This window comes from Dunckerocampus dactyliophorus, chromosome 15 (genome assembly GCF_027744805.1).
Source record: "Dunckerocampus dactyliophorus isolate RoL2022-P2 chromosome 15, RoL_Ddac_1.1, whole genome shotgun sequence".
Taxonomy (NCBI): Eukaryota; Metazoa; Chordata; class Actinopteri; order Syngnathiformes; family Syngnathidae; genus Dunckerocampus; species Dunckerocampus dactyliophorus.
This window is the reverse complement of record NC_072833.1, coordinates 26,144,105-26,427,025: the sequence shown is the minus strand read 5'-3', so window position 1 is coordinate 26,427,025 and position 282,921 is coordinate 26,144,105. Positions and strand designations below refer to the sequence as shown.

Genomic DNA, 282,921 nt, shown 5'->3' with positions numbered 1-282,921 from the left:
ACCACCTCGGGATTCCTGCGTGCGTGCGTGTGAGTGTGTGGTGGTCCTTTGAGGCTGGTCTGGCCCGCAGTTGGGACGTTAGCAGTTTATTTTTGGATATCAGGCGTGACTTGTAGAAAGTGTAATTTAATGTATAGGTGGTTACTCCAGCTTTCACCAGGAAACGTAAATATTGGCTCCGTTTTCTTTTCTACGCTTGTACAATTTGCTCCCATGCCCCCCCCCCGACCCTCCATTTTTTGCAAATAATGGTTGTACATACGAACGCTCTTCTTGGCAAAAGCTGAATGTTTCTGTGACTGTAGCATATTTTTTTTAATTTCAACCTTCTCTGGACTCTCGTCCTGTATTTTTTATTATTATTATTATTATTTTTGTGTGTGAGTGTGTTTGTGGCGAGGGGAGGAGCTCACAGACACTGCACTGGTTGGCTATTTTCATGGTTCATTATAATAAATCACTGTAATGACAGTTTTATACGACTTGTGGTGACACTTGCTCAGCTTTTGCTTTGTTTTGATGACTTTTTTCCCCACTTTGGGGTGTTGAAAACGTGATCATCGCTCAACCAAGGTAAGTCAAGGTGAACATTTTGGACCAATAACAAAAAGGAAATGTTTTTTTGTTTTTTTTTATTCAACAATATCAAATTATTCAAATGTGATTCTTGTTTTTATAGCGAAAATGTAGCAATCCTTGGTTGTCACTGGCCGAATACTTGTGCTTTTGGGTGACAGCAGTCAGTGTTTTCAGAGTGTTATTATTATTATTATTATTATTATTATTACCACTGAAGTTCACCCATTTATGCAAGCACTAAGTTGAGGGGGACAAAAAAAACCAAATGTGTTAAAATAGTAAAGTTGTATTTTAAATAAGTTTCTTTACTTGTAGCTTTTTGCTGTAGTTGTAGTCATGTGATGTACAGAATTGGCGATAAAAACTTGATCATAGCTTAACCGAGATAAGTCAAGGGCAACATTTTGGACCGAAGGAAACTGGAGCACTCGTTCATAAAACCCACGCATGCAAGGGAGAACATGCAAAGTGACGCCAACGGAGATTCGAATCCCGAACTTCCTGATCTCCTGACTGGCCAAAATGTTAACCACCAGGTGACTGTGGGGTTCAACAATACTGCGTTATTGAAATGTGCTGGGATTTATGAATACAGTCAGTGTTAAGTTCACCCAATCATTGAATTGGGTGGCGGGGTGGGGACAAAACATAGTCCAAAGTTTTAAAGAGGTTTATTTAGCTTTGCGCTCAGGCTTAGGTCCTGCATTTATTCATGTGGCCACAAGAGGGCAACATTACTGCCTCCATATTAATGTCAGTTGTAGTCTTGTGATGTACAGAATTGACAAGTATTTTGATTTAGGGGCAATAAAAACGTGATCACAGCTCAACTCCAGGTGAACATTTTCAACCAATCAAGAAAAGGTGATCTGTATTCAACTATATCACATTAGTGTTATCGCGGGGGATAGGTTCCCAAAATAGCCTACAATGTAGGCTGAAGTAGCCAGCATTTTTTTTTTTTTTTTTTTTTTTTACAATAATGTTTTAAGGCTGTAAAAGCCCTCAGCATACAATTTATACGCTTTTCTCAGACAGGCGTTAACACGTTCTCACATTTCTCTCTTGTTTAAACACTCAAAAGAAATGAAGTCACTCACGCATATTTCACTCCTGTGACTGTGCCTTTTGGTTCTGGCGCCATTCCGCTTTGAGAGAGAGAGACACGTTCACCTTCCCACAATGCAATTCTTAAAGGGCCAGGCTCGAGCTGTAACGGCGTTCATACACTGTAATAACAAAAAAGAAGCACGAAAAAAAATCTGCAAAAGGTGAACCACAATAGAGCGAGTATACAAATGTGGTAGGATTTGTTGTCATTTTGTTTTTAAAGTGAAATGCGTTGTTGCTGGACAAATAGTTGTGCTTTTGGGTGAATAGTGTCAGTCTTTTCACATTATTATTGTTATTGTTATTACCACTGAATATCACTCATTTACGCACGCACTCAGATGACGGACAAAAATATTTAAAGACAGGTTTATTGAGCGTTGCCGTTTAGGCTTTTAACCTACACCTCTCCCAGTGGCCACAAGAGGGCAGCGTTTCTGCCTCCGCATGTTGTAATGCCAGTTGTAGTCTTTTTGTGATCTATTTGTTTTTCTTTTTGAGGCGATACGAACGTGACTATAGCTCAATTAAAGTAAGTCAAGGTGAACACTTCAAGACCAATCGAGAAAAAATAAAAATAAAATAAAAATTGAATTCAACTATAGCAAATTATTCAAATGTGATGGGATTTGTTGTCATTTTGGTTTTATAGTGAACATGAAGCAGTCCTGGGGGGTATTCTGCGAAAGTGGCTCAACCAACCCAGGCTTTGTACTCAAGGTGCAATTCAACAAAACCTGCATTCCCCAAACAGAATTGAACGGTACTTTGACTGTGGTGATCAACTTACTTTGGCAAGGCTGGTTTTCGACTTGGTGCTCAGCGAGCGTTCACATGAAAGGGGGTGTTTGACGTCATTCTACTTCCGCTCAAAAATGTAGCCATCCCGGCTGGTGTATTTGATAAAAAATGACCTAGTAAGTAATTATTATGGAGTGTTTAAGAGGAGTTCCTAGAAGATTCTTACTGATTATTAGTGCAACATTGTTGCCGCTAATAGAGCGTGGAAGGACCGCTGGCAGGCCAGCATGCAGCGTGTGAAGTTCACACTGATTATTATACTAACTATACCCTACTAGTCTTTTCATTTATCAACATTGCACAACTTTGACATATTAACACTTACCCATTTAAATAAATACATTGGAGCAACAACATTCGTTTTTCACGTTATATTTTCATCAAATATTTTTAAAATGCTACGAGCTGGCAGTGTTTTGCGTGTGACGCCTTTTGTGTCGACCTTCATCATTTTTTCCTTTTTAAAATAAAGCAAGTGTTTTATTGCAGCCGATTGATGCCTCGGCATGTTTATTCCTCCAGCAAAAATTGTCATATATGAAGACAAACGGTCTCAGTACTCGCACAAGGATTCCTTTGACATTTACATCTGCTAACATTGGCCAAATTAATATTGCATATTGCAGTTTATTCCTGGTACTCGCCTCAAAAAGTGGACATATCCAGCACATTCCCTCGGCTCAAAATGTATCTCGCTTATAGATGGATAATATCATCAGGGAATGTTCTTTTTTGGTTTTTTCGTGTTATTGCTGGATGAATAGTTCAGCTTTTGAGTGAGTACAGTGCAGTCAGTGTTTTCACAGTTATTTATTATTACCACTGAAATTACTACTGTGTTGAAGGGACAAAAGTGTGTTAAAATAGTCAAAAGTTGTGTTAGAGAGCGGTTTATTTAGCTTTGCTGTTCAGGCTTTTAACCTGCATTTCTTCATGTGGCCACAAGAGGGCGACATGGCTGCCTCCATACAGGTATATTGCAATGCCAGTTGTAATCTATTGTAGCGTACTGAGCGGTACTGTTTTGCGGAAATGGCTGTTAAATTACATGTTTTGAGCTACATAGTTGTTATTGTTCTGCACAAATAGTGGTGGTGTATTGTCTGTTTTTGTCTATCTGCTGCGTTGCTGTGATGTTTAGTTTTTCTTTGTGGCACGGTGACTGAGCCTGTTGTGTTGAGTGATGACCTTCCTCAGTTTCCAATGTTATTGAAAAGCTGTGGGTATTTCGAGACCAATCGAGAAAATGAACTGTTTATTATCATTTGGTTATTCAACATTAGAATTATTCGAATGTGATGCTGTCATTTTGTTCTTATGGTAAAAATGAAGCAGTCCTCACATCTATGCTGGATGAATAGTTCTGCTTTTGGGTGAATATCAGCAGTGTTTACACAGTAATTTTTTTATCATTACCGCTGAGGTTCACCCATTCATGCAAGCACTGAGCTGAGGGGCACAGAAAATGTGTTAAAATAGTGAAAAGTTGTGTTTTAATGAGAGAGAAGTTCATTTTTTGGGCATTTAACGTGCATTTTTGCCTGTGGCCCCAAGGGGGCGACATTACTGCCGCCATAAAATGCCAGCTGTCTTCAATGATGTATTTATTGGACAAAAGCAAAACATGATGAATGAACTGTAGAGGTAGCATGCAGCACGTTATCTGCTGTCTTTCCCATAATGCTTTGCTCTGCAGAAAGCTGTGAGGAGGCGGCGCTTTAGTACTCCACAATACGGTCAGAACGGAACTGTATGGCACACACTATTTTTAGAGATGATAGTTATAGACTATTATTATTTCCTCAAAATATGTTGCAACAACATTTTCACCTCTACAGTTATACACCAAACATTAAAGTGTAACAAAACATTACTTTTTTTTTTGTTAGCAGCTCTCCTCAGTTTGGACCTGCAGGAATGAAAGTGAGGCTGTTTTTCTTTGTCCAAATTGTCCCAGAGCAAAAAGTCTTCTTTTTTTTGTATTTTTTAAAACCAGTTTATAGGTGAAGCTGTGTCCCATCCACACGGACAGATGTCCCATTCAGGACACAACACAAGCAAACTGCCGAAAAAAGAAGCAGTCCCAGGTGAACGAGACGGCTGTTTTACACATGGAATATTCCCACGTGGACTGGGATTTTTCACCAACATCCGAGCATCAGCTGTGACCAGAAGAAGACGGCAGCATACTCAGGTGACATCATGATGCAGGAAGTAGACCTGCAACATGACACACTATTGTGGAATAATATTCAAATATATATATATAAATATATATTTTCCATTTAAATACACTCCTTACCTTTTGCACGTGTGACACTGCTGCTTTCCTGCACGTTATATGGCATTGCTACCACTCTCTGGGGGAGAAATGCAGAGGAAACGGTTAAAACAGTAGGGGGTAAACTCCTGTCAGTACCACTATTGACCACCAGAGAGCGGTGTTGTTATAGAGCTGTGCAGGTATAAGGCTCTAGCATACGTGCAACAATAAACTATTGTCATATATGCGTTGAGAAAACAGCTGTCATTTACAACAACTTTTAAATGCTATAAATGTTATATTCGAGCCTAAATCAAATTTATTTAGCTATTGTTTCATATATCTAAATTAATGCATGTTTAAATGTGATTTTAATTGATTTTGTTTTTTATTTAGAGTATCGAAATTAAATTTTAAAACTGCTGAAGCTGTTTACTAATTAAACAAAAGCTTTTTTTAATTAATGCAAGTTTTAAGTATGATTTAATGTAATGTAATTTTTATTTATCTTTATTTAATATTTATTTAAACAATATCTAAATTTAATATATTTTATTTCATTTAAATCTTTATTAGATTTTTATTAATAATAATGTATAATAGAAATAATTCTATTTCATTTTAAAACGGCTGAAACTGTTTACTAATTAAGTAAAAAAAAACCAAACAAAAACAGTGGCTGCTGAGGCTCAGAGCTAATCAGCATAAAAGCACCCTCCTCCAGTTATTTTTTTTTTATTTAATTTTTCCAGCCTGGGGAACCTCGCTTCATATCTAAATATAACTACATTCAAATAATGCAAATTTAAAGGTGATTGAATGCAATTTCATTCATTGTTTTTTTTATTTCAACATTATTGAAATGTAATTTGTTTATTTCATTTAAGTATGCCATAACACAATTTTTATTAATGATAATGTATGATATAATTAACTATATGTTTAATTTTAAAACTGCTGAAACTGTTTACTAATTAAGCCAAAAAAAGAAGCAGTGGCTGCTGAGGCTCAGAGCTAATTATCATACGTGTTTTCTTTTTTCTTGAATTTTACCGTCCTGGGAAACCTCACTTCATTCGCTTTCCGTCTGTTTCTTGTTGTTTTTACGTTTTAACAGAAAAAAACCCAGATTTCTTTCGGTTTTGATTTCTGACGTTTTCATGCCTGTCATTGCGCCCTCTGCTGGTATCAATCTCTAATTGCAGCCTCTATGGCCGTGATTGATGAGGGCAGCGGGCTGGCAAGGAGCTGCGTGAATCATCACGACAGTATGCACGGCATGTGGCCTTCAATTCACTCTCAAGATGGCCGCCTCGTTGCTCTCCTTCGTCCTTATTCCCCCCCCCTCCTCATCTTGGACGTCTAAACGTCCTCTCTAAAGGTGCTTGACGTATGCAAATGAGGCGTGGGATTGGCATAAGCACCAACAGGGTGCCCTTCTGTGCGTCTTACTGTCTCCCAGCAGCTCCTCGGACACGAGGTTGTCCTGGCGGTTGCCCAGCACGAAGGCCAGGAAGGAGAGGATGAGGGCGTCCATGATGCCCATGATGGCCAGGATGTAGGCCCAGCGCACCGAGCAGGCGCCCAGCGTGTATTTGTCCGTCTGCTCGCCGCACATCCGCTTCACCTCGTCGCTGTCCCAGCCGTCAGGGTAGATCATGCAGCCCAGGATCAGACACGTGCCTGCAAGGCGGCACGGAAACAACGCTTAGTGAGCGTTTGTTTTCATTACTATTTTATTTTTTATTCTGTTTGATTTATTTGTTGTAACAATATTTACAGGAATGAAAAGATTCAAGAAGTACAATTATAAAATAAATCTTTTAATTTAAATCCTTAATTATTGATTAGTAGAGCCTAAATGACATTTCTTTTGCTATTATTTCTTATACCTAAATAGAACTCAAGTTTAAATGTGATTTCATGTAATTTCAGTTTTTACATTTAAACAATATCTACATTAAATGTATTACTTTAATTTATTACCATTACAACTAATTCTATATAAGTAGAACTAAATTGGATGAAAGTTTTTCTGAATGTGATTTTACCTAATTTCATTTTTTTTGTGGTTATTTGAAGAATAAATGCATTATAAATAATAATAATAATAATAACCCAAAACCTTTGTCTTTGATTATTAATTGAATTTAAATATGACATTATATGCTAATTATATCTAAATATAACTCAATTAAATTAATTAAATTCATATTTTTATTTAAATATCAACATGTAATTAATTTTTTATTTCATTTAAATATTACATAATAATGTTATATATATATATAACTACATTGAATGAATGTAAGTTTATCTGAATGTGATTTAACCTAAAGTTGATTTATTTTATGTATTTATTTTTTATGTAAACAATAAGAAATACTACGAATATCCCAAAACATTTATTTAAATCCTTAATCAAAACGTAATTTCTTTTGCTATTATTTCTTATACCTAAATATCACGCGGTGAAATTAAAGCAAGTTTAAATGTGATTGAATGGAATTTCATTCATTTATTTTATTATTTTTTAAAATTTAAACAATATCTACATTTAATTTATTACTTTAATTCATTACCATGACAAGTAATTCTATATCAATACAACTAAATTGGATGAATGCGAGTTTTTCTGAATGTGATTTTACGTCTTTATTATTATTTAAAGTATAATAAATACATTATAAACAATAATACCCCAAAACATTAATTTATATCTTTAGTTACTAATTTAATTTAAATATGAGACAGTTAAATTAATTAATTTCATATTTTTATTTAAATAATGTCAAAATATAATTTATTTTCATTTCATGAACGTAATTTAAGTGGCTTTTTTCATGTTTTTATTTTTAATTGAAAGAATAAGACATGCATTATAAACAACACCCCCAAAGATGTTACATTTTCAATCACTCATCCTTTGGTGAAGGACACGCAAGGTTAAACTTGACTTTAAAAAGTCAAAAAGGTTGCAAAACCCGCAAAAATGAGGACAGCCAAGCCTCTCTGGTAATATGCTGCCCCCCAGTGGTGTGGAGGATGCGGCGAGCTCCTGTACGGTTGATCTATTTTTGCTCCGTTTGTTTGTTTGCTGCTTCAAGTCCCAAATGCACAAACAAACAAAGTCTTCCGCTCGGCGTGGAAGGCAGAACTGCTTTCTGTTTCCTGGCGTGCACACGAGACAGGAAGCCATTCTTAGCTGCATTTTCTCCCTTAGCGCCATTGATGAGCTCCAGGAGGCGTGGAGCACAGAACCAAATCACCAACTATAAGATACAGTAGTACACCGACAAGTAGAAGCTGCTTAGCACACATTTTCATGATAGAAGAGCTTAAAAATGGCCTTGGAGGAGGTCTGCTCTCCTGTGACGGCTGCTGATGCCTCCCTCGTCTCAACTTTTTTAACGAGGCCTTCCTCTCATTGTGGGAGTGGGAATGGAGTAGGAGGAGGAGGTTGCCATGGCGACGGCGACAGATACCCGCTTATGTATGCCGCTACATCCTTAAAAACATCAAAGAGGAAGACACGTAGACAATCTTTGACCAGCTGGTACTCAAGAACAGCAGACTGCTCCTGCCATATAGAGGATCTTTGACAAGCAGTACGTGCTCAAAAACAGCAGACATGTGGAGGATCTTTGACCAGTACCTAAAAGCAGTTGAGTGTTCCTGTCATATTGTATAGAGGATCTTTGACTAATAGGCGGTCCTTACAAAGAGCACACATATGGAGGATCTTTGACCAGCCGTAAATACTTAAAAACAGCAGGGTGTTCATGTCACATAGAGGATCTCTGACTAGCGGTACATGCTCAAAAAAGCAGATATATAGAGAATCTTTGACTAGTATGCAGTCCTTACAAAGAGCAGACATATAGAGGATCTTTGACCAGCCGTAAATACTTACAAACAGCAGGATGTTCCTGTCATATAGAGGATCTTTGACTAGCAGTACATGCTCAAAAACAGAAGACTTAAAGGGGATCTTTGACCAGCAGTAGGTGCTTATAAACAGGAAAGTGCTCCTGTCATATAGAGGATCTCTGACTCTAGCAGGTCCTTAAAAACAGCAGTCATATAGAGGATCTTTGATTAGCTGTATTGCTTACAAACAGCAGTGTGCTCCTGTAACAGAGAGGATCTTTGACTAACAGTACATGCTTAAAAACAGCAGACATAAAGGACTAGAAAGGATTTTTAGCAGTAGGTATTGACAACAGTGGTGTGGCGCTGTCATATGGAGGATCTTTGAATAGTAGCAGGTCTCATATATATAATATTTTTGACCAGCAGGGACTTAAAAACAGTAGAATGCTCCTGCCATACAAAGGATCTTTGACTAGCAGTACATGCTTAAAAACAGCAGTGTGCTCCTGTCACAGAGGATCTTTGACGAGCAGTAGGCCCTTCAAACAGCAGACATATAGAGGATCTTTGACGAGCATTTTTTTGGTGCCAATTTAATTGACAGCGTTCCCTCGCTACATCGCGGTTCACCTTTCGCGGAGTCGCTGTTTCGCGGATTTTTAAAAGTTCAATTTTGCATTTTAACAGCATATGAAGGCGCATTGTGTTGTGGTGTATTAGCGCCATCTATGGGTGCTCTGTTGTATTTACTACTGCTGCCAGTAGAGGGTGTTGTACGCTCTACTCTATGTGGGGTTCCACCTGGTCTCAGCTGGTGTTTACGTGCCTGTACCAGCATATTAGGAACCCCCAGTGGACAATAGCCAGCTAGATATAGAGCCACAACAGTCCTGATTGGCTGAGGGAGAACCCGCCCATTATGTTAACTGTGTGAGCTGCTTTCTAGAATAACAATAGAAGGAGAAGCTAACCGGCTAAATGAATCCCCGGCACGAGGAGGAGGACGACGGCAGGAGCAATGTGTTTTAAGAAGGATACAAAAACACTACAGCCGATGGCGTCGGCCAAAGGAGGGAAATATGTGTGAGTCACTTAATCGTTTCTTGTGTCCAACCCAGCAGGTTCATCATTACAATTCAAACCAAATGTGAACTTTGAGAGTGTTTCAAATGTGAGAAAATGTTAATGCGTGTCAGAGAAAAGTGTACCAAGTGTACGGTTAGAGCTTTCACAGCCTTAAGACATATCATCATTGAAAACAAATAAAGTTGGCGACTTTGCGGATTTCACTTATTTGGGGCTATTTTGGGAACCTATCCCCCGCCATAAATGAGGGAACACTGTATTCCGGTTTGTTTTCCACATTCCATACACTGGATATTTTTTTCCCGCCCTCCCTTCTGTGCTTCGTGCTGAGTTGTGTGCACACAGAAGAAGAAGAGGAGGGTAGAAAAGAGGACATGTTGTTTGTGTGGCTTCATCAGCACACATCACGTTAGAAGTTAGCGGTGCGCAGCAATTCCCCCTGGGCCCCCCCCACCCCACTTCAAAGGCAGACGAAGAGGAAATAAGGACGCGTGTTCAAACATTCACTGAGGAAGTCGACAAGGCCGACATTTAGCAACGTGATGTCGAGGTGTTCCTAATATTTTGGTAGGTGTCTTGGACAAGGGCAGTGTTGCATGTGGAGAATCATTGACATCAACAATCCCCCCGCCCCCAACTTGCTTTTTTTCCCTGCTTTTTAGTTTGTTACAGATCCCTTGTGTGGAGGAGAGCATGTAGCCTATTTAGTGACGCTCCCTTGGGATCCATCACCTCTTCACCCTCAAGCTGCTCTGCTTCTTCTGCCTTATTAAGCGGCACAACTTCCTGCAGTGACCCCCGGAAAGACCTTGTTAGCTCCCTATCAACACCCCCACTGTCAGGCTAGCGTCAAAACAAGCCCATTAAGTCATTACCTCCGCCAAGCGCAGCGCGGAGGTTATGTTTGCCAGTGTTTGTGGTCAAAATAACTTGAAAAGTTCTGAATGGATTTGGATGAAATTTCCAGGAATTGTTACAAATGGGATATGGGAGAACTGATTACATTTTGGGGGTGATCCGGATCAACACCTGGGTCCTGGAATTTTTTCAAGGATTCTTGAACATTGCAAGATAGGACCATTTTCGGCATATGTGCATATAACTCCACAAAAAATGGTCAGATCACTTGAGAAAAAAAATACAAGACAAGTTTCCAGCAGGTTCTACAAAATATCAAAGACTGATCCAGATCATGGAATCAATCTGGAAACTATGATCCAGAATATGAAACAAAAAATAGGCGACCTTTTGGAATTTTCATCCTAGGTATTTTTGAGTTATTTATTATCATTTTTGAATTGTTTATTTAGAAATGTAGATATATTTATTTCATATCTATATAATTACTGTGAAAAGTCAACACACTTGACATCTTCTGTCAGGCATTCCACTGTTTATGAATGCACGGGACGCCGTTGCGACTACCACCCCCCACAGGACTGGGGTGGAACGCCACGTCCGTGTAGCACAACAGGCATGTTAATTTTTGTCGATAAGTAGTGTTTGATTACAGGTTTTGAGCAACAATGTAATTGCAACTCAGTCCCTAATAGAGATGCTGTACAGTCATGGAAAAAATCCCTCGTTTCTTCAGTTTACTGATCCATTTTAATGCCTGGTAAAACTAAAAGTACATTTGTTTCATGATGATAACAAATATAGCTCATAATAAGAGCTGATATTTAGCAAGTTCCACGCTTTTCTTGATGATAACCAAATCACTAAGTTGTTAAGTGAATAGCTATAGCATTGTACTGCCAAAGAAGGTACCTTTAGTTGTATCAGGTGTTACAATGAACAAGGAACTGAAGAAACAAGGGTGCTCTAATCATCAAGGAATCCGTGTTGTATGTCTTACTTGCTGCACACATAAAGTATCTTTTTTTTGTGGTGGAACGTCGTGTTTATGGGTTGTAGTTTAGACATTGGCGGCCATGCGTGACCTCGCAGTGACAGCGCACGTTTCCTGTCAAATTGTTAGTGCACGTTAATGTCAACCGCCTCCTCTGGCTGCACATGATTTGCGGGCAGCTGACAGTCCGTTGTGACGACCCCCAGCTGCACCGCCCGCCCATAAAACACCTCCTCCGACGGACACCTTTTACATCCTTTAGTCATCTCTTTATTTATTTTTATTGACTTTAGCTCAGCATTGGCATCCCTGGGTTGTCAGTGACAGAGAGCTAAGGGGAAGTCACAGATTAGTTACTGCGCCTTTAAAATCCTCATTAGTCAAAGGAGGTGATCCACTTTAATCCTCCCCATCGGCCTGTAGGCCTGATCCAAACAACAACCCATCCAAGCCCCACACCCCATGCCCATTCCTTGCTGACCGGGCTGGATTTACAGTACAGCGTTCCCTTGTTTATCGCGGGGGATAGGTTCCCAAAATAGCCCGCAATAAGTGAAATCCGCAAAGTAGCCAACTTGATTTGTTCACAAAGATTCTATATGTTTTAAGGCTGCAAAAGCCCTCACCGTACACTTTATACACTTTTCTCACACAGGCATGAACATTTTCTCACATTTCTCTCTTGTTTAAACACTCACAAAGTTCAAATTTCGTCTGAATTGGAACGATCAACCTACTAGGTTGGACACAAGAAATGACGAAGTGACTCTCGCGTGTTTCACTCCTCAGTCCGTGCCTCTTCGTCCTGGCACCGTTCCACTGTGCTGCAGCATTTTTGTATCCTTGTTAAAACATATTGCTGCTGCTGTCGTATTTTCCTCCTCCTCGAACCAGAAATTCATTTCATTTCAACTTCCTTCGACAATCTTCTTCACTTTTCCTGTGCTGAGTCCATTTTTTTACCGCTTATCCAGACTTTACGCTTGTAAGAGTCAAACTTTTTCTGAAAAAATACAACTTTTTTCCTCAAATATTACTTACATTTTTAAGTAAAAAAAAAAAGTAGAATTTAATTCTGGTAAGATTACAACTTTTTAAAATCTGAATCCATAAAATCCAACTTTTATCGAGAAAAAAATGTTTTCCTCCGTAAGTTGTAAAAATACATATACCACTTTTTTCTCACAAGACTGCAACTTTGCAGATTTTTATCGACTTTGCAACTTTTTTTTGCAACTTTTTGGTTAAAATATACAACCTTTTTTCTTCAAAAATGTAAAACTTTTTTCCTTTTTTCATTTTGCACCAAAAATTTTAGATATTTTTAGAAAAATTACTGTCATAACACAAACTTTTTGCCTTAAAAATGACCAGGTTTTGTCAAACACTTAATCTAATAAGATAAAAGAGACAAAATTTGCTTTCATTGTTAAAAAAAAAATACTACTATAGTCTGGAAAAAATTGTAAAAACATTCACGTAACTATATATATATATATATATATATATATATATATATATATATATATATATATATATATATATATATATATATATATATATATATATATATAATTTTTTTTTTCTTAAAACAACTTTTAAAAATATTTTATTCTGCAAATCTGCAAGACTGCAAATTTTCCTCAAAAAATGCTTACCTTTTTTACATTACTTTTTTACTTGAAAATGTAGCTATTTATTTCCCCCAAAATTCGACCTTTTTTGGTTAAAAAAAACCCACATTTTTTTCAAACATACTTTTATTCTGATAAGATTTAAAAAAGACAAAATTTGCTTTTTTGGGGAAAAAAAGGAAGACTGCTATTAAAATTGAAAACATTAAATTTAAATTAAAAAAATCACATAACTACATTTTTTTTCAAAAATATACACTTTCATTCTTCTAAGATTATCCCTCAATTTTCTTTTTTGCATATATATAACTTATTGTTGTATTTCTAGTCTACCTTTTTTACTCAAAGTGTATATTTCCCCCCAAATTAGACTTTTTTGTAGAAATAAAAATTGACAAAACACAGTTTTATACTGGAGAAAACTACAACTGTAAATATACAAAAAAACCCGTCATATTTTATTCAATGTGCCCCTAATACTTGTTGGTCCAAATGAAGTACTACGTAAGGTGTCCTATCAGCTGCCCAGTGTTCATCTGTGCTGAAAAACCGCTTGTTAGTCTGCACACTCTTGCTTTCTAGCCCACGTGATCTCTGTGGTCGTCATGGCTCACACTTCTTGATGGTCAGCTGTCTTTTTGGACGACATCTCCTTCTTCTGCATATTACTGCTGCTGACATTTAATTCCCCTTTGAGAGCCACCGGCAACGACACCATGCAGGAGTTCATTTATGCATGTCAATGACGTTCTATATCTCTTCATGGCAGTCTGCTTTGAAACTTCTGAATTCAGCAGTTTAATATGAAGAAAGAACGAGCGCTTTGAGAGCACGTTTATGGTAAGAAATACAACTCAAGTGTTCTCACACTTGATATATGGAGCATATCAAAATTTTAAGACCCATTCAAAAGTGTCAAGAATGTGAATTTTGCACTGTTGGATCTTAAGGAGGTTCTAAGTAGAGATTCAAAATGAAAAAAGAAGAAATGGGAGTGAGACAAAAATGTTTCGGGTGAACATTAAAAGTGAAATATGCTGTTTGTCATCAAACATTTAAGAAAAAGAAAAAGGAGTGAGTAAATTAGTTGCTGTGCCATTCTTGGTAATGAGCTGAAAAATGGGTTTGGGCATGCTTGATGCCAGTGTTTCCAGGAGGCTAGTGGGAACATTGCTCCAGGTGCTGAAGATGGCTTCACAGAGGGCATCCACTGTCTGGAACTGATGTCCATTTTTGTAAATCCATCCCCAAATGTCCTCCATTGGATTTAGATGAGGGGAACACGCAGGATAGTCCAAAAGAGTGATCTTATTCCTCTGGAAGAAGTCCGTTGTGAAGTGTTGAATACGCCAGTCATTACCACACAGACGAGGGCCTTCAGTCATGCAACATATCCACGTAGCCGTCTGCCGTTTGACGCCCCTGCACAACCTGAAGCTGCATTGTTCCACTGAAGGATCATGATGGCGCCCCCTCCACTGCGCCGTGTGGAAAACATCTCAGGTGGGATCTCCTTGTCATGACAGTAACGTTGGAAGCCATCAGGACCGTCAAGGGAGAATAAAACTTTCTTCCACCTTTCAATGTCCCATGTTTGGCGCTCTCCAGCGAATTCCAAACGCCTGATTTTGTGCCCTTGTAGGAGACAAGGCCTTTGAAGAGCTTTGTTCTAGCCTTCTCTGGCAGGTGGCATCTGATGGCTCCATTAACAACTTGGCACAAGTAATGACCTTCATTTTGGCCGAGGATGGTAGAGAGATATGCTTCTTAACATCCACCCATCCATCCATTTTCTATACCGCTTCTCCTCATTAGGGTTGCGGGGGCATGCTGGAGCCTATCCCAGCTGACTTCGAGTGACAGGAGGGGTACACCCTGCACTGGTCTCCAGCCAATGGCAGGGCACATATAGACAACCAAGCATTCACACTCACATTCATACCTATGGACAATTTAGAGTCTCCAATGAAGCTAACATGCATGTTTTTGGAATGTGGGAGGAAACCGGAGTACCCGGAGAAAACCCACACACACACGGGGAGAACATGCAAACTCCACACAGAAATGCCCAATGGAGAATCGATCTCCAGACTGTGACTGTGTGGCCAACATGCTAACCACTAGACCACCGTGCGGCCGCTTCTTAACACGTGAAAACATATTTTTCAGCCACTTGAATAGTTACAAATGTACAATCTGAATCAGATCTGGTTTGACACTTGCACATTAGACAACATTGGAGGAATGTTGCATATTGCCATTTTGGTGTTTTTTGGAGAGTGATGAAGGCATCCTAACAATATGATAAATTGTATTTTCAGTCCATTAGTTGCAAATATGCAATATTACAGCTCCCATGTCTGTACACATTATGGGTTTCAAAGAGATCAGGTTTATACATTTTTGGGGGGAAATTCTAACGTAATGAGTGTGTGGATTGTCACCAAAGTCGCACCCACGCAGCGAGTGAACCTTCCTGGTAATGTTGGGGTGAAAACATGCCACAGGTGACGTGCCCCTTCCTTACCTGCAGCCAGCTGCATCCATCCACAGATCTTGTAGACCGTACCCGTGCTGCAGAAGAAGAAGAGGGCGAAGCAGCCGATGCAGCTGAGCACCAGCACCATGGACATGCCGATGAAGAAGGAGGCGGCCTTGAACGCACCGGAGGGGATGCTGGCGAACTCGGTGAAGCTGCCCTGGCACGTCAGGTCCCGGGACAGGCCATTGCCAATGCAGTAGTGGAAGAGGCCGAAGTAGCCAGCCTGCGGGGTGTCGGCGCCGTCTCCGATCCAGTAGGGCTGGATGAAGCACACCACATTGACGATGGCGAAGAGGATAGTGAAGATGGCCCACAGCACGCCGATGGCGCGGGAGTTACGCACGTAGTTGGTCTGGTAAATCTTGGCCGCCTCCGAGGCGGGGAGCATTGTGGTGCCGGTGCAGGTGCCGGTGCTCGGAGCCCCCGGGACCATCCTCCTCAGGACTTGACAGATGTGAGCCTTTTCGGGAAAAACACTTGAATGCACCGCTTCTATTTGACACTCTCGTCTCCTCCTTTTAGTCCAAATCCCAGCATCACTTCACTCTCGCCTCCGTGAAAGCATCACGATGCTTTCCTCTCATCTGTGTGCAGCAAAAGCAAAGCAAATCCCTGCAGCATAAACCATGCAAGCACCAGCATGTGTCTGCAAGTAAAAAAATATCTCCCCAAGCAGAGTCCAGAGATGAGTACTCGACGCTTGCACTGTACACATCCACTGCACACAGCCGTGGATAATTCAGGGCTAACCCACATCCTTTAATCCATGTCTGACGTAGCCTACACTGTGCGCGCGTGTTTGCGTGTCTGTGTGTGCGTGGCATCATTGCACACACGGCGTGTACTTGATGAAGCATGTAATTGCATCTGCAGTGCAAAAGTAAATTCATGTGTTTATAAATTGCATAAATAGCCGATTAGTTTTACACAACTTAATACATTAAATTAATTCAATGATTCATACATTTGAATTAACCCAAAATACTTTTTATATCATTTTTTCCCACACAACATCAACGGTTTAACGCCTTTGCTTTTCCAGGAATGCTAACCCGGCAAGAAAACTTCATTACCCATGATTCTTCGAGAACAATGCTTCGTTGTGATTGGCCGTTTCCACCACGTGGTGCGTGACATGAAGAACCGCGAATCTTCTTTTTTGGTAACTTTGTCTGTTTAGCTAGCTTAGTCATTTCTCACATTTTTCTGTTATTGAAAGGTCGTTATCCGTGTTAATTTAAGTTAACGACAGGTTGGCACCGCGTTTTTGATGTCGAATGGACGAATTTACGGTATCATTCCTTGTTTTGTTCACATTTGTACTGAACTTCTGGTGACGTTTTTGCGTCACTGTTAAAGTGCTTAAGCAGTTTAACGCTAGCTAAAGCAAGGTAGCATGCTCAAGGTGTCTTTCTAAGCGATAAACAACGTTTGGTTGGATAATTTGAAAGGGGGACACCTTCATGTCGTCGTCGTCGTCGTCGTTTCTCCAGCAACCAGGCTATGAGGAGGAGAGGCTACAGAGGGTGGCCGAGCAAGTGCCCTGCAGAGCGCTTCAAGCTGGGCTGCTGTTGTCGCTGATGGGGGAGGTCAGACATCACTTTGTTTGTTGCGACAAAATGTAGGCGGTGGTTATCTATGAAGTTGGACAATTGAGTGAGTGCCTTGTCAGTGCATTTATAGTAATTATAATTAAGTATTTATTCATGTACAATAGTATAGTATCATGGTATGGTAATGTGTGTTGCAACAGCCACAGCAGTACAGCTTCCCTTCAATCTTCATATACGGTCATCGAGCCTCAGGGAAGAGTCATGTTGTCAACATTCTACTGAAGGAACTGGAGGTAAAAGGGAATATTGTGTGTGTGTGTGGGGGGGGGGGGGGGGCGGCGGGGGGGGGGGACATGTACAAGATGTGACCATGCATAATTTTGATCCGTGTAGTTGCCTCACGCTAACATCAGCTGCGTCGAGTGCATTTCCATCGCCCTGCTCTTTGAACACGTGCTGCTGACCTTCTTTGGCCGGGACGCTGCCGCCACGCTCCCCCGCAGCCCGTCGTTATCCGACTTTGTCCGCATCTACAAGCAGCATCGCTCCCCGTCCACCGCCACGGAGACGCGATACATCGTGAGTGCACACATGGCATTAGTTAATTAGGCTTGCTTTGTGATGAGCATTAGCATATTTGGGTTTTTTCAGGTGTTGGAAAAAGCTGAGCTGCTGCGAGATATGGACGCTAATCTCCTCCCGGCTCTCCTGCGTCTTCAGGAATTGGTGAGCACAAGTTAGCACAGTGCAAGGAACCATATTTGGTAAAGGAAGCGCAGTTCTCTATAAAGCGTTGGTCTGTTCGTGCTAACGGTGGGGAGGGGTGGTTCAGTTTTGGTCACTCATGTGAGAATCTCCATGCATCACCCTGCAGGTGGAGGACAACGTGAGCATCATCCTGCTCAGTGAGATCGCGTGGGACACGTTCAGGCCGAGCACAGGCTGCTTTGAACCTCTTCTGCTCCACTTCCCTGACTACAGCAAAGGTGTTTTACCCTCCTCCCATCACACCTCGTGATGATAACACTTCAACGATGCGAGATGTTTTCTTTCTACCGGCTATATTGTTCTAACAAGTGCATTACACAACACAGCTGCTGATTTGGTGTGAATATACCTGTATATGAAGGTGTGAATGTCTGCTGTTCACGTCTAAATTTAGTTCTTTTCTTGTTTTAGCTGAGCTGCACCAGATCTTGTCCCAGGACAGACATCCATCCTATTCCGTTGAGTTCTACTCCTCCTACATCAACATCCTGCTGGGCGTCTTCTACGCCGTCTGTCGGGACCTCCGCGAGCTGCGGCACCTGGTGGGAGGCGCTCAAATGTCACTTCAACTTTTCGCCTAATTGCTGTTGCTAGGCCTGTCACGATAATCAATAACTCAGTTAACCGCACGTTTAATACAAACAAACTTTATCATTTTGCCGGCCTCAATATATTGACATGTGCTTGTGTGTTTGTTTTCCTCCTCTCTCTACACCAAACAGGCTGGATGACAAGAGGTTAAAAGTGTTAAAAGTGAATCAAGGAAGTGTGTATGCAAATGAGCTAATGTCTGTATTGACACAATGTCAACTTCAGAGTATTTCTGGGTTATTTCTTTTGTCAAAATTCAGGCCATAATGAAAGTAACGCTGACTCAAAATCAGAAATATTGTGATTTTTATTTAAGTGCAATTTTTGCTCAACGAGACTGAGTCCATTTTAGTTTCATTTATTTTATGTTTAATTGATTTTATATAAAAGCCCTTGACATTCCAATTACAATGTTAAATACTCTTGAGGAGTCAAAGTTGATTGCTTTTGATACAGTGTACTTGCATTATTATGCCTTATATTATCATTACATTCGTGAAAAATGGTGTAAAAGTAATGTTGACAGTGATATCGTCTATCGGCAATAATTTGTAGCACAATTAACATCCAGCAAAATTTGTTATCGTGACAGGCATAGCTGTCACTCATTTTTTTTCTTCTTTTTGAAACCAGGCTGCGCTCAACTTTTCAAAGTTCTGCGAGCCTTTGGATGAAGGGAAAGGTAATCGAGTGTCGCTCAAACGGTTGAAAGATGCTTTGTGCGCGTGTGTGTCTTATTTGTGTTGTGTTGTCAGTGAAAGAGAGCGACACACACAAGCTGTGGCGAAATATCGAGCCTCACTTGAAGAAGGCCATGCAGACGGTCTACCTGCGTGAGGTGTCCAGGTGAGTGCAACCTTTACACTACTTCCTGTGTCCTTTTATGTCTGCTGACCTTCATGTGCGTCTTCTAGCCTCCAGTGGGAGAAGATGCAGGTGGAAGCTGAAGACGGGCCTGTGAGAGGTGCGGCACACACATTTTTATGCTTTGAATGAAAGGCTGGAAGCTGTGAGCGATAACGTGACTTTTCTATCCCTGTCCTCCTCCCAGGCTTGTCGGCGCACACGCATGTGGAGCTGCCTTATTACTCCAAGTTCCTGCTGATCGCCGCCTACCTGGCGTCCTACAATCCCGCCCGCACCGACAAGCGTTTCTTTGTCAAGGTAGGGCAGCCCTGCACAGTGATGGAGGTGGTGACAGCAAGCCACAGGGGGGAGAGATTTGAAGGCAGGTTCCTAGCGGTACTGCCACCATTAAAACAGGTGCCCAAGATAGTGACTTTAACTAGAAAATGCATGCATGAGCTGTGCCAAAATGTCAAAGAAAGGAAGAAATTGAGGACTGCAGTGTTTCGCACGTCTATCTTTGCCAGGAGGAGTGGGGGTGGAGGATGATGTCATACGTGCGTGTGTATGTCATTTTTATGGAGACTGTTTTGTGTCATTACAAATGTGCGACATTATCTCATGTTTTTAACGCTTATTGAGCAACAGAACATGACGTTATTGATGTGATTGATTTATAGCACGCACGGACACTTAAAAAAACATTCATGATGCTTCCTGGGCTCTGTGTACTGTAAGTGTGCTGATTTTAAAGATAATGTCCATGTCATTGTACATCTAATATATCATTATATCGATGAACAGATGATTTATACTGCGCCACCAAGTTAGCTGTGGTTGCTTTTTTTTCGGTTTCCTTTTGGCTAGAATGCGCATGACAGCTGGTAAATATGTTTTATGAGTTGTTATGTGGACGCCTGAGTGGTGCAAATGTGTTTTTTGAAAATATCCGTGTTTGTGTGGACATGGCCTTAGTGTTAAGAAGCAGGGTTATGATGCTATCTACTGCACAGAGTTGTAACAACAAGAGACAAAGACATTCCCGTTATAATATGTTTATATGGGCCGCCACAAATAATTTCCGATGTATGTCCACTACTTTTTTCTAATGTTTTAAACCCTGCGGTATGTACAGTGATGCGGCTAATATGGCTAAAAACTATTTTTCCCATGATTCTTAGAGTGCAGCTTCAGGAGTGAAGTGGAATATGTTAACACCTTTTTGAAGTGTTATGCATTGATCTCTGAGACATCTTAAGTAAGTTTAAGCAAGTGTCGAATTACTACAGCTTCTGTTTAGATTACTTGGACGGCCAACCGTCCATTCTCACCAACCGGTTTCGAAATTCTGGACAGAATGAAGGGGATAGCTCAAACTAATGGCTAATTTGCTTTGCGACAGCGAAAGAGAGCGAGAGAGAGTCTGACAAATGAAAGACTTATGAGTCTGTTCAATTGTGATGCTCGTCATGACGACTGGGGTTGTTTCTGGTAGGCTACTGTGTAACTAGCCATATTACACTCACTCTTCAGCATTGTGTAACTATGCATATTACACTCACTGTTCAACACTTTAACTAGCCATGTTAGAACGCACTGTTTGAAAAAAACATTTATTTAATCAAAAGTTAAAATAATCTTTCTGTGTAGTATCTTTCTGTTTGCTAACTATCCCATGTTACGACATGGACACCTGCAACCTATCTTTTTTTCTCTTTTAAATGTAGTGGGTGCGGCTTACATACCGGTGCGCTCTATAGTCTGGAAATTACAGTAAATGAATTTATGAGAAACACTGGACTGTAATGCTAGCACATGCATCACAGCATATCATAGCAATCCGCAGGTACCTACAAGGTATGTCACCAGGAGCCTGGAAGCTGACCTCATGATGCTAAGACTGAAGAAACACTGAAATGGTCAAAGTTGAATTCATCAGAATTGCTTAAATTGAATTTAAAAATTAGAAAAATAAACATTCTCACATCCCAAATGAGACTGACATGTACATAAATACAAAATAATTTCATTTAAAAATGAAATGATAAAAATCACAGTTGAATTAGGAAAATGTAATAATTCACTCCTAACATTAACCAGTCACACTCCCAGGACGAGTCAATGTAATAAAACTGAAATGAGGTTGCAATGTATAACATTAAATTGTTTTCATTTCAACAATTAATGGCGCAGCAACTTATTTATTTTTATACTCATTTATCTCTCGGCAGTCACGCAGCGCTCACGGTGTCGCCTTTTCCTTCTCGACAGCACCACGGCAAAATAAGAAAAGCTAAAAACTTCCTGAAGAAGAATGAGAAGGTGAGCATGCATACTCAAAAGCATGTCTCTTTGCTCGTCACACACCTGCGTTGTCGGAGACCAAACCTCACATTGTGGTCCATCTTAAGACCAGCAACCACCTGCTGGGACCCAAGCCATTCCCTCTGGACCGCCTGCTCGCCATTTTCTACAGCGTGGTGGACAGCAGAGTCGCGCCCACCGCCAGCATCTTCTCTCAGGTCAGCGCAGTCTTGATGCTTGTTTCAGCCGGAGCTGTAACCACGGTGATCGTCTGACGTCATCACCTTGTCTTTTTTTATTGATATCTTTATTTATTTTCTTAGATCTCCTCCTTGGTGACCTTACAACTCTTGACTCAGGTCAGCCATGATGACCAGCTGGACGCCCCCAAGTACAAATGTGCCGTCTCCATGGATTTCATCTGCGCTATATCCAGGTAAGCGCGTGTGTGTGTGCGCGCGTGCGTGTGCATGTGCGTGTGTGTGTGTCCTCAGAGATACGCAAGCACCACAGCACTGACTCCAGTTGATGCAAACGCTTACAAAGAACACACTCTTCTTCTAGGACGGTGAACTTTGACATTGTCAAGTATCTCTATGACTTCATATGAGGCACTTAATCTCTTCATGGACGCTCTGATTGGACTAATAGAGAAAAAGACAGTCAGTTATGTTGCTGCCACCTTGTGGTCATTGAGTAATAAATCACTGAACAGACTGAATTTGCCTGATTCTTTGTGTCTGACTAGAGCAGGTGAATTATCAACCTTGTTTCTCTTTTCATAATTTATTTATTTTTTTTTTTTAAGTCGAAGGGAAACCTTTTCATAGCAATTTATCCTTCTCATGGCAACCTCCCATGCTTCTTGGGAATGTAACAGAAAAACATCAAGTTAAGATGCTTTAAAATGCAACTGTTGCTTTTCCCCCATAATATTACAAGTTTATTCTAAAATGCAACCTTTTTTCTCTTAGTATTTTGACTTTATTCTTGGAAAATTACAGCTGTTCTTTCCATTTCTGCTGGGAGTTTTTTCCCCAAATATTTCAACTTTCCCCTTGCAAATTTTCTTTTCGTCATTATGACATTACACTAGGTCCTCGACGTACGAACATCCGAACATTCGCGGATACGAACACAAGCCAACTGGTCTATATTTGATTTTATTTTGCCTTGTAGTCGCTCAATCAGTATTTATACTGCTACTGTACATGCTTGACCAGTAGAGGGCACTGTGACACTGCTAATGGGACCAACAGGTAGAGAAAGATGAGGAAGAGGAGAGATTGAAGGCTAAGAGTTGTATGATACAACCTGACAGAGCGTGTGATTAAAGTTTATGAAGAGTTAATAGGCCTGCTTAATTCTACACCACCCACAGAACACTACCTCTTTTAGAAGAGTCTAACCACCAACACCATTTGTCCTTTTTCCAATAACTCCTCCTCCACAACGACGTATGCTCGACCACTCCTCTTGAAAGGTAAATAACATTTATCATTACGTATTATTATATCACTTTTATTATTGTTTTTTTCATTAATTATCCTGGTTTAATATTACTACTGCATCCAAACTCATATTTACATACATACACATATACTGTATATGTATACACGTACATGTAGTACCTATATCATTGGTAATACTACCTTTTCCCCTACTTAAGAACAATTCAATATAAGAACGGTCGTCTGGAACCAGTTGTGTTCGTAAATTGGGGACTTAGTGTATTCACATACTTTGACTTTATTCCCATAATATTTTGACTTTATTATCGTAATAGTATCACTTTTTGCCCAACCTAAATTTCCAAAAATTGCATCTTTGTTTTTTGTTTCTCATATTAGGTCTTTAAAAAAAAACAACTTTAATATTTCAACTCTGCTACTAAAATGACGTTATTTTTCCTCATAGTGTTGCTAGTTTATTCTCATAAAATTGCAACTTTTTTACTCTTTAGGATACAACTTTTTTTTCTTAATATTTTGACTTTATTCTCATAAAATTTCTGGAGTTTTTTTCTCATAATGTTATGACTTTTTTCCCATAATATTTTGACTTTATTCCCATATTATAACTTTTCCCCAACCAAATTTTTAAAAAGTTGCAACTTTATTCTTTGTTTTGTGTGTTTCTCATAATATTACGTCTTTAAAAAAACATTTATTTCTTTAATATTTTGACTTTATGATACTAAAATGTCATTTTTCCACCATAATATTGTGAAATTGGGATGTTTTTTCTTGTACAACTTTTTTCTCTTTATATTTTGACTTTAAGCTTTTCTTTTTTTTTTTTTTTTTTTTTTTTTAGTTTTTTTAGTTTTCATGTTAAAGTATTTTTAGCTACTGTGGGCCAATTAAAAAAAACAGCCGCGTTCCCCAAATGGCCTCCGGGCCGTGATTTGAACACCCCTGGTTTAAAGTATCAGAAATATAATTTTTTCAGGTCTTTGTACGGGTGCATCCATTATTAGCATATTATTAGTCTTGGACTGTAATTCCCATGACTTGCGTGGTTCTGGATAGTAATTTCCATTTCACTTTGAAATATTACACCCAATCAGTAATCATGTGACACTTGTCAACTTTATTGTACAAACAAGCACTTCAAATGAAGAAAGTGAAAGTAAGTATGGTGCCGTGTTGCATCCCTGGGGGATATTTAAATATTTTACAAATATATACATAAAACATAATAGCAGTAAATGCCTGTCAGTGCTCCCCTTTGAACTCTCCTGAATTTGTTTGAAGTGTAACGGGCTGAGGCTAACTTCGTGGGTCAGATAATAAGAATATTTACTATGCCATCCATTGAGACGCTCACAGTCCCAGTCCTAAACGCTGTGCCTCCGGCTGTGGATCATGGCCACGATGTGGGACAAGTCCAGACTTTTCATCATCACCTCCATGAAGTCGGTGTCGGTGCGAGCGCCTGCCACAAACTCCTCCAGGGAGAGCTCGCCTGTTGGAGCACACGTTAGTCTGCATTAAACCCAATGGACCATTTCTGAAATAAGTTGAAAATGGCAAGTAATCACCATCGCCATTGATGTCGATCCGGTCAAACACTCTGTTTGTGAAGTCCTCGGCCGTCGTTTCCTGGTTGTCGTTGCCGTTGATGGCGCGAATGGCCTGAGAGGACAACAGGGTTATATTAATAACCTCATTACATGACCAAGTCAGGTGTAGTACGTGCGTATGAGGTGTGTTTGAAGCACAGTTATGATGCCATATACTGTATGGGGTGACACAGACAGTCCCGTTAGAATGTGTTTATGAGCGGAAGCGAACACGTAGCACCAAAAAAAGGTAGCACCAAAACTCTGTGGCAGTACTAGTTTATTCATGGCGGGCTGCCACAAATAAATGAACGTATGGGAAACGCTGCATATTACCGTCCAGGTGCGAGGTCATCTAACCTTTATGATGTTGAGCAGCTCGTATCGGTCTATGCAGCCGTTGCCGTCCACGTCGTACAGCTTGAAGTACCAGCGCAGCTTGTGCTCCATCTTGCCGCGCATCACCAGGCTGAGCGCCGCCACGTACTCCATAAAGTCAATGTAGCCATCCTATGGGGGGGATGAAGGGCGTATTTTTACAGTGGCTGGGATTGCTCTGATATGCAATGATGGCCTTTCATCATAGCAATTTTGTTCTTGACCACGACATGTCTAGCATTTGCACACTTTTTATTATGTAATGGTACTGTCTACTTTTTCTGAGGGGAAGTAATCGTCCAGGCTGAAGATGAAGTGTGTCGGGGAGAGCGAGGACAAGCAATCTGATCATCAGAGCGCCGTTGCACATCAGATAATCTGACAGTTCAGATCATGTGTAAAGATTACTGTCGTCCTGTCCAAGCTGTCGGGGGCGTCTAAATCGGGAACCAGTGGCCCCCGCCAGACAGACACATCCTGTGATGACCTTGTCTCAGACTCTGACATGTCCTTCATCTAAATGAGCTGTCATCGTTTCAGGAGATGATGTCTACACTTATGGGCCACAACAATCTGTGATCTGTTGAGGAAAAAAATGATTTCTTAAGAAAAGAGAGTGCCTGAAAAAAAGACAGGGAGTTTGCAGTTTATTTATTTTGCAAAGGAGGTCAGACATGGCTGTCTGCAGATGTCTGGCCAGGAGTGGCCACCTGACTACAAGTCTTTATACTCCATTGCATGCAAATGAATTACATTGTAAAAGAAAGGACTCACTTCCCTGTTGACGCTTTGTCCATGACATCAAAAGGTAATACCTGCGTGTCAACAGATGTTTTCAGGACCTCCTTCTGGTACTTACTGGGGAGGCAGCTGGCCTCTTTTGCAAAAGACATAAACTGCGCAAACTCCCTGTCTTTATTTCAGGCATTCTCTTTTCTAAATAAATATTTTTTTCCCACAACAGATCCAATACGAAATCTCTCAGTCAATACTGCTTACACAGTATTGCTGACATCGTTTTTTTGCCTCATACTGACGATCAGTATGTCAATATGATGTAGGACAGCCACAGAAATAAGCTGACGAAACTGAGTGAGCCACCTGTTCGTTTTCCATTCCGCTTGTCCGAATTATTGTTACGGGTAAGCTGGAGCCTATCCGGTGGGGTCCGCCCTGGACTGGTCGCCAGCCAATCACAGGGCCCATGTAGGCGAAGGACTTTATCGTCTTCAGTGAATGTTTTTGCAATGTGCGAGGACTTCCACACAGAAATGCCCAAACAGCGTTTCCAACCGTTAATCTCCTGACTGTGCGGCCCACGTGCTAACTAGGCCAGTGAGCAGCCCTGAGTGACGCCAGCGAAGCTATTAAGTCTATTAAGAGTTAATTAAATGCTTGAGGGTATCCATTTAGCTGAACTCGCTTAGCTTTTTGCCATACACGCGGACACAAATTGTCCTTGGTATCAGCATGAAAGCAACCATTCTAGCGCTATAATTCTATGACATCAATAAACCACAACTGGATGAAAACAAAAGTACAACAAGTCAACTAAAAAGTTGAATTCTACAGTCATGTGTCATTGAGCGTACCTTATTCATGTCAAAGGTGCGGAACATTTGTTCGATGTAGTCGTTGGCCTCGGGGTCCAGCCCTCGCAACCCGAAGAACTGCTTGAACTCGTGCAGGGTGAGCTGACCCGACGGGCACTCTGTCATGAACTTCTTGTACCAGAGGTGCATCTCCACCGCCTGCAGGTCGTCCACCGTGCTGCCTGTAGAGTTACCCATGATGTCGCCGCCGACTCCCAACTGGTCTACTGTGAAGCGGAGCGGGTCCGTCTTCACAGTCACACAACAGCGGGATGTCACAGGGTGAAGAAGCGCAGGAGTTGGCAGAGAGCTTATGTAGTCCACTGTGTTTGGGCCTGCCACGCCCACCAGGGTGCCCTCCTCGGGTTTAATCCCCGGCTTTAATCCAGGCAGATGAGCGGTTTAAGAATTCCATTACACATTACAATGGATGCTCACGCTTCCTCTGAAGATATGCTGGCAAATCACAATAGTGTCTTCATCACATCACGTGGAGGTGCATAACACTGATGCACTCTCTCAGTGTGCATGTGCAGCTTCAAGAACACACTAGTGTAGGTTTACAAACTTCTTCTGCAAAGATGACACAGTTATTTGCTGTGCGCTTTATTTACAAACCACAGTAAAGAGCGCCGGTACAAATGAAAGCTACACAATGAATGTTGCTCTAAATCAAAAGAGGCATTTTTTCATTCACACATTCTTTCCTTGTTTGTGTTAGTACATAATATTGAACAAAAAGAAACATACAGAGTATATGTTACAGTTTAAAAGTAGAAGATATGAATGCAAACGTATTATTTAAAAAAACAACTTGGTTGTCATGCAGCTCCTTCATTGCTAAAGTTGTCATTTGTACATTAATATATGTAAAAACAAAAAAAAACTTCAAATTGCAATTCAGAAATTGCATGCAAATGCTTTTAAAAGCTTGCTTGTTGGTACATCACAGCATATTGTAGCAGTCCTGCAGCAGTGCCCAATCTGATTGGATTCCGAGGAAGTGCTGTGATCTTCAGTAATTACGACAGTTTTTTTGTAACTTTTGCAAAATTGCTGATGTTTTTTCTGTGTCACAAAGAAGTGTAACATAAATGGATTCAAAGGTTACATTTGAGAACAAAGTAAAACCTTGTTGTCTTACTCCATCCTCCAAAGAACGTCAGGAGACGTCACGGTGGATGCTGGTCCACGCTCGTCCTCAAGAAGCGGCGCAGCTGTCTGTGGATGGAGTCAAAGGTGGACACTGTGCAGCGTGAAAGCAGGGTCATCCACTTCACCGTGTTCACCATCCACTGCACCGTGCGACCCACAAAGGCCACAAACAGGGTGGTGTAATGAGCGAGCAGCGCCAGGCTCCTCCCCAATTGCCTGCAATTGCTAACAATCAAGTCGACTCTCAGGTCCTGCCTAGACATTGTTGAATTATCTTCCTCCTGTATGGGGGAAAAGAGGCAATTTATATTTTTTGTGTGCGTGTGTGAGTCATCTTTGCGTTTTAATTGACGATCCCTTGCGTGGAGTGAACGCAAAGTGTGGGTCATTGCACACAGTCCCTTACCGTTCTCGGCCAATCAGCGCGGAGGAAGTTTTGTTTCCGGGAGAGTTTGGTGATGTGGCTCTGCTGCCTGGAAATCCATCCGAGGAAATATTAGCAAATACAGAAAGCACAAACATCCACCAAGAAGCACTCTTACAGGTGAGTCAAAGGTAAGCTCTCTTAAAGAGTCGCAGCTTCGTTGGCTCCGCGGAGAGATGAAGGGCATTCACCAGGCGAGGCAGGATTTAAAAGATCAGACCATATCGGCGAGTGTTAGCTAGCTAAGTAGCCTCCACACGGAAGCTACAGTAAACAAAAGATTTAGAGTCCGCTCCCTGCTCGCCCCTCCGTCTTGTAATAGTCCAACATGTCCACTGCTTTCTCAAGGCGTTAGTGTCAAGCTGCGCGTGGATGTTTGCTCTCAAATTTTGTAATAGACACCAAGAATCGCCTCTGTTGATGTGTGCGGTGACGCAGCCGCAATGGACTAGAGGTTGGGCTCGGGAAGGTTCGGCTGTTGTCGTTCTAGTCCGGAATTCTTTGGTTAGGGATCGCAGTCAATGTTAGCTGGCAGGAAAAGTGAAAATCGGGCAGACGTACTGTTAGAGAAATTACCCTAGAATGCTGGCCACAACACGAATAAGAGCCACTATATGTGTACCTGATGAAGGGAGTGTATTGATACATTAAAATACTTTTATGCAAATAAACTACTAGCTAGTACAGTTTGTACTTACTTAATATAGGTGCGCTGGATTTTTTTTTTTTTGTGGATTAAAGTGTGCACTATGCATATAAGTCTTTGTCATCTTTACTTGTCCCAAACCTCAAATGGCCTACCCCTCCCCTTACAGTGCCATCCTAATGCTGAGCCGCCTGGCTACAGTCCTCCAGGAGCTCTCTGGAGAGGAGGGCCAAGATGGAAACACACAGCAGGGCGAGCTCACACCTCAGCCTCCTGCCGACGGGGGCCAAGCACCTGCAGAGTCAGAGGTGCCTGAGGAGGTCACGGAGCGCCTGGCCCAGCTGGAGCAGCTGGTGGTGCAGCTGAAGGAGCTCATCCGGAACAAGGACACTCAGCTGGGCCAGAAGGACATTGAGCTGGCGAGCAAAGATGCTCTGCTTAAGGTGTGCACAATGTTCCACACTGCGACTGTTTGAGTTATGCAAAACATTGTAGTGGCGATTAATTGTTTTGCTATTGTTTGTTTGACAGAATGAAAGGGAGGCGGGTGATGCTCGCTTTAATAAACTCAAACTGCAGGCCAAAGCCAAGATGGTTGCGCTTAATAAACAGATTGCTGAATTGAAGGGACAAGAAGGAGCAATAGTGAGTGTTAATCATAAGTATCTGTCCTCCAGTGTAGACGGACATTCCACTATTTGATGAAATCAGTAGTTTTGGGAATTCCTAAGAGTTTTTTTTTTCAAATTCTGTGTACACCAGAGCCCCGACATCTCTTTCTCAAGAGATGTGGCTGGAGAGAGTGATGTGCAGGATCTCCAGAGCAAGCTGAGTGAGGAGGTGGCCAACAGCAACAAGCTGCTAGGCCGACTTGAAGCCGCTGAGAAACTGCTGGTGGAGAAGGAAGCCGCTCATGCTGAGCAGATGAAACTCCTACAGGCTGTTGTGTGTGAGAAAGATGTGCGTTTCCAGGAGCAGATTCAGAAACATGAAGAAGAGCTGCTGGCGGCCACGACACAATCGTCTGAGGACGGGGATATACAGCAGGTTCAAGACGTAACACTTGTTTTTTTCCACAATTAAACACTCTGTGACGGTATTTTGCTTTTAACTGGTAGTCAGTCATCTTCTCTGGTGCACCTCACAGGCGCTGCATGTAGCACAGCGTCGTTGTGAGGAACTCGAGGAGGCCTTGAAATCACGCTCGCAAGTGCTGGAAATGCTGCAGCAGGAAGTCAGCAGTGCAGATCAGCAAAAACAGGTGCAGATTCCGAAACTCACAATCTCATTACAGGGCTCCAGACTGCGATTAAAATATTACGAGTGAATTTTTCATCTACAGTACTCCCGCATGTGCGACCAGTTAAAAGTATGCACTTTGTCCCTTATTGCTGTGAGAATGAAGAGTAATCTCTAAAATGTGGAGTCAATTGACAACAGCCTATCGATGCCAGCGTGTGTGATCGCTCACATTTCAATCGCACTCCATTGACTTTTTTACCATCTTTGTTGACACATTTTGATTGGCCCTCACGGGCCTAGCGGTTAGCATGTTGGCCACACAGTCAGGAGATCAGGAAGATCTGGGTTTGAATCTCCGTTGAACATCTTTGTGTGGTGTCCGGTTTCCTCCTACATCCCAAAAACATGCATGTGTGTGTTAATTGTTCTAAGTTGTCATAGGTATGAACGTGAGTGTGAATGGTTGTTTGTCTATATCTGCCCTGCGATTGGCTGGCAACCAGTCCAGGGTGTACCCTGCCTCTCACCCGGAGTAGACTCCAGCATAACCGCGACCCTAGTGAGGATAAGCGGCATAGAGGATGGATGGATGGATGGATGGATTGGCTCTCACTTTCTTCAGTATCTCTGGCAGCAGCTAGCTACAGTTATCCGTCTAGCCTCTGGTCCATGGACTCCAAATGCGGCTTTTTTTTCACCACTGTGACATTTAGTCTTTAAATCAAACAAGCAATGCGGTTCGTTCTGATTTTGTTTTTGTCCCACTGGGAAGCTAGGATGGCTACCACATTCATTACTTTTTTAAGTGTCACGTAACAACCTTGTTCTCTGCTATTTCTCTCTCTGCTCTGATTTTGAGAAGCTCACCATTGAATATTTGCTTCAAATCTTAGTATTTTTATAACTCTTGAACTAAGACATGATACCTGTATTTAATGACAAATGAGCACAAAATAGCATAAAGACAATGAGCACACTGTTTGAGTGGAGATGTGCTTTGTAAATAAAGTACAATTGAAATGTTGGCAGTCACATAAAACATGAATAGCTAACCTTTTTAAAGTAGCTTTAATAGTGCTGCAAGTTGGATACACCTGCACTATCATAAACCTGGACACTGAATTTATACTCTTTTATACTGTCTCGTTGAAGCAGGACACATTTCTATAAGAAAGATATTAAAATTATTTTATTCTGTTAATTGTTTTATTTGTAACAAAACAGTGTATATTCATTAATTTCACATTTATTAGTATTACTCAAAAACAGGCATCACATTACATTCAGGATTGTGTCAAATTTGTTTCACACATTTATAGGCAAAACAAAACAAAACAAAACAGGCAGATCAGTTGGCCCTGCCAACAAGGTGTCCCTTATTTGCTTTTGCAGAAGTTGGCAACCCTACCAGTTAATTTGCCCATTTTGCTTTATTATTATTATTGAATATTTTTTTGGTTGCTGACGACCTTCTGCTCCACATTTCAGCCCAGTAGTTGACAGTGGCGCGCAAATGAGCTCGTTTGCCAACTCACATTAACCCCTAAAGAGGAAGAAAGGAGACAAACACCAACGAAGAATAAGGCGGGCCGATGTGTGTGAAAAGACAGGTAGTGGAGTTAAAGGAAAAGTGTACTTTGTTTGGAATTTTGCCCATCATACACAATCCATACATGAGACATGAACACACGTCTTTCTCTTTTCTGTGCTTTTTAAAGATATAAAAAGAGACAGCTCATTACTGCACATAATGGGACACACCTATGCCGCTTACGAAGACCACTATTAAAACACCTCCAAAAAGCTCCAACAAGGTTTTCTGGTTTTCTATCCTTGCTGTGAGCATGTAGTAACATGTACATTCATGATAACATGGAATACTTACAGTATATTGGTCCTTTTAAGCATTAGCGCAACTTCTTTCCTGGGCACATTGATTTCACATAGCAACATAGAAAGGAACGCGACACCTCGCGTTAACTTTTCTAAACTCAAAAACACAACAGCAGTAACAGCAGCTCCGATACGTAGCGTTACCTTTTGGTAGTGGCCTGAGGCACTGTGAGTTGACGTGTGGCAAGGTGTCAATATGCCAGCAACGTAGTTTGATCGGCGTAATCAGTGGCGGACTTAGCAATTTTGGGGCCTAAGGCAAACACTGCCAGGGGCCCTCTTCATATGTTCATTTAACACAAAAAAGCAGGAAAGGCAGCCTTAAAGGGCCCCATCAATATACAACCTTGCAGTAAATTAATACGCGGTGAACACAATGAGAAAATAACACTCCGATATAAAGCCAGTGTCAAAATGCCAGATATTAATTTTTGAACAAAAACAACCCAGACATCATCACAACAGGTGTGTGCGTGTGTGTGTTTCAGATAGAAAGAGAAAGAGACGGTGTGTATGTATGTATTGAGGGTCAAGATGAACAATTACAATGTAACAAAAGCAATTACAAGTACTAAACAATATGTGCCAACAGTCATAACTAAACTCAGCATCCGGTAAAGGATTGGAACTCTGCTCACAGTCCGCGGTAGTTAGCGCCAGCTCGTTGACATTTTTTCTACTGACCCTGAGACCTTCCACAACAAGGCAATATATTTTTTGGTGTCCTCTCTCCGTTTCCTCTTCTCAAACCCGCTCTGGTAAATTTGCTTCATTTCAAGTATCTTCACACTTAGCTTCTCACAAAGGCGCATTACCACCGTCATCATGGCACAGTCCATTACAGTGTGGGCGAGAGGGGGGCAGATAATATGAATTTAGCTTTCAGATGACTTTCTTTTTTGGTCTGTTGTTTGTTTAGTATGCTAACATAATTAAACATTCATATATATGGCTGCTGCTGGCAGTGGTGGCCCTGGCCTGTGCTGGTTGGGGGCCCCCTACTCGCCTAAGGCTTTGCCTTAATGGTAAGTCAGCCCCTGAACATAACAATGTCAATAATAATAATAATAATAATAATAACAACAATGTCGCTGTAGCTTAATATGCAGGTCACTTAATATGTAAATGTAGTGTTGTTGGTGCTTTTTGGAGTTTTTTTCAGAAGGCCTTATAGACTGAAGTGTTTCCCTTTACGTGCATTCTTTGCTGCCTCTTTTTAGCTATTTTTATGTCTTCAGAACGTACAGAAAAGAGACACATATTTGTTCGTCTCACAGGATTGTGGATCATCGGCACTTTTCCCTTAACAGTATTTATCAGTAATACCGTGAAAATGAGAGAAAATGTGAATGTCAACTTAGAAAGTCGATTTCGGTGTGCGTGCCTAAACTTTTAAGTTAGGGGCCACTGTGCTCCAAGTAAAAAAAGCTAGTTTGGAGCCCTGCGTTATTTGATCCTGTCCAGAAAGTGGCTTGAATACAATTTGCTCATCCACTCAGATTCTGACGGCTCAATTCCGACAAATGGAGGTGGAACTGGCCGAGGCCGTCAAACTGAGGGAAGAGCAGAGGCAGGAATGGGCCCAACGGTCCAGCGAAGCCGAAGCGGCCCTCGAGGAGGCTAAGCGAGAGAGAGCTGAGGCTGAGGCACGGCATGAGAGCGAGCTGACCTCCGTGAGAGACGCATTTAACATGAGCCTGGAGAAGGAGAAGGCTGAGGTTGTCAAGTTGGAGACAGAGATGGCTTTAACGAAAGGGGCCATCCAAGCGTGCCAGGAAACCTCAGAGAGAGACAAGTTAGAAATAGCTCGCCTCGAAAGAGAGCTTACGTCTTCAAGAGAGGCTGAGTCACAAGTCATCCAGGCCACTCAGAGCAGCCTGGAAGAGACAAAATCTCAAGTAGGCAAACTAGAGCGAGAGCTAGCTTCTCTTCTAGAAGAGCAGGAGGAGGCCCAGAAAAAGAGTGAGATCTTGGCGGAAGTTTGGAAGCACTTGCAACCTCTCGCCTTGCAGGAAGTACAACCATTCGAGAATATTACAGACCTTTCTGCGATTGTGGACACCGTGTTGTCCATTGAGACACAAGTCACCAGGCTGAAGGATGAACGCTGTGAGAGTGAGCAGCGCTGTACTGAGCTCACAAACACCATGGAGGACCTGCAGGGTGAGAGCTTTAATCTTCTCAGAAAAGTCTCCATCCCAAATGTCCTTTTGCCTTAAAAACACGATGAAACCAATTTGCTTCCAGAACAACTGGACAGGAGCACCAGTGAGAAGGGGGAAGCCAAGATTCTGCAGCTGGAGTGGCCACATGACCCGGTGAGTCCTCCTAAGAAGACAAAGCAGGTATTAACTACAAAGTCAGACAAGACGTGACAGCAAGCGGGTCATAGGAGGAAGTGAGCCCTCTAATCCCTCCTACACTGACCCACTGTCTAATCTGACCTTCACCTCTCTACACTGATGTTTATGCTGCATTTAGATCTCCAGACCAGTGGTTCCCAAACTTTTCACAGTCGCGTACCCCTTCAGACATTTCACTTGAAGTCATGTACACTCTACTCCTGCACACTTAAAAAAACATAAACCTTTTTTAATTGTCATTAACTTGAAACATTGAACATGATTCATTGGTTTATGAATTCATACTACGTAATTATGGTCCAAAAATGTGTATTTGGCATGGTCAACATTTGATTTTAACTCATTCAATCCCAGCCATTTTCCAAAATTCAACCCCTTCAGTAGTGGCCATTTTAGACCATTTTGACTGATCTTTCAAGGCACACAGAATATTGTGTTGTATGGCTATATAAACATGGAACCTACCAAAAGAAAGATTAGACTCTCATCTTTCATCAGAAACAAAAGTTTGTTTCTTACTTTTTCAGTTCTTTAGTAATGAGCAGTAGAACATAGGTGAGTTTCAGGAAAATATCAGTTCCCGACTAAAAAAGGAAGAAAAACAGCTTTTTGTGTAAAGATACATTTCAAGCATAACTTTCATTTTGACACAAATATTTTTGCTTTTGTGACAACTCAAATATCTATAAAGTACTATACCAACATAACACAAAAAAGGGTTGTTTTACATCAAAATAACAATTTATTTACAAATATACACCATGAACTATTTACAATTTTCACATTTGGAACTAAACTGTGTGTGTGTATGCATTAAAATGTCCCTACAATGCGTGACCCTCTGCTGCACTCCTCCACGCCCTCGCACTTCCTTCTTGTTGTGGAGCGTGTTAATACATGGAAAAGATCCGTGCGGAGCTCTTATCGAATGCACTTCTGCTACCTTGTGGCCGTTTTTATGGCTTAAAACTGCATCAAACTTGACCTGTTTTATTGTGCACTTGCGTCATCACGTCTTTTGCCTCTTTCGCGGAAAAAATAAATGAAAGACAAAAAAAACGTCTTTGGTATTGAATGAGTTCAAGTATTGGTCCTACATATCTTTTTTATTTTTTTTTCCAGCCAGAGGTTATCAACCTTCCGTTTGAATGGGTTGAACTTGAGCTTCAGTTTTGTCCACTTGCAGTTGCTATGATAGCAGTCTGCATATTAATTTGATACCAAATTGAAAGGGAAAGTTTGACAAACATGATAAAGTAGTATGCAAAGTACAAAAATACACACAACCAGTGTACCTGACACGCACATACATTGATAGGTTTTACAGCGTGGGGATTGGAACACCAATATAAATGAAATCTTGAAGATTAAACACACAACATAATCATCAAACGTACTTGTCAACTCACACAGATCATTGCTCTGGCTCCTTCCTTCTTTCTGATTTGTGCACTCTGCGCTGTGAGGCGTTCAGGCACACTCATAATTGTGTGTTATTGCTAATTGTAACATTTTTATTCACGTACCCCTTGTGACAATTGGCGCACCCCACTTTGGGAACCTAGACTCTAGACCTTCTAAAAATTATTTCTTTCTTTTGTCCAGCCTCCTGAAATGGTTTCACAGGACACACAAGCTTCTGAAGCTGGAAAAGGTACAGTGCGTTAGTTTTGTTTTTCAATCAGGCACGCTATATGCTTGAGGGTATACGTATTTAGTTACTATGTTGATCATTGTTGCTTTCAGCGACCATCTGGGAACTGGAGCAGCAACTTTTAGAAAAAGACAACGAACTGATCGCCTTGCAAGAATTACTCCGGCTGGCCCAAGAACGTTCCACAAGTGTCGATACAACATCTGAAAATGTCAATGAGAGCAAAGATGGCGACACCAAAAATAACGCTGCAACACCTCCTGACTCCCTGGAGGACACCCAAGAAGAGGAGACCACCTTGGTCGCAGAGGACATGTCAGTCCTCTCCATTTCTGCTGACAATGAGAGCAGCCCGGAGCTTATTGAACATCACGACTCCCCTGAGGAATCCAAAGGGACTTCCTCTGATGAGATGGTCACCAGCAACAGCAGCTGGACCCTTCTAGAAGCTGTCAACCAGGATGGACGCCAAGAGTGGCCGTCCATTATGCAGGACTTTGGCCACATGCAGTCATGGGAGACCACAAGTATGGAGCAGGAAACCTCCACAACTTCAGTCACACCCTCCTCCATTATAATCCAAGAGACGGTTGAGGTTCACGAGACTCGGGAGGGTGCCTCTACATTAGATGCTCCTTCAGGCCAGGTCTTTGCTCACACTGTGACTGAGGAGTTCCAGAAGAGGTACAGTGAACTTTTAGCTGAACTGCAAACCCTCAGGGAGGGGGCTGCAGAGTCCCAGGAGAAAATTACGAATCTGGAGGAAGAAATGCACAGGCTCACTGCTGATAAGGAGCAGGTCGAGTCTCAGGCAAGTGACTTTGCAGAGGAGCTCAAGTGTGCCAGAGAAGAGCTGCTAAGTGTTTCCCAGCAAAGCAGCTCAGTGGCAGAGAAGCACAGTGCTGACATCTTCCTTCTAGAAGAACAAATTAACATTTTGAGCAGTGACGGTAGCGCCAAGGAGCAGAAGATCCAGGCTCTCCAGGCAGACTTGGAAGTGGCTCACCAAGACCTTTCTGAGCAGGAGAGCCAGGCCCGCATGCTCAGCTCACAGCTGGAGGACAAAGAGCTCCTATCTTTGGAGCTGGAGAGGAAGCTTCAAGATATGGAGAGCAGCATGTTGGAACAGTCACAGATATCGGCGCTTGACAACGACTCTTTATCAAAGAAGGACTCTGAGATTTGTGACCTGCAGCTTCGCCTCAGCCAGAAAGAGCAGCAGATCACTGAGCTTAACTACAGCATGTCTGCAAAACTTCACCAAGCAGAAGAAGAGCGAGTCTTATTCGACTGTGAAGTCATTAAACTGAAGGAGCAGCTTGTAGGACTTCAGAAGTCGCGGGAGGAGATATCTGCTCCAGTGGATGAGGAACTAGCGATTGTACGTCAGGCCAAAGAGGAGCTGGAAACTCAGCTGGCGAACACAAGAAAGAAGTTGCAGGTCGCCCTCGTGCAACGTAAAGAGCTCATGAAGAAGGTCGCTGATCTGGAGATGGAGGTGAAGAACACAACTGAAAAAGAGGATTCATCAGAAACTGCTGCAAATATTCCAGAAGTAGAGAAGTCTTCAGTGGAGGACATGGAGGCTAAACTGTTGGAGCTGGAGCAAGCATTGAGCGCCAAAGACGAAGTAATTGAGAGCCTGGAGTGCACGATTAGCCAACGGAGACGGCTTCTTGCCGAAACACGTGGCGAGCGAGCTGAAACCACTTGTGAGTCTAACACGCCATCTGACAATAGCTCGTTACAATCCCAAGTGGCCTCTCTGGAAGTGGAGTGCGAAACACTGCAGAAGAAAGTCCTGGAGGCCCAAGAGTCTCGTAAGGAGAGCATCCGCAAAGCCAAAGAGAAAGACAGACACCATCGGGATCAGCTGAAGCAGCACAAGGAGGAATATGGTGAGCTCTTGGAGCGTTTTGAGGTGCAGAGTGGCGAGCATGAGGTTCTCCTCATGAAACTGAGGGAATTGGAAGATAAAATGAATCCGCAGGAGGAGGAGCTGACACCTCAAGAGAGCGAGGACGCGGTTACGCACTTAGAGAAGGCCACAGCTAATGACTGGGTCCAAGAGGACTGGGTGGATTTTGCAGGATCTGAGACCGATTCAGTGCAACCATCTTCTGGTGATCAGCAAAATCAACCATCTGAGCAGCCTGAGGTCTTGTCCCCTCGAACGGAGGAAACCATGAAAGCTCTTGGAGAAGAGATCCTGAGTGTGCGAATGGAGAACTCGGAGCTGGAGAATAAGCTTCAGGAAGCACAGACTACTTTGTCCCAGAAGGAGACGGAACTACGGGAGGTTAGCAAGGAGCTGACAGCGCTACGTGAAAATGAAAGACAGATTGAAGTCCTCTCAGCAGAAATGACTGATCTCAGAGAGAAGTACCAGCAAGCAGAGTACTGTGCGGAGGTCTTGAAGGCAGAAGCTGCTGCCGCTGCAGCATCTTCCCAGTCTGCGAGCTCCATTGCAGCACTTCAAGCGGAAGTGGAGGACTTTAAAAAATTCCTCAATGACAAGAACACAGAGATCACGGCGCTCAGCCAGCAACTTTGTGAGCAGAACGCCCTCATACATTCAATGCAGGACACAGTGGACCACAAAGATGGACTTATAGCCTCCTTAGGAGAGGAGCTTAAAGCTGAACAGAAGAAAAGCAAGAAGGTGGAGGTTGAGGAGGACAAGGACAGTGAGGCAAAGACTCAGCAGCTTCAGCGGAAGCTTCAGGCGGCGTTGATCTCTCGCAAGGAGGTGCTCAAAGAGAACAAAACTCAGAAGGAACAGCTAGCCTCAAGTGAAACTCTCCTTGCTGAACTGCAGCAGAAGATGCAGGTGGCGGAAGATGAGCTGGAGAAACTCAGAGCCGAACGCACAAAGCTGATTGATGAGGTGGACCGTATGTTGCTAGAAAATCAAAGCTTGGGCTCTTCTTGTGAGAGCCTCAAACTGGCCATGGATGCCATAGCGAGCGAGAAGGACGCGTGTAAAAGAGAGGGCGAGTTGGCCAAAGAGGAGGCATCCAGGATGTGCAGCGAATGGGAGGAGAAGGTCCGCAGCATGAAGGAAGAGTACGAAACCCTACTCCGCTCCTACGAGAACGTGAGCGACGAGGCGGAGCGTGTGAGGCGAGTCCTGGAGGCCGCCAGGCAAGAGAGAAAGGAGCTCGCGGCCAAGGTGAGGTCCATCGAGGCCGCCAAACAGGAAGCGGAAAGGCAGGCAGAGGAGGCTCGGAAGGAGGTGGAGTCGGTGAAAGACAAAATGAGGAAGTTTGTCAAAGCGAAGCAGCAAAAGATCCTGGAGCTGGAGGAGGAGACCGAAAGACTTCGAGAGGGGCAGGAAAACACGGGCGCAAAATCAGAGGGTGACGCTCAAAGTGAAGACGTTAAAAGACTTCAGGTTGAGATGCAGACTTTGAAAGCAGAGTTGGACGCACGGGTGATGGAAAGAGACTGCTTAGCACAAGAGATTGAACAGCTGAAGGAACAACTTGACCAAATGGAAAGAAAAGATGCTGATCCTCGTCCCTCTGCCAAAGTTGGAGAGGAGGTTCAGCACCCAGAGACCAAAATCACTGAGGCCAAAGAAACGTGTCCCCTCGGAGAGAATCCAGATGACCGAATACGTTCAAAGTCGTCACCAAATGCTGAACCTCCAGAGGAACAAAAAGTTCTATTAGAGACCAAAATTAGAGAGCTGGAGGCAGCTCTTCATTCAGAGAGGGAACTCTGGCAGAAACAAGAAGCTGAACTCAAGGCTGGACTGGCCTCTCTTGAGCGAGATCTCCAGGAGACCAATGATAAGGCGGGCCTTATAGCCTCCCTGGAAAACTGTCTGCAAGAGAGCCAAGAGAGAGAAAACTGTCTGATGGAGGAGGGCTCCAAACGAGATGCACAGTACAAGGAGCTCCTCAGAAGCCTTGAAAGTGAGAAGGACAACCTGGAGGAGCGACTGATGAACCAGTTGGCCCAACTTAACGGTAGCATTGCAGGCTACCAGCAGGAGGCGGCCGACAACCGGGAGCTACTTGCTCAACTTAAGCAGGAGGTGGATCGCTTGGAGAGGGAGCGGGGCGACCTTGAAGCCGAGGCCCGAGCCCAGACGGACCGAGCGGCCCAACTGGAGGAGGACATGAGGCAAGCCCAGAGGCAGAGAGCTGAGGCTGAAGCAGGAACAGGGAAGCAGAGAGAGCTGGAACAACAGCTTAGGTCTGCACAAAGGGTCAAAGAAGGCAGCCAGAGCAGAGCACGTCAGCTGGAGGAACTCTTGAGGGAGAAGCAGATGGAGGTCCGCCAGCTCCAGAGGGACTCCATCCAGTACCAAGAAAGGATCAGCGAGTTGGGAAAGGAGGCCAAGGCACTGCAGCTGGGCCATAGTGAGCTCAACAAAAACCTACAGCGGTCCCAAGATGAGACTTCCAAAACCAAGGATGACCTCAGACGTTTCGAGGCAGAGTTGGTGAGCTGTAAATCAGACTTAGGTGAGGCCAAGAAACAGTTAAACCAGGTCATGGCTGAGAAAACAACTTTGGAACAGAGTGTCCAACAGAAAGAAGCTCTGTTGAAAGCCGAGGCAGAGCAGACCCTGGACTCTGTGAGATTCAGGCTTGGTGCAGAGCTGAAGGAGATGGAGCTCAGACTGGAAGAGGCGTACAACGACAGAGAGAAGGAAGAAGAAGCCACGTTGGAGGCCAGGGAGACAGCAGAGGCGGCTGAGAGGCGAGCACAGGAGATGCAGGCCCATCGGGACGAGTCCCTCGCAAGGCTGGCCGCCTTCTCGCGCTGCATGTCGTCACTGCAGGACGACCGGGACAGGGTTCTGGATGAGGCCCGGCAGTGGGAGACTCGCTTTAATGATGCGCTGCATGGCAAGGAGGCTGAGGTTCGGGAGGCTGAAAGCAGGGCCAAGGAGCTGCTGGAGAACCTCCAGAAAGAATCTTCTCTAAAACAGGAACTCCAGCTCTCGGTTGACAGGTAATCTTTGCACCATGATGTCAAGTACAACTTTTCCATGGAGGCTTGACATTCTTTCATCTTGCAGATTACAGGAAGCAGACAAGGAGTTGCAGCTGAAACTGGAAGAAGCAGAAAAGAACTTAAACGAGAGCCGAGCAGAAGCGGAAAGGCAGCGAGCCGGGCTACTCCAAACGACGGCTGAGTTGCAGGCTGTGCAGAGCGAAGCCCGGCTGCTGAAGAACGAGGTGGACAGCCACAACTTGAGGGCCCGTGCTCTGGAGGAGGCCGTGGCTCAGCTGCAGGAGGAAGTCGGCCGAGCCAGGGCGGAGCTGAGGGAGCGGGAGACGGATGAGAGACGTCTGTGTTTCACCTTGGAGCAACTGGAGGCTGACCTCCATGCCTCCAAGGCCTTGACGGAGAGTCTGCAAGCTGAGTTACATGAGAAGGAGAAGAGGGAAGTGGAGATGCTGGATGAGAAGGAGCAAGCTGTTGTACAGGTAAGAACAGAAGATCTGCTCCCTCTGAGTCCACCTTCTAATGCTTTGACTTGGTAGGCTGCAGAGGAGGCACGTAAGGAGGCAGACGGCAGGGCACGGGAGGCCGAGGAGGAGCTGGAGCAGAGACGAGGAGAACTGCGAGATGCGGAGGAAGAATTGCGAAGGGCCAAGGAGGAGAGCAACACCTGTAGTGCCAAACTGGGCTCCTTCACAAAGGCCATGGGCTCCTTGCAGGATGACCGAGACCGAGTCCTCAGCATGTACAAGCAGCTGGAGGAGAAACACCTGCAGGTCATGATGGACAAGGATGATGTGATCCAGGAGGCGGCAAGGGAGAGCAACAGCCTCAAGGAGGAGCTGCGCTCTCTGCTGGTCCAGAGAGATGACCTTTACGCAGAAAAGGGCAAACTTTCTGCTCAGCTCCATGGCTATCGAGATGAACTCCAGCAAGTTCTCAGCTTAAAGGACTCTCAGCACAAGCAGCTCCTAGCAGCACAGCGAGAGCGCATTGCATCCCTAGAAAAGGAGCGTGACGGCTTGGAGAGCACGTTGAGGACCACTGCTGAGGTAGAGGCTGTCAAAACGGAGCAGGAGACCCCGTTACAAGCGGTCGATGCTCCAGGAGCTGAAGTTGAGAAGCTAAGGGAGCAGTTGGAGGCCACCAGAGTGCAAGCACAAGCTCTGGAGGAGAAGCTTCTAGAGGAGCGGCAGGAGCGAGAGATAAAGACCAAAGAACTCTCCGATCTGCGCTGGGAGGGAGGTGTGATGCGCACCGAGTCCGAGAGCGCTCAGGAGAGGGTGGCAGAGCTGGCCCGTGACCTGCTGGCCGTCGAGCAGAAGCTCCTACAGGAAAAGGAGGCCGCGGACCAGCTAAGGGCAGAGAACCAGTCGTTTGGTAAGGCCATGGCATCGCTTCAGGACAGCAGGGACCAGGCGGAAAACAAAGCCCAAGAGCTCAGGATCAAGTTGGAGGAGGTGAGAAAAGCTGGAAGCCCTGGAAGCGCCGCTGGAGAAGTGTGGAGCCTGAAGAACGCACTGCAAGCTCTGCAGAATGACCGCGAGAGACTGGTGAGTCTTTCCACAACTAGCATTATAACAGAGGTCTTTCCACTGGACAATATTAGGTACGCCTATGGCTGCATTTGTGATGTATCTTGAGAGGAATAATGATCTTCTGTTCTCCGGTAGCTGGAGCAGCTTCAAGCACAGACATCAGAGCTGAAGACGCACAAGTCCGAGCTGGCTCGTCTGGGAGCAGGAGAGCTGATCAAAGTCAGCCAGGAGCTGTTTGAGGAGAAGAACAAGAACCAAGCCATGGTGGGTGCCATCAGGCAGCTGGAGAACATGGTGGAGGTGGACAAGCAGGAAATAGAGATGCTCAGGTGAGACCTTCAACACACGGCCACACAAATCCATGTCTGCCATGTGGTGGTGATACATGTGTGCTTCGTTACTCCAGACTGGAGCGTGTGGACTGGATGGCTCAGGCAGAGCAACTTAAGCAGCAGACGCTCAGCGCGCTCTCAGAACGTGACCAGCAGCTGCGGCAGCTCGCCGCCATGTTGGAGGAGGCCCGCGCACACACGCCCAAACTCCAGCAAGAACACTACCAGAGAGAGGCACAACAAACTATGACATCCAATACATAAAAACTGTATTCTACATATTTAATCCTAACTCCAACCTTTGATTTGTTCCTTAAAAAGGCATCACAGGAAGTAGACAGCGCTCCTGGAGCTCCTCAGGAGAAGAGTGACCGCCAGGAGGTGCACGCCTCCAGGTCCGACATCTTAGAACTGCAGCAGAGGTACCATACAGGTCGATAGAAGAACCTTGCATGATTCAAACAAGCTGGTGTTGACTTGTTCATTTTAAATGTGCGCCATCAGGCTGGACGAGGAGACGCAGCAGAGGCTGGCTGCAGAGGAGCAGCTCATGGAGGCACAGGATCGACTTAGGCGGTACAAGGAGGAGAGGAGGAGGTGTCATGCATCAAAATGGAGGCTGTAGAGTCGCGTCTGCTCACGTTTTGTATTCATTTGCTCACAGCCAAGCGGAACGAGGGGATCACTCCGAGACGGCCGTTTTCATCGAGCCGCCAGAAGGAAGCGTCACCCGGGTGAGTACGCCGCCACTGCCGCCATTTCTCCACTTGTGACTCTCCTCCGCTTTTAACCCCTCTTTTCCACCCCCACAGACGCGTAGAGGTGGCACCGGCGTGCTCCGGGCACTGCGAGCGGGCGTGTGCTGGCGTCGCCGCACACCGCTGATGCTGAGCGTCTACTTGCTGAGCGTGCACGTGCTGCTGCTGCTGTGCATGGGTGGCTTCCTGTGAGGGAGATGGAGGACGGGACCTTGCGAAACATTGCACTTTACGGGACTTGCGCTTGCATAACACACTTGCCAGTTTGTTAGGAATAGGGCCAACTTGCTGCGGCTTGGGTGTACCTAATAAACTGGCAAGTGAGTGTTGATGTGTAGGGGGGGGCTGCTGTTTGTTTTCAAGGTTTTAACCTTTGACATAAAGGGACAAGGTTTGTCCGTAAAAGAATATCCACATATTTATGTATGGAATGGTGAGAGGTTTACTTCCTGTTGTGATCACATGCACAAAAACTCAGTATGGTGCAATTCATTCCTTCAACATTCCCCTCATGTAAATCACATTAGGATGATATTTATGCATATAAACTTCTTCCTTACCACCTATTCCACGTAATATCCATCCCATTATGAACTACGGTACTGTAAATTTAGTCTAATTTATTGCTAATCTTTTTCTGCTTTAAATGCACCATAAACCACACTTTTAACTGTATATAACCATTCTAAAGGGCTGCAATGAAAAAACATGAAATGAAAGTGCAAGTGGTTTCTAGTCAATAATTGCTCCTAAATGTTACTTCACTACAAAAATATCTCGGCGGGGTAAAATAGCACATTTAAATCAATGTCACCTTCAAGAGTTTTGAATTAAATATTTTTAGTGTGAACTAAAGTGTGCTTTGACTATTTTTTGTTTGTTTCACCTCAAGTGAAAGATAGAAAATAATATACAGTAGTCCCTCATTTATAGAGGTTAATTGGCTCCAGGCCCAACGCGATAAGTGGAATATTTTCGTTGTCCCAATAGTCACTTGTAGCTCCTATTCTATGTTTACCTCACATTGCCGCAGGCTACAGGATCACTGCAGGGGCATAACAGAGGGCTAGCGAGCTAACCAGTTAGCTTCTCCAATTTACTTGTTCTAAAGTTAAGTGTTTCAAAAGGAAGAAGTACAAGGAAGCCAAAAATATTGCGTGAGCATAGCAAGCTAGGGAGCTAACTAGTTAGCCTGTCCAATTTACTTGTTCTAAACTTGAGCCAAGTGTTTCCATCCATTTTCCATGCCGCTTCTCATTTGGGTCGCGGGGGTATGCTGGAGCCTATCCCAGCTGACTTCGGGCGACAGGCAGGGTACACCCTACACTGGTCGCGAAGAAGTACAAGGAAGCCAAAAACATTCCACTAGCAAAGCAAGCTAGCGAACTAACTAGTTAGCCTCTCCAATTTACTTGTTCTAAAATTAATTGTTTCAAAAGGAAGAAGGGCAAGGAAGCCAAAAACATAGTGTTTGCACACGAAATGAGAGGTAAACCTTTTTTCACTCGATCTCAGCCTTCGGCTGGGCTCTCCAGTGTGAAAGGTAATTAACGTCATGTCTCATAACATCAATGATGCCCAGTGACTTGTTTTTCAATATATTTTTCATGAAACACCGATCATTTATGTAAAAGACAACGAGATATAGAGAGGACTCGTACAGCATTCGAATTGTGATGTAGCGAGGTATTCAAGATTCAAGATTCAAGAGAGTTTTATTGTCATGTGCATGGTAAAACAGCAGTTATACCATGCAATGAAAATCTTATTCTGTTCATTCTCCCAAGAAAAGAAAGAAAACACAAGAAAGAATAAGAACAGAAGAAACATAAACACATAAACATATATACCAATAAATTAAGCAACAAAAACAGAAGAGACATTAATACACCCGCGACCCTAATGAGGATGAAGCGGTATAGAAAATGGATGGATGGATGGACATTAATACAAATAAATAATACAAATAAATAAATAAAGTGCTATGAGTGTGTGCTTGTGTTGCGTGTGGCGTGTGTGAGTGCTTCGTTGAGAAGCCTGATGGCCTGTGGGTAAAAGCTGTTTGCCAGCCTTGTGGTCCTGGACTTCAAACTCCTGTAGCGTCTGCCTGACGGTAGGAGTGTGAATAATGAGTGTTGTGGATGTGTGCTGTCCTTGATGAGGTTGTGTGTTCTGCATAGGACTCTAGTTTTATAAATGTCTTGCAGTGAGGGGAGAGCTGCCCCAACAATGTTCTGTGAGGTCTTGATCACCCGCTGGAGTGCCTTCCTATCACGTGTTGTACAGTTACCGTACCAAACAGTGATGGAGGCGGTAAGGACACTTTCCATAGTGCATCTGTAGAAGCAACTCAGGATTGTGGTGGACATGCCAAATTTCCTCAGTCTTCTCAGAAAGTCTCCTTTGGGACTTCGGGACTTCTTCATAATTTGTTGGGTGTTGTGAGACCAGGTGAAGTCCTCGCTGATGTGTGTGCCAAGGAACTTGAAGGTTTTCACCCTCTCCACCTCAGTCTCACCAATAAACAGGGGTCTATGCGGCTCCTTTTCCCTTGTTCTTGGGTCGATGATCATCTCTTTAGTCTTATCTGTATTGAGAAGGAGATTGTTAGCACGACACCAAGCTATGAGGTCCGCCACCTCTCTTCTGTATGATGTTTCAACACCACCAGTGATCAGTCCGATGACTGTAGTGTCATCCGCAAATTTAATGATGCTGGTGTTGTTCTGGGAGGCCACGCAATCGTAGGTGAAGAGCGTGTAGAGGAGTGGACTCAGCACACATCCCTGTGGGGTCCCAGTGCTCACAATTCTTGAGCTGGATGTGCGATTGTGGACTCTGACTGACTGGGTCTGCCTGTTAGAAAGTTAAACACCCAGTTACAGAGGGAGGGAGACAGGCCAAGTGTGAGGAGCTTATTTGTGAGTTTGTGGGGGCTGACTGTATTAAAAGCAGAGCTATAGTCTATAAATAGCATTCTGACGTATGTGTCCTGGCCCTGTAGGTGAGAAAGGGCTGTGTGGATGGCAGTGTTGACTGCATCATCCGTGGACCGGTTGTGGCGATATGCAAACTGTAGAGGGTCCACAGTTGCCGCCGGGATGCTCTTTTTGATGTGGGTCATGACTATTCTTTCAAAGCACTTCATAACAATAGGAGTGAGTGCTATAGGGCGATAGTCATTCAAGCAGGTCACGTTGCTCTTCTTGGGTACGGGCACTATGGTGGTGGACTTAAAGCAGGTCGGTACAGATGCTTGTGCAAGCGACAGGTTAAATATGTCAGCAAGCACATCAGCTAGCTCTGATGAGCAAACCCGAAGTGCACGGCCTGAGATGTTGTCTGGGCCTGCTGCTTTTCGTGGGTTTGTTTTGTTCAGAACCCTGCGCACATCAGCTGATGTCACCATGAGAGGTGAGTCCTGTGTGCTCCCCAAGTCCAGCCACCCTCTCTGCTCATCAGTAGTTTGGGTGTCAAAGCGGGCATAGAACTCGTTCAGCTCATCTGGAAGTGTGGTTTGGCTGGACGTGGCTACGCTACTCCGCTGTCGATAGTCTGTGATGTGCTGGAGCCCCGCCCACATGCGCCGAGGGTCTGAGGTGGAATAGTAGCCCTCCAGCTTCTGTCTGTACTGTCTTTTGGCCTCTCGTATGGACCTCCTCAGGTCATATCTGGCCTTTTTGTAGTCATCAGCGGTGCCCATGACAAATGCAGTCGAACGAGCACGTAGCTTAGCCCTTACATCACAGTTCATCCACTGTTTTTGGTTAGGGTATTTTCTGTAATACTTGGTGGTGGTAACAGTCTCTATGCATGTGCTAATGTAGCCAGTAACAGCAGAAGCATATTCATCCAAATCAACAGTACAATCTTCCCTCCCCGCTGCAGTTTTAAACACATCCCAGTTTGTGCAGCCAAAGCAGTCCTGAAGTACTTGATCAGTTTCTTCATTCCACACTTTAACTGCTGTACTTACAGGGGGAGCTTTTTTAAGAAGTTGTCTGTATGTTGGATAAAGGAATATAGAGATGTGGTCGGCCTTTCCAAAGTGGGGTCTTGGAACAGCCTTGGAACAGCCTTCAATACCGATACTGAAATATGGATACTGCTCATGGGCCTAAATTCCATACTCAAAATGTCAATACGCCTCATACATCAGTCATACGAGATCATGTTTGAAACATGTCTGTTGCAACGATGACCGATCGTGAACGGAGCCGTGTGTGAATTGTGAATGAAGCTTTCAATCTTCTAGTAGTTCTTAATAATTTCTTTTTATGCTTTTATTATTTTACTTAGTGTTTTTATCGTTTAAAATACAATTTTCACATATTTTAAATGATTCTGTCCTCTGTTTTGTCTGTTGGGGTATATTAGCTTGGCTATATTGTAAATCACCCAGCTACCTAAATATACTTCTGGGTTTTCAATAGATTCATTAAATGTCTTGTATTCTTTATGCTTTCATATGAACTATACAACTTTTATTCATTTTAGCTGACACAATTGGTGAATTTGCACAAATCATCGGGTCGGTATTCCTGATACCAGCCTGGATTTTTCCCAGTATCGTCGGAACGAAATCAGTGGTGTGGCACGCACTGATCTGTATTACATATCTGCAGAGCTCATATGTCGCACGCCGCCGTGTAAGCCGCTGAAGCCACAGAGACGCCATCTTACCACTCACAACTCGACTACATTGGCACAGCGTACATAGTGTACAAAGCAGATGAAGAGGCTAACAGAACATCTATATTTTACATTAAAAAGCGGGGAGATTCTCCCATTCCTTCAAGTAACGCAACCTTGGTCCCTTAAAAACCATTTGATACGTTATTCTCTATCTTTTGCTATATTAAATGTACTTTTCCCCTTCCAATTCTCATTGCCTTTGGGACAAAATTCTACTGTGCACCCTGGCTCAGCACTCCCCTATAGCAATGATAGTTTTACTCCTCTAGAAAGAGATTTTCATTTGAACTGCATATCCCATCCCTTTTTTCCACTAAAATCCATGGTCATCATCCTTTACTTTTTATTCTTACTTTCATACGATTCACTCTGCTCTCGTCTGTACAAAATATGAATCATAAAAGAGACAAGTTTTAAAATCATTTCACATTTTGTTGATTTTTTTTTGTTTTGTTTGTGTTATGAAATACAAATAACCTATTTTCTGATATAGAAATATATTTGAACAAAAACCACAGGAATAATATGTGATAACCATAATGTGTAATAACCATAAACACATACAACCACCCACACGCACAAAAAAAAACAACACTGAAACAAAACCATATGCTTTGGGTAAGACAATACGTTGTTTGCAATCTCAAACATACCGGTATGCATGTTCAGTAATATTATTTTCCAGAACATATCATATGAATGAATCCTTTTACGTCAGTCATTCAGCAGCAAATAAAAAAATATTGTTGTTTATCCAAATGAAGGGTCATGCCGGGTCAATTGTATGCAAACTAGCTTGCTAACTGCACTGTATACAATGCCTGGTAAGCATCATGGAAGCACTGAGATTCTCCCATTCCTTCAAGTAACGCAACCTTCGTCCCTTAAAGAAATACATATATCATGATATAACAAAAAAGTACGTACATTTCCTCTTAGCTATTATAGAGCTATATAAACTTATCAATTCTGGACATACATTTAATCAGAGGAATTTTACACGATCGAAAATATCTGAGAGATGGACAATACAAAACCCTTAAATGATCAATCATAAATCTACATTTCAATCATACTTACAGGTGAAATGTTCGTCCACAGCCTTTGAACTGGCGATTTGTGCAGTTAATAGCTGCACATGCAGGCATTTTAAGGTAAAATTTATGTCCAATTTGAATTAATAAAAGAAGTTCACCACGAATGCAAAAGCTTGTCCGAGAAGTGTTTCTTGCGAGTAGCAATATGGCGGCCGTGTGGCTTCACAAGTCATCGCCAATGAGCTATCCAGATATATAATACAGATCAGTGGTGGCACGTCACCGGCGAGGGACGACGATTTTTCTTTTATTGAGACGCTCCTGAAATAAACACTTTGATTCTGACCTCTGGCGTTGCAGTTCGGTATAGCAGCTGTAGAACATTCTTAGCAGCTTCAAAGTACACGAGCGTCCTGGCTGACGAATGGCTTTTCAGTAATTCTAGTCTCAAAAATACAATATGGTTACTACTTAGCATGCGTTTACTGCAGTTGCCCTCCTTGACTTGGACGTTTCTGATGTCCGATCGAGTATGAATGCAGCATTCCAAGCCCAATTTCCTCCCATTATTAAATTTAACGTTGAATGCATTGCTGTTTCAAAATACTTTTAAAATATCTGATATTTTTTTAGTTGACGCCGCGCGTTCGCGCTTGTGGTTTGCTCGTTCACGCGGCTTTTGTGGCGTCACGTCGACTCGACACGGAAATATAGAAATATATTGCAAAGAGCGACTGAGAGGTAACGTGAAATTCTCTTACCTGACAGTATTTTTTTAAACTTTAAACTTGAGTGCCCACAATGTAAAAGTACTGCGATATTTGATGATTGAATGGAAAGTGCTGATGTTACTGACAAAGATGTGCAGAGGGAACTTTTAAAAGGAATTCACTTTATGACAACATCTCCAGCTAATCGGGCGTGAATTCTAATATAATATCAACAGTATAGCAATAAGGGACAGAATGATTTTGTATCAAGTGTAAAGTACATTGTTTAATTTTCTTTGTATGTGTTTTTTTCAATTGTTAAACGATAGTGTTGCTCATTTTAGGGAAATGAAACTTGTAAGGTTGACCACATTTTCCAACAACGGAAACATGAATTGGTCACTGTGATAATGCTATTTTTTGTGTGCGATTCCTGCAGATGTGGAAGTCAGCGGTGGGCCACAATGTGAGCATGAAGGTGGCTGCAGAAGGCGATGACTGGGAGACCGACCCGGACTTTGAGGTATGCCTACAATGCAGTGTGTGCGTGTGTGTGTGAAGTCCTAGAGTTGATGCAACCTCTTCCTGTTTCAGAATGATGTGTCGGAGCACGAGCAGAGGTGGGGGGCCAAGACTATTGAAGGCTCTGGCCGCAAAGAGCACATCAGGTAAGAAGTACGTTAGGTGGCGTCCTGTCCGCTCTTTTGATTGTCAGACATGCATGGCGGTCAAGATGATGACAAGACGTGGTGCAACAACAGGAAGAGGAAGTGAGAACAGAGCAACCTCGCTCCTCATATGGACGCTGGTGTTTGATGTTACTCTAAAACAGTGCTTCTCAAAAACGAAAATATGTAATATCAATTTCAGGTGTATTTTCGTCGTCTTCCTCCTTGGTGTGCTGTACGTTTATTGCACAGTTATCTGACTTTCTGGTCTTTTTGATATTTCAGTTGAATGTATGCATTCTTGGTATGCATGCAGGTATCACGTGTCCTTGATAAACGCCTTCATACATTTTTCTAAAATGCACTTTGGATGTAATGATCAACGGATGAGGTGATTAAAAAAAAAACAAATATTTTTGCTTGGTTTCACTTAAATAAAAATATGAAATACATAAAGGAAGGAATAAATTAATGTAAAAATAAAATGACTTAGATAAAAGTGTAACATATAATTAAAAAATAATTTACAAAAAGGCTTAGATACAATTTGAAATAAATAAAATCAATAAAAATGACTGTGTTAAGAAAATACAAAATAGATACAAATAAAAAAAGACTTCAATAAAGATGAATAAAAAAAAATAAAAGTGCAAAAAATGACTATAAAATAAAAATGACTTAAATAAAAATATAAAAAGATGACTATAAAATAAAAAATGACTCAAATAAAAATGTTTTCAAAATGTAAAAAATAAATATAAAAATCTCTTAAAAGTGTAAAAAAAATACAAAATTAAAATGATGGAATAAAATAGTTAAAAAAAACTCAAAATAAAAATGACTTAAATGAAAGTATTTTAAAAATACTAAAAATGATTTAAATAAATGTGTACAAAAAATAAATATAAAAAATACTTAAAAGTGTAAAAAATAATCAAAAAAATAAAATGTCATAAAATTGTAAAAAAAAACAACAACAAAATATTAAAATAAAAATGGCTGAAATAAAAGTGTAAAAAAATAATTATTGAATCAACTTAAAGGTGTCAAAAATAATAAAAATGAAAAATGATGTCAATAAAAGTGTGTCACAACTTAACAAGCTTTTGAAAATGGGGGTCCCGGGTTGGGACCATTTGAGAACCCCTGCTCTAAAAGCGGCACTGTATATAGACTGCGCGCTGTATTTGTACATTAAATTGGTCTCTGTGGTCTTGTTCTTTGCTAAAATGGACGTCACTACAGCTGGCAATTGAAAAGAAATGTTACTCTTTACTGCTCAAAAAGGCAGAGAAAGGACAGGAAGACCCGGCAAGGAATGAAATTAACACCAAAAAGCAGAACCCTTAGGACTGCAAGACAAGTTGATATGTACTGTCCATTCAGTTCTCCTGCTCAAAGGACATTAGAGGAGGGACATTAGTCCACAACTGACTTGAATATAAAGACAGTGAGACAAGTTTATTTATACTTCTCTGTTCCACTGCCCAAAAAGTCACTCTCCCTCCCTGCTCATGCAAAATGGCCTCATCATGACGACGCTGGCGTGTTTCATTTACTGTGCAGTGTTGCAAAGCTGAGACACACAGTGGCCGCCGAGCACGAGCAGGTGAAGCATCAGGAGAAGACCCCCAAAGCGTCCTACGGCTACGGGGGGAGGTTTGGCGTGGAGAAGGACCGCATGGACAAGGTTTGATGGACGGATGGACTCGCTTGTTGCAATTAAATAGGGTGGCTTACAGGAGTGTGGGCGTGCAGGTGGCCATGGGACACGACTACGTGGCTCAGGTGGAGCGGCACAGCTCCCAGAAAGATGCGGCCAGAGGCTTTGGAGGGAAATTTGGGGTGGAGAAAGATCGTGTGGACAAGGTGGGAGGACATTATGTTTCGATTTGTTTTTGTTTTTATGGTTGAGGTGTTTATGTATGCAGGGTGTAGTCCAGGGGTGTCCAAAGTGCGGCCCGGGGGGCATTTGAACCCCGCAGCTGTTTTTTTAGTGGCCCGTGGCGCATTCTAAAAATATGAAACAAAAAAACACCAACACAATCAGTCAAAAATGGAAAACTCAGCAATCATCTTACAAGAATGAAGTCAAAATATTAAGAGAAAAAAGTTGCAATCAAACGAGAAATTTTAGAAGAAAAACCTTACATTACGAGGAATAATAACATCATTTTAGTAGCAGAAAGTTACTAAAGTTACTAAATATCAAAGAAACAATGTTTTTTTTTAATTTGTAATATTAGGAGACACAAACAAAACAACAAATAATTGTATAATAATTGGTTGTAATTTTTGGTAAATAGGTTGTGGAAAAAGTCAAAGTCAAAATTGAACGAGAAATACGTTGAATTCTAATGAAAAAAATGTGGCAATTTTACAGGAATAGACTCGTCGTATTATGAGGAAAAATAATGTCATTTTAGTAGCACCGAGTTGAAACATTCACGAAAAATACCTTGTTTTCTTTAAAAGTCATAATACTATGAGAAACAAACAAAACAAACAAAGTTGTAATGTTTGGAAAATTAGGTTGAGAAGAAAGGTGAAAGAGTTGGAAAGAAAACAACAACAGCAGAAATGGAAAAAACAGCTGTAATTTTACGAGAATAAAGTCAAAATATTACGAGAAAAAAGGTGTATTCTAACGAGAAAAAAAGCTGCAATTTTACGAGAATAAACTCTGAATATGGGCCGCACGGTGGTTTAGTGGTTAGCATGTTGGCCACACAGTAACAGACTGGAAGACCTGGGTTCGATTCTCCGTTGGGCATTTCTGCGTGGAGTTTGCATGTTCTCCCCGTGTGTGTGTGGGTTTTCTCCGGGTACTCCGGTTTCCTCCCACATTCCAAAAACATGCATGTTAGCTTCATTGGGGACTCTAAATTGTGAATGTGAGTGTGAATGGTTGTTTGTCTATATCGGCCCTGTGATTGGCTGGACACCAGTCCAGGGTGTACCCCACCTGTCGCCCGAAATCAGCTGGGATAGGCTCCAGCATGCCCCCGTGATCCTAATGAGGAGAAGCGGTAATATAATAATATTATGAAAAACAAACAAAAGAATGAATAAAGTTGTAATTTTTGGAAAATTACTTTGGGGAAAAAGTTGCAGTGTTATGAGAATCAAGGGAATGTGGGAATAAAGTCATAATTAAAGAAAGTTGAAACTGTTGGATAATTTAAAAAGCCCCAGCAGAAATAGAAAAAAACATCTGTCATTTTATGGGAATAAAGTAAATAATATTAGGAGAAAAAGTTGTTTTTTAATGACAAAAAAGTCTAAATTTTTACGCGAATAATCTCGGAACATTATATAGAAAAATGATGTCATTTTAGTAGCACAGAGTTGAAATGTTAAAGAAAATAGGTGTTATGGAAAACGAGGTTGGGGAAGAAGTTAGAATATTATGGGAATGAAGTCTCAATAATATGGAAACAACGTTTACTGAGATTATCATAGCATATCTACATGTGGACACCCATGGTGTCATGAGATGCTGCCAACCGAGTAGAATCTGGATCTGATCCAGATTTGGCAACATGTGATATCCCCCAAAACGCATTTAAATATGCATCAAATGTAATTTATTTAGCCTGTGCGGAATCTTATTAGATACATTTTGTTCAGCCTGTAAAATGAATTCCTAAATGTGTCTCTGCAGTCTGCTCTGGGCTTTGAGTATAAAGGACAAGTCCAGCAGCATACGTCACAGACAGGTGAGTGATAAAGAACTGGAAACTGTACTTGTACGTGTGTCTCATGTGTACTTGTTTTGTATCCAGACTACTCCAAAGGCTTTGGAGGCAAATACGGGGTGGAGAAGGACAAGGTGGACAAAGCCGCGCTGGGCTACGACTACAAAGGCCAGACAGAGAAGCATCAGTCTCAGAGAGGCGAGTCCACGCTGCTGCTCGACTCCTGCTCCTGCTCGACACACGGCTCACCTTTTCTCCCTCTCCTTTGTATCCAACCAGATTATTCCAAAGGCTTTGGCGGCAAATACGGCGTGGAGAAAGAGAAAGTGGACAAAGCCGCCGTGGGGTACGACTATTTGGGCCGCACGGAAAAGCACCAGTCCCAAAAAGGTGGGGCGAGCGTTTTGCCTCGCTAATTCAGGACATCACATTGATGGCTGTGGACTTGTTTAGATTACGCAACAGGTTTCGGAGGTCGTTACGGTGTGCAGTCAGAGCACATGGATAAGGTCGGTAAAGAAGGAGGACATCTGAAGCACTGAGCTCTGTGATGACATGAATGAAATATTGTATTTGAAGAGCGCATCCGGCTTCTCCGACATGGACTCTCCTGCCTCCGTTTATGAGAAGATGCAGCCAGTAGAAGCCTGTGAGTTCTTCACCTCCTTCTCAAGCTCTAATCAATACAGTTTCGGTCGGTGGGAGGACATGTTTCTATTTGTTTTTGTGCTGCTTCCTCTCTTCAGTTCTATGGTTAAGGTGCATACCGTATGTGTGCACGGTGTAGTCCAGGGGTGTCCAAAATGTGGCCTGGGGGGCTTTTGAAGCCCGCAGCTGTTTTTTTATTGGCCGTGGCACATTGTAAAGGTATAAAACAAAAAAACAAACAAATATCAACACGATAGCAAAAATGGAATAACACGAATAAAGTCAAAATATTCCGAGAAAAAGTCAAGAAAAACTGGTAACACTTGACAATAATGTACACTAAATTACAGTAGTTGATGAGGAACGTACCTACCTAACCCTGAACACTACCCATTAGTTCCTCATTAGTTCTTCAGTAACTAGTCTTTTTTTTAATTTTTGGAAATATAGGTTGCGGAAAAGTTGTACTTTTACAAGAATAAATTACGAGAAAAAAGTCCAATTCTAATGAGAAAAATCGTTTAATATTATGGGAAAAAATAATGTCCCACATGGATTCGCCCAGCCAGTAGAAGCCTGTGAGTTCTTTATCTCCTTCTGAAGCTCTAATCAATACAAACAACATTTAAAAATCATCCATCTTCCCCGTTATTGTTTTCCGTGCAGCCGCCGCCAGCGCGGGGAAGCTGAAGGCTCGTTTCGAGAGCATGGCCAAGGCCTCCGATGAGGAGAACAGGCAGAGAGTAGAAGAAGAGAGAAGCAGGAGGAAGGACCGAGAGAAGAGAGAGCAAGAGGAAGCCAAACGTAGACAACAGGTGACCCCACAAAGACCTCTTGTGAGATTATGACGACGTCATTCCTTCCGTCTGAATGTTTGCTGCAGGAGCAGAAGAGCAGAGAGGAACATCTTCATGCAGCAGAGTGTGAAGCCCCACCACAGGTCTACCCGAACATACCAGAAGAACCGAAACCACAGGTAAGCAGGTCCCATTTTTGGTTCCTTCTGCTACTATACAGTATGTATACACTGCTTGTAATGCACACTCCCAACACAAGGGGCCACCATTGCGCCGTCCAACTCACGTTTAAACACCTAAAGATACTTTCCTTTGAAAGTATTTCATGGTTGAAAATATTCCAGCCAAAATGCGAGGAGGAGGAGGCTCCAGTCTTGCCTCCACGCGCAGACCGTTTCCTGGATTACCCGCCGCCCCCCATGGTGGAGGAGGAGGATATTGGTGTGTATGATGAAGGTGAGGAGTACAAGGAGATCCCTCCAGCGCCCCCTGTGGAGGAGGAGGAGGATATGGGCGTATATGATGAAGTGACGGCAGAAGATGGAGGCGAGGAGTACGAGGAAGTTGCCACAGCACCCCCACCAGCTTGGCCGGGTATGGCTACACAGTCTTCTGCCTGTAGGGGTGTCACAAGAGCTCGCGAGATTAAAAGTTGACGAGATTTCTTGTTCAAAAATGTCTTGTGTGCGTTAGGCCTGGGACGATATTAAATAAATAATCACACAATAGATGAGAATGAACATTTGCCAGCCTCGATATACTGTATATCGCCATGTGCATGCGCGTCTGTTTTCCTCGTCTCCCGCCTCCAAACAGACAGGAAGAGAGATCACTCTGTGCATTGCTTTCAGCTCTTTGGCGTGTTTGTTCCATAGAACTACGGCATGAACACAGTGAGCCCTTTTGTCAGTCATACAGTCTCTTTGTCTCGATGGGTGGCGGCGGGGCCACTAGCATACACACACAGAAGAAGTGCAGAAGAGTGTACCATAGTAGAAATGAAATTAGTAGATTGCATTTTTTCTTTGTACTTAAAAGTAATGTCTAAATTTCATCTTGCAGACCCAATGTCGGGGATCGTCTCGTGAACCCAGTGTCTTGTGACACCCCGTTGTATACTGTACAAATGATGGATTTTATATAATTTCTTTATTAAAGCCATACTTACTGTATTCCCTATATTACTGGAAACTGGATTTATTCCTTAATATGACACTTGATTATAACGTTACCATTACAAAAATATGATGAAATATGGAAAAACACACTCTGGACTACAAATTGATGCCAAAATGCGGGGGAAACCAAAAGCAATCATGAGAAGAGATCCAATAGAGCACATAGACTCCAGATTTTATGCTTGATATTGCATCATTTGGGCAAAAAAATACATAAAATGTGTTTCAGTATGCATACTTTACAAAACAGCAATGATTTAATGCATATATTTTTGAAAAACTTGATAGTCAATATATCACCATGTGCGTGCGAGTCTCTTTTCCTCGTCTCCCGCCTCCAAACAGGCAGGAAGAGGATTCACTCTGTGCATTGCTTTCAGCGCTTTGGAATGTTTGTTCCATAGAACAACGCCATGAGCGGAGTGAGCCCTCTTCTCAGTCATGCAGTCTTTGTCTCACGGGGTGGAGGCGGGGCCGCTGGCATACACACAGAGTGCAGAAGAGTGTAACGTAGTAGAACTTAAATTGGTAGACTGCAACATTTTTTTTTTCATTGTACTTTTAAAAAAAGTAACTTTCTTGCTCTCCCAGATCCAATCTCGTGCATCGTCTCGTGACACCCCTAGCTGCCTGTGCTGACCCCTTGCATTATTTTTTGTTTTTAATATCCCTACAGCTACCGGCGACTACGAAGACCTGTCAGGTGGCGTCCAAGCAAAAGCACTTTATGACTATCAAGGAGGTACGCTGTTACTTTTGACACTTTTTGTTTATTTTTATTTATTTTTTTAATAAATTTCAATTTGCGTGCACTTGGGAGGACGTTGTCGGCTCACTTTTCGCAGAGGACATCGACGAGATCTCCTTCAATCCAGACGATGTGATCACCAACATAGAGATGATCGATGAGGGCTGGTGGAAGGGAAGTTGCCACGGACGCACCGGCCTCTTTCCAGCAGCGTACGTTCAGCTGATGCAGTGAGCTGCGCTACGACAGTGTCCGGTCACATTGAGTTGTAAGGTTATGTTGCTCGTATGCCAACAAATTTCAATAAATCTATGCTCTAGAGAGTTTAATGCAATTCTGAACTTTGTATGGTCTTGCATACATCTCTTGTTTGCGGGTAGAAATGAAGAATTCTCAAAACATTGGAACTGTCAAACCACTGGACTGTTTACATCTACTACCTGCATCTGTCCATACATCAACTCATTCACATCATTATTAACAATATCATCCCCATTGTGACAGTCATCGTGGATGGGGGAGTGGGGGGTCAGAGCAAACATCTGTCAAACATCTCCTTTCTATCACCAGGCAATGCCCTTCTTCTTCTTGCCCTGGCCGCCTTTCTTAGCCATTCGCTTGCTTTTCAGCTTCTTAGCCTGTCGCTGGTTCATCCATGCAGGATACTGTCCGTGTTCGTTCAGGAGAGTCTTCTTGTTGCGCTTGCTGTCCAAGTCCATTTTCCCCTCTGGAAAGGGGGGCAGGGGGGAGACAACAATTACAATTTGTGTGTTCACAAAGCAAGCATGAAGATAAGCCTCACTCACCATCACCAGCTTCTGTAATGTCAACGTCAGCATCCTTCTTGATCTTTTCAGCTGGCACCACCGTGGCGATCTCCTGCATGTCGCTCATCATGGCATCACCTTTCTTGTCATGACTCAGGGCTTGTTTCAGCCGGGCTAACTCCTTCGGGGCATTGTTCTTCCTCTTTTCTGCTCGCATCTTCCTCTTCCATTTACTCCGCAAGCTTTTGGCCATTTTTGGAGATGTTCTGTCAAGGAAGAAGAGAAACAAGTAAAAAAAATTGCAAACTTACCTTAATTTCTCGATTATAATACCAGTGCAATCACACTTATCACTATAAGATTGAAGTACAGAAAGCATCACAGAACAATACTTTGCTAAACGGGGCAGACCTGCAGTGGAGGCGCTTAGCTAGTCAGCTAGTTGTTAGCTTATTACACCGTGTATTAAAAGTGCTCAAAATCATAATATTTACACAACAAACAAAATAAAACTGTAATGTGTCTTACACAGGACGGTTTTTGTGCTGTAATCGCTCCGTGGGCAGGAAGAAGAGACACGTGTTTACAAGTGCAGAGCAGCAGTGATGACGCTCATTGAAGAAGCTGCGATGTGATTGGCTATGTTAGACATCTAAGAACTACAATCGCTGATTCGATGTTTTCCATGTAGCTACCTCGACCCCTGATTTGCTAGTCGTCACAACCCGGAGGTTTTGGAAATCAACAGAGCCGAGGCTCTATGGTCAATATGCACAAATAAAACTTCCAGGCGTGGAAGATTGTATATTTAACAACCTTTTAATTTGTATATTTATCAACCTTTAACAAGTAAGGCGAAAATTAACACGAGCTGCATTGGACGTCTGAGGACTGCGAGCTCTGATTGGATGTTTTTCATGTGGCTACCTCGATGTTTGATTGGCTAGTCGTCACAACCCGGAAGTTTTGAAACAACATGGAGGCTAGGGGTAATATGCACAAACAAAGTAAACAATGGTAATGCGAAGCGAAAACTAAAACGTAATTGCACCAGTGAGAGTTCTTATGAAGCGTTATCGTAATATTATACAAAGTCATGAGCAACCCTTCTGCAAGTGGCAATTTTGCGCCCGTCTTCAACCCACCGTTCTCTCCTCCTCTAACAAAAATGTTTAACATGTTGGAGAATGCTACAGAACAACTGATGCTACTTAAAGACTTCCAGGCTGCCTTTCAAAGATGCGACAGAGGCCTGGGTAGTGTCGCAGATGCTGGAGGAGAAGAAGAGGACGTGAGGTGACATGTTTACGTCTGACTTCAGCTTTTTCCTCACACTCCTGTCAATTATTAGTTGAATATTTTGTCTACCCGGTAGGGCCGAGATGAAGGCTGGCTTTTGCATCGTGGGGATCCAAGCTCTTGCTGAGCTGAATCAGTGGCGTGGTGTCCTCTCCTGGCTTCTTCAACATTATAAGAATCAGGAGGAAATACCTGTTAAACTCATGCAAATGTGGTGAGTACAAGTGGAGCAATTTGTCCATGAGTCAAGATTATTTTTAGAAACAAAGGTCCTATTCATAGTGTCTTGACAATACATTGTACGTCATAATGTGTTTCTCATCCTTTTCGGCAGCATCCTTCTTTATTCCCAGGTGGGGGAGCCAGCTGCGATGCGGGAGGCCACACGGGCATGGCTGCACAGCCCGTCCAACCGCTGTGTCTCTGGCTTTGGCACGGTGGCCGAGCTGTACCTCCTGCATGTCCTCTTGCCGCTAGCATGCACGGACCAGGCCAGAGATTTTGTCGCTGGTGAAGTGGGAAGCATCACGTTCACAGAAGAGCAAAAGCAGACAGCACTGGGCGTGATAGAAGAAGCTGAGCGTCAGGAACAGGAGCCCGCTGTCAATGCAGATTGTAGCAGTAGTCATGCTTCCACAACAGAAGGTGAGGAATGACTTCATCTTCATTTAAGAGCGACACTAGTGATGGTTGTCTGGCTTTTGCACAGGTTCCCTTTTCCATAAACTGGAAGCTATGTTGAGACTTTCCTTCAGGAGATTGATGTCTGGATCTGTCTCATTCCATAAGCTCTTCTTGGCTGCTCTTCTTTGCTACATGTTGTTTTTACGCTTGGATCCAGGTGGGATGCCTTGCTCTTTACTAGTAGCTGTCAAATGATTAAAATTTGTAATAAAATTAATCAGTTTTCAAATTAATTAATCACGATTAATCGCCATTTGTAGCTATGTGTGAAATGTTTAAATTTTTTAAAATGTATTTTATGAACAAAAGGATAAATGACACACGATTTTATTGATTTGTATGCATTAACAGCTCCAAATAAACATTAAATTAAAATCATGCTAAAAGATACCACACACATGTCTGAAAATCTATTTACCTAACGCTAGTTTCTTTCATACTTGTAGTAGCAGAACATTTGTATCACACTTTAATCACATTATTATGAGCCATGAGGGGGTGCTTTCAAAGACACTGCGTAATTTTTTTAAGTTACATTCACTGTTTTGAGTGTAGATGTATTTTCTGGGATTTGCGAGCATACTTAAATGCAGCAAATTGTACTTCCGCATGAAGAGTTACAAAGTGAGTGATAAGAATATCCACGTGTATGTATTTCTGTTTATGTCGACCACACATACACGCATTATAGAGACGTTGTTGTGATGCTCGGAGTGCCCCTGAATGCACCTCACGGTCGTGTCGTGACAATGAGGAAGTGTAGTTCCGAGGAGGACTACAGACGCGTTTGAGTTGGAGATACTAAAAAATGTAACTAGTAATTAACAAAATAAATTAGTTAACTCGCTATTTCTGACAGGCCTACTTTGCATCTAAAAGTCTCTTTTGACACCAGTGTTAAACACATTCCATTGTTTTCAGCTCTTCCGTCATCCTTCATGTGGATTTCCAAGCTTCATCAGCTGCTCAGAGAGCTGTGGAAAGCCGTGGTGGGCCCGTATTACCAGCAGAGAGCTCTGAAAGACTGACTTGTGGTGTTTATCAGGGCAGCACACACAGACATACTGTAAATCATCATAAACTATGAACGGAGCGTGAAATGAAGAATTCTAATGCAATATGTTTAATCTGATCAATTTATTTTGGCATTTTTCTGCTTTTATTAAAATTCCAAGCTCATTTCCCTTCTTAAAAATAGACAACTTTTGTTTTGTCTTATTTCAAAAACAACACATGACTCCCATTTTAGGCCAAATTGCCTTGGAGTTGTTAAGCAACGATTAGTCATCACTTGACAATGATACACTTAGACAAAGACAACGCTTCACTGTCTCGTCAAGGTGGCCTTCACCCCGCCGGTAATTATCCCCCTCACTTGTGTTGGTTGTCGTTTGATTGATTGGACATGTCGCACTGATGTTGTCTTCTTTTTGACATTCCCAGACGGCGCAGTGTGCTGAAGCTCCAGAGAGGAGGGAGGGAGGGCGGGCCATGGAGGAAAGGTTAGCGGCAAAAAAAAAAATGTTTTCCAAGATGAAATATAGCAGCAGTGTCATGTTTGCTGGAGACCTTTAGGTGGTGTTGCAGGCTCACCACAAGTATTGATTTGGGAGGGGGAATTCCTTCCATGGTGTTCACTTTCCTGACATTACTGACTTGTATGATGAACAATGCTTACTCATTGGTGCAAAAAGATGCAAACATCTGCATTATTTGAAGTTTTTGGGCGACATAGGGAAGCAATTCCCATATCTGCAGCCCCTTTTGGCACATGTCTGTGACGTTCCCAGTCGCCTTGCCAAGCGTGGAGGTGGTTGGTGGGCGGGGCTTATAGGGGGTGAGCGTGTGAATTGGTTCCTATGTGCTGCAGAGCTTCTGACAGAATGGAACACGTCTGCACGCTGCCACAGGCGGCAGCAGGCCTCGCGCTGAGTCATCTCGCCGCCGCCTGTGCAGCGCATCTGGGGGATACCGCCCTCCTCCCCGCCATCTCTCAAAAGCCACACGTCTGCGTCGTGTCGCCGTCGAGTTATGACTCGCATCTAGTCGCAATTTCAGAGCGCTTACTTTTTTGAAGTTATTATGCTAGTAATGCATATGACATGCTGACAGATGCCCTGGTCCACCTTAAGTGCTAAAGTACTGTAAACATAATCATAGAAAACATACGCATATGCCCCCTGGTGTCTAAGAAAGGTATAGTATGACATCGCAGCAATAGGATTGGACCCTTTTTGCATTGCAAAGGCGCATTTCTTTAACAATAATCTGCTGAGAAAAGCCTTAATATGTTGATTAATTGATTGATAGTTGTATTTTCACAACATTCATGTATTGTTATCATACTAATAGTAATATTAGGGTTGAGTTTTTGGGGCTATTATCCACTGCAAAACAAATTGTGTATTAGTTTTTAATCATTTTTTTAAATGTGGCGTGTTAATGTATTATGAAGCAAGAATAGCGTGTCTGAGCGTCCATACCACCAGCAGTGTAATTGTCTCGATAAAAGCAGAGTGCGGCATTTTACAATGTGCACATTCTGCATCATATTTTCAATAATGATACTGTTTGAATGTGAATTATTTAATTAAATTTAAATTATGCTATTAATATAGTGTTATAAATGTTACATTAATATAAAATTATAATTTTAAGAATAATAAAGTTTGGAAATTAATTATTATTTTTGATAAATTAACACATATTTTAAATGTTATCTTATTTTGTGAAATTATATTCATATAATATTTTATATAAATTTTTTTATTATATAACATTAAATTCTAAATCATTACATTATTTTTTTAAATAATAATGAATAATGTTTGCATATGAATTATTGTTTTATCATTGTTTAAATATTTCAAGAGTAACATCTCTGTTTTTGTGCTATAAAATGTATTTTTTTATTTATGATATGTATTTTTTAATTATTATTTTTAGTGATTATTTTGAATGCGTGTGGCATTTTACCGTGTGCAAGACAGATGATGTGAATATGTTGCAATTTATGCCTCACGAAAAAAATAGTGATAGTAAATAATGTTTTTTTCAGTCTGATAAAAAAATAATAATAATGAAAAAAAAATAATAATAATAATCAGAAACCCCCGGCATCCTGCTCTGATGGCCGCTACAAATGAATGGAGTCACAATAGCCGCCGGCCGCCTGTGCACGTGTAAGGCGGCAGATGCCTCGTTGTCATCGCGGACAGTGTTGATGCGTGTTTAGCTTGTTACTAGGCAAGCGCGCGCTGGAGAAAATGAACAGTTTTTGGCTTTTGGAGATTTCTCTCTCTCTCTCTCCGTCTCTCTCTTTCTCTCTCTCTCCCTCTCCCTATCTCTCTCTCTCTCTCTCTCTCTCTCTCTCTCTCCCCCCTAGCTATTGCGGCCGAGCGCCACGGAGCATTCCAGACATTTCACCAGCGTCATCAATAATGTTTTTAGCCGCGTTGTAACGGCATGGGAAAATAAGTTTGTTTTGGGCTGATGGTATTTTGTGTCTTGAGGCTTTTTGATTGAATGATGTGATTGACAGGTGGCTGAACCTATTAGATAAGTTCCACAGGAAGGAGGCAGCCATGCTCGTTAGCTACGCGGCTGTGCATCACGGTTAATTAGCAACGATGGGTTCCAAGTGCATGTGCGGAGTAACATAAATGACAAGTGAACATGACAGGGAACAAATTGATGCATCGTCTGCTTTTTCCCCACCGTGAAACAGGCACCACATCTCCTCGCTATCCGGCAAATTTCTGCTATCCTACAGTTACATAATGAGCTTTCAAGTCGGAAATGGTTGTGTTTTTCTCTCAACACACGCCTGGTGACCATGGTGAAGTCTGCTTTTGTTGGTGGCAAACAGAGACGGGAGGTTTTTGTACTTTCCCTTTCATTGGGCTAGATTAGCGCTATCAACAGTCCTTTCACGCTGCTGTAGATGACCTCGCCGAGGTTCATTTTCATGGCATTCCTTTTGGTTTGAAAGGGAATTTTAGCCGTAACTTTTGCTCTGCTCACATGATCCCGAGATTCTTCACAGTGTAAAACATCTGCTGACTTTTGTAGAGGTTTAAATGTGGAGCGGCAGTTTCGGTTTGGACCTCTGCTGAGTGACTTTTGGGCGGCTCTCGTTGTTATTTGACGTCAGGGTGAAGAAAAATGCTGAGCAGGCCGTTAGTGTCTCTCCAGCCTTGAAGAACTGGTCCAAAGGCTTTCTCGCAAGAGTAGAGCTCAATCCGGCCCCCTCCCGATAATACTATTCATGACATATAAGGCGCCCCGCCCTTGTTGTTAACCTTATCTGTGCTGCTTATCATCACGTTGAGGATTATATTGTGGACGAGCGGCGGGCGTTTGAAGCCAGAGCACTCAGGTTGGTGGGAAAGGGCTTTACTGATGACCCGTCTTCTCAACGTCCTGTCCCGGGCGCCATCTTTGCTACGTTACCTGCGTTGGGAAACATGCTACGCTATCAAAGCTGTTCTACAAAGCACAACAAACATCGTCCGGTTGCGACTTGTCGGGAGGGACGACTCATCTGAACACGATCGGAACGCACGGCCAATAAATTTGCCTGGCGCGCCTTCAATTCAAATCTCATTTTATGGAGGAATGAACGGCATTGCGCCTCCAGGCCAACCTGTGCCTTTTGCATTCCAGCAGGCGCTGATAAGCTCGCAGCAGAACCGTCGCTCTTGTTTCTACATCAATTAGTGGCTTGTAAAGTGGCAAAACTAGCCTCGGTGCTAAAGCGCTACGGTACGTAACTAGCATGACGACACAGTGCAGGGGCGTACTCTAGGTTGGTTGTGGTTCTCTAGCCTTTTTTTTTTTTTGTAAAAAAATCACTCCCAGTGCTTCTCAGTTATTTTCTGTCATGCACTCCCAGGAGTTAGAAATTATTCTCAATTGAAAATAGTATTGAGAACATGTAATAGTTATTTATCTGTACAAACCACTGTATGAGGTGCGGGCACCAGCACCTTTCACGCATGAAAACAGACACTAACAGACCTGCCAACCTGGAGGAAATGTTATGAGTTCATGAATCCCTCATTTATCACGGTTAATTGGCTCCAGACCCGACCGTGATCAGTGAATGTCCGCAATGTATGATTGCTTATTTATTTGGGGATTTATTTGACGAGACGATACACAAGATTTTGTCTACGACAAAAGGGCTTACTCGGTTGTTGTACGGAACCAATGTGGGAAGGTGCAGGGAGTAATGCACAGTGCTCTCTTCCTGCCTGTTTGGAGGCGACAGACATGCATGCACATGGCAATATACTGAGGCAGACAAAATGGTCCAGTTCATGATCCAGTTTTCATTTGTTGTGTGATTAATTTATTTATTGTGGTCCCAGTCTTAATGTCCATGAGATCATTTTTTTCTGAACAAGAAATGTTTTCATTATTATTTTAATTACTAATGATTAACCGTGGTAAAACTCCCAGTTGGTATTATCGTTCCAAACTAAAATGATCCTAAAACCGTGCTTAGAAACCGCACTTTGATCAACTCACGGACCAGTGACACTGTTCATTTTTCTGGAGAAACAGCCGGTAGTTACGTTGTGTCTCTCTCTCTCTCTCTCTCTCTCTCTCTCTCTCTCTCTCAAAGCACCAATTTCGATGTAAACAAAAGCTCTTGCTCTCAAAAATGGCACCCACAGCCCACAATGCATTGCGTGATCACATGCCCTTTCGAGCCCTACAAGCGTCAAACACTCAGAAGAGGGCGTGCATGCGCAGTTTGCAATGTTGGGCTTGGCCAAGGACATATTGTGTGTGTTGTTTATTTGTTTAAAAAAAAAAAAAAAAAACATCCCTAGTCTAAACTTAAAAAGCCAAAACCTTACCACTTCCACACAAGATGGGAGGATATGCCTTGGCTGACTTGATGACTTCATGCAGTGTTCATGTCATGTAAGCTAATGTCTCATCAATGTTTTGTGTCATTACTGCCGCCTAGTGACCAGAATACTACATATCACTTGTATTTCCATATGTTTTGGCTAATAGACCATAGTCTACCACCAAGCAGCCATCGTTTATTCATTCATTTCTGAAAAATCTAGCGAATAATATAGCGAGGGAGCGATAATCGAACTACTGTACTTACTTAATAGTGGTTTGGATGGCGGTTTGTCGGTTATCATGAAGAACGTGCGAGGACTGTACTGCGCTTGCACTAACCTTAAACAAGGAATCCAGACATAAACAAAGCAGCGTTGAGGCCGTGCCGTGGCTTTTTTCTTTCTTTCCTTCAAGTAACTTTTGTATAAAAAGGGTTACCGAAAAGTGGTAATGGGCAGATTGGGGTACCAGATTTGGTACCCCCTTTTCATGTACAGTACTTTTGCTTATCAAAAGCATCGGGTACCTTGACAAGGTGAGAAAGCTGTTCCTGCACAGAGACTTTCTCATGCCAGGTAGTCGGCATTCCTGAAGCATTCCACCTCGGAGGGGAAGTTGCCGGGATGGGGATGAAATACGCCTGGAACAAAGCCTTACTCTCATTCATAGGGTTTAGGCCTGTGTGGGAAAGTCCTGACTGGACTGAGGTCGGATGGCCTGAGGAATGCGAGGAGGATGTGTGTGTCTCCACGAGGGCCAAAGATGAGATGGAGGGGAGGTCTTCCTAGAGGAGAGGCTGATAAAAGCTCTTTGATTTATCTGTGCTGTTTGCACATGCTTGTCATGCTGTGTTTGGATTCTTTCAGAATGATGTCAGGTGGACTGGATGATCTGTGTCTGCTGCGTGTGTACATACACCACATACTACACGCCACTGTTAATCTACACACATACAGCTATATGCTTGGAACTTTCTTGGAATATTCAAATGTTCATGTAGAAAAAGCTTTGGTGAGGTCAGAGGTGTCTGTTTGGTGTTTGTGGGCTTGTTCTTCCACTCCAAACTCATCCAAGCAAGCCGAAGTACAGATAGGTATCAGTACTCTGTACCATAAAATCACCTGTGTGCATGTAAACGGGAGTAACCAGACCACAATAAGTAGTAAGTTCCACCCACCCATCCATCCATCCATCCTCTATGCCGCTTATCCTCACCATGGTGGCGGGTATGCTGCAGCCTATCCTAGCTGACTTCGGGCAAGAGGCGGGGTACACCCTGGGCCGATCGCCAGCAAATGGCAGGGCACATATAGACAAACAACCATTCACACTCACATTCATACCTATGGACAATTTAGAGTCTCCAATGAAGCTAACATGCATGTTTTTGGAATGTGGGAGGAAACCGGAGTACCCGGAGAAAAGCCACGCACACACGGGGAGAACATGCAAACTCCACACAGAGATGCCCAACGGAGATTCGAACCCAGGTCTTCCTGAATTCCCTGACTAGGTGGCCAACATGCGGCCCGCACCTCCTTTCTGTACTTAATTGTTACTAGTTCAGAGTTGTCCAAATGTTTTTCCAGCTAGGGCCACGTAGTGATCCTTCCATTCCATCCATCCATTTTTTATGCTGCTTATCCTCACTAGTAGGAATGTTACAATTCCCGGAAGTAAGCGATGGTAGAATCTGACACTGTGTGTGCGCGCTCGATTAGGAGAGTCCGTGGGGACGTCTGTGAAAATGCTGCTCGGGTGTATTTTCATTCCTATACATGTTTGTTAGGTCGATTACTTCTTCCTCTTCAATTCTGTATTGTATTTAGTGTTGGACCACATCGACTCATACAACGGCTTCGAATGTGAAGTCAAACTTTAAGCCTTTCAAAGTCGTGGATCAGATAAAAGGTATGGAGGATATGAATTCCCTGAAACATTTCTCTGCAAATGAAATTTCATTCAAGTCTGATGGTGTGAAGTATGTGAATTTTGAAAACATGACTGTGTACCTGCAATTTGTAGTGTGGCGTGGAAACCAATACAGCGTGCTGCTGCACTAAGAGTGCTGGGCCTACATGAAAATTATGACACTTGATTTTCTTCCCTGGACTTTTTGATGATCAAAAAACCTTTTAAAACAAATGTCTCAAATGTATTTCTCAATGTTGTTTACAGCCGCGCTGAGAAGCCAATTGCTAATGCTGTATCCATTAGCTTCACAACAGATATGTGTTCATTCCACCACAGGAGATACGTGATGTTACACATATCGATCGGTATCTGTATCGGCTGATATCGATATCGGAAATTGAGAGTTGGACAATAGCAGATATTGGCAAAAGAGCCAATATCCTTACAAATAATAATAGTCGTCGTCATCATCATCATCATCATCATCATAACACGGGCTACTGTTGTGGCCCTAATCCAGCTAAAACATAACTCTGAATCCCCGATGTCACTTCCTATCCACACATCCGGAAGACATTTATTGAAAGACACATGAGCACAAGTATGTCTTTAATGGCTTATTTTCTCCCAATATAGTATGTCTACTATACTGGGTAATGGGAGTGTAAAGGTGACTATAGGGTTGTTATTTCATGTCTAGCGGGCTCTAATAATGGTAAAAAAAAAATGGTAAAAAACAGGTTTTCCATGCTCTAACTACTACATTATTCTGTTTATTAATATTGAATCCTATATCACAGAAATGAATTTGTCACGAGTGGCAGAAGCCACAGCAGGAAAATTAGGATCCCAACGCAAGACTAGGATGACTTCAAAATACAAAATAAAGTTTAATAACAAAAAGAGTCCAAACAGGTAAAGTACAACAAAGGAAAATCCACTCTGAGTAACAAACATAAAACACTGACAGCAGAAGGCTGTCAGGAAAAAACTAGGAGTAACAACAGAAAAACGCTGAAGGCAAACCAACAGGAAAACACTAATAAATACTGAGCAAGCAAGTACAAGTACAGGTAGCGGGCCAGAAAGCAGGGAAAAGGTAGTGGAGCCGGACTGAGCGGTAGCAAGGAACGGGAGGTCAGGAAGTACAATCTGGCGATGATCAGAAGCTGCTGCCTTGCTTAAAAGGAGTCCTGATTGCAGATTGCCCGCAGGTGCGCTCCGGCGTCTCCGCCCACGCCGGCTGAGGTGCACTGCGGACAAATGGCAGACAGGCGGCAGCAGAGCGACAGGCAAAGTGTGACAGTATGTCCCCCCCTCATAAGACGCCTCCTGGCGGCTTACCTGGCTTGTTAGGATGGAGACGGTGGAAGTCGCTTATGAGTGACGGGTCCAAGATAAGGGAGCGGGAGACCCAAGAACGCTCCTCAGGGCCGTAACCTTCCCAGTCAACCAGGTACTGGAATCCCCTGCCCCTCCTTCGGGAGTCCAAGATGGCCTTCACTGTGTACGCTGGAAGGCCATCGATCAGGTGCGGCGGAGGAGGCGACTCGACCGGGGGGCACAGGTGACTGGAGGACACAGGCTTGAGGCAGGAGACGTGGAATACTGGGTGTACCTTGAGTGCTGGTGGTAGTTTGAGTCTGACGGAGGAGGGACTGATGATGGAGTCGATCTTGTACGGTCCCACAAATCTGGGTGCCAGCTTCCGGCTGGTTCCGGCCAACGGTAAGTCCCTGGATGACAACCAGACTTCCTGGCCGACCTGGTAGACGGGTGCCGGGATCCTGTGGCGGTCGGCCAGGCGTCGATTACGGTCCGCCGTGCGGTTCAGCGCAGCTATTGTCTCCCGCCATACTCTTCGGGCGCGGCGCAGGTGGACTTGGACCGATGGCACCGACACTTCCGCCTCCTGAGACGGAAAAAGAGGAGGCTGGTATCCATTAGCGACTTTGAAGGGTGACATACCTGTGGCCGAGCTGACAAGAGTGTTGTGCGCGTATTCCACCCAGGGGAGGTGGATGGACCAGGATGACGGGTGTCGGTGGCAGACGCAGCGTAAGGCCGCCTCGAGGTCCTGGTTGGCCCGCTCTGTCTGGCCGTTGGTCTGTGGATGGTGACCGGATGATAGGCTCACCGATGCCCCGAGTAACTTGCAGAAGGACTTCCACACCTTGGAAGTGAATTGGGGTCCTCTGTCGGAGACGATATTGAGTGGAATGCCGTGGATGCGGAAGACATGTCTCACCAAGAGGCGAGCTGTGTCCAGTGAAGTAGGTAGTCCAGGTAATGCTATAAAATGTACCATCTTGGAAAAACGGTCAACAATGTTCAGGATTGTGGTGTTTCCTCTGGAAGGGGGTAGTCCGGTAACGAAGTCCATCGCTATATGTGACCAGGGACGGGTCGGGATGGGCAACGGTTGTAACAAGCCCGCCAGAGGTCGATTGGACGACTTATTTCTGGCGCAGACAGAGCAGGCCGCGACGAACTCCTTTACATCCGCCGCCATGGAGGGCCACCAAAACCTCTGCGCCAAAGCCAGCTGGGTTCGTCTGGTTCCTGGGTGACAGGTAACTCTGGATGCATGACCCCACTGCAATACGTCCGATCTTAGTGTCTCTGGAACAAACAATTTGCCAGCCGGACAACCCTCTGGAGGCTCCTCCCCTTCAGTTGCCTCCGACACCTTTTTCTCCACCTCCCACCGAACCGCGCCTAATACCCGGGCCACAGGTATGATGGTCTCCGGCGCTGTTCCCTCCTCCGTGGAACTGAAGACTCTGGACAGGGCGTCGGGTTTAATATTGCGTGATCCGGGTCTGTAGGTGATGGAAAAATTGAAGCGTGTTAGGAACAGTGACCAACGGGCTTGTCTGGCATTAAGTCTCTGGGCGGTTCTGATGTAGGACAAGTTCTTGTGGTCGGTGATAACTATAAATGGATGAACTGCACCCTCCAGCCAGTGCCGCCACTCCCGCAGCGCGAGAACGATGGCCAACAGCTCCCTGTTGCCCACATCGTAGTTTCCTTCAGCCTGTGTGAGGCGACGCGAGAAGAAGGCGCAAGGATGCAGTTTCTGGTCGACCGGGGACCGCTGGGACAGGACGGCTCCCACTCCCGTATCAGAAGCGTCAACCTCAACAGAAAATTGTAAGTTAGGATCAGGATGTACCAGAACCGGAGCGGATGTAAACAATGTTTTGAGTGTGTTAAACGCAGAATTAGCCTCTGGGGTCCATACAAACGGAATCTTTGGTGATGTAAGCCTAGTCAGAGGTCCTGCTTTGCTGCTGAAATTACGTATGAATCGCCTGTAGAAGTTGGCGAACCCGAGGAACCTCTGCAAGTGCTTCCTTGATTTAGGAGTAGGCCACTCGACCACCGCCTGGATCTTGGCGGGATCGGCACGCAGCTGACCCTTCTCCACAATGTACCCCAGAAATGGCACCGAAGTGGCGTGAAAGTCGCACTTCTCTGCCTTCACATAGAGCCTATTTTCCATTAATCGTTGGAGAACTAGTCGGACATGAGTGATGTGGTCTTGCAGATTCCTGGAAAAGATAAGTATGTCATCTAGATATACAAAACAGAATTGATTTATCATGTCGCTGAGGACGTCATTAATGAGGTTTTGGAACACCGCCGGGGCGTTCGTGAGCCCAAAAGGCATAACCAGATATTCGAAGTGCCCCAGCGGTGTGTTAAACGCGGTCTTCCACTCATCTCCATCCTTAATGCGTACCAGATGGTAGGCGTTGCGGAGGTCTAATTTCGAAAAAATGCGTGCTGAATGTAAGGCGGAAAAGGCAGAATCCATGAGTGGCAAAGAGTAGCTATTGCGGACAGTAATGCTATTGAGCCCCCGGTAGTCGATACAGGGCCGAAGGGATTTGTCCTTTTTGGCGACAAAGAAAAAACCCGCCCCAAGTGGCGAGGAAGAGGGTCGAATAAGACCGGCTGCTAGCGAAGAAGATATATATTCCTTGAGCGCCTTTTGTTCTGGAGTGGAAATGTTATACAATTTGGCGCTCGGAAAGGTGGCGTTAGGCAGTAATTCTATGGCACAGTCGTATGGTCGATGAGGGGGAAGTGTTTGAGCACGGTCCTTGCTGAACACTTGCTTTAAGTCGTGGTATTCGCTAGGAATACCTGTAAGATCTATCTCCTCCTCTGGGAAATTGGAAGAGGGAACATCGGACCGAGCCGAACGGAGGCAGTTAGCATGACAAAAGGGGCTCCAACTGGAGACGTGCAACTTGTTCCAATCTATGAGGGGATTGTGAAGCTTAAGCCAGGTTAGCCCCAAAACTAGTGGCGCGGACTGGGAGGGCATGACGTAAAAGCGGATGGTTTCGGCGTGATTACCTGAGAGATGGAGAGTAAGCGGTTCGGTTTGGTGTGTAATGGCCGCCAGGAAGCGCCTATCCAAAGACCAGACCTCTTTACTAGCAGGCAACTTAATCATACTGATATTATTTTTGAGAACAAACGCTGTGTCCAAAAAACAGTCATCAGCGCCCGAGTCAATAAGGGCGGCTATGTCAATGCTACTACCCTTGTTAATGACTATTCCCTTAATTAGAAGTCTCTTGAAGGGGACTTCCTCTGCTGTAGTGGCTGAGTTCTGGAGATACTCACAGCTCCCCATGACTGGGCTGTCCTCCGGAACAGGTTGGTTGCTCCTGGGTTTAAGCTTCGGCTCCGCTGCTGATCCAGGAGTCGATCCCTGGTGACGATGGGGTCGAATAGGGCATTGGAGGAGTCGATGCCCCGGATTACCGCAGTAGAGGCACAGGTCCAGCTTGCGACGACGTGCTCTTTCCTCGGCGGCGAGGCGTCGTCCTCCGAGTTGCATAGGAACCTCTGGCGGTGCGGCCACAGCGTCCCCGATGCCTGGTTCGAGCGTCTGTCCCTCCGGAGGTGGAAATGGTATCCTTGTCGGGATCGACACCCTGCCGTAGTATCCCTCCTTGGCGTACTCTCTCACCCTTTCCTTCATGCGATTCTCTAATTCAATAGCCAAGTTAATAAGGCCGTTGAGGGAAGTAGTGTTGTCCTTGGCGACTAATTCATCCTTAATGTGTGCGTCGAGTGCCTTGCGAAAAATACTTCGAAGGACGGTATCGGGATACCCACTCTCTACAGCAAGCACACGGAAGTCAATTGAAAAATCCGCCACTGGGCGTCCTCTCTGCTTCATATCTAATAGCTGACTAGCTGCTTCCATTCCCCGAATGGGGTGATGAAACACACATCTAATTTCTTCGAGAAACATAGGTAAGGAGGTGTGTATGGCAGGCATAGACGTGCTCGCAGCCATAGCCCACGTAGCGGCTCTACCCGAGAGTAAACTCATTATGAACGCTACCTTAGATTGGTCCGATGAGTACGTGGTGGGTTGCTGGTCAAACACGAGGGAACACTGGTGTAAGAACTGGTTGCAGGAGTCCGAGTCTCCAGAGAAGCGAGAAGGGTGAGGAATATTTGGCTCACGCGGCTGATGAGGCACAGGTGCGTGTGCAGCTGCGCCATTAGGTGTGTCCAAGGTGTGTGGGGACGTACCGACCTCTGGTGGCGGGTGAGAGGAGGTACTGGCAAGGCGCTGGTTTAGGGCATCCATTCCAGCGGATAGCACCGATATGGCCTCCATGATGCCTTGGAGAGACTTCTCGTGACCACCGACTAGTTGGCCTTGATGCGCCAGGGCCGAGCGGAAGTGCTCCATGTCTGCGGGATCCATCTTGGCCAGATTGTTCTGTCACGAGTGGCAGAAGCCACAGCAGGAAAATTAGGATCCCAACGCAAGACTAGGATGACTTCAAAATACAAAATAAAGTTTAATAACAAAAAGAGTCCAAACAGGTAAAGTACAACAAAGGAAAATCCACTCTGGGTAACAAACATAAAACACTGACAGCAGAAGGCTGTCAGGAAAAAACTAGGAGTAACAACAGAAAAACGCTGAAGGCAAACCAACAGGAAAACACTAATAAATACTGAGCAAGCAAGTACAAGTACAGGTAGCGGGCCAGAAAGCAGGGAAAAGGTAGTGGAGCCGGACTGAGCGGTAGCAAGGAACGGGAGGTCAGGAAGTACAATCTGGCGATGATCAGAAGCTGCTGCCTTGCTTAAAAGGAGTCCTGATTGCAGATTGCCCGCAGGTGCGCTCCGGCGTCTCCGCCCACGCCGGCTGAGGTGCACTGCGGACAAATGGCAGACAGGCGGCAGCAGAGCGACAGGCAAAGTGTGACAGAATTGAGGCACAACAGAGGCAGGACAGCGTCTGTGTGAAAGGGTATTCCGCTCTGCAGTTTAACACCAAAGACTCACTTCTCCACAAGCTTTAGCAGGAGCCGTGGAATGTGGGTTTTGTATAACAGGCACAGGCTTTACAGTCTGTGCAGTTTTGCGGCATCTGTGTGAAAGGGGCTATTGATGGATCGGGAGGTGTGCGATGCTGAAGCAGGTCACAACACGACGACTTAGCCGTTCATTTCCAGTCACGGTCGTGTCGTGTCGTCTCGGCAGCGATGACACCTTGCTGACGGACTGAAACACTTTGTCACAATTGCAGGCATGAGGCGCAGCAGTGGGTGGTAAATTGTAGCCTTCCTCGCCCATAAAAAGCTCCTGCCCTGGCTGATAAATGAAGGATGGCGCTCCTGCCATGAAGATCTAGAAATGACAAAGCGGCACAGCTTCGGCGTCAAAGCTGCTTTTTGTTTATATTGCGGGCTGCTGCCTCAGCCTATATATCATCATGTCCGGCAGTGTCTATATGCAGCGCATGGTTTGTGGGGAGTGCATGAAGACATGAGAGAAGATCAATGGCAGCCCGCAGGCTCCTTCGCACGCTCTGATGTGGCAGAGAACTTCCCCCCTCCACAGGAAATGCACGGCCAGAGCGTGTGTGAGAATAAATGTATGTCGCCGCTTGGAATCTTCTAACAGCGGCCTCCCTCCTCACTGTGCTGGCTGGCTTCCAGCAAAGGAGGCAGCCTCCCTTCAACCGGAAGAAAGCAGTATATGATCACGCAGGTATTTTTGCTCAGGGGGGTGCTAGGCTACAACATATAGGCCACACAGGTGGTGTTCTCTCTCTTTAATTAAAGACTTCACGCGTGCCTTTCACACAGCGGTCCAGCATCCCACACTCAGATGAATAGATGTCGCCTCCTGTGTGACATGCACACAGAAGGAAGTTGATACTTCAGACCTTGGCATTGCAGAATAATTGCAGAGGAATGCTAAATACTCGAGATGCATAACATATATTTTTTCAAACCGATACGGATAACTTTCTGCTTCTCAAGACCGACATGATACCGATAACCGATGACATTTTTCATTTCTAACTGTAGTTTCTGAAATTAGGATTTGAGCAACTGAACCTGTTGAAATATCATGACATTATTACTACCACATCACTGCTATCAGGAGAACCAGAGTGTAGGGCGGGAGGAGCCATCTGACGTGGCCCAGCAAGGTGCACTGTATTCGGGCACATGCTCCGCCCAGCTGGTGTGACACCACGGAGGTCTATGGCAAACCTTTTGTGCTTGCTGGGGATCGGAGTGCATTTGTGATGTAGCCTCATATAGTCCGATATTTTGTTTTCAATCCTATCAATATCGAATCGGGACGTCCCTACTTTACATTGTGCCTTTTTGCTCAGTTTTTCCCATTTTTGCTGTTTTGTGCCCAGGGCCACACTTTGGGCACCCCTGCAATAGTTGATCATTCATTTTATTCTTGATGTTGACACGCAATTCCTGCGGGAACGGTAATTTGTAGTTGATAACAAAGCAGCTTAGATGAAGAGAAAGTTCACCAACAAAAAATACGATTCCTTTTAAGCCGCCCTGCTTCTCGTTAGGGCCTTCCCTCATCTGCAGCCTGTTATGCTGGAGCAGGGGGATGACATCATACGGGTCTTGTGGCGGCAACGACGACGACGGCGGCGGCGGCTGGTAATTGGCCCGCTCTCCTCCCAGCGGCGCGGGCCAAACGGAACACACAAGTGGAGCCAGGCAATGCGAGTCAGATGCACTGGGTTTTTCCAGAGCGGCTGGTGGAGGCCTGAGTGTGGGGACGGAGAGCCAAAGGGGGGCCTCGGAGAGGGGCAGAGGGTGCGCAATGCACACCCGTCCGACTGTAAAAGTCAGAAATGAATGAAGAGCCTCAATTCAAATGAAATGTGATATAATGTGCACCCCCCATCCCCTTCCCCCTGTTTGCGAACCTGTTTGATGTGTCCTACAATCCACGCTTGTAGACGGCTGCATAACTGCCTTTTCTCTTTTTTTTTTTTTTTGTACAGTCAAAGACCAGTCAGTCCACACGATGTTCCACTTTGGCCACAATCGGCCTTTGTTTTTAAAATTTTTATCATTTGGAAAGGCGCACACTTGGCTGCATTTCAGAAAACCAGGAGATTTCACATTTTGAAAATGGCACTGGAATGCCGCTTGAAGTCAGGCGGTTCTGTTCTTTTTGCAGTTGTATGCTCTATATGGGACGAGTTGGTCTAGTTGGTTTAAACCAGGGGTGTCCGAGGTGCAGCCTGTGGCTTTTTTTATTGGCCTGCAGCGCATTGTAAAAATATAATTACAAAAATAGTACAAAAATTTAAAAACCAGCAGCAATTTTACAAGAATAAAGTCAAAATACTGAGTGAAATATATTGTAATCTATCGAGAAAAAGTTGTAATTTTACGAGAATGTGATATTATGATGAAAAATGGCGTCATTTTAAGAGCATAAAATTAAAATTTTAAAGAAAAAGTACATTAAAGTCATAATATTATGAGAAACAAGCAAAAGAACAAGTAAAGTTGTAATTTTTGGAAAAATTAAGTTGCGGAGAAAGATATGTTACAAGAATAACATCAAGATATTATGGGAATAATATTTTTAAAGTCATAGTATTTTAAAAGTGACGCTTATGAGAACAAAATTTACAAGAACAAAGTTAAAATATAGTAGTTAAAAAAAAAAAAACACACACACACCAATTCAACCAGACCCCTATATATAAAGTGAGAGCCCAACCATAACTGCTTAATTGGAGGGTGAGGTAGTTGCTACACAAGTCATATTTACGTTTTCCAAATCCTTCCTTTATGTTACAAATGCATTTTAATGTGAGTTCATTTAGGTTTTAATTTCTGTATACGTTAACCTCTATAATATACAGTATGTAACTATGTTTACAAAAAGAACTGCATAGTTAACCCTCCCCTCCTCCAGGTGAAACTTGGCAGAGTCCAATCAGGGTGATGACATGCACCTGGCCTGCACTCACATGGGCGGGCTTCCATGCTTGTGCCCCAACCAATCACCTCAAAGAAAGGAGAAACTGATGCGAAATTAGAAACAGCCAATAACTTCTATGTGAAAAACTAACTAATTAAGGATCCAATCATTAGCAGTTAATAAAGATGACTTGGCAAATAGATATAATATAAATAAAGGACTAAACAAAATGTCATAAGAAACTAGATGCATTGTACACAAATAGAAAAGTGAGCGTGTGTAGGCGGGGCATACACCTGATCAGTGAGGGAGGGTTGGCAGCTCCCTCACAAATGTTATGAGAATAAAGTTGTACTCCAGTGAGGAAAAAAAGTCGCAATTTTAGGAGAATAAATAATATTATGAAGAAAAATAATGTCATTTTAGTAGCATAGAGTTGAAATATTAAGAACAAGAAAAAGTTGTAATTTGGGAAAAAAATAGGTTGGGGGAAATATTTATAATATGGGAATAAAGTCATAATATTACAAAAGAAAAATTTTGGGAAATGCCCCCCACCCCCAGCAAAAACGGGAAAATCAGCAGGAATTTTACAAAAATAAATGAAAAAATGTTATCTATTCAGAAAAAGTCATAATTTTATGAGAATAACGTAACATTATGAGGAAAAATAACCTCATTTTAGTAGCATAAAGTTGAAATATTCAAGAAAAAAGTGTAAGTGTATGTGTCAGAAGTCATAATATTATGACAAACAGTTGCCTAAAAAGTTATAATGTTACAAGATGAAAGTCCAAATATTATGGGAATAAAGTCGGTATTACTAGATGAAAATTTACAAGCACAAAGTTGAAATAGTTGAAAGAAACCCAGAAAATGAAAAAACTGCTCTTATTTTATGAGAATAAAGTCAAAAATATGAAGAGAAAAAAGTAGTACTCTAATGAGAAAAAAAGTCACAATTTTAGAAGAATAATATTATGAAGAAAAATAATGTCATTTTACTAGCATCAAGTTGAAATATTCCATTCCATTCCATTTTCCTCCGCTCATCCGGGTCCGGGTTGCGGGGGCAGCAGTCTCAGTAGGGAAGCCCAGACTTCCCGGTCCCCGACCACCTCCTCCAGCTCCACCGGGAGGACACCAAGGCGTTCCCAGGCCAGCTGTGAGACATAATCCCTCCAGCGTGTCCTAGGTCTTCCCCGGGGCCTTCTCCCGGCTGGGCATGCCCGAAACACCTCACCAGGGAGGCGTCCGGGAGGCATCCGGACTAGATGCCCGAGCCACCTCAGCTGGCTCCTCTCGATGTGAAGGAGCAGCGGCTCTACTCTGAGCTCCTCCCGGATAACCGAGCTCCTCACCCTGTCTCTTAGGGTGAGTCCCGCTACCCTACGAAGAAAACTCATTTCAGCCGCTTGTATCCGCGATCTCGTTCTTTCGGTCACGACCCAAAGCTCATGACCATAGGTAAGGGTGGGAACATAGATCGAACGGTAAATTGAGAGCTTTGCCTTCCGGCTCAGCTCTCTCTTCACCACGACGGTCCGGTACAGCGACCGCATTACTGCAGACGCTGCGCCGATCCGCCTATCGACCTCATGCTCCAACCTTCCCTCACTCGTGAACAAGACCCCGAGATACTTGAACTCCTCCACCTGGGGCAGGACCTCGTTCCCAACCCGGAGGGAACAATCCACCCTTTTCCGACTGAGAACCATGGCCTCAGATTTGGAGGTGCTGAGTCTCATCCCAGAAGCTTCACACTCAGATGCAAACCGTCCCAGTAAACGCTGCAGGTCACAGCCTGATGAGGCCATCAGGACCATGTCGTCTGCAAATAGCGCCTAGAAATTCTGTCCATGAAAATTATGAACAGAATCGGTGACAAAGGGCAGCCTTGGCGGAGCCCAACGTTCACCGGAAACAGGGTTGACTTACTACTGGCAATGCGAACCAGGCTCCTGCTCCGGTTGTACAAGGACTGAATGGCACGTAGTAGCGCGCCACCAATCCCATACTCCCGGAGCACCCCCCACAGGACACCGCGAGGGACACGGTCGAATGCCTTTTCCAGGTCCACAAAGCACATGTAGACCGGTTGGGCAAACTCCCAAGTACCCTCCAGGACCCTTGCAAGGGTGTAGAGCTGGTCCAGTGTTCCGCGACCAGGACGAAAACCACATTGCACCTCCTGTAGCCGAGGTTCGATTAACGGTCGTACCCTTCTCTCCAGCACCCTGGAATAGACTTTCCCAGGGAGGCTGAGGAGTGTGATCCCCCTATAGTTGGAACACACCCTCCGGTCACCCTTCTTGAAAAGGGGGACCACCACCCCAGTCTGCCAGTCCAGAGGTACTGTTCCCGACTTCCACGCAATGTTGAAGAGACGTGTCAGCCAAGACAGTCCCGCAACATCCAGAGCCTTGACGAATTCAGGGCGAAACTCGTCCACCCCCGGAGCTTTGCCACTGGGGAGCATTTTGACTACCCCAGATACCTCAGCCACGATGATGGAACTGTCCGCGTTCGTATCCTCAGTCTCTGCTTCCTCTATGGAAGGTATGTCAGTGGGATTGAGAAGGGCCTCAAAGTATTCCTTCCACCGCCCAACTATATCCTCAGTCGAGGTCAGCAGGCTCCCGTCCCCACTGTAAACAGTGTGGACCGGGCACTGCTTCCCCTTTCTGAGGCGCCGGACGGTTTGCCAGAACCTCTTCGAAGCCGACCGAAAGTCGTGTTCCATGGCCTCACCGAACTCCTCCCACACCCGAGTTTTTGCCTCGACCACCGCCGAAGCCGCGTGCCGCTTGGCCTGCCGGTACCCGTCAGCTGCTTCAGGAGTCCCACAAGCCATCCATGCTCGATAGGACTCCTTCTTCAGCTTGACGGCAGCCCTGACCTCTGGTGTCCACCATCGGGTTCGGGGCTTGCTGCCACGACTGGCACCGACCACCTTGCGGCCGCAGCTCCGATCGGCTGCCTCAGCAGTGGAGGCAGGGAATAGAGCCCATTCGGACTCGATATCCTCGTCCTCCCCCGGGATGCAGGAGAAGCTCTGCCGGAGGTGAGAGCTGAAGACTCGACGAACAGGAGACTCTGCCAAACGTTCCCAGCACACCCTCACTACACGTTTGGGTCTCCCGGGTCTGTCCGGCATCCACCCCCGCCATCTAATCCAACTCATCACCAGGTGGTGATCAGTTGACAGCTCAGCCCCTCTCTTTACCCGTGTGTCCAAAACATGCGGACGCAGGTCTGATGATACGACTACAAAGTCGATCATAGACCTGCGGCCTAGGGTGTCCTGGTGCCATGTGCACTTATGGACATCCTTATGCTGGAACATGGTGTTTGTGATGGACAAACTGTGGTTCGCACAGAAGTCCAACAACATCACACCGCACGGGTTCAGATCGGGGAGGGAGTTGAAATATTAAAGAAAAATTCTGTTTTAAAAAAAAAAGTTTTAAATAAATAAATAAAACAAAGTTGTAATTTTTGGAAAAATAGGTTGGGGAAACAATTTATAATATTGGAATAAAGTGAAAATATTATGGGAATAAAGTCATAATATTACGAAAGGAAAATGTATTAAGATTATTTTAGAAGAATGTTGAAACATTTTGAAAAAAAAACCCCCAGCAAAAATGGGAAAAAAGAGCAAAGACCCAAGTTGATACTAATAACCTACCGTAAATTCCAGTGTAGCCTCTACTTTTTTCTTACACTGTGAACCCTGCGGGGTATACAGTGGTACGGCTAATATATGGCTAATTTCTAATCTTGTGACATCTCCTTTACTTCAGAACTACTACTAATTGCTTAAATACTGTGCCGCTCGCGAGTCAGTGAGGAAACGGTGGCTTTTTCTTTGCCAGGAGCCAATCATGAGCTATCAGTGCACTCACAACAAGCTTGTCAATCTGTTGGGAATCACATGAGGTCATTCTGTGTAACAGTACAACAACATAACAGTCTGACTCATGGTGTCATCACACAGCAACTCAAAACATGTACCAATATAAGTTTAAAATGAGAAAAACAACTCTTTTGAAGTGTTCCCATAATGCATTGCGTCTGAGCAACGCATTCATTGGTGCGCTGCAATGATGTCAGCCTCCCTCTCGGCTCCCGGCTCCTGTGGCATCGTCTAGTGGACAGAGGCAGCATTGCAGCGGCATCCATCCATTTTCTATGCTGCTTGTACTTCAATGAAATTCTTTGCTCAGATGAAATGCATTATGGGAAAAATGTAAAAATGTTTTTTTTTAACTCAAATTGGTACATGTTTGTATATTTATTAGGTATACCTTTTGAGTGTTAAGTTGCTGTGTGATGAGCGTAGTGTTTGTAAGACAACAGTGAGTAATGACCTCTTGCAATTTCCAATGCGTTGACAAGCTCGTCATGAGTTTTTTTCATAGCTCATGATTGGCTCCTGTCAAATAAAGAGCTGCCTGGTCCTCACGGACTCTTGCGTGCCACAATATGCCATATTATGGTGTGGACATGTGTGGCTTATACACTGGTGCGGCTTATATATGTACAAATCTGTTTTTTCCTCTAAATTTAGTGGGTGCGGCTTTTATACCGTAATTTACGTTAATATAAAGTAATTTATGTTAATAAACCTGTTAGCGTAGCTACATGTGTTGCTTTACAAATGTTCAAAATTGCAAAGTTGCAACCTTTCATTTTTCACTATCTGGCCCTCACTGGCAAGAAGTTTGGACACCCCTGCTTTAAACATTGCACAAGGTAGTCGGCCGTTCTTTGTTTATTTGGATCACTTTGAGGTCAGGCCATGTGGGATATTTCCTATTTCCTTGAACGTAGCATTCGTAAGGATGATGCAAAGCTCGGCGGGCGAGTCCAAACGTGTGACGAAGGTCCAGACACATCTGGACATTAAGTTAAAAAGTGCAGGTTTACACCAGAGAGGCCTAATTACTTTCAGTGGACATGCAAATGAGACCCGGTTCAGTTCCAACCAAACAGCAGGTGGGACAGCCTCATAACGTCTTTATCTTTTTATGGCTACGTGGCTCCGTCATGCCAACGTGTTTGCCGCTATGCACAAAAGCAGATGGTCCGATTGGCTGTCTGTTATCCGTGGGAAAAGACGTTGTTCCCGAGAGGGTGCAGCGCTCGGCGTGTCGGCGCGTGCCCACAAGCTTTGTCGCATAAACGGGTGTCACTTGTAGTTAAGGTGCGCTCTCGGTTCCTGTAAGTTGCAACTCAGCGTCTGTGGGCACAAAATCCACAGAATAAGCAAAAAAAAAATACACTCACACAAAACACAGTGATTGTTTGGAGAAGTCACTTTGACTCTCAGGCAGCGCAGACGATCATGCATCACCGGCGTGGGTGTGGGTTGTGCAATTTAATGGCAGCAGATCAGCGTGTGTGTACATTTGGTTCCCACGCTGCTCCCGTCTGTCACCAGGTAGACGCGAGAGATGTCACAAAGGAATCCAACCTGGCTGTCGTGTCGCTGCCGCGTTTTCACGAGGATCTTCTGGTTAACATTTTTATATTTTGTAAACTCCAAACTGCTGCCAAAAAGAGTCAAAATTTGCAATGCCTTGGACAAAGCATGAAAACATTCAATCATTCACAAAAGCTTTCGTATGGTGAAGACATTTGTGGCTGATTGAGATGACAGCTGGGATTGTGCTGATGAAGGCATAATGAGAAAGGTTTCTGCCAGACAAATGTATGGAATCAAGAGAGCACCTGCTGAAAAGCCATGACAAAGCAGCAAACAGGTATTTGAAGCTGCTGGTGCCTCTTAAGTCCCACGAACCTCAAGGTGTAGGATCCTCCAGAGGCTTGCAGTTACCCATAAACCGACTATTTGGCCACCCCTAACCAATACTCACAAGCAAAAACAGCTGCAGTGGGCCAACAAATACATGGAGATTCATTTTCAAACAATCCTGTTTACTGATGAGGGCCGTGCAAACTTGGGAGGTCCGGATGGATGAAGTAGAGGACGGCCAGCATATCTCAACAAGGCTGTGATGGCAGCAAGGAGGTGGCTGAGTCATGTTTGGGATCGGAATCATTGGGAGAGAGCTGGTAGGCCCTTTATGGTCATTGAAGGTGTGAAAATGACCTCAGCAAAGTATGTAGAATTTCTGACCGACCACTTTCTTCCATATTACAATATGAAGAACCCTACCTTCTGTAGTAAAATGATGCAAAATGATCTCATGATGCAAAGAATACCTACCTCTCTGTCATTGGCTGTTATGGCCATAAAAGGACAGAAACTCATGGATTGGTCCCCTTTTTACCCCTGACCTCAACCCAATTGAGACCCTATGGAGCATCATCAAGCAAGAAATCTATGAGGGTGGGAGGCAGATCACAACAAAACAGCAGCTGTGGGAGGCTAATCTGACATCTTGCAAAGAAATTCAAGCAGAAACGCTGCACAAAGTCCCAAGTTCAATGTAAGAATTATGAACAATATGAAGGTTATATAAAGGAAGGAATCTTCTGTTAACATGTAACTTGGCCTGTTCAAATGTTAGTGATTGAAATAGCTTTTGCTTTCAGTAACTAAGACCTCCTTATGCTGCAAATTCAACAAATGACCATTTTTGGTTCTGAACAACCAGTGAATCAAGTCAGTTCCACAGCCACCAGCCTTGGCGTCATAATTGAGAGTGATTTTAAACTTAATAAACAAATCAATGCTGTTGTAAAATCCTGTTTTTATCATCTTTGGCTTCTTACCAAAGTCAAACCGTTTTTATCATTGCAACATTTTGAACAAGCCATGCACGCTTTTATTTGGTCACGTCTGGACTACTGTAATGCCCTTTACTCTGGAATAAACCATAAATTACTCTCTCGCTTCCAGTTAGTCCAGAACTCTGCAGCACGGCTTTTAACAGGAACCAAAAAGAGGGAGCATATTACCCCAATTTTAGCTTCCCTGCACTGGTTGCCTGTGCGTTTTAGAATTGATTTTAAGATTTTATTGTTTGTTTTTAAAGCTTTGAATGGGCTGGCCCCTCAGTACATCTCAGACCTCATCCAAATTTACACTCCAGCACGCACATTGAGGTCCGAAGGCCAGCTCCAACTGGTGGTGCCTAAGACCAGACTTAAGACCAGGGGAGACCGGGCCTTTTCTGTAGTCGGCCCAAAGCTTTGGAACACTCTCCCCCCTCATGTAAAAACGGCCCCCACAATTGAAAGCTTTAAGTCTCGTCTTAAAACCCACTTTTATTCTCTGGCTTTTAACTCGGCGTGAGTCGTGTGGTCCTCTGTGTCTTTTATTCTTCTTTTAGTTTTCATGGTATTATTTATTTTATTTTTAAAATTTAATTAATTACATTTTTTTTTACCTACTTCTTGGATATTTTGCTTTTATTGTTACTACTTCTTGTTTTAAATATTTTACTGTTGTACGTTTCTTTCATTTGATCTTTTAGTTTTTACTGTAGTAATTTTTACTTATTATTTACATTTACATTCCCTTATTTACTTATTGTTTATGGTTTTTCTAGTCTGTGCAGCACTTTGGAAACAGTGTTTATAAAACGTGCTATATAAATAAAGTGGATTGGATTGGATTGGATTGAAATGTTTTGAAACTGTTGTGCATAATAATGTGCAACAGTGCATTTTAAGTTGTTTTTTTTAATGCTGTTATCATTGGGAGGTTTGTTCAGTAACATTCAAATAGTACTCTAAAGGTTAATGACTTGAACATTATGATGACTGTAATTTATATTGACTATTTAGCAAAATCAGAAAAAAATGTAATTTGCATAATCATTTGGAACACGGTGTATATGATATCATGGGGTCGTCCAGAAAACGGTAGGTTGGCAGTTTGATCCTCGCTCCCTCCCCCCAGTTACTGTTGGTGCAAGACACTTCACCCACCTTACCTCCAGTGCTGCCCACACTGATGTATGAGTGGTAATGAATGTTTGGCGGCTGTCGGAGAGGCTGCGAATTGGCAGCCACGTTTCCCTCCGACGACTCCAAGGCAGTTGTGGTTACAGATATAGATTACCACCACCAGTGTATGACTGAGGAGTTATAAAATAAATAAATAAAATCTAATCCATTGTTATTATTAATGCTATGTTATGTTTTCAAGCAACAGAAGCACCAAATATCCCAAAAATGCTACATTTTGCTGTACATTCCAAGCAGCGCCCGTGCACATCATTTACCAAATGCATTTTGCTTGCATTGCAGCTAAATTCTTCTTAGAATAACTTCCGACAGAGGACCTTCTGGTTTCTGCTCGGACACAACTAGAATGTGGAAAATGTGCCCTGAAGAAGCCGAGTCTTTTGACTTTCAAGTTAAAACCCTGCCAGGTGTCATTGTTAAGCTTAGCGCTTGGTTTTAGGAACTGCAAATTTCCCAGCACACCCTCTCCGTCTGGAGCTCGCTGGAGCTCGATGCAGACGCCGCGCCGCAGGGAGGAAGTGATTATAGCACAAGAGAATGTGTTATCACTTTCTCCCTCTCGTGTGCGTTTCCCTCGCTCCGACCATACTGTCACATATTTGCCTTCCTTGTCAGCGATGAGCGACACGCACATTTCACACAAGTTGGTAAAAGAAGAATGACACACTTTCCCGCCACATTGTGGAACCTTCTGAGCGATTAGTGATGCCCGGATATGCCAGGTGAACTATCAGCTGTCATGACTGTGTTGTACGGCGGTTTGGTGGAAATGTCAATATCGTCTTTCCTGACTTTGTTTTGGTTGCTGCTAAATGTTCAATGCCATCTTGCTTAATATGAATAAATAGACTTGGAGTAATCCACCAAGTTAAAGCCCACGGTACACTTGCACTTATATAATGCGATTGCTCCTCACACCACTTATAAATAAAAACCTTTCACCTTTTTTTTGGAAAAATAAACAGGCTGGAAATAATCCACATAGTCAAAGCCCACCTGACCCTTGTACATGCACAAGCTTATGCAAGCTCAATTGACATACCTATCATGTAATGAAACGTGATCGCTCCTCCTGCCAGTTACCAGTGATAAAACGACACTTTGCCGACTGTAAATAAACAAAGACTTGAAGTAGTCCACCAAGTTAAAGTAGCATGCTCACACACAAGTACACCATAGGTGTCTGGTGTCACGCGATTGCTCCTCCCACCATTTATACTGTAAATAAAAATCCTTGGCCTTTTTTTGTGCATAGTGCATAGACATATCTAATGAAAGGCAATTGCTCCTCCCGCCAGTTATCAGTGACTAAACAACACCTTGCCTAATGTAAGTAAATAGAAAGACTTGACATAATCCACCTTGTTACGCTTGCTCATGCATGAGCACAACATACAGTAAGTGTCACATATAATGCGATTGCTCCTCCCACCACTTATAAATAAACATGTTACGTCTTTATTTGTAGAAATAAATAGAAAGAATCCAAATAATCCACAAAGTCCAAGCGCACAAGCACATGCGAGCTCACAACATAGACATATTGTCATGAAAAGGCGATCGCTCCTCCTGCCAGTTATCAATAATAAAACGACACTAGATAGTTAGAGAGACTTGAAATAATCCACCAAGTTAAAGCCCACGGTACACTTGCTGACACACGAGCACAATATAGATGTCATATTCAATGTGATCGTTCCTCCCACCACTTATAAATAAAAACCCTCCACCTTTTTTGTAGAAATAAACAGAAAGACTAGAAATAATTCACTAAGTCCAAACCCACATGAAAAAGATAGAGAATAGAAATGAAATTGTAATGATAATGGAAAGGCGATCGTTCCTCCTGACAGTTAGAAATGCTAAATGCCACCTTGCCTAATGTTAATAAATAGAAAGACAAAGTAATCCACCAAATTAAAGCCCACTGCTTGCTTGTTCACGCACAAGCACAAAAACACAACCTGGCTGTCATATACTGTATAATGCGATTGCACCTCCCACTACTTGTAAATAAAAGCCTTCCATCTTTTTTTGAAGCAATGAATAAAAAAAACTAGAAATAACTCCAAAGTCCAAGCCCACATGCTCAAGCACACGCAAGCTCACAACATAGACATGTCATGAGAAGGCGATCGCTCCTCCTGCCAGTTATAAATTCTAAATGCCACCTTACCTAATGTAAATAAATAGAAAGACCTGAAATAGTCCACCAAGTTAAAGCTTACTAAACGCTTGCTCAAGCACAGGCACGACACCACAACATAGATGTCATCTGTAATGCGATTGCGCCTCCCCCGACTTATGAATAGAAACTCTGCATCTTTTTTTGTAGAAACAAATAGAAAGACTAGAAATAATCCGCAAAGTTCAAGCCCACATGACTGTTGCACCTGCGAGCTCACAACATAGACACATCATGTCATGAAAAGGCGATCGCTCCTCCTGCCAGTTACCAATGATAAAACAACACTTTGCCTAATAGAAAGACTTGAAGTAGTCCACCAAGTTTGGTGTCGCGTAGGCTGGCGCCTCATATGACGCAGGAACATAGTCCAGGCTTTAGACTTGTCCGATTGCAGTTAACATGCTGCAATAGCTCCACCTGGAAGCTGATTATTGCATGTGATATTGATGATTGATTGTTTTTTGTGTGATGCAATGTAAGCCTGTCATATGATGTGCTGCTTATGTTTTAGCTTAGCATTGCTATTCGCCTGAAACCAAATTTGGAAGACCCCACCGCACCCCCTAGCCAGCCGTCAGTGTGACAGCGGAGGGTGGAGAGAGCAGCCACACCTTGAGCGCTCTGGCAACCCTCGGCGTCTCGCAAACAGCCACATGTGTCAGAGCTCTCCTCCCACGCTTTGCATTTCACACATTCCTCAAGAATGTTTGCTTTTTCCTTTTCCAGGTCAATAGACTGCATCGGCACGCCGCGTCTCCTCGCCTTCTTGTTCTAGAAGAAGTGCGTTTCTTGTGCAACTTTTTTGCGGCGTCATCAAGTTCGGGCTTTTCTTGACAGCGGGCGCTGGGAGCGGAGTATTTATGTCCTAACCATAAAGAGAAGCCTCCCTGTGCTTTCATTTCCTCGCTGACAGTGGGAATCCTGACCAAGCGCTCCTGCTCCGGCCGTACTTCCAACCATAACATGAGCCCTAACGACTTCCTGTTAGCGGCCATTGCATAAGCTTTGGAAACAAAGACATCTTAGGTTGTCAGGGGTGAAGTAACCCCCCACCCCCAGACGCCACCTCTCCCCCAAATTTTCATGAGAATGGAGCACACTGAAAGGGGGGGAGCAGTCCCACATTCTCATTCCATTGTCGGCGACACGTTACGTTACAGTTACGCTGTAAGAAATCCAACTCGGGATGGAAATTCCCTTGTAAGTCGCATGTGATGGTGGAGAGATTCCAGAAAGACTGAAAATGTATCACCGTCACGCTGTTCTGATGTAATAAAGTAAATCAATACAATGTGAAATAATTGACCATTACTCAATTAAATTGTGAACTTAAATGTTTATTATATGGATTTTTTGTTTCATGGCTGATTGATGTATTTTGCGACCCTTTTTTGTTGCGTTCATAAAAAATTGAATAAAGGTCAGGAAATATCTAAACTGGTCCTGAAATAAATACATTCGGATTTATAAATATTTATTTATTTAATGACATTTAAATTGATGTACGGTCGTCCCTCGCTCCTTCACGCTATTGCAATTTTTCAAAACTTAATTAATAAATGATCACTATTATTAGTTTTAAAAAATGCATATTTAAGCATATTGTACTTATCTTTGGCCAACTAAATGAAGTAAATTACAATTACAAGGCAGACGAAGCATTCTAATTGTGAATGTAGTACAGTATTCCACATTGGCCACTAGGTCACTAGTCACTACAGTAAGTTTCCCTAGGGAACACATTCAATGTGACACTGCTTGAGCAGGAGTTTTATTTACATCTTAAATGACTTATTTACACATATTCGGTCTACTATATTGGGTAAAACAAGTGTAAAGCCATTTAAGCGGACGCACGCTGAAAGTATGCTGTCCACAAAAAAACATTGTGTGAGTGTATTTTATCTTATTTATGTCCAATATTTTCTGTGATTATATCTATTATATTGGGTAATATAAATGTAAAGGTGACTATAGGGGTGTTATTTAATGTCTTGAGGGCTCTAATAATGTTAAAACGTATTTCGAGGATCATAAACAGGTTTTCTATTCCATAACTATGAAAATATTCCATTTATTATCTCATTCAAAATTCAACCCCTTCAGTGCCGGCCATTTTAGACGATTTTGACTGATTTTTCAAGGCACACAGAATATTGTGTTGTAGTGTTGTATGGGTATATAAACACGGAGAATGATTAGACTCTCATCTTAGATCAGAAAAAAAAGGTTTGTTTTTACCTTTTTGTGTTCTTTAGTAATTAGCAGTAGAACAGTAGAACTAAGTTTCAGGAAAATATCAGTTCCCAAACAGAAAAGGGAGAAAACCAGCTTTTTGTGAAAAGATACACTTCAGGCATAACTTTCACTTTGACACAAATTTTTTGCTTTTGTGACAGCTCAAATATCTAAACAACTATACCAAAATGTAGACAATACAGGAAAGGGTTGTTTTACATCAAAATAACAATTTATTTACAAATGGAACACAATGAACGTTATACAATTTTCACATTTGGAACTAAACTGTGTGTGTGCACGCATATGCGTTAAAATTTCCGTACAATGCGTAACCTACTGCACGCTACACTCCTCCACGCTCTTCCACGTCCTCCTTGCTGTCGAGTGTGTTTTTACATGCAAAAGATCCATGCTGGCCTCTTGTCAAATGCGCTTTTGCCACCTTGTGGCTGTTTTTATGGCTTAAAACTGCTCGAAAAGTGACTTCTGTTAGTCTGCAGTTGCGTCATCAGCTCTCTTTGCCTCTCACGCAAAAAAATTTAAAAGACGTATAAATACGTCTTTGGGATCGGGTGTTGGGGTTTGTAAAACCATATAAATACGTCTTTGGTATTGAATGACTTAATACTGAATTCTGCTACATGGAAATGGACTTTATAAACTTTGATAAACTTTAATCAAATAATTAAAATGGAGTGGAATATACAAGTCAGTTGTGAAATAACTGTGTTAGCATTCATTTCATTTTAAATGCCACTAAATCCATCGTCATTGTCAAAAAGCGAGTGAAATGTGCAAGTCAGTGGTGAAATAAATATGTTGGTATTTATTTAATTTAAAATGCCATTAAATGAATATTTATAATTGAAAATGTAGTGAATTCAGTCATGAAATAAATTAATTGCTCATGAAGTAAAGCGGGAATAAAGTTTCAATTTATTCAAATTATTTCAGTTTGAATAATTTTAATTTGTATTTAAGTGGTTTTATATTTATTTTTTTGTATTTTATGTACTTTTATGTATTTTATTCATATATTTTTAAATTAAATTTAATTTAATTTTAATCCCGCCCCATAGCCTGCAAATATGCCCCCTAATGGCTGTGAGCCGCATAGGGGCGTGACATCAGAGGATTCTGCTTGATGGTGTCCAAATACTTCAGAAGCAGTCTTTGACGGCGTTGGGTTGTGTGCATCTTGTGGGTCACTGCAGTTGTCCTTATATGCTGAGGTTGCAAAGCAAGTGTTGCCGGAACTTTCTGCCGGCGTTTCCCCGGGGAAGCGCCCTCGGTCCTGGGAAGCGGTGGCCCGCGATCACGGCCGCTCCAGGACCCATCAGCACCGTGACCTTCTTTTTCTCACAGCTGGCTCAGTGGGAAGAATGGATGAGTATCTTCCTGTACGGTTGGAAACATACCCCCCTCCACTCCCCAACCCCCATCATTGGTCCCAGTACACTTGAAACACGCTGCCGTCAACGTGGGAACGTGGGGACAATCGTGTCGTGTCATGATCTGGTCCTGCAAGCTCGTTATTTCATTGACACCGATGTGGCGGCGGTGGAAGTGCTGTTGCTGTTTTTCACGTGTCTGCCTGTTCAACTGGATTTCTTTAGCTGCGTGATGCAAACAACACATGTGATGATAATAATGCTGCAGAAATGTGACATGGGTGATGAATGAGATGTGACTACGATGTGCATCGTAGTCCTGCACATGCACTCAAGCTACACCCACCCATGATGTTGTCATCCATGGCTATGCTAACTTGGCATTTCCTGGCGATAGGCTTGGCATGCTGGTGTTTGTCTTGGTTGGGACACGTGCACATTCCACGTGCATGCTGGGATTTCAGTATCACCTGTTGGCACGGTTTAGTCAGAGAGGACTAGTTGGAAGGCATGAGCCTCTTTTTCTAAAAACAATTCTAGTTTGGGGGGGGGGCGTTGTGACTGCTGAATCTAATCAAGCAATGAGGCGAATTACGTCTGGAGCTGCCTCGACCTCACAGAGGCCTCTTTATGCCAGAATGGAGGGGGGTCTGGGGTTAGCACCAGGCAGCTCCCAGACAGTCCAGACGCCCTCCCTTCTGCTCTCCCTCCTCTCGCCATCATACTCGAGCGTTTATAAGGACCGTATCGCCTGGCCAGAGCCACATTTCAAAGACAGAGCCCCCCCCCCCATTTCCTCTCCTTTCTCTCGGGAGGGAAATGTAAGCGTGCGGGAGTGGAAATGTTGCCGTGTGTGTGCATGAGGAAAGTTATTTGTGGAACAATGAGGCCCTTTGAATAAAAGCATTGTACATTTCGGGGTACAATGGCTCGTCCCTGGGGTTGGACCATTGAGACTGAGGTATTTGGACCTTGAAACCTTGCAGCCCATGGGGTACATTAAGGGGCACGGTCCGGTTCAGTTCACCTTGGTATGCTTTCAAGCTGTAAAACCCCGATCTGTTTGGCGGCTCAAAAATATGAATTTTCAGAGAGAAATGACTAGGGGTGTCACAGGACCTTGTGTCAAAAAATCTCACGAGATTAAAAGGTGACAAGATTTCTCGTTCTGAAAAAAAATGTCTCTTGGACACTCGGCCTGGGCTGATAATAAATAAATAGGGGTGCACAATCATGATCGGACCAATAATGATCAAGCCAATATGAGGGAATTATGATGTCATACCGATCTGATAAAAAAAGCTCCAATGACCGATCATTTTTAAAAACCGCTCCAATGAGGCGCGATTACAAATTAAGCGCTCTTTTTTTCTCCTGCCTATGACGTTCACAGCTTGTCGTAACTTCCCCTGAGCTCACTTGTAAATAGACATTCACTTTAAGAGGAAGACATTTCACGTGCTACAGTAGTTGTACCAAATGCTCCGCGATGAGGGGGGAAAAAAAAATTGAGCACACAAAAAAAAACAGCCACCCGAAACGCCAGCGCCGCGGTGTTTGAAAACTGCAAAAGTTTTGACAGAGACCTCCGTAGCGTCACACCAGCTGCTCAGAGCGTGTGCCCGAATACAGTGCACCTTGTCAACCAATACGTTGCACCTATCCACCCCTGAGGTACTGTCCCTCTACAGTTCATACCCCAACTGAGGATACCTAAAAGGCATAACATCTGAACTAGATGAATGCAAAAAAAGGGCTTTGCTACACATCTTAAAATAAAGCCTGGAGCTGTGCCAAGTACATAGCTGTCAGTCAGCAAAGATTTGGAAGCTGTAAAGTCTTGATCATTTAGCTAGCAGTCTGATTGGCGCTCACATCTGCGTGTCCAGCTGCAGGGCCCACCCTCTGTTCAACATCATGTCCCCAAAAAATTGTCACTCTCCACTTTCGGGGCCACACCCTCTCATCGGCTTAAGCCAATCGGCTTCCTCCAGCACGCACAGCTGCCTCACGATCAGCGCCGGCAGAATCCCCCCCCTTCCCTAATCTCTGACCACACATACTTCTGACAGGCAGCTCTTGGCCACCCCGCCACATCTGTGAGTCGGGGAGTGGAACAAGGGGGCCCCCCCACAGCCGGGTTACATAACACATGTCCAGACGCGCTCATCCGAGCGGACAAGACGTTAAGATATGAGGTCAGCCGCTTCAAATCCAGCATATGTTGTTTATGACTTAATCACCCCCCCACCTCCAAAGGTCCCGTGTTGTACATTTTTTGTATAATTCTCAGAGGTGCCACAGTAGTGTATTGGAAGTGTCTTAGCCTTGGTGCTGGAATTTACACAGTTGAAGTCCTACTGGGAACACGCCCTTTTGTGTGTCTGTAGCTTTAATGCTAATGACCTGTGCACCCCTAATTTTGACTTTACTCACATAATATTTTCAACTTTTTCAAACTTTCTCCCCAACCTAATTTTCCCAAAATTACAACTTTTTTTGTTGTGCTCGTTTCTCATAATATTACGAATTTTAAAAAAACCTAATTTTTTTCCTAATATTTCAACTTTTATGCTACTGAAATTACATCCTTTTTTTCTCATAAAATTACAAGTTTATTCTCGTAAAATTGCGACTTTTTTTCCTGCTAGAATATGACTTTATTTGACTTTTGACTTTATTCTTGTAAAATTACATCTGTTTTTTTCATTTTTGCTGGGGTTTTTCTTCTCGTAACATTATAACTTTACTCACATAATATTCTGACTTTATTTCCATAATATTACAACTTTTTCCTTGAACTAAGTACGACTGAGGAAACACATATACCAAAAACATATTTTCCCCTAATATTTCATCTTGATGCTACTAAAATGACATGATTTTTTCCTCATAATATTACAAGTTTATACTCGTAAAGTTGGGACTTTTTTTGTTAGAGTGCAATTGTTTTCTCTGAAAATTTTGACTTTATTCTTATAAAATTACAGGTTTTTTTTCCATTTCTGCTGTTGTCTATTTTCCAAATATTTAAACTTTCATCTTGTAAATTTTCTTCTCGTAATTTTATGATTTTATTCCCATAATGTTATAACTTTTTCCTCAACCTAATTTTCCCAAAAGTTTTTTATTTTGTTTGTTTCTCATAATTTTATGACTTCAAAAAATATTTTTTTTAATGTTTCAACTCTATGCTACAAAAATGATGGTTTTTTTTCATAATATTTTATCCTTGTAAAATTACTGCAGATATTTTCCTTTTTGCTGTTTTTTTCATTTTTGTGTTAAAATATATTTTTACAATGTGCCGCGGGCCAATAAAGAAATAGCTGTGGGCCGCAAATGGTTCCCTGACCGCACTTTGGGCTCCCCTGCACACATTACTCTTTTATTTAACCTACCGGTAATAGGGGAGGGACCTCTAAAGAATGAAGCGGGCTTGGAGGTAGTCAAGGTTCTTTACGGCGTTGGTGGGGCATTCTGTCGTAAATGCCTGAAAAAGTGCTTTTGTTGCTAGCATGCGCTGTTTCCCTCCACTCCCCCGCCACAGCACAATCAAGAATGTGCTTGGACGCAAGCTGCCGGACGTCAGACTTGTGTACACACTTAATAGAACTGACGTGGGGGTGTAGTCTGCAGTGACCCGGGGTCCAGAGTGTGCTAAAGAAAACCCTCTTGTGTTCCAAAAGCCAGACCAAAGTCCAGGCCCGGATGTTACTATCTGTCCCCTCATTGTCCCCCCACCGCCCACCCCACTCCTCTTCCAAATGTTGGCGTTCTGTTCTGAATGATGGCTTTCCGAGTAGCCAAAGCATTCCAAAGACACTGTGGGAAACAGCCTGTCTTTCTGACCATGGTGCTCCATTTGGTTTCCAGGCGGGCTGCTTACGTGAGGACGCCTGATTGCCATCTAGAGATTAATGAGAGCAGTGAAGGCGGGGCTCTACACACCAAAAAAGTGCTTGGCAGAGGAAATGAGACTTTATGGCTGGACTTCTCCTGGAAAGCACCTTCATTTCCACTTTCCCCCCCACCGGTGAGTGACACCCAACAGAGGCTTCACGCTGCTGATAGCACGCCAGGAATAGCGTCTCTCAGCATGTGACATTTATATCGCCTACAATTCATGTTTTGGGCTGTAATCAGCGCATGTGAAAGAGGCGAGAGTATGCGACCATGTGACACACACAAGCCACTTTATCTCCGCCTCGCCGCTCTTGACGCCGCAGCATTCCAGCCATAGCATCCTCTCTCTACTGTCCCATTAGAAGCACAACCTGTAATCACGCCCGATTGGGTTTCAAACCAATGTAGCGTATAAAAGGGGGCTTTTTATGTTTGCATCCGCTTTTTAAAGCCCCTCCCCCTGTATGCAGTCCTTTTAACTGATTGGCTGACTTCCAGAAGGACTTGTTTTTAGCCGCCAATCTTAATAATGAGATGGAATAACAAGCTTTCACTTACTTCATAATATACACTAAGATTTCTCATTCATGGGCACCGGGACTGGGATGATAATAAATAAATGAACTAATCGCACAATAAATGAAAATGAACTTGATCATTTTGCCTGCCTCAGTATATTGCCATGTGCATGCATGTCTGTTTTCCTTGTCTCTTGCCTCGAAATAGGCAGTAAGAGGATTGACACTGTGCATTGCTTGCAGCGCCATGGCACAGTTGTTCCATAGAACAACGGCATGAACAGAATGAGCCCTTTTGTCAGTTATACGGTCTCTTTGTCTCGGTGGGTGGAGGCGGGGCCGCTAGCATACACACAGAGCGCAGAAGAGTGTAACGTAGTAGAAATTAAATTAGTAGATTGCGATATAATTGTATATTTGTAATATTTTTAAATTGGACTTTTCTTTAAATAATGTTAAAATCTTGTTTCGTTCTCATAGACCCAATCTTGTATAGCGTCTCGTCTGGAGTGTCTCATAATTTCTCGTAAAAACACCCCTAAAAAAACAGAAAAACCCTTGTTTACAGCGCTTAATTGGTTCCAAACCGAACCGCAATAAATTAATTTCCTCGATATCGGATTCAATGTTAATAAATAGAATAGTTTCATAGTTAGAGCATAGAAAACCTATTTATGATTTTCTAAATACATGTTTTAACTTTATTAGAGCCCTGTAGACATGAATTAACCACGGTAACTTTATTCTCATCACATTTGTACTTTATTATGGTAATATTATAAGTTTTGCCACTTAATTTTCCAAAAATTACAACTTTATTCTTCGTTTTATTTTTCTCATATTACGACTTTTTTCCTTTAAGTTTTCAGATTTATTTGTCTTAGTATTATAACTTTACTCTCTTAACATTTTGTCTTCTTGTAAAAGTACTGCTCTTTTTTTCATTTTTACTTTCGTTTTTTTTCCTTGTTTAATAGTATTTTTTAGAACGTGCAGAGTAAATAAAATAAAATAATAAAAAACAGCTGCAGACCGTAAATGACCCCCGGGTGTCACTTCGGACACCCCTGTATAGTGTCTACATATCATTATAATGAATACTAATCATAATAATGAATTGGATGTATGGATACAATGACAAATAATGAAGAGTATATTGGATAATGTCCACTATTTCTTTTCTTGTTAGTGTCTTCCTATATGCCACCCCCTCACCACCTACCCTGTGATAGGTTGACTGGACTGGTATGCAAGCAGGAATCTTTTGGATCAAGGATTTCACGCTCCTCCACCTTTTCCCAGGGCTGGCAGCTCAGCGTGTGATAGCGGCCGACACGTTGTTATCACAGGACTCGCGTTCTCCGTCTGACACCTCAAGTGTCGGATCGTCTGCCGGTCTTTGGGATTTGTCAGCCTCCCGAGGGGAACACTGTGACATGTCAATTCTAAGATGAATCTCCTCTTTTTTGAAAAAGGGGAAGAAGAAAAACAGACCGCCCCTTTCCTTTTGAAGTTGAAGTAATCTCGCTAACCTTGACATTCCCTTCCCACTCTCGGCTCTCATAATAGCGGCCCAGTGCTCTCGCTCTCTTTTTTTTTCTCAATGAAACTCCATATCTCATTCAGCTCTTTGGTGGCAAGCGGGCGGGGGGAGGGCCGGGGAGTGGAGGGGTTGGGAGGTGGGGGTGTGGGGGGGTAGACTGTCTTTGTGAAAAGTAGTTGAGCAGAGTGCCTGTCATTCAGCACAACAGTTTTCCCCTGGCACATGATCGGAAACAGCTCATTGAACCTTGGAAATGCTTTTAGTGTTTGAAAATCTTTGATAACGTCTTGCACACGCACACACACACACACACACATACACACACACACACACACACACGGCCTGTGGAGCAATTAAAAGTAAAAGGATTGATGACCGCGTGACTTCCTGTCCTAATGTCATCCTACCTTATTCACTCTGAGACAAACATTTCTGCATTTCTGTCCTTCCGTGGCTATGACCTCCTTTTAGAAAAGATGTGTATTTACCCTGCATACACACACACACACACACACACACACACACATAGTTGTAAATCTACATGTGACACATGGAGGAAAGCATGCTGAAAATGTGTCCTTCCTCTTGCTTTAAAAGACTATTTTAGCCCAGATCCATCCAGTTTCTACAGTACTTGTCCTCATCAGCGTGAGCTGGAGCCTATCTCTGCTGACTTTGGGCGAGAGGCAGAGTACACCCTGGATTTAGTAGATTGTTTGAGTTCCTTACTTGATCCGTTCCATTATTTTACTGCACGTATTGTTATGCTAAAAGTGTTTTTTTTGTGTAGTTTTAGTTTTGAATGCAATTTTTCACAGAGGTGGCATTTTTCTTCTCTTGCTGAAAAACAAAACAAAAAACTGACGATATCAAATTGAAACACTGCAGAACGCAACTTGGAACTTTAATCCGAAAACGACGGAACAACGAACTTCTCGCTGCACACAACACCAAGAGATGCGCTTCAGTGTGCCTGGAAGCGGCCTTTTGGAACATGAAAACAGAAAACAAGGTTTCGGTTTGGTTGCCTGTGAATTTGGATTTGTCCCATGATTTTACTCCACAGATTGATATGCTCAACATTTTTGAGTTGTTATAGTTTTGAATAAAATTTTTCCCTAAGGTGATATTTCTCATCTCTTGTAAAAAAAAAAAAAAGAAAAGAAAAAAAGCACAATATCATTTATACAAAAAAACATTTTTAACTGGAATGAAAAATGACAGCACCAGTGAGAAATCTTGTTAGCATGGAGCACGTAAATTTATTGTATATGTTGTTATCATGAACTGGCATAATTAAAACCGGACGTACGGTGTCGGTTCCTAACGTTTTCATGTGAATTATTTTTTTTTATTTTGAAGGTCTTCACCGGAGGTCCCGCCTCTCCCGCTGGTGAGCTTGACGGCGGAGAGACTCCAGAAGAAGTAGAAGGGGGACTGAGCAAGCCGGAGGCAGCAAGACTGGAACAAGCCTTGCAGTCTCAGTCTCATGCTTCGACCAGGACTCTTCTCCTCCTGTCCGTTGTCTCAGATATATCGTTTTTATCGTCATATTTAGCCACAAAACAGGAAAGGGGGGAAAGAGAGAAGCGTGCCGAGTCATGGAGCTTTATTGCCTCGAGTCGGACTCGGTGGTGAAAGCCCAGCCTGACCCAAACATCCTCAATGATCACAGAGTGTTGCAAAGTCTATTAACCATCGAGGACAGGTTTTTACCTCAATGCTCATATTTCCAGCGGGTCCAGAAGGAAATTCAGCCTTATATGAGACGAATGGTTGCAGGCTGGATGCACGAGGTTTGTCTGTTTTCATGCTAACGAGCTAACCAGCTCTTGTGTTTTTTTGTGTGGATTGTTTGCATGTTGCTGCACATTCAGCCCAGTGTTCACCCTGAAATGGATGTTTTTCTGTCCATTTGTGCGGACTTGTGTGACAATTGGGTGAGGATGACTCACCAAAAGGCGTGGGAGAGTCGGAAATTCCACCACGAAGACAATTCAGCCGCAAAAGAAGTAGCCTAGCTTGATTATTTACATTTGCTAAAGGCTTTAAAATGACCACCTTTTATTGAGAAGCGGACTCAAAGCGCACGACACCCTCATCTTAATTTACCTGTTGCAAAAAATGACATTTGTGCACTGCACTAATTATTATTAATTTTTGAAAGAAGCGGCCAGGCTGCAGGCAGGCAGCCAGCATGGTAGACTCAAAACTTTTCGTCACAATTGCATTCAATCTATTCATAACCATCTTTATAAATGTATTTTAATTTTCGGAACAAGGAAGCTGAAGGCTGTGGCTTGTTGCTTAACGACTTCCTATTGAGCTCGTCGAATTTTGCAGCAAATCTTCATTTTTGCACATCTTTTTATATACAAAGCAACCCCTACACATCTTTAGCAGCTAATATTAGTTCAAATGCATTCAAATCCTTTATTTATGCTTGGAGTAATATACATTTGCTTTTGTATTTACCAGGTGTGTGAGGAGGAGAGGAGCAGTGAAGACGTTTTCCCTTTAGCTATTAACTATTTGGATAGATTCCTAGCGGTGATGCCCACAAGGAAAAGTTTCCTGCAGCTTCTGGCTGCTGTGTGTATGTTCCTGGCCTCCAAGTTGAAAGACAGCAGGCCCCTATCAGCAGAGAAGCTTTGCATGTACACAGACAACTCCATCACGCCGCTGGAACTGCTGGTAAGAAGACCCTTTCACTGGCAGGCAGGGGCAATCAATGCCATTTCTTGATTCTAATGCTAATGCTTTCACAGGAACCTTCCAGTCTCCTTTTAAGTGCTGTGTGAAAAAAAGGCCACATTCTTGCTTGTGATGAGGCGTGTGATGCCATCTAGTGTTCAGACTGAAATTCAATTGAAAAAGAAGTCATTTTTAGTTGCACCCCAGCAATGAAAAGCAACAAAACATCCATGTAATGATTTAATTGGCATGGAAGTAGATGCTCATTCATTAAATCATTCGGCTGGTCAAACTTGGCCATATTTGAGTTTTTTTTTTATGAAGTGGCACCTCGCATCCCATTGTGTTGGCCTATGGCTGTTTGGGGAAATGACAAATGAGCCATTTGATGGTCCCAGCCTACATATTACTGAATATCCTCACAGGATGGCCTGCTTTTTCAGCTGCACCATAGAGGGGGGTAGGGGGGTGGGGTGGTGACCTCGGGCAGGCATCTGTCCAGGAAGTGATATTCACTTGGCTTCAAACAGGTTAAATGCAAGCATGTGTGCATCGGGTTTGGTAGCACAGCATTCATGCTGTGATGGGTTGGCCATCACCTGCTTGATGTGGTTTATTCCTGCTAGTGGGGGAACACACAATGGGCAGCAATTTCACTCTTGTCACAATCCAGGGGTGTCCAAATTACAACCTGGGGTCCATTTGCGACATGCGTCTGTTTTTTGTTTTTTTTTTCTTTTTTTTTAGCCCACGGCACATTCTGAAAATATAATTTAAGAAGAAAACAGCAACAATGGAAAAAATGAAAAATGTGCACTAATTTTACAATAATAACGTCAAAGTGCCAAGAGAAAAAAGAAAGAAAAACAAGAAAAAGTTGAGAATAACAACTTAATATTATGAGGAACAATAACGGTGGAAATTAAAATATTAAAGAAGTAATTTTTGGAACATTAAAATCAAAATACTACGGGAATAAATTCATAATTGTGACCGTGATAAGTGAATTTCCACAAAGTAGGATTCCTTTATGAATGGAATATTTTTGTAGTTAGAGCATAGAAAACCTGTTTACCACCTTCTAAATATGCTTTTTAATGTTACTAGAGACCTCTAGACATGAAATAACACCCCTATAGTCACCTTCACACTCCAATTACCCAATATTGTAGTTATAAGAGAAAGTAAGACATTTAAGACATAAATAAAGCTTGTGTGTGTTGCAATAAATGTGTTCCAGACACGTGGACAGGAAGTGTTCAGGGTTGAGTTTTAGCCTGATTACTGCTGGCCCGTGTTATGATTGTTTATTATGTTGTTGTTATTGTGCCTCTTGTAAGATCATCCAAACCTGCTATAAAAGCCTGTTGTTCCGGCTTGTATGTTTCACCTACTGACACCTAGTGGCCAGTATAGGATACTGCATATTACAATTTGAATGCGTCTTTTGTATGCTTTTATATTTGTCTTTTAGTTAATTCAGCTATTTTTATGCTTGAAAGTGCTTAATTTCAGCAAGAAATACGTAGAAGTAGCTTAAATATGCAAACTTTTTAACAATTGACTTCAACCACAAAACAGCATGATTTATTCATCAATATAGTTTTGATAAACCGTAAGAGTGAAGCCGCAAGTTTTGAACCGTGATGTTGGGAAGGGCGAGTTTACTTGGACAATAATTTTAAAAAACCTAGCAGAATTATTACGATGGAAAATTATGTGGGAAAATAGTCATATTAGTAGCATAGAGTTTAAATATTAAAGAAAAAATGTTATTTAAAAAATATGTCAAATATTTAATTGTAATATGAGAAACAAAACACAATGAGGTTGTAATTTTTTGAAAATTACTTTGGGGGGGAGTTGGAATGTTATGGGAAGTCATAATATTCCGAAAGAAAAATTCCAAAGATTATTTAAGATGAAAGTTGAAATATTTGGAAAATAAAGAGCCAAGAGCGAATATGATAGCAATAATAGGCTTTTTCACATATATGACAAAGCTGAGATGCATTTTTTTTGTTGTGAAATCTATATAACTTCTTAGCATATCTACATGTGTTGCTTTACAAAATATCCTAATCATAATCAAAAGGCAGCAAGAGCCTGAGTAATAGGTTTATTTGCTTCATTCACCTTGTGGATATGTGTCAGCACCACCAGCAAGGAAATCCTCAAAGGGGCAGCGGTAACTTCAACCGCTCTAATGCAAATATTTGCCCTTGATAACAGGAAGTACAGTCACATTAGGCCCCACCCTCACTTATCTTTGTCTTTCCACTTATTTGCATATAGCTAAGATATGAGAGACACACACACACACACACACACACAGTGATGTTAATGTGGGCCATGTTAAAAGTCAAATGAGACAATGACATGAGAAGTCCACACAGACTGTGTAGTGTTGACAAAGGCTACAAATGTTTGACGGCAATGTGCTTTCAGAGCTAATATTTGCGGGCGGGCGTGCGCAAGTCACCCTATTTATATTATTGATAGAAATGCAAATGTTCATTGACACACATGCATAAGTCATAAATGAAATGTAATTATTTTCTTCATGATTATGATACATCACTTTTTGTACGATGTGGGAAGTTTTTGAATGATTGGGTGTCCAGAAAAATCGAGTGCCCAAACAAAGCACCCGACGCGTTGCTGGCTCACTGCACGTGTAGTTTTTATACTAACCTAATGTAAATAACCCGCCATGGGGCCAAAGAAAGTTGTGAATACCACGATTGAATTTGATCAATTCCTCATTTATATACTGCTCAAAAAAAAATTAGAGGAACACTTCGAAAACACATCAGATCTAAACTGGGGGAAAAAATTATCTTGAATATCTTTCCTGATAATAAGTGGGTGATGTATTAGTAACAAAATGATGCCACATCATTTGATAGAAATGAAAATGATCACCCTATAGAGGGGGAAAATCAAAGACACTCCAAAAATGAAAGTGAAAAAATGATGCATCAGACTGGTCCATTTAGCTAAAATGTCATTGTAGCAACTCAAAATGATTCTCAGTAGTTTGTGTGGCCCCCACGTGCTTGTACGCATGCCTGACAATGTCGGGGCATGCTCCTAATGAGACTACGGATGGTGTCCTGGGGATCTCCTCCCAGATCTGGACCAGGGCATCCATGAGCTCCTGGACAGTCTGAGTAGCAACCTGGAGGCGCCAGATGGACCTAAACATAATGTCCCAGAGGTGTTCTATTGGGTTTAGGTCAGGTGAACGTGGGGGCCAGTCAATGGTATCAATTCCTTCATCCTTCAGGAACTACCTGCATACACTAGCCACATGAGGTCGGGCATTGTCGTGGACCAGGAGGAACCCAGGTCCCTCTGCACCAGCGTTGGTTCTGACAGTGGGTCCAAGGATTTCATCCCGATATCTAATAGCAGTCAGGGTGCCGTTATCTAACCTGTAGAGGTTTGTGCGTCCTTCCAGGGATATGCCTCCCCAGACCATCACTGACCCACCACCAAACCGGTCATGCTGAATGATGTTGCAGGCAGCATAACGTTCTCCACGGCATCTCCAGACTCTTTCACGTCTGTCGCGTGTGCTCAGGTTGAACTTGCTCTCATCAGGGAAGAGCACAGGGCACCAGTGGTGTAGTTGCCAATTCTGGTGGTCTATGGCAAATGCCAATCGAGCGCTACGGTGCTGGGCAGTGAGCACAGGGCCCACTACAGGACGTCGGGCCCTCAGGCCACCCTCATGGAGCCTGTTTCTAATTGGTTGGTCAGAAACATTCACACCAGTGGCCTGCTGGAGGTCATTTTGTAGGGCTCTGGCAGTGCTCATCCTGTTCCTCCTTGCACAAAGGAGCAGATACCGATCCTGCTGAGGGTTGAAGGACCTTCTACGGCCCTGTCCAGCTCTCCTGGAGTAACTACCTGTCTCCTGGAATCTCCTCCATGCATCCAGGTACCTCAGTGATGCCCTGGTCCAGATCTGGGAGGAGATCCCCCAGGACACCATCCGTAGTCTCATTAGGAGCATGCCCCCACGTTGTCAGGCATGCGTACAAGCACGTGGGGGCCACACAAACTACTGAGAATCATTTTGAGTTGCTACAATGACAGTTTTAGCCAAATACACCAGTGTGCTGTATCATTTTTTCACTTTCATTTTTGGGGTGTCTTTGATTTCCCCCCTCTATAGGATGATCATTTTCATTTCTATCAAATGATGTGGCATCATTTTGTTACTAATACATCACCCACTTATTATCAGGAAACATATTCAACATCATTTTTACCCCAGTTTAGATCTGATGTGTTTTCAAAGTGTTCCTCTAATTTTTTTGAGCAGTGTATTTATGTCGCATTGTTTTATGAATGTAAAACTCATTGATTTTCTATAAAATGTATTTTGTTAATATTTTGGGTGTCTGGAACGGAACAGATTGGACTTACATTAATTTGCTATGGGAAAAATTGTCTTAGTTTTCGTTTGTTTCGGGTTTTTCAGACCTTTTGGGATGAATTAACGAAATGCGAGGGAGCACTGTACTATACGAAGAAATGAAATAGCCTCATTAGGTAAGGGGTCTCTAGCCTTGAGAGCAAATTTTGCCAAAACAAACATTTTTAACTGTGGAAAAAAAATAACGATGTCCTTTTGTTTGCTGAATATGGCAAACTGTCGTATGTTATGAAAATGTCAAAGTACTTTATGTACATAATCCTTTGGCCCTGTGGCGAGCTCAGAAAGGGGGGCTCGCGGGCAACCTGTTGGAGACGCTTGCCTTCGAGCAGGGGGGTCCAAACATGTCCCAGCAAGGTCCACATAGTGAAAAATGAAAGGATGCATCTTTGCCACTTTGATATTTTGTAACACATGTAGATAAGTTACAGGTATATACACTGAATTTCAATGCATTTTAGCTTTGTCACATAGCATATTATTATTGTCAACTTTACTCTTTGGTCTTTTTTCCCCATTTTTGCTGTTTTATTTTTTTAAATTTCCCCAAATATTTCAACTTTCATCTTAAATAATTTTAGTAAAACTTACTTTACTATGATTACTTTATTCCCATATTTTTTTTACTTTATTCCTATAATAACTATAACCTATAACTTTTCCCCATTTTGCTTTGTTTCTCATTAAAAAATTTTTTTTTCTGTAATATTTCAAATGATGCTACTAAAATGCCATTTTTTGACATAATACTGCAAGTTTTTTCTCTGAAAATTGCTATCTTCCATTTCTGCTGTTTTTTTTATCCACCTAATTAAACTTTCTTTTTGTAAATTTTGTTGTCGTAATGATGACTTTATTCCCATAATATTTAGACTTGGTAACATTGTAACTTTTTCCACAACCTAATTTTCTAAAAATGACGACAACTTTGTTTATTTTGTTTGCTTTTCAGAATATTACAACTTTTAGGAAATAACGTTTTTTTTTTAATATTTCACCTTTATGCTACTAAATTGACGTTATTTTTTCCCCTCATAATATAACAATGTTGATCTCGTAACATTATAACTTTTTTCATTAGATTACAACCCTTGATTTTTAATATTTTGACTTTATTATTATTAAATTTTTTCAATTTATGGTGGGTTTGTTCTTTGTAAAATGTGCTGTGGGCCAATAAAAAAAAAAAAAAAAAAAAAAAAGGCCAGTGAAATGTTTATTGCAACAGTCATACATTGCAGTTCCACTACAGTCCTGTGGGGGCAGCAATGCACCGTACTCAATAATCAACAGCTGCCAAACGATAATTATTAGATTTTGCGGGCGCCGTACATCCAGTCAGGTGTAATGTAACGTTAAATTTTACTAAAAATGAATGAAAATCTGAGGGGGCACCAGGCATGTGACAGGAAAGAAGACGCCTGCTGCCTTGCTGCCTCGGAGCAGTACGTCACATGCCGCCGCTGTGCACACAAAGGATGTGAGGAATGAGAAAGGCACGCAGATGATAAGATAGCGTGTGGGCTTGTGGTGACATTGTATAAAGCGGACTTGATTTCAGGACTGGTTCACTTAAGTTTACATGATGTTGGAGGACATTGGGGTGGAATCCCACGTCTCATTTGCAGCATCCGCCGTCATAAGTGCCGCCAACTCGCCGCCATGTTGTCTTGTTGGTCCTCGATGGACGTATACCAGCTGCCAATTGTATTTGTGGCGGTCCAGATTTTTTTTCACACCCATACACACGCGCGTGAACAATGTGTGTACATTTAGAATAAGTCACAATTATCATTATTATTCATCATTAACTCATTCAATCCCAGCCATTTTTCAAAAGACAACCCCTTCAGTGCTGGCTCTTTTCGACTATTTTGACTGATCTTTCAAGGCTCACAGAATATTGTGTTCTATGGCTGTATAAACAAAAACAAAGATTAGACTCTCGTCTTTTATCAGAAAAAAAAGTTTGTTTCTACCTTTTTTCTGTTCTTCAGTAATCAGCAGTAGAACATAGGTAAGTTTCAGGAAAATATCAGTGCCCAACTACAGAAGGGGCTAAGCCAGCTTTTTGTGAAGATGCATTTCTAGCATAACTTTCACTTTCCCACAAATGTTTTTTGTTTTTGTGACCGCCCAAATATCTAAACAACTATACTAACACAAACAACACAAAAAGGGGTTGTTTTACATCAAAATAAAGTATTTACAAATATAACACCATGATCACGGTTATAGTGATGGTATATGTAGTGATAACTCACACACGTGTGTGTGTGTGCATGTTAAAATGTCCCTACAGTGCATAACCTTGTGCACGGCACACTCCCCATGCTCACACTTCCTCCTCCCTGTCATGTGTGATTTGTCAGTTAATGCCGAGCTCTTATCAAATGCACTTCTGCCACCTTGTGGCCGTTTTTATGGCTTAAAAGCTCTGAAGTGTTAATGCAGTAATGGAGGGTTGCATAATCACCTCTTTTTGCCTCTGGTGCAAAAAAACATAAAAGATGAATAAATACGCTGTTGGGATGGGGCGTTTGGGTTTATGAAAACGTATAAATACGTCTTTTGTATTGAATGAGTTAAGGTCCGAGGAGGAGAGTTTAAGGTGATTTTCTTGATGGAAAAGAATAGAAAGACGGAAAAGACGTAGGTGTAGATTAAGTGTTGTGGATGTTTCAGGATTGGGAGCTGGTGGTGCTGGGCAAGTTGAAGTGGAACATGGCGGCGGTCATCCCCAATGACTTCGTGGAGCACATCATACGCCGTCTGCCCCTCCCCAAGGAGAAAGTGGCCATGGTCCGCAAGCACACGCAGACCTTCATCGCCCTCTGCGCCACAGGTAGTCCAACCTTGACCTTACCTCCTGCCTTCACTCCCCCATCCTCCCTCCCCCCTGTCTGCAAGCGCTCCCACGCGTGCTAGCATTCCCCCATCATGAGTCATCGATGCATGTGACTTATTTCTCGCCTCTCTTATCCCCACAATCGCTGACTTGACTGCAGGCCCACCATGTTCTTCTCGCCTATCACACTGACACCCCCTCTCCTCCTCCTCCTCCTCATCCGTGTTATTTGTTGACAGGGAAGTCTCCAGGTTGAAAAAGTCATGGTGACGGTCCCGTGATCTTTCTTCCTTCCTTCCTTCCTCCTTGGCCTCATGTCCAAAATAAACTCCCCCCCCGCTTTTTTTCTCTCTCTGTTGTCATTTGGCATTCCGCTGCCTGTGCTAGGAATCCCGCTAAGATTTTCATATCCTGGACAGCAGCACTGATCCGACGTTGCATTTAACGTCACGCTTTGTCTGCCGGCGCCACCTCACTGCTCTTTCAATGGCAGGAAATGCAGCAAAGGAGGTCACTCCCATCAGCTAGAGACAGTTAGTACCGTCATTTAGCCTCACACCATCCATGTACAGCTGGTCCTCACTATTTCCTGCAAATGGTGAAAAACTGCACAAAATGAAAATTTTAAATCCTGGAATATGCCACTCACACGTATTACAAACATTTTAAATTCAGTTTTTACACATGAAGAAAGAATGACAGGCATACAGGATTGTACGTACAAAACCTACAGGTACACATTACACCTTGTCAAAGCATCTTCCTGCTGGAAAGTGTTGAGTGAAAGGACTTGTGAGACACTGTGTGTGTGTGTGTGTGTGTGTGTGTGTGTGTGTGTGTATACACTCCTGATCAAAATCTTAAGACCAGTTGAAAAGTTGCTAGAATTTGCATTTTGCACATTTGGATCTTAATGAGGTTTTAAGTAGAGCTATAATATGCAAAACAAGAAGGGGGAGTGAGACAAAAAGCATTTTGAAAAAGCAAATTATTGAAAACAACAATCAAACTGCAATAGGTTGTTTATCAGCTGATCAAAAGTTTAAGACCATCGCTCAAAAAATAACAAACTCTCCAAACCAGAACCAAAAATGTTCTCAGTAGGACTCAGTAATGAGGAGCTCCACCGTTCTTGTTCATCACTTCCAAGATGGCTTTGGGCATGCTTGATGCGAGTGTTTCCAGGAGGCTAGTGGGAACATTGCTCCAAGTGGTGAAGATTTCTTCACCAAGGACATCAACTGTCTGGAACTGATGGCCATTTTTATAAACTTCCCTTGCCATCCATCCCCAAATGTTCTCTATGGGATTTAAATGAAGGGAACATGCAGGATGGTCCAAAAGAGTGATGTTATTCTCCCTGAAGAAGTCCTTGGTCAAGCCAGCATTGTGACCTGCAGCGTTGTCCTGTTGAAGAACCCAGCTGGTACCACACAGACGAGGGTCCTCGGTCATGAGGGACGCCCGCTGCAACATCTGCATCCGTTTGACGACCCCGCACCACCTGAAGCTCCGGTGTTCCACTGAATGAAAAAGCACCCCAGAACATGATGGACCCCCCTCCACTGTGCCGGGTAGAAAACATCTCAGGTGGGATCTCCTTGTCATGCCAGTAACGTTGGAAGCCATCTGGACCGTCAAGGTCACATTTTTTCTCATCAGAGATTAAACTTTTTTCCATCTTTCAATGTCCCATTTTTTTATGCTCCCTGGCAAAGTCTAAACTGGCACTTTTGTGGCGTTGAAGGAGACGAGGTCTTTGAATTCATTTTTTGTATTTTAAAGCCTTTTCCTGCAGATGGCGTCTGATGGTTATTGCGCTGCAGTCGGCACCAGTAAGGCCTTCATGTGGGTGGAAGACCGCCCTGTGTCTTGATGGACAGCCAATGGGATCCTCGGCTCAGCGCAGGTGTGATTTTTTTTTTTTGGGGTGGGGGGTGGGGGTCTACCACTTGACTTTTTTGTTCCATAATGCTCAGGATCTTTCCAAAAATGTAGAATGACTGATTTACTGCCCAACCTCAGCAGCCATGGCACGCTGCAAGAGGCCTTGCTTATGCAGCTCCACAATCCCACCACGTTGAAAAAGAGAAAGCTTCTTAGCTTTACCATCAGGAGGGCCTGACAGTGGGAATGATGACACGACGTCAACATTTTGAATAGATTTTGGCTTTTATAGCCTGTGGTCTTAAACTTTTGATCAGCTGATAAACAGCCTATTTCAGTTTAATTGTTGTTTTCAATAAATTACTTTCTCAAAATGTTTTTTGTGTCACTCACCCTTCTTGTTTTTGCATATTGTAGCTCTACTTAAAACTTCATTAAGATCCAAATGTGCAAAATGCAAATAGCAATTTTTCAACTGGTCTTAAGATTTTGATCAGGAGTGTATATATGTTTGGTTTGGTTTAGTTTATTTGAACATGAAGGTTACAATGGAATACATCTCGTGAATCATTCTTTGACAGTTCCACATGTCCAAAAGGAGTAGGAAGAAGCAAAGCTTATTTAATCCTACCCCCCATCCATTCTACATCTAGTACAGTACATGTAGTTCACTTCCTGGATTCCATGTCATGTTTTCAGTGATAATCAGGATAACACATAATAGATAACGGTGAGATAGCCCCCCCCCCCCCCCCCCAAAAAAAAGAAAGAACATTCATAATAATGATAATAATGATGACAATACTAAATAAATAAATAAATAAGAACAAAGCTTTTTTTTTTTTTAAACACAACAAAGAAAATTATACAAAAATAAATAAATAAATAAATAAAAAATAAAATTTAATTAAATAAAAAAAAAAAAATAAAATAAAAAATAAAAAAATAAAATAACAAACCTGACAGAACAATCAGGACTCTTCTGCCTTGTATTTAGCAAACATCAACTGCTTGTATTGTTTTTTGAATTTGCTCATCTCTGTACATTGTTTGAGTTCTTTACTCAATCCGTTCCATCATTTAATTCCACACACGGAAATGCTGTGGGTTTTCAGCGTTGATCTCGCATATAAATGTTTTAGGTTTAATTTTCCTCTAAGATCATATTTCTCCTCTCTGATTGAGAAATACTTAATTAGATTTTTGGGTAACGAGTTATTATTAACTTTATACATTATTCTAGCGGTTTGAAAGTGTACTAAATCTGCGAATTTTAATATCTGTGATTTTAAAAATAAAGGGTTTGTATGTTCTCTATACTTGGCATTATGAATGATCCTCACAGATCTTTTTTGCAGTACAGTGAGTGAGTGAAGATTGCTTTTGTAATTATTTCCCCATATCTCCACACAATACATTAGATATGGTAATACTAAGGAACAGTACAGAGTGTGGAGTGATTTTTGATCAAGAACATATTTTGCTTTATTCAATATAGAGATATTTCTCGCCACCTTTTGCTGTATATATTTAATATGAGATTTCCAACTCATTTTTTCATCTATTATAACCCCAAGGAATTTATATTCTTCCACTTTTTCAATATCCGTTCCATTAATTTGTATTTGGTCGTACGTGTCCTTTCTACTATTACCAAATAGCATTATTTTAGTTTTACTTAAATTCAGGGATAATCTATTCTTGTCAAACCATGATTTTAATATGACCGTTTCATCCTTGACCTTTTTAATGAGTTCTTGTGTGCTTTCACCAGAACAGAAAGCGGTGGTATCATCGGCGAATAAGACCAATTTTAAGTTATTAGTTACTTTGCAAATGTCGTTAATGTACAAGTTAAACAGTTTTGGTCCCAGTATGGACCCCTGTGGTACTCCACACGTATTGTGTAGACTCCCAGATGTATATTCTCCGAGCTTTACAAATTGTTTCCTCTTTGCTAGGTAGCTTTTAACCCAATTTAAGACTAAACCTCTAATTCCGTACCTTTCTAATTTTGAAATTAAGATATTGTGATTAATTGTATGGAAGGCTTTTGTCAGATCCATGAATACAGCTGCGCATCTTCTGTTGTCTATGGCAGTAGTGATTTCCTCCGTGATTTCCATCAGTGCCATAGAAGTTGAAATGTTGGCTCTGTAACCATATTGACTACTTGCCAATAATTCATTCTTATTAATAAATTTGTCCAACCTATTATTAAATAGCTTCTCCACAATTTTCGAGAATTGTGGTAACAAGGAAACTGGTCGATAATTTGTAAATTGGTGTTTGTCTCCTTTTTTGAAAATTGGAACCACCTTGGCTGTTTTCATTTTGCTTGGAAATATTCCAGTCTGAAATGATAAGTTACTAATATATGTTAACGGGTCTGCGATCTCATTGATGACCCTTTTAATTGTTTCCATTTCGATTCCATGACAATCAGTTGATGTTTTTGCCTTAAAATGGTTAACAATGTCAGTGATCTCCTTTTTGGTTACAGCAGTGAGAAACATAGAATTAAGATTCCTATCAATAATATCAATCCCTTCATCAATTGTGTCTTGTTTTGGAATTTCTTCTTCCAGTTTTTGTCCAATATTTACAAAATATTCATTAAACATTTCAGCTACCGCATTCATGTCATTCCTGTAAGTGTTTCCAACCATGAAATAGGGAGGATAGTCTGCTTTCTTAACGTTGTTCTTTATAATACTATATAAGATGCCCCAAGTTGCTCTCATGTTATTTTTGTTCTTATTTAGTACGTGACTATAATATTCCCTCTTACACACTCTCAAGATAGTTGTCAACTTGTTTTTGTATGTCTTATACTTTTGTTCTGCTTCTTTAGTCTGTTGAATGATAAATGTCCTGTATAATGTGTTCTTCTTCTTACAGGCGTTTTTTAGTCCTTTTGTCATCCATGGCTGCTGGTTTTTCTTTTGCTTCTTGGGCTTTTCTTGCCAGGGACAGTTCTTATCGTAGAGCTCCATATAAGTACCAAGGAAGCTGTCATATGCCTCGTCCACATCTGTTGCACTGTAGACACTCTCCCAACTTTGTTCTTCTAGTCCTATCTTGAAGGCACGGATGTTGTCCTCTGTACGCAATCTTTGAAAAGTCTTTTTTGCCTCCGCCTGTTTTTTCTTATAATGTTCATTGTAGATTGTAAACACTGGAAGATCATCACTGATGTCACTAATTAGCAGGCCACTGATGGTGTTGTTATCAAAGTCATTGGTGAATATATTATCGATGAGGGTGGCACAGTGCTCTGTTATTCTACTTGGTCTAATGATTTTAGGATATAAACTCAAGCTATACATTGTATCTATAAAGTCATCTATTTCCTTGCACTTGTGTGAGTTCAAGAGGTCAATATTGAAGTCTCCACATATAAAAATATTTTTTTGACCTATGTCTGTAAACGTTGTCTTAATCCAATCCTCAAACATTCCAATCTTTGACTTTGGAGTTCTGTACACACAACTTATTAACACATTTTTGCTTTTTTCTTTACAGATTTCAATTGTTATACATTCTAAAATGTTATCAATGACAAATGACATATTCTTTACCATTTTGTAGTTCAAATGTTTGTCCACGTATACGGCCACACCTCCTCCATTTGCATTGTTCCTGTTTGCACACGTCATTTCATATCCTTCCAGCTCGAAGTCCATTCCTTTGTTAGCATTAATCCAAGTTTCTGAGATTGCTATAACTTTGAAAGGTTCTTTGAATTGATTCAAATATTGTTTAATATTAGTAAAGTTTGCGTTCAAGCTTCTGCTGTTTATATGTATGATGGATAACTTGTCGTCGTTGATGAAGATGTTGTTGTATTGCTCCTCCGTATAATAACGGCAGTCGTTTGTAATGTGAGAGAAAAAATTTGAGTCTGGATCAATGTCTTTTTCCATATCCAATTGTTTGTGATCTGTAAAGTGAAAAGTGTCCAATTGTAGATCTTCTTGTAGCATATTAAAGCTGTTTTCCCCCATGTTGGGAGACCTCAATATCTTTCTAGGTCCTTGATGTCTTTGACAGCAAGAACTCTGGCCTCTGGTCCTCCATTTGCTTTGATGAAGATTTTGCAGTTTGCACTCCATGTTCCTTGAATCTTTCCTTGCTTCCTCAGATCACGTGCTTTCTTCGCAATCTCAGCGTTGCGCTTGGTCAGGTGGTCATTCATGTAGACATTTGTTCCTTTCAGCTTCTTTCCCTGTTTCAGCAGAGCAACCTTGTATTTCCTGTTGGTGAATTTGACGATGATGACGGGTGTAGTACGGTTCCTCCCATACAGTGGGATGCAAGTATCAATAGATTGGATGTCTACATCCACCTCCTTCGATTGCAAAAAATCAACAACTTGTTGCTCTGTTGAGGCGACATCCCTTTCGTCTGGTTCTTCAGTATTCGCCACTGCTCTGGCATAGGACCTTGGTTTGATTCGAAGTCCCGTCACGACCACGTCATTCATTCGTGTGTTCTGATCCATGTCATCTATGGTGTTTTTCAGCTTCTCAATGATTTTATCCTTTTCTTCACATTCATTTTTGAGAGTGGCTCCCAGTGCATCATAACTTTCCTGTAATTTTTTATTCTCCACTCTCAGACCTTGCATTTCGTTCCTTAATATCCCCATTTCATTTTGAAATGCTTCTCTCTGAACTTGCATTTCTCTTTGTATGGCGTTGGTAGTCTCTAGCAAACTGTAAGTTAGTTTATGCAGGGAGTTGGAATTCTCCACAAGTTGCTGCATCTGTTTTCCATAATCCTCCATGGTTTTCGCCATGGTATACTCACTCTTTTCCATTGAACTTCTTTCTTGCTTGTTTGCGCGGTGTTTAACCTTCTGCAAGGCTGTCGCTGTTGTTTTGTCTATATTTCCACTCAGGTGTGTCAACTGGTTAACTGTGTCATCCTTGTAGGGTCTCGGCGGCGGTTGTGGTAATAGGTGAGCACCTCCAGTTGTCTCAGGAATCTGTTCGACATCTTCCGTATATATGACTGAATCTGGAGTACTTCGACCAGAACTGCTAGAGCCACCGCTTGTTGCGCTTCTTTTCCCTCGAGCCTTTGACATTGTTACTGTTGCTTGGTAACGCCGTCAGTTAGCCGTTGACTTGTGGTGCAATGCCTTCGGTGATTAATCTTCGTTATAACGGCGAGTTTATCTCTCACCAGTATCTCACCAAAGTCCCACCAGTCCTCGTGGGCCGAAAAAGCTGCACAGGAAAACTCCAAATGTTATCCTGTTATTGAAATCAGGCTTCAAACCGCGGCTAGCATGATAGCTTGCTTGTAACGGCTGTCGGCTCCACCTGATTGTCTCTTTTGGTGAGTTTAGTCCACTCGCGGGTCCGAATTGAGGCAGAAGTCTCAGCACTCACTTGCAGAGTTGTAATCACAAGTTGTGATCACAAACTGTATTCACCAAGGTCGCAAGAGTTTAAAACTCCGGTAATAGTGGACGGAGCTTTTCCGTGAGCGTCCTTTCCGTACAACAGGAAGTGACGTATGATGTATGATGTGTGTGTACGTATGTACTATATATACAGTCAAATCTGTCTTAGCAGCCACCTGTATAGAACGGCCACCTGCCTATAGCGGCCACTGAAAAAAAAAAAATCCCCACCGCAGAAAATTTACGTGTTTTAGACCCTGTGTATAGCGATCACCTGTCTAACGCAGCCAGCGGCCACCCGTTTTGTATCCCTTGGTCAATATCTGACCGCATATAGCGGCCAAAATGCCGACTCAAGCAGAAGCTTCATGCACGAAAAACTTTCGTTTTTTAAGCAATGAAGCTGTCGTGTGTAGACTTTAATTACTGAGTCCTAGTTGGACATAAAAAAGCCGTCTTCTTATTTTGCAATGCCACCCTGAAAAGATTCAATGACGGCCAAAACGGTAATCTTCCCACTTTGCAATGCCGTGAATAGATTCTAAAATAGCCAAAACACCTGAATAAAACATCTAAAATATCACTTAATTGCCGACTAATTAGAGATTAGAAGCCCATTCAATAAGAAAGGAGCGATGGTATTTTTAGTTTATGATTATCTTCGCACCTCCTCCGCACTCAATTGTTCACGCACACACCCATTCATGACTGCTTCACGCGTATCCTGTACAGTACATATATCCTCGGGCTCGTTCACTAAAATTTTTTATTTCTTGCTTTTAAAATCGTGTTTTAAAAAAAATCAAAGATGGAAATTTGTGACGCTCTGTGAGCGTCCCCTGTCCTGCGCTCTCATTGGCGGGCTGTGCCTTCTCCGGGGAGGAAGAGGCAGCTGCTTCATGCCTGGTGGCTGCGCAGCTGCGGTCAATTAACATTTGTGGCGGATAAAAGGCCAGCGCCGTCGAATGTGCGGTGGTGGTTCATTGTTGTTATTGATATTACTAGTTTCCTCACCGGAGCTGTTACCTAGATTTACCTACCTGTTTATGTAGCATTTGTGTCAGCGTTTTCCCCTATGTCTCTTGGTTTTGCTCCAGTCTTTTTGTGAATACATGCTAATATGTGTGCACACAAATTCAAAATGGCCGCCAACCTGTCCATAGCGGCCACTTTTGCCGTTTCCCTTCAGTGGCCGTTATAGACAGGTTTGACTGTAGGTTAGGGGTGGGGGAAATAATGCTTAGATGCATCGCGATGCGGTCATTGACGACTATTCATCAAATTCATAAATGTCAATAATCACTGCTGACGGAACAAAAAGACGGAAAGCGGAAGTGCCGCCCGGACAGTTTATGGTGGCCCCCCCATGACGCTACCAGAGCGGCCGAGTGTAAACTCCGACCCGCACATTCTGGGTTTAAAGCGAGTGTCTGGAAGCACTTTGGCTTTCACGTAGTTGAAGGTAAAAATGAACCAGACAATATGCAAGCTTTGTCGTACAAGCTCCAAATATTTTGGGAACACGACAAATATGAAAAACCATATAGCACGTTTCCACTCGAACCAGGAGGAAAAACAGCAAGCTCAAGTTGCTGCTGACCAGAGAACCATTGAGCAAGTGATAACTCATTTTCCACCCAACTCAGAAAATTACTGATGGCTGGAAGCTAGCGTCTCATGTGCTACAAGCCAGAGGAATGAATGAGAGCCATATAATATAATGCCAGTAATGTTGCAGAAGCATGTTGATTGCTTGTGGCCTAGTCATTTGTATTATTTGTGAATAAGGGCTGCCTAGTTTTTTTTGTGTTATTTATCATATGCTGAAGTCTGCAAGCATTATTCTTGTATGAGAGCTGTTGGTGCAGTCATTTGTATTTTGCATTAAAGCTGTTTTTGACTTTGCTATACAGTAAAAATATTCTTGTCAGATATTCTCTGCTCAGGATTTTTGTTTGAATTCAGAAGTCTTTATTTACACACTGAGTAAAAAGAAATTATACATAGAAAAAATGATGCATAAAAATTTGACAAACTGTTGATCACCAAAAAAGATTCATCGATTGTTTTATCATCGCATTGCAGGCCTGTGCGTCGTAATCGAATCGTGATGTGGCCAGAGATTCCCACCCCAAGTATAGATATGCACTGTATGTGTGTATATACTTGTGTATGTCTACATGTGCATATTGTGTGTGTGTTTGTGTGCATATGTATGTAGAAATATGTATATACTGTATGTGTACATACAGACCCACCTACATATGTATGCAGGAGTGTGTGTACCTGTGTATATGTGCATTTTGTGTGTGTACATACATACTGTACTTACATAAATACATATACACACACATACATGCAGAAGTACTTGTATATACTGTATGCGTGTGGGTGTGTTTTTAGTGGTTTGCTTCTGGTGAGTGGCCACAGTGAGTAGAGAGAAAGAGGCAGCCTACTGTGGTTGTGCAGTAATGTAAATGTTTGTAACTTTTCTGAGGAGTTGAGATGTTGTGCTTGTGCTGGAGGAGCTCCCCCTATGGACAGCTGGCCCTGGGAGAAGCCAGACTGCTGTTGTGGACACACGCACATCAATAAGTTAGTTAGTCATGCAAGTTGTTGCGCTCATTTGGCAGCTTTTTACAGTGCCTGTAAATGCCTCAATACCATCGTGTTCTACTCTACTTGTTTCTCAGTGGAGGACTAATGACCTTTAAATTCACAGGAGAAGAAGCCAAAGGGAGCTGTGCATGTTGACGCCCACAAGGAGACATATTCATGCCACAGAAGCATAAATAAGTGTAAATATAAGTATATGAAGATCATAAAAGCCAGGCGCGGATTTAGAGGGGGGTGTGGGGGGTGTTCCAGTCACCCAGTCCCAGTGAAGGTACATGTTCTGAATTATGGGCGCGTGGTGGACGCATACGCATATGCAGAATGCAACCGAGACGCATGCTATTCCTGAACCCACTGTCAGGCTGATCATTTACATTGGACATTGAACGAGTGCTATACATGGCCATTCAGGTGGAGGTGCAAAATAAAGGTTCTGGCATCATGACTATAAGAAAAACTGTTGTCAATTCTCAATGAAAATGAACTAGAAAAGCGATCCCCAGTGACATAAAATTATACGCAAGTCCTCGGAATTTACAGCTCCTTCAGATTGGAAAATATTTCAGGAAATTGAGCTAAAATGGGTTTCTCCTAGTACCGGTCATTTTATAAATAGAATGTTTTGGCTTAAACGATATATTCTAAGGATAAAAATAACAACAATCTCTTGAAATTAAGGACATAAAATTGGCCTCAGATATCACCAGATTGCAGGAAATGAAGTCTAATTTAAACAAAATTTCTGGGGGAGGGCCACCAGACCCCCGCTCCATTTCCAGCGCCTCGGCCTACGGCCTCAGCCATACCCCGTCTTTTCAAAAAAAGCTAGATCCGCCCCTGAAAGCCTACATGTTTAATGAGGCGGAGAACTTTGCTGAAGTTTAAATATGTCTCGTCCCCATTGGGTAGAAACATACCAAATGCTGTAACACCACAACTTCATTTAAATGTTCAAAGTAGAATTAGAATAGACTAGAATGCTTTGGCTTTGAGTCTTAGCAAGACTTTGGATGCTGGAAGGGCACAAAGCCTGGTCCGTAAAGGCGTGCTTGGGTATGTTTGGTGTGGAACACCTGTGATGTCACAAGGGCGAAGCTGTTTCAGCTCCAAAATGGGGGACCAGCGGTCGGGTTGTGCTTGCAAACGTGGTTGCTTGAGTCGTCGGTGCAGTGTCCTTCCGTCCCGTTAAGGCTCAGTCTTCCAGACGTAGACTGTAATGACTCGTTCCCAGAAGCCCAGGCGAGGCGGGTAGGAGGATTCCTGCCCTGTTTTTCTAATCAAGACTTTTTCTCCAAGGGGGGGAAAAAAGCACAAGTTTCATCCTGTGTTGGAAATTCAGACCGTGTGAAAGTGGAGCATGTGTGTGCACTGCTGCCGTGTTTCTTGTTGCTTATCCTAAATCATCTTTCTCTACCAGACGACCGGCTCGCCATGAACCCCCCCTCCATGATCGCCAGCGGCAGCATGGGGGCCGCCGTCTGTGGCCTGCAGCTAGACCACAGCGACCAGAGGCTGGCTCGAGACAACCTGACCGATCTGTTGGCCAAGATCACCAACACAGAAGTGGTAAGCGCGCCGCCCCGTGTGGACGCTAGGGAGCAAAGAGGAGCGACATTGGAGTTGTTTATCCTCCTGGGTGGAAGCCGGCCTGCTGCTATAACGAGCAGCAGCAGAGTGGGAATGTCTCCTTAAAACTCACAGCCCACATTCTTGCGGTCGCAAACATGCAGTTTCTGCGCTCCTACTGTAGAGCGCTTTGCCCCTCCTGGTGGAGGAACATGCTCACCACACAGCTCAGGAATACGTCTTTTCTAAAAAAGGGCTGTATTTTACTTTAGTTGCTGAGAAACACCTACTGGGACACACCACTTGGAGTCAGTTACATACGATAACCCTCACCTTTTAGAAAAGAACTTAGTCCAAATAGAAAGATTCCAAGAAGAATAGAAATCCAAAATCCACAAAGTCAAAACTTGTAGCCTGTGTCATTAACTGTAATTCACGCAATTGTTCTTCCCCAGTTAGATACGACAACGTCATCTCTTGTAACAAAAGCTCAATACTTCTATTTAGAAGAGTAGAAAGACTCAAACAATCCACAAAGTTGAAACCTGCGACGCACTCGCTCAAATGAGGACGTGTTGTATCATTAATGTGATCGCTCCTCACCAGTTACACTCAGAAACTGTCATCTTTTATAAAAGAACTCGGCCAAAATACAAGCGTACAGAAAAGCTCCTAAACAATCTACAAAGTCGAAACCTGCGCACGTGTCATCATAATTAATGTGATCGCTCCTCGACAGTTATATACGATAATGTCACCTTTTGGAACAAAACTCAATCGATATAGAAGAGTAGGAAAAACTCAATCAACATAGTCAAAACCTGCGGCGCACTCAGTCAATTATAAAGTGTTGTATAATTGATGCGATCGCTCCTCACCTGTTACTGTATATACAGTACAAGAACAGTCACCTTTTTATTTAGAAATGGAAGACATAGAAAGGCTCCAAAACAATCCACAAAGTAGCAAATCTGTGTCATGTGTCATATAATTAATGATTGCTCCTCGCCAGGTATATAGAATAACCGTCTCCTTTCATTGAAAAATTAAAAATAGAGTAGAAAGTCTCAAACAATCCAGTCAAAATTGCTCGCCCAAATAAAGACATGTCATGTAATCAATGCGATCGCTCCACGGCAGTTAGATAGAACTATCACATTACATAAAATAAATCACCACAAAGACTTTAAAATAAGCCAAAATCAGTCAAAGAGTCAAAATCTGCAGCTGACTTGTTGAAAGAGAAACAGACATGAAAATAACGTCCATAACAAATAAATAAAATACGGCTATTGAATAAAAACACAAATGTAATGACCTGCAAAGCTGAGCGAATGTTGAGCAGTGATGGTTTGTTTTTAAACGAGGGCTTACTTTCCCTTGATTGTTGATTTTCTGAAGTTTACTCTCCATCAGACTAAACTTGAGTAAAACCTCGCCGTCATGTTTGTTCACAATTAACACTCGTCAGCGGCGACCTCATCTTGCACTGCCAATCCTAAAAAGGCGGAGGAGTGCCGCTGGCGAGCTTTGTGGTGGCGTTGCCACGGCGACGCAGGCCCCACAACCTCCTCCGCCGTCACAACAGGCAGCTCCATCGGGTTCCAATTATCCGTACATTTCAAAGGAATGTTATGTGAACCCCTTCCCCCTCGCCCCCGCACCCCCTCTTTGCGAGCGGCGGCACATTCTTGAAGCAGTCGGCTTGCGGCCGACTGGCGACCTCCCACGTCTGCGGGGGAGGAGGGGGGCGGGTTTTTAAAGAAAGATGTCCAATAACATCCGCTCATACTGTCCTAGCGTCACTCTTTAAACCCCAAACTGTGCGAGCTTGGCTGGGGGGGGGTATAGTAGGTCTTCTGGACCTCCACTTGGACAAGAGACCTCTGAGGACCTCATGTGGCTTGTACCATTGTTCTGGACCACCTAGCTCCGCTCTTATAATTCCCAGCTGGTATGCCACGCATGTGACCGCATGGGACCCCCCCCCCCCAGGTATAAAATGTGCCATAAATATCTTTTGCATAAGTCAAACTATCACCTCTTTTTGTGCAAGCATGGCAAACTTGCACAAAATGTGTAATCAGAGCGATTCCTGATTAAGATTGGAAATATTCCACGAAATCATAGAAATTGCAGTAATACATCAGAGTAGAAGGTGTCACTTATTTATGTGATCGCTGCTTTTGTGAAAGTGAATGACAGCAGCAACCTTGCACAACAGGTGATAAGACTTGAAATAGTACACAGTCATAGAAGTTTGAGTAACACAGCAGATTGGGTGGTGTCATTTCATCAATGTAATTGCCCTGTTCGCAAGTAATGTCATAAACGATCAGAATGACTCCAAATAAGACTGAAAATAGTCCACAAGTCATAGAAATTTAAGTAACCCAGCAGAATATAAGTTGTCATTTAGATCATGCCATCACCCCAATTTCATATCATTAACACCAGCAACCTTGCATAAAACAATCAGAACCACTCGATGATAAGACTCAAAATAGTCCACAAAGTCCTAAAAGTTGCGGTAATATAGAAGAATAGGGATAATTTAATTCATTGCCGTGCTTGCAAGCCATTAATAACGGCGACAACCTTGCACAAAATAATCAGAACAACTCCAGGTAAGACTGTAAGTAGTCCACAAAGTCAGAGAAATTGTAGTAATACAGTAGAAAAGAAGGTGTCATTTAATTCCTGCTTGCAAGTCAGTCATGACAGTGGCAACCTTGCACAAAATAATCAGAACCACTCTAGGTAAGACTGGAAATAGTCCACAAAGTCATAGAAATTGCAGTAACACAGCAGAATAGAACTGATGGGACAAGTGAGTGGTGGTGGGGGGGTTCCTAGTGAGTACATCTTAAAAGTGGGATTTGTAAAATGGGCTGTGTGAGAGATTTCAAGTCAGTCCCACTTAATGGAATTAATAACAGCGCCATCATGTGGTGTATTTATCAGAAACATGATAGCACAGCAAGACAAGAAAATGTCATTGCTTTGTGTGTAGAAGAGTTGATTTTTTACAGCGTGCTGCGATGCAAGCGTGTTGTCAAGATGTTATCTTGACTAAGTGCTGGTGTGTGTTGCAGGACTGTCTGAGGGCGTGCCAGGAGCAGATCGAGCGCGTGCTGGCCGCCAGCCTGCAGCAGGAGAACCGGGGCGGCGGGGTCACCAAGTCCAGGGAGCAGCAGGACCAGTCCAGCACCCCGACAGACGTGCGCGACGTCAACTTATGAACTCCCACGTCTTCCCCGTGAGGGGGAGGGAGCTCCAGCGACAATCCATGAACTTTTAGCATTTAAGAAATTTCCCCTTTTTGTTTGCCCCGCCCCCCTCCCTTCACTCACTTGTTTTGTATGTGCCACATGTAATCAAACAAGGTATTTAAGAATCTTGAAACTTGATAGTGCCTTAGGTTTTCCACCGTGGAAACCTGAATATATTTTCATACTTGAAGACAAATAGCTTACTTTTATGAAATATACATATTTCTTTTGACGGCAAAAACTATGATAGTGTATGTTAGCTAGTATTTACTTGTTACTCATTTTGCATCTTAAGCGTACAGTTAATCACTCACAGTTTCATGCGGGGATTCCACCTGAGCATTGAAAGCACCACGTTACGCGGAAGCGGAGCAGCAGGCTGGGCCTGCTCACACGGGAAGTCGTCACGTCGGCGGTCCGGGAGAGGCGAGGGTGGGTAGGTGTGTGTGCGCGCACGTGTGTGTTTGTGGAGAAAGGAGGAAGAGTCGCAGGTTTCATGAAGGTGGCGAGGGCACAGACGCAGGTTTTGAGTCGTGACAGTAGAGTTGTGATGGACGCTCGGGCCAAAAGGGCAGGAATGTAAGCTAAAGGCGTCGCTGCAGGAGGAGGACGAACTCCAGGTTTCGACGTCCCGGGATGCTGTTTAGCATTGCTGCAGTTTCTCCTATCACCAAGTTTTGGAATTTTGGAGCGAGGAGGGATAGAAACGACATTGATGCACTTTGAAAACACACTCCTTAAGAATGCTAAGGGGATGGTGGGCGAGGAGAGTTCATTTGGTGTATTCGGGGCTTTTTTTCATTTTCATTTTGGTTTTGGTTTTGGTTCTAGTTTTTCCTATAAGTTATTTGATTTTCTTTTTTTGGGCTGGATTCCCACAGGGTCATGAAAACTGCACCCCCGGCAGGTGATCGACTACACACAGAATATTTCCTTTGAATATTAGCAAGTTATTTAATCGTACTTGAATTGTTCACTCATAGCCAAACCTTCCTGTAGTTCTGAATATCCTGTCTTTATTTGACTCTTTGTCAGCTCCTTCTCTTCAATGTGTGACCGTTGTACATATCACACATTTGCCCCAAACGTCATTTGCTTTAATCCTGAAATGCGTGTGTTTGCTTTGAAAAGATGTCTAAGGGGAAAGAGCTCATTCCAAAGTGACACGTTTCTACACGTCATTGTCTTTGCTGCTACAAAGCTTTTCTTTTCTAGTCTTAAACAAAGATGCCTAATTGTGATTCAGTCGTTTGCTGCTATTATGTATTACTTTTTTGTTGTATACTTACGAGTCTTTTTTTTGTTTTTTTGCTTTTTTTGTGTGTGAGTCTTGTAAGTGTACTGGAGGGAACGTCACAGTTTGGTGCGGGACTGGAAGTACTCGTGTTTTGCCGATCTTTGGATTATTCCTGTTTTGTGTATCTTTATAATCTGTTGTATTCTTGCTGCTTACCTGGTAATTGTTTGTGTACCTCAGGTAATTTGGACGGATAGAGCGTTACCTCATCACACTTTGTCACACACGTTTTGTTTCAGAATTTTAGGGAGCAGGATGCTTTGTCTTTTTAAATAATAAAAAAAAAGAAAATGCCTGCTATCAGATTCCAAAAAAATCCCCAAGACATTTCACACGTGTGGTGCTGCTCAAAACGCCCTGTACTGTATGATACATCCAAAAGAACAAATTATTTTTCTTTCCATCCTTTGACTTCAGCTGCCTGTTTCAAATCAGTTCGTTGGAATTAAGTGGAATCTTTTCTTTTGAGGTACCACCAGAATGTTGTTTGGTGTCCCCATTTGCAACCACACAGTGTACCTCAACAATTTATCAATAAATTGGCTAAAAATCACAAGACTGCGGTTTCCTTTCTGGGCTTTTGAAGTGCTATCCTGTTTGTGTCCACTAGAGGGCGACATTTCTTTACAGGCCTCCTCGTCTGCGCAGCCTCGCGAATGGCGTCATGACGTAGGAATTGCGTCACCCCTGCGCGGTGCGAACCAGGAAGTGGCGCAGTGCCGGAAAATGTTTACGTTTAGTTTAACCTTCATTCGCCAGTAAGTGTATTTTAATCCAAATCTCACAGCTACTATGTGGATATATGAATGGATGTGTCCATTTTAATTAAGCATTTCTGCATTTGTCGAATGTTTTTTTCCATGTATTGACAGTGGAGAAACGCAGTACAACAAGGACAAGCTATTGCAAGGTATTTGTATTTGTGAGTCTTATTTACTTGTGTGTGTGTAATCGTAATAATAAAAGGTTAGATGTTTACAGTGCTGTACTATGACATGATGTTGAATATAGCAATGTATACAGTATGACATGATGTTGAATATAGCAATGTATACAGTATGACATGATATTTAATCTTATTTTATCTTAACATAGCATGATGTACTGTATATTCTCGGGGTTTTTCCGGGTGTTTGTGTTCCAGGCCAAGGTGTGGACACCCCGCTATCAGATACGGGTGTACGGCAGGCTGAGGCCGTTGGTCGATACCTGGCAGACGTTCCATTAAGCGAGGCGTACGCCAGTAACCTCCAGCGGGCCGTCCAGGTATCTTAACCCTTTTTAACCTTTGTCGTCATACTACATTTAATGATAAGAATAATAACACTTGTGACATATTATATAAGACTTATGATCTTTATTTCCCACACGAGACAGCTGAACTCATCCTGGCTAACAACACGTGCTCTTCTGGCGTGGAGCTGCTGTTGGAGCCTTTGCTAGCGGAGAGGGTGAGGCCTGTTGGCCCGAAGCTAACGTTAGCATATTGTCATGAGCGTCTTCCTCTTGAGTTGCCGCGTCGTCGTTTCTTTCCAGGGTTTTGGTGTCGCCGAGGGGCGTCCTAAAGAGGAGCTGAAGAACATGGCCAATGCTGCCGGACAGTCGTGCCGAGATTTTACGCCCCCTGGAGGAGAGACTTTGGAGCAGGTGAGTAGGGCTCACTGGTGCCAACTCCTCAGTAAGAAAAGTAGCTATTGGCTGTCCTAGAAGTCGCTGGATGACACCATTGGCTAATTTGCATATGATGTTCAAGATTGAAGAGTTTTATTGTCATATGCACAGTAAAACAGGTAGTTCTGCTATGCATGAAATTCTTGTTCTGTTCATTCTTCCAAAAAAACAAAGAAAAACACATGAAAAAGAATAAGAACATCAGAAACATAAATACCAATAAATTAAGCAACAACAACAGAAGAGACATAAATACAAATAAATAAATAAATAAATAAATAAAGTGCTGTGAGTGTGTGCGTGTGTTGCGTGCGGCATGTGCGAGTGCTTCGTTGAGGAGCCTGATGGCCTGTGGGTAAAAGCTGTTTGCCAGCCTTGTGGTCCTGGACTTCAAACTCCTGTAGCGTCTGCCTGACGGTAGGAGTGTGAATAATGAGTGTTGTGGATGTGTGCTGTCCTTGATGAGGTTGTGTGTTCTGTGTAGGACTCTAGTTTTATAAATGTCTTGCAGTGAGGGGAGGGCTGCCCCAACAATGTTCTGTGAGGTCTTGATCACCCGCTGGAGTGCCTTCCTATCACGTGTTGTACAGTTACCGTACCAAACAGTGATGGAGGCGGTAAGGACACTTTCCATAGTGCATCTGTAGAAGCAACTCAGGATTGTGGTGGACATGCCAAATTTCCTCAGTCTTCTCAGGAAGTAGAGTCTCCTTTGGGACTTCTTCAGAATTTGTTGGGTGTTGTGAGACCAGGTGAGGTCCTCGCTGATGTGTGTGCCAAGGAACTTGAAGGTTTTCACCCTCTCCACCTCAGTCTCATCAATAAACGGGTCTATGCGGCTCCTTTTCCCTTGTTCTTGGGTCGATGATCATCTCTTTAGTCTTATCTGTATTGAGAAGGAGATTGTTATCACGACACCAAGCTATGAGGTCCGCCACCTCTCTTCTGTATGATGTTTCAACACCACCAGTGATCAGGCCGATGACTGTAGTGTCATCCGCAAATGTAATGATGCTGGTGTTGTTCTGGGAGGCCACGCAATCGTAGGTGAAGAGCGTGTAGAGGAGCGGACTCAGCACACAACCCTGTGGGGTCCCAGTGCTCACAATTCTTGAGCTGGATGTGCGATTGTGGACTCTGACTGACTGGGGCCTGCCTGTTAGAAAGTTAAACACCCAGTTACAGAGGGAGGGTGACAGGCCAAGTGTGAGGAGCTTATTTGTGAGTTTGTGGGGGCTGACTGTATTAAAAGCAGAGCTATAGTCTATAAATAGGATTCTGACATATGTGTCCTGGCCCTGTAGGTGAGAAAGGGCTGTGTAGATGGCAGTGTTGACTGCATCATCCGTGGACCGGTTCTGGCGATATGCAAACTGTAGAGGGTCCACAGTTGCCGGGATGCTCTTTTTGATGTGGGTCATGACTATCCTTTCAAAGCACTTCATAACAATAGGAGTGAGTGCTATAGGGCGATAGTCATTCAAGCAGGTCACGTTGCTCTTCTTGGGTACGGGCACTATGGTGGTGGACTTAAAGCAGGTCGGTACAGATGCTTGTGCAAGCGACAGGTTAAATATGTCAGCAAGCACATCAGCTAGCTCTGATGAGCAAACCCGAAGTGCACGTCCTGAGATGTTGTCCGGGCCTGCTGCTTTTCGTGGGTTTGTTTTGTTCAGAACCCTGCGCACATCAGCTGATGTTACCATGAGAGGTGAGTCCTGTGTGCTCCCCAGGTTCAGCCACCCTCTCTGCTCATCAGGAGTTTGGGAGTCAAAGCGGGCATAGAACTCATTCAGCTCATCTGGAAGTGTGGTTTGGCTGGACGTGGCTACGCTACTCCGCTGTCGATAGTCTGTGATGTGCTGGAGCCCCGCCCACATGCGCCGAGGGTCTGAGGTGGAATAGTAGCCCTCCAGCTTCTGTCTGTACTGTCTTTTGGCCTCTCGTATGGACCTCCTCAGGTCATATCTGATGTAGGAGGTACTGTAGGAAAAAAGCATAACCTCGTAGGGGAGACAAAAAAGTGTATAAAAACACCTTCATTATGTTTAGAAGTACAAATAAAGCAGACTCATAGTTTGTTCATTTAAAATTGGCCATCACTTCATAAAAATAAAATAATTTTAATCTTTTATCTCGGCCAGCGCCTCTCAAAGTGAGGTAACGACTAGTACATTTTAGATCCACCTCTGGAAAACAGGGCAAGATCCACCCCGGTGGCATCGCGTAGAAGACGTCTCAGCAACACCCGCTGCTGCTCAGTGAGAAACACAAACTGCAGATGAATACGTGCTTTTGCTTTGAAGTCCCCAAATACCAGAAAACTCTGGGACACCAGAAAAAGTAGCTAGATCTGTCTCCAGGCGCTTTTGAGATAATATGTTGCCAAGTGGGTTTGGAATCTCGCCAGATGTAGCGACAAAGTTGCCAAGTTGGAAGGGTGTCGATCCAGATCGATAGTGAAATATCGATACTTCCGATAGCAACTCTTCATGCTGTAAAATCGATACTGAAATCAAAATCTTGCTAGTTTTGATACTTCAGTCATTTTAGGTAATTTTTGCTGCAAGTGTTCCAAAATGGAGCCATGTGTCAATTCTGCATCGTTTTCATTCATCTTCTTTAGAAGTAATGATTTAATGGTTTTACTTAATTATTATTTTACTTCAATTTTATTTTACTTATTATTTTATTGTTTAAAATACAATTTTCACGTATTTTATATGATTTTGTCCTGTTTTTGTGTTGTTGTATATTAGCTTGTCTATATTGTAAATCAGCCCGCTACCTTAATATAAGTCAGGGTTTAAAATAAATCATTATAATAAATAAGTATTATATAAATAAATATAAATAATATAAAGTATAATAAAATATATAAATATAATTAAATATATTTAATAGATCTATATCATCAATATAAATATATAATACATTTATTAGTTATTTTAAACTATTTAATAACAAATATAATTATTTATTAATATAAGTGATACACTCTAATCGTAATTATAATTTTATAATTATTAAGTATCTAATACGTGTGTGTGTCTATATCGGTATTGGATCGGTATCGTTGATACCGGCCTGAATTTTATTCAATATCTAAATCAGATATCATCACGTGAACAGCCCTCAACAAGCGCAAGGGATTATTGTGACCACGCCCCCAACAAACATACATTTCTGATTGGTGGAGAAGCGCTCAATTGTTGCTCCCACCAATCAGAAGCGGTGACTCGTTTTTGCAGTCACTTCATTTGCTAGGCTGCGTTCTGACCTGCCCTCTCACCTTATTGGTGGAAAAGCTTTGGGGGTGGGGCTTGTGGTTACATTTGAATGAAATGTTTTTCAGAAGTTTGCCTTTATTAAGATGTATTAATGTTTGTGTAACAAATGCATACATTTATTATGTTATTACATCATATTTATTTATTTGTTAAAATGCACAAATAACTGCTGTGAAGAGCCATAGAAAGCTGATGGTATAGAAGTAGATACGATAGAACACAGATAGATGTCAAGCTTCTTTTTTCCTTCCAGGTGAAGCTGCGATTCCAAAAATTCCTGACTCTCATTTTTGCGAAGATGCAGGAGGTGCAGGGCTGGGGGTCGCCCACAGCCGCCTCAGATGACGCTCCCTCTGGCCCGGCGGAGGAAGGCATGCGGGGGTCTTCGGCCCACGTGCTGGTGGTCAGCCACGGCGCCTACATCCGCGTGGCCGTCCGTCACCTGGTGGAGGACCTGAAGTGCTCGCTGCCCGCTGCCTCCAAGATGTCTCAGCTGCTGTCCCCGTGTCCCAACACGGGCATCAGCCGCTTTGTCCTCACCCTCGCCGCCTCCTCTTCCGGGCCCGTCCTCCACGACGCTCGCTGCATTTTCGCCAACAGGAAGGACCACCTGGAAACGCTCGCGACCGACGTCTAGCGTTGACGGGAAGTGTTCCAGCATTGCACAGGGTAACAATTCATCATCTTATTTATTGATCTGTGACGCTTTATCGCAACCAAGTCAAGTTTACGGAGCATGGCAACAACATTGCATCATCGTGTGTACGTACATGCCAAATAGCAACATACTACACCATGATGAATACATGATATATCAGAATATACAATAAACAGTGTAAATCAAGAAAACATAGGGACAAAAAGTCACCACGAAATATCTGTGGATGTCTCACTCTTTGTTTTTCCGGGTCAGTTTTTGTAGCTTTATTGCCATCATTGCATTTCATGAAATCTGACGATGCCAATAAAGTTGATGGAACTTACAAAAAAAAACAAAAAGAGTGAAACATCCATAGATGATTTACTTTTATGTTTTCAGCAAACTCCATTTCACTTGAAGGTGTGTACTTAGTGCGTACTGTATAAATAAATTCATGACAAATACTCACTGAGTGTTGAAGGAAATGCATAATAATACTACAAGAGTGATGAACAATACTGCTGTCGTGGAGCACAAATAAATGCACGATTGGTCAAGAAAGCACAAAGGACAAAACGTCACAATAAAACATCTAGGGATGTCTCACTCTTTTTTTTCATTTATTGCCATCATTGAATATTTGTCTTTATTTTTTTTACTATTATTGTCACAATCTAATGGCAATAAACTTACAAAAAAAAAGAAAATTAATTAAAAAAAAAAACGAGTGAGACGTCCATAGACGTTTTAGGTGATTTAACCCGATGTTGTCTTGACCAATCGATTTGTGTTATTCTTATTACTGTATTATTTTTGATATTATCTTAATGGGCATCCAACTGCATTTCACCTCAAGGTGTGTACATAGTACTTTATGTACTACATACTAAAATAATGGTGACTAATGCTGCTGCGTTTGAACTCAACATGTTTATTTGGTTACCTTTGTGAATTTATTTGTTCCATACATTCAATCATATATACTCGTGATATACTGAATGTGTACACATGACCTGTATAAATACCATAAATAAAGAATGTATTTAAATAAATAAATATGAACAGATGTGTTCTTTGTGGGTTTTGAAGGTCAAGAAAAAGCATAATGAATGAATATTTACAATCATATTTACATGAAATAGTTGAGGTGACATTTGATTAGGCACACCAGCGACTTATTTGCATATACTACTTTATGATGCAGTATTCCGGGGTACTTTTGTAGCAAGATTGGATACAGTTATTGCTTTAGAGATGCTGCAGGTGTGCCTAATGATGCACATTATGTCTAAAGAAACGTAACAATGAAGACTTATCTATCTTTATATAATATGTATATTATTTCTTAGTAATAAATACATGCATGTACATGAAAGTGTGCAAAAAGAGTCCTTCAAGTGTGTAATAAATGCTGCGAATAAGGAGGGGAACTCCCAGGTCCAATGTCATCCCATGGTTCCGGTGCTCCTGGGGCTGGCCGGGTTGGACGAGTGTACACTCCAGGGGTCGTGTGGCGCCGGCGGCTCCTGGAGCATCTCCCGGGACGCGTTCCTTCCTTCGTCCCCGGGCTCCAGCTCCGTCTCCGGTTCGGCGTCGTCCTCCGGCACGGCCCTGGAGTCGGAGCCCTCGGCGGCGTCCGGCAGCCGGTTCCTCTTCTCCCTGTGCAGCAGGAGGCGCTCCAGAGGCACCGTGCTCTTCTTGGGCAGGAAGAGCGACGTCTGCGGCAGGTTGAGGCCCGCAGAGAAGACCTGGCGGGAGCCCTCCAGGTTGAGGAGGATGCCGGTCCGGCTGGAGTAGAACACGTCCCGGTTGTTCTCCAGGAGTTTGTGGTCGAACAGACAGTCGTCACGGAGACACACAGACTGAAAAACATCACACATTGTCTTATTTTTCATATATTTCACACCTATTTCTTCTTTTATATGTTTCTTATTTTCCAACATACACTTTCTTTATGAATCTCTTATTTTATTATTATTCTACGTTTCCTATTTGTCCTTTTACAAGTTTCTTATTTGACTTTTTTGAAGTTTGTTTTTCAACATATTCTTTCAGGTTTCTTTTGGAACATCTTTATTTTCCTCATAAAACTTATTATTCTTTCATATTTTGGGCTCAATATTCCTTATGTTATACTTTCCCCAGCTTTATTTTGCTAGACATTGAAATGTTGTATTATTTAAAGTAAAATAACAAACAGATGACATATTTATCTGATGTTTTGTTGTATCATGTCTCATAGAAGTTTTTATGACATTTTAGAACAAGTATATAAGTATATTTTAAATTAGTTTGTTTTCATGTTTTGCAATATTTTCTACTGGTTTGTTATCACTGGTGGTTGTTAAAGTGCTTTAAAAATACAGCTGGTATATATTGCTACATTTTCCTCCTTATATCAACTATATTATAATATTAATACGATATTATTGATATATTTATTGTACTTTCCATACATTCTTTCAACTTATTTTCCAACCAATTCTTATATTTATTTCTTTCATGCAGCCAATATTTACCTTATCAAGTCCTGTATTACCATTGAATTGGTCTTTCAAAAAAATGCTTTCATTATAAATATAACTTTGTGTTATATTAGAAGTTTCTTCCAGCGTGAAATAAAGGTGAAATAATGCTAAATAAAGGCAACTGACTGAGGTGAAGGGTGTTCCATCCAGGTCCATGCAAAGGTACCGACTGCTTTTCACGCCCAGGATGGCGAGACGTTCTCGGGTGTCAGCCTTTAGCATGATGACGCCTGCGCACAAACATCCAAACAACAACACGTGAATGAATGAATGAATGAATGATTGAATGAATGAATGAATGAACTATGAACAATAACATACTGTATGGACCCCTGCTGGTGGCCTTCCGCACGGTTCCGTCCAGTTTGATCTCCAAGTAGAAGTTGTTGAGCTCCGTAGAGGTCTGCAGATGGACGTACCTCCTCGGGTTTCCCCAGTTGGAGCCCACCAGGGGGGACGGGTTCGGGGCTGTCTCCCTGCCTGGGACTCCCTGCAGGAGGGCCAGCAAGGCGAGCATCCATCGGGTCGGCGTGGTCCTCCTTGCCCCACGTCTCCTGCGCTCCTCCATCCTGCAGCAGTCTGCTGGTGGAAGTGTGGTGAGGTTCTGAGGCTCTGCTCCTACTCTCCTGCTCTTTAAGAACTCGCGCTGTTGCCACTCCTGCTCCCATCCTTTGCGGGAAAAAACCCCAACAAACTCGCCCCCAAAAGCAGATGTGCGGCTTTGCAGCGGCGGAAGAGCCACTTCCACCTGGGCGTGTTTACGTCCGTAAACACACCACCACCCCCCACTCGGCAGCTCTGGTCTTGCGTTCTTATTTTTGGACTTTGTCATCATTGCCGCCCCCTTGTGGACAATATAGTCATTCTGGGCTGGAAATGTCATTAAAACAACAAACTCATTACTTTTTAGCAAGTTCCTCACATTAGGGAAAACATACAACTTATGTATATGTAATATATAGTATATGTAGTATACAGTACATGTGGTACATAGTACATGTACATAGTACATGTAGTATTTTGTATATGTAGTATACTGTATATAGTATGTAGTGTATAGTACATGCAGTATATAGTACATGTCATATGTAGTACTGTATATAGGTAGTATATGTAGTATATAGTATAAGTATATATTCCAGGTTGATCGTGCCAGGAACAAACTGTATGCTCGTCTCAAAGATAAAGATGAAGCCATGCAAGTCTAAGTACACAAGGACCTGTACAGTCAAACTAGGAATGGCTCATTAAATCAGTTTAAATCAGTATATATATACATGTACATATACATATACATATACATATACATATACATATACATCTACGTATACATATACATCTACGTATACATATACATATACATATACATGTACATATACATATACGTATACATATACATATACATATACACATACATATACATGTACATATACATATACATATACATATATATGTGTGTGTAGATCTATATATCTATATACATCTACATACACACACATATACTGTGTATACACACACACGCACGTGTGCACACGCACACGTACTGTGTATGTACATGTATACACTCCTGATCAAACTCTTAAGACCAGTTGAAAAATTGCCAGATTTGGCATTTTGCACATTTGGATCTTAATGAGGTTTTAAGTAGAGCTACAATATGCAACAATTAAACTGCAATAGGTTGTTTATCAGCTGATGAAAAGTTTAAGACCATCGCTCAAAAAATAACAAACTCTCCAAACCAGAACCAAAAATGTTCTCAGTAGGACTCAGTAATGAGGAGCTCCACCGTTCTTGTTCATCACTTCCAAGATGGCTTTGGGCATGCTTGATGCCAGTGTTTCCAGGAGGCTAGTGGGAACATTGCTCCAAGTGGTGAAGATGGCTTCACCAAGGACATCAACTGTCTGGAACTGATGGCCATTTTTATAAACTTCCCTTGCCATCCATCCCAAATGTTCTCTATGGGATTGAAATGAGGGGAACATGCAGGATGGTCCAAAAGAGTGATGTTATTCTCCCTGAAGAAGTCCTTGGTCAAGCCAGCATTGTGACCTGCAGCGTTGTCCTGTTGAAGAACCCAGCTGGTACCACACAGACGAGCGTCCTCGGTCATGAGGGACGCCCGCTGCAACATCTGCATCCGTTTGACGACCCCGCACCACCTGAAGCTCCGGTGTTCCACTGAATGAAAAAGCACCCCAGACCATGATGGACCCCCCTCCACTGTGCCGGGTAGAAAACATCTCAGGTGGGATCTCCTTGTCATGCCAGTAACGTTGGAAGCCATCTGGACCGTCAAGGTTACATTTTTTTCTCATCAGATTAAAACTTTGTTCCACCTTTCAATGTCCCATTTTTTTATGCTCCCTGGCAAAGTCTAAACGGGCACTTTTGTGGCGTTGAAGGAGACGAGGTCTTTGAATTCATTTTTTGTATTTTAAAGCCTTTTCCTGCAGATGGCGTCTGATGGTTATTGCGCTGCAGTCGGCACCAGTAAGGCCTTCATGTGGGTGGAAGACCGCCCTGTGTCTTGATGGACAGCCAATGGGATCCTCCAGCTCAGCGCAGGTGTGACTTTTTTTAGGGGGGGGTCTACCACTTGACTTTTTTGTTCCATAATGCTCAGGATCTTTCCAAACATTGAGAATGACAGTGGGAATGCCTGATAGAAAATGAAAATTTTGAGTAGATTTTGGCTTTTATAGCCTGTGGTCTTAAACTTTTGATCAGCTGATAAACAGCCTATTGCAGTTTAATTGTTGTTTTCAATAAATGACTTTTTCAAAATGTTTTTTGTCTCACTCCCCCTTCTTGTTTTGCATATTGTAGCTTTACTTAAAACCTCATTAAGATCCAAATGTGCAAAATGCAAATAGCAATTTTTCAACTGGTCTTAAGATTTTGATCAAGAGTGTATATAAACACACACACACATATATACTGTATATATATGCATATACAGTACATATATACACACACACACGTATATTCATACACATATACTGGGTGTGTATATATATATATATATATATATATATATATATATATATACACACACACACACGCACACACACACATATATATATGTATATATATATATACATATATATATATATACACACATATATACATATATACACACACACACATACATACATACATATATGCACATATATATATACACGTATACAGTACTATGTGTATACACACACTCACACACATATACATACTGTATGTGTGTGAGTATATATATATATATATATATATACACAAACAGCTCTGTCTCCTGTCTTTTCCTCATGGACACTGTCTCTAGACCAAACACCACCACAGTTTTGTACACCTTTCCTTTCATTTTAGCTGAAACTCTTCTATCACACATCACACCTGACACTTTTCTCCACAATGTGTGTGTGTATATATTGACTTTTTTGATAAATGCTTGTGTGAGTAAATAAAGGAGTTTTAAGTCAAAGGTTTCGAAAAACGAAATAAGTTTGACATTTCTATGTTTGAGGCGCTTGGACTGACCTGCGCAACACTTCCATTGTTTGGCCAGCAGAGGGCGTCCCTCCTATGGTGACATACTGTAAGTGTACGTGTCCTCTTTCCAACTGCACTTTGCTGAAAAAGCTTCTGCAACTGAGCAAAAAAGAACATTGATATTACATTTAAAGGGCATTGATGAGGGTAAACAATACATAAACAAAAAGAAAATGACACTAAATGACAATGACACATGACAATAAAACTCTCTTGAATCTTGAAAATATGCATTGCTGGACACAATATTAAGTACACGATATAATAAGTATCAATAATTGAATTAATTATAAATATATTTTATATTTGTTAAAGTATATATTTCATATTACTATATATATATATATATATATATATATATATATACTATATCTATTATAGATGATGATCATTTAAGCAGGCTACTGTATTTTGTATATCTGTAAATATATATTTGGGGTACTTTACTACATCTGAGTAAAAACAGATTAAGAAAATATTTTGTGTCCATAGATTATATTGTGCTCGGTATTTTGTAATTCCGGGGTGTGCAAAGTGCGGCCCGGGAGCCATTTACGGCCCGCAGCTATTTTTTTTATTGGCCCTCAGCCCAAAAATAGCCCAAAAATACAGTTAAATAAGAAAAGTTTTTTTAAAAAAAGCGGTAAAAATGGGAAAAAAGCAGTAATTTAACGAAAAATATTATTTTAAATATTAATTTCTTCCAAAATATCAGAATAAATTCATAATATTGAGGAAAAAATAGCATTAAGTTGAAATATTAGTGACCAAAAATGTAAAAATATTTTCAGCAGTTGTAATATTATGAAGGGCCACACGGTGGCCAAGTGGTTAGCATGTTGGTCACACAGTCAGGAGATCGGGAAGATCTGGGTTGGAATCTCCATTTCTGTGTGGAGTTTGCATGTTCTCCCCGTGTGTGTGTGGGTTTTCTCCGGGTACTCTGGTTTCCTCCCACATTCCAAAAACATGCATGTTAGCTTCATTGGAGACTCTAAATTGTCCATAGGTATGAATGTGAGTGTGAATGGTTGTTTATCTATATGTGCCCTGCCATTGGCTGGACACCAGTCCAGGGTGTACCCTGCCTGTCGCCTGAAGTCAGCTGGGATAGGCTCCAGCATACCCGTGACCCTAATGAGGATAAGCAGCATAGAAGATGGATGGATAATATTACAAAAAACAAAACAAAACAAGTAGCAATTTGAGAAAAATCAAGTGGGGTAAATCTCTTCTCAATCCCACTGACATACCTTCCATAGAGGAAGCAGAGTTTGAGGACACAAATGCGGACAGTTCCATCACCGTGGCTGAGGTATCTGGGGTAGTCAAAAAGCTCCCAAGTGGCAAAGCTCCGGGAGTGGACGAGTTTCGCCCTGAATTCCTCAAGGCTCTGGATGTTGAGGGACTGTCTTGGCTGACACGTCTCTTCAACATTGCGTGGAAGTCGGGAACGGTACCTCTGGATTGGCAGACTGGGGTGGTGGTCCCCCTTTTCAAGGAGGGTGACCGGAGGGTGAGTTCCAACTATAGGGGGATCACACTCCTCAGCCTTCCTGGGAAAGTCTATTCCAGGGGTGCTGGAGAGAACGTTAATCGAACCTCGGCTACAGGAGGTGCAATGTGGTTTTTGTCCTGGTCGCGGAACACTGGACCAGCTCTACACCCTTGCAAGGGTACTGGAGGGTACTTGGGAGTTTGCCCAACCGGTCTACATGTGCTTTGCGGACCTGGAAAAGGCATTGACCGTGTCCCTCGTGGTGTCCTGTGGGGGTGCTCTAGGAGTACAAGATTGGTGGCGCTACTACGTGCCACTCAGTCCTTGTACAACCGGAGCAGGAGCCTGGTTTGCATTGCCAGCAGTAAGTCAAGCCTGTTTCCGATGAACGTTGGCCTCCGCCAAGGCTGCCCTTTGTCACCGATTCTGTTCATAATTTTCATCGACAGAATTTCTAGGCGCAGCCAAGGTGTTGAGGGAGTCCAGTTCGGGGGCCTTAGGATCTCATCTCTGCTATTTGTAGATGATGTGGTCCTGATGGCCTCATCGGGCTGTGACCTGCAGCGTTTACTGGGGCGGTTTGCATCTGAGTGTGAAGCTTCTGGGATGAGACTCAGCACTTCCAAATCTGAGGCCATGGTTCTCAGTCGGAAAAGGGTGGATTGCTCCCTCCGGGTTGGGAATGAGGTCCTGCCCCAGGTGGAGGGGTTCAAGTATCTCGGGGTCTTGTTCACGAGTGAGGGAAGGTTGGAGCGTGAGGTCGATAGGCGGAGTGGCACAGCGTCTGCAGTAATGCGGTTGCTGTACCGGACCATCGTGGTGAAGAGAGAGCTGAGGCAAAGGCAAAGCTCTCAATTTACTGATCAATCTACTCTATGTTCCCACCCTCACCTATGGTCATACGCTTCGAGTCGTGACCAAAAGAACAAGATCGCGCATACAAGTGACTGCAATAAGTGGCTGGACTCGCCCTAAGAGATAGGGTGATAGGACGAGCTCTGTCATCCGGGAGAGGAGCCAGTCTCCCGGTCGCCTCCCTGGTGAGGTCACGACTCGAAGCTCATGATCATAGGTGAGGGTGGAAACATACAGTAGATTGGTGACATTCAAGATGTCGCTGTCCTATGGCGACTCGGTGTTGCTCTTTGTTTGTTTTCTGTTTTTTACGTTTTGTGTTATTCCGGAACCGTGAAATGGACTCATTCGGTACAACAGAACTGAACTCCTTCATATACGAGCCAGCATGCCGGCTTCACAGCCATCTGTCATGGATTTACCACCAAATCTCTCTCGAGGGCGACTGAAAAACCGGCCAAGGATGAAGGGAAAAAGAGGAGGGGGTGCTAGTCCGGCTGAGACACCGGGGTCACAGACTACCCCTGTCGAGTCTCATCCTACCCAACGTCCGCTCGCTAGCAAACAAGACGGACAAGCTCACCTCCCTCATCCTCTCCCAACGAGACTTCAACGCTGCCATATGCCTGACAGAAACCTGGCTGACCGCTAACATCCCGGATGCAGCACTCCAACAGGAGGACTTCACTTTCCACCGAGCTGACCACATGCGAGACTCCCAGAAGCAGCGCGGCGGAGGTGTCGGTTTCTACATCAACCCGAACTGGTGTACGGATACAAAAACCCTTTCGTCTGGCTGCTCATCCGACCTGGAGTACCTCATGGTGAGGTGTATCCCCTTCTACTCTCCAAGGGAAGTCTCCTCCATCATCTTGTGCGCAGTCTACATCCCTCCCAGCGCAGCGTCAGGGTCAGCCGCACAACAACTAACTGACCACGTCCTCACCGGTGAAAACTCCAACCCAGACTCGGTTGTTCTGGTGCTTGGAGACTTCAACCATGTCTCCATGAGAAAAACACTGCCCAGATGCAAGCCACAGATTCACATCTCCACCAGGCTGGACAAAACACTCGACCAGTGTTACTCCTCCATACCGGAGGCGTACCAGGCTCTAGCCAGAGCCCTGATTGTTGAGTCTGATCACAACACTATACTCCTCGTTCCTAAGTATAGACAGAGACTCAAGACCTCTAAACCAAAAACCATGAGGGTCAAGAGGCGCTCTCCGGAGGCTACAGATGTGTTACGGGACTGTTTTGATACCACTGACTGGCTGTGTTTGCTACTGATTCCAACAATATTGACTCTTTCACTGACTGTGACATGTCTTATATCTGCTTCTTTGAGTCTGTGTGTATCCCATCAAAAACTATTTCCATCTATAATAACAACAAACCCTGGTTTAACCGGGAAGTTAAGCGCCTCTGTAAGGAGAAAAATGACGCTTCTAAGTGTGGGGACAGAGAGCAATACAACCTTCTCAAATTCAGACTACAGAAAGCCATAAACACAGCAAAACACAACCACAGGAACAAACTTGAGGTGAAATTACATGACAACAACATCAAGGGGGTCTGGCGGGGCCTACAGGAAATCACGAACTATAACATGAAACATCACATCCTGGACTGTGACCCCTCCCTACCAGAGCAGCCGTTTTGATGGCACCAGCGCCCAGACCAGTGTCCCCTCTCACCCGTTAGGTGCGGGGCACACTCAACCTCCCCTCTCCATCTCAGAGCACGATGTGGGCAGACTGCTACAGCGTCTAAACACCAACAAGGCAGCTGGTCTTGATGGTGTGACACCAGCTACACTCAGGAACTGTGCTAACGAACTTACTGCTATTCTCAGCTACATCTTCAACTGGTCTCTTCACAGTGCTACTGTGCCTGTTTTAAATCAGCTATGATCATCCCAGTGCCCAAAAAACCCAACATCACATGTCTCAACGACTTTAGGCCTGTTGCTCTCACCTCCGTTGTCATGAAAGTATTTGAACGTCTAGTCTGCAGGCTCCTGTCACACATCGCATTGGACCCTCACCAATTTGCCTACAGGGCAAACAGGGGAGTTGATGATGCTGTTTCACTCTGTACTCACTTCATTCTGCAACACCTTGACTGTAAGTCCACCTATGGCCGTGTCCTATTCATTGATTTTAGCTCAGCCTTTAACACCATCCAGCCTATCAGACTGTATAATAGTCTCCTGTCCATGGGCGTCAACCCCCCACTCTGTAACTGGCTGCTCAACTTCCTGTCTAACAGAACACAGTGTGTTAAAATCCAAAACAATATTTCATCAACCAAGGTCCTGAACACCGGCGCGCCACAAGGTTGTGTGTTATCACCCCTGTTATTCTCCCTATACACCAACAACTGCATATCCAATTCTCCATCTGTCAAACTCGTAAAATTCGCAGACGACACCACATTTATAGGCCTCATACACGACGAGGATGAAACATCATAACGAGGTCAAACACCTAGTACAGTGGTGTGCAGCCAGCAATCTTACACTCAACATATCAAAAACCAAAGAACTCATAGTGGACTTCAGGAAAAAGGCAGGCCAGCACATCCCCATCTGCATGTATGATCAGGTAGTGGAGCGAGTTGACTCCTTTCGTTTTTTAGGCACCACCATCCATCAGTCCCTGTCATGGAACCTGAACACCAGTCTCATCATTTCAAAAGCTCACCAAAGATGACACTTTCTCCGACAGCTGAGGAAATTTGGGGTCAGTCAAACAGGCATGATCCATTTCTACCACGCCACAATAGAAAGCGTGCTTACCTTCTCCGTCCTGGTCTGGTATGGCAATACCACCAGCCAAGATAGGCAACAGCTGGAGAAGGTGGTACACAGGGCCTCTAAGATCATCGGCCACAATCTTCCCACATTAGCCTCACACTACAACACCAGAATTGCCAGGAAAGCCAAGAACATCACCTCCGACCCCACTCACCCAGCACACCATCTATTCACACTCCTACCATCAGGTAGAAGGTACCACAGCATCACATGCAAAACCACACGTTCTAGGGACAGCACCTACCCACAAGCCATCCGCCACTTGAATATGCGCTAACACTTACTGGACTCCACTACCGACCTGCTACCTCTTCTGCTTATTTTGCACGCTGTTACTCCAGCAGCCCCGTACAACCATGCACTTTTACCAATGCACTTTTTCAATGTTCGTACGCTGTCATTCCTGTCTTCTATGTGCTGTTTTTGACCCCTCCTTAGTTTTGTTTCTCAAGTTGTATTGTCGTGAAAGTATTGTCAAACTGTGAGCACACCAAATACATTCCTAGCAACTGTATACCTATACTGTTGATATGGCTAAAAAACTTGAACTTGGAAGTCTGGACTCCCCTGCTGAGACTGCTGCCCACGTGATCCGGACCCAGATTAGCGGAAGAAAATGGAGGAATGGATGGATGGATGTTAATCCAATAAAGCTCATTTCACTCCTGAAATATTACTCTGTCCATAAGTTATTCAAATGAAATTGTACTAACAAACACCCAATGATTTATTAACGAATGATGGAAATTGTCAGGGGTGGCCAAACTTTTGCATACAACTGTATATTTATATATCTTATGTGTTTATATACTCTATACACAAAATATGTCTTCCATGTGAGCGTGTGTGTGTGTGATGTAGCAGTGGGCATGAGTCCCTCAAGGTCAGGTGTTTTTTCCAATTTCACTTATATATTTTTCATGTTACAGCTTTCTTTATGAACGTTTATATTTTCCTCATCTTATTCTGAAACATTTTGGGCCAAATAGTCCTGATGTGATGTTGTTCCCCATCTTTATTTTACTAGACTTTGTTTGAAATGTTTTCTTGTTTAAAGTAAAAAACAGAGGTGACGTATTTATTTGTTTTGTTTTATTATATTTCACATAGCTTCTTATGTTTTAGAATAAGTGTCTTTTACTTGTGGTTCTTAGGTATTTTAAATTATGGTAGTTTGTTTTGATGTTTTGCTAGATTTTCTACTGATGGACTGCACTTTATCACCTGTGGTTGTTGTTCAAGTACTTTAAAAATACAGTTTGTATATATTTATACTTATTTTCTTCCTCATATGTACTATACTACAGAGTCAGGCAAAATGATCTGACACATTTGTAGGTTAAATAAAAGGCAAATAATGAAAAGAAACAAAAAAGTGTTTTTATTTTGGAAAAGTACATATAATGCCATTTTTTTCATATAATGCCATTTTGCTTTGTTTCTTTATAATGCCATTATTTTTCCTTTCTTTTTCAGTTGCTGCCATGAATTGGACTGGTGAGCATCGCGCTTTCATTGTGGAAACATTTATCAAAACAAACGAATCTGTAACTGCAACACAACGAGCGTTCCGTTTGCACTTCAGTCTTGGTAGACATGATCCCTACCAGCTCCAAACACCATCTTGTTATGGTCACCAACTTCACAGCTACTGGATCTGCATTGAGTGTGTGGACAATAATGGATCCCATTTGACTGATTTCATTTTTTTTTTTTTTTACCCCTGTCCTGTCCAGCCTTCAAGGCAGATAGAATTGTAGATCTAAATGCCTTCAAGTGCTCAACAGATTTACTCTGCCAGGGAGAAGTGTGATATACACTTATAAGAGAGGGATAAGAGGGGGACAAAAAAAAAAAAAAGATAGAGACAAGGACAACAGCAGCAACAACAATTGTGACAACAAGAACAGAACAACAGAAACATACAGAACTACATCAGCAAATAAATGTCTGTGACAACTATAAAGACGAACAAGGACATCAGGACAAAGGACAAAACAATATCAACAACCACAATGACAACACTGTCAATGACAATCATACATAATAGTAGTCATGAAATGATGAACTATGATAGTGATCACAATGACAATACTGCATTGAAACAGTCACACATAATAGTAGTAATGAAATGATGAACTATGATAGTGATCACAATGATAATACTGCATTGAAACAGTCACACATAATAGTAGTAATGAAATGATGAACTATGATAGTGATCACAATGATAATACTGCATTGAAACAGTCACACATAATAGTAGTAATGAAATGATGAACTATGATAGTGATCACAATGATAATACTGCATTGAAACAGTCACACATAATTGTAGTAATGAAAATGATTATCCATGATAGTGAACAGAATGATAATTACTGTAATGCACATCATTGTAAAAAAAAAAACTATAGTCATACTGCTGATATCACCGTCGCTGTAATAAAACCAACAACATAATAACACCCTGGTTAACTGAGTGAGTAATGTGGGGAAGTACGTATGTACTGTGAGTGTGCATATGTACAGGTATCTCTGTATGTGGGGAAGACTTCATATACAGTATATAAAGGTGCAAGAATGTGTGGCCGTGTAATTGTCACTGAGAATGTCACTGATTTAATTTTTAAAACATAATGAAACAGAATGGCATTATATGTACTTTTCCAAAATAAAAACACTTTCTTGTTTCTTTACTTTATTTGCCTATTCTTTAACCTACAAATGTGTCAGATCATTTTGCCTGACCCTGTATAATATTTATATACTTTTACTATATTATTGATATACTTATTGCATTTTCCTTACATTTTTTCACTTATTTTCCAACCTTTTCTTATAGTTCATGGAGCCGATGAAAGTAAATACCTTTTTAAATACCTATCAAATATACATATTACCTTTCAATTGGCCTAAAAAAATCCCTTAATTTGAAATATAATAAAACAAAATATACATGTATTTGTGTTATATTTCCTACTTGATGCACAGTGATGTGAAAAAGTGTTTGCCCACTTCCTGATTTCTTATTTTTTTGCATGTTTGTCACACTTAAATGTTTCAGATCAAACAAATGTAAATATTAGTCATTGACAACACAACTCAAATCAAAACGCAGTTTTTAAATGAAACTTTTTATTATTAAGGGAGAAAAAAAATCCTAACCTACTTGGCCCTGTGTGGAAAAGCAACAACTGCAATCAAGCGTTTGTGATAACTTGCAGTGAGTCTCTTACAGCGCACTGACCTTAACTGAGGCAAGTGAGGCCTGCATTTGTTTGGATGTTGTTGTGGGGTCCTTTGTGACTTCTCAGATGAGTTGTCGCTGTGCTCTTGGGGTCATTTCAGTTGGCCGGCCACTCCTGGGAAGGTTCACCACTGTTCCATGTTTTGGCCATTTGTGGATAATGGCTCTCACTGTGGTTGGCTGGAGTCCCAAAGCTTCAGAAATGGCTTTATGTTTTTTTTCCACACTGATAGATCTCAATTATACTTGTATGTTGTGTTTCAATAGGGGGGTGCAATCACTTTTTCCACACAGGGTCATGTAGGTCTGGATTTTTTTTCTCCCTTAATAATAAAAAGTTTCATTTAAAAAGTGCATTTTGTGTTCGGTTGTGTTGTCATTGACTAATATTTACACTTGTTTGATGACCTGAAACGTTTAAGTGTGGCAAACATGCAAAAAAAAAAAAAAAAGAAATCAGCAGGGGGTAAACACGTTTTCACCCACTGTATGTATGTTGTGTTCGCTGATGCATGTTAGGCTTAAATTAACCACAAGCATGTACGTCAAATAATGCTAAATAATGATAAAGATGATGAGAACTGACTGAGGTGAAGGGTGCTCTATCCAGGTCCATACTATCTTCTGCATAAACATATTTATACACACATACTCTATGTCATTGTAGCAATTCAAAATGATTCTCAGTAGTTTGTGTGGCCCCCACGTGCTTGTACGCATGCCTGACAACGTCGGGGCATGCTCCTAATGAGACTACGGATGGTGTCCTGGGGATCTCCTCCCAGATCTGGACCAGGGCATCACTGCGGTACCTGGACGCATGGAGGAGATTCCAGGAGACAGGTAGTTACTCCAGGAGAGCTGGACAGGGCCGTAGAAGGTCCTTCAACCCTCAGCAGGATCGGTATCTGCTCCTTTGTGCAAGGAGGAACAGGATGAGCACTGCATGTTCTGGGGTGCTTTTTCATTCAGTGGAACCCCGGAGCTTCAGGTGGTGCGGGGTCGTCAAACAGATGCAGATGTTGCAGCGGGCGTCCCTCATGACCGAGGACCCTCGTCTGTGTGGTACCAGCTGGGTTCTTCAACAGGACAACGCTGCAGGTCACAATGCTGGCTTGACCAAGGACTTCTTCAGGGAGAATAACATCACTCTTTTGGACCATCCTGCATGTTCCCCTCATTTAAATCCCATAGAGAACATTTGGGGATGGATGGCAAGGGAAGTTTATAAAAATGGCCATCAGTTCCAGACAGTTGATGTCCTTGGTGAAGCCATCTTCACCACTTGGAGCAATGTTCCCACTAGCCTCCTGGAAACACTCGCATCAAGCATGCCCAAAGCCATCTTGGAAGTGATGAACAAGAACGGTGGAGCTCCTCATTACTGAGTCCTACTGAGAACATTTTTGGTTCTGGTTTGGAGAGTTTGTTATTTTTTGAGTGATGGTCTTAAACTTTTGATCAGCTGATAAACAACCTATTGCAGTTTAATTGTTGTTTTCAATAAATTGCTTTTTCAAAATGCTTTTTGTCTCACTCCCCCTTCTTGTTTTGCATATTGTAGCTCTACTTAAAACCTCATTAAGATCCAAATGTGCAAAATGCAAATTCTAGCAACTTTTAAACCCGTCTTAAGATTTTGATCAGGATTGTACGTACACAAACAGACTGTATAAATATACTGTATAATGTGTATATAAGACAATACATCTTATATGTGAGAGTGTGTGTGTTGTGTCAGTGATGGTGAGTTCCACACAAGGTCAGCGACCAGTTCTAAAATTTGTTTTTTTATTGGTTTGTCATCAGGAATACAGTGGAGGGCTGTGCACAGCACATATGTACAAAAATAAAGATACATCCAAACTATAAGGCAGCAGGTGACGGCGCTCATATGGGCTCATGCAGCAGTACATTGAATATATTATATCCTTCTTTTAAAAAAAACAACAACAAAACAAAAACATCAACTTATTTTTGGTCGAGGCTGAAAGCGGCTCCATGTTGTTTTATTGATGTTTATTTTGACACAACCAGGAAGCAGAAATTGCTGCTCAACAAGAGAAGTGCTCATGCAAGTTTTGAATTTCATTTGTTTGACTTGTTTTTTTTTTTTTGGCGCCACGTGAATTTGATGGGTCTAAGAAATTATGAATTTATGGCATTTTATATTTCATAATATGGACTTTGTCAGACCTTCTGTTCTTATGGATGGGTGCAGGATGGAGTGAGGTTCCCCAGGCTGGGTGAAGTTAGCATGTACAGTTTAGTGAAAAAGTGTTTGCCCCTTTCCTGATTTCTTATTTTTTTCCATGTTTGACAACACTTAAATGTTTCAGATCATCAAACTCATGTAAATATTAGTCAATGACAACACAACTCAACACAAAATGCAGTTTTTAAATGAAACTTTTTTTTACTAACGGAGAAAAAAATCCAAACCTACACAGCCCTGTGTGAAAAGGTGTGTTAAAACATAACAGATTAATTGGTTCTAAAGCCATTTCTAAAGCTTTGGGACTCTAGCTAACCACAGTGAGAGCCATTATCCAGAAGTGACAAAACATGGAACAGTGGTGAACCTTCCCAGGGGTGGCCGACCAACCAAAATGACTCCAAGAGTGCAACAATGACTCATCCAAGAGGTCACAAAAGACCCCACAACAACATCCAAAGAACTGCAGGCCTCACTTGCCTCAGTTAAGGTCAGTGTTCATGACTCCACCATAAGAAAGACACTGGGCAAAAACAGCCTGCATGGCAGAGTTCCAAGACCAAAACCACTGCTGAACAAAAACATTAAGGCTCATCTCAATTTTGCCAAAAACATCTTGATGATCCCCAAAACCTTTGGGAAAATACTCTGTGGTCTGACCAGACAAAAGTTGAACTTTTTGAAAGGTGCGTGTCCCATTACATCTGGCGTAAAAATAACGCCTCATTTCAGAAGAACATCATACCAACAGTAAAATATGGTGGTGGTAGTGTGATGGTCTGGGGCTGTTTTGCTGCTTCAGGAACTGGAAGACTTGCTGTGATAAACGGAAGCATGAATTCTGCTGAAGGAGAATGTCCGGCTATCTGTTGGTGACCTCAAGCTGAAAGCAACTTGGGTTCTGCAGCAGGACAATGATCCAAAACACACCAGCAAGTCCACCTCTGATTGGCTGAAGACTTTGGAGTGATCTAGTCCAAGTCCTGACCTGAATCCTATTGAGATGCTGTGGCATGACCTTAAAAAAGCGCTTCATGAATGACAACAATTCTGCAAAATTCCTCCCCAGCGCTGGAAGAGACTCATTGCAGGTTGATTGCAGTTGTTGCTGCTAAGGGGGGCCCAACCACTTATTAGCTTTAGGGGGCCATCACTTTTTCCACAGGGACATGTAGCTTTGGATTTTTATTCTCCCTTAATAAAGAGTTTCATTTAAAAACTTCATTTAGTGTTGAGTTGTGTTGTCATTGACTAATATTTACATTTGTTTGATGATCTGAAACATTTAAGTGTGACAAAAAAAAAAAAAAGAAATCGGGAAGGGGGCAAACACTTTTTCACACCACTGTATGTACTGGACTGACTTTGTCCGTGGATTGTTTTTACATGTCGACGTGTGTTCATTGCGCTCGCACTTGATGAAGATAGTTAGCTCCGAGCCTCAGCCAGTTTCATTTAAAAAATAATAATCAATTATTTTATTGTCTTGGCTTGCTAGTGACCACAATAGAATAACCCATGACATCATTTGCTGCATTGACCTTTTACTGCATCCTGCATGCCACCCACTCATCACCAATCTCACACACACTGAAAGGTTAAAGGTCAAGGACACACCCCTCCTTCTTGATTGTGACTAAAGCATTACATGATTTTAAAGTAATATTTACACTTTTATTTCTAAACATTTCTACAGCTCACATTTGATCCTTGTCAAGTATGGAAGATCTACGGAGGTCTCACTCTCCATTACTTAATCGATCCAATTACAGCAAAGAACCAGAGATCTTTTAAATCCCCCCGCCAGCTTGAGGCCCAGGTTCTGGGTCGTCATTCCTATTTTTGACTCTGTCGGGTGTCTCTTACATGCTAGTTGAAAGGGGCGGGTTGTGGGGTGGGGGTGTGGGGGGTTGACACCAAGGCACCTTTAAGTCTTCCAAGCAAAGTAGTGCATTGAAGTCACACGCTCACACTCACCCATGCAGCCTTCATCTAGTAACGCTGTGCTTTGAGGTAATTCGAGACATTTATTAAAGTTGCTTTTCTTCCATGTCGACTCTGCGGAATAAAGTATTGGGACACCTGCAGGAGGAAAAGGTGGAGATGTGTCCCGATACTTTTGTCCGTAGGGTGTAGTTTGAGCAAGCACCGAATGCCCAAGAAGCAGCACAGTGTGGCATACAAGTACAAAGATAGCATAGAAGAAATATTTGGGCCCCCTCCCGGCCCGGTCACATTGGCGTCTATGTGGTGTGTTACCTGGAGAAAAGAAAGAGTCCACGTGTGCAAACAGTGGCGTCACAGCCGAGGGAGGAAGTGCGTGCCGGTGGAGGCGGTGGTGGCCTTGTCGCCTCGCCGCGCACGTCCATGCCTGCTGAGGGCCACGTAGAAGCCCTTGTAAACAAAAGACTCGTAGGCGTTGTAGTTGTTGGCCAGCAGCGTCTCCTTGAACTTGCACTCGGCGCCAAACAGCCTCTAGGACAGAAAAGGAAAGTGAAAAAAAAGGAGAGATTACACAAACAAATGTGAGTAGTATTAGTTGGGCATCTACACAGACACGTATTTGTTGGAAAAGAGTTCTTAAGTTTCTGCCCTCATCTAAAGTGTCAACGTGTCAACGTAACCGTCAATGTCAAGCGGTGATTTATTTATGGTGCAGTCTTAAATCTATTTTTACATTTTTTGAAAAGTGTGTTTTATCATATATGTGCTTCATAGAGATCATATGCTAAAAAGGGAAGGTTTACCTATTCTGTACTGTTTCTTTTCTTTTCTTTTCTTTTTTTTTACACAAATAAAATGTAAAAAAAGACAATACTTGATTGGCCCAGTGCACGTGCCATGCCAGGCTACGCCCCTGACAGACATACCGTCCCATACAGCCTCCCCCTGCGGCTCATGGCCACAAAGAACTCCGTCTTTACGCCCAACAAGCTGACCACTCCTCGGTCCACGCTGGCGATCTGGATGAGACCTGAAGGCAGCAGGAGGGGGGGGCACATTGTTAGCATCATCATGGGTGGAGGCTTGCAAGTGTTCGTCTGTGAATCCGGCTCCTTCGGCGCATGACTGCCACACTTTTTACGCACACGGACTGTGCAAACTCACTGTACGGGTCTTCCAGGTGGGCACCGCCGATAGTTCCGTCCGGCAGCACCTGCAGGTGGAAGCCGATGCCCACGTTGCAGTAGAGGCGGCGCACCCGCTTGATGCCCTGCAGGTAGTCGCTCTGCCAACTCAGCTCCGCCCGCCCCCCAGGTAGGCCGAGGTAGGACCGGGAGAACAAGGTCTCCCAGCGCCGCTCCAAGTCGGTGCCATTAGTCCTATTCGGGGCGACCACCCCCCAGAGACATGTCCAGAGTAGCAGAGCGGCCGGCAGCGTCCTGGCCCCGCTCGTCATGCTGCAGAGGCGCCTTTGCGCAGTCCAACTCGGGGGGGCAAGCTGTCACCTGCCCTAAAAACGCACCTCGTCCTACTTCTCGTCCTGTGACATTGGGGGGGTGAAGGCAACTCAAGGCCCCATGGCCCGGGATCCGGGAGGGAGGGAGCGAGTCCGAGCTTGAAGTGGTGCCGGTGGCGACGAGCATCTTTCGCCGCCTCGTTTGCCGGCCGGCCGATGGAGGGACACCGCAGAGGCAGCTCACCTTGGCGCTGCTGACGTTGTCATCCCTCTAAATGACATCACTGTGACTGCAGCACCCACCCCCACAGAAAAAAACTGAGTCACGAGTGGGAGAAGGGAGGAGGAGCAGGTGGAGGAGAGAAGCAGAGGGGTCTAGGAGTTCAGGAGAGACCGTTCTGATGAGGACGATTGGGGGTGCTGCACCTTCCCACCCTCGCCAAGAAAGCCACACAATGTCTGAGCAAGAGTTTCCTCTTGTGCCTTTCAAAATATAACAGTCTTCTCGTACATTTGCGGAACAAGATTAATGAACTGTACAATCACCTTGCGGTGCCAGTTTATTAAATAGGGGGCAGCAGTGAGTCACATCCGCATCGTGTGTTATTAGCTGTGAATACTTTGATACTACAGTATCAGTATGTATTGTGTTTACTTCAGAATAAACAATCCACTTTTATCTAGTTGGGTATAATTTAGCTAAACTTAGCTTTAATTTGTATCAGTAGTCATGTGGCCTTGCGTCACTTCCTGTGAGCAGATGGAGGGCAAGCATTAGATACACGCAATATTTTGAAGATGAAAGCAAATAACAATGCATGTAGGTGCAATGATTTGCTCCAATTGTGTGAGCGTACATGGTGTGGCGCATGAGGACATAAAATTGTTGGAACAAGACGATGGAAAAGCAGTGAAAGCCTATCTCAGCCTCAGACATAATGAAAATAATGCTTGTAACATGTCAGTTTGCATTCTTACACATAATCAGTACGCACGGATTCTATATGTCCTTCATCGTTTCGCTGCACTGTTTGAGCTGTTTTTCCCTTCGATTTAAAGTACATATTACTGTTTCTTACTTCACATGCTCAAATTGCGCAGTCTACCGCTTCTCACGCAATAGACTATTCGATGTTGCTGCAAATGTGCAGATTGATTCCGGAAAAATGGGAGCAAAACAAACTAGCTGGCCCTGTTTGGGGGAAAATGAAGCAGCGTTACCCCAGTGGAGCAGAGAAGAGTAGTCAAAACTACCAAAAGTGTCAACAAACCTGTCATCCGCGAGAATGCAGTAGTTCTAGAGATGAAGCTGAGCGTGAGGCTTTATTAAATGTTGCTTAATGTTCTCATCGATTACAGTAAAAGTGCTGAGATCATTCACTTGTTAGGTACTAATAAAGACAATAATAATAATAATAATCCCTCAGGAGGATGTTAAGGACTTTATCTAGCTCAAGAAACAGGAGTTTCTCATATTCACACTTCTTAGTAGATGATCAACATTCGTTTTTGAGGGTATAAAAACATGGCTATTTAACCTGCAACTTAAGCTGACAGGTAACTGTAAGAGATTTGTACATTTCAGGAAAAAAAATGGCCGAAATGACACACTCACCTTTTGTAAAAACTGAAATTAAAATAACAACAAAAAAAGAACTTTTGTCAGTGCAGTACAAGGATGTGGAGGGCCCCGATGACTGGGTTTAATTGGGCCCCCAAATGACTTAATGCACCCCTGGCTACAAATAGCCGTCTTTGCCCCCCCATCTCTTTGAGGCAGGGCTGACAACAAGCGGATGTGACATCACGTGAAACCCAGCAATACCAGTGATGTCCAAGGTGCAACCCGGGGGCCTCCTTTTTTGGATGGCCCACGGCATTTTGTGAAGATGAAATCAATTCAGTACTAATGAGATATATTCTTAGATATTCCACTCATTTGAACCATAAATTGGATTGACTGTTGGTTAATTTTATCACTGCATCAGATACCATGCGTACGTGCCCTGGTGGTGGTGAGGAGCATTAGAGAGAACATCAGAGCTATGTGGACACCATGTAAGTGTTATGATCTTCTGTCGATGCCGTCCATTGTCTTGCCTATTTAGCTTTCTTGTGTCTAATTTTCCTTTCCGCTTTTATTTTGGAGAGCATCCAAATCCTTTTCTTGTCTACAACTGGGGTGGGGGTTGTGGGCGGATGGTGGATTTGACTGACGTGGGAGACCTGCAGCAGGGGAGGGAGGGATGGGTGGCAAGAGTGTGTTTGACATTCAATGGTGTTGAGCAATCACGGCATGGGACGGACGGATGGATGGAGGGATCCTGTAGCCCAACTTTGGGACTGCAGCCTGTGCCTTATTTAGCTGGAAGGTGCAAAAGCGGTTGACGCTTCTTGCGAGATGTTTGTCCAAGACGTTTACACAAGCAAATATTTGGCCTGCTCACATTGCAAGCGTGAAATACAAATATCATGCTATTGTTTTGCATGACACGGCATGACATATTCCACATGAATTGTACTAGTACAGGTTATACTGTAAATAGGTGCACGGTTCACTGGGTTCACTCTCCTTTACATCCCTGTTTGTATCCTGCAGGGAGCTGCTAGGACACTCGGGGGATTCCCTGTACGTCATAGAGCGCCCCAGCATGCCGTCCCAAGGAGCCCATGGTCACTACAGCAACCAACCTCTAGCAAGAGATACCTTGGTACCCTACTAGTAAACAGCTGCCGAAAGATAAGGCAGAAGCTAGCCATCCTAGATGTTTCCTCCTGTCCGCTTCCTGTCTGCTGGTGAAAATGATAGCAGAGTGCTGCCGTGGTTCTGCAGAGCCAGCATGCCGCCTTGACAAGGCCACGCAGTGCCTGAATAGACAAAAAGTGCTGCCCTATTGACAAGTGAAACCTGATTCAATGCAACGTGGACACTTTTAATGAGCAGTATACGGCTAAAGCATGACGGTGCGTCCATGCCAAGCACACGCACCTGCACATTCTAATGAGCTGCGAAGCAAAGGCAATCACGCTCACGTTATTGGGGGATCTGAGTTTGACTTTGCTCAGCTGTCTCCTGTCATCTATTTAGCGCACGCATGCAATCAATGAGGAAATGGGCCACGGGGAGTTAGCATTCTCACTACTTTAGCGCACAAAGTCCAAGTAAGTGGATCCAGCAGGAGGCAAAGCTCATAGCAATGAGCGTTTGATTAAGTCGGGCTTTAAAGAGGAGATATTGGAGGAGCAGCTGAGTGGGATTTGGCTGCAATGACATGGACAATAATAATTAGCAGCACAACTGTTACGTTGAGGAACTGGTTGCACAAGCATCCATTTTCTATAGCGCTTGTCCTCGTTAGGGTCACGGGTGAGCTGGAGCCTATCACAGCTGACCTTGGGCGAGAGGTCACAGGCGAGACATACAGTCGTATGCACAAGTTTGGGCACCCCTGACAATTTCCATCATTTTCATGAATAAATCAATGTGTGAAATTAGTTTTATCGGATTAACGCAAGATATGCAATATGTATCAAAAGAAAATTAGACACGTGCAGAAATTTGGGCACCCCTGTCATTTTGGTGATTTGAATACCTCTACCTACCTAGCACTGGATAATTGGAGCTCATGAATCCTTGAATTTCAGACACAGATGCATCCAATCAAAGGTATTTAAAGGTGGGCAGTTGTAAGTTGGGTTTCTCTTTGAATCGCCTGTGAAGACGGCCAACATGGGGTTCAAAATCATGGTTTACGCCAAGGCTACAAAAAGCTTTCTCCGAGATTTCATCTATCACTTTCCGCTGTGAGTAACATAGCGAGGAAAAAGGAAAGCGCACAAGCACAGTCATTGTTAAGGCCAAACGTGGTAGGCCTGGAAAAATATCAGAGAGGCAAAGTTGTTTGTGGCCAGAGAGGCAAAGGCGAAGGATGGTGAGAACTGTCAAATACAACCCACAGACCACTTCCAAACAACTATAACAGCAACTTGTAGTTCATTGCCTGAGGCATGCAAAAGAACATTTGGACAAGCAAGCTTCATTTTGGAATAAAGTGCTGTGGTGATGCATGTGGTCTGGTGGGTAGCATGTTGGCCACAGTCAGATCAGGAAGACCTGGGTTGGATTCTCCCTTGGGCATCTCTGTGTGGCGTTTGCATGTTCTCCCAGTGTGTGTGGGTTTTCTGCGGGTACTCGGGTTTCCTCCCACATTCCAAAAACATGCGTGTAAACAGCCAATGATTTATAAATGAAAATGATGGAAATTGTCAGGGGGTACCCAAACTTCTGCATACGACTGTAAGGCAAACAACCATTCACATTTAAAAGGGATAGTTCAGATTTATTGACATCCTCATCAACAGTGTAGTGCATCAAAAGTGACTTACCGCCCCCACTTGGTCCCGTGGGACCAGTTCTTGTTGGATTTCGGTGATGAGGAACGTAGTTCCGGTTAGTTGCTGAGGCCACTTAAGTAAAGAGTTTGGCTTTTCAAAACAATATGCGTTCGAAAGAGTAATACATTTGCATCACAAACCGTAAAAAAAAAAGAAGTCAGATCTCTCGATCGCCCTGCGTTACTGTCTCCTTTCCATCGCCTGTCACTGCTGATGCACTACACTGCTGATGGGGATGTCATATAACTTCATGTGAAAAAATCCCAACTATCCTTTTAAGGACAATTCAGAGTGTGCAAATAAGGCAGCATGCATGTTGTTGGCATGTGGGGGGACGCCGTCACACCCAAGCACGAGGAGAACTTTCTGACTCCACACAGACGTTCTCTCGACATGTTAACCACTACTTCCACCGCGCTGCCGGATAGAAGGAAGACTACAATGTGTAGCTTGTGCTCGCTTGAGATCAATACGCTAAATAATAATAGAATAAGGACGACTAAATAGTGAGCTGGGGGGGGTTTTCTTGATTCTCGCTGAGCCAGCTGATCATTAATTCAGCAGCCAAAGTAACCTTCTACTCCTGTAGCATCTCTCCAAGGGTACGCAGCCTGTGCACCCTGCAGAGGTGTCCATTGGCAAAATGGACGAGGGACTCGCGGCGGTGGAGGTGACTTTTACCCGAGCAAACAGCTCATGACCAGGTAATTCTCCAAAAAATAGAGAAACACTTCCTGTACCTCACTTTTACCAAACTAAAAGGTCCTTGTGCCATAAAACCTGGTAAGAAATACATGTCAGGTTGCACAATGACTAGAACTAGTCTGATGTCCTGGTCGCTGGCTCGAATGCAACAAACTGGGCATGGGCCGGTTAGCGGTTTCAAGGTATACCACGGTAGGAAAAAGTCTTCAAAACCACTACAATGTTGCATCATACCGTTTCTGTGGCATGAGAGAAAGTGGAGGTCCATGGCGGCCACTACGTGGAAATACTTTTGTCACGTCCTGTGTTATTCCTCGCAGTCGGAACTGGGCTTCGATTTGTTGCCAAAAGTCGTTACCATGGAGCAGCGCCGGTATGCGGCTGCGGTGTTGTCACCGTTGTTGGTGGACATACTGGTTGTTGGTGGAGATGTGATTGAGAAGGAGACAGGAGTGGAGGATAAGAGGCATAAAGCGTTTATTCTCCACTCATCAACAAGCAACAACCACTTAACTCCGTAGCTACCAACAATCACATGACCCGCAAACGCAAGTTTGCAGAAGTGGGACCACCACTATGAAATAATAACGTAACATTACAAGCTTTTCCTTATTATATATGTTGACTGCAGTTTTTTTTTACTAAGAAATAAACTAAGAAATGCGCTGTGACTTGAGTTGCAGGATCAGCCGCATTGACAACCGCATTTTATTTATTGATTGTTATTTATTTTACTTACATATGTTCCACTTTCATTGTCTTGTATTACATTGTTTAAAAATGAGTGTTTTGCCTTCTCTCTCTTCCATAAATATATTTAAAAAATAACACATTTTAGAGCTGTGATTACAATTACTGTGAAACTGTGACATTTTTGGCAAACGGTCAGAATCTCATACCAGCCCACGCCTACAACAAACCTATTGATCGAAAAAAAACTTGTGGTTTTGTCCCATCCCTTGGCCGGACGAATGTAAAAGGCATCAAGATGGCCATTGATCACTCGTACAGCTCAAGTCATCACACGCTCATCCTGAGGGCACTGAGGGACGTGACAGCAGGCGTCCAGTGAGATGTGACTGAAGACTTTCTTCAGTCACATCTTTGTGTGGGCTACGTTCGAGAGTGCAAACCTAAGCTCTGTGCAAAATTACACAACTGCTTTTTTAAATCTGAAAGCCTTGTTTCCACTGAGCACTACTGTGGTTGGTAGACACCTGGTCACTTCCAAAAGAGTGTTGACTTTGTGTAATAAAAAAAGCAAAATGTCCTCCACTGTTGTTTCCTACGTGGCGTCCTCTTCTTACAATTCCCAACCATGCCGTGGTGAGCTGGAGGGTCTTGTTGGTGAGCAATGGCCCTATAAGAAGACACATGAAGCGTACAGATGTGTCCACATGGTGGACATTGTGGGGCTCAAGCCTGGAACACAAACTATCTGCGAAAAGTTGACGATTTGTTTTATGGGAAGACGCAGAGATCAGAGGTGTCAGCTGCTGAGTCGTCAGTCGATTCCTTCCCCCCCTCCGGCTCCGACAGCCTCTCTCCGGGGAACCTAACACCGGGCCGGGCCGCAGTGTAGCGAGCAGGAGAATGCGAGGAATCCGCTCACACATTTTTCCCGCCGCTTTGCTCCTTCTCACCCCCCACATGGGATGAAAACCACACCGGGGGCGAGCGCGTCGCTGCCATGGGGGAGACGGCGAAGCGGCAATGAGCGGCGGATCAAGGCAATTTGGTGGACGGGTGGAGCGGGAGCGCCAGGAATGGTGCACGGCTGAGAGTGGTCCCGAGAGAGGGATGCTGTCACTCAGCCAGCACAACAAAGATCAGACTAGTTTATTTCTGTCGCGGCCTTCGCTGGATGAAACCTACACCCTCAGGGAGTTAATCAAAGCTTTTGGAACACGGCCTGTCCTGGAGAGCGGCTAACAAACAATACCCTACAAGGAACCCCAGGAAACTGCAGCAGGAAGTAGAGTATACATCAGATTTCACCAAAAAGTCATCAAAAATCACTATTCCTATTTCGACACACTCTAAACATGGTAAGAAGAGACAATTTGAACCAATCTCAGCCTGATGAAAGCCATTTCTGGAAAAGACAACAACAAAGCTGAGCTGGGTGGTTTGATGCGAGAACTTAGCACACTTGAATATGAAGGTACTTCAAGTTGTCTTTTACAAAGATTTTGTCTTGTGATGATGCAACGCTTCTTCACTGCTCTCTGTCCTCCTCTGGTGTCCAACAGGCGTATGGACATCCCACCTGAAGGCGTGTGACTCTAGTTGCAACTTCTAGGGATCAATGCTCCTGCACTGGGAATTCAAAGCCATCGTTTGGCATTAGAAAGTGGACACAATGAGTGGAATTGACAAAAAAGCTATTAAGTGTCCTTTCATTCACGGGTTCTCAATGATCACAACCTGGGACACACATTTTCCAATGGGCATTAAAGGGCACTTTTTTTTTTTTTTTTTTAATTTTGCCCATCATCCACAATCCTTATGTGAGACAGGAACACACACGTCTTTCTCTTTTCTCTCTTTTCTGTGCTTTCTAAAGATGCAAAAGAATATAAAAAGAAGCAGCTAAGAATGCACCGATTCCGCCTAGAAAGCCTTCTGAAAAAAAACCTTCAAAAAGTGCTAACAATGCTCCACTTCCATAATGTGACCTGCATATTAACCAAGCTACAGCTACATTGTTACGCCCAGGAACTACGTTACTGGCGTAGTGACACCTCGCCTCACCACACCGGCTAGGTACTAGCCGGCTAGCTACTAGCTTCACCACACACTTGCTGACAATGCCTCAGGCCGCTAGCAAAAGGTAACGCTACATATCGGAGCTGCCGCCACTGCTGCTATGTTTTTGTTTTTGACGCTAGGTGTAGCGTTCCTTTCTACTGTATGTTGCTATGTGAAATCAACACACCCAGGAAGGAAGTTCTGATGGTAGAACATAACTGCATGCATACAAATAGAGCACAGACTAAAATGAAATGCCACAAAATGTGATATTTCACATAAACCTGTGCAGTGAGTCCACAGCAAGGAGGAAGATGACTAACATAGCGCTCAGTTTTACTTACAATTTCAATGTCATTTTTGACTAGCGGTCTGTGAACCCACTTTGGGGTCCCGACCCACCAGTTGCTTAATCATCACAAAATCTATCCTGACTTTTGTCACAACGTGCAAAATGTAAACGTTCCCTGCTAAAATGCTCAGATGCTAAGTGACATTTACGTCACAATCATTTAGGGTGGAAAGTAGCAGTGATATTTTGTGAATGGCTTTCATTGCTCTGGTTCAATTGAACACAAATCAAAATCACCTTTACAGGAAGGTCTCTTCCAAATAATGTCTATTTTGAGGTTGATAATGATAGAAATCACACTAAGGGCTATTACAATAATCAATGTTTGCTGTTTTCAACAGAGGCACTAAATTTGTGCCGTCGCCAGCCTACATTCACGTCCCTAGCAATTAGCTTTGTGGCCGCCGTGTGCATGTGTACTCCCTAAAAAGAAAAAAGCATGTACTTAAGACGACAAGGTCTTGGAAAACAAACTCCGGAAGCCACTGATTGACAGATGTGTCTGCCCACAACCAAAGACGTGTCTGCACTGTGGTCACCGCTGCTCTGCCACTAGAAGGACATCTGATGCAAAGGTCATTTCCAGGTTACAAATAACACCACCGACATGCCGGATATCCGAAACAGAGAGGAATTTATACATCCAGATTTAGATTGGGAGGCTGGCAGATAACTGGCAGAGCACCAGTGTGAGGACGCCTAGAAAAAATCTACGGTTATCTTCAACAGGGCCAAAGAAATCAGGTTTGATTCATGCAACAACAACAAAACACGGCCATGTTGCAGCTCAGGGAGGGAGCTAAATATTCCGCGTAGCAACGTAAATAACTGCGGAACAACCATACAAGGGCACCGGCACTGGGAGGAGGGCGCCCCACGCAAACTACCACTCTGGAAGTCAACATAATGATGGCATTCACATGTGAGTGGTTGGGATGGGAGGGGTATGTGTGTTGACCACTTCCAACTGACACAATCACATTATCACTGATGACCTCACCGCTGCCAACTGCCGGCTGTTTGCTCATCATCGCCTTCAGGTCGAGTAAAAAATAAATCAATCAATCCGTAAATGTTCATCAGCCATACAATTATTCTACACATTTTGCTGAATTAAAAGCATAATGGTCATCCACTATCGCAAACTCCAGGCAACCATACAAATACGCCCCCTTGTGGCTGTGAGCAGCATTGGTTTAGTAAGTGCTTTGATCTTCTGTTGATGCCATCCATTTTTTTAGCTTTCTTGGTTCAAATTGTATTCATTTGTTTCCAACTGATCATGCAAGAGTCTTTTCCACATTTCATTTAATATTTTACAATTCACAAAAAATACAAATACCTGAAAGTCCTCTTCTGCTCTGTTTGAGAAGCCTTTTTAATTATGGAAAATATTCTAAAATCACTTTTTTGGAGTTTTGCCCATCATCCACAATCCTTATGTGAGACATGAGCACACGTCTTTCTCTTTCCCGTGCGTTGTACGGATATAAAAACAGCTAAAAAGTGGCAGCTCAATAATGCGCGGAATGGGATGCGCCTAGAAAGCCTGCTATTAAAACACCTGAAACAAGGTTTTCTATCCGTGCTGTGCGCATGTCGTAACACGTACCTTCATGATAACACGGAATACCGACAGCATTTGGCTGTATTTTGGTCATTTCAAGCATTAGCGGAACGGGTGCATTGGTTTCGCATAGCAACATAGAAAGGAACGCTACACCTAGCGGCAGCTCCAATACGTAGCGTTACCTTTGGCTAGTGGCCTGAGGTGCTGTGAGCGAGTGTGTGGTGAAGCTAGTTGCTAGCCGGCCTAGTAGCTGGTCGGTGTGGTGTGGCGAGGTGTCACTACACCAGTAACGTTCTTGGGGCGTAACAATGTTAATAAAAATAACTAGGGATGTCCCCATCCACATTTTGTGGCTTCCAATTCCATCCATTTTTTTTAAGTCTTGCCGATCCGGTATAGATAGGTTTTTTAATAAGTTATTAAAAAACCTATCTACTGTATGAGATGAGATGAAGCCTCATGACGCATCGAACCACTTGAGCCAACTGGTTCAAGAAAGGGTTCATTTGTCGAAGCTTCATGTGCACACGAACCCCCCTACTGGCCAGGTGTATAATCACAGGCAGCTGTATCTGAACCACATCGTGTAGGATTCATTGAATTGTTGTGTCCATGAATAACACAAAATGTATGACCAAGTCATGTCTCCACATAAATGACCACAAGTGTGTAGAATAACACAGTTGTTGAATGCATTGTGTTTGTGGACATTTTCCCCAAATGGTGCCATCATATGACATGGCGGGTTGTGTAGGAATGTTTCTCTGCCACTTTAGAAAGATGGCAACAGAGGATACAGGAAGTGCTTGAGGAACTATGAAGAAGTGTAACTAGGTCAACGATGTAAGGGACAGGGGAGATTTGATTCATTTTTATTAACAAATAACACTTTCTCAACAGTTTTTGGTTGGTTTTAAACCATTTCTTTTTTTGACACAACTTCTCCAGCCTTTGAAGCAGGCAGACAAGCAGGTTGAGTGTGTGGGCTATGCAAACATGGTGCCCAACCTTCAGCGCTCTCACACAGGCAACCATATTGGGAGCACATCAGTGACCATACATGTCACCTTCTTAGTGACAGCTTGGATCCAAATGTCCTGAACCCAACATCATCCACAACACTGAAGGGCAGACAAGGGCTTCATCCAGCTCTTGTTTTCTGGTGGCTGGTTAAAAGAATAAATGAAGTGTCATGCTAATACTAAGCATCTTTATTTACACGATGAAAACAGCCAATATGGGAAAATGGTGATAGCCTGGAATGACTTACCTTGGCTGGCTGAAGCTCCAGTTCTTCTCATTGCAAGGCACGGTGGTGCCTCAGCATGGATGAGGTGTTGTTATTGGACCCCAACTCCTTGGAACACAAACAAATACTGTTCTCCAACAACAAACCTCATGTGTCAGGAATAATGTTATTTAATTATCAAATCAAAATGTTCCCACACAGGGGAACTCCTCCTCTTCCTCACTGGCCCCATCATCTTACCTAGACTCTCCAGACTCTCCTAAATCTGCCAACTATCTCTCTCCAAACTGTCTCCAAAGTAGACCAATGCTATCCAAACGCTGAAATGACTGCAACTCCTCATCAAAAACCTGAACCACTGCCCGAAGCAGTCAGGTGGTACAGCCGGGCAGCAAGGCTTCAGACGTCATCATTTTCAGCTCCTCCCCTAAATGAAGCGAGCCTCCATACGCGCTCCCTCCATTACTTGACACACGCTTCGAAGCCTCGGCACATCGTAACATCACTAATAAGCTTTTGTTACAAACATGAATTTGTGGAATTGAATATGGTTATGGAAATAGCTCTTCAAAAGCATTACAAATCTTGTTACACAGCATGACCAACAATACGGCTCGTCTTTTGTAACAAACCTCTGGGAGTCTGGTCTCTGATCCAATAAAAAAATTAACAAGTCCATCCAATGAAGGATAAAATTGGAAAAAAAATGGGCGTACAAAATAGTTTTAGGGTAGGACTTATCATTTGACATGGTTACAGATCTGTTTGTGGAGTGATTTAGACTATATGACTTTTTTGTTAACAAACTCTTCAGCGCAACAGTAATTTGTTGATCGTGTCAACAACCAGCGGTTGCAGCAGCACTTCCCATGTGGGCATGGGGCGGCCAGGGTGAGACCGTTACTCACGTAGGGGTGGCAATAAGTCGATACCTGAAATGTGTAGACGGCCAGCGGGGTGGCCACGGCCACCATGTAGCTCCGCCACTGCGCATCATGACACAGCAGTCCGGGCACAGTGAGGGGGAACTACCGCTGTAGCTACGGAGCCGAATATCCGACGTCCAACGTGAAACTAACTTCACCACGCTACACCGCGGACATGTCTGCATGGTGGTCTTGCGTTTTCTTCTCCTTGCAGGTGCCGGGAGTCGAGTGGCAACCGGCTTTGAGACGCATGACTGCAGTTACCGTGTTGGAGTGTGGCTCAGAGTTACAAACGTGCACGGCAACCGGATCGGCCCGATTTCGTGGCAGAAGCAGATATCCAATCTTCAAAATACAGCAGTTCGGCAGCCGATCCCGATCCTGAAGATCGGTTCAGCACATCCCTAATAATAACAATGTCGCTTTAGCTTGGTTAATACCCGGATCACATTATGGAAATGGAGCGTTGCTGGTGCTTTTTGGAGGTTTGTTCACAAGGCTTTATAAGCAGAATAGGTGCGTCCCATTACATGCATTACAGCTGCCTCTTTTAAGCTGTTTTTATATCTTTAGAAGGCACGGAGAAGAGAAAGATGTGTGTCCATGTCTCACATAAGGACTGTGGGTGATGGGCAAAATTCCCAAAAAAGTGCACTTTTACTTGTTGTGTTCTCCCAGCAGTCACGTGTCTTTGTTGGGAACATATTGTACTGGAGAAACACACAGTGGCTACCATTTCTTGTCCCAAGTTAAACATATGTAAATAGGGAAAGTGTTTATGAGTAATACGCCAAGGGAGCATTTAGGCGACATCATTACACAATAAAAATATTGACATCTGCACACAAGCAAAATATTGCCACCGCAGTGTTTGCATGGCAGGATCTGATATTTTGGTCACGGCTGTAGGAAGCTCTGGAGGAGTTTTGGAATGCACGACCACAGGGCATTCGGCCCCAGGGTTGAGTGTCTGCCTTGCTTGGCACGGACCATCACATCCCCGAGCGTCTCTTCCAGGTCCACTTTGTGACAAACCACAGACGACAAACCACCCACTCGCACCAAACGGGAAAATGACAAGCCTCGCGGTGGGACAATTGAAAGGCGGCGCGATTCCCCCTTAGAACTGCATCCACCCAGAGTGTGGGCGACTGGGCGGCCGCAGACATGTCAGGTTCGTAGGTACCTTTGACCGGGGAGCCCAGAACTTCAGAGTGGTGCTGCTCTCTGGTGGACATCCTACATTTAATCAGTGACACATTGAGCCTGTCACTACGCGAGCCGCACCGGAAACACGATCAGTTCAGCGCATGCGCGAGACCCACGTCACTTCCATCTGTCGCAAATTTTTAGGACAGCGCTTCCGCAACATCACATGCCGTGGTAATTATTAGTAGTATTTTTTAAGTTTATGAACATAAATGGTCAATAACCATACTTCATATGAAATATGTTAGGGGGTTATTTCCTTAGTGACTCTTATTTAAAGACTTTGCTAACATGCGGATGTTTCTATCGTCTTAATTCACCAAGACTGACCTACATAAAAACTTACGCAATGCACGTAGCGCCACAGACGTAAATGTCATATCGGGTTACGTATAATCTAAATTAATAAATAAATCAAATATAACAAAACATACTAGAAAAGCATTCCGAGAGCGCAGACCTTCGCCAAGTGCCATAGTTCCCCTCGTATTGTGACCATACAATAAATATTAGTCTGACATTTATTTTACCTACATATTTAAATTGATAATGTCAGCATGCGAGCAGTACTAACATGCCAACATTAGCATGCTAACACATAGCATAATAGTGGTAAGTGTTTATATATGTCTAGCTATGAACATGGCTAAAAATGCTACTATGCTAATGTTAACATGCTAGCAATGCTAACATGCTAACTCTAGCATGCTAGCAATGCTAACATGCTAACACTAGCATGCTAACACCTAGCACGATAGTGCTAAGTCTTTATATATGTCTACTTATGAAAATGGCTACAAATGCTACCATGCTAATGTTAACATGCCAGCAATGCAAACAAGCTAATGTTAACATGCTAACACCTAACATGATAGTGCTAAGTGTTTATATATGTGTCTACCAATGGAAAAAAAGCTAAAAATGCTAGTATGCTACCATTAGCATGCTAACAACGCTAACATCTTTAGATCAAAGGCATTTTGCATTCCGAGAAATTGGAATATATGTCTAGCTATGCATATATATATATATATGCATATATATGCATATGCATATATATATATATACAGTATGTCACAAAAGTGAGTACACCCTTCACATTTCTGCAAATATTTTATTATATATATATATATATATATATATATATATATATATATATATATATATATATATATATATATATATATATATATATATATGTACTCACTTTTGTGACATTCTGTATATATATATACATGCATATATATACAGAATGTCACAAAAGTGAGTACACCCCTCACATTTCTTACATTCACAGATTCATATGTAACACTGTAAAGGATTCATGTTACTGTTATTAACAGTGCTACACGGAGGGGGGGGCTTCTCTTAGGCCTCCCAAAACCGCGGACAGGCCCTGTTGTAATGGCAACGAACGTAAGCTGGTTCACAGCAGCAGATTCGACACTTGTTAAAATTTATTAATACCAAACACTCTACATGTGTTTACTTATACGCATATACCAACGGGAAACGACAAACAAACGTTTCCAAATAAGAACATATTTATATTTTCTATTACCAAGTTTATCGAGGTTAGCATCCAAACGGATGTCCTCTGTCGTCACTTCTCTTCCGTTCTGGCGGGCGGCTTCAAAACAACAACGAAACACAAGCGAGGGTCCTTTAAGCTGCCAAGGTGCGCCGAAGATGGTTTTATTGCGTCGAATACTTTAACTTCACCATATTCATGTGCTTTGCTTTGTGAGGGGCGCGGCTAGCTAGCAAGCTAACCGTCGATTAGCGGAGTTCATTTGCCAACGCAGAAATGGAGCGACCGTCGAGGTTTGTCAACGCACTCAATAAACAGACAGTCTGTCTTGATAACCTGACATAAACAGTGTTTGCTACTTACAGGAAGACAAAGACTGTCAATTACTGCGAGTCCAGGGACTTTGACGACGACGGTGAGTTTAAATTCTCTTCTGTGGAGTAACCCAGCAGACATGGCAGCTAGTCCGTTGATGAGGACGCCTGCGTCATGTGATGACCTCCAACTCAAGTTAAAATCACCCTATTACGTTATTATGTTAATATATTTAGTACATAATGTGACATACCCGTCATGCGGCCACAGTGCGCATCTGCAGTTGACAAGTTGGAACATCCGGGGCGTGTATGACGTGTCTGATGTCAACCGGTAGCCGCCATATCGATGTTGGGCATTCGATCCTGCTGAAACGAACGTTAAATAAAGATATATAATCTATATATGATTTAAGAAATATAATGAATGCCCCGAAACTTTAGTGAACCTATTTTGATTTAATTCTTCGCAGAACTTTGTGAGTCATTCACAATACCATTACAAAAAATTGTGTCCTGTCTTGGGAGAATGTGTTCAGCAGTTTTGGGAATGATACCCTACAGTACAGTTCTCGTAAAAAAGTTAGGGATGTTCAGCTTCCGGGTGAAACGTAACATTCACTTTATGCATTACAGGTCAACTGAATTTGACCTTCTCTAAAATTTTTGGATATAAGTCCAACTGAATAAAGCAGGGATGTCGAAAGTGCGGCCTGTGACAGTTTTTTTTTTATTGGCCCGTTTTATTTTAAAAACATAATTTAACAAGAAAATCAGCTAAAATGGAAAAAATCGGCAATCATTTTACAAGATTAAAGTCAAAAGTTGTAATATAATGAGAGGCATAATTTTACGAGAATAAGACATTATGAGGAAAAATTATGTAATTTTAATTTTAGTTAGAAAATAAAAAAACAGCTGAAATTTTACAAGAAAAAAGTCAAACTATTCAGAGGAAAAACGTAGCAATTTTACATAATATGAGGGAAAATAATGTAATTTTAGTAGCATAGAAAAAAAATTGTTATTTAAGTCGTAATATGAGAAGGAAACAAAATAAAGTTGTAATTTTTGGAAAATTAGGTTGGGGATATTTTGGGATATTAAAGTCAAAACATTATGGGAAATTTGGAGAAAATTCATTACTCAATTTGTAATGCCAAAGAAAAATTCCAAAATGTCTGGGGACCTTTCTTAGTATATTTCCACAACTTTAAATTTACCTGAGTTCCCCAATAGCTTTCCCTCTCTGGCCTATTTGCTGTCATCTGTTGTTTAACTCACTTACGTATTTGCTTTGGTTGTTTTGCATTTGGTTGTCCTACCAAACTCGGTCCTCTGTCTTTTTGGGCTGTGTGTGGCTTACTTTGTGGGTGGTTTTGTGTTGGGGTTTTTTGTTTGTTATTTTGCTGTTTTTGTTTTTGTTTTCTCACTCTCTCGTTCTCTGCCTAAACTACCAGCAAACATTGTGTGCATTTGTTTTTTACTTTGTCAAAATTCAATAAAAATATTTCTGATAAAAAACATTATGGGAATAAATCAGAATATTACAAAACAAACATTTACAAAGATCATTTAAGAAGAAAGTTGAAATATTTGCTAAATAAAAAAAACAAAACAGCAAAAGTAGGGAAAAAGGAGCAAAGAGAATTTTGTACTAATATGTTAAAGTAAAGTTGCATCTTTTCATTTTTCACGATGTGAGAAAAACTTTTGGCCACGCTTGGAATAAAGTTTTCATTGCAGATTCAAACAATACATTCTTTTTTATTAAGCACTCTGACAAAAGAAGCACATAAAACTGTTTTGAAAGCATTCTTATAAACTCCGAACACCATAACTTGGAGGAAAAAACATGTCAACGAAATATCTCTTGACGAATGAGAACCACAGCAATTAATAGATGAAGCATTAGAATATTTTATTTTAGATTTATTGATCAGTATCTTGTATTGGGTCATATTTAATTGTACCTCATGTTAGGGTTGCATGCAGTAAAACCCACGCACCTGAACTCTTTGTCCCACAGATGATGATTTTGCCAGCGTAAAGCCCCCACCCAGCAAAAAACCCAAGGAGGGACTCAAGCAACAGCAGCACAAGAAACCCTCAAGCCAGGAGTCCAACTCACGCTCACCGAGTCAGAGGCAGAAGGTGGACAGGTAGGTGACAAAAATGGATGCACAAAGAATGTAATTGGAAACGGTTTGTTGACGACATGTCCTCTTCCAGAAAACCTTTGGATGAGAAGCTGCTGGCTCGGGATCTGGAGGCTGCCATCACGCTCTCCTTGCTCAATAATCCAGACGGGGTTCCCGCTGGTAAAGGCGTGACGCAGTGTGGGAAGCACACAACACTGAAACAACGTTGACAAATTGTTGAATTAGGTCATGACGTTGAGCAACACAAACACAACGTTGAAACAACTTTTATTCATTTTGGCGTTGGCTTGACCCCAAATTTGAACCCTTAATGAAACTTTTTTTTTGACATTTGGACTCTCTACTTTTGACAAAATAGAATTAGTAATAATTCTAAAATAAAATCATCTCTTTTCATCTCTATTTTGCAACTTAGTTTCAATGTTGCTTAAATGTTACAATTCAATGTCTCGATGTACAAATACAACTATTTTGCAACGTTGTTTCAACTTTAAATGTTCGTCTTGAATGTTTATTCAACGTTGTGTGCCTGCTGGGTTATTCATTTCTTTAAAAAAAAAAACATGTATTTTTTAGAAGTGGCTGATGAGAACACAGACCCCGCCTCCCTGCCTCCTCGCCTCCATCCCGTCCAGGATGAAGATGACGACTACCAGCCCAAGCTGACGCCAGGTTCCGGACCCTCCAAGCGCCCCCAAGTTTGATTTTGGACGGGTGGATTATGATGCATTAATGTTTCATTGCAGATTCGGAGAGCGACAACGCTTCCAGCGAGGCGGCCGAGAGCGAGGATGATGAGGAACTCGCAGTGAAGAAACCTAAAAAGAAGAAGACAAGCAACGATGAGAAGACTCGGAAGCGTCCCGTCTCTGAAAAGGAACCGCCAAAGTTGAAACCGCAGCCAAGAACAGCAGGTTCAACACAGTATTTACATCAGCGGTGTCCAAACGTTTTCCACCGAGGGCCGCATACTAAAAAAAATGAACAGCTGCGGGGGCAACTTTTACATTTTTTAAACCATCCCATGTGCTGATACTATTAAAAATAAATAAATAAATAAAACTATTTTTACAAATACTTCAACTTTCATCTTGTACATGTTTTTCTCGTAATGTTTTAGCTTCATTCTCATATTTTGACTTTATGATCGTAATATTCAAACTTTTTCCCAACCTAATTTTCCAAAAATTGCAACTTTCTTTGTTTCGTTTGTTTCTCATAACTTTTATGCTATTTTTCTCTTATGACTTTGCTCTGTTAATATTCCGTCTTTACTCTTGTAAAATGACTGCTCTTTTCTTCTCTGTTTACTGTTGTTTTTTTTAGTTTTCCTGTTTAAATTGTATTTTTAGAATGTGCCATAGTTCAATAAAAAAGAAAAAAACATCCGCGGGTCATAAATGGCACCCAGGCTGCACTTTGGACACCCCTGATTTACATGAAGCTATTATTGATTGGAGTGCATTTTAAAGTCATGTCATGCTACTGTGTCTGCAGCACCTTCCAGCCCCGCAAGGAGTCCCCCGACGCTTAAACTTGCCACTAAAAGGCCAACTTTGACAGCCTCTGTATCTAAACCTGCAGTCTCAATGAGCCCAACAGGGGGCAGAATTCCCAAATGGAACCCACCAGGTATGGGAGGAGTCCAAGCAGGAAGTTGTGAAAAAATTGTTTTGTGATTCAAAAGAAAAATGTTTTCTTTGCAGGTCAAATTGGGAAAAGTCCGTCTTCATCCCAAAGTCCCCCAATGAGGTCTCCGGGTCAGGGTCTGCGCCTGGGACTCTCCCGGCTTGTGCGGGTCAAGCCTCTCCACCCCAGCATCGCCACCACCTGACACCAGGAATCATTTAGCTTTTAACAGACGCTTGTAAATATTCATTTGCGATATCTAGTTTTTATTTCAAAGATGCCACTAAATGTCTTGTCCTATACTGTGTACAGCGTGTGAAAATAAAATTAACCAAACTACACCACCAGCTGCAGTACTGTATCCTAATACTCCTGCCAACATGTACGCATTTTGAGCCTTAATTATTGTAGGAGCCACATTTGTAAGTCTGTCATGTACGGACAGCAAGTGTTTTGTTTGGGAAAAAAGCTATTTTAAAAAAAGTATTCACTTAATATTTTTGTCATACTGCATTTTGTCAAATGGCCCCCCTCAAAGGAGTTTTCTGAATCGTCGCCATCTTAGCTGTGACGTCATGTCAGCAACCGGTGCTGAGCCCACACTTTAAGTTCAGAATAAGTCAATTGGCTATATATGTATGTTTTTTTTAGCAATCTTTATTCCTAAACAAAAGTAGCTATCGTCCGTCCTAGCAGTTGTTAGATGACGTCACGGTCCAATTTCCATATCATTTGGAAATGATGTTGTAAAATCCGTGAGGAAAAAAGCATGACAAAAAAAAGTCAGTAAAAACACCTTAATTACGTTTAGAACTACAAATAAACTTGATTCTTGGTTTGTTAATTTAAAATTGTCCATTTCATCAACTATAAAATAACTTTAATATTCTATGTCAGCCAGCGCCTCTCAAAGTTCTCCCATCACACTTTGTTTATTGATAACTTTTTTAAATTAGCACAACTGAACAGCGAATAATAAGATTATGAAGTGTTTATTCTAAGGCTCACATTAAGGTGACTCAGTGTGGTTCGTGCGTTGCACACCCGTCTGGTGAATAAATGTAAAAGCAATTTATTTGCGCTTTGGATGCATAGAGCTCCACGTGGCTTGTGACTGCCTTAGGTCGGGGCGGACCTGTCAGCAGCATCCGCCGCTGCTCAGCGAGAACAACAATTGCAGAACAATAAGTGCTTTCACCATACTAGAAAACTCCCCAACGAGGTCAGAAAAAGTCGCTAGAATTGTCACTATAGTCGCTTTTGAGAAAATATGTCGACAAGGGTGTTTGGAATGTCGCCAGACCAAGCGACAAAATCGCCAAGTTGGCAACACTGCTAGCTATGCCAGCGGCGGCGGTCTGTTATGTCCCTGCAGTGATCCCGTAGCCTGAGCAATGTGACGAGGAGTGTAAAAGTCACTATAGGGGTGTTATTTCATGTCTACAGGGCTCCAATGATATTAAAAACAGTATTTAGAAAGTCATAAGCAGGTTTTCTATGCTCCAATTACAAAAATATTCCATTTATTAACATTGACTCATATATTGCTGACGTTGATTTAACGCCCTGGAACCAATTCACCGTGATTAGGAATGTTACTACATTTCGAAACATGTAAAATCCAGTCTGTGATGAATTCTATCTGATAAAACATGACTTGAACTTTATGTGAACTTTATTATTTAATGTGATACCTCATTGCTTTAACATGGAGTCAAGATGAAAGCTGTGATGTATGGAATCTGTGTGATAAAACTGCACATTTCAGAGTGGCCTTTTATTGTGGGCAGTAAAAGGCGGGTGGGTGATATAATCACACTATCACTATCACACATTTAGACAGATTTGTCAACAATATTTGAGAGAAATGCTGATATTGTGGATGTGGAACAAGTTTTACATCTTTGAAACATACATCTCATAAAAAATGGGAGCAAGAACAAAAGTGTTGAGTTTATATTTATGTAGAGTGTACGTATAATAACGTTGGCTGACATGTGTTTTAGAAGTCAACAGAGTAGCCATTTATATTTTTTTGGTAAAGAAAATCAAGTGCGTTAGTGCAACAGCAAGCTGTACTGGTTTCCATGCCGCACTACAAATTGCATGTAAACAGTAATTGCGGGGCAAAATTAACATATTTTGCTGATATTTTAATGACATTTCATCTGCATATAGATATTAAATTGAATTCATATCCTACATACCATTTATCTTGTCCTGAAGCTTTGATCCATGAGTTTGAAAATTCGACTTCACTTTCAAAGCAGTCGTACAATCGATGTGGTTAAGAATGAAAATACAATATCGATATCCCATGAAAAAGCTGGATTTTCAGCGACGTCCCCACGGACTCTCCCAAACGAGCGCACATGCAGTGTCAGATTTTACCGTCACTTAGACACGGGGACTGTAACATTCCTACCGTGATAAATGAGGGATTACTGTAGTTCTATATTCATGCTACATTTCAACATTCATACATTTCTAGAGCATTTCAGGTCAATTTCCACTGAAATTGCTTCATCCAGTTTAATATGACCTCGTCATCACGTGACGACCAGGATGGAAGCCCTGATTTGAAAAGAAAGAAAAAAAAGGGCCAGTGCTGTTAATCTATAAGCAAACAATAATTCCCTCCCTTCAAAAACTTCCTTCCCTTAACGTTATATTATGATTCAACTGGATTAAATAGGTGCATATTTAACCTGCCCTGTAAACGCGTGTGTGAAATGGAATCGATGAGCGCGTTTTGATGGCCTGATGATAAGCGACAGCTGGTGGATGTGCGCCAGTTCAAAGGCCGGCGCGAGTACACAAGGATGCCGGGCGGTGGCAGTTGCTGGACTTCCTGGTCTGATGCCCTGCCCTGCGAGCGCAATATTGCACATGTTGGTACAGTACACTAACACTACTCTCTCACAAGTGTCAATCAAAAATCAGCATTGCCATCTTTGGTCAAAGGACACATATGGAGAGTGAGGCCCCTCCCTCTCCTTTGATCAGATGAGTGAGATACTTCAAATAAAAGCAAGAGATTGTCACCGCGCATGCCTGTCATATAGAAATGCACTTGCAGCAGGAGGGCCAAGAAGGCCTGCATAAAAAACCAAAGACTTCTTTCTCCTTCCGCCCCAGTTTGTCTTCTTGCAATCCAGAGGTAACACCACAATGAGGTCCGGCAGGCTCAAAGGATTACTGCTGGCAATCTTGGTGGCGGCGTGCCTCCTGTACCTGCGCTCCATTTACAGCGAGGTGCAAAGCCATTCGCAGAGCTTCCAGGGGGTCAACTACCACTCCGTCAGGGGGCAGGGCATGTCCGAGAGGCTGGAGAAGATGGAGGTGGACATCGACAGGCTCTGTGAGTCCAATATTTCTGGTTTGCTACTCTGGTCTGGACCAGGGGCGTATTTAGTCATGTGGGGGTCCTTTGGTACTTCCTTGTACTGCACTGGCTAAAGTTTTATTCTCACCTCAACAGCTCTCTGTCAGCTTTAGTTTCTACTTACAAAGCCCAGAAACCATTTTAAATATGAATGTTTATCATCTACTCACAAGTGTGAATGGGAGAAATATTCTATTTCCTGAGCTAGGTAACGTTCTTAAAATCCTCCGGGGGGGATTATTATTACCAAACAAGTGAATCATCTCAACACTTTTGCTGTAATTGATAAGAACATTACACAACATTTAATACACACGTGTCTTTGTGTTGAAAGACTCTCAGTTTTGTCTCCAAAACGAGTGCATTCTCCGTAGCGGACACTGACAGCAGTGCTGCTGCTGCCGCCGTGTATCTGCGTTTGTTGTGACTGTGAAAAAGGTTGACACACTAGGGGTGGCCGCTAACTATCGGGCGGATATGTGGGAATTATGATGTCATACGATAAATGTGATATAATAAAAATAGCATAAATAGAACAAAGCTCTTCACAAAAGTGGGCATTTGGAATTCGCATCAAACATGGGACATTGAAAGGTGGAAGAAACACATTACTCACTGAGTTAACCAGGGTGTTGTTATGTTGTTGGTTTTATTACAGCGACGGTGATATCAGCAGTATGGCTATAGTTTTTTTTTACAATGATGTGCATTACAGTAATTATCATTCTGTTCACTATCATGGAAAACCATTTCATGACTGCTATTATGTGTGACTGTTCCAATGCAGTATTATCATTGTGATCGGTATCATAGTTCATAATTTCATTACTACAATTATGTGTGACTGTTTCAATGCAGTATTGTCATTGTGATCACTATCATAGTTCATCATTTCATTACTACTATTATGTGTGACTGTTTCAATGCAGTATTATCATTGTGATCACTATCATAGTTCATCATTTCATTACTACTATTATGTGTGACTGTTTCAATGCAGTATTGTCATTGTGATCACTATCATAGTTCATCATTTCATGACTACTATTATGTGTGATTGTCATTGACAGCGTTGTCATTGTGGTTGTTGATATTGTTTTGTCCTTTGTCCTGATGTCCTTGTTTGTCTTTATAGTTGTCACAGACATTTATTTGCTGATGTCGTTCTGTATGTTTCTGTTGTTCTGTCACTATTGTTGTTGTTGCTGCTGTTGTCCTTGTCTCTTGTCTCTCTTTTTTTGTTTTTGTCCCCCTCTCGTCCCCCCCCCCCGTTTCCTTTAAAAAAAATATATATATATATTATTTGTTTTTATTAATCATATTTTCCTCACAAAATCTTATATAAAATAATAAACTGTGCAATATTTTATACTTGATAATATTATAAAGAGTAATTATATTTACGATTTCTTTTTCCCCCAACACAAAAATATGAAAAATAATCATATATAGTACAATATAATATGTATTTTATTTTATATTAAATTGCCTTCCATTGTAATAATTTTAGCAAAATTAAATAAAGAAAATTAAAATATTATATGATACACTAGGTCCCCAACTTACGAACATCTGACTAGCAAACATTCGGAGATACGAATGCAAGCTGACTGGTCTATATTTTCATGTATTGTGCCTTGTAGTAACTCCATCAGTATTTATACTGCTACATGCTTGACCAGTAGAGGGCACTGTGACACTGCTAATGGGACCAACAGGTAGAAGAAGAAGAGGAACAGGAGAGAGGAAGTTGTAGTTGTATGATACAACCCAGACAGAGCGTGTGATTAAAGTTTATGAAGAGTTAATAGGCCTGCTTAATTCTACACCACCCACAGAACACTACCTCTTTTAGAAGAGTCTAACAATGACGACGATTTGTCCTTTATTCAATAACTCCTCCTTCTCCTCCACCACAACGACGTGTGCTCGACCACTCCTCTTCAAAGGTAAGTAACATTTATCATTATGTATTATTATATCACTTTTATTATTGTTTTTTTCATTAATTATCCTGGTTTAATATTACTACTGCATCCAAACTCATATTTACATACTGTACATACGCATATACAGTATGTATATACTGTATGTATACACGTACATGTAGTACCTATATAATTGGTAAATTACCTTTTGTTGGACTTACGAACAAATCGACTTGCGAACGGTCGTCTGGAACCAATTGTGTTCGTTGGTTGGGGACCTAGTGTATTGTCATTGTTTTTTATTGTCCTTTTTGTGGACACTACTGAAATAATTTGTGTCTTGTAAGAATCTCCACTAAAACCTCCTCGCTAATATTCTTTTCTTGTTTTTTCAGTTTCTATTTCGTTTTAGGTCAATGTCAAAATGTTTAGCTTCTCGTTAAACTCTAGTTCAGCTTTGCAGGTGCAGTCTGTTGTGTGTAGTGGTAAAGATGTCTATGATGACACGTGACACTATCAGTCATTATACAGGTAATAACAGCACCGCAGTCACATTTCTCCTTACAGGCAAAAGGTAAAAAAAAGGAAAAAAAAAGAGAAAAAAAAAAAAAAAGAAAGGTGGAAGAAAGTCTTATTCTCCCTTGATGGTCCTGACGGCTTCCAATGTTACTGGATGGCAAGGAGATCCCACCTGAGATGTTTTCCACACGGCACAGTGATCCTTCAAAGGAACAAGGAGCTTCAGGTTGTGGAGGGGTGTCAAATGGCAGCCGGCTATGTGGATGTGTTACAGGGGGGCATCCCTCATGACTGAAGGCCCTCGTCTGTGTGGTGATGACTGGCTTTTTCAACAGGACAACGCTGCACTTCACAACGGACTTCTTCCAGAGGAATAAGATCGCTCTTTTGGACTATCCTGCGTGTTCCCCTCATCTAAATGGATGGATTTACAAAAATGGACATCAGTTTCAGACAGTGGATGCCCTCTGTGAAGCCATCTTCAGCACCTGGAGCAATGTTCCCACTAGCCTCCTGGAAACACTGGCATCAAGCATGCCCAAACCCATTTTTCACCTCATTACCAAGAATGGCACAGCTACTCATTACACACTCCTGTTTTCAATATTTTATTTCTATTTCAGGTTTTTTTTAGCTATGGTCTTAAACTTCTGACCAGCTGATAGAACAGCTTGTTTCATTTTAATGCTTTTTTGTCTCACTGCCATTTCTTCTTTCTGCATTTTGAAGCTCTACTTAGAACCTCCTTAAGATCCAACAGTGCAAAATGTACATTCTTGACATTTTTCAACCGGTCTAAAATTTTGATCAGGAGTGTATTACGTGACGCAAGTCAAACACTCCAAACCAAAATGCTGTTTTCTGGATTGAATGTGTATGTTAGCAGCTGAGATTTCGTAAAAAGCTTCTAAAGTATACTCTTAAAGAGCGCCGGTGTCACAAACACAGAGGGAGAGAACCCAGAAGCACTTCCTCTCACATACTTATCATTTCTGTGCTGTCATTTGAACTAATTCAGTTCAATTCCATAGCGTTTTTCACCTTCTTTATCAAACTTCCTGTGCCTTCATTTTGGGTTATTGCGGTGAGAAACACTTTTGAATTCAAGAAGTAACTCATGGCAAAACAGGAAGGTGGTGTCCGTGTGATGTCTCGCTGCCACATCGTGTCTTTGGGAACACTTGCATCAATAGTCACATCTTCAATGAAGGCAAAAGTAACCTTAAATGTTCATTTATCCCTTTCATTCATTTATGTTTTACACTCGTCTCTCGCAATATCGCCTTTTTCCAGGAATGAATGAATGAATAAATGATTGGTGGTAGACTATGGTCTATTATTAGTCAAAACATATTGAAATGCAAGTGATATATAGAATCGCAGTCACTAGGTGGCAGTAATGACATTAAATATTAAGACATTAGCTTACATGATATTACCTTAACACTTGACACTACCTTAACTCACATCGCAGAGTGAAAAAAAGTTATCCTTCCATCCCGTGTGGAAGTGGAAGGGTTTAGACTTCTTAAGTATAGAAGAAATAAATTCGAGGCTAACTGGTTCGCTCACTAGCTTTCTGTCTAGCGCCATCTTGAGTCTTTGCGGCATAAGAGCTGCAATGTGGTGTAAACAATGAATAATAGGAGTGTAAAGGTGAATATAGGGGTGTTATTTAATGTCTACAAGGCTCTAATAATGCTAAAAAGTGTATTTAGAAAATCAAACAGGTTTTCTATGCTCTAACTACAAAAATATTTCATTTGTTAACTTTGAATCTTATGTTGCGGAAATTCATTAATTGCAGTCGGGTCTGGAAGCAACATGGGACGATTGTAACTATAAAACCATAAAAAAAGTGTTTTGTGTTAACATTTTTGGCTTTGATTTACAATACTTCTTATGGGAAAAATTGATTCAGTTAATGTTTTGGTTAGAACAAAATAATGACATAGCCAAGGTTTCACTGTATTCGTTTTTGTATTTTCCATCCTCCCTTGGCCACATGTCACTGCTCAAAAGCAGAAAAGCGAATTTGGAGTGAGCTGTGTCAAAAGTAGACATTTTTTTGTTTTTTTCAGCATTCGCTAATAAGTCCGGAACGGAACCCCCATGAAAAGCAGGTCTCTACTGTGCTTGATCAGATTGTCTCCAAACAGCTAGTTGCTATTTTGCATCAATGGATGAATTTAAAAGAACCCGTTCCACGCAAATCTCTATGTGTTGAGCTTGAAATACAAGAATGATGGTTCTTTCCTCTAAGATTGAATCCAAACAGAAAGAGCGCTATGAGGGGGCATGTCAAAACAATGCAGTGTGGCTAGCGTTCCCAGAAGATAAGAAGTGATGAAAAGACACTCAATGTTGTTTTTCCACCACAGTCAACCTGGTGGAGAAACTTGAATCAAAGGAGCCGGATGGGCAGAAGAAGCAAGTACATAACATGGCTGTTGAAAAGAAGGTGCCGAGGAAACTGTTCCCCAACTCGTTTCTGTTCAAGAAGTGGGGCGAGGGCCTGTCCGAGGAGGAACAGAAGGAGGCTGAGAGCTTGTTTGGCAGATTCGGCTACAACGCCTACCTGAGTGACAGGCTCCCGCTCAACAGGGAAATACCCGACACGAGGCCGGCCAGGTGACAACGAGTTTAATATCCTGACAAACAAACCACACCCTGAAGAACATCTATTCAGGGCTGCGTCCATCCGTGAATACAAAAATGTTTTCTTTCTCCTCAGGTGTGCTGAGAAGAAGTACCCGGATGAGCTACCCAGCGTGAGCGTGGTGTTGATCTACCTTGACGAAGCTCTGTCTGTCATCAAGCGGGCCATTCGCAGTATCATCGACAAGACCCCCGCTCGTCTCCTGAAAGACATCGTACTGGTGGACGACCACAGCACCAACGGTAGATTATGGTAGAACATGGTCAGAGAGTCACTGCTACTGTTCATTACTTAATTTTTTAAGTAATTTATTACTGAATTTTTGCCGCATCCAGGGCATTGAGGGGATCCGGTTTGTTGGGTCTCTGCTTTACGCAGATGATGTGGTCCTACAAGTCTCACTGGATCGTTTCTCGGCCAATTGTGAAGCGGCTGGGATAAGAATCAGCTCCTCCAAGTCCGAGTGCCTGGTTCTTGCTCGATAAAGGGTGGAGTGCCATCTCCAGGTCGGGGATGAGATCCTGCCCCAAGTGGAAGAGTTTAAGTACCTCAGGGTCTTGGTCATGAGTGAGGGAAGGATGGAATGGACAGGCGGATTAGTGCGGCGTCTGCAGTGATGCGGACTCTGCATCGGTCCGTTGTGGCCAAGAGGGAGCTGAGCCGAAAGGCAAAGCTCTCAATTTACCCATCCTTCTACGTTCCTCACATTCCTCACCTACGGTCATGAGCTTTGGGTAGTGACCGAAAAGACAAGATCACAGGTACAGGTGGCTGAAATGAGTTTTGGGCTTCCCTGCTTAGCCTGCTGCCCCCTGCGACCCAACCTCGGATAGCAAAAGATGGATGCATGGATGGAAGGTCAGAGAGTCCAAATACTCACCTGGTGTGGTCTCCCACAGAGGACCTGAAGGAGAAGCTGGACGAATACATCAACGTCATCCACGAGGAGCGTCCGGGCCTGCTCAAGAGAGTCCGACACGCCGAGCAGCTGGGCCTCACTCAGGCCAGACTGTCAGGATGGAAGGTGGCCACCGGTGACGTGGTAGCCATCTTGGACGCCCACATTGAAGTCCACGTGCAATGGTTGGATTTAGTTCTTCTGCTGTGTAAATAAAGCTACTGCTGACATGCCGTCCTATGTGCGCACGCAGGGTAGAACCTTTGCTGGCTCGCATCAAGGAGGACCGAACTGTCATCCTGACACCCGTCTTTGATAAAGTCAATTTCGATGACTTGACGGTGACCCGCTACAGTCCGGCTGCTGATGCCTTTGACTGGGCCTTGTGGTGCATGTACGAGTCCTTCAGGCCTGAATGGTACCAGCTCAAAGACGAGTCGCAGCCTGGCAAGTGAGTCCCACCAACATCTCACACTTAGGGGTTATCCGGCTTTCTGGGTGCCCTGAAATGGCTTCCAGAGTGGGAAAATCTGGAAACGGCAAGTGAAAGTGCTGCCTTATGAAAATGAGGATGTCAACGACCCATTGCCGTCACGAGTCCAGAAGTGAGTTTTGACGACAAGCCAACATAACATCTGAATATTTCAAATGGCATGAATGTCAGTTGACATTCTCCTGATATTTTGTTCTCTTTTTCTCCAAAATGACCCGCAGAACTAATTCCACTTAGTCGTAAGTCGAGATGAGTTTTGGAAAGCGGAAGACGACAAACTTATGCGCATGCGTTTTCTTCTTCCACAGTTTTGGTTCACATGGTTCCGTCTGCGTGTCTGTTCACAGCGCCACATGTAGGTGTGCCTTGCGCGTTACGTCGATTTCATTCCCATCGATTCCAATCTCATCTGGATACAACTATTTACTAAATCTGGCACAGCGTGGATGCAAATTTTTTTCAACTTGCCAAAAAAAATAATTTCCAAGAACATTCCCACGTGGACAGGGACTTTATGTTCTCCATTTTTGGGTGGTACACTCATCTGAACACCCTTGTTTCGTGGATTATGTTGTCGTAATGTTTTATTGCTCCAAAAGGAGCCCGTCCATCATGGGGATACTTGTCGCGGATCGCAAGTTCTTTGCAGAGATCGGAAGTCTGGATGGAGGAATGAAGATATACGGTGGTGAGAATGTAGAGCTGGGCATCCGGGTAAGAAAGGATATTTACCAACCCTTTGTTTGACAAAGTTTGTTCAGCACGTGCTGCAATTCCTTTTGTCCTGCAGGTTTGGCTGTGCGGGGGCAGCGTGGAAGTCATCCCCTGCTCCAAAATTGCGCACATCGAACGTGCCTCCAAGCCCTACCTGCCCGACTTGAGCGTCACCATGAAGCGTAACGCACTGCGGGTGGCCGAGGTGTGGATGGATGAGTACAAGCACAACGTCAACATCGCATGGAACCTTCCACTGGAGGTCGGTTGTCACGTCTCAAAGAAGAACTAGATGCTAAAGATGCTCCAAAATCTTAAAAAAAAAAGGTCTTCCCAAAAGAGTTTATAGTTTTTTTGTGCATGAACGGTGGATATTTTCCCCGTATGTGTCCCCTCAGAACCACAGCGTGGACATCGGCGATGTGTCTGAGAGGAAGAAGCTGAGGGAGCGGCTCCAGTGCAAGCCCTTCAAGTGGTACCTGGAGAACGTTTACCCCATGTTGGACCCTCTCGACGACCTGGTGGCATATGGAGCAGTGAGTAGAGTCTTATGCAAGTCTACATTCAAGTCAATGATGAACCCGCAACACAAAAGTACTGTGCCTCCATCCATCCATCCATTTTCTATACCGCGTGCCTCCAATAAAGACATAATGAAATCAGTGTTAAGTGATGCTGCGTGACTGAAGCTCGATGAGCATTCAAGATTATTACTCATTTCATGTTCCCCAACCACTAGAAAACCTTCACAAGTAATAGAAAAAAAGTAAATAGACATTGTTTGTGAGTGGCTACATCAAATTCAATGTAAATGCATATCAGTTTGAAATGTCCAGTGCATACACGAAGAGACAAACTACGCAAACAAGCTTCCTCGCTGGGGCTGCTGAAGAAACCTCCCAGTCCAATGAGGCTCATAGGAAGACAAAAAAGCAAAATCCAACCCAAATTATGACAGCAGCAACGCAAAATATGGTTGTGGCACTTCATCAAGGCACGCTAATGAGCCAAATCCCTTCAAGAAGCTCGATGTTCTGTTGTTGTGGATTAAAGTTAAAGTTGAAATTAAAAGTACCCACAACTTTCCACAATGGCACTGAAGACTTGTGACTTGTGTAAGACTAGATTTTAGGTGCCAACCATGATCAAAACAAGAACACTTTTTCTCTGGAAAACGCTGATGGCAAGACAGAGCAGTTGTCCCTTGCCATTTTGCGCTTTGGCTGTGCTCTATCACATTTTTTCTATATATCCATCCATACATCTTCTATGCCGCTTATCCTCACTACCGTGCGGCTTTTTCTACATATGTTCATTTAAAAAATCTTATTGCGGTTCTTCGCTGTGTTGCCTTTGACTACAGCCTATTACTATAAAGATCTGCATATCTAAGCCAATTTTATGTGATTTTGGCCTAAATGAAGCATTGTCAAGCATAAAAATGCAAATATGGTGGAACCTCGTTTAGTGTGTTTTTGGGTTAAAGTAAAACATTTACGCCACTATTTAGCCTCAAGTTGCATGCATTCTCCGGTTACCGTACAATATGTCTTGTAGTGTTGTTAATACACTGCATTCGTACTTTTAATGTTTTGTTTGTTTTAAATCACAAAACGTCCGCCCTTGTGAGCATCCTCTTGTTAGCTTATGCCGCCTGTCTATGACGTCATCACCGGTTGACTCTCAAAAATGTCAACACAAAACACGTTTTTATAGTGTTATAATTATAGTTTTACATGCATAAAACAATTCTAAATGCATATAAAGGAGGAATGAAAGGGATACATTAACAATTAAGGTTACTTTTACCTTCACTGAAGACGTGACTTCGTGACAAAGACATAATGTGGCAGTGATCAACCAGCACCCCCTTCCCGTTTTCACTCACATCAACCTTCATTCATTTATCCCTTTCAGTTATCATTTGTATGCATTTCCCCTGTCAAACTATTATTGTAAAACTACAAAAACATGTTTTGTGTTAACATTTTTGACTTTCTGGAACAAATTGATTGGATTTGCATGATATGGGAAAATTTAATTAGGTTAACGACCGTTTTGGTTACAGTTCGACCTCGCGGAATGAATTAAAGACGCTAACTAAGGTTTCACTGTATATTAAAAAAAAAAACAATCATATTGCGGTTCCTCGCTGTTTCGCCGTTGACTACAGTCTATTAGTAAAAAAAATAAATAAAAAGTGTAGCATGTTTAATCATCCAGTAATGTATTCCTCACCTCCTGCCCCCAAACAGGCAGGAAGGGAGTTCACGCTGTGCATTGCTTTCAGCACCTTGGTGCGTTTGTTCCATAGAACAAGGGCATGAACAGAGTGAGACCTTTTGGCTTGAGGCGGGGCCGCAAGCATACACACAGAGTGCAGAGGAGTGTAACATCGTAGAAATTAAATTAGGAGATTGCAATATATTGTCATACATTTTTTATATTTTATTCTCTTAACTATTAAAATGTCATTACGTCTCGTGAACTGAGATGTCTTGTGACACCCCTACCTTATTAGTCTATAGGAAGCATATCAAATGAAACAAACCATAGGCTCCAAATGATATTGGAGTGTTAAGGTGACTATATGGGTGTTATTTCATGTCTAGAGGGCTCTAATAATGTTAAAAACTGTACTTAGTCGGTGGAAAGCAGGTTTTCTATGTCCGATATGTCCTATTTTCTCTTATTATGTTTACTATATTGAGTAACAGGAGTGTAAAGGTGACTATAGGGGTGCTATGTTATGTCTAGAGGGCTCTAATAATGTTCAAAACTGTATTTAAGAAGGTGATAAATAGGTTTTCTTTGTCTTATATGTCTTATTTTCTCTTATTATGTCTGCTATATTGAGTAATAGGAGTGTAAAGGTGACTATAGGGGTGCTATTTCATGTCTTGAGGGCTCTAATAATGTTAAAAACTGTATTTAAGAAGGTGGTAAATAGATTTTATATGTCTTATTTTCTCTTATTATGTCTACTATATTGAGTAATAGGAGTGTAAAGGTGACTATAGGGGTGCTATGTACTACATCCGACATGCGAACTTTCGGAGATACGAACACAAGCCGACTGGTTTATATTTTCATGTATTTTGCCTTTTAGTACTGTACTGTAACTCCATTATTTATACTGTACATGCTTGACCAGTAGAGGGCACTGTGACACTGCTAATGGGACCAACAGAGGAAGAGTTAGACGCTGGGCAGAGAAAGCTAAATGGAAAGCTAAATTGTAGCTGTATGATACAACCCGGACAGAGCGTGTGATTAAAGTTTATGAAGAGTTAATAGGCCTGCTTAATTCTACACCACCCACAGAACACTACCTCTTTTAGAAGAGTCTAACCACCAACACCATTTGTCCTTTTTCCAATAAGTCCTCCTCCTCCACAACGACGTATGCTCGACCACTCCTCTTCAAATGTAAATAACATTTATCATTACGTATTATTATATCACTTTTATTATTGTTTTTTTCATTAATTATCCTGGTTTAATATTACTACTGCATCCAAACTCATATTTACATACATACACATATACTGTATATGTATACACGTAGATGTAGTACCTATATCATTGGTAATATTACCTTTTCCCCTACTAAAGAACAATTTGACTTAAGAACGGTCGTCTGGAACCAATTGTGTTCGTTAGTTGGGGACTTAGTGTATTTAAAAAGGTGGTAAATAGGTTTTCCATGTCTTATTTTCTCTTATTATGTCTACCGTATTGGGTAATAGGAGTGTAAAGGTGCTTATAGGGGTGTGATTTCACGTCTCGAGGGCTCTAATAATGTAAAAAACCATATGTAGAAGTTTGTAAACAGGATTTCTATGCCATACCTACAAAAATATTCCATCTATAAATAAGGAGTCCTACTTTGCGGAAGTTCACTTATCACAGTCGGGTCTGGAAAAGCATTGATCAGAGTGCTGAAGGAGCCGTACTGCTTGTGCTTCTATTGGCAGCTTATAAACACGTTGAAGCTGGATCTCTGCATTGACCAAGGTCCAGTTCCAGGCAGCACCCCCATTCTCTATTCATGCCACTACTTCGCCCCTCAGGTATGACACCTCACACCTACTTTTTTTTTGCATTTGTGGACTGCCATCCTTCTGTGGTGCAGCGCTGCTACTACCGCACCAACGGACAACTCTACATCGGCGGCATCAAGTCCCACAAGTACAACAGTAACCGCTGTCTGGTGGATCCCGGCACAGGCGTCTACCCGGCGCTGCATGAATGCAAGTTGGCCGCTCAGAAGAAGTTCCACATGTTGTGGGATTTCAAACAGGTGAGTTGTGGACCATCTGTACTGCAGTCTTTAACATGAATACACTGACCGCCTTCACCACGTGTGCGGCAGGGAATGTCCATCCAGAACAGGGAGACAAAGAGGTGTCTAGAGATCGCCGTGGGTCAAGACAGTTACTACCATCTTATCATTCAGCGCTGCACGGGTCAGATCTGGAACATACAGAATTATATCAAAGAGAGGGAAGCGAAGTAGGCTCAGATCCAGCAGGCGAGGTAACAATTCAGCAGCTTGCGAGTGCAGAGAACTCACATTTTGCACTGGAAGATTCCCACGGATGACAAACACCAAAGAAGACATTCCTTTGAGCAACAAAACTATCAAAATTCATTTCTCTTATAAGGTGGGAAGTGTTACCCTATGCTTTTTAAAATTACGGCACTAAGTGACATCGTACTGAACGGCCATTACACGACGAAGAAGTGTGTACAAACTTTGGTGCGGCCAAATAGCGTGGGTGCGAACGCTCGTCTCTCAGCATTCACTCGTTACCTAGGCTCTTAAAATTACGCTAAAGTAACATCGCAAAGAAAGAACATTACTCAACGTAAAAGCACGTACGAACTCCGATGCGCCCAATATTATTGCATCATCTTTCAACATTCACTTGTCACCTACGCTCTTAAAATTACGGTAAGGTAACATCACAAGGAAAGAACATTACACAACGCAGCATGGGTGCGAATGCTTGTCTCTCAGTATTCCCTCACACATTTTTGATGCTCACTGTTATCCCACGCTCTCACTGCGTTACTTTACTGTTATTTTAAGAGAGTAACATGGGAAAGAAAGGACAAAAGTCTTTGCTACACGAAAGAACCCGAGGCTATGTATGATACCTCTGTTGCGTCAACATACAACGTAACCTCGCTGATACAAACTTCAGATCGATCAAATGCGTGATTGCCAACATTTTTAACCAATCAATTAATCAATCAGCCAAAGACAAATCTCATGGCAAGTTACATTCTGCTTTGTGGCATAACTTTGTTAAATTGTTATGCAAAAGCTTCCCAACTTGAGTGATTTTTTTTTGGGTGGGTTTACTCTGCAGGCTGTCATATATAAAAGAAAATGATTTATTTCTAAAATCATCCGACTGACAGTAGCCTTCAAAAGTTCAATGTTCACACAAAAAACGGTCAGTTTGGCTCTCAAAGGTGAGCCGAAATGAATGTGTCCCATTTCTTCTGCCACATGGCCTGACCCGCGTCCTTAAGGTGGTCTGGCAGCGAGCTGTACCTGCGGGCACAGAGGAGGCCGTGTTAATAGACGTTACCAAAACCAGGCGGTCTCCACATGGAGTGTCACCTGATGGAGTTGAGGGCCAGTTCTTTCAGGGTGCCCAGGTTTGCTTTCAGGCCACCGATGCCCATGAAGGCTTGAAAGAAGTCGTAGGCCAGGCCCGTGTTGCCGAACATGGACGGGTCGTCTGAGCTGATCACCATCGGGTGGCCCTCGGACATGAGCACCCCCGCAGGGTGGTTCCGCAGGTCCGAGATCAGCTTCAGCACCTGGGAGACACAGGCCAGAGAGTCGGACTAATGTGATCCAACACAAGGGTCTGCTGTGCGGTACTTCATTAGACCTGGTTTGAGATGGGGCACAGTTCCACCGCCACGTTCCTTTTCCTAGAGAGCTCTTTAGCGAGCGGGTGGCGTGCCAGGGCGTATCCGTGCCCGATGCGGCTGGTGTTGAACAGGAGCGCGTCCAGGATGTTCTGATCCACCTCGGTGCCCTCCTCGTCTGTGGATAGAGACACAACGTCAACACAGGTGCTCGGTGTTAAAGGGTCCCTGACATGATTTATCAACTTTGTTTAAATATGTTATATACAGGGTGTCCCAAAAAAATGTACACACACTATAAATAATTGTAAACGAGGTGTTTATCATAATTTGTTACATTTTCCAAGTGTAAAACAAACATAATTCTATTGTTTTGTCACCAACTGTTGTCAAAGTGACGTCCGTTGTGGTCCAGACACTGCTGACAACACGAAGCAATGGAATCGCACCCATCACCAAACAATTCCCTTGGTTTTTGCGTGCATTCACGTTCAATGGCTGCTCTCAACCCAGTGACTGTTGGAGCTCTCATAGCGTAGACTTTGGCGTTTAGGTATCCCCATAAAAAAAGTCTAGTAGTGTGAGGTCTGGTGAACGGATTCAACGAAACCCCCCCGTGCAATCCACCTGTGTGGCAAGATCTCATCAAGGAAGGATTTACCATCACGATAGCAGTGTGGGCATGCGCCATCTGGCTGAAAGTACAACTCCTTGTCTTCAAAGTCTTCTCTAATACGTGGTATGACAGACTGTTACAGCAAGTGTATACATTTTTTTGGGACACCCGGTATTGTTTGTAATTATGTTCTACATTGTTCTACATTGTTTTTGAAAGCGAACGGTAAATTTGCAAAAATGACATTTATAGTTGATGGCGCCAGCCATGACGATCTAGCTCTCGCTATTCAGTCTCATAGCGGAGTAAACAAACGCTTCTCGAGCTAGATGGTCGACTTGGTTCAGTATATTTTTCATCAAAATAGTAGTCACGCCAAAATTTTGTGTTGCTGCTGGATGTTCACAACGAACGATACTGTGTGTTTGTTTTCCATTCCAAAAGAGGAAGGTTTAAGACAAAAATGGCAGAGAGCGAGACAGATGGATGCCCACATTGAGTTCGGTTCTTTGCAGTGATCATTTCACTGATGACTGCTATGAAGGAACACCTTTACAAGAAGTATTTGGCTAGAATGTATGCTAAAAATGCATTTTGAAAAAGGATGCTGTTCTGCTGGGACACAGGAAAAAAAAGACAAGACGTCAAAGAACAGAGTAAGTCATGTCTTGTTTACATAATGTCTTCTAAACACTATTCCATGATAGCGACAAGGCTGCAAAGCATTATGCATGTTAGATAAACATCTTTTCACATATGTTTACTTGGGGGTGGGGGACAAATGCAAAATAAAACAGGCTATATAGACCCCTTTACGCTCATTAAGAAGCCGATTTAAAACAATAATTGAAGGACAAGCAACTCCGGAGTAATTTACGCATACCATCTGTGTTTTGAAGGCGACCAAACTCCATCTCCATGTCTTAAGGCTTAAGTGCATGTTCTGCAAGTTCTCCCTTTCATTTCCAAATGTTTCTCTCTTCTTTTGTCCTCGAAAACCTTTGACACGTAGCTCAAATCTTCGCTATAATCACTGTAAACATTCTCTGTCTTGTACACTGCCATGTGAGTTTACCTGAGTGACTGTACTCCGATCGCATCACTTCAGGAAATGAGAGTGAACAGCAAGAGCAAGCTCGTCATGGCTGGCACCATCAACTGAATTAAATTTTTGCGAATTTACCATTTCAAAACTTGAACAATGTACACCAGGGGTCACCAACGTTTTTCCTTGTGAGAGCTACTTTTACAAAATGAAAATGGCCAAGAGCTACTCATTTTTGTAACATTTATTTTCAGAGCTTATTTTAAACCCCAGCAAAGCGAATATGCTTGTTTTTTACCAGAACATGAACAAAATGCTGGTGTCCACAACTCACATTTTGTATTTCAGAATGCATTTCTTTCTACTGTTCTTTCATTATTAACTGAAAACCTGAATGAAAAGCAGGCTTGCGGGCACCTCATGTGGTCGTGGGGGGCTACCTGGTGCCCGTGGGCACCACGTTGGTGACCTCTGATGTAGACCATAATTACAAACAACATATAAGACATGTAAAAAAAAAGTTGATGAATCATGTCAGGAACCTTGCGTGATTCACGCACCGGTCTCTCCAGCGTGAAAGAAGTATGGCAGCGTGACGCCTAGTTGATCAGGCAGGGAAAGAGCGTCCCGGAAGTACCATAGCGGCCTGCGGCTATCCTCCCTGCCCACCTGCAACAACACAACGATAATTAGCGGCACGCCCCAACCCAATCGGGCTCCATAGAGGACTTCCTACTACCAGGTCAAATCCTGCAACCACATCAGGGAACTCCTTCTGCAGCTCAATGGCCTCCTTCACAGCCGCTTTCACCTCAGATGCACTCCAAGCCCTGGAAAACACTCAAAATCTTCAGTGTTTCCTGCAGGACTGCAATCTGTTTGTGGTGGTGCTGCGTTGCCATAATGATGTAGAATTTGCAGAATTTGTCGCTTCCTTTTGTCCATCTTTAAAACAAGGAAGAGGGACCCGGAGCGCCACCCGCTGCTCGTTGAGAAGAGCGACAGCTGCTTTCATGTCATCGACTGTCCAAAAACCTCTTCACTTCACATTGTTGCTTTTTTGAAAAAGAGCACAGTGGAACCTTGGTTAGCATCATTCACTCGTATCAGAATGTCCAACTGTAACCGAAGCGAATCAGTTTTCCCATAAACCATTTACATCCAATTAATCCATTCCAGAAAGCCCAAAATATTTACACAAAACACCTTTTTATAGTTTGGCACTCAAAAAAATGGTTAGGGTTAGATTGGAAACGCATATAAATGACGAATGAAAGGAATAAAAACATTTACGGTTAATTTTACCTTCACTGAAGACGTGCTCGTTCCCAAAGTCAGTGTTTTGCAAGTCTCAAGTCGTAGATCTCAACTCTCGAGTCAACTCTCAAGTACAGTCTTGCAAGTCCAAGTCAAGTCTCAAGTCAAGACAAGACAGGTTGAGTCACAGGGTTGAAATCCTTACAAGTCATAAGCACTGTTTAGTGCAGGGGACTACAGAGAGCGGCCCAGGCGCCACTTGCAGCCCGCGACAGTTTTTTCAATTGGACCACGACGCATTCAAAAATATAATTTTTAACAAGAAAACTATAAAAAAAAACAAAAACCGCAACAACAACAAAAATGGAAAAATCAGCAGTAATTTTACAAGAATCAGGTTAACTTAATGAGAAAAAGTTGTAATTTTATGAGGATAATGTAATATTATGAGCAAAAACAACATAATTTTAGTAGTTACAAGTTGAAATATTAAAGAAAAAAGATAATAAAAATATGTTTGGAAAATTAGGTTGCGTAAAAAGTTATAATGTTATGACAATAAGGTCAAAATATTATGTGAATAGAGTCATAATTAGAGAAGACAATGTACAAGAAGAATGTTGAAATAGTTAGAAAATTTAAAACACCAGCGGAAATGGAAAAAGAAAAGCAGCTGTAATAAAGTCAAACGATTACGAGGGAAAAACGAGAAAAAAAGACGCAATTTTACGAGAATGCATTTGTAATATTGTGAGGAAAAATAATGTTGTTTTTGTAGCGTAGAGTTGAAGTGTTCAAGAAAAACTATGTGGGGATATTATGAGAAACAAACAAAGCAAATTTTCCAAGATTATTTAAGAATAAAGTTGAAATATTTTGCAAATTTCAAAGAGAAAACAGCAAAAAAAAAGGTGGTGGAGGGGAGGGGGGAGGAGAAGAGCAGTGACTGAAGTTGATACCACTAATAGGCTTTTTAACCTAGATCACAAAGCTGATGCAAATATATGCAACTTCTTAGCATATCTTTCCAAAATAATTTTAATTTTCACCATGTGGCCCACGCTGGATGAAAAAGTGGACACCCCTGATGTAATATGTATACTTAAGGAGTATTGCTTGTATTTGCTTGTGAACTCTAAATATGTCCTGCCATAAATGGCAAATAAAAAGCAAAGGTGTTGTACAGTAATTATCAACAGGTGTACTTGGTGAGGCACCTGTGCACGGATAGGATGAGGCGAGCCCCGAGAAAGTCCGGATGATCTTTGACAAATTTGTTTGTGACTTCCTGAAAGGTCCTCAGCGTCCACATCTTGTCGTGAATCGTTCCGTCCAGCTCATACGCCTGACAATACAAAATAAAATAAAAGGTGTACAGCAGATTTAAAAAACTACAGCAGGTCGAGGAGGACGACGACACACAAACCCTGGAAAGACCGCTGCGCAGCTCCAGATACATGACGTTGTCCTGGTGGAGCTCCTGAAGGCCTTGAAAGATGTAGTCCCTCAGCACGGGGGCGTGGCTCACCAGGCCTGCCGTGGCAATGAAGGCCTTCTCAAACTTCTCCCACACGGCGTCCTGGTTTGGGTACTCGCCATCTGGGTCTTCCGTGATCAGCGTCAGGTGCTGCATCAAGCTGAAGACCAAGCATCTGTGAGGTCTGCCTGCAGGAAGGAGCCCGTGTGGATGTTTCTCGTACTACCTGGCGTCAAAGCTCGCCGGGTCTCCGTTCTTGGCCCGCAGGGTGTGCAGCAGCTGCCAGTAGAAGCAGTCCCAGCGGGGGAAAGGCTGTCGCTGAGAGAAGACAAAGCGCACCGAGTTGTCCCACGTGAAGCAGACGTAGCAGTGCGGACGGTACGTCACGTTCTTCACCAGCCACTCCACGCTCACAAGGGAGGAGCTGTGGATGTGGAGGGCGGCGCCTGAGGGACACACCAGAAGCAGCATGCGGGCAATTGTTTCTTCAAGTTGCAGAACATCTCTCGGCATTTACACATGACATCATTAATTAGCATTAGCATTAGGGCTGTCAAATGATAAATTGTAATGTGATTAATCAGATTTTTAAAATGAATGAGTCATGATTAATCACCGTTACAAACTGTGTGAAATATGCCCGTATTTACTGTATTTAATGAAAGGACAGGATTACACAGTGTTGGAAAAAACGATTAGAGCACGCTTGTTTCTTCAGTTTCTTGTTCATTTCAATGCCTGATACAACTAAAAGGTACTTTAAAAGTACCTTTTAAACTGAGCAATGAGGGGTTGCGTTCAAAGACATCATGTAATTTAAGGTAAATGCACTTGTTTTCAGTGTATTGTCCAGCATACTTAATGTAGCAAACTGAATTAAGAGTTACGAAGTGAGTGATAAGAATTCCCACTTTATGTTTTTCTATATCTTCCTGTTTATTTACACACACACACACACACACACACACACACACACACACACACACACACACACACACACACTGTAAAGCTGTTTTTGTGATGTTCCGAGTGTCCCTGAATGCATCTCACGTTCTTGTAATGAGAACGAGGAAGTGTGTGCCCAGGATGAATCACCAGAGTAGTCATGGACATTTCAGCTCTTATTAGAGAGCTCAAGTGGCTCCTCAGATTTTTTTGTAGACATAAATTTAGCAAATTATGTGTATTGTGTAAAATGAATTACTAATAATTACTAAATAATACAAAATAACTGTAAAAATACATGATATCAAATGTTTATTATTAAATGGATTTATTTAAACCTCAATGAGCAGCTGCAAAATTATATGTTATATTATAAATAAAATAGTCAAAAACCCCATTAATAAGGCAAGAAATTCCACTACGTAACCCTGACAAGGCACACCTGTGAAGTGAAAAGCATTTCAGGTGACTCCCTGATGAAGCTCATTGAGAGAACAGCAAGGGCTTCCACATGTGTTCATTCATAGTTTTGATGCCATCAGCGAGAATAGAGTCATGAAATAAAGAAAACACTCCACTGTGCTTCTGTCTGCCGTAACAGAGAGGCGTGCGTTAATTACACAAAAAAAATGTAACCTAATTCATGAAATAAATTAGATACCGCCGTTAACACATTACTTTTGACAGCTCTAACCAGCATTACTGAGAATTCTTGTTTCCCAGCATTCACAGACATATTTTTGGTGTAGAGCAATACAAGTTTTTTACCATTTAAAAAAATTGTTCATTTCAATATTCACCGTCACACACACAACCTTTGATGCGCAACAGCGTTAGTGTGTGTGCTCATTTCTCAGCATTCACAAAGTAAATATTTGGACGCCCCGTAGGACTTTGTGAATTCTTGTTTCTGAGCATCCGCACCATGAATAATGTGGCGTCATTTTTTGGGAAAAAGAAACAACTTTTTATCCATCAAAATATCTGAATTATAACCTTTCTGAGTAACCTCAAGAAGTAATGTACTTTAAAAGTTTGGAGTCCAGTAGATACAATTGAATTATGACCTCAAGTAGCCTTGAGTGTTGTCCTTAATATGACCCCTTTCCAACCAACATGAGTCAGTACCCTTTTTGTGCAGCAGAGGCCGCCAGTGTGCACACATGTACGAGAAAGACAGGAACAATGTCACATACCGAGGGGGCCCTGAGTCACCCTGAAGTGTGGAAGTGTTTTAGCACTAGAGAGATGATTTAGGCCAGGGTGGGCCAAACCATTTGACTCGCAGGCCACACTGGGTTAAAAAATTTGGCGGAGGGAGCCGTCTATACATACTGTAGGTGGTCATCAAACAGAATGACACACTTGCTCACAGCGCAACGAGTCGAAAACACATCTACAGCAAGTTAACAAATCATATATATCAGGGGTCTCAAACTCGCGGCCCGCGGGCCATTTGCGGTCCACCAAATCGTATCTTGCGGCCCGCGACTGGACATCAAAGAGTAGTGTAACTGCAGCCCGCAACATCCGGGCAAGCTCAGTGTTACTTCCATACAGTACTTCCAGGGGCAAGTAAACACCAACAATGAACTAACAGTGGTGTTATCACATGGATGTATTGTGAATGGTATCGTATCGTGAGGTACCCTGAGATTCCCAGCCCTACTCCCAATACTTGATGCGGCCCAACCTCACCCACACTCTACCTCCACTGGACCCCAGTGAAACTGAGTTTGAGACCCCTGATATAAATCAACCACTCGCGCTAAACATAGCACGTAACCTAAAACTGTTATTTCCACATACCCACAAGGCATGCTGGGTAGTCCAGCTGCAACAACAATATGAACTATGAACAATAAAACGTTGGATATCAAAGAGTATGCTTAGTCCTCCTTGTTTACTTCTCTGGTGACCTCCTCTGCATTCTTTGCAATCTAGCAAAAACGCGACAAACACACAAATGTTGGGCGAAAGAGTACCGCAAACTACCCAGCATGCCTTGGGACAAATGTTTTTTTGGCGTGGGTATTGTGCGTAGAAATTTGTTTGTATGCCCACATGGTGCAATAGGTAGGTTACTTTGTGCGTCGTGTGTGTTGGCGCAAATGCGTGTCGCTCAGCATTCACACAATGAATATTTCGGGTCCAAGAGAACTTCACACAAGCTTGTACAAACTGATGCGATGCGGCCAAAACGTGTGGGTGTGAATGCTCTGTTCTCAGCATTCACTCAAGTTTTTTGATGCTCAACTGCACGAATGTGAAAGTTACTCTCAGAATTGATGCAATAAATATTTTGTTAGCGAAACAGCATTACACAACACATACAGTGGCTTGAAAAAGTATTCATACCCCTTCAACTTTCCCACATTTTGTCACGTTCCGACCACAAACATAAATATATTTTATTGGCATTTTAGATGAAAGATCAACACAAAGCGACACACAATTGTGAAGTAGAAGGAAAATTGTCCATCACTTTCAAATTGTTTTAAAAATAAAAAACTGAAAAATGTGGCGTGCAAAAGTATTCAGCCCCCCAGTGTCAATACTTGGTGGAACCACCTCTCACTGAAATTACAGCTGCAAGTCTTTTGGGGTATGTCTCTACCAGCTTTGCACATCTCGAGACTGGAATTTTTGCCCATTCTTCTTTGCAGAACAGCTCAAGCTCAGCAAGATTAGATGGAGAACGTTTGTGAACAGCAGTTTTCAGATCTTGCCACAGATTCTCGATTGGATTTAGGTCTGGACTTTGACTGGGCCATTCTAACACAGGAATATGTTTTGTTTTAAACCATTCCATTGTAGCTCTGGCTTTATGTTTAGGGTCGTTGTCCTGCTGGAAGGTGAACCTCCGCCCCATTCTCAAGTCTTTTGCAGATTCCAGCAGGTTTTCTTCAAAGATTGTCCTGTATTTGGCTCCATCCATCTTCCCATCAACTCTGACCAGCTTCCCTGTCCCTGCTGAAGAAAAGCAGCCCAACAACCTGATGCTGCCACCACCATGTTTGACAGTGGGGATGGTGTGTTGAGAGTCATGTGCAGTGTTAGGCTTCCGCCACACATAACGTTTTGCATTTAGGCCAAAAAGTTCCACTTTGGTCTCGTCTGACCAGAGCACCTTCTTCCACACATTTGCTGTGTCCCCCACATGGCTTCTGGCAAACTGCAAACGAGACTTCTTATGGCTTTCTTCTTGCCACTCTTCCATAAAGGCCAGATTTGTGCAGTGCACTACTAATTGTCCTATGGACAGACTCCCCCACCTGAGCTGTGGATCTCTGCAGCTCCTCCAGAGTTACCGTGGGCGTCTTGGCTGCGTCTCTGATCAGTGCTCTCCTCCTTCGGTTTCGGTGGACGGCCATGTCTTGGTAGGTTTGCAGTTGTGCCATACCCTTTCCATTTCTTGATGATGGATTGAACAGTGCTCCGTGAGATGTTCAAAGCTTGGGAAATCTTTTTATAACCTAACCCTGCTTTAAACTTCTCCACAACTTTATCCCTGACCTGTTTAGTGTGTTCCTTGGACTTCATGATGCTGTTCACTGACCAGTGTCCTCTTAGCAAACCTCTGAGGCCGTCACAGAACACCTGTATTTATACTAAGGTTAGATTACACACAGGTGGACTCCATTTGATCATTAGGTCAACAGCTGATCATTCAGCAATCATCAGGCAACCTCTGAAGGCAACTGGTTGCACTCAGAGAAAAGGGGGCTGAATACTTTTGCACGCCACATTTTTCAGTTTTTTATTTTAAAAAAAATTTGAAAGTCATGTACAATTTTCCTTCTACTTCACAATTGTGTGTCGCTTTGTGTTGATCTTTCATCTAAAATGCCAATAAAATATATTTATGTTTGTGGTCGGAACGTGACAAAATGTGGGAAAGTTGAAGGGGTATGAATACTTTTTCAAGCCACTGTAACTCTGCACAACTTGTGATGGATGCTCATCCCTCAGCAATCACACCAGTATGTGAAATAAATAAAGTGTGTGTCAGTGTGCTCACCTTTGGGCATGTTCTGCAGCAACTTGAAGATGGAGCTTCTCTGGATGAGAGGCTTAGCCTTGAAGAAGTGCAGGGCAGGGGGAAAGGGGTCAGCCCACATCTCTCGCTCCTTCATTTGGCGAAGCTTGGCATCCAGCTTACGCTCGACCGGGGTGAGCGCCACCTTGCCGCCCGTCTGCCTGGAGGCCTCCTGGGCAATCAGCTGGTCCCGCTTGATCGGGTCTGGCATCCCGACAGCCGCCGTCAAGAACCACAGGAGGGTCACTGCTTGGTGGAGTGAGGGGGCCATGGCCATCCGTACCACTGGCATGCGCTGTTCCCCTCCTAATACTGCAGTTTCAGAATTGGGCAATGCTTTGTAATTGAACTGGCAAGTTAGAATGTACAGTAATCCCTCGTTTATTGCGGTTAATTGGTTCCAGAAGTAGGATTCCTTCTTTATGAGTGGAATATTTTCACAGTTACGGCACCTAAAACCTGTTTACAATCTTCCAAAAGCAGTTTTTAACATTATTAGAGCTCTCATGTAATAACACCCCTATAGTCACCTTTGCACTCCTATTACCCAATATAGTAGACATAATCTGAGAAAATAATCCATTTGACACGTAAATAAATCTTGTGCTTTTGTGTCACAGCAAATGCGCTCCCTAGAGGGTTCTTAGTGGCAGTGGACAGAAAGTGACGCCAGGGGTTGACAGTGGAGTTTTAGCTTGTGGTGGGTTATGACCACAACAGTAGTCTGTGTTATTTTCATCTTAATATTGTGCCTGTTGTGAAATAATTTAAACCTGCAACAAAAGCCTGTTGTTCCAACGATTACTGCCACCTAGTGGCCAATGTACAATACTACACCCACAAGTCGAACTCGTCATCTGCCTTGTATTTACAGTATGTTTTGAGTTATTTAGCCATTTTTTGCTTGAAGATGCACAGGGCAAATACAATTTCTTCAATATGTTTTTTTTTTTTTTAACAAATAATATACCATTTTCACCCACGAAACAAAGACAGCATGCAATTTGACTCTTGAATACACTTGTATGCTTCACTGCTCTCCATTTTGTTGGTTTCACTTTCGAGTTCAGTCTGTACAGTCCAGATAAATAGTTTGTCAATTGTAGGGGGCTGAAAAGATTTCTGCCCCCCAGTGGGGGCATGACAGAAATTGAAAGCCACTGAATTAAAAGGTACGTAGATGCACGCAAACAATCTTTTTTTTAAAGATAAAAACATTCTTTGTAACATCCAATACAGTGTAACCACAAAAAGGTGAGGAACATTTAAAGGAAAAGTGTACTTTTTTGGGGGGGAAATTTTGTCCATCATCCACAATCTTCATGTGAGCCATGAACACGTCTTTCTCTTTTCCATGCATTCTTGAAAAAGGGCTAGCACGAGGCAGCTAACAATGCAATGTAATGGGATTCACCTATTCCGCCTATACAGCCTCTAAAAACTCTCCAACAACGTTCTATGTCAAAGCTGTGAGCTAACAGACACATTCATGATAACATGTAACACTTACAGTAATGTGCTCATTTTAAGAGTGAATAGTGCAGTATAATGTAAAAGTACTTACAAGTAAGGAGCAGCAGTGTCTCCCAAAAGACTGCGCTTGTCTGAGCCTCACAAGTCAGCAAAATATTTGGAGCGGCTGCATAATTGTCTGACAAATAGCATGTGGTTAACTAATGAACAGAGCATGAACGGACAAACAGTGTGCACAAACAGTGTGTGTGTGTGTGTGTGTGTGTGTGTGTGTGTGTGTGTGTGTGTGTCAGTCTACTGTGTGGACACTGCTGTGTACTGGTCTTGATTCAATAATTTTATTATGTTGTACATTTACACCATGTTTGAGACAACAATAGAAATGGACAAAAACCAAACACATACAGTACATAATTTAGTCAGGAAAGCTCATATACAGTACATACGAATGATATCTGCCACTCTCTAATAAATTAACTGTTTGTTTTGAGGATACGTACTGAAGCCCTGCCCTCTTAGCAAAAATCCAGCAGGTACCCCCCATCCCACGGCACGGACCGATCACTGTAAACTAAACAAGAATCATCGCTGTGTTCCGTTAGCAGGGATGATTATGACTATTGATGAGTGGCGGCGGTGGCGGCGCTAGCGTCCGTCCCTTCATGCACAAAAAAAATACAGCAGCACGTCACACAATAATAACCACGACAACGCCCCATTTTTTTTTTTTGCCTTTCACGAAAGGGCGGGGGAGAGGAGTTTCTCAGTCCATGAACTTGCGGTTTGGGTTGGCGCCGAAAAGAGCCACTCGGATGTCAGGCATCATCTGCGAACACAGCGAACATTAATGAATAATGGGCTCAGTTCTGCTTGAAGCTAATGTGACTGAGGCTCACACAAGGTACACTATACTTGAGTACCATCCAGTGGTTCAAATGTGAATTACACCTCTCATGACAACTATTGATGAAAAAAATGGGCTTACAAAAAACAATATTAGCGATTATCAGCGACAATTTGTAGCACAATTATCGACTAAAAATATTTGTTATCGTGACAGGCTTACGTGTGTTATTTGTTATTTATGACCGTCGGTTCCACAGACAAGTTCCGGCAATGTGAAATTAAAATGCCGTGCTTTCCTAATTTCTTTTGTTTTCTCTCGGTGCAGTTTTTTTTCCTTATGCCTGTCAACACTCTCATTCATCCAGGTCATTGTGTTCTCAGGGACGGTTCAGGTAATCTTATAAGACGTTTTGCCTCTCATACGAGCAGACTTAATGAGTTCATTACGAGCAGACTTCATGAGTTCATTGATCAAAGACTTTTCTTCTTTTTATTTTATTTATTTGTCTTCTTCTTCTTCTTCTTCTTCTTCTTCTTCTTCTTCTTCTTCTTCTTCTTCTTCTTCTTCTTCTTCTTCTTCTTCTTCTTCTTCTTATTATTATATAGGGCCGCACGGTGGTCTAGTGGTTAGCACGTTGGCCAATACAGGAACAGTCTGGAGATCGGGAAGACCTGGGTTCGATTCTCCCCTGGGCATTTCTGTGTGGAGTTTGCACGTTCTCCCCGTGTGCGCATGGGTTTTCTCCGGGCACTCCGGCTTCCTCCCACATTCCAAAAACATGCATGTTAGGTTAATTGGCGACTCTAAATTGCCCATAGGTATGAATGTGAGTGTGAATGGTTGTTTGTCTATATGTGCCCTGTGATTGGCTGGCGACCAGTCCAGGGTGTACCCCGCCTGTCGCCCGAAGTCAGCTGGGATAGGCTCCAGCGTGCCCCCGCGACCCTAATGAGGATGAAGCGGTATAGAAAATGGATGGATGTTATCTTATTTGTTGGCTTCCCAGGGAATAAAACACAGTATGTGCACTTTTGGCCCAGGCCTGCAATTGGATTGAATTGATCATGAGGTTGTTTAACTTGTCATTAACTTGGTTGGCCTTATTTGAACTATCAAGGCTTCCCTGATGCTGCATGCGAATTCTGAATAAAAGTGATGATTTGGTGGAACGAGGTCAGAAAAAGTGGTTTAAAAGAAATATAATTGTGCTTTTGAATATTTTTAAAATCTTGTTTTTCCTGTGGAAAAGTGAATTACAAATAATTATGATTATGTATTATGTAATGATAGAACGTATGAAGTGACATGGAAATACACTTTTTAATGTAAAATGTAAAACACTAATCTATTTGCAAGTTTTACCAGTACTTAACCAACAGAGGTAAACAACAAATAGAAGAGCAAATCCTCGCTACTCGCCAAGCTTACGTTCTGGAAAAAGAACGAAAAAACGCGAATAATGGACACACCCATAAAAATCCCAAACCCATGGGTCCTCAGTTACGTTTTTCCAAGTGCCACAAGTTTTCTTGGTAGACACCGTGAGGGCCAGATGGCAATGTAAAAAAGTAAAATAAAATAAAATGAATAACTAAATTACTTTGAAAAGTAAACATCAGCTTTCCCACTGCATTTTTGGCAAATGCATTTGTCACAAAGCCCAATTGTGCTATAAAAAAAAAAAAGTTAATAGCATCATATTTGTTTAAATGTGACGTGTTCGTCGCTGTTGACCTCTGCAGTGCAAAGGAGGTACTGCATCATAAGCACTTCTCGGGTTATGAGTCTACCCTGAAGCCAACCAAGGCCTAAAACCAAGGGTGTCCAAACTTTTTCCATGCAGGGCTGCATACTGAAAAATCAAAAGGATGGAGGGGCCACTTTGATATTTACATTTTGTAAACTAACCCGTGTAGATTTGCTAAAAAGTTCTGTATATGGATTAAAAAAAAAAAAACAGCTTTGTGAAAAAGTGTATTATTAGTATGAAGTTTTCTCCTTACATTACACTTTTGTTTTTGCAAATTTTTCCATTTCTGTTGTTTTTTCCAAATATTTCAACAAAAAAAATCAGTGGGCTGAAAATGGCCTGCTCTAAAGCCAAGCACAGGCATACAGTATCTTTCTATTTAAGTTACTATAAATAACAGAAATCAGAAATGCGCCAAACGGCAGGAGTTGGCATGGAATCTACTGTGTAATTAAAAATGACTACATATGGAATAATGAGGGAAAGGCTTCTTGAGACGTCATCTGTACTTCTGTGAAGAAGGTGTCGGACGACTCGTTCATACCCAACTACAGGGAGCTACACCTCCCTTTGATCGGAGGTGCTAATGGAAGGAAAGGATTAGACCACAACTCCGCCCAGCCTTAGTGTAAGGAACCAATAGGAGGAGGGTGCTGGCACACCAATTCCGCCCACTCTTACTGTATTTAAGGCCTAGGCTACCAGCACTTGTTAGTTCGCTGACGAAGCTCTTCGGATGAGGAGCGAAACGTCCGACACCTTCTTCACAGAAGTACAGATGACGTCTCAAGAAGCCTTTCCCTCGTTGGACAACTCCTGTACGACTGAGAGCCTACACAGACACATATGGAATACTTTCCAAAGCTGCGCAAACAAACTGAATACATTTTAGTTGTATTTAATCATCTATTTCTTATGAAGGAACAAGCTGATGGTATTCTACCAGGTACCTGCTGAGCCATGAGGTCCAGTCTGCTCTCCAAGGTGTTGGACACTTTGATCTTGCCGTCTCCGTTGTACAGCTCGATACCTCCGGAGCTGTGAGACATAAACGGCGGGTAAGTTTGTGTGTTTGGCTTGAAGCCATAAAACGTGGCGGCGATGCTTACATGTCGGGAGGCAGGAAGTTGTCCTGGTCGATGCGGACCTCCAGGGTGTTCTTTACCGCCGCTTTGTAGATGGGAATATTCCTCTGGATGGATGCCTGGAAAGACAAGGAGAGATATGGATTTGATCCCAGTGCCCGTGCGCCATGCTTGGACTCACCTGCACCAGCTGCACGTCTTGTTTGCGACATCGAATGCTCACTTTGGTCTCCAGCAGCTGATACAAACCCTGGATGGAAACAGAAGTTTAGAAGCATGCAAAACGCTATCATTTACTTCTATCAGCCCTAAAAAGGAGGTACCCGCGCTCGCCCATTCAGATCCAATGTTCCTACTGTGTATAGCCTTACACAATATGTACATCATAAGGTCATAAACATGTCATTAGGCCTGTCACGATAATCGATAAATCGATTAATCAAACAATAAAAAGGGCGATAATTATGCCGGCCTCGATAAATTGACGTGCATGGAAAAAAATTCTTTAAAAATGTTGTCGATAATATCAATGAGTGATGATAATTTGTAGCACAATTACAATAATTTGTAGGGGCGGGGGGTTTCCAGTGAGGGCCACATAGTGAAAAATGAAAGCATGCAACTTAGAAATTTTGTAAAGCATACGCTAAGAACTTTATTGTACACTCCTGATCAAAATCTTAAGACCAGTTGAAAAGTTGCTAGAATTTGCATTTTGCACATTTGGATCTAAGTAGAGCTATAATATGCAAAACAAGAAGGGGGAGTGAGACAAAAAGCATTTTGAAAAAGCAAATTATTGAAAACAACAATCAAACTGCAATAGGTTGTTTATCAGCTGATCAAAAGTTTAAGACCATCGCTCAAAAAATAACAAACTCTCCAAACCAGAACCAAAAATGTTGTCAGTAGGACTCAGTAATGAGGAGCTCCACCGTTCTTGTTCATCACTTCCAAGATGGCTTTGGGCATGCTTGATGTGAGTGTTTCCAGGAGGCTAGTGGGAACATTGCTCCAAGTGGTGAAGATGTCTTCACCAAGGACATCAACTGTGTGGAACTGATGGCCATTTTTATAAACTTCCCTTGCCATCCATCCCCAAATGTTCTCTATGGGATTTAAATGAAGGGAACATGCAGGATGGTCCAAAAGAGTGATGTTATTCTCCCTGAAGAAGTCCTTGGTCAAGCCAGCATTGTGAACTGCAGCGTTGTCCTGTTGAAGAACCCAGCTGGTACCACACAGACGAGGGTCCTCGGTCATGAGGGACGCCCGCTGCAACATCTGCATCCGTTTGACGACCCCGCACCACCTGAAGCTCCGGTGTTCCACTGAATGAAAAAGCACCCCAGAACATGATGGACCCCCCTCCACTGTGCCGGGTAGAAAACATCTCAGGTGGGATCTCCTTGTCATGCCAGTAACGTTGGAAGCCATCTGGACCGTCAAGGTCACATTTTTTCTCATCAGATTAAAACTTTGTTCCACCTTTCAATGTCCCATGTTTTATGCTCCCTGGCAAAGTCTAAACGGGCACTTTTGTGGCCTTGAAGGAGACGAGGTCTTTGAATTCATTTTTTGTTTTTTAAAGCCTTTTCCCGCAGATGGCGTCTGATGGTTATTGCGCTGCAGTCGGCACCAGTAAGGCCTTCATGTGGGTGGAAGACCGCCCTGTGTCTTGATGGACAGCCAATGGGATCCTCGGCTCAGCGCAGGTGTGATGTTTTTGGGTCTACCACTCAGGATCTTTCCAAAAATGTAGAATGACTGATTTACTGCCCAACCTCAGCAGCCATGGCACGCTGCAAGAGGCCTTGCTTATGCAGCTCCACAATCCCACCACGTTGAAAAAGAGAAAGCTTCTTAGCTTTATCATCAGGAGGGCCTGACAGTGGGAATGATGACACTACATCAACATTTTGAGCAAATTTGGGCTTTTATAGCCTGTGGTCTTAAACTTTTGATCAGCTGATAAACAGCCTACCGTATTTTCACGACCATAAGGCACACTTAACAGTCTTATCATGTGGCGCGCCGTATGTGTGTACCGAGTTCTAAAATGTGTAAGTGTTGCTGTGTGACTTTGATGAGCGCTCCGCTCGACTGACTGGGAGCGTCTCCTGCCGACACGCTGCTTATATAGAAGAAAGGTGGACGTGACTGAGGAAGCTAAAGGCACGCCCCAGTAGATATATAGGTATACTTTATGAAAAGGTGCCATCTATCCATCCGGGCAAGGACTACTGTGGCACAGCAGCATTCAGCGGATTACAAGGAAAGCTGGCCATCTTCCGCTCCTACTGCAGTAAAAACATTGCAGACAACTACATCACTAACATGGACGACATGCCGCTCACTTTCCACATCCTGGTGAACCACACTGTAGAGAAGGAGAGAAGGCAGCGATACACACAACGGGGCACGAGAAGTCGGCTTTTACTGTTGTGCTTGGTTGCCATGGTAATGGACAGAAACTTCTACCTGTGGTGAATTTTAAGAGGAAGATGCTGCCTAAAGAAATGTTTCCAGCCGGACCAATCAAAGGGCTGGAAGGACGAGGAGAAAATCGCTGAGTGGCTGAGTGACATGTACGAAAAGAAACCGGATGTTTTTTCCCACGCATCACCACAGCCGCTGTGAAAGACCGAGTGCAGCAAATGAACTTGGAGCTTAACATCATTCCGGGAGGCTTGACGAAGGAACTCCAACCGTTGGACATCGGTGTAAACACGGTGTCTAAAGTGAAGCTGCGAGCGGTGTGGGAGCAATGGATGACAGCGAGCTAACACAGCTTCACTAAGACTGGGAGGCAGCGCCGTGCGAGTTACGCCACAATTTTGTGAATGGATTGTGACTGTTTGGGCTAACGTGTCTGATGCACTGTTGTTGGAGCTTTCGCAAAAGCCAGCTTCATGTCTGAGGCACTTGCACGGCAACAAGACTGACTGACAATGACGACAGGGAACCTGGTGTGTTCATTTGGGATACAGAAGATGAGGACTTTGATGGATTTGTGGTTGAGGATTGATCAAAAATAATGTGAGTACATTGTTAAATACTTCAATAAAGTACAACCGAACTCAGTTTTGCTCTGGCTGGCTTTTTAAAAACATACAATAGCATGCATGCTAGCGTATTGTAGCGTTGCTGGGAGCACTTCCTGTTCCCCAGCGTGCTTTGCGGTCGTGTACAGGAGCTTGAAGTCCAGGACCACAAGGCTGGCAAAAAGCTTTTACCCACAGGCCATCAGGCTTCTCAACAAAACACACGCCGCACGCAACACACGCACACACTCGTAACACTTTATTTATTTTTTTATTGGTATTAGTGTCTCTTGTTCTTGTTGATTAATTTCTTGTTATTTATGTTTCTGATGTTATTATTCATTTTCTTGTGTTTTCTTTCTGTTTTTTTGGGAGAATGAACAGAAGAAGAATTTCATTCTGTAGTCTAACTACCTGTTTTACTGTGCATATGACAATAAAACTCTTGAATCTTTTGGTGCAAATGCTCTTAAAGTTACATGTTTGAGCTACATAGTTGTTAGTTATTGATCTGCAAAAATAGCAGTTGTGTCTTGTCTGTTTTTGCGTTGCTGTGTGATGGTTTTAGTTGTGCACCATGACTGAGACTGTTGTGTTGAGCGATGTACATCCTGATTTCAAGCGGGTTTGATAAACTGAATGAGAGTTCTGCTCTGAATCTGCCTAAAGAAATAAAGCACTGTCGCTTCTTCACTGACTCCTGAGCGACACGGTATGTTTTAGTGTGCATACCTGCGCCCAATAGTACGGTGCGCCTTGTGTATGTGTTAAATACAGAAATAACGCCTGTAACTGAGACTGCACCTTTTAATACGGTGCGCTTTATGGTCGTGAAATTACGGTATTTCAGTTTTCAATAAATTACTTTTTTCAAAGTGCTTTTTGTCTCACTCCCCCTTCTTGTTTTTGCATATTGTAGCTCTACTTCAAACCTCAATAAGATCCAAATGTGCAAAATGCAAATTCTAGCAACTTTTCAACTGGTCTTAAGGTTTTGATCAGGAGTGTATATATATATACTGTATATTTCAAGAAAAAACTGCCTCTCAGATTTGTCATACCGGTGAAAAAGCATACTACTAATATAGACTTTTTGCCGTTTAATTTTCCAAATATTTAAACTTTTCTCTTAAATAATCTCTTCATATTTTGACTTTATTGCCATAATTTTTTTACTTTATTCTTGTGACAACTTTTTCTGCAACTTAACTTTCAAAAACTTTATTCATTGTTTTGTTTGTTTCTCATAGTATTACGACTTAAAAAAATATATTTTCTTTTAATATTTCAAATTTATGCAAGTACATTTTTTTTGTTATATTACGACTTTTCTCATCAGACTACAACTTTTTTCTCTCCATAGTTTGACTTTAGTCTCGTTTTCTATTTCTACTGTTTTCTTTTTTTCTTTTCCCACTATTTCAGCTTTCATGTTGTAAATTTCCAACTATTAATTTGGACTTTATTCCCATAATTTTTTTACTTTATTCTTCTGACAACTTTTTCTGCAACCCAAGCTTCCAAAATGTATAACTTTATTCAGAATTCTAAATATTACCATCTTTTTCTTTAATAATATTTCAAATTTCTGCTACTAAAATTATGTTTATTTGTTGTTTTATTTATTTGTCACAATATTCCGACTTTTTATTTTATACTTTTTTCTTTGACAGGTCAACATTACGCTACTAAAATGACATTATTTTCCTCATAACATTACGATTTTATTCTCGTAAGTTAGATTACAATTCTTTGGTCTTCACATTTTGTTTTTATTCTCGTAAAGTTACAGCTGTTTTTTCTATTTCTGCTGTTTTTTTTTTAATTTTCAAACTACAGTCGACTGTATTTCAACTTTCATATTTTAAATTTTCATCTCTTAATTTGGACTTTATTTTCATGACACGGACATTTTTTCTGCAACCCAATTTGCCAAAACTTCCAACTTTATTCGTTGTTTTGTTTGTTTGTGGAAAAAAAAACAGTCTTCTTTTTCTTTGAAATGTCAACTTTACGCCACTAAAATTAAACGTTTCCTCATAATATGACAACCTTATTTCCGGTAAATTACAGCCGTTTTTTCAATTTCTGCTGTTTGTTTGTTATTAACATTTTCCTCATATCTTTTTCTTTAACATTTCAACTTTACACTACTAAAATGAAATTATGTAATGACTTTATTCCCGTAATATTTTCACTTTGTTCTTGGAATATTCTAACTTTTTCCGCAACGTAATTTACCAGAAATTCCAACTTTATTCATTGTTTTGATTTTCATGTTATGACTTTTTAAAAACATGTCATTTTGCATAGCAGAACTACCTGTTCTACTGTACATATGACAATAAAACTCTTGAATCTTTTTCTTTAATATTTCAAATTTATGCAACTAAAATTATGTTAGTTTTTCCTCATAACATGACAGTCATTCTCATTAAATCATTTTTTTCCTCTTAATATTTTGACCTTGTTTTTTGTAAAATTACTTCAGATTTTGTTCATTTCTGCTGTTTTTTTTTTCTAAAGTTTTCTTGTTAAATATTTTATAATAAATAAAAAACAGCTGCAGGGTACAAATGGCAGTGGGGCCGCACTTTGGACACCTGAGCTAACCCAAAGGAGACCAGTCTTGTTATTTGTCAATAGCTTCATGCATGTTATGGTTTGGAGTCACTGGGTTAAGCGTGTTATCAGCGTTGACCGGTGGGCACATACACGACGCCCATTCTGTCCTCCTGTGGCGAGCGTGCTCGTGCTGCTAACCTGTTAAATATTGTCCAACGAATGCGTGCTAACCTGCAGAATCAAGCCATCGATGAGAGTGGAATACTTGGAAGGGTCTCGTGCCACGTTAGCGAGCCGCTGGCGAGCCTCGTTCAGCATGTCCTGAAGGTATGCAGCAGGATTTAGGATTCAAAATTTGATATTGCGTGTAGAAAATCCACCTCAGCAAAGAGTGCGTGACTTGCCGAGATCATATCGTCACGGGCCTTCAGAACCTTCAGACGCGCCTGGTTCATCAGGTTGGACATTTGGCTGTGAAGCAGACAAATAACAAACACATTGTGTGTGTTTAGCTCCTTCAGGAGGTGTGACTTTGTGTGCGGACGCAGCAGACAGGTTACAGAAGAAGGCCATTGTTCCGCCCCAAACAACTAAACACAATCACGGGAAGTCGGGATGTCACGCATGCGGCGCGGACAAGGACCTGCGAGTGATGTCCAGACGTGACTCACATTTTCTTCTGCTGCTCGATCTGCTTCTCTTTCTTCTCGTAGTACTCCATTATCTTCAGACGCTGCGTTTGCACCAGGCGGCCCTTCTCGATGTTGAACTCCTCCTCTGCCTACAGCGGGAGACACACCCATTTTGTCCTTCCAGGTACTGTTACATTACTAAAAGCTGTGATCGTGATATCAAAACAACATTTTAGATGTGCTATGAGGATCTTGTATTTAAAAAAACCCTGAAAACCACCCCTCATTGTTTTTAATGTGTCTTTAGCGCCCCTAGTGGCGCGTGTGGAAAAGTCTATTATCTGTAAGGTACACACTTACATGCGGCAATTCAATCCAACAGCCATGTGAAAAATTAGGATATTAAAGGTCAGTTTTGATGGATTCATATAATATGCTTATTAGTGTGGTTGTAACTTGCCACGACAGTGGAACTATTTCTGTTCCACAGCCATTTATTAGACAATTCATCAATGCTATATGCCAGGGGTGTCCAAACTTTTTCCAGTGAGGGCCACATGCTGAAAAAATGAAAGGATGCAAGTTGGCCACTTAGATATTTTGTAAAGCATATGCTAAGAAATTACATAAATTTCAACAAAAAACTGCATCTCAGCTTTGTGATATACTGTCGGTAAAAAAGCTGATTACAACTTGAGGAGTTTTTTTTTCGTATTTTTGCTAATTTTTTTCCCCCCTCAAATTTTCCAATTATTACTTTCTTCTGAAATAATCTTTCAAAATGTTCTTTTTGTAATATTATGACTTTATTCCCATGATGTTATAACTTTTTCCCAAACCAAATTCTCCAAAAATGTCAACTTTTTTGGTTTTGTTTGTTCCTCATAATATTACAACTATTTAAGAAAAAAAAATCACATATTTATGCTACTAAAAATACATGATTTTTCCTCATATTAGTTTATTTTTGTAAAATTACAGCAATTTGGTGTATTTCTGCTGTTTTGTTAAAAACAATTTTCAAACTATTTTAGCTTTCTTCTTTTAAATTTTCTTTTGTAATATTATGACTTTATTCCCAAAAAAAATTATAATTTTTCCTCGACCTAATGTTCCAAAAAATTTATTTTTTTCTGTTTTGTTTGTTTCTCATAATGCTACAACTTCAAACAAAACAACTTTTTCTGCAACCCAAGTTTCCAAAAATTATAACTTTATTCACGTTTCTCAAAATATTACCACTTTAAAAAAGAACATATTTTTCTTTCATATTATTTCAAATTTCTACTACTAAAATTATGTTTATTTGTTGTTTTATTTGTTTGTCGCAATATTCCGACTTTTAAAAAATATTTTTGTCTTTGACAGGTCAACTTTATGCTACAATAATGACATTATTTTCCTCATAATATATTAAAGTTAATTTTTAATATTATTTTAAGTTTATTCTTGTAAAATTTGCAATTTTTTTTCTATTCCTGCTGTTGGGTTTTTATTTATATTTTCAAACTATTTCTGCTTTTTTCTTTATTCCCATATTATTATAACTTTTCCCCCCAACCTAATTTTCCAAAAATTACAACTTGTTTTTCATATTACAACTTAAAAATATCTATATTTTCTTACTAAAATGACATTATTTTTCCTCATAATATTACAAGTTTATTCTTGTAAAATTTGAGGGTTTTTTTCTATTTCTGCTGGGGTTTTTTTTTTTTACATCATTTTCAAACTACTCCAACTTTCTCCTTGTAAATTTTCTTGTCGAAATTCTGACTTTATTCTTGTAACATTCCTCAATTTTCCAAAAATTACAACTTTATTCGTTGTTTTGCTTCTCATAATATTTTGTGTCTTTTTGCTTTAATATTTCAACTATATTCTACTAAAATGTTATTTTTCTTCATAATAATACGTTATTTCGCGTAAAACTATGACTTTTTCTCATTAGATTACAACTTGCTGATTTTCTTTTTTTCGTTTTCTTGTTAAATTGTATTTTTAGAATGTAATAAAACACCCCAGCTGTATCGAGCGTTATGATAAAACTGCACCACGTTGCATACCTTGGCGTCAATCTCCTCTGCCTTCTCGTTGGCTTCCTGCTCAATGAAGGCCATCATGTGCTTGATCTGCGGACAAGGAGGTTCGTGGAATTTGACATATGATGCCAAAACACCAAGTTCTGTCATTGCAGCGGCCCAATGAATGCGTTGCTCAGACTCAATGCCTTATGGGAGAACTTTAAAATGTTGTGGGTTTTTTTCATTTTAAACTCATATTGGTACATGTTTGCATATTTGTCAGGTATACCGCTTGAGTTTAGTTGCTGTGTGATGAATTTAGTGTTAGTAAAGTGTTCTTTGTAAGGTGAAACTGTGAGTCAGACTGTTATGTTGTTATACTGTTATATATAATGACCTAGGATTTCCAATGGGTTGACAAGCTCGCTTTTACCAAAGAAAGAGCTATCGTTTTCCCTCACTGACTCGGGAGCGGCATAGTATTTAAACAATTCGTAGTAGTTCTGAAGTAAAGGCGATATTATGAGATCAAAATTTTGCTATAAATTAGCCGCACCGCTGCATATGCCGCAGGGTTCAAAGTTTACGAAAAAAAAAATAGCAGCTTATACACCGAAATTCACGGTAGCTGACTTTTAATAATCTAAAACCAACATGAACGCGCCTCTTCCTGCTCCGACATCGCAAGGCACGCCCCATGTAGCACACGTGCCAACACTTAAGTTATGTCGTTAACTAAAAATAGCGTTTTGGCAAAATTGATCTACTAACGTTAGCTATCATTAAAGAAAACCCCATCATAACCACACAAATTGTTGGTCGCTTTCCTGAGACTGCATTAGCATGTGTGCACGCGATGAATGAACGTTTTGATGACCAAATTTAACTATGAATTGTGGCAATTATAGACATTAATTTGTTAGATATGTTCTTTTAGACCACTATTGCCACCATATGCTATTATTCCACTGAGAATTCACAGCAGTTCCTCATAAGGCCCGGGCATGTGTTAGTCATATGACCACTAGTCCAGATAACTTCACCACAACTAAGCATACTTGTAAACCAAACAAAATCCTGCTTAAAACATCCACTGTAATTTCCTCGTTCATTTAACTGTTATCCTGTTGTAGCTAGTAGGGCAATGTCATCCAGTATGATGCTATCCGTTGCTAACACAGCAACAACTAGCAAAAGAAAACAAAACAAAACAAAAATATTAGGCATTAAAAGAAACTGTCTCAAAACGAGTAGCTAAGAGGTAAATGGTTCATTTAAAAAGGCTTCGAAAGCCTTCATTACCTGCTTCTGAACGTCGGCATCACTGAGCGCCATGGTCGCTGCTGCTTGCTAGCTGGGGCCTGTCACAGAAACAACATCCACACCAACGCAATTACAAACTCATTAAAACGCATTATGATACATATAATATTGTATTATTATACACTAAAGTCACTTTCAAGAGTCACATTTACCCTAAAACGCGCAGAGAATAATGAATGAGTTAATCCCCGCAGTCGTGACGAGTGCAGACGTTTACAGGGGAGGTCAGCTGATTCGTGGGTTCACGTGATATTTACTTCCTGTTCTGCGGCCTATCAGGTGCGAGAAGGAAGCGGAAGTCAGGAGGTTTTATTTTTAGTTTACAAACCAAAAAATATCTAGATTTTAAATACATCTATATTATACAGTATATAATAAAATATACAGCATATATATATATATATATATATATATATATACCAAAATAATTATAATATAGTAAATAACAACAACAATATAAAACAGGGAAAAATATACCATACTCACATTAATTTTTACTTGACATTCATAAAACAAATGATTTATTGACTCTTTTTTTTCTGGACAAACCCCCTCAATTAGTTTGTGGGCTGACATTTAAATTCTGGTGCTAAACAAAATAAATATCATTTTGAAGGCACTGGCGTTCACTTCAATACATACATTCATAAAAATGCAATCATATATATTCTTTAAATTGAGCATCAACACTATGATATGAAACAATACAGACAGTGCATACAAAAAAAACGAGAGTTGCAATGCTCACATTTTTCAATTTTTGTCCCCTTTAAGGTAAAACACCCATCCGGCCCCAGCCCGCCCCACAAAACAAAACAAAAACAAAAAAAACAAAACAAAAAAGCAATGAAAAAACAACCTAAAAAAACCCCACCCTAAAATAATTACAAATAATAATAATAAAAATACATAAAAACAACAAAAGAAAACAAATGGCAACATTTACCCCATGAAATATATTTATTCTGTATACACACTAATATACAATGCAAGGACATTTAACATGGCCAAGTAAACCTCGACTGTTTGCCTTGATGAAAACTCATACTGACCTCTGTTGCAGATACTCGGGTTAAAGTCTGCTTTAAGACTTCAAACTTTATTTGTTGCTCTTTTCCCCCCCACCTGCAGAGTCACGGCCGCCCAGTGCCAAGTGTTATGTCATGGATTTGGGAGGTGGAGTGACAGACAGGAGAGAGAGAGAGAGAGAGAGAGAGAAAGCAGCTTGTACATTGTGTTATTCCAGCACTAGATCCAGCATGCATGTCTGCCTGTCGCTTGCTTTGACTGACTTTGTGTCTTGATTCAATTCCCAGTCTGCTTTCCAAGCAGCTCAGTTTAGTCCCGGCGGCACCAAGAGGACCACAGGTACGCTAAATCTTCTCTTTTCTTCTCACTTTTACACTAAAGTTTCAGCAAAATCTTCAAAACACACCAACGTAGGCAATCGTTTTAGACCTTTCATGAAGAATGTGATTGAATTTGTTGGCTTTTTCAAAGAGAAGTGTTCTGTTTGTAAACATGGCGGTGGAAAAAAAAGGTCATGTGGGTCATTCCAGTGCAGTGAAGGGCAGAAGCTAACCTTGCACAACAACAAGTTCTGTCACCAAAAAGTAAACCAACACCTTACTTTTCTTTCTTTTTTTTTGTGCGGGCCTCAATGATCATGTAGCTATTATCAGGTTGGGACGGGATCAATGGGAATCCAATTTCCCAAGTAAGCCAGTAAGTTAAGGAGGATCACAAAGATGGAGTGCGTGTTGAGGGATTAGGACGTTTGGATGGACGCATGCCCGGGGCAAAAAGCACGCCACCCAGCTGAACGGCAAAAACATGACTGGCTTGGTGAGAAATACCGTTGATCCCTGCTTTTTTGGGGGGTTGTATGCTGGGACCACCAGCCAAAAATCCGAGAGCCCATAAAAATGTTTGTTTTTGACACAAGGCTCCTCCGATTTCTGATCAACATTTGCAATAAAAACAACAGGTGTAATGAAGTAGATTGGATTTGGCTCCAGAGCCCCCCCCTTCTCTCTTCAAGCACCGCTGAACAAAGTGCCAAATCTCAACAAAAAACATTGTCAGCGAAGACATGACCATGGGAAAAAATAATGACAATGAATATGTATGTCCTTTTCGGACATATGCGTGTTCGAAATAAATTAAACTAACCAACCAACCAATAAATCATCACTGTTTTGTGGTTGACTGCAGCCTATTATGAGTCAAAAATATGCACTATTATGCACATTTTATGTATTTTTGCCCAAATGAAGCATTTTCCAGCACAAAAATGTCTAAATGAAGTACAAATGTACAAACATAAGGCATTCAGAGGACGCATTCAAAGACTTTGTGACGATAGGTAGTATTCTACACTGGACACAAACCAGAAGTAAAAAAGGAACAAGAGTCTTTCCCATGTGTGAGTCTATATTATGTCTTATTTTCTCTGATTATGTCGACTATACGGGGTAATAGGAGTATAAAGGTGATCATAGGGGTGTTATTTCATGCCAAGATGGCTCTAATAATGCTAAATAATATCTTTACAAGGTTGTAAACAGGTTCTCTATGCCTTAAATGCCTTATTTTCTCTTATCATGTCTACTATATTGGGTAATAGGAGTGTAAAGATGACTATGGGGTGTTATTTCATATCAAGAGAGCTCTAATAATGTTAAAAAAAAGTGTATTTAGAAGGTTGTAAACAGGTTTTCTATCCCTCCATCCATCTTTTTTCTATGTCACTTATCCTCATTAGGATCGTGGGGTTAGCTGACCCCAGCTGACTTTGAGCGAGAGGCGAGATACATCCTGGACTGGTCGCCAGTCAATCACAGGGCAAATATAGACAAACAATCAATCACACTCAGATTCATACCTTTGGACAATTTAGAGTTGTCAATTAACCTAACATGCATGTTTTTGGTTTTCTTAAATGTCTAATTTTCTCCTATTATGTCTACTATATCGGGTAATAGGAGTGTAAAGGTGACTATAGGGGTGTTATTTCATGTCTAGAGGGCTCTAATAATGTCAAAAGGTGTATTTAGAAGGTCACAAACAAGTTTTCTATGTTCCAAATACAAAAATACTCCATTTATAAAAAAGAATCATACTTTGCGGAAATTCAATTATCACGATCAGGTCTGGAGCCGATTACCGAGGCATTACTGTATTTATAAATGATTGACGACTTTGGGTGAATGAGAAAAAAATGGCCTATTTTATTTTTATTTTGACCAAAAATCCACAAATGTGAATGTGGAATCACGAATGTGCGAGGATCCACCGTAACCGTAACTTTGCCACTTTGATATTTTGTAAAGCAACACACGTAGGTATGCTAGCAAGTTGTACATATTTCAAGAAAAAAAAAAAAGAATCTCAGCTTTGTCATATACACTAACTCCCCAACTTACGAACATCTGACTTGCGAACACTCGTAGATACAAACACAAGCCGACTGGTCTTTATTTGATTTTATTTTACCTTCTATTCGCTCCATCAGTATTTGTACTGCTCCATGCTTGACCAGTAGAGGGCACTGTGACACTGCTAATGGGACCAACAGAGAGGCAGACGGTGGGAAGAGAGTGTAAAGGAGAAATGGAAAGCTAAATTGTAGCTAGCTGTACAATACAACCCGGACAGAGCGTGTGATTAAAGTTTATGAAGAGTTAATAGGCCTGCTTAATTCTACACCACCCACAGAACACTACCACTTTTAGAAGAGTCTAACCACCACCACCATTTGTCCTTTTTTTCAATAACTCCTCCTCCTCCTCCTCCTCCACAACGACGTATGCTCGACCACTCCTCTTCAAATGTATATAACATTTATCATTACGTATTATTATATCACTTTTATTATTGTTTTTTTTCATTCATTATCCTGGTTTAATATTACTACTGCATCCAAACTCATATTTACATACATACACATATACTGTATATGTATACACGTAGATGTAGTACCTATATCATTGGTAATATTAATTTTGTTTCGACTTAAGAACGATTCGACCTAAGAACGGTTGTCTGGAACCAATTGTGTTCGTTAGTTGGGGACTTAGTGTAGGTGAAAAAGACTATTATTAATATAATGTCAACTTTTCTCTTTTTTTCCCCCCATTTTGGCTGTTTTTTAAAATTTATTTTCTGAACGTTTCAACTTTCTTCTTAAATAACCTTTGTATTTTTTATATTATGGACTTATTCCCATAATATTTTGACTTGATTCACATAATATTATAACTTTACCCCCAAACCTAATTTCCCCCAAATTACATCTTTATTTTGTTTTGTTTATTTGTCATAGTATTATGACTCTAAAAAACTAACATATTTTTTCTTTAATATTTCACCTATATGTTACTAAAATTACATTATTTTTCCTCATAATATCTTGATTCTATTGCGGTAAAATTGCGGCTTTTTAAAATATATTTATTTATATATTTAGATAAATATTTTGACTTTATTCTCATGGAATTACAGCCGGTTTTTCCATTTCTGCAATTTTTTATAACAAATTCTTTATGCAAATTTGCATAATTATGACTTTAATCCCATAATATTTTTACCTTATTCTTGTAAAATTATTAATTTTTCCCACAAAAATTACAACTTTATTCAATGTTTTGTTAGTTTATCATGATCTTATAAAATAAGGTCTTTTTCTTTAATATTTCATCGCTAGGCTACTAAAATGATGTCATTTTTCCTCATAATATTACAAGTTTATTCTTGTAAAATTACAACTTTTTTCTTGTTAGATTACAACTTTTTTCTCCTAATATTTTCAATTTATTCTTGTAAAATTTTGAATGCCACATTTTTGGAATGTGCCACAGGCCAATAAAAAAACACACTTTGGACACTTCTTGGCTAAAGTAAATATATAAAATAAAATAAAATAAAATAAAATAAAATAAAATAAAATAAAATAAAATAAAATAAAATAAAATAAAATAGATGCCTTATGTAGCAAGGAAAGAAAAGTAAAAAAAAACACATAAATTAAATAAGGACATGTTAACAAATAGAAAATAAAATAAATGATGATTATTATTATAATGAATTAATGCATTCAAACAAAGAGATTAAAGCTAAATGAAGAAACAAATAAAGAGCAAAAAAATGACAAAAACAAATAGCAGACTAAGCAAGAGCGTATTGAATCATGAGAAAAAAGTACAGGCGTGTTGCAAAGCTCTACAAAGAAAGATGGTGTAGAGGATTTGAAAAGGAGAAGCCGTTGTTGTCATTGTGAGGCCACAGAGACAAGCAGACAGCGCGTGTTGACGTCTATTCTGGGCCGAGCAGTGAATACTTTCCGCAGCAGACCAGGGTCACCTTCACATGACACGCTTATAAACCAAGTTTATGAAGTAAAATGCCACCGCGGGATTTGAACCTAGGACTCCCATAATATAGTTTGTAGTGTTAAACACTGAGTGGGGAGGGGGAAAGCCTGCAACCAAATGTCCCTTTGAACCCTGAAAGGAAAAGGACACTTTTTTTTTGTAATTTGTTTTATTTTTTGTAATTTTTCACAATCCTTATGTGAGACATGAACACACACGTCTTTCTCTTTTCTGTGCTCTCTAAAGATATAAAAACATAAAAAGAGGCAGCTAAGAATGCACCTATTCCGCCTAGAAAGCCTTCTTAGTTAGAAAGTCAGTCGGAGTCCACAATCGCACATCTAGCTCAAGAATTGTGAGCACTGGGACCCCACAGGGGTGTGTGCTGAGTCCGCTCCTCTACACGCTCTTCACCTACGATTGCGTGGCCTCCCAGAACAACACCAGCATCATTAAATTTGCGGATGACACTACAGTCATCGGACTGATCACTGGTGGTGTTGAAACATCATACAGAAGAGAGGTGGCGGACCTCATAGCTTGGTGTCGTGATAACAATCTCCTTCTCAATACGGATAAGACTAAAGAGATGATCATCGACCCAAGAACAAGGGAAAAGGAGTCGCACAGACCCCTGTTTATTGATGAGACTGAGGTGGAGAGGGTGAAAACCTTCAAGTTCCTTGGCACACACATCAGCGAGGACCTCACCTGGTCTCACAACACCCAACAAATTCTGAAGAAGTCCCAAAGGAGACTGTACTTCCTGAGAAGACTGAGGAAATTTGGCATGCCCACCACAATCCTGAGTTGCTTCTACAGATGCACTATGGAAAGTGTCCTTACCGCCTCCATCACTGTTTGGTACGGTAACTGTACAACACGTGATAGGAAGGCACTCCAGCGGGTGATCAAGACCTCACAGAACATTGTTGGGGCAGCCCTCCCCTCACTGCAAGACATTTATAAAACTAGAGTCCTACGCAGAACACACAACCTCATCAAGGACAGCACACATCCACAACACTCATTATTCACACTCCTACCGTCAGGCAGACGCTACAGGAGTTTGAAGTCCAGGACCACAAGGCTGGCAAACAGCTTTTACCCACAGGCCATCAGGCTTCTCAACGAAGCACTCACACACGCTGCACGCAACACACGCACACACTCATAGCACTTTATTTATTTATTTATTTATTTGTATTCATGTCTCTTCTGTTGTTGTTGTTGCTTAATTTATTGGTATTAATTTTTCTTATGTTCTTATTCATTTTCTTGTTTTCTTTGTTTTTTGGGAGAATGAACAGAACAAGAATTTCATTGCATAGCAGAACTACCTGTTTTACTGTGCATATGACAATAAAACTCTTGAATCTTAAATCTTGAATCTTCTTAAAAAACCTCAGAAAAGCGCCAACACCGCCCCATTTCCATAATGTGACGTGCATATTAACCAAGCTACAGTGACATTGTTCTTATTATTGTTGTTAAGATTGTTAACAAGAACTATGTTACTAGTGTAGTGACACCTCGCCACACCACAGCGGCGAGCTACTAGCCGGCTAGCGACTAGCTTCACCACACACCCGCTCACAATGCCTCAGGCCGCTAGCGAAAGGTAACGCTACATATTGGAGCTGCCACCACTGCTGCTGTGTTTTTGTTTTGACGCTAGGTGTAGCGTTCCTTTCTATGTGGCTATGTGAAATCAATGCACCCAGGAAGGAAGTTCCCAAAATTAGTATTCCATGTTTAATGAATGTAGCTGTTACTACCTGCTCACAGCATGGATAGAAAACCACTAAACCTTGTTGGAGCTTTTTGGAGGTGTTTTAATAGCAACCTTTCTAGGTGGAATAGGTGTGTCCCATTACCCCAATAAAAAAATCCCAACTATCCCTCTAAGTTTAACTTCAGAAAGTTGAAAATCCAAAACTTGTCAGAGCTCTTTGAGTTAAAAACAAGGGCGGATCTAGCTTTTTTGAAAAGGGAGGGTGTGGCCGAGGCCGCGGGGGGTCTCGGGGCCCTCCCCCAGAAATTTTTTAGAATTAGATCTCATTTCCTGCAATCTGGTGATATCTGAGGCCAATTTTATGTCCTTAATTTCAAGAGATTGTTGTTATTTTTATCCTTAGAATATATCGTTTAAGCCAAAACATTCTATTTATAAAATGACCGGTACTAGGAGAAACCCATTTTAGCTCAATTTCCTGGAATATTTTCCAATCTGAAGCAGCTGTAAATTCTGAGGATTTGAGTATAATTTGATGTCACTGGGGATCGCTTTTCTGGTTCATTTTCATTGAGAATTGACAACAGTTTTCCTTATAGTCATGATGCCAGAACCTTTATTTTGCACCTCCACCTGAATGGCCATGTACAGCACTCGTTCAATGTCCAATGTACTGTAAATGATCAGCCTGACAGTGGGTTCAGGAATAGCATGCGTCTCGCTTGCATTCTGGCATATGCGTCCACCACCAGTTGACTGACTGTGGCCTGGGGTGATCTGTCTTGGTACTCGTAGCAGTACTCATAAATCAACGTGTACCGGTTTAGACATACATGTACCTTTACTGGGACTGGGTGACTGGAATCCAGGATGGTTTATCATTTTATTAGCTTTTATTGTGGCCAAAAAAATCGTGGGTGCCTCAAAACGGGGGGAAAAAGAGTGATTGTTTGACACTACTGAAATGGGCTGTGGTGTTTCACAGTGGCAAGTGGAAACAAAGAAGCTTTATGTTATGTTTGAGTTCCACGTCATGTACAGTATCTGAAGGCTATATCAGCAGCTTGTGTTCTTATCAGAGCCTCCTTCAGAAGGTGCACGCCAACATTTTAATTAGAGATGCACAATATCTTTTTTCTTCAAACCGATACCAATAATTTTAATAGTAACCACTAACTTTTTTATATTTACTTTTTAAATTTAGATTTAAGTGCAGTTTGTGCACACCTGCAGGTAAGAAGGACTGGAGCAATTTAGGATTTGTTGATTTATCCTAATGAAATATGGTGACATTACTACTAGCACATCACTACTATCAGGAGAACCAGAGAATAGAGGGGGAGGAGCCACCTGCTGTGGCCCAGCAAGGTGCACTGGATTCGGGCACACGCTCCGAGCAGCCGGTGTGACGCCACGGAGGTCCGCAGCAATCCTTTTGCACTTTCCAAATGCCCTGGCGCTGGTGTTTCAGGTGGCTGATAAGGTTTTTTGTGTGCTCCATGTTTTTTTTTTTCATCGAGCACATTCACTGTCCTCCTCGGCAAGTGAATGTTTGTTTACAAGTGAGGTCAGTCACGACAGGCTGTTAACATCACAGGTAGGAGAAAAATGGAGCGCCTGATTTGCTCACTCGCACAGTACGGGTAATATTGCCTCATTTACCGGTATGACGTCATAATTCTCTCATATCGGTCCGATAATTATCATGCTCCCCTAATTTTAGTAGTGGAATATTACTGAGATGACTATGATTGTTTGTTGTGGAACATTCAGGGGAAAGCTGCCTGATGAATAGTGTAAAATTACTGCCAACAGAGGGCAGCAAAGTTCAAACTTTCAGATCCCTCACAATGATTGTGCATTGCATGAAGATGTCCAGTGGGATACGCTGTGGTCATCTCCAATGTTTATATGCATGAATATTCTTGACCTAAGTAACCCATGTTATGTTCCCCGCATGCCAGCCAGCCTTCATTCTGGAGGGCAAAGCCCCAGTCGAGTCCAGCGGGGGGGCCCCAGGGGATGGCGAGCCCACCTCCCTCAGCTCCAGCCCTGCTGCACAGCTTCTGACCCACACGGAGAGTCCTGGATCTTGGCAGAGTGAGAGCCTGCTGGCAGAGTCCTGGTCCACCATGGGGGATGTGGACCCCGAGGACACCAAAAGCTTGGACAGCAGCGACGGGGCAGTCCTGGCCGGGGACGAGAACCACTCCTCCAACTCCGACATGGTGCACCTGGAGCGGGAGGAGGCGGAGATGCTGGAGGAGGCAGCCGGAGAGGAGAAGGGAGGGAGGTCAGAGGAGGAAGAGGAGGAGGAGGAGGAGGAGCTTCAGACGAGTGTGTTGAGCGTCTTGGGTGGGGAGTCGGAACGCCAGGAGCTCCTGGTGCCAGCAGAGGAAGCTCACACGGAGAAGGAACCAGCAGGGGAGACCATGCAGGTGGTCCCCCCCATGGCACTGCCGCCCCTGCCCATCTTCCGGCTTGAACCCCCCTCCACCAGCTCCACTCCGACAGCAGCCGAGGAGCTTCCTCACGCCGCGCCGGGGCTCCTTCCTCCTTCGTCCACCCTTCCACCGGCAGAGCCTCCTGCTGAGGGGCTGGAACTCGCCCATGAGAAGCCCCTCTCGGAGGAAGGGGTGCATTCTGTGAAAAGGTCTGCTGGACCAACCACTGAGCTCCCAGTGCTGCTGTGTGGGGGCGCCGCTTTGGTGGCAGTGGTCGGAGTCATGGCCTACGGTGCCGTAGCCTACTGCAGGAAGTAGAAGCTTTCCTGACACGTCATCCATATTCCACTTTCACATTCAGCAAGGATGTAACGTGCGACGTCCTCTTGTCTTGTAGCCATCGATGCTGACTTGATTGGTCTGATTGTGTTTGTGCTACCTCAGCTCGCAGCAGAGCTCACAGCCTTGCTTTTCCACAAACCTGGATGAAAAATGTGCATCAAATCTTACCAAGGAATAAACATTTCCTGTTTTTGTTGTTGTTGCTTGACTGTGCCACTACTTTTTACGTACAGAGCATGTTTGTATGACGGTATCATCATTTAGACGGCTCTATTGCTGTAAAATGGTCTTCCATTAGAACTCAAATACAATATACTGTATATACTGTAGGCATGACATAAAGTTGTTGAATCTATTGTAGTTCATTTCTAGGCCACAGGGGGCGCTAGTTGGCAAACAGGTCAAAGCAAAATGTGCATACAGTGCTGTATATTTTATTGTGTGAATGTTGAAAAGTTCCCAACTTACGAACATCCAACTTGCGAACACTCGTAGATATGAACACAAGCCGACTGGTCTATATTTGATTTTATTTTGCCTTCTATTCACTCCATCAGTATTTATACTGCTCCATGCTTGACCAGTAGAGGGCACTGTGACACTGCTAATGGGACCAACAGAGAGGCAGACGGTGGGAAGAGAGTGTAAAGGAGAAATGGAAAGCTAAATTGTAGCTAGCTGTACAATACAACCCGGACAGAGCGTGTGATTAAAGTTTATGAAGAGTTAATAGGCCTGCTTAATTCTACACCACCCACAGAACACTACCTCTTTTAGAAGAGTCTACTGTAACCACCACCACCATTTGTCCTTTTTTCAATATCTCCTCCTCCAACTTCTCCACAACGACGTATGCTCGACCACTCCTCTTCAAAGGTAAATAACATTTATCATTACATATTATTATATCACTTTTATTATTGTTTTTTTCATTAATTATCCTGGTTTAATATTACTACTGCATCCAAACTCATATTTACATACATACACATGTACTGTATATGTATACACGTACATGTAGTACCTATATCATTGCTAATATTAATTTTGTTTCGACTTAAGAATGATTCGACTTAAGAACGGTCGTCTGGAACCAATTGTGTTCGTTAGTTGGGGACTTAGTGTATATTGGTTAACATCCGCCCTGCTTAGCATGTTTTTCGGTTAACAACCACTCCCTGAATTTTTGGGTCCTGCCTGGAGCCCTTCCCGGGCCAGAAGTGAGCCATGAAAGCAACATGGACAAATGAGACTTTGCTTAACTCATTCAATCCCAGCCATTTTTCAAAAGACAACCCCATCAGTAGCGGCCATTTTTGACCATTTTGACTGATCTTTCAAGGCACACAGAATATTGTGTTCTATGGTTATATAAACATGGAACCTACCAAAACAAACATTAGACTCCCATCTTCCATCAGACAAAAAAAGTTTGTTTCTACCTTTTTCCGTTCTTTATTAATCAGCAGTAGACATAGGTGAGTTTCAGGAAAATATCAGCTCCCAACTAGAAAAGGGATAAAACAAGCTTTTTCTGAAGTCTCAATTTTTGTGAGATTTCAAGCATAACTTTCACTTTGACACAAATATTTTTTGCTTTTGTGAGAACTCACATATCTCAACAACTATACCACAACACAAACAACACAAAAAGGCTTTTTTAAACATGAAAATAATTGTTTTACAAATATAACACCATGAACTATTTACAATTTTCACATTTGGAACTGAACTGTGTGTGCACATGCGTGTGTGTGTGCGTGTGCATGCATTAAAATGGATTCGATTTTTTTAATAGTATGCTTTTCAAGGCACCCAAACTGCTTCACAGTGAAGTGAACCCATTATTCATTCACTCCTCAGTCACACACTGGTGGTGGTATTCTACATCTGTAGCTACAGCTGCCCTGGGGTAGCCTGACGGAAACGTGGCTGCCAATTCACTCCGACCAAGGTGGGTGAAGTGTCTTGCCAGTGAAGATCGAATCGCCATCCTTCTGATTTGTGGACTCCCTCCTCTACCTCCTGAGCCACTGACACCCACAATTTCCCTACAATTTGGAGTGGTACGCAATTTAACAGATGCCGTTACGCAAGGGCTTCTCTTTCTGTCATGTGTGTTTCTCCTTCCTCTCATGACCCCTGCCGAGCTCTTATCAAATGCATTTCTGACACCTAGTGGCCGTTTTTATGGCATTGAAATTGCTCTCAAGCCTAATCTATTGGTGAGGAGGTGCATCGGCACCTTCTTTAGCCTCTCGCGCTCAAAAAGCATATCAATACATTGTTGGGATGGATGGAGTATTAAGGCCAGACAGAAAAAAAATCTAATATTTTGAGAATAAAGTTGTAAATTTACAAGAAAAAAAGTTGTACATTTATGAGAGAAAAGTTGTAATCTTACCTTTGCTGAAGGGCAAAGGCCTTTTCATCGCGGTCTCAGGCAATGCCTAATACTGTTAGTATTAAAATAATCTGAGATTCAAGAATAATGTCGTAAATTTACAAGAAAAAACTGGCGACTTTATTGCCTGAGACAGCTCTGAAAAGGGGGGACTTATGTGGCCTTTGGTCTTGGGCATGTGGAGGTGGCGGGGTAAGGAAGGTGGAAATGAGAGGAACTAGCCATGCTAATCTAAATGCTCAACTGCTCTGTTTTGCTGCCACTTTATAAATAAAAGCTTGCCTGAAGCAAGAGGAAAGTTTCCTTCCTTCCTGAAGAGCTATGCTCTATTTCCCCTCTGACACGTACGACACTTATATCACACTTTATTCTGGTAATATTACAACTTTTTTTGTACGAAAATGAAGTCGTAAATTTACGACTTTATTTTCAAAATCTCATTTTGTTTTTTCAATTTGGCCCTAATACTCTGTCGTCGGATCAGGTGTTTGGGTTTATAAAAAGGTATACTACGCTTTTGGTATTGGATGAGTTAAGGGGCCCTTACACTTTTTTAAAATGTATTTTTCGGGTCCAGACCTGTTGCGAAATGTCTTTTTTTTCAGGCGGCTTTAACTGCACTTTTCTGGTCTGGGGATTGGGGGAATACTCCCAAAAATGGCAAACAAGGCCACTGATCTGACGGGTCAGTTTTTGGGGATTTTTTTTTTTTTTATCCGGATCTGTCGCGACACATTTTTGCTCATATGTGACCTGTATCTGATTTTGTTTCATGTCAGTGTGAAGAGTACATTTCTGATTTTTCAAATGCGACCCGGGCCTGGTTCGTATGTGGATATAAATGCGACATGTGCAGTCTGAACGGTCAGGTGGCATACATCTGACATATACGTCATGGAAAGGCGTGGTTTATCGTGCGAGATTGGATAAAGGTACTCACCCATGTAGGCAAAGGTTCTTCTCATCTGAAAATGATTTTAAAAAGGTGTTGGTGAAGCTGCCACCCATCCACTCCTTGGAACAGATGTGGAACACATCGCAGCAATCTTTACTTCTGTAAACACACGGAAATGCGTGCGACGTCACTTTCCCGACGCTTTGCGTTCACATAAACAAGTCCCATTTTTTTGGTAGTGTGAACAGCCACATAAAAATCATACCCTGCAGTGTGAACGTAGACATACTCTTTCCAACATGTCCTGGGTCTTCCCCGAGGCCTCCTACTGATCGGACGTGCCCTGAACGGCTCCCCAGGGAGGCATCCTGACTAGATGCTCGAGCCACCTCATCTGGCTCCTCTCAAGGCGGAGGAGCGGCGCTTCCACTCCCAGTTTCTCCCGGATGACAGTGCTTCTCACCTAATGTCTAGAGAAAGATAAGTCCAGAATTGAAAAAGCAGGTTTTTTTTGTCATATTTGGGAACTCCCAGGACCCCAATGAAGGTTTTGATGCTAAGCAGCCTCAAGTGGCGGCAGTGGCTCAGGAGGTTGCGCTGGTTGTCCAGGAAGCGGAAGGTTGGGGGTTCGATCCTCGCTAACTCCACCCAGTCACTGTCGTTGGTAGTGAATGTTTGGCAGTGGTCGGAAAGTTCATAGTGCGACTTGGCAGCCATGTTTCCGTCAGACTACCCCAGAGCAGCTGTGGCTACAGATGTAGATTACCATCACCAGTATGTGAGTGAATAATGGGTTCCCTTAATTGTGAAGCACTTTGAGTGCCTTGGAAAGCACTATATAATATCTAATCCATTATTACTATTAAAAGAAAATCTATCTATCCCTGATAATAAAAACGCCAGCAGGCTTCCAGCACTCGCTACTTGTTACCACGCGATAAAAACTGACCACGTATCTTTTTTTTCATGCGGGAATGTGAGTGACACAGATTGACACTTCTTGATTTTCATGGTGTGACAGTAAATAAAGAAGAACAATGGAGTCATCTGTGCGGCCATGCACGCAGCTATTGAGCCAAGAAGAGGAAGGAAAGTTCTTCTTTGTTTGGACGATTAAAACACGGCAGAAAATAGATTGTATCGCTTTCACCTCTGTGGGAAAAACGCTCCAGTCTCTGTCGCTCACTAAATCTCTGTGAAAAAAACAAAAAACTGAGAGAGGTGCGATAGTAACGTCATGGTAACGTCATGCTATTGTCATGAAGCGATACATGACACCTAGATAAGCTAAATATCAGATAAACGTCATTAGTGCTGCCTGCCGTGTTTACCGTCCGTTTTTCTTGCCTTGTGTTGGTCGTGGTTAACACCCAAAATCCTGTCTTACAACATGCTCAGTGTCATTGTGGAAAGTTCTGGATAGCTCCGTTTAACTTTCATCCAAAACGACGGAACATTGAACTTCTTGAAGGGGTTTGGTGCATCGCTTGTCGCTTGAATTTTGCTTCCTTGTCCCCCCATTACAGTAATTCCTCGTTTATGGTGGTTCATTGGTTCCAGACCCGACCACGATAAGTGAATTTGAGCCAAGTAGGATTCAATATTAATGAATGGAATATTTATGGCATAGAAAATCTGTTTACAATCTGCTAAATACCTTTTTTAACATTATTAGAGCCCTCAAGTCATAAAATAACACTCCTGTTGTCACCTTTACATTTGCATTATCCGATACAGTAGATATCATCAGAGAAAATAACACATATTAGACATATATAAGATAACAGACTCACACGTTGTTGTGTTTTTGTGAACAGCGTACTTTACACTTGACTTTACACTCATATTACCCAGTACACTAGACAGAATAAGAGTAAATAAGCCATGTAAGACGTGAATAAAACCCCTGCAGGAGCAGTGTCACAGTAAATGTGTTCCCTAGGGAACCTTAGTGAGGAGTCTAGTGCCTGTCTCACCGAACAATTACCGACACCTAGTGGCCAATGTAGAATATAGTACTACATTGACAATGACAACGCTTCTTCTGCTGTGTATTTCTATTTTAGTTCACTTAGTTTGATTTTTTGTACTAATAATAAGCCATAGTCAACCATTAAGTTTTTCCAGCAGTTTGTCTCTTCATGTACGCACTTGACAACTTTGATGGGAACCAAATTTACATGCACAAAAAAAAATTATCGTGCGCCCCTAATATCAGCTATTTTGATGACCTGCAATCTTTGAATGTGAAATACGAATCATTAGTATTGAGTGGAGTAGTTTCAAAGTTGACCCGTATTTGTGTCATAGTCAGAGGTAGAATTTGACCTGCTGAAAAAGTGTGTGCACCCCTGATAAACATGTCAAATGTACATAAATACATATATTTAGAAATACATATTCTCTGTGTTTTTCATAGGAGGTAGATGTTTGGGACTTGGTTATTTTAAAAGTGGCTCGCAGGCTGAGGAAGTTTGAGCACCCATGCAGGTAATTACACGGGATGTGACCAGACATTCATTTGAGGGAAGAGCCGCTGCCAAATCAGTATCAGTCGGTATCGGTACTGAGGTGCTGGGAAATATCGACATACAGCGTACGGGTAAGAAAGCCTGTACTAAGCATCTCTAACTAAAATAGATTTGAAGAAAGCTGCGTCTATCTTTCTGTTATGTCTGAATGTGTTTTGCGGCCTGGTGGTTGGTGACCACTGGGCTGCAGCGGGAAAGATAACAACGTACGCAAACAATGGCAGCACCTGCACAAGGCTGTCACGCTTCATCGGCGGCCTGACACCTTGCGGCCTCTTATTTATGGAGTCACGACACCCCCGCGACACCTCATGGAAAGCAGGAAAGACAAAGTGGGAGAAAAAGGGCTTTGCGGTTGCGTGTGTGTTATCAACAGCAGGAAACACACACATCCAAGCGCACACACCCAGCACCACAAAAACACAACCGAGTGTGCTGATCTTTTCTTAACAGACGGCATTGTAGTGAGTAAAAAAAACAACATATCAGATGTCATCATATGGATTCCATCTCCCTGCCCTCTTCCCATCAATGCCACATCTCCAACTTTTTTCTTTCTTTGTGGACAGGGCTTTGCCACCAGCGCACTTAACGGGGCCAAAAGGGGAACTACAGCACCGAGTCGGTTGATATTTAAAACGACATAAAATGAACTTCTCATAAAAGTGTTTATTTTCGGGAGGGCGTCTGCACGCTGCACTTGACATGGATTATTAACCATTAACCTTTTACCAACGTGCTTTATCTTGCCTGGCCTGCGTGTTTAGGGCACGCTGCTCAACTGGACAATATAAGCAGTTGACAATGCATGACTACACTATGTCATTGAAATCAATATTATTGGTTATAATATGTATTCATGTATTATATTCTTTATAATTGATTATATTATATGTATAATTATATTTAATTTTATAAAGTCATTTTTATATATAACAAATAACAATAATGAATAACAAATGAATACAGCAATCTAGTCTGTACTGTATTGTTCCACAAAGTGGATTGCCCCAAAAAATGTTCTCTCCTTTTCTCTCGCTTCATCTTTCACCAGCATGCTTCATCTTGTGTGTTATTTTGTGCGTTTAAGGCACGTTGCTCAACTGGACATTAGGACGTCGACACAATGCAGTCCAATATTATGATTATTTGTTTATATATTATTGGATTATATTATTATGATATTATTGATTATATTATACATCCATCCATCCATTTTCTATGCCTCTTATCCTACATTATTTTATTATTATATACGATATACTATTTTTTATATATATTATTTATTATTTGTATTTTATTATTTATGACATATTACATATATTATATTATGTTATTATATATACATATATATAATTTATATATATATATATATATATTATATGTATAAAAATATATAACATTTATGAAGTCCCTTTTATATATAACAAATAACACCATCTGTGCATGTTTTCCCTTCTTTTCTCTTTTTTTCTCTCTCTTCATCTTTTTCCAGCACGCTTCATCTCGTGTGTTTCAGGCACGCTGCTCAACTGGACATTAAGAAGGTGACACTATGCATTACAACAGTTTCAATGAAGTATTATGAATCATTTCCCTCCACCTGTTCTATTGTGGTTTTGATCATGCAAATCTCCACCAGTTTACTTTGCCAAAAGACAGCCACAGCCAGACTTCCAATCAAATCTGCAGACTAATTGCTTTTTTGTGTGGCAGGTAGGTACGTAGAGCTCCACCATGCCTCTCTACCAAAAAAAAAGAAAAAAAGAGAAGTACGGGTGCATTACATTGTGACGTTAACACATTTAAATTGAGCAGCCTCCGCCTATTTATGTGCGTGAAGGGTGGACAGGTAGTGGAATACTTGCTGGGCACATACCTGTAGAAAAATCGCAGCAACGTCCGCCGATGAGGGCAGAAACATCCTCGCCTGAGGGTCCTACAAGATGGTGAGTTGCTTGCGTCAGGATCTTGATGAGCGGTTGCATCATCCAATGAGGAGGACACTGATTGCTCCCGTTGTAGAACTGCTTGGACAACGACATCAATCAACACTTCCAGGACGCAATCGACGTCATTCGGCAGCATTCCAACACTTCCTACTATGACTCAGGTATCACATCCAAAAACACTGGAGTGGCACGCTTTTGGACACGAGTGCAGTGGAACTTTGGAGTCCGGAACTGCCAGAAGGTCCAACGCTAACCGAAACCTACTCTAACCAAGGGTGTCACGAGACAAGAAAATGCACGAAATTGGGTCTATGAAAAAGAGGCGAGACGAGATCTTAACATTACGTTTAAGAAAAGTACAATGAAAGAATATTTTTTTAAATGACAATATATTGCAATCTACTAATTTTATTTCTACTACGTTACACTCTTCCGCGCACTGTGTGTATGCTAGTGGCCCCGCCTCCACCCACCGCGACAAAGAGACTGTATGACTGACAAAAGGGATCACTCCGTAACAAACGCGCCAAGGTGATGAAACCAATGCACAGAGTGAATCTTCTTCCTGCCTGTTTGGAAGCAAGAGATGAGAAAAACAGACACGCACGCACATGGCAATATATTGATTATCCAGTTCATTTTCATTTATTGTGTGATGAATGGATTTATTTAATATCGTCCCAGGCCTAGTGCCCATGAAACCAATGAATACCAACAAGCAAGGAACCACTGTGCTGTTTCTTCTCAGAGTATGCATACTACGAGACTCTGGGTCCTCAGCAGCCGTCTCTGCAGTGCCAGATATCCTACTGCCTGGTCACCCCCCACCCTGACATCCCGGCCCCCATGTATGACTGGAATGACACGACTGTACCCGGGGTGAGTCGAAGCATCAAATAAAGATGTATATAATTAGAAATATGGTGCTGACTTGAATGATTTGATTTGCAGCAGCAGCAGCAGCAGCAGCAGACGTGGTCTCAGGTGATCCCTGAAGTCTCCTTAGGAGACCCGCTGCAAACTGAACCCGCTCACGTCTCCTCCCACCACCCACCTCAGAGGAATACCAAAGGTACTAGACTGAAAGGCAAAGTGGAAATGAAGCTTTTGGCTTTCTGTGTCGAGGAAACTTTTTTTAAACCGGGTTTGATAGGGCTTGCTTGACGGGGATCCTTAATGAAGATCAGCTCTTACTCAAAAGTGGCAAACTTCATCTAAACCAGGTTTAATCAAGCTTACTTAAAAGTGGCAAATAAAGAGTGTGATCAGGGAGAAGTAAATGTGCCAGACAGAAAAGCGTGGTAGGAATGAAGGTTCTAGCATTTTGTGTCAGGGAAACACCATGTTTGATAGGGCTTACTTGATGGGGGCGCTGACTCAAGATTTGGTCTTACTTAAAAGTGACAAATCAAGTATGTGGTCTCTGAGAAATAAACGGGCCAGACAGAAAGCCGTGGTGGGAGTGAAGGTTCTAGTGTCGACAAACACTGAATCTAAACCATGCTTGATAGGGCTTACTTGATGGGGGTGCTGAACCAAGATCAGGTCTTACTTTAAAGTGGCCAATAAAGTATACAGAAAACTACACAGAAGTAAAGGTACCAGACAGAAAGGCACAGTGGAAATGAAGGTTGTGGTGTTTTGTGTCAGGGAAACGTAATCTAAATCACTTTCAATCGGGCTTACTTGACGGGGATACTGAATCAAGATCAGGTCTTACTTAAACGTGGCATATAATGTGATCGCAGAGAAGTACAGGTACAAGGTACCAGACAGAAAGGCACAGTGGAAACAAAGGTTTTGTGTCAGGGAAACTTATGGGCGGCACACACGGGAGGCGACATCGCCTCTACTCCATTCATTTTCAATGGAACCTGCTCGATAGGGCGATTATGGCGTGTCGCCGTACAGCCAAGCGTCACACAAAATTCGTGTGTGTGAAAGTTTGTGCTCGTGCGTGTCATCGTGCACACGCTGGCTTGCAACGCGATCCCAGAACTTTTCATTGCTGTCGCCCAGACGAGGACCAATCAGCGGGAGTTTCACTGATCAACCAATGAGCGGACAGGATGCTAATCAGAGTAAACATATCGGGTAAGTTTACATCCATTTTACACTGACATTTATGTAAGTTTATCTTCAATACTAGCAAGATCCGGTACTAGCAAGAGTACTCGATTAACACCTGCCGCTTTTCTTCCTCTGAACTACTTTGATACCCACACATTCCCTGCACATCTGACAGCCAATCAAAATCGTGGGAGACTCGTACAATTTGCTCTGGATGTGAACATGTCGCTCACTGGCGTCGCTGGTCACGGACGCTCGTCGCCCCCCATGTGTGGCACCCGTTAATCTAAACCACATTTAATCGGGCTTACTTGGCGGGGGTGCTGAATCAAAATCAGGTTTTACTTCAGAGAAGTAAAGGAACCAGACAGGTTGTGGTGTTTTGCGTCAGGGAAACTTAATCTAAACCTAGGTTTGATAGGGCTTACTTGATGGAGGTGCTGAACCAAGATCAGGTCTTACTTAGAAGTATGTGACTGCTGAGACATAAAGGTACCAGACAGAAAGGCATGCTGGAAATGAAAGTTGGAGCATTTTGTGGAGAGGAAACCCAGTCCAGCTATATTCAGTCCAAAACATATTTGCTGGGGTTTACATGACTGAGCTGCTGAATCAAGATCAGGTCTTCAATGTGACAAAGTATGTTATTCTTCTGTATGTCAAAAAATGGCCCCCACCACTAACGCAGGATTATGCTCAGGTCGCAAGAAGCTCCGCCTTTACGAGTACCTCCACGAGGCTCTCAACGATCCCGACATGGGAGACTCCATCCAGTGGAGCGACAGCGCCAGCGGCACCTTCCACTTTATCTCCAAGAACAAAGAAAGGCTGGCCAAGTCCTGGGGCCAACGCAAGGGCAACCGCAAGACCATGACTTACCAGAAGATGGCGCGGGCCCTGCGCAACTACCGCCACACGGGCGAGATCATCAAGGTCCGCCGCAAGCTCACCTACCAGTTCAACCCTAACATCCTGAACCGGCTGGGCTCGGGACAGGCGCACAGGAACCGGCAGCCGAGCACGGCCGGACGGAGCTACTGTGGCTCATTGGCGCCGGACTGGCAGAGCTGGTATGCACAGTACCAGATGCAGGACTATGAGCAGACCGCAAGCTTCAACTCACAGTGCTGAAAGCCAACTACAGTAGTAATACTATCGGGTTCACTTTTAGATACTTCCTTAGCTGCTTGGACCTGATCTAAAAAGGTGCAAGTGCGCTTCCAAGACGATAAAGGTACACAAGCAGCACCCTTGAAGGAACCACTAGCCATTGTCCCACTGGAGGGTACAGAAAAGAATACAATAAATCCATCTGTCAATCATACACTTCTCAATTGTGTTTACTGACTCATAAAAGTACTTTGTTAAAAGCGTCACTCCCCTAATATTTGTTGTATGTGTCTTGTTTAAACATAACAATAAATTCCAGATATTGTTGTTTTCAAACCAATACCAATAACTTTCTTCTTCTCAACAGCGATATTCAAGATTCAAGATTCAAGAGAGTTTTATTGTCATGTACATGGTAAAACAGCAGTTATACCATGCAATGAAAATCTTATTCTGTTCATTCTCCCAAGAAAAGAAAGGAAACACAAGAAAGAATAAGAACATAAGAAACATAAACACATAAACATATATACCAATAAATTAAGCAACAACAACAGAAGAGACATTAATACAGATATAAATAAATAAATGAAGTGCTATGAGAGTGTGCGTGTGTTGCGTGCGGCGTGTGCGAGTGCTTCGTTGAGAAGCCTGATGGCCTGTGGGTAAAAGCTGTTTGCCAGCCTTGTGGTCCTGGACTTCAAACTCCTGTAGCGTCTGCCTGACGGTAGGAGTGTGAATAATGAGTGTTGTGGATGTGTGCTGTCCTTGATGAGGTTGTGTGTTCTTCATAGGACTCTAGTTTTATAAATGTCTTGCAGTGAGGGGAGGGCTGCCCCAACAATGTTCTGTGAGGTCTTGATCACCCGCTGGAGTGCCTTCCTATCACGTGTTGTACAGTTACCGTACCAAACAGTGATGGAGGCGGTAAGGACACTTTCGATAGTGCATCTGTAGAAGCAACTCAGGATTGTGGTGGACATGCCAAATTTCCTCAGTCTTCTCAGGAAGTACAGTCTCCTTTGGGACTTCTTCAGAATTTGTTGGGTGTTGTGAGACCAGGTGAGGTCCTCGCTGATGTGTGTGCCAAGGAACTTGAAGGTTTTCACCCTCTCCACCTCAGTCTCATCAATAAACAGGGGACTATGTGGCTCCTTTTCCCTTGTTCTTGGGTCGATGATCATCTCTTTAGTCTTATCTGTATTGAGAAGGAGATTGTTATCACGACACCAAGCTATGAGGTCCGCCACCTCTCTTCTGTATGATGTTTCAACACCACCAGTGATCAGTCCGATGACTGTAGTGTCATCCGCAAATTTAATGATGCTGGTGTTGTTCTGGGAGGCCACGCAATCGTAGGTGAAGAGCGTGTAGAGGAGTGGACTCAGCACACACCCCTGTGGGGTCCCAGTGCTCACAATTCTTGAGCTGGATGTGCGATTGTGGACTCTGACTGACTGGGGTCTGCCTGTTAGAAAGTTAAACACCCAGTTACAGAGGGAGGGAGACAGGCCAAGTGTGAGGAGCTTATTTGTGAGTTTGTGGGGGCTGACTGTATTAAAAGCAGAGCTATAGTCTATAAATAGCATTCTGACATATGTGTCCTGGCCCTGTAGGTGAGAAAGGGCTGTGTGGATGGCAGTGTTGACTGCATCATCCGTGGACCGGTTCTGGCGATATGCAAACTGTAGAGGGTCCACAGTTGCCGCCGGGATGCTCTTTTTGATGTGGGTCATGACTATTCTTTCAAAGCACTTCATAACAATAGGAGTGAGTGCTATAGGGCGATAGTCATTCAAGCAGGTCACGTTGCTCTTCTTGGGTACGGGCACTATGGTGGTGGACTTAAAGCAGGTCGGTACAGATGCTTGTGCAAGCGACAGGTTAAATATGTCAGCAAGCACATCAGCTAGCTCTGATGAGCAAACCCGAAGTGCACGTCCTGAGATGTTGTCTGGCCCTGCTGCTTTTCGTGGGTTTGTTTTGTTTAGAACCCTGCGCACATCAGCTGATGTCACCATGAGAGGTGAGTCCTGTGTGCTCCCCAGGTTCAGCCACCCTCTCTGCTCATCAGGAGTTTGTGTGTCAAAGCGGGCATAGAACTCGTTCAGCTCATCTGGAAGTGTGGTTTGGCTGGACGTGGCTACGCTACTCCGCTGTCGATAGTCTGTGATGTGCTGGAGCCCCGCCCACATGCGCCGAGGGTCTGAGGTGGAATAGTAGCCCTCCAGCTTCTGTCTGTACTGTCTTTTGGCCTCCCGTATGGACCTCCTCGTACCGTATGGTACCGATGACAGATAACTTTTGATGACAGACTACTTTTTAAATCTAGATTTAAGTGTACTTTGTGCAGCAGACTTCGAGCGACAGGCGGGGTAAACCCTGGACTGGTCGCCAGACAGACAACCATTCACACTCACCTATGGACAATTTAGAGTCTCCAATTAACCTTACATGCATGTTTTTGGAATGTGGGAGGAAGCCGGAGTACCCGGAGAAAACCCACACACGCACATGTAAACAGAACATGTAAACCAAGGGAGAATCAAACCCAGGCTTTCCAGATCTCTAGACTGTTACTGTGTTGGCCAACATGCTAACCACTAGACCACCGTGCGGCCCAGGTAAGAAGCATTGGAACAAATTAGGACCAAGTGTACCTGTTGTCCTAATATGACGACATCACTACTACCACATCACTACTATCAGGAGAACCAGAGTATAGAGGGGGAGGAGCCACCTGCTGTGGCCCAGCAAGGTGCACTGTATTCGGACACATGCTCTTAGCAGAGGGGGTGCTGCTACAGAGGTCAGGAGAACCGGCGTACAGAGTGGGAAGAGCCACCTGCCGTGGCCCAGTAAGATGCACTGTATTCGGGCACACGCTGCGAGCAGCTGGTGTGACACCACGGAGGTCGCTGGCAAACCTTTTGCACTTTTGAAACGCCGCGGCACTGGCGTTTCAGGTGGTTGATAAAGTTTTTGTGTGCTCGATGGAGTTTCTTTCCCCTCATCGCAGCGCATTCGGTACAACTAGCACGTGAAATGCCTTCCTCGGAAAGTGAATGTTTATTTACAAGTGAACTCAGGGGACTTTACGACAGGCCGTTATCGTCACAGGCAGAAGAAAAAAGGAGTGCTTGATTTGCTTACCTGCACAGTGCGGGTAATATCGCCTCATGGAGTTTTTTTTTAAATGATCAGTTAGCAGAGCTATTTTTAACGTTATCGGATTTATCAGTATGACGTCATAATTCCCTCATATCGGCCCAATCGTGCACTCCTACAATAAATCATTATTTCATTCAGGGATTCTTAAAATGGGGTTCGGGGACCCCCAGAGGTCTGCAAGCCACAGTGCATATGAACTGTGAATAAGAAGCACGAAGCACGATTCATGAATAACTACAATAATAATACAAATTCTACTCAGCTAGCAGGTCAGCAGCAACACCATGCAAACGCGAGCGGTTATGAAACAGTTTCTGCAGAATTTCAAATGAAGACACATCCTGTGAGGAAAAATATGGCAGCAAGTGTGTTTTTCCTGAGAGAGAGGCGGCGGCCTCCAGGCCCGGTCTTATCTCGCCCAGAGGGGAGGATGTGGTCAGCGCTGGGGGGCTTTGTTAATGGGCTGACTGGTGCTGCGGCACGGAGCCCATTGTTACCGCCAGGCTCAGAAATCGTCTGAGAAAGCTCGCAGTCGGGGTGGGGGGTGCTGGGGTGGGGGTATAATAACAGAACCCCAACGTCTGTTTGCTGTATTTGTCTGAGACTTTGCCAATTCAGAAGCAGCCATGGTAATGAGCAGGCTCGCTGACATGCGCCACAATATCGCACCATAACACTTATATTAAATATTCACTCTCAAATCTTCTTTCCAGGACGCTCAGTCTGATTTGGATGTGATTTTAGAATTCCTAGAGGAGTACCATAGGCAAAACACCGTAACCAGTGGTAAGAGTAATTGTTCACGTCAATGTCGAGCAAAATCTTGAGAAATGTTTTTCTACAGAGGAGATGTCGCACTGGGGTGCAGGCGTGCAGGAGGATGCAACGAGTGCGGAAAACACGTCATGGATGCAATGTTGGAGGCCGTGCGAGCCACCTGTGAGCATTTAAATTATTTACATGATTGTCAAGATACATAGAAAATCTTTTTTTCTGCTTCTACAAACTCAAATTGCGCTTTCATCTACTTTTGTTTTGGTGTTTGGATACATTATGGTTGTCTTGTAGTCTTATTCAAGTTGTGTTCTACCAGATGACATTGGGCAACCATAAGTTTTGAACATTTTGATTGTTGTGTTTTCTGTAAGAGCATCCAAGCTTCCCCTCAGCCCCCGACTTGCGACTGCTCGGCCGCCTTCAGCCAAATAACAGCCCCAGCGCCGATGCACGTCCCGCTGCCGGACTTTGTATCAACAAGACGATTAGCCAAACATCAGGCTGCAGTGGCAGGCAGTGGTGAGTTCTCCTTTTTTTTTTTCTTTTTTTGGATCACCATGCACGGTTATTGCCGCGAGTGTTTGCAGCTTGCGGAGCAATAAGCCACAAAGCAAACAAGAAGCCATGCTTTGACAGTAATAAACAATGGAAGCGTGCATGGCGGCACTCTTTTTACATATCTATCAGATAACCGCAGCCTTTGTAGCCCTCTCGCTACGGAACACCAAACCTGCCAGTGATTTTCTGGGAATGGTTGCTTTTGAGGAAATGATTAACAGTAAGTGGCACATGCAGCTGCGCGTGTGGTCCGCTGGCAGGAACATAATGGAGATGAAACTTCATGCTGGGTTTCTCCAGTTACCTGCTGCCCGGTATATTTGCATTGGCAAGTGTTACATTTTGCACAGTTTAAAGAGGAAAATGCCAGCTCAACACTTGGGATATCACAAGATCTTGTGTCACTCACGAGATTAAATAATATCATATCTACTATTGGGTGATATTATGTTTACTATAGTGGCTAATATTATGTCTACTGGTAATATGTCGGGCCGCACGGTGGCCTAGTGGTTAGCATGTCGGAAAGATCTGGGTTTGAATCTCCGTTGGGCATTTCTGTGTGGAGTTTGCATGTTCTCTCCGCGTGTGTGTGGGTTTTCTCCGGGTACTCTGGTTTCCTCCCACATTCCCAAAAAAAGCATGTTAGCTTCATTGGAGACTCTAAATTGTCCATAGGTATGAATGTGAGTGTGAATGGTTGTTTGTCTATATGAGCCCTGCCATTGGCTGGACACCAGTCCAGGGTGTACCCCGCTGGGATACCAAGCTGGGATAGGCTCCAGCATACCCGCGACCCTGGTGAGGATAAGCGGCATAGAAGATGAATGGATGGATGGATACTATGTCTACTACATTGGCTAATATTATGTCTACTATATTGGGTGATATCATGTCTACCCAATAGTAGACACTACTATTGGGTAGACATGATACCAATAGTAGACATGATACCAATAATAGACACCCAATTGTAGACACTACTATGATATCACGGTACTGGTCCGTGGGAAACTTTCAGGTGCAAAGATACACTTAAAAAAATACACTTAAAAAAATCCATTTTAAATAACTACATCATCAAATAACTACATCAAATTATTATTTAAAAAATAACACTAATTCCATAGTTGTTGCATGTATATGTTGTTTGTTGCAAGCAGCGACCCGTCCCACTTTGTTCCATGGTCCTTGAAGGCGCCGTTGTGCGTGTGCTAACTTTTTCCCACGGTGCACAGATCGACTACTATGTTGTATTTTTACCCTTTTTCTTTCACATCATATTTGGTCTCAAAAAGACAGCGTTTTTGGACAAAATGTTTAGTTTGGTTTGGTTTAGTTTATTTGAACATGAAGGTTCCAATGGAATACATCTCATGAATCATCCTTTCACACTTTCACATGTCCAAAAGGAGTAGGAAGAAGCAAAGCTTATTTAATCCTACCCCCCATCTATTCCACATCTATTACAGTACATATTATTCACTTCCTGCTTTCCATATCATATTTTATATAATTATCAGTGTCATAATAAATAATAAATAACAGAAAAAAACAAGCATGACAGAACATCATTGTGATGATGAAGACTCTTCTGCTTGTATTTAGCAAACATCAACTGCTTGTATTGTTTATGAATGTGCTCATCTCTGTACATTGAGTTCCTTACTCAATCCGTTCCATCATTTAATTCCACACACGGAAATGCTGTGGCTTTTCAGCGTAGTTCTGGCATATAAATGTTTAATTTTCCTCTAAGATCATATTTCTCCTCTCTGATTGAGAAATACTGTATGAGGTTTTTGGGTAACAAGTTATTATTAACTTTACGCATTATGCACTAAATCTGCAAATTTTAATATCTGGGATTTTAAAAATGAAGGGTTTGTATGTTGTCTATACTTGGCATTATGAATGATCCTCACCCATCTTTTTTGCAGTACGTTAAGTGAGTGAAGATTGCTTTTGTAATGATTCCCCATATCTCCACACAATACCACAATCTCCACCACAATCCTGAGTTGCTTCTACAGATGCACTATGGAAAGTGTCCTTACCGCCTCCATCACTGTTTGGTACGGTAACTGTACAACACGTGATAGGAAGGCACTCCAGCGGGTGATCAAGACCTCACAGAACATTGTTGGGGCAGCCCTCCCCTCACTGCAAGACATTTATAAATCTAGAGTCCTACGAAGAACACACAACCTCATCAAGGACAGCACACATCCACAACACTCATTATTCACACTCCTACCGTCAGGCAGACGCTACAGGAGTTTGAAGTCCAGGACCACAAGGCTGGCAAACAGCTTTACCCACAGGCCATCAGGCTTCTCAACGAAGCACTCACACACGCCACACGCAACACACGCACACACTCATAGCAGTTTTTCTTTTTTTTTTTAGAGAACAAGAGAAAAGGAAACGGGGGGGGGGGGGGGGGGGGGGATGAGAGGGGGACAAAAAAAAAGAGAGACAAGAGACAAGAGACAAGGACAACAGCAGCAACAACAATTGTGACAACAACAACAGAACAACAGAAACATACAGAACTACATCAGCAAATAAATGTCTGTGACAACTATAAAGACGAACAAGGACATCAGGACAAAGGACAAAACAATATCAACAACCACAATGACAACGCTGTCAATGACAATCACACATAATAGCAGTCATGAAATGATGAACTATGATAGTGATCACAATGACAATACTGCATTGAAACAGTCACACATAATAGTAGTCATGAAATGATGAACTATGTGAACTCATAGCACTTTATTTATTCATTTATTTATTTATTTGTATTATTTATCTGTATTAATGTCTCTTCTGTTGTTGTTGCTTAATTTATTGGTATTTATGTTTCTGATGTTCTTATTCTTTTTCTTGTGTTTTTCTTTCTTTTTTGGGGAAAATGAACAGAACAAGAATTTCATTGCATAGCAGAACTACCTGTTTTACTGTGCATATGACAATAAAACTCTTGAATTTGAATCTTGACTTTGAACAATACATTAAATATGCTAATACTAAGGAACAGTAAAGAATGTGGAGTGATTTATGATCAAGAACATATTTTGCTTTATTCAATATTGAAGTATTTCTCGCCACCTTTTGTTGTACTGTATATATTTAATATGAGATTTGATGATATGCAAACGATACCCAACTCTATTTCTTTCTTGGCCTATGTACCAACGCGCCACAAAGTTTGACTTACTGCTCCTTCTTGCTGGCAGGTAGAAAAGTTCGTCTTTTTCACTTCCTGTTCGAGATGCTGGAGGATCCGGCCATGGCCCACTGCGTGTCCTGGGTCCCAGCGGCTGAGGGCGTCTTCCGCTTCTCCGCCCGCAACAAGGACCAGCTAGCGGCACTGTGGGGCCAAAGGAAGGGCAACAAGAGGCTGATGACATACCAGAAGATGTCCCGCGCCCTGAGGAACTACGCCCGGTCGGGAGAGATTTTCAAGGTGAAGAAGAAGCTCACCTACCAGTTCAGCGAAAACACCCTGATGCTGCTGCACAGGCGTCACCGTGGAGATCTGTAACGCAAACCACGTGTATGAACTTTATTTGTACTCTTACCATTGGCAAGGAACACCTGCACCATATTATTCCATTCTCAGGGCATTAAACTGCATTCGCAACTGCATTGTTCAGGTTGTCTTAGGAGACGTTCCGCCTCTCATCCGAGCAGGCTTCATTAGTTCATGTTCAAAGACTAAATAGGACACTCGCACTGGCCTGCCTGTCCTTCTTACTCCTTCTGACTAGAGCAGTCCTATCTAGTCTTTGAGCATGAGCTGATGAAGCCTGCTCAGATGAGAAGCAAAACATCTTCTACAGCTGTCCTATCTAGTCATTGAGCATAGTATTAGTTTATGCTTAACTACGTAGGAGTAAGGACTTGGACTAAGACTCTGCTAAAAGACTAAATGAGACCAACTCTAATGGGCTGTCCTATCTAGTCATTGAGTATAGTATTAGTTGATGGTCAACTCGATAGGACAGCTCTTTTCTCATTAGAGTTGTCCCATCCAGTCTTTCAAGTGGTCTTAGTCCAAGTCCTTACTCCTCTTTTTGACTACAGCTGTTCTGTGGTAACACATCTTCTGGAGCTGTAATTACTAGATAGGACAGCTCCTGCTCACTAGAGTTGTCCCATCTTAGCATGAAGTGATGAAACCTGCTCAACTGAGAGGCAAAACATCTTCTAGAGCTGTCCTATGTAGTCTTTCAGCATACAACTGCTAGATAGGACAGCTCTTTCTCACTAGAGTTGTCCCGTCTAGTGTTTGAGCATAGCATTATTTCATGCTCAAAGACTAGATAGGACAGCTCTTTGTCACTAGAGTTTTCCCATCTAGTCTCTGTGTCTTAGTCCATGTCCTTAATCCTCTTTTTGACTAGAGCTGTCCTATTGTGAAACGTCTTCTAGACCTGCCCTATCTAGTCTTTGAGCATGAACTGATCCTGCTCGAATGATAGCTGAAATGTCTTCTAGAGCTGTCCTATCGAGTCTTTGAGCATGGACTGATACTATGCTCAAAGACTATATACCAGTTTGCCATGTAACTCTTACATCTAATAAGATTGCCCATGAATATCTCATTCATTTATTTATTGACTCAATCACAGCTGGAGGTTGTCTTAGAAGACTTTTCGCCTCTGATTTCAACAGGCTTCATCAGTTCATGCTCAAAGACTAGATTGGACAGCTGTGGCGAGAAAGCGCTGTCAAAGACTAGCTAGGACAGCTTTAGTCAGAAAGAGCTGTCCCATTAGACTTTGAGCATGAAATCAGACTATGCTAAAAGACTAGATGGGACAAGTCTAGTGAGAAAGAGCTGTCCTATCTCTTCCTCTCATCCACATGTCCAGCTTGTATGCATCAACAATATAAAACAACAACAAATAAATCAAAAGTGTACTTGATGTGTTGCTGGAGCCACAGGGTGTCACTCTTGTCCATCTTAGTCCCCTTCCGTCTGTCTCTGTTGCGACCTCATGGCTGAATCCGGCCAACCCCGTATGATGTGAACTCTCAGTCCATCCCCGACAATACCAAATGGTTTTGAGCTCTTTGCAGCCCTGCATCCACATGATACGGCCCTAAGCCCAGTATTTACTGCTGGAGCCCACCCCCAGTTATAAATGGGCCAACGGGGACCGCCAGTGTCTGTTGCCAAGCAAGGATACACGCTTTAAACTTAATAAGTACGGGCCTTCATGAAATCTTGCACAACCAGTGTATTCAAAATAGCCTTCCTGTCTCATCATCGTGTTTCTGGCCCAAAATTAGAGGAGGTAAGGCTTGGCACACGATATCATTGCTTATGTTGGCTCTAAAAGAGGAATTAACAGCACAATTCACCATCAAACCTTTCTTCTCATGTCAGATACGCATGTCAAATGTCAAGGTTTACACCAGCTTTCTAAGTATAGGACCCATAGCCGGAGCCCAGGCATCTCCCCAGTCCATGTTGTTGGAGGACAGCATTCCCACGGGATTAAACTGATACCTGGCATGTGGCACCGAGCCCCGCTGTGTCATCTCAAATGTTCCCTTTATCATAAATCCACTGTTTCTCTGACTGACTTGTACATCATGTGAGCATTCAGTGGGAAGACAATGACGACACCTTCCCTCTCCTCCGCTTCCTCCTTTGGTCTTTTTTTTGGGTGTGGTGCCCCCTCACGCAGCGTCCCCGTTTGGTTTGTCCGCATAAACATTTAAGTATATAATCTGCAGAATTAATTAGAATGGCTGCAAATAGGTTCTTGTCTTGCTGTGGGGAGGGTCAGCATGGGCACTGTAGTTTATTTTGATCCCACATACGCCATCCTTCTTCAGCTATAAATAATCTCCAAATGTAAAGTAATCCCTGACAATACGCTGGAAAGGCCTGTTTGAGGAGTGTGTGGGCAAACGTTATCAATGTTCATCAAGTTGAGACTGAACGTGAGGGTGCACGAGCGCTTATGTTGATGCAAAATCTCTTCCACAGATGTAAAGGAAAGACTTTTAATGCACGCTATGGTCCAAAACCTGGCATGGCAGCTAGTGGGTTGGGGAGAGCGATGCTCCAATGTGGGACAGACTGATCTTGACTTTCCACTAAAGAGGAGAGGAGGAGTGTGTTGCCTCTCTATATAAGGTCTGAAAGCCTGTCCCTCCTGGATCTGTCGCTGTTCCTCCTCTCCTCCACCCCCACCCCCACTGAGACCTCCAAAACGTACTGCCGCGCCCTCATCATCTCCCATCACTCTCGTCTGAGTGCGCCATCGCCATTGCTCGACCCCCTCGCCCGGCACCTCCCGTTGAGTCCCACGGCTGGGAAGCTGCACCTTTTGACTGCCTGACACTCTTTTTGGGACACGGCTCAAGATGCCAGAGCCCACAAAGAAAGGTAGGGGTGCAGCAGGGATGAGCGTGGAGTAACAGCCATTGTGGGGCCAAGGAAAATAATGGGTGAATTCTAATTACGGAGGGGCTTCATCAGTTTGACTGTGGTGTTGTATGACTGATGCATGCATGTGCAAAACGTCCAAGCAAAGGTTGATGATGAAAAACGTTGCTTGATATTTGGGATGCTGGATTGGTCTGGGTGATAGTACAGAAGCTTGGAATCGCAGACATACTTCTTTGTGGTTGTCTCCAAAATTGAGGTCCAGATTGAACGAGACACCACATCTTAACCTATCCCGTCATCCCGCCCTCGCTTTAGAAGCATAATACAGTATGTGTCATCTCTAGCGTCAGTCCATCAACATTCCCTTTTTAATCCACTCCTGTCTGTCATTACAATATGGTGTTACTCCTACCTTCTCCATTAGTTCAGTTCTGTTGGGGGTCCAAGGTCCACCCAGACATGCCCAAGGAAAGAAAAAATAACTTTTGGGTGTGCCTTGAAGCCTACTTCTTGGGTTCAGTTACTTTAATAAACCATCCATCCTCCAGAGCAATGCCGGATTTGTCTGACGACCATGCACATATTCTTCCTATACATCAATAAATCAAAAATGTCTTTCATGGTTATTATGGCATTCAGATCTTTATACTCCAGCTTAGTATTCCTTCCAAACGGTGTGCCAAGATATGAGGTATGGCATGGATGGCAATAACTACACGCTGACCTATGATCCTTAGCAACCAAATATCAGCACAGATTCTTGTTGGGTCACAAGAGGTCATTTAAGGCCTACCAAAACGGGAATACAGAAGTATCTGATGCCAAGTTAGGCCTAAATCCAATGCAAGTTTGCAGTGGGAGACACTTTTTCTCTACTTTGATGCATCCATTGCTATCAGACGACCAAAAACAAGGCTCGGGCTTTTTTTGTTTACACTGGAGGGCATTGGATTTGGTCCAAATATGCTATTATGAGATTACCTATGATCATTTTGGATTATTTTGTTGTGAGCGGGACAGTTTCCCCTCAGTGTTCATCCACTCAGATCCCCTCAGAGACCCCTTAGATTCCAGCTGGTGACAAGCATTGCCTCAAAATAGCTGCACAGCGCAGAGAAGATACATTCAATTCATGCAGAAAAGCATTGTTCTTTAAATGAGTCTGAACAGCTGAACGAGGCTGTTGTTTTAGACGCCGCCACTCAGGGACGCTTTAAAAAGTCTGAACAAGAGCTGATGGGCCTGCTGAGTCGCCAGAGTATCTCTTGGGGCCAGGGATTCTTGTCCCTGGAATAGTTCAGAATGAGTGCACTTTTAATCCCCATCCCTTGTTCCCTGCCATCTCCCTCCACTGACACCCAAGCCCCCGCCCCCTGCTGGCCCAGGCACCAGAACTGACAAGTCCCCGCTACTTCATACATCACCTTCATACAGAAACCCATTTGACCCGCTGCCCGGGCACTTTGCACTACTGTCCTCACTTCATCCTCCTTTGTCTTGGGTTTCACTAGAGAAGAAGCCCATGTCTTCACCTCCTGATATTGATTGTCACCGAGTTCCATCACTCTCTCAGGGCTTTCTCCTGCGACTCGCGTTGCACAACAGCCCCTCATAAATCAAGACATGGTCAGTCAGCTGATTGTCAAACAATCATACTGAAATGTGTCATCTAATCCAACTAAATTAAGCCAGATGTCAAGATTGATGGGGGCATTGACAGAGCTTTTAATTCACACAATAAAGGTCTGTGCTACGAAAATGTACACTGGCAGCAGCTTGGCTCGCACTGGAGCCTCTGTGAGCCCCTTTCTGTCTGCACGCCAGCAGAGGCAACAGCTGAAAATACCTGCAGCCAGCCTGGTCAGCTGCACTGGGAGACCTCGGCGGTAAAACAAAACCTTTCTGCACCCTCATTATCTCACTGGCCATGAGACAGAGAGTGAGGCTCATTCTGGGCTGCATGATGTGACCCGGCAGGATTGCACTCCGGTGGCCAGCAACGCATTGTTTGGAAGCGAGGCAAGCGAGGTTGCGGCTAATTTGGGGGCGCGGAATGCTGAGAGGGAATCATTACAAAAAGCAGGGATACCCGAAGATGAGACGGCAACGGGAAGAAGACGATGCATTGTCAGCAGACGTGCTCTAGATAGAGTTGAGGTCACAGCGCTTGACTGGCTGCACACAGCTGACCACGAAGAAGCACCGTTTTGGTCCACGCTTACAATAAAGCAGTCCAAAATAGACAAGAGTCACAATCTCAGATGGTGTCCATCCATTTCAAGGTTGTTATCACTTTGTTGGTGTATATCTTCCATGATTAACCTTGACTGAAGATCCGGTAGAGTTCCAAGAAAATGCCATTGCTGATACGTGGGTCTATTTGACAATAAAGCCTTTTTTGCAGATGATGGCGCTGTTGCAGCCATTAGTCTGCCCCCAACACCTCATGTAGGTTGGTACCCAAAACGTCTCCTTGCCACCTTTTTTTTCCCCACCTGGCTGATGAAGCACCAACCATCTCATCAGGAGAATTCAGTCGGTAATTGTGGATCGGAATGGTAGAATCTAGATATAGTTCAATATACCCGAGGTGGGAGCGAGTCAGTGCTTTGTAAGCCTTGAGTCAAGTCTCAAGTAAAGACGTGCGAGTCCAAGTCAAGACAAGACAGGTTGAAGTCATGGTCTTCAAATTTTCGAGTCCTTACAAGTCATAAGCACTGTTTATGTCTCCCAGATGAAATGTTGTCCTTCTGCGAGACATGCTCTCACTTGACTTTCTCTTTCCTGTGCGCCGCAACAATATAAAGGAGTCAGTCCTGAATCCAAAATAGACGAGGGTCACAATCTCAGATGGTGTCCATCCATTTCAAGGTTGTCATCACGTTGTTGATCATCCATGATTAACCTTGACTGAGAACTGGTGGAGTTCCAAAATGTCACCTTAAATAATGGTGTTTATACCAAGACATAAACAAATGGCACTGCTGTAATAGAACCCAATAATCCCAGCTACAAAAAGCAGAAGCCAGTCCAGATGTTGCATGACTCCCATTGCATACAAGACCATCTCCCATGGTTCTGTGCTCCACTAACCCACTAACAACCTGTGTTTCGGGTTTTGATTGCCGTATCCTGATACCTTTGTGTCACGGCCCTCGCAGCTGTGCTTTCATTTGCGTGGTTAGATGAGGCAGATGGCAAGCAAGAGGTCTGTCACGAGGCCCTTTGCGCTAATCAGTTAAGGCTGCAGGGTTTACAAATAGGTCGGTGTGCTGCATCAAGACATGTTTCGTAACTGATGTCTTTGTTTTCTTCCTTTAGATGAGACGCCAAACGGCCAGCCAGAAGGTGAGTAGCCAACGACAGACCTTACACCCTCCAACAATGAACACACTTAGACTCATTGCACCTTGAGGTGTACAATGGCCGGGGTGGTGTCTTCCCTTTTAAACCAGCCCCCAGGAGCACGTTGGTTTAGATTGTAGATGAGGGTCACAAATGGACTCTTGCTGTACCCCAATTGTGATTTTCCCCCAAGAGATAATGTGAGGACATATCCCCAAGTGGAGATCACCAGGTCCGAGGCAGGTTGACCCTTGTAGACAATATGGACGCACCACTGCGCTCCGCAGTGACGACCACCGGGCTGTCAGCATCTCTGACATTCCTCCCACCCGCCAGTTGATCCCTCCCTGTTGTTTCAGCTGACACGCCGGGGCCGCCCCCTGTGAGCAAAGGGGGGCTTTGGCCACGAGCTGCGATTTGACCTTGGAGCCGCAACATCTTGAGGCTCAGGCTTGTGGTCGGGAGTAAAAAGAATTCTGTTGAATATTATCATCAGTAGTTCAAAGGGGGGGGCTTAAAGAGTCCCTGACATGAGTCATCAACTTTGCTTAAATATGGTATATATTGTTTGTAATTACGTTCTACGTTGTTCGATTTCTGAAAGCCAACAGTAAATTTGCAAAAAGGACGTTTATACTTGATGGTGCCAGCCATGACGAGCCAGCTCTCGCAGTTCAGCCTCATTTCCGGAAGTGACGCCATCGGAGTACTATCACGCAGCTACACAAACATGGCGGTGTACGAGACAGAGGATGGTTACAGTGATTATAGCTAAGATTTGAGCGATGTGCAAATAGTTTTCGAGTAGAAAAGAAGGTAGAAACATTTGGAGAAGAAATAGAACAGTTGCAGAACATGGACTTAAGCCTTAAGACATGGAGATGAAGACTGGTCGCTTTCAAAAGATGGAAGTAAGTAAGTGTACATTTTTGCTTATCCTTCAATTATTATTTTTTCTGAATAAGCGTAAAAAGGTTTTTATAGCCTATTTTATTGTAAATTTAGCCAGTGTCGGCGCCTCCCACAGTATGGCTGTGAAAAGATATAAAGATATAAATATATATTATATAACATGTACCTGTATAATGCATTGCAGCCTTGTCGCTATTGTGGAATAGTGTTTTAGAAGACATTATGTAAAAAAGACATGACTTACTCTGTGGTGCCAACTTTGATGTCGTGGTCGTTCTTGTCTTGTTTTTTTTCCCGTGTTTCCTGTGCGGAATAGCATATTTTTTGAAAATGCGTTTATACTGTACTTTCAAGCCAAATGCTTGTTGTAAAGGTAGGTGTTCCTTCATAACAGTTACCAGTGAAATGATCACTGCAAAGAACAGAACTCGAGGTGGCCATCCATCTGTCTGTTATTCTCTGCACCCACTTAGTCCATTTTTGTCTTAAACCTTCCTCTTTTAGAAAAGAAAACAAATTTACAGTATCACCTGGATACTAAGAACATCCAGCAGCAACACAACATTTTGGCACGACTACTATTTTGATGTCTTTTGACACCTCCGGAAATGAGGCTGAACTGCGAGAGCTAGCTCGTCATGGGTGGCACCATCAACTATAAATGTAAATTTTGCAAATTTACCGTTCGCTTTCAAAAATCGAACAATGCAGAACATAATTACAAACAATATATAAAGTAGCATATTTAAGCAATGTTGATGAATCATCTCAGAGACCCTTTAGGATCAATTCAAATCACTTTTGGGTACTTCTCCCCCAAAATTCTGTGCTCCACATGACATTATCCAAACCAAAGCCCGGCCAGATGATTGCCAATTCTAACACTTGCAAGTTAGCTTGCAGTGGTCATCTGCACTCCAAAGTCATATCAGTGTGATGCATCTTGTCGCAAAGGCCAGGATATGCTGACAAGATGCTATCACGGTTTGATGGAAATATTTCATTGCTAATTCAAATGTGGTTACTTTTGAAAATCCTTGTTGACACGACAGTGGATCCCCGCATTCTTGCGATTTCGCTTTCACACCCCCGCAAATTTGTGGATTTTTGTCAGTTTCATGTGGGTAACAATTTATAATAAATACGTATTCTCTAAAATGTACAGAATACATTTCTCAAAGTAAAAAAAAAAACAACACAATTTTTACATTTCTTTCTTGATGCTTAACTAATAATGTTTTTTCGCCAAGTGGTGAGATTTCGCACTTTTTTCTGTGGCCTTGAATGCACCTTATGTGAGATACAAAATTGAAACATATATATCTATAACTTCTACACCGTGACTGAGATTACCATTCATTTGAAGTAAGTACCTATACATGTGTTTAATAGAAGTGTGGCCTGGGGGCCATTTACGACCTGCCTGCATGACATAAAAAAATACAACTTAAAAAAACAAAACACAAATGGAAAAAAGCTGTAATTTCACACGAATGAGGGCAAAATATTAAGAGAATAAAGACATTAATAAATAAACCAAACATAGACAACATGTGGAAAATCAATTTGGGAAAAATCTGAGAAATATTTGTTAAAAAAAAAGAAAAAAAGAAAAAAGTGTAACATAAGGAGAAAAAGTTAATAATACGAGAATAATAATACGCTTTGTCACCGAAAACACAAACCTGAAATGCAGGCTGTTTCTGCCTTTATATATATATATATATATTTATATAATATAAAAAAACGACTATTATTTTTCAATATGGAAAAGGTTTAGTAAGTGTGTGAGGTGTATTGAAGAGAGACAGGGGAGGGTTCTGCAGCTGAATCTAATCTAATAATTTCAACAGTCACCCTTTCTGGAAATGTTGACGTCCAGCTAACCGGGACGTGGAGGGGGAGTGAGCCATGTGTTAAAAAGAGACGTTTTCATGGGCGTCTCAATTACTCGATTTTTACCATTCGCGGGCGGTCCTGAAGCGTAATCCTCGTGGATAGCGGGGATCTATTGTTTATGCAGCTGTGCAAGCAGGGGAACTACATGTCAATTATTGGTGTGAGAATGCTGTGGACAACACAGGCGTATAAACTGTGTGTTTACCTGTCAGCAAGTGTGCCTAGATGTGTGTATTGTCTGTGTCGTTTGAGTGCGAGAGGCACAACACGTGCTTTTAAAAGCTTTGTGCTCATCCAAATCCACCCCCCGCTGTATTTGTCACTGTATGCTCAGATAGTAATGGTGCCCCGCCCACACCTGAGATTACCCTGGAGGTGTCTCCACCCCCAGGTCGGTAACCATGACGCTTTTCCCTGCCACAGTCATGTGTACCTCACGTGTTGGTTTTGAGTGTGCCATCACTTTTTTTTTGTTTTACTTTAAATTCACTTAGCGAGGTCTGCAGCTTCTTTTGTGTGCAGAGAGTTCTCACCGTTTGCTGCTCATCACTGGCTCAGTCTTCTGTGAAGACATTTAGACATGTTACGCAGGCGCCACAGTATGGAGGCATTCTCGTGTATCAGCAGACAGGTCAAAAAAGAATACGCTTAAAGGAAAACTGAGGGGAATTTTCTCCACAATCCTCCACAATCCTTCTGTGAAACACCTTTTCTGTGCATTCAAAAGAAAGAAAAGCAGCTAGCATGTGGGAGCTAACAATGCACGTAACGGGACACATTTATTTAGACTACAAAGTGACTACTAAAAAAATGGCCCAAAAAGGTTCTATTGACATAAATGACGCAGTATTAAAGCCACATTGAAAAGACTGAGATTTCTACAATAAAATCGTACATTTCTGAGAATAAGGTCGTAAATTTATGGGAAAAAAGTTGCACATTTATGAGAATAAGCTCGTAAAATAACGAGAATAAGGGTCATAAATTTGGGAGAACAAAGTCGTAAATTTATGAGAATAAACTTGTAAAACAATGAGAATAAAGTCATACATTTCAGAGAAAAAAGTTTTTAAATTTACGAGAATAAGGTCATACAGTTTCAATAAAAAAATTATCTGAGATTATGAGAGATACGAGAAATGGATATAAAACCATAAAACCTTGTCGGAGGTTTTTTAAAGGGCATTATAGTCAAAATAGGCGTGTCCCATTACGTGCATTGCTAGCTCCCTCATGCTAACTGTTCAAGTTTCACATAAGGATTGTGGATGATTGGCAAAATTCCAAAAAAGTGCAGTTTTCCTTTAAATTCAAATGCAAATGCAAATTTCCTTAAAAAAAAATCAGTTTCTGCCTCAGTGTGTGCTGCTTTTGTTGGGAGCTAACATTATTTTACAGCCTAATACGATCAAGACGATTGAGATAGCCGTGCATGCTGTTTCAGTACAAGGTGAGTCACCAAGATTATTTGGTATTCCAGTTTCCTTGCGTCTGTTTTTGACGCAGATTACAAAGGAAAAGCAGCTTCTTTGTGGGCATTGTGCACGTGTTTGTCACGAGCCTGACTTGATCGCACACCATCACGGGGGAGCGCAAAAGACCCAGTTGTGCTGTCACGCAATCACGCACTAGCTTGCGCTAAGATTTGCGCTCAACATCACGCGTCCTGCCTGCCTGTGAAGGACTTGCAGCGTGTTGATAGGTGGGTCTATTTGTCAATGAAGCCTTTATTGCAGATGATGACGCTGTTGCAGCCACTAGTCCGCCCCCAACACCTCATGCAGGTTGGTACACAAAATGTTTCCTTGCCACCTTTTTTTCCCCACCTGGCTGATGGAGCGCCAATCATCTCATCAGGAGAATTCAGTAGGTAATCGTACATTTCCAAGCTGCACTTTTAGGGGCGTCTAGAAGTTGCTCAGCGGAGGATCTAGGTATAAAAATATTGGGCATTTGAGCACCATGTAGCCAAGGCGGGAGCAAGTCAATGTTTTGCAAGTCTCAAGTACCTTATTTTCCGGACTATAAGTCACACTTGTTTTTCATGGTTTGGCTGGTCCTGCGACTTCTACCCCAGAGCGACTTATATATGTTTTTTTTTTCAAAATGACAGCCATGAGAGGGCGCTCTAGTCTTCTGTGCCAGTATCTGCTACTCCTGTCACTCCTGTACCACTGAAAATTTCCAACGTAAACATCAACTATACTGTAAAGACAACCGAGAAACTGACAACTGCATATTTCAAGCTGGAAGTAAACTAGTTATGTTATCTGAATACCACGCCTAGACGCCTATTTAGCCCTTTTACTGTTATTACTATAACTTGCCTTTCAAGATGAAATGTCTGTTCTTGATCTCTGATTTTATCAAATAAATTCCCCCCCCCACAAAATGCAATTTATGTGACTTATATATAGTTTTTTTGTTCTTCATTGTGCATTTTTGGCTGGTGCGACTTCTAGTCCGGAGCGACATATACTCCGGAAAATACGGTAAGTCTCAAGTCGAGTCTCGAGTAAAGACGTGCAAGTCCAAGTTAAGTCTTGGTTGAGGTCATAGTCTTGAAATGTTTGAGTCCTTACAAGCCATACACACTGTTCAGTGTCTCCCAAATAAAATGCCATTTTAAAGGAAAAGTGCACTTAAAAAAAGATTTGCCATCATCCACAATCCTTGACATGAACACATGTCTTTCTCTTTTCTGTGCATTCTAAAAATAAAAAAAACAGCTACAAAGAGGCAGCTGAGAATGCACGTAATGGGACGCACCTATTTAAAGCCGTCTGGAACGTCCATTTCCATCATGTGACCTGCATATTAACAAAGCTAGAGTGACATTATTATTGTTGTTATTAACATTGTTACGCCCAAGAACTATGTTGCTGGCGTAGTGACACCTCGCCACATCACACCGGCTAGCTACTAGCCGGCTTCACCCCACACTCGCTCACAATGCCTCAGGCCACTGGCCAAAGGTAACTGCTGCTGCATTTTTGTTTTTGACGCTAGGTGTAGTGTTCCTTTCTATGTTGCTATGTGAAATCAACACACCCAGGAAGGAAGTTTCCAAAATAGTGTAAGTATTCCATGTTATCATGAATGTAGCTGCTACTACACGCTCACAGCATGGATAGAAAACCACTAAACCTTGTTGGAGCTTTTTAAAGGTGTTTTAATAGCAGCCTTTCGAGGCAGAATAGGTGTGTCCCATTACGTGCATGAATTACCTGCCTCTTTTTATCTGCTTTTATATCTTTAGAACGCACAGAAAAGAGAAAGACATACTGTATGTGTCCATGTCTCACATAAGGACTGTGGATGATGGGGGACATTCCAAAGAGTGTACTTTTCCTTTAACAACGTAACAATTCGGGAGGTCCAATACTGGCTATTTTTGCCGCAACTCTCAATTTCTGATTCCGATATCATCCGATACCGAAACCGATATGTGTAACATCACGTATCTCCTGTTGTGGAATGAACACGTCTGTTGTGAAGCTAGTGGATACAGCATCAGCAATTAGCTTCTCTGTGTTGATGTAAACAACATTGCACTCGTGTAAGCAAACATCTGAGACATACTTGTGATTGGGAATGGCAAAGCGTGACTCGAAGAACTCCACAAGTTTGGTGAATCTGGCAGCAGTGCATTTTCTGCCAAGGAGTCTTCCGCGTCTGCCAGCCGCTATCTGTGCGTGTTTTTACATTCCCGCTTCCCCGCTCACCATTAGTGGTGTTTTGACAACCCATCACGTCCTGCCACCCCGAACACGGTGAAGCAAAGCATCGGCTCAAGTATGTGCTGCATGTGGACTGTTATGGCAAGCGCACTCCCTGCCGCAAGCACACGGGGCTTCAAAGTCTATAAAGGCCTAAACTTTGCATAGAAACACACCCACAAACGTTGCCCAGATTGAAGTTACAGATGTCCGCCATCTCCTGGTGTAAATTATTAACTACATCAGGCACCATATTAGCAGCAAATCCAGCAATGCTCCGACTTTGGCGCTTAATAGGCTATATCGGTTTTCATTATAGGGAAAAAAAAACAATACCGATATTGACCGATATTACATTTTTACGCCAATATCGGGCCGATAATATATGTGGACCGATATTATCGGACATCCCTAGTAACAATCTATTCAATTTGACAAATACAATGAATTCATTTTGAATAGTTCTGTCTCTAAATAAAACAAGACCAGTGTAACGAGACTTATTCACAGAGAAAGTGTGCTGACAAAGCATTCAGGATTTATGTAATCTACACATTTGTTTGTTCTTAAACCTGATTGGACGTTAGTGGAATACTTGGAATACACAACACACTTACTGAAAATCTCAAGTATTTTCAAGTCATCAGACTTAAGTGCGAGTGAAGTCCCCGAGTCATTGATGTCGAAGTCCAAGTTGAATTGCAAGTGTTCGATGATATTGTTAAGTCGAGTCCACAACTCTGCCATACACAGCGTATACAGTACAGCTAGCATGGCTTCTGTCCCTGTGGGACACACTGTATGTCAAACAAAGACATACATGCGGTAGTAACTGTGTGTGTGTGACACCCCCACATCCATCTGCTTTTATCTCACAAATAAAGGCACTGATGTGATGTTGATATTAAACAGTACATACCATGGATGCTATTAAGACATTTTAACCAGTAAAAAAAATGGTTCTAACCTTACCAGAAAGAAAAGACTTACATCAAAGCACAACTTTCTCGCTGGTGGGCATCAGGAGTAAGATGAAACCACCTTCCATGAGTTTACCCTGATCATTTTCCATGATGACTGTGCTTTCTTCACAGAAGATGCCAATTCTCTCAAGAAACTCTCAATTGAGCTGCCTAGTAAGACACCTCTGTCAAATCCTATACCAGCGTTTCTGTACCTCCGACCACAGCGGTCGTCTTATCTAAATCACTAAATCCAAATCCGAGCGTATAGGAAACATGTTGGCAGATATGCCTTGGTGTGTTTGGAAGAGGTTTGCTAGTTAGCCTTACAACGGAGAGAAGTGTCCTTGCTAACAAATTAACATCCACTTATTCTTAACTTGAATTATGCTTTCTATTTTCCCCTTTCAGTATTTTCCTTCAAGCTGCAGATACGGTCCACTTTCCAAACTCTCAAAAACTAATCGCTTGGCTTTGTTGGTGTTGGTGTGTGCTTGCTCCAGCGGACTTTACAGTACTATTCCCGCCAATATGCTGTAAATCTCTCTTTGTCTTTATTTAGATGATAGCGTCCCTGTTACAGCCATGGGGAGAAAAGACTCAGGTAATTGAGTGGAAGAACCAGTCCCTCGAGTATACATTGACACTTAGGGTGTATATCAGTCATGTTAAAAAGGAAACATGTCTTCCTTTACCCTTGTTGGACATCATATAAAGTAAGTTTGTACCCCTTTTTGTGTGTTGCCTCATGTCGACTTCATGCTTTCAATGTTGCAAAGAGCTTAAACTGTTGCTGAAAGTGAGACAATGTGTCTTTGTGTCTGTCTGTGTGGTGAGACTATACAGTACAAAAGGCCAAACCAAAATAATCATGTTTAGTTCCCCATTTTAAAAATGGGAAGCATTGCATTGTTTCACGTGTGTGTTTGTCCTCAACGACCAGTCTGGTCTTTGGGAGAGTCCCAGCCCCCCGAGGAACTGGACAAGCCCATTGAGACCCCACCGCTGTCCACCCTGCTCACGGAGAAACCCCAGAGCGGCACAGTGGCCGTCGGTAAGCACAGAGACCCCACCAGAACGATGGAAACCAACTAAGGTTTCTGTGTGAAAGCACTGAATAGTTGTCAACTCATACTCTAACCAACAGGGGACAACATATCGCAAGAAACGGTATGAACACCAAAAAAATGCAAAGGCCGTCTGGGTTAACAAAGTTGTTTCTGTTGTCCAACAAAGGTGGGGACATCACCTTTGTTGCAAAGGTGGAGGCCAAAGATCTTCTCCGCAAACCCACTATCAAATGGTTTAAGGGGAAGTGGATGGACTTGGCCAGCAAGACGGGGAAGCACTTGCAGCTCAAGGAGACCTTTGACCGTGTCACCAAGGTACACAGCGGCCAAGAATCATCCTCAAGAGTAAAAACAGTCAGGTTTCTGTGGCACCAGCACTGACCAAAAACAACTCCTTACAGGTCCACACGTTTGAGATGCACATCATCAAGGCCAAAGAGAATTATGCGGGCAATTACAGGTGCGAGGTGACCTACAAGGACAAGTTTGACAGCTGCTCCTTTGACCTGGAAGTGAAAGGTTTGTCAAAACAGCAAGTGTGTCTTGCAACACACGCAGACAACGCAAATGATTGTGTTTTGGTTCTGTCTTCCAGAGGCCGGAACGTCACACAATATTGACATCAGATCAGCTTTCAAAAGGAGGTAATGAAAGAACGCCACAACAAGTCGAGCGTATATTATGTAGTATAGTATATTATGTATGCAAAACAAAGGTAGAATCCTGTAAGGCGCACCTGATTCCAGATGTATCATCAACCATCAAGCACATTAAAACACCCTCAAACAATGTGTCTGAAAAGCAATGCAAAGCAACCCAGTTTCATTGCGCAATCGCAGTGTCGATGCTCCGCAACACGGCAGAAACACTGCGGCAATATCACCTGGGACACGACTGCCAATGTCTTACACAAAGCGCCTTGTTTCAGCAAACCCAAGACATAAAGGGTCCCTGACATGATTTATCCACTCCGTAATACACTGTTTGTAATTATGTTCTACAATGTTCAATTTTTGAATGCAAACGGTGAAGACGAGCTGGCTCTCGCTGGTAAGTCTTATTTCCCAAAGTGATGCCATCGGAGTACTATCACTCGGCTACACAAACATAGAGGTGTACGAGACAGGAGAATGTTTACAGTGACTATAGTCAAGATTTGTCAATAGTTTTCGAGGAGAAAAGAAGGGAGAAACCTTTGGAGATGAAATACAGAAAATGCAGAACTTGGACTTTAGCCTTAAGATGTAAAAATGAAGATTGGTAGCCTTCAAAACACAGAATGGTGAGCGTAAATCACTCCGGGAGTTGCTTATCCTTCAATTATTGTTTTAAATCAGCTTCTTAATGAGCGTAAAGGGGTCTTTATAGCCTGATTTATTTCATATTTTGTCACAGCCACCATCATCTGGCTGTGAAAAGATGTTTATATCACATGTACAGTATAATGCTTTGCAGCCTTTTCGCTATGGCGGAATAGTGTTTAGAATACAATATGTAAACAAGGCATGACTTACTCGGTTCTGTGGCAACTATGACGTAGTGGTCGTTCTTGCACTAGTCCACCAGCAAAATCGCGTTTATAACGTACTTTCAAGCCAAATGCTTCTTGTAAAGGTGTTCTTTCAAAGCAGTCATCAGTGAAAGGATCACTGCAATAGCGTCAGATGGGCGACAGATGGGCATCCATCTGTCTCTTGAGGTGGTCGTCTCTCGTTCTGTGCACTTGCTTCGTCCATTGTTGTCTTAAAGCTCCCTCTTTTGGAAAAGAAAACAAACTGACAGTATCACTCGGTTAATGTGAACATCCAGCAGCGAAACAACATTCTGCTTTAGCTGAGAAGTGTCACCTGATGACGTCACTTCTGGAAACAAGGCTGAACAGCGAGAGCTAGTTCGTCATGGCTGGCGCCATGAACTACCGTATAAATGTAATTTTTGCGAATTTACCGTTTGCTTGAAAAAATCAAACAATGTTGAACATAATTACAACCAACATATGACATATTGAAGCAAAGTTGATGACTCATGTCAGGGACCCTTAAAGACTGACTTTTGTGTAAGCACCAATCACTTGTTAGCCCTGAGCTAATATACTGATTGAGCGTTTGCTTTGTGTTGCTCTTTTAGCATTGTTTTCTAGCGACTGTGTCATCTTTTGATTCAATCTTCATTAATCTCTCCTTGTTAACAACAGCAGTGAAGGCCAAGAAGATGCAGGGGAGCTTGACTTTAGTGGTCTCCTTAAACATAGGTGAGAATCACATCCCCTGCCTGAGTGGCTGTTGCTCCTTCCAGTAGTCCTTCAGTCCTTTATTTTTATTTTTGTGGACATGCTTCTTCTCGCTTTCCTTCAAATATATTAAGAATACCATCCATATGATGCCGCTATTTGAACGGCATCTCAGTCAAAGCTACATTGGTTGCTCAGCAATGATGTCTACTTGAGTTCAAGCTAACACAAAGCCAGATAAATTAGCCATTTATTTTGGGCTTGTCTCTTCTTCTCCCCTACACATTCAGACATCAAAGGTTAGTAGAGCGAAAACCATAGGTAGTAAAACGATTAGACCTTACTGCGGGTGAGTACCGTAATCCTATAGAGTCCCCCAGCATGCCGTGTAGCTCCAACAAAGAGTGTTGGCCTACTGTAGTTCGGTAACACTTCATTTGAAAGCAACATTCCGCACGGCTCCCCCTGCAGTCTGCAATGATGGAAATGGTCCTTCATACTGTTTTGGATCATTAATGACACGCAAGGGAGCCACCGGGAAATGATGCGGTAAAATAGTGTTATCACTACATTGTCATTTTATTTCCAGTGAGAAATATAAGGCAAATAAAGCCATGTTTATTTTGGCCTTCTGAAAATAAACAGATGGAAAAAACCACCAATGGAATGCTACTTTTTTATCCTTTCTACTTGCTACCTTTCAGACATTTGCAAAAATGTCGATGAAAGAACTGACTGCATGTCTTAATGAACACGCTCACGTGCAGAGCAACGTGTTCACTAACCTGGATCTCACAAATATAATCTAACAGACACCTCCATGGTCTAACACTTCCCAAGCATCCCTGAATTCCCTGAATGGAATGAGAATCAAACAAAGGGATGGGCCAAATAGAGCAACTCAAAAACAATCTAGGCTGCAGCCACTAACTGGAGAATAACTTTTAAGAGAACCAGGAACTTTGGCTACTAGGTACAAAAGCAAGGGAATAACAAGAAAGATCCAACAGCAGGCATCGAAAACTCGCGTACTGGCACCAGCGATCCCATGGACAAGGTCGCTAAAGAAGCATGAACATGGCAAGAAACTGATTGGCAGAAATTAACTAAGCTGTACACCTCTGAAGTTCACCCAATATTCATCTCCAAGATGGAGGTCAACACAGATGGCATCTCATGAAGCCCATCCCTTTGTGTGACATGTCCTGAGGAATGTGAAAGAAACCCATAAATGACAATCATGTCCAAACATTTTTTTACTGACTATCTTCAGCAGAAACTCTTGCCAAGTTAGGGTTCATGACTAGCTCCTCCGGACATGTTGCAAACGCCATCCAATGACTCGTTTCCTCACATCCTGCCCAAATATCCAACACCACCAGGGAGCATAAGCAGCAGGACGACACCCCAGAGGTGGACGTGTGGGAGATTCTGAAGAACGCCCGCCCTGACGAGTACGAGAAGATTGCGTTCATGTATGGCATCACAGATCTGAGAGGCCTGTTGCGCAGAATGAAGAAAATCCCCAAAGAGGAGAAGAAGAGTGAAGGTGAAGATGGTCTAATGGATTTTGTTATTCCCCAGAAGACCTCTGTAATCTGAATATGCCTTTTCACAGCGTTTGCAAAGAAGCTGGATCCTGCTTATCAGGCCGATAAAGGAGGAAAGATCCGCCTTGTCGTGGACCTGGCTGACCCCACAGTCGACCTCAAGTGGTACAAAAATGGACAGGAAATCCGTCCAAGTCCCAAGTATGTGACACTGCCGCCTGTTGTGTATTGTTAATGTTGTTTCCCTTTAAACACTGAACAAATGAAGTGCATTGCAGACAATGTGTTTCATTTGCGGAAATGCCCTTTGTCCAATCAGTTGTCTTACCTGCATCTTCTCAACCCTAATGTGGCTCCAAGCACACAGCAGGCTATGAAAATTGCTGCAGAGCTACATTTGTGTCATCATCACAAATGAACTGTTGTGTTTAACTGGCTTTTGTATGCCTCTGTACAGGAAAAAGGTGGTACCTCCTTCACAGGTCTTTAACGCATGGCTTTGAAAACATACTGCACATCAGAGGTCGCCAACCCATCGATCACGATCCACCAGTTGATCTTTGAGACTTTGTCGGTCGATCACGAGCATAGTAGAAAAAAATGTGTTATCACATCAGTGTCCTTCCCTTCCGGAGAGTGACCAAAACACACACATTTTTTCCACTGAACACGCCCGTACGCCTCACCGCTCTCCAGGTAGGCAACCCGCAAGCCCCAGCCAGCAGCCCAGTCCACAAAACCCGACTGGAGGTACCAGTGCGTGTACACCAGCTCGCCTCGCCGTGGATGCAAAAAGCGCTGAGTGTCAAGCGTGCCCATGTTGAGAGAGGGGGAGTGGCAGAGTGCAGTGATGTGCCTGTGGACACAACAGTCATTATTGCACGTTAATGTGGCTCAAAATCTGCCTTTGCTACCACAAAATCAAGGGATAAATGTGGTTTGCTTTTGCAGCCGGCGCCACAAGCCCGACCCCAACAATGGTCTGCAAAAGTACGGGTGCCCAAAGTGCGGCTCAGGGTCTATCCGTGGCCCACGGCTCATTTGTCATTGCATCACTGGGGGTGGTAGATCTTGCACAGGTCTTGGTCTCAAAAAGGTTGGTGACCACTGCTGTACATGATGAAAGAGAGAAAATAAAAAATACATTTGTTTTTTCAAAGAGTACTGCTCCACAGTTGGAGATAAAGCCAGGGGTAGACTGAGACAAAAATTCGGTCCTGGACTTTTTTGGTTCAGACTGACCCCACCCCATCCCCCATTACGAGCCTGCACTTGTTTATAAAAAAACTCGCCCAGGGTTGGGATGGAACCTGCACCACCTGTACATGTACCTCATGTACCGTTACACCGACAGTCTAATGGATGACAGCGCCTCGGACGGACTTGACGCTGCATGCATGTGTCACAGCGATGGCACATCCTTTGTGCTTATGGCCCCCTTGCACAAAATGGGCCCCCTTGCCCCATGGATCTTTGGGCCCTATGCACAGTTCTTGTTCTTCACCTCAGGAGGGGGCTGGTCTGACTGTACCGACTTGTCTCTCTGTTGTGTAGTGTCTGCAGTAGAATGTTCCCCGCCCGGCCTGGGAGATTTATTGACTGTTAGAGATGCACGATACATATATTTTTAAATCAATACCAACACTGATAACTGATAACCATACTGATAACCAAGACCAATATCATACTGATAATCAATACTACACATTGTGCACCCCTGGTTACCGTAGTTACCAAGGCTAGGTACTTCAATAAATAAATAAATAAACGGTTGTCAAGCGGCCCATAATTGATTGGCCCACCAGGACAACTCCCGTTACCGCCAACGGCGAGTCCGCCCCCAGCCAAAGCAAGTAAAAAAGCCCAAAAAAACATTGTGTGAAAGAATAAGAGAGGCATCACATATGTTAGAAATGATTGTCAACTTGTACGACTGGAGATAAACCTAATTCAAAATCCTACACGTCAAAGCCATGCCAAGCTAAAGCCATCTGGGAGGCTATTACTGTTTTCTGGCTTCATCTGCAGGACTTCCTTCCTTCCAAAAAAAAAAAGCAGTCGTTCTCTTGGTTGTAACATGGTTGACTACATACTCTACCCCCCCCAGGCATTACGTCTCTCTGTCTATGTCTGTCTGTCATGTCATGTCATGATGCTCCTTCCTGTCTGCCATAATCACTTCCTGTACACCCCCTGTGCTCTGGTCCCATTCTGGCTCCATCGCTGACCTTAAGTCAAAGGAAGTAAGTCCATTCGTCCAGCGCCGTCTTTCATGTTCAGTGTTTCAGAGTGTCTGATCCTACATGTAATATGCATGTTGAAGTTGCTGAGAATGAAAGTTGTTCAAACAAGTTGGGGATGGGGCTGCAGATGATGATTCCCTCCAGGTGTAACTAGTGGATCCTCTTTAGGTATATATTTGAGCACAAGGGCACGCAAAGAATTATGGTCATCAACAACTGCACCCTAAACGACGACGCCGCATATTCTGTGGCTGCAGGAGATGAGAAATGCTCCACAGAGCTCTTTGTCAAAGGTGGAGTGAAGAAACTTGAAATAGTTATACTCATTGGTTGGGTCTTGAGCACTGCAATCCTTTCTGAACCACAGAGTTGCCAGTTAAGATTGTCAAAGGAATTGAGCCCGTGAAGACCACCGTGAATGAGCGGATCGAGCTGGAGTGTGAGGTGTCAGAGGAAGGTGCCCAGGTCAAATGGTAATAAAACAGTAGAAAAAAAGTTGCGAACATGCACTGTCAGTACTTACTATTCCTGTCCTTCTTTCAGGATGAAGAATGGTGTTGAGATCCCAACAGGGGTTCGATCCAGATATCGAGTCAAGTGCGAGGGAACAAAACACTTGCTGGTGATTGATGACGCTTCCTTGGAAGACACCGGGACATACTCCATCATGGCTACTGGTGGAACATCTGAGGCTCACATACAGGTTGACTGTATGTAACACAGATGCTTCATTCATTTACTGTTAGCATGGATTTACTCTGTTCAGCTCTGTGAAATTAACTTGCTCCGTTATCTAGTGAAACCACTGAAGATCCATCAGGACCTGCAGGACATCAAAGTGATGCTTGGTCAGCCTCTCAAGCTTCACTGTGAGATCTACCCGGGCAACGTCCCAGGCCGATGGTACAGGAACGGACAGCTAATCCAGGCCAATGACCGCATCAATATCATACACAAAAATAAGTATGACCTCATTGTCAAATAAAAACAACTGTCCATTATTGCTTTGTGGTGTCTAACATAGCATTTGATTTTCAGGGTTCATGAACTTTCAGTTGAAACTAGCTCCCTTCATGACTCTGGAGATTACACCTTTGTACCTGAGGGCTACTCACAAAGCCTATCTGCTAAGGTTCATGTCATAGGTATGTTCCAACAAGTGTCACCTACTTGAAATCACACAAGAGCTTGCACAAGATGTTGCTTGTTGTTTTTCTTCAGACCCTCCAAGGGTACACCTGGAAGGCCTGAACTTCCCGGAAAACACTGTGACAATTGTAGCAGGAAACAAACTTCGCTTAGAGATCCCCATCAGTGGAGAACCAGCTCCCAGGGTGGTGTGGATGAAGGGGGAAAGGGTCTGTGTCAAACTTTGGTCTGCAGCATGTGAAGGTCAATCACACTCAGACAGTGGCCTTTAATGATGTCCACACACATCTGTCTCAGGTCATTCTTGAGTCCGGCCATCGTGTTCGAGCTGAAACTTATGTTGACCAGACGAGTCTGACAATTGAAATCACGGAGCGAGAGGACACAGGAAACTACAAAATAGTCCTTCAAAATGAGGCTGGTGAGGCCACAGCCAGCATCAAATTAAAAGTTGTAGGTAAGACATCACAGATCTCTCCAAGTATTTCAGATTTTTATCTTCAAGTCCCTAAACATCCCTAAACTTCCCTTCCTGTAGATATCCCTGATGCTCCAGATGCTCCTTTGGTGCCTGTAATAGGAGGTGATTGGTGCTCTATGACATGGGAAATTCCCAAATATGATGGCGGTTCACCAATTTTAGGTAAATATCACAACTAACCTCACAGATCTATATTACAACAAAAGAGTCAGTATTTTTGTTTTTCACAGGCTACTTCATTGAGAGAAAAAAGAAGCAGAGTTCACGATGGATGAGAATTAACTTTGACCTGATCAAGGAAACATCGTATGAGCCCAAGAAGATGATTGAAGGCGTGCCATATGAAGTGCGGATATTTGCAGTCAATGCCATCGGGGTGTCCAAGCCGAGTGAACCGTCCAAAGCGTTTACTCCCCTTGGTGAGAACCCCAAATCATTCCTTTAATGTTCTCCAGGTGTCCAGGACAAAGGATCAGCTTTCCATTGGCACTAATTTGAACACAATACTGTCACCAACATGCACTGTGGTTTTAAGAGGTTGTTGTGCTCGTAGTTAAACAGTTAAACAGTACATGCGTGATCTGCCTTTGGAAACCCCGGCGACACAGCTGTTACCTCCTCTTTCCCCTCCACTGACTAAGACCTCCACTGGCCATGTGGGAGCTTTAGAAGATCGTGGAGACTGTATGTCTTAATAATGACTGGTAAACCATCTGTGAGTTATAGTTTTAGGATATCACGTCAGCGAGACGGTTCAGTTATAATGATTGCGCAGCCAGACAGCGAGGCGCCATGCTCTTGTTGTTTGTCAATTGATCTCTTCCGATCACAAAGCAAATGTCTGATAAGTAAAATTTGTGTCCTCCAAGCTGTTACCAGTGAGCCCACTATGCTGGTTGTGGATGACGTGACTGACACAACAGTGACCGTGAAGTGGCGTCCACCTGAAACCATCGGAGCTGCTGGTCTTGATGGCTATTTAGTGGAGTACTGCCTTGAAGGAAGTAAGAAAACCAGAGAGCGAAACAGCAATGCCTACCAACACAGTCGTCAAGTAATTACCTGGTAGTATACCATTTTCGCATCTGGATTGTTCTTTGCCAACAGCTGAAGACTGGAAAGCAGCTAACGATGAACTGGTAGAGAAGACCAAATACACCATCACAGGACTGACACCTGGGTCCAAAATTTTAGTTCGAGTCAAGGCCATCAATGCCGCTGGAGCCAGCGCGCCACGGACAATTCAGCACTCTATTCTTGTCAAAGAGGTTATCGGTAAGCTCTGAAAGTTAAACTCCATAAGCCCCATGAAAAAGAAAGTATGTCATGAACCTTGTGGTATGCCTCACAGAACCACCCAAGATCCGTGTCCCCCGACACCTGAAGCAAACTTATACCCGAAGAGTTGGAGAAGCGGTCAACATTGTGGTGCCCTTCATGGTATGGGACTAATCAATGACCAGACAATACTTGTAACGTCGCTGAGAATCTCTCTTATTTCCACCCATGACAACATCCCTAGGGCAAACCCAGGCCGAAGGTCACCTGGCTGAAGGATGGTAAACCCATAGATCCTGCCCATGTCAGCATCCGCAACACAGACTGCGATAGCATCATTTTCATCCGTAAAGCCGAGCGCAGCCACTCTGGGAAGTATGACATGAAGGTCCAGGTAGAAAACCACGTGGACACAGCAGTTATGGACATACAAATCATAGGTGAGGGAATGAAACGTGAAAAGACAGTTTCCAAAGGGTAATGTTTCATTTCCACATTGCTAGACCTCCCTGGGCCGCCCCAGTGTGTGACAATTGAGGATGTATGGGGAGAAAATGTGGCTCTGAGCTGGACGCCCCCAAGAGATAATGGCAACGCACAGATAACAGGCTACACCATTCAGAAGGCAGACAAGAAGACAATGGTACTTTTTTAAAACCCAGTTATCCATGATCGACATGGTCTGGATGTAGTATTGACATGTTTTGATCTTCTGAATGAAGGAGTGGTACACATGCATCCAGCACTACCATCGCACCTTCATCGCCATCACTGAACTGGTGGTTGGGAACGAGTACTACTTCAGGGTCTTCTCAGAGAACATGTGTGGTCTTAGCGAATCGGCCACCCAAACCAAGAAAAGTGCCCTCATCGTCAAAGAGGGTATGGCTCATCGCATTATCACATGATGTTCCCCCACATGATGTTGCTCAGTATCATGCACAACAACACACCTTTATCCTCCCACCAAAGGCATGCAGGTGAAAATTCCCGAGTACAATGACCACGACTTCAACGAGGCACCTAAGTTCACACAGCCGCTGATTAACACATTTGCCATCGCCGGCTACAACGCCACTCTCAACTGCAGTGTCCGCGCTAACCCGAAGGTAGGTGAAGAACCCATGGAACGTACCATGGATCCACAAAGGAATTTAAGCGGTTACACTAAGAAGCGCAGCTGGCCTGCAAACGTGAGCGTGGTTGTTATCGTCCTGGTGATGATGTTTGTGTATCCACCTGCAGCCCAAAGTGACCTGGATGAAGAACAAGATAACCATCCTTGATGACCCGCGATACCGCATGTTCAGCAACCAAGGAGTGTGCACCCTGGAGATCAGGAAGCCCAGCCCTTACGATGGCGGCATGTACACCTGCAAGGCCATCAACGACTTAGGAGAGGCCCAGGTGGAGTGTAAGCTGGAGGTTAAAGGTCAGTGTGGAACCGTAAGAGGCTACTGTATTAGTCTGGCACCTCTTTGAGTCTTTGGTTTCTCCAAGCTGAGATTTATGTCTTCATGCAAGTTAAAACATGCAACATAATCAATAACTTATCAATAGTGTAAAGCGGGGGTCTCAAACAATTTGCCTGGGGGCTGCTGCAGGTAGCGTCTGGGCCGCATTAAATATTAAATCTGGGATCCCCTTTCATCTGACTAACTTGTCAACAAACACCAACGGAAGCTGTCACAAGCATGAGCTATGGTGAGCCATAAGTGATAAAAAATATAATGCTGTGGCGCTCTTGAGTTCCCCAAGAGATGGTCAGAGGCACTTCACCTTGCTTAAGGAAATTGTGTTGGCACCGCATTTGTAGTTAGTGTTGTGGCTAGTGACCCTGCTGTCATTTCACAGTGTGACCAGCTCACTGTGAGTTCAGTGTCAGCCATTTTGCCCAACTAAAGAGCTGCTTCCTTTAAGCAAGCTGAAGTACCTCAGTCCATCTCTTGTAGGACTATAGCTTGTCACAATATTGTATAATATACAGTGTTCCTTCGCCCTATTGCGATTCGCCATTTGTGGCTTCACTGTTTCGTGGAATTTTTTTTAGTGCTTCATTTTTTTTTTTTATAACAACGTATGAACGCAGTTACAGGCCGAGCCTGGCCCTTTAAGAAGAATTGCATTGTGGGAACTTCAGTGTCTCTCCTCCCTCACTCGTCTGTCTGCACCGCCCATTGTTTTCTGCGTCCTGATTGGCTGTAGACCATTGTCAATCAATCACCGTGGTGCCGCCCTGCGTGTCTCCTGTGTCATTGCTAGGTTGTTTGCTAGCTTGTAAATGAAACTTCGGTTCAAAAATATGTTTTAACAAGGATGCAAAAATTCTCCAGTACAGCGGAACAGCGCCAGGACGAAAAGGCATAGGTGAAAAAATACGCATGAGTTACTTAATAATTTCTTTTGCCCTACCTGTAGGTTGATCATTAAAATTCAAAGGAAGGTTTGAACTTCTTTGAGAGTGTTTAAACAAGAGACACATGTGATAAAATGTTAATGTCTGTCTGAGAAAAGTGTATAAAGTGTGTGGTAATGGGTTTTACAGCCCTAAAACATACAATCTTTGTAGAAAAATTAAGTTGGCTACTTTGCGGATTTCACTTATTGTGGCCTATTTTGGGAACCTATCCCCGCTCTATTGTGGTTTTTCCAAAAGAAATTAATAAATGATCACAGTTTTGTGGTTGATTACAGCCTATTAGTAGTAAAAAATATGCATATTTAAGCAAATGGTGAGTATTATTGGCCAAAATTAATACTACATATCACTTGCATTTCAATATGTTTTGATTAATAATAGACCATAGTCTACCACCAAACGGCCATCACTAATTAATTTCTGAAAAACCGTGGTATAGCAAGGGAGCAATACTCAAACCGCAATATTGCGAGGGACGACTGTACATATGAATTGCCCAGGGTTACACTAAACTTTGATGTCAAATAGAGGGCCTCAGAATAAGAGTGTTTGAGACCCCTGGGTGGAAGGTAAATAGCTTTGGGGGGACCAATTCAAATGGGGTGCCAGTGTGTGTCATGAGTACTGTGGAAATTGCAAAGGACTGGCCTGTAAGGACATGTAAGTATCTGTTCTTTTTTTGTTCCAATGATCAATTAATATCCTTAAAGGGTCCCTGACATGATTGATCAACTTTGCTTAAATATGTTATATATTGTTTGTAATTATGTTCTACAATGTTACATTTTTTAAATTGAGCGGTAAATTCGCAGAAATGACATTTATAGTTGATGGTGCCAGCCATGACGAGCTAGCTCTCGCTGTTCAGCCTCATTTCCGGAAGTGACGCCATCAGAGTACTATCACTCAGCTACACAAACAAAGCGGTGTACGAGACAGAGGATGTTTACAGTGATTATAGCCAAGATTTGAGTGATGTCTCAATAGTTTTCGAGGCGAAAAGAAGGGAGAAACATTTGCAGAAGAGCTAGAGAACTTGCAGAACATGGACTTAAGCCTTAAGACATGGAGATGAAGATCGGTCGCCTTCAAAACACAGAATGGTAAGCGTACCTTACCCTGGAGTTGCTTATCCTTCAATTATTGTTTTAAATCGGCTTCTTAATGAGCGGAAAGGGATCTTTGTAACTTCATTTATTTTATATTTTGTCGCCATCGTAGCCACACTCGTAGCCCCACAGTAAACATACATGTCGATGTTTATACAACATGTATAATGCTTTCCAGCCTTGTCACTATCATGGAATAGTGTTTAGATGACATTATGTAAACAAGAAATGACTTACTCTATTCTGTGGCAACTTTGATGTCGTTCTTCTTGTCTTTTTTTCCCTGTGTACCGGCGGAATAGCATCCTTTTTCAAAATGCGTTCATAACGTACTTTCAAGCCAAATGTTTCTTGTAAAGGTGTTCCTTCATAGCAGTCATCAGTGAAAGGATCACTGCAATAGCGTCAGATGGGCGACAGATGTCTCGCCAAAGTTGCACAACTGCGACAAGCAACATTGCACCATTTCAGCAAATATGGTGCCTCATGTAGTTAATACTTTACACCAGGAGACGGAGGACATCTGTAACTTTAACCTGAGCAACATTTGTGGGCGTGGTTTTATGCAAAATGTAGGAGTTTATAGACTTTCAACCCTTGTACTTGCGGCAGCGAGTCCGCCCCTCACAGTCCACAAGCAGCATATACTTTCGCTGATGCTTTGCTTAACCATGTTTGGGGTGGCAAGAGGGGACGTGGTGGGTTGTCAAAACACCGATAATGGTGATGGGGGTAGCGGGAATGTAAAAAAAACCACAAGAGAATAGCGGCATACCTGGCAGTATCTGCGGGAGAGTAATCGACAAAAAACTAACTGCTAAGTGATAGATAAGACAAGACCTGAGAATACAATGACCTGGATGGATGATGATATTCCCAGGCATAAGAGATAGATAGATACTCTGTATCTGTCTATGTCATAATAGCGATATATAATAGCGGTTGAGGCAGCAGTGGTGTTCAAAATCCCGCTGTAAGTGACGTGACAAGTGAATCAGACATTTTGATGAGCTGCTATTGTGGATACAGGGACTGATGATTTTTCTAATTTACAGTATATTTACAGTATATTTTGAAAAAGAAAAAAAACATTGAGCAGCAACACAACATTTTGCATGACTACTATTTTGATGAAAAATATACTGAACCATGTCGACCATGTACGTCGAGAAGCGTTTGTTTACTCTGCTTTAGCTGAGAGATGACGCCACAAAGGCTGAACTGCGAGAGCTAGCTCGTCATGGCTGCCACCATCAACTATAAATGTCATTTTTGCAAATTTACCATTAATGTCAGGGACCTTTTCATATGTTCTTCTGATCTCGACATACTAGTGTATATTACTGGCCTTCACATAGTCAAGTGTGTGAATGAAACCCCTGATCAAGCTAACCTGACTGATGTACTTTCTCCTGGTGAAGCATACAGTAGCAGATGCCTGTATTACCAATTTAAACAAGCTAATGTTAGCTCCATCAAAGTGTTTTACGCCCTATCTGATGACACGTGTCCATCACCACAACCTTCAAAGGCCTCCCATCTTTCCCATCCTCACTACTTTGACACGTTGCAATGTTTTTACCAGCGACTATCCCTCGTTAACTCCTTCATATAAAAAGAGTTCAGTAACGGTATTCCCCGGTGCGCACATATAACCCCACGTAAACATTTATGTTAACCCCTCTTCTCTTCTCTCTCCCCCAGTCCACACTCAAGAATCATGAATATGTTTGTTCTCATATAAGGTAAGCTTTCATATGGATTTGGCATATGAAGCTTATGTCATTCATTATTCCTAACTGTCTGAGTTGGGTGGGAGCGCGGGCCGCTATTCCTCGCAGGAACGCAGCCAAAGAATGCCAGCCATTAACGTGACAGGATTTGCATGACGCCTCATAGGTGGACTACTTTGTTTTGTGTATTTTCACTGGTTGCCATATTGTGAGTGTTTTGCGCGCGACCTGAGGTGAGTACAATATTTTAGTGGCTAAACTGGAAAATTTGTATAAACTTTTAAGACTTTTTAAGGATTCTTTCTGTGCTTCTGTGCCGGATGAGTATTTGTGCAAAGCGGCTATGTGTGTATTGTTTCAGCATAAAAACAGAGCCCGCTTTGCGTCCCTTTTTTTTTTTCCAAGCCTCAGCAGACGCAGATGGTGTCCCAGTTCAGTCCTACTTTGTTTGGAGCACTTTAAAAAAACAAGAGAGCAGCCAAACACACTCTATCTCACATTCTTCACAATGCTCACTCTTACCTTACATGACGTGCACTTTCTCAAGTGTAAAACTAAGTTAAGCCCTCTCAAAACTATGGATGCTCAGATCAATCGGCCACTGATTAGTATCGGCCGATTTCCGTTAAAAACAAGTCATGGGTATATGCCGATAAACGCCTTTCAAAGCAGATCACAAACATCAATGGGTGTGCGGCGGCAAACCCTACGTGTGCGCTGTGTCACGTAGGGTTGCCAACGCCCGTATTGAGCCGGCAAGGGACGCACTTGTCAAAACTAGTCTGTAAAACCTCAACGGCGTCAGTTTGATGCCATCGTGTTTGATCGCTCCCTTATCAAACCTATTGTTGTTCAACTTTTCTTGCATCTTTCTTTACACGCTTTGGCCTTTGAAAACCGCCTGCCTCACATTGCCCGCGCCGGGGCTCCAACACAGGACCTTCGGGATGGGAGACGAGAGCGCTGACCGTTGGGCCAAAAGCCTGGACTGGTGGCCAGCCAATGGCAGGGTGCATATAGACAAACAACCATTCACACTCACATTCATACCTATGCACTATTTAGTCTCCAATGAAGCAAACATGCATGTTTTAGGAATGTGGGAGGAAACCGGAGTACCCGGAGAAAACCCACACACACACGGGGAGAACATGCAAACTCCATCTCCTGACTGTGTGGTCAACATGCTAACCACTCGGCCACCGTGCGGGTGACAAGGGCCAGCACTACTGATGCTGAAGGCCCTAGGGAGATTACATTGACATGGCAATACATAGAAGCTGAAATCTGATTGGACAAAAAAAAAAACGAACATGAGGAAATGTAATATACACGTTGTGGAAGCAGTGCAGCCAGGAGACCTGCTCCTAAATGAAGATAATCAAGTGTTGGGAATAAATGAATACAGTTTCATGCAGCAAATATTACAATTGAAGTTGTACATTTTGTGCTTCTAATAGTGTCCTAACTTTTTCCAGCGAGGGCCACACAGTCAAAAATTAAAGGATGAAACTTTGCCACTTATTTTGTCAAGCAACACATGTAGATATGCTTAGAAGTTATATACTGTACATTTCAGCTCTGTCATATAGGTGAAAAAGCCTATTATTAATATCAACGTCACTCTTTTTTCCCATTTTTGCTTTTGTTTAAAAAAAAAAATTGCCAAGTCTATTTCTTCTTAAATAATTTCCTTAAATGTTCTTCTTGTAATATTATGACTTTACATCCATAATGTTTTGAGTTGATTCCCATATTCTAACTTTTCCCCCACCCTAATTTTCCAAAAATTACTTCATTTTGTTTGTTTCTCATATTTAAAAAAATATTTCAACTCTGCTACTAAAATGTATTATTTTCCGCTCATATTATACGTTAATGCTCGTAAAATTGCAACTTTTTTCCCATTATAATACTACTTTATTCTCTGAAAGTTACAAATGTTTTTCCCATGCTACTGTTTTTTTTAATTCTTATTTTCCAACTATTTCAACTTTCTTCTTGTAAATTTTAATCTCGTAATATTATGACTTTATTGCCATAATGTTTTCGCCAACCTAATTTTCAAAAAATTACAACTTTATTTTGTTTCTCATAATATTACAACAAAAATAACTTAAAAAAAAAATTTCAATGTGACTAAAATGACACTTTTATTTTTGGCATTATATTACAGCTGCAGAAAAATAATGGATTTTTTCTTTAATATTTAAATTTAATGCGACTAAAATTATGTTATTTCTCCTCATAAAATGATGACATTATTTTTGTAAAATTTCTACTTTTTCTATGTAAATGACTACTTTTTTCCCTTCAAATTTTGGCTTTATTCTTGTGAAACTACTGCTGATTTTTCCATTTTTTTTTTTCTTTATAATTTGACTTGGGCCAATTAAAAAAAAAACCAGCCCGCACCGCACACTCCTATATGATGTGTTTAGGCCAGCAGAGAAGGTTTTGCTGGCCTTGACGGCACACCACTGATTGAGCAAAATAATTAAAGATGATACCAAACCCAAAATGGGAACAAGCCCACCTTGAGGCTTCCAGAAGATGAATATGAACAAGGACTGAATTGGAACACCCTAAACCTTGCGCACGCTTTCTCTCTCTCCTTGTTTCCATCCATCTGTCCCTGCCGACATGATGACGAGTGTCCCCTCTTTGCCCCCCCCAGGAGGGTTTACCTTCTACGAACTCATGCAACGCGGAGTGCCCCTTCATCTGATTGACAAGTACATGAACGAGACGAAGGTGGTGGAACAAGACAAGTAGTAGAATGGAAAGGACAGTGAGACTTGCTTAGCTTTTTGCTCAAATGTGCTGCCGCTAGCGATGTCCCTCGTCTCTCCCCAGAGGCCAGCATCGGTGGGTGAAGGTGTGGGTTGAGGGTCAGTGGTCTGTCATGTGGCATGCTGTGTCACATTCTTTGTTTTGTACGTCTCAGTCAGCTCAAATGCATGTCTGCAGCTTTTTTTCTTCATTTGATTAAGCGTGTAAACAAAATTATCACAAGCAGCGGCGCATTACATGTTATTTTTTTGGGAAGGGGAGTGCTTGGTGATGGTATATTTTGGGGGCGAGTGTGGCAATAAGGAGTGTATAAACAAATGTTTGGTGTTTCTGTGGCGACTCTGAATTTCTAAATGGCAAGAAAAATGAAAATAGACTCAAGTCATGTTATTGGATGTGTTGTAGACTGATCTTACGATTTATGATCATATTGTTCAGAGAGAAAGCGGATTAAAAAAAATGTAGTTTTGTCTATTTTCTGCATGAACTGTTGTCCGTTTTGGATTCATATTTGTATTTTGAGCTATGATGGAGGCTCACTCACGTGCGCATGTCTTTGTCCTTGTAATTATGGCCCATGGATTACAATAAATGGCAATTTTAACTATGGCACTGTTTCTGGGCATCTATTGTTTGAAAATACTATTATAAAAGCGCCAGTCTTTTACTGCAATGTGGTTTACACTTTATCACTAAAACGACAGGATAAAAACAAGACATATTGAACCGGCTAAAGATTTAACAACTATAGTGAATAAATTAAATACATATATCTGTGAAATTAAGAGCTATATTGTAGTGTGAGAATACGTCACTTTTGCGAGATCTCTCAACACCGTTTACATTAAGAGCATTGCATTTCCGCTCCTTCAGTGTTCAGAGCGGATGTTTGCGTTGAAAAGTCAAATTAAGAGCAGCACATTGGTTGGTCATCTGCTATGACTGTTTACTTATAGGACAAGCAGTGCACACAAGTGAAAGAATCCGATGTATTGCTAATCAAGGCATTTACTTTCGAGTACCAGTACTCAGATGTGTTTCAACCAACACCTAGCTAGGACCGAATGTTAGCATTTTATTTTCAAAGACGAACCAAATAACTATCACGGAATCGAAAACTTGTTCCTATAGTTACAGTATCACTTCATATCGCTAAAATTGTGCAGTAAGAGATGTGGAAATTCAATTATGCATTTCCACCCGATTTTCGCTACGTGGACGCCAGCTACAACCGGAAGTGTGTCCTGTAGCTTCACATAGTTTTGAGAGCTCTCGCGTCATCAGTTTTTACCCTCCATGTCCCCTTGGAGGCACCGTACTTTCCCCCCAACTTAGCTAGCATCTCTGAAAGAAATAACCCATATTAAACTAATTAGCAGCGTTTTAGAGCAGTTAATTTCCTATTTCCTTTGCTTCCCTTCCGCTCGAGACGCAACTCGGTCAGAAACGTCATCGCCACCATTTGGTTCCGCTTTGAGATGGCCTAGTACACTCACCTCCCACTAAAGGCCAAATGCGGTGCTATGTTTCGGGCTTGGCCGAGATAAGGTATCCGTATCTGAACCTCTGCCCCCGGGAGGCTTTGCGAGTTTGTTGACGGTCTATTTTAGGTGTCGCCGCGTCTGGAAACGATGGCCAGTATCCTGTGGCCGGAGCCGCTGTCAAGCGCGCAGCTGAAGCGGCTGGAGGAGCATAAGTATAGCGCCTCGGGTCGGTCCCTTCTGGAGCCGCCGTGTCAGATCTACTGGAACTGGCTGGTGCAACAAATACCGACATGGGTCGCCCCGAACACATTGACTATCGTGGGGCTGCTCGTCAACATCGTCTCCACGCTCCTGCTTGTGTATTATTGTCCCACGGCCACAGAGGAGGTGAGTTGAAGCGACCTTGGACAAAGTTTCTGCACGGAGACTCGGCGAAACTACATCCACACATTGCGCAATTTTACGTTTTCATGGCTGTTGGCAATATGTGCACGCAAGAAAGCGGTTAAAAGAACCCATCGTATCAATCAGACAAGTTTGATTGTGCGTTCGGCATTGATATGATCAGTTGAGAAGCTCCACATCTTGTGTTTATAGCTGCTACGGGTAAACAAGTGCCAAATGAGTCTCGAGTGATCGATTCTCGACGAGTAGATGAAGCTATTAAATGATTTGTTATACAAGGCAGCACAAAAGCCGAATTGTAAAGGAGTATTTTGCATTGGACTATATTGTACATGACAACAAGTGTTAAATCAGTGACTGCTCTATGGAGGCGTAGCGTGAGGCCTTTCTGGTACATTCTTGCAATGTGGACCTGTTGTTGTCTGCCAATCATCGATCATGTGCTGCTCGCAAACACACCGCAATGAGGACGACAACGCCGCTCTTGTTTATTTATTGCATCTTGCAGCATCTAGGAAAGGAGGCTGACAGCTTTAGCATCAACTTTACCAACAGTCAAGTTTCCTTTCACCTTAGCTGACGTCACTAATCCGGAAGTTGTCACGGAGATTAACCTGTCCAGCCAGTAGGTTGTGATTATCAAGGAATCAAAGTCCACACTTCCAGCAGTGCAAAGACTGAGATGCAATCAACCTTATCCAGGTTAACAAGTAAGATGGCACATGAGGAACTGATACAGGTTATATAGCACAAATAAAAGTTATTTGCATACATTATCAGCATTGTTCAGTGTCTGAAGTTATGAACAAATTATTTAAGAAGAAAAACAAAAAACCCTACAAGAAAAAAAAGTCAAAACATTAAGAGAAAAAACTTGTAATCTAACGAGAAAAAGTTGTAATTTTATGAGAATAATGTTTTAATTATGAGGAAAAATAATGTCATTTATTAGTATAAAGTTTAAATATTAAAGAAACATTTGTTTTAAAAGTTGGAATATTATGATAAGCGCACAAAACAAGTGTGAATGAATAAATAATAAATGAAAAAAGTTGCAATTTTTTTAAAAATTAGGTTGCGGAAAGAGCTATAATGTTACGTGAATGAAGTCAGAATATTATGGGAATGAAGTCGTAATTATGAGAAGAAAATTTAAAAGAACAAAATAGTTGGAGAAAAAAACGGCAGCAGAAATAGTAAAATACCCCAGCTGTAATAAAAAAAAGTTGCCATCAAGAGATCATGACAGCATTTTTGCCAACATGTTGACTTTTAAAGGTTGTGCTCTCGAACCTTTGATTTCACTTTAATGCTTCTTTGCAATAAATTGTTTTTTGTCTCACTCCCATTTCCTCTTTTTGCATTTTGAAGCTCTACTTCACATGTGTCAAACTGGTGCCCTGGAGGGCCGAGACGCTGCAGGTTTTCTCTCCAACCAGTTTCTTCAGCAGGTGATTTAATTGATGAGCTCCTTCCCTCAAACTGAAGGTGTTGATCATTAAAATCACCTGTTTTAGTGACTGGCTGGAAAGAAAACCTGCAGTGTCTCGGCCCTCCATGGCACCAGTTTGACACCCCCGCTCTACTTAGAACCTCCTTATGGGGTCCCTGACATGATTCATTGACTTTGCTTAAATATGTTACATACGGTTTGTAATTATGTTCTACATTGTTGCATTTTTGAAAGCGAACGGTAAATTGGCACTCAGGAAAACAAACATATAACGGCGTACGAGACAGAGGATGTTTACAGTGATTTTAGCCAAGGTGTGAACGATGTGTCAATAGTTTTCGAGGAGGAAGAAACATTTGGAGATGAAATGGAGAACTCGCAGAACACGGACTTAAGCCTTAAGACGTGGAGGTGAAGATTGGTCGCCTTCAAAGCACAAAATGGTAAGTGTAGATGACTCTGGAGTTGCTTATGCTTAAATTATTGTTTTTAAATCGGCGTCTTAATGAGTGTCAAGGGGTATAATGGTTTGCAGCCTGGCTGCTATCGTGGAGTAGTGTTTAGAAGACATTACGTAAGCAAGACATGACTTACTCTCTTGTGCCAGCTTTGATGCAGCGGTCGTTCATCCTTTTATGTTTTTTTCCCATGTACCGGCGGAATAGCATCCCTGCTCAAAATGCGTTTATACCGTACTTTCAAGCCAAAGTCTTCTGGTAAAGGTGTTGCTTCGTAGCAGTCATTATTGAGATGATCGCCGCAAAGAAGAGAACTCGAGGTGAGCGTCCATCTGTATCTCGTTCTCTGCACTTGCTTCATCCATTGTTGTCTTAAAGCTTCCTCTTTTGGAAAAGAAAACAAGCTTACGGCTATCACTTGGAGACTGTGAACATCCAGCAGCAGCACCACGTTTTGGCATGACGACTATTTTGATGAAAAATAAACCGAACCAAGTCGACCATCTACCTCGAGAAGCGATTGTTTACTCTGCTGCACCTGAGAGGTGTCACCCTGATGACGTCATTTCCGGAAAGGAGGCTGAGGGTAGCGCTGCGAACTATAAATGTAATTTTTACAAAATTACAAAAACATAATTCCAAACAATATATAACATATTTAAGCAAAGTTGATCAATCATGTCAGGGACCCTTTAAAATCCAACAGTGGCCCCTGCAAGCTTCCCCCCAGTGGAAAAAGACACCCATGGGTTTAATGAGTCCAACCAGAGTAAGATTTAGTAGTATTTCCTATGATGCCTGTCCCCCTCAGGCTCCAGCATGGGTGTTCATCCTGAGTGCGCTGGGTCTCTTCATGTACCAGTCTCTGGACGCCATCGACGGCAAGCAGGCCCGCCGCACCAACAGCAGCTCTGCCCTGGGCGAGCTCTTCGACCACGGCTGCGACGCCGTCTCCACAGGTTGTGGCACAAAATTGTCGACGGGTGGTCAGCGCCGAAGGGTGCGGGTGATTTAACGAGATGATGTCGTGTCGCAGTGTTTGTCGCCGTGGGTACGTGCATCTCCTGCGGCATCGGCAGATACCCCCACTGGATCTTCTTCTGCGGCTTCATCGGGATGTTTATGTTCTTCTGTGCCCACTGGCAGACCTACGTTTCCGGAACCCTGCGTTTTGGCCTGTGAGTCCCCATTTGTTTGTGTGTCTGAATGCTTGCCCGCTTCACTGGTGCGTCTTCTTCCTCATGGCAGGGTGGACGTCACTGAGGTGCAGTTTGCCATCATCACCATGTACCTGATGTCCGCGTTTGGGGGGGTGAGCCTCTGGCAAAGCACGGTAAACTCAAACCTAACATTTCATTCATTTAGCAGCGCACTGGACCACTTTTTGGCACTGATGAGCCAAGAAGAAAGTGGTTCCAGCATTGGTTCTCCTTCAGTCTTTCCTGTATTTTTATGTATTTGTGGCTTCCTGCCAAATGCTGTCCCTGTGGTGAAGTTGCCCATCATCGGACTGAAGCTGTACGCCTTCCCCATCATGGGCATCATCGGAGGGGCCCTCTACTCCTGCCACAACTACTTCCACGTCATCTTGAACGGCGGGGTCGGTAAAAACGGCTCCACGGTGGCGGTAAGCGCTGTAAAAGCTTGAGGATTCCGGTGAAGGTCAGCGACGGTGCGTGTAACAATCGTGTCTGGCAGGACACCAGCGTGCTGAGTCCAGGCTTGCACATCGGCCTCATCCTCACGCTAGCCTTCATCATTTTCAAGAAGTCGTCAAGCCGGCTGTTGGAGCATCACCCCTGTCTCTACCTGCTGGCCTTCGGCATGGTCATCTCCAAGATCTCCAACAAGCTTGTGGTAGGCTCCCATTGCATTTTCACCTCCGCCCAGCGTAGCGTAGCACCGAGGTTATGTTTTTGCTGGCGTTTGCCTGTTTGTGTTCAAAATAACTTGAAAAGTTCTGAACGGATTTGGATGAAATTTTCAGGAATTGGCGGAAATGGGATATGGAAGAACTTATTAAATTTTGAGGGTGATCCGGATACGATGATACTATGCAAATGTTAGCATGCCAGCAATGCTAACACCTAGCATGTTAACATTGCTAGCATGCAAATATTATCATAATAGCATTTTTAGCCGTTTCCATGGGTAGACACTTAGATGAACACTTAGCACTATCATGTTACATGTTAGCATTTCTAGCATGCTAACATGACCATCCTAGCATTTTGTGCGATTTTCATGAATATAAACTTAAGCAGAAAATTTGCAATATCATGCTAAGTGTTAGCATGCCAACGTTAGCATTGCTAGCATGCAAATATTAGCATAGTAGCATTTTTAGCCGTTTTCATGGGTAGACACTTATATGAACAATTAGCACTATCATGTTAGTTGTTAGCATTGCTAGCATGTTAACATTAGCATAGTATAATTTACATTTTTTTTCATAAGTATACACTATTATGGTAGGTATTAGCATCCTAATGTTAGCATTGCTAACATGCTAACATGACCATACAAGCATTTTTTTGCGATTTTCATGATTATGAACTTAAGCAGACAGTTTTGTTTTTTTTCCTCCCCGAGGTGGCGCACATGACAAAAAGTGAGCTGCACCTCCCAGACACAGCCTTCATCGGCCCGGGCCTCCTCTTCCTCAACCAGTACTTCAACAGCTTCATCGATGAGTACATAGTCCTGTGGATCGCCATGGTGAGTGTTTGCCTTCGCACTTGACACACTCCCTCAACGGCGTCAATCAAAAGTCAGCCTCGTTAAAGTTTGGAGCGAAAAATAATCTTGCAAGACCGGGAAAAGTCGTTACACCTGAAAGACAAGACACTGTCCCACCAGTTTACACAAACTGATTAGACACATGAATGCTAACCTTACGTGCGTCTCTACACAGCCTTCCAATTTTCCAATTTTATGCAACTACAGTGGTGTGAAAAACTGTTTGCCCCCTTCGTGATTTCTTATTTTTGTGCGTTTGTCACGCTTAATGTTTCAGATCATCAAACAAATGTAAATATTAGTCAATGACAACACAACTGAACACAAAATGCAGTTTTTAAATCAAACTTTTTATAATTAAGGGAGAAAAAAATCCAAAGGTACATGGCCCTGTGTGAAAAAGTGATAAATGAAAAGTGTTAAACCATAACCGAGATTAATTGAGATCTATCAGTGTGGAAAATGTTATAAAGCCATTTCCCAGCTTTGGGACGCCAGCCAACCACAGTGAGAGCCGTTATCCGCAAATGGCCAAAACATGGAACATTGGTGAACCTTCCCAGGAGTGGTCGGCCAATCAAAATGACCCCAACAGCGCAGCGACAAAAGACCCCACAACAACATCCAAAGAAGTGCAGGCCTCACTTGCCTCAGTTAAGGTCAGTGTTCATGACTCCACCATAAGAAAGACACTGGGCAAAAACGGCCTGCATGGCAGAGTTCCAAGACCAAAACCACTGCTGAACAAAAACAACATTAAGGCTCGTCTCCATTTTGCCAAAAACATCTTGATGATCCCCAAGACCTTTGGGAAATACTCTGTGGTCTGACCAGACAAAAGGTGAACTTTTTGGCATAAAAGTAACACTGCATTTCATCATACCAACAGTAAAATATGGTGGTGGTAGTGTGATGGTCTGAGGCTGTTTTGCTGCTTCAGGACCTGGAAGACTTGCTGTGATAAATGGAAGCATGAATTCTGCTGAAGGAGAATGTCCGTCCATCTGTTGGTGACCTCAAGCCGAAAGCAACTTGGGTTCTGGAGCAGGACAATGATCCAAAACACACCAGCAAGTCCACCTCTGAACAGTCTTCCTTGTGGGTGGAATTCCCCCACGCAACACAGCGTGAGCCGCAGCGGCGAGACACCCTCTCTCTTTATGGCGTGCTCTCCCTCCAGCAGATCCAAATCTTTAGAGCAGTTGAAAAATGTCAAGAATGTACATTTTGCACTGTTGGATCTTAAGGAGGCTCGAAGTACAGACTCAAAATGCGTGAAATAGGCTGATCATCAGCTGATCAAAGGTTTAAGAGCACAGGCGTTAACCCTTTAGGCGACAGTTTTTTCAAGAAAAGGTCAGTTTTGACATGACTACTTCAAAAGGTTGTAGCTTGAAAATGGCTTGAGAGAAAAGGCGTACTGTAAATGAGAAATCATCAGTCTGCGATGGGAGTAAATTCACTTCTCTAATTTGCATATTATGGCGTCACCAGGCTCATCAAAATGTCCGATCCACTTGTGATACCCTTCCTCATCTCTCAAGCAAACCCAGCCGTCATCGTCGTCTTTCCAGCGGGATCTTGAACACCACTGCTGCTTCCTTCGCTACTAGTAGTGTATTTTCTGCTGCGGATTCGACCGCGACTACACCTTCAGTATTTCTCCTCGTGCATTTTAGGAGAAACATATGAGAAATAGTTTTAGACAAAATAGAAGCTAAAACTAGAGAAGCACTCTGAGAGCGCAGACCTCCGCCAAGCACCATAGTTCCTCCCATATTGTGATTGACACCAAAATAATAACCCTACCTTTTTTGGATCAGTCTTTGATATTTTGTAGAACCTGTTGGTAACTTGTCTGTTTTTTGTGGATTTGGACACACAAATACCTCTCTCGCATTGTTAAAGAATCCTTTAGAAAAACCCTGGATCCAGACGGTGATGCGGATCACCCCCAAAATGTATTCAGTTCCTCCATATCCCATTTCCCACAATTCCTGAAAGTGTCATCCAAGAAGACAAAGACAAACAAACAAACAGATAAACGCCGGCAAATTCATAACCTTCACGCCGAGGCTGAGGAAATGAGGCTGAGATGAGAATCTCAAATTTGTCTTCCGAGCTGCAGAAGAGCAAGCTTTGAGCAGTAAAGTGTTCCTCTGGGACGTCCCCGAACACGATGCAGCAAATGTGCCGTTTGTGGACTCGCTGCCGCCAGCACACGGGGTTCAAACGAAAGCTTGCACAGAAACACGCCCACAGATGTCTGCCATCTCCTGGTGTAAAATGGTAACTACATGAGGCATCGTACTGTATTTGCCTCTATGGCTTGTTAAATTCAGCAATGTCGCTTGTTGCAATTTGGGTTAAAAGGCAAAATGTCGGCAAAAATGTGGATTGAATGTGATTTAGTGTCAGGTGTTCACACGGTCATCATCTCTTGATGGCAAAGGCAAAAAAGCTTTCTCTCTTTGAATGCGGTGGCATTGCTCGTGAGGCTCATGGAACCAAAAAGCCAAGCGCTAGACCCAAAAAAAAATCACCGGAGGATCCCATTGGCTGCCCGTCAAGACACGGGACCATCCTCAGCCCAAACGAAGGTTGTTACTGGTGCCGAGGGCAGTCCAAAGGGAGGGGGGATGCGTGCCATCAACTCAGAGGGGTGCGGAATCCTGACAGACAGATTAAGTTTAACAAAAAGGCACCAGGGACCGTCCCGCATCACGCTGCCTTTAGGGAACGTAGGAATTAAAACACTTTATGTAGGCTACGTGAGGTTGGAATGATGCTTCTTAAACATGTGAGTGTGAATGGAAAGACATGAAATGGTGGAAAACATGGCGGCCGACCAGCGGGAAAGAAAATCTGAACCTGAAACTGAAAGGTCTGAAAGAGGAGAGTAAAAAAAGATGAAAGAAACAGAAGCTCAAATATCAAAATATATGAAAATGAAAATCCATACTTTATCCAAAAGAGTTACCCGAGGGAGTCATAATTATATTTAACCCGAAAACTATTTTTGTGCACCTAATTTTGAATACACGCATGTATTTTTCAATCAAAACTTGACTTTAGTTTCAAGTAGTCATATTGTATTATTATGATTATTGTAATATTACAATGATTGTATTTTAACTTTCATGAATACAAAAATAAATATCTATTCAACTATTTCATGTAATTTAAAATATTTGTTTTTCAAAATAAAATTTTCAAAATATCTGTATTTCAAAATAAAATATACTTCCGACTATCAGAAAATTCCATGAAATATTTATCTGATTGATATGCATTATTCAATGACATTAAATTGTATTTCAAAATAAAATATACTTCAGACCAGCAGAAAATTACATTCAATATTTTAATCTAATTCATATGCATTAGAACATGAAATTGTATTTCAAAATAAAATACTTCTACCAGAAAATATTGTAATATAAATATTTGAATATAATACTTTAATGTAATATGCATGACTAAATTGTATTTCAAAATAAAATATTTCCAACTATCTGAAAATTACATAACATTTTTTAAATCTATTTAATATGCATTACTCAATGACATTAAATTGTATTTCAAAATAAAATATACTTAAGACTAGCAGAAAATGATATAGTATTTCAAAATAATATACTTCTTTCAGAAAATTACATAATATTTTAATCTAATACACATTACAAAATGACATGAAATTGTATTTCAAAATAAAATATACCCCGACTATGAGAAACATTAAATATTTTAATGTAATATGCATTAGAAAATTACAGTAAATATTTTAATGTAATTTTTAGATATTCTGAAGTGTATTTTTTATTTTAAAATCCAAATATTTTGCATCTTCTTCCTTGGTACATACAAGTATGAACTGTTATTTTGTGCTCTGAGATGCATTCTGCACTTGTAATTGAGCGTATTTTTGTTGAAAAACATGCACGTGTTCTGCAGCTCATTTTTACTCTAAAAGTGGGTCGTAGGATGAGTTGATAAAGTCAGGCCTTCAAAATAATAGCACGGCAGTAAGGTAACTTGTTCCTTCTCTCCTCAGGTGCTCTCCCTTGTGGACTTGGTGCGCTATTGCACGGGCGTGTGCCTCCAGATCGCCGCCCACCTGCACATCCGAGTCTTCAGCATCACGCCACCTGGCCCCGCCCACCGCGACTGACAGCTTGCCCGGCGGGAGGAGGCGGGGGGAGACACAGACCTCTCCCCGCTCCTGAAAGCAGACGACCACGACTATGAAGATGAGCAGAGACCACCCACCCCCAGCCTCGACCAAGTGACCATCTCTACCTAAAAAAACAAAAAAAACTTGCCTCGCCCACCAAAGGAAAGTAACGCTTCAAAACATCCCCGAAAATAACTCAAATACCAAATTGTTCTCTTTTTTTTTAAAGCTTTTTAGCCAAAATGATTGAAATCTTTTCCGATCATTCAATAAATGTGACCAATCGGGGTTTGCGAGATGACAAAACAAAAAAGTAATTGAGGAGTGATTTCCAGCGAGGTGTTTTGTTTACAGGCTGGTCTGCAGGCGATGGGCGACCCCGACTTGATTTTGTTTTCATCTCATTGCCGTCGACTTCTGAAGCGTTTGACCGCGCGACCTGTTCTGCTTTCTGACATCTTCTCCCTTAAGGGCTAATTCTTTGTGATTGTACAGCTCACGTCGCCTTAAATCATTTGTCTTGTAATTAAACATTGTGAATATTCCAAAGCAAACACGTTTTGTACATCTTTTCCACTCGACACTGCAATACAGAACCTTCCCTTTTGTTGTCGCTTCCAGGAGAATCCTTGACTGCAATGATTGCGTTGTACTCCGGACAAACGCTTTTTCTTCTTTCCGCTTTACTATTTAAAAAGTCAAAGGAAAAGTGCACTTTTTTGGGGGGAGGGGATTTTGCCCACCATCCAGTCCTTATGTCTTTCTTTTCTGTGAGTTCTAAAGATATAAAAACAGGTAACAGGTAATTAATGCGGGTAATGGAACACACCTATTCCACATAGAAAGGCTGCTATTAAAACCCCTCCAACAAGGTTTAGTGGTTTTCTATCCGTGCTGTGAGCAGGTAGTAACAGCTACATTCATGATAACATGGAATACTTACACTATTTTGGGAACTTCCTTCCTTGGTGCGTTGAGTTCACATAGCAACATAGAAAGGAACGCTACACCTAGCGTCAAAACAAAAACACAGCAGCAGTGCCGGCAGCTCCGATATGTAGCGTTACCTTTGGCTAGTGGCCTGAGGCTTTGTGAGCGGGCGTGTGGTGAAGCTAGCCGGCTAGAAGCTGGCCCGTGTGGTGTGGCGAGGCGTCACTACGCCAGTAACGTAGTTCTTGGGCATAACAATGTTCATAATAATAATAATAATAATGTCGCTGTAGCTTGGTTAATATGCAGCTCACATTCTAGGCGGAGTAGGTGCATCTTGTCTGGTCACGTTTGCTGATATTATTTGGCTATGTTTTGCTGATATTGTTCTAACTATGCTTGCAGATACTTTTTGGGCTACATTTGTTTATATTCTTCTAGCTACGTTCGCTGATACTCTTGGCTACATTTGTGAATATTCTTTTGGCTATGTTTGCCGATATTCTTCTAGCTACGTTCGCTGATACTCTTTGCTACATTTGTGAATATTCTTTTGGCTATGTTTGCTGATATTCTTCTATCTTCACTGATATTCTTCTGGATCGGTTTGCTGATATTGTTCTAGTTATGTTTGCTGATACGCTTTTGGCTCATTTACTGACAATTTAGCTACCTTTGCGAATATTCTTTTGGCTGTGTTTGCTGATATTATTCTGTGTTCACTGATATTCTTCTAGCTACGTTTGCTGATGTATTTTTGGCTACATTTGCTGATCATTTGGCCACATTTGCTAATATTCTTTTGGCTATGCTTGCTGATATTCTTCTACCTGCGTTGGCACACACTGCAAGGTATGATGCCCAATTCGGATTTTTTGTTAAAATCTGCTTTTTTTACGTTCACATTACTGAATGATTCCATGCAGGAGATTAAGAAGAAAGAGGGCAAGAATTTTGGCTATGGCAGTTTGTGTAGAACTTGTTTATTTTTCATCTGACAAGAAGAAGGTGAGTACCTTTTATCCAAGCCTTGCACGGTAAATCACGCCTTTCGATGACGTATATGTCGTACTGTAAATATGCAACCTGACTCTTCAGACTGCAGAAGATGGGATACCTATTGCATTGATAACAATCAGAGTTGTACTGTTCACACTGACATGAAAAAATGAGATACAGGTCACATGTAAGCAAAAAAGTGCAAATGTAGCCTTACTTGCCTCTTTGTATCTGTTTTTAGATTTTTACAACGTACAGAAAAGAGCCGTGTGTGTTCATGTCTCACAGAGGGATTGTGGATGATGGGGCAAAATTCCCCCAAAAAGTGCACTTTTCCTTTAAATATGCTTTTCCTGGATTTGACTCTGGAAAATAGCATCTCACTATTCAGTTTCTATGTATGAAACTATGCATTGAAATGTACAACCTGCATTTTTCACTGTTCAGTAACAATTTTTAACAAATGCGTGTGTGTGGGAGAGAGGGGGCGTTTGTAATAAAAGATGATATTTTTCATGCATTTTGTTGTTTTTGGTCTTGATTGGGAAAAAAAAAACAAAACACAAAAGATGAACAAGGTGACATTTTATTTGACGTGGAAGATTGCGCCCAGCGTCACAAAGCGCTTGCATCCTGCGAGGCTGCAGTCGCTTTCAAATCAAAGTCAAAATAAGTTAAAGAGCGAGGCAAGGCGTCTGAATTTCAGACATTAGCGAGTCTGCCGAGTCCCACGGGGACGCGCGCGTGCGCACACAGACGGCTAAAAGCTTCATTATGCTACAGCGTGGTCACTACGGCATCCTGATCCTGTTCCAGTCGTCCCTCGTTTATCACGGCCAAATGGTTCCAGACCCGACCAAGTACTCAGTGTTAATATATTTAATATTTTCATAGTTAGAGCATAGAAAACCTGTTTGTGACTTTCTAAATCCGTTCTTTTAACATGATTAGA

General features: G+C 42.5%; 22 protein-coding genes across 46 annotated transcripts in view; 14 read left to right on the top strand and 8 right to left on the bottom strand.

Moving 5' to 3' along the window:
• The window catches only part of kmt2e (lysine (K)-specific methyltransferase 2E), a 38,954-nt gene extending 37,323 nt beyond the window's left edge, over nucleotides 1-1,631 (top strand). For all 8 annotated transcript variants that reach the window (XM_054753289.1, XM_054753283.1, XM_054753287.1 and 5 more), the window contains one exon: nucleotides 1-1,631. This exon is cut by the window's left edge and continues 1,465 nt beyond it. The gene's annotated coding sequence lies outside the window, so the exon portion shown is untranslated.
• Nucleotides 1,632-4,081: 2,450 nt separating this feature from the next.
• On the bottom strand, nucleotides 4,082-16,911 carry lhfpl3 (LHFPL tetraspan subfamily member 3). Its single transcript, XM_054753293.1, has 4 exons — nucleotides 15,726-16,911; nucleotides 6,206-6,436; nucleotides 4,793-4,850; nucleotides 4,082-4,710 (listed from the first exon to the last, which is right to left on the bottom strand). Exons 1-3 carry the CDS (start codon nucleotides 16,171-16,173, stop codon nucleotides 4,828-4,830), a joined length of 702 nt encoding a protein of 233 aa, XP_054609268.1. The 5' UTR covers nucleotides 16,174-16,911; the 3' UTR covers nucleotides 4,082-4,710; nucleotides 4,793-4,827.
• Nucleotides 16,529-22,513, top strand: orc5 (origin recognition complex, subunit 5). Of its 2 annotated transcripts, XM_054753292.1 has the most exons (14): nucleotides 16,548-17,329; nucleotides 17,494-17,586; nucleotides 17,687-17,872; nucleotides 17,945-18,019; nucleotides 18,168-18,279; nucleotides 18,473-18,603; nucleotides 19,286-19,334; nucleotides 19,408-19,498; nucleotides 19,567-19,616; nucleotides 19,704-19,816; nucleotides 21,770-21,820; nucleotides 21,910-22,020; nucleotides 22,126-22,238; nucleotides 22,367-22,513. In XM_054753292.1, exons 1-14 carry the CDS (start codon nucleotides 17,204-17,206, stop codon nucleotides 22,410-22,412), a joined length of 1,347 nt encoding a protein of 448 aa, XP_054609267.1. In that variant the 5' UTR covers nucleotides 16,548-17,203; the 3' UTR covers nucleotides 22,413-22,513. The 2 variants fall into 2 exon arrangements, 1 of the variants encoding a protein (XP_054609267.1); XR_008566235.1 differs by lacking the exon at nucleotides 22,367-22,513 and having other exon boundaries at nucleotides 16,529-17,329; nucleotides 21,730-21,820; nucleotides 22,126-22,161.
• Nucleotides 22,441-27,130, bottom strand: guca1a (guanylate cyclase activator 1A). The gene is made up of 4 exons (XM_054753294.1): nucleotides 26,837-27,130; nucleotides 25,227-25,376; nucleotides 24,846-24,939; nucleotides 22,441-24,769 (listed from the first exon to the last, which is right to left on the bottom strand). Exons 1-4 carry the CDS (start codon nucleotides 27,032-27,034, stop codon nucleotides 24,642-24,644), a joined length of 570 nt encoding a protein of 189 aa, XP_054609269.1. The 5' UTR covers nucleotides 27,035-27,130; the 3' UTR covers nucleotides 22,441-24,641.
• A 1,256-nt stretch (nucleotides 27,131-28,386) lies between these two features.
• On the top strand, nucleotides 28,387-45,993 carry golgb1 (golgin B1). Of its 5 annotated transcripts, none has more exons than XM_054752646.1 (17): nucleotides 28,387-28,535; nucleotides 29,231-29,504; nucleotides 29,593-29,706; nucleotides 29,824-30,108; nucleotides 30,209-30,322; nucleotides 33,696-34,359; nucleotides 34,444-34,514; nucleotides 36,165-36,213; nucleotides 36,306-41,181; nucleotides 41,249-41,660; nucleotides 41,718-42,728; nucleotides 42,849-43,042; nucleotides 43,120-43,279; nucleotides 43,367-43,467; nucleotides 43,550-43,621; nucleotides 43,710-43,779; nucleotides 43,858-45,992. In XM_054752646.1, exons 2-17 carry the CDS (start codon nucleotides 29,241-29,243, stop codon nucleotides 43,993-43,995), a joined length of 8,595 nt encoding a protein of 2,864 aa, XP_054608621.1. In that variant the 5' UTR covers nucleotides 28,387-28,535; nucleotides 29,231-29,240; the 3' UTR covers nucleotides 43,996-45,992. The 5 variants fall into 5 exon arrangements, with proteins under 5 accessions (XP_054608621.1, XP_054608618.1, XP_054608620.1 ...); XM_054752643.1 differs by having other exon boundaries at nucleotides 43,550-43,642; XM_054752645.1 differs by having other exon boundaries at nucleotides 29,824-30,117.
• A 4,118-nt stretch (nucleotides 45,994-50,111) lies between these two features.
• Nucleotides 50,112-58,607, top strand: hcls1 (hematopoietic cell-specific Lyn substrate 1). Of its 3 annotated transcripts, XM_054753740.1 has the most exons (15): nucleotides 50,117-50,276; nucleotides 50,685-50,768; nucleotides 50,840-50,913; nucleotides 52,480-52,603; nucleotides 52,672-52,782; nucleotides 54,578-54,632; nucleotides 54,699-54,809; nucleotides 54,891-55,001; nucleotides 55,065-55,120; nucleotides 55,191-55,260; nucleotides 55,926-56,074; nucleotides 56,143-56,235; nucleotides 56,401-56,650; nucleotides 57,911-57,976; nucleotides 58,080-58,604. In XM_054753740.1, exons 2-15 carry the CDS (start codon nucleotides 50,685-50,687, stop codon nucleotides 58,214-58,216), a joined length of 1,491 nt encoding a protein of 496 aa, XP_054609715.1. In that variant the 5' UTR covers nucleotides 50,117-50,276; the 3' UTR covers nucleotides 58,217-58,604. The 3 variants fall into 3 exon arrangements, with proteins under 3 accessions (XP_054609714.1, XP_054609716.1, XP_054609715.1); XM_054753739.1 differs by having other exon boundaries at nucleotides 50,112-50,276; nucleotides 54,699-55,001; nucleotides 58,080-58,607; XM_054753741.1 differs by lacking the exons at nucleotides 55,065-55,120; nucleotides 55,191-55,260 and having other exon boundaries at nucleotides 50,113-50,276; nucleotides 58,080-58,607.
• Nucleotides 57,461-59,384, bottom strand: llph (LLP homolog, long-term synaptic facilitation factor). Of its 2 annotated transcripts, none has more exons than XM_054753743.1 (3): nucleotides 59,161-59,273; nucleotides 58,789-59,015; nucleotides 57,461-58,709 (listed from the first exon to the last, which is right to left on the bottom strand). In XM_054753743.1, exons 2-3 carry the CDS (start codon nucleotides 59,000-59,002, stop codon nucleotides 58,546-58,548), a joined length of 378 nt encoding a protein of 125 aa, XP_054609718.1. In that variant the 5' UTR covers nucleotides 59,003-59,015; nucleotides 59,161-59,273; the 3' UTR covers nucleotides 57,461-58,545. The 2 variants fall into 2 exon arrangements, with proteins under 2 accessions (XP_054609718.1, XP_054609717.1); XM_054753742.1 differs by lacking the exon at nucleotides 59,161-59,273 and adding an exon at nucleotides 59,278-59,384 and having other exon boundaries at nucleotides 57,470-58,709.
• A 324-nt stretch (nucleotides 59,385-59,708) lies between these two features.
• On the top strand, nucleotides 59,709-61,983 carry pex26 (peroxisomal biogenesis factor 26). The gene is made up of 5 exons (XM_054752900.1): nucleotides 59,709-60,045; nucleotides 60,125-60,262; nucleotides 60,383-60,693; nucleotides 60,758-60,889; nucleotides 61,654-61,983. The coding sequence occupies exons 1-5, from the start codon at nucleotides 59,846-59,848 to the stop codon at nucleotides 61,758-61,760; spliced, it is 888 nt and encodes a 295-aa protein (XP_054608875.1). The 5' UTR covers nucleotides 59,709-59,845; the 3' UTR covers nucleotides 61,761-61,983.
• Nucleotides 61,984-98,555: 36,572 nt separating this feature from the next.
• Nucleotides 98,556-124,087, top strand: LOC129168125 (G1/S-specific cyclin-D2-like). Its single transcript, XM_054753035.1, has 5 exons — nucleotides 98,556-99,296; nucleotides 99,979-100,194; nucleotides 107,327-107,486; nucleotides 118,823-118,971; nucleotides 122,067-124,087. Exons 1-5 carry the CDS (start codon nucleotides 99,102-99,104, stop codon nucleotides 122,211-122,213), a joined length of 867 nt encoding a protein of 288 aa, XP_054609010.1. The 5' UTR covers nucleotides 98,556-99,101; the 3' UTR covers nucleotides 122,214-124,087.
• A 128-nt stretch (nucleotides 124,088-124,215) lies between these two features.
• On the top strand, nucleotides 124,216-130,178 carry tigarb (TP53 induced glycolysis regulatory phosphatase b). Of its 3 annotated transcripts, none has more exons than XM_054753838.1 (6): nucleotides 124,216-124,298; nucleotides 124,413-124,450; nucleotides 124,685-124,806; nucleotides 124,914-124,991; nucleotides 125,077-125,187; nucleotides 128,806-130,178. In XM_054753838.1, the coding sequence occupies exons 1-6, from the start codon at nucleotides 124,267-124,269 to the stop codon at nucleotides 129,136-129,138; spliced, it is 714 nt and encodes a 237-aa protein (XP_054609813.1). In that variant the 5' UTR covers nucleotides 124,216-124,266; the 3' UTR covers nucleotides 129,139-130,178. The 3 variants fall into 3 exon arrangements, with proteins under 3 accessions (XP_054609813.1, XP_054609812.1, XP_054609811.1); XM_054753837.1 differs by having other exon boundaries at nucleotides 128,800-130,178; XM_054753836.1 differs by having other exon boundaries at nucleotides 128,755-130,178.
• A 408-nt stretch (nucleotides 130,179-130,586) lies between these two features.
• fgf23 (fibroblast growth factor 23) lies at nucleotides 130,587-132,186 on the bottom strand. Its single transcript, XM_054753241.1, has 3 exons — nucleotides 131,991-132,186; nucleotides 131,796-131,899; nucleotides 130,587-131,003 (listed from the first exon to the last, which is right to left on the bottom strand). Exons 1-3 carry the CDS (start codon nucleotides 132,184-132,186, stop codon nucleotides 130,587-130,589), a joined length of 717 nt encoding a protein of 238 aa, XP_054609216.1.
• A 13,217-nt stretch (nucleotides 132,187-145,403) lies between these two features.
• Nucleotides 145,404-164,496, bottom strand: LOC129168475 (fibroblast growth factor 6-like). Its single transcript, XM_054753788.1, has 5 exons — nucleotides 164,302-164,496; nucleotides 160,294-160,380; nucleotides 148,959-149,540; nucleotides 148,721-148,824; nucleotides 145,404-148,325 (listed from the first exon to the last, which is right to left on the bottom strand). The coding sequence occupies exons 3-5, from the start codon at nucleotides 149,248-149,250 to the stop codon at nucleotides 148,149-148,151; spliced, it is 573 nt and encodes a 190-aa protein (XP_054609763.1). The 5' UTR covers nucleotides 149,251-149,540; nucleotides 160,294-160,380; nucleotides 164,302-164,496; the 3' UTR covers nucleotides 145,404-148,148.
• rad51ap1 (RAD51 associated protein 1) lies at nucleotides 163,854-168,378 on the top strand. Its single transcript, XM_054753787.1, has 8 exons — nucleotides 163,854-164,231; nucleotides 164,304-164,353; nucleotides 166,282-166,414; nucleotides 166,485-166,573; nucleotides 166,991-167,086; nucleotides 167,161-167,328; nucleotides 167,912-168,046; nucleotides 168,121-168,378. Exons 1-8 carry the CDS (start codon nucleotides 164,215-164,217, stop codon nucleotides 168,246-168,248), a joined length of 816 nt encoding a protein of 271 aa, XP_054609762.1. The 5' UTR covers nucleotides 163,854-164,214; the 3' UTR covers nucleotides 168,249-168,378.
• Nucleotides 168,379-171,130: 2,752 nt separating this feature from the next.
• LOC129195137 (probable polypeptide N-acetylgalactosaminyltransferase 8) lies at nucleotides 171,131-186,487 on the top strand. Its single transcript, XM_054800930.1, has 11 exons — nucleotides 171,131-171,404; nucleotides 176,257-176,506; nucleotides 176,610-176,776; nucleotides 177,434-177,617; nucleotides 177,686-177,883; nucleotides 178,525-178,639; nucleotides 178,716-178,901; nucleotides 179,038-179,175; nucleotides 182,617-182,712; nucleotides 182,775-182,942; nucleotides 183,015-186,487. The coding sequence occupies exons 1-11, from the start codon at nucleotides 171,215-171,217 to the stop codon at nucleotides 183,156-183,158; spliced, it is 1,836 nt and encodes a 611-aa protein (XP_054656905.1). The 5' UTR covers nucleotides 171,131-171,214; the 3' UTR covers nucleotides 183,159-186,487.
• ada2b (adenosine deaminase 2b) lies at nucleotides 181,229-195,597 on the bottom strand. Of its 3 annotated transcripts, none has more exons than XM_054800931.1 (9): nucleotides 195,475-195,597; nucleotides 193,893-194,222; nucleotides 189,153-189,372; nucleotides 188,667-189,086; nucleotides 186,932-187,022; nucleotides 186,753-186,861; nucleotides 184,552-184,709; nucleotides 184,275-184,477; nucleotides 181,229-184,205 (listed from the first exon to the last, which is right to left on the bottom strand). In XM_054800931.1, the coding sequence occupies exons 2-9, from the start codon at nucleotides 194,200-194,202 to the stop codon at nucleotides 184,118-184,120; spliced, it is 1,599 nt and encodes a 532-aa protein (XP_054656906.1). In that variant the 5' UTR covers nucleotides 194,203-194,222; nucleotides 195,475-195,597; the 3' UTR covers nucleotides 181,229-184,117. The 3 variants fall into 3 exon arrangements, with proteins under 3 accessions (XP_054656906.1, XP_054656910.1, XP_054656909.1); XM_054800935.1 differs by lacking the exon at nucleotides 195,475-195,597 and having other exon boundaries at nucleotides 188,667-188,794; nucleotides 188,876-189,086; nucleotides 193,893-195,397; XM_054800934.1 differs by lacking the exon at nucleotides 195,475-195,597 and having other exon boundaries at nucleotides 181,229-184,199; nucleotides 193,893-195,397.
• Nucleotides 195,598-195,726: 129 nt separating this feature from the next.
• Nucleotides 195,727-208,910, bottom strand: atp6v1e1b (ATPase H+ transporting V1 subunit E1b). The gene is made up of 10 exons (XM_054800936.1): nucleotides 208,806-208,910; nucleotides 208,633-208,691; nucleotides 207,373-207,438; nucleotides 205,346-205,455; nucleotides 205,079-205,145; nucleotides 204,906-204,995; nucleotides 199,247-199,315; nucleotides 199,090-199,184; nucleotides 198,931-199,018; nucleotides 195,727-196,209 (listed from the first exon to the last, which is right to left on the bottom strand). Exons 2-10 carry the CDS (start codon nucleotides 208,663-208,665, stop codon nucleotides 196,147-196,149), a joined length of 681 nt encoding a protein of 226 aa, XP_054656911.1. The 5' UTR covers nucleotides 208,666-208,691; nucleotides 208,806-208,910; the 3' UTR covers nucleotides 195,727-196,146.
• A 952-nt stretch (nucleotides 208,911-209,862) lies between these two features.
• LOC129168390 (bcl-2-like protein 13) lies at nucleotides 209,863-218,739 on the top strand. Of its 2 annotated transcripts, none has more exons than XM_054753611.1 (2): nucleotides 209,863-210,021; nucleotides 217,725-218,739. In XM_054753611.1, exon 2 carries the CDS (start codon nucleotides 217,893-217,895, stop codon nucleotides 218,520-218,522), a length of 630 nt encoding a protein of 209 aa, XP_054609586.1. In that variant the 5' UTR covers nucleotides 209,863-210,021; nucleotides 217,725-217,892; the 3' UTR covers nucleotides 218,523-218,739. The 2 variants fall into 2 exon arrangements, with proteins under 2 accessions (XP_054609586.1, XP_054609587.1); XM_054753612.1 differs by having other exon boundaries at nucleotides 209,882-210,021; nucleotides 217,729-218,739.
• Nucleotides 218,740-226,220: 7,481 nt separating this feature from the next.
• On the top strand, nucleotides 226,221-229,821 carry spic (Spi-C transcription factor (Spi-1/PU.1 related)). The gene is made up of 5 exons (XM_054752669.1): nucleotides 226,221-226,325; nucleotides 226,402-226,489; nucleotides 227,077-227,207; nucleotides 227,280-227,400; nucleotides 229,099-229,821. Exons 1-5 carry the CDS (start codon nucleotides 226,323-226,325, stop codon nucleotides 229,527-229,529), a joined length of 774 nt encoding a protein of 257 aa, XP_054608644.1. The 5' UTR covers nucleotides 226,221-226,322; the 3' UTR covers nucleotides 229,530-229,821.
• Nucleotides 229,822-233,528: 3,707 nt separating this feature from the next.
• On the top strand, nucleotides 233,529-237,570 carry spi2 (Spi-2 proto-oncogene). The gene is made up of 3 exons (XM_054800782.1): nucleotides 233,529-233,618; nucleotides 233,828-233,975; nucleotides 237,263-237,570. Exons 1-3 carry the CDS (start codon nucleotides 233,529-233,531, stop codon nucleotides 237,568-237,570), a joined length of 546 nt encoding a protein of 181 aa, XP_054656757.1.
• Nucleotides 237,571-240,226: 2,656 nt separating this feature from the next.
• On the top strand, nucleotides 240,227-269,936 carry mybpc1 (myosin binding protein C1). Of its 4 annotated transcripts, XM_054799976.1 has the most exons (32): nucleotides 240,227-240,432; nucleotides 243,757-243,783; nucleotides 246,926-246,982; nucleotides 248,328-248,375; nucleotides 249,054-249,083; nucleotides 251,405-251,446; nucleotides 251,835-251,876; nucleotides 252,216-252,326; nucleotides 252,509-252,657; nucleotides 252,744-252,861; nucleotides 252,938-252,986; nucleotides 254,537-254,593; nucleotides 255,955-256,121; nucleotides 256,191-256,323; nucleotides 258,534-258,658; nucleotides 258,733-258,838; nucleotides 258,909-259,075; nucleotides 259,163-259,328; nucleotides 259,404-259,510; nucleotides 259,587-259,723; nucleotides 259,812-259,971; nucleotides 260,053-260,157; nucleotides 260,226-260,414; nucleotides 260,865-260,999; nucleotides 261,103-261,270; nucleotides 261,347-261,435; nucleotides 261,518-261,713; nucleotides 261,777-261,916; nucleotides 261,996-262,155; nucleotides 262,246-262,382; nucleotides 262,519-262,705; nucleotides 269,212-269,936. In XM_054799976.1, the coding sequence occupies exons 1-32, from the start codon at nucleotides 240,411-240,413 to the stop codon at nucleotides 269,307-269,309; spliced, it is 3,624 nt and encodes a 1,207-aa protein (XP_054655951.1). In that variant the 5' UTR covers nucleotides 240,227-240,410; the 3' UTR covers nucleotides 269,310-269,936. The 4 variants fall into 4 exon arrangements, with proteins under 4 accessions (XP_054655951.1, XP_054655952.1, XP_054655953.1 ...); XM_054799977.1 differs by lacking the exon at nucleotides 254,537-254,593; XM_054799978.1 differs by lacking the exons at nucleotides 248,328-248,375; nucleotides 249,054-249,083.
• Nucleotides 269,937-270,626: 690 nt separating this feature from the next.
• chpt1 (choline phosphotransferase 1) lies at nucleotides 270,627-282,489 on the top strand. Its single transcript, XM_054799982.1, has 8 exons — nucleotides 270,627-271,198; nucleotides 273,939-274,086; nucleotides 274,164-274,305; nucleotides 274,376-274,460; nucleotides 274,623-274,754; nucleotides 274,826-274,984; nucleotides 275,720-275,845; nucleotides 279,921-282,489. The coding sequence occupies exons 1-8, from the start codon at nucleotides 270,959-270,961 to the stop codon at nucleotides 280,035-280,037; spliced, it is 1,149 nt and encodes a 382-aa protein (XP_054655957.1). The 5' UTR covers nucleotides 270,627-270,958; the 3' UTR covers nucleotides 280,038-282,489.
• Nucleotides 279,573-282,921, bottom strand: part of LOC129194687 (N-acetylglucosamine-1-phosphotransferase subunits alpha/beta-like) — a 27,716-nt gene continuing 24,367 nt past the window's right edge. Inside the window, exon 21 of one of the 2 annotated variants that reach the window (XM_054799981.1) lies at nucleotides 279,573-282,921. This exon is cut by the window's right edge and continues 1,723 nt beyond it. The gene's annotated coding sequence lies outside the window, so the exon portion shown is untranslated. The other variant, XM_054799980.1, reaches the window with a different exon arrangement.

Bases quoted from the DNA above. Each gene is read 5' to 3' on its own strand.
- lhfpl3 (XM_054753293.1), bottom strand. From the start codon at position 16,173: ATGGTCCCGGGGGCTCCGAGCACCGGCACCTGCACCGGCACCACAATG. The intron at 6,437-15,725 runs GTAAGGAAGGGG...GCCGCCTTGCAG, and splicing joins ATGGATGCAGCTGGCTGCAG to GCACGTGTCTGATCCTGGGC. The intron at 4,851-6,205 runs GTAAGACGCACA...TTTCTCCCCCAG, and splicing joins CGAGGAGCTGCTGGGAGACA to AGAGTGGTAGCAATGCCATA.
- orc5 (XM_054753292.1), top strand. From the start codon at position 17,204: ATGTCGTCGTCGTCGTCGTCGTTTCTCCAGCAACCAGGCTATGAGGAG. The intron at 18,020-18,167 runs GTGAGCACAAGT...ATCACCCTGCAG, and splicing joins TCCTGCGTCTTCAGGAATTG to GTGGAGGACAACGTGAGCAT. The intron at 22,239-22,366 runs GTAAGCGCGTGT...CTCTTCTTCTAG, and splicing joins TTCATCTGCGCTATATCCAG to GACGGTGAACTTTGACATTG.
- guca1a (XM_054753294.1), bottom strand. From the start codon at position 27,034: ATGGGTAACTCTACAGGCAGCACGGTGGACGACCTGCAGGCGGTGGAG. The intron at 24,940-25,226 runs GTTAGATGACCT...TTGTCCTCTCAG, and splicing joins AGCTGCTCAACATCATAAAG to GCCATTCGCGCCATCAACGG. The intron at 24,770-24,845 runs GTGATTACTTGC...GTGCTCCAACAG, and splicing joins GATCGACATCAATGGCGATG to GCGAGCTCTCCCTGGAGGAG.
- golgb1 (XM_054752642.1), top strand. From the start codon at position 29,241: ATGCTGAGCCGCCTGGCTACAGTCCTCCAGGAGCTCTCTGGAGAGGAG. The intron at 34,515-36,164 runs GTGAGTCCTCCT...TCTTTTGTCCAG, and splicing joins TGGAGTGGCCACATGACCCG to CCTCCTGAAATGGTTTCACA. The intron at 43,468-43,549 runs GTACCATACAGG...GTGCGCCATCAG, and splicing joins ATCTTAGAACTGCAGCAGAG to GCTGGACGAGGAGACGCAGC.
- hcls1 (XM_054753739.1), top strand. From the start codon at position 50,685: ATGTGGAAGTCAGCGGTGGGCCACAATGTGAGCATGAAGGTGGCTGCA. The intron at 55,002-55,064 runs GTGGGGCGAGCG...GGACTTGTTTAG, and splicing joins AAAGCACCAGTCCCAAAAAG to ATTACGCAACAGGTTTCGGA. The intron at 56,075-56,142 runs GTGACCCCACAA...TGTTTGCTGCAG, and splicing joins AAGCCAAACGTAGACAACAG to GAGCAGAAGAGCAGAGAGGA.
- llph (XM_054753742.1), bottom strand. From the start codon at position 59,002: ATGGCCAAAAGCTTGCGGAGTAAATGGAAGAGGAAGATGCGAGCAGAA. The intron at 58,710-58,788 runs GTGAGTGAGGCT...CCCCCTTTCCAG, and splicing joins CATTACAGAAGCTGGTGATG to AGGGGAAAATGGACTTGGAC.
- pex26 (XM_054752900.1), top strand. From the start codon at position 59,846: ATGAGCAACCCTTCTGCAAGTGGCAATTTTGCGCCCGTCTTCAACCCA. The intron at 60,263-60,382 runs GTGAGTACAAGT...CCTTTTCGGCAG, and splicing joins GTTAAACTCATGCAAATGTG to CATCCTTCTTTATTCCCAGG. The intron at 60,890-61,653 runs GTGGGATGCCTT...CATTGTTTTCAG, and splicing joins GTTTTTACGCTTGGATCCAG to CTCTTCCGTCATCCTTCATG.
- LOC129168125 (XM_054753035.1), top strand. From the start codon at position 99,102: ATGGAGCTTTATTGCCTCGAGTCGGACTCGGTGGTGAAAGCCCAGCCT. The intron at 99,297-99,978 runs GTTTGTCTGTTT...TGTATTTACCAG, and splicing joins TTGCAGGCTGGATGCACGAG to GTGTGTGAGGAGGAGAGGAG. The intron at 107,487-118,822 runs GTAGTCCAACCT...TTTCTCTACCAG, and splicing joins CATCGCCCTCTGCGCCACAG to ACGACCGGCTCGCCATGAAC.
- tigarb (XM_054753836.1), top strand. From the start codon at position 124,267: ATGTTTACGTTTAGTTTAACCTTCATTCGCCA. The intron at 124,299-124,412 runs GTAAGTGTATTT...ATGTATTGACAG, and splicing joins AGTTTAACCTTCATTCGCCA to TGGAGAAACGCAGTACAACA. The intron at 124,992-125,076 runs GTGAGGCCTGTT...GTTTCTTTCCAG, and splicing joins AGCCTTTGCTAGCGGAGAGG to GGTTTTGGTGTCGCCGAGGG.
- fgf23 (XM_054753241.1), bottom strand. From the start codon at position 132,186: ATGCTCGCCTTGCTGGCCCTCCTGCAGGGAGTCCCAGGCAGGGAGACA. The intron at 131,900-131,990 runs GTATGTTATTGT...GTTTGTGCGCAG, and splicing joins CACCAGCAGGGGTCCATACA to GCGTCATCATGCTAAAGGCT. The intron at 131,004-131,795 runs GTCAGTTGCCTT...GATGTTTTTCAG, and splicing joins ATGGAACACCCTTCACCTCA to TCTGTGTGTCTCCGTGACGA.
- LOC129168475 (XM_054753788.1), bottom strand. From the start codon at position 149,250: ATGACGAGCGGGGCCAGGACGCTGCCGGCCGCTCTGCTACTCTGGACA. The intron at 148,825-148,958 runs GTGAGTTTGCAC...TGCTGCCTTCAG, and splicing joins CCACCTGGAAGACCCGTACA to GTCTCATCCAGATCGCCAGC. The intron at 148,326-148,720 runs GTATGTCTGTCA...TTTCTGTCCTAG, and splicing joins GGGGGAGGCTGTATGGGACG to AGGCTGTTTGGCGCCGAGTG.
- rad51ap1 (XM_054753787.1), top strand. The intron at 164,354-166,281 runs GTGAGTTTAAAT...TTTGTCCCACAG, and splicing joins CAGGGACTTTGACGACGACG to ATGATGATTTTGCCAGCGTA. The intron at 168,047-168,120 runs GTATGGGAGGAG...TTTTCTTTGCAG, and splicing joins TCCCAAATGGAACCCACCAG to GTCAAATTGGGAAAAGTCCG.
- LOC129195137 (XM_054800930.1), top strand. From the start codon at position 171,215: ATGAGGTCCGGCAGGCTCAAAGGATTACTGCTGGCAATCTTGGTGGCG. The intron at 177,618-177,685 runs GTTGGATTTAGT...GTGCGCACGCAG, and splicing joins ATTGAAGTCCACGTGCAATG to GGTAGAACCTTTGCTGGCTC. The intron at 179,176-182,616 runs GTGAGTAGAGTC...TTCTATTGGCAG, and splicing joins ACCTGGTGGCATATGGAGCA to CTTATAAACACGTTGAAGCT.
- ada2b (XM_054800931.1), bottom strand. From the start codon at position 194,202: ATGCCAGTGGTACGGATGGCCATGGCCCCCTCACTCCACCAAGCAGTG. The intron at 187,023-188,666 runs GTGCCTCACCAA...AGTGTTTTCCAG, and splicing joins CTCATCCTATCCGTGCACAG to GGCTTGGAGTGCATCTGAGG. The intron at 184,478-184,551 runs GTCTAATGAAGT...TGTGTCTCCCAG, and splicing joins TGTGCCCCATCTCAAACCAG to GTGCTGAAGCTGATCTCGGA.
- atp6v1e1b (XM_054800936.1), bottom strand. From the start codon at position 208,665: ATGGCGCTCAGTGATGCCGACGTTCAGAAGCAG. The intron at 207,439-208,632 runs GTAATGAAGGCT...CCTTGTCCGCAG, and splicing joins ATGCCGACGTTCAGAAGCAG to ATCAAGCACATGATGGCCTT. The intron at 204,996-205,078 runs GCAAGTCACGCA...GCATACCTTCAG, and splicing joins CCCGTGACGATATGATCTCG to GACATGCTGAACGAGGCTCG.
- LOC129168390 (XM_054753611.1), top strand. From the start codon at position 217,893: ATGGGGGATGTGGACCCCGAGGACACCAAAAGCTTGGACAGCAGCGAC.
- spic (XM_054752669.1), top strand. The intron at 226,490-227,076 runs GTATCACATCCA...GTTTCTTCTCAG, and splicing joins CACTTCCTACTATGACTCAG to AGTATGCATACTACGAGACT. The intron at 227,208-227,279 runs GTGAGTCGAAGC...TTTGATTTGCAG, and splicing joins ATGACACGACTGTACCCGGG to CAGCAGCAGCAGCAGCAGCA.
- spi2 (XM_054800782.1), top strand. From the start codon at position 233,529: ATGTCGCACTGGGGTGCAGGCGTGCAGGAGGATGCAACGAGTGCGGAA. The intron at 233,619-233,827 runs GTGAGCATTTAA...GTTTTCTGTAAG, and splicing joins GGAGGCCGTGCGAGCCACCT to AGCATCCAAGCTTCCCCTCA. The intron at 233,976-237,262 runs GTGAGTTCTCCT...TCTTGCTGGCAG, and splicing joins GGCTGCAGTGGCAGGCAGTG to GTAGAAAAGTTCGTCTTTTT.
- mybpc1 (XM_054799976.1), top strand. From the start codon at position 240,411: ATGCCAGAGCCCACAAAGAAAG. The intron at 240,433-243,756 runs GTAGGGGTGCAG...TTCTTCCTTTAG, and splicing joins GCCAGAGCCCACAAAGAAAG to ATGAGACGCCAAACGGCCAG. The intron at 251,877-252,215 runs GTAATTGAGTGG...CTCAACGACCAG, and splicing joins CATGGGGAGAAAAGACTCAG to TCTGGTCTTTGGGAGAGTCC.
- chpt1 (XM_054799982.1), top strand. From the start codon at position 270,959: ATGGCCAGTATCCTGTGGCCGGAGCCGCTGTCAAGCGCGCAGCTGAAG. The intron at 274,087-274,163 runs GTTGTGGCACAA...GTCGTGTCGCAG, and splicing joins CTGCGACGCCGTCTCCACAG to TGTTTGTCGCCGTGGGTACG. The intron at 275,846-279,920 runs GTGAGTGTTTGC...TTCTCTCCTCAG, and splicing joins TAGTCCTGTGGATCGCCATG to GTGCTCTCCCTTGTGGACTT.